Source organism: Cheilinus undulatus, linkage group 12, assembly GCF_018320785.1.
Source record: "Cheilinus undulatus linkage group 12, ASM1832078v1, whole genome shotgun sequence".
Taxonomy (NCBI): domain Eukaryota; kingdom Metazoa; phylum Chordata; class Actinopteri; order Labriformes; family Labridae; genus Cheilinus; species Cheilinus undulatus.
The window spans coordinates 9,351,269-9,595,061 of record NC_054876.1 but is presented as its reverse complement, the minus strand read 5'-3'; the positions used below and the strand labels follow the sequence as shown (position 1 = coordinate 9,595,061).

Genomic DNA, 243,793 nt, shown 5'->3' with positions numbered 1-243,793 from the left:
CTAGCTATGCTGATAGCTAATTACCTTTACTATGGAAGCCAGTGTAGCTTTTTATTGATATAACAACGCTTATTTTCGTTTTTGAATTGAAATTTATATCTTACAAAAAACCCTACAATATTCATTTAAATAAACAAAGAATTTTTAAGGGGGGGGGGGCAACCAGATAGAAGTTCAACAACACATCAACACACTCGTGCCACTCAGCAGCCATTGTCAAACTCAACATAATTACTTTTGTCCAGGCTTTTTTCTCCATGGTGATACACCCAGAGACCTGTGGTGGTTTCTGGGCACTTGGGACATCCACAGCACAACAAGGGGCTTCAGGAAACCCTACCACCTGCCTGGACGGTACCCCAGGCCAGCACTTCAGTGCACTAAGGCTTTTGAGACCTGAGAATCTTCTTGGGACCACCAAAAACTTCATTAATCCTAGTATGAGACTCACAGTACTTGCCTCTTTATTTTAATTTAACATACAGTTTTAATAAGAATACCTTGTTTTTAAAGACGTCATCAGAAAATAATTGCACAGTCATTAAGTACATTTAAGCAGCCGACCGCATTTATTTTTTGCAAAGTCACCTATAGATCCTTTCTAATATTGATCTTTTGAAATATACATTGTGACTCCATCAGCCCTTTTCTAGTTACATTAATGCAGCATAGCTGAATGTCTGATGGAGCATCACAAGTTAATTCGGCACCAGTCAAACTATGACACCCACTCTGTCCATCAGACACAATAAATGTTGAAAAAAAATTCTTTTGTTGCAAATGTTGAAGCGCAGGTGACAGGGAAGACGTTTGCGGAGGTGGTCTGTACAACCACTAAACGAGTCGAGGCTGAAAACAGGTGAATTTTCCACACTGGTTTGCCCACTGAAGGACATGGATTAAGAAATGACGTTTTGAGCAGACCAATCACAGCACTTGCGGTCCGAGTCGCCGCAACGCGTAGTTAGGATTTTTTGGAGGTGCGCGTCAGGCTACGGGGTAGGGATCCACGTTGATGCAGAGGGCTACGTATAGCTACGCTGTCGACGTGACGTAGAAGCATAAATCAGGGTTAATTATGCAAGGACATCCAAAACATCTTATCTTCCCAGGCTTTTGTTGGCCTGTTCCTACTTTTCTGAGATGTGTTGCTGCAATCAAATTCAAAATGAGCTAATGCTTTACATGAAATTACAAAAACGTCTTAACATCTGATCTGCTGTTTGTGCTCTATTGTGAATAAAATAAGGATTTATTCTATTTGCAAATCTTTGCATTCTTTATTTATTCACATTTTACACAGTGCACCAACTTTTTTGGAATTGGGGTTGAAATGCATGGAAGTATGACTGCACTGGGCTTCCATACATTAAAGACCTGTTTATAATAGTTTCCTGGTGAGCATTCATGACCCACTGGAAACAGTTCAGCGAACCACTTTTGGGTCCCGACCCACCAGTTGAGGACCACTGCTTTGCATCTACGTTGACAAGAGCGCCTGTGATAACCAGGAAATAAGCGTTTAAAAATGTCCTCGTCACGTTACGTTTTTTCTCCGAGAGAAATTTTAATTGAAAGTGTGCATATCATTTCACAGTTTAACTGTCACCTGCATGTCACGCTGGGCTATGTAACTTCCTCATATTTTGCAGCTTTGACAGATTTCAACGGTCACCCGCCCCCGGGAAGACGAACAGATCAAACAACCAATAGGAACACGAATTTCAGCAACAGACCCCGCCTTTGTATGACAGACGTTCGTGTCGTCCAATCCGCAGCGTGAATGTCGCGCCTCCCACCCGGAGACGGATTTCCGACCCGAGTGTAGCCTGTATAGCTTGTACTTTGTTTACGTCCCGTTGGTTAGCTGACAGCTGTTGTAGCGCTTTGCGCACACTCACAGTCTCTCATGCATGCCTCTGGTGGTTATTTGGACCTACTCAAACGTTAAACTGATCCTTTTGAATGCCGTGGATGGGATGTTTCATTGAATGAGGGGGACCCGCTAGATGCCGACAGGAGGATGAACTCCATCACCGGTCGGGTGCTCTCCATCCCCGCCGCCTCTGTCACCAACTCTGGAGCCTCTTCCTCCAGAGCCCTACATGTAGAGCTCACATCCCAGCAGGTAAATACAAAGCCTCTGAGATACTGTCACTGCAGCCTGCTTCCACATTACCCCTAGAATAGCTGGAGTCATTCGCTCCAGAGTGTTGTGAAGTTCTTTACAGTGCCAGTGAAACACGACAGGCCCGTCAGTTAGGCTAGTTGGCTAACAGCTGCTAGCATGCAGTTAGCTATCTCACTGGAAATTTAAGGAGCTGAACTGACACCCCTAACCCTTAAAACCAGCCAGGCTGACGTTAGGCATTGTTGAGCCCGGTCTTTTCTGTGTGCTGTCATGTTTTAGGTGTATAAAATTCACAGTGTGTAATTTTGTACGGAGCTGCTATGCTATTGCTAATGGTAACTTGGCGTCATGTCAGTATGCAGGTGACAGCTCACATGAAGGCAGACGTTAGCATATGTCATCACTGTCATAATTAATTCAGTATTAACTATCATTTTAGGATTTTACAGATAATAAATTAACGCCCTGGTCCTTAGATAAGTGCTCTAAAATCGTCTATCTGTGTGTTCAGTCATTCTTTAGTAAAGAAGGTGTTAAAAGTTGTCAGCTGCAGCTCATTCATTTGGGAACAGACCTCATAGTGTAACTCAACATCAAACCAAAGCCACGAAGAAATGAAACAGACCTCGTGTGTTTTGTGTCGTCTTGGTGGGCTGACAATCATGTGATTGTCATTATATTGTTTCATTATATCACTACAAGAGCCATCATGCATTCTGCACTAATGCTGTCAGAGTTTTCTTAACTTAGATACCTCTTTGACACTACTGGTTTTAAACCAATTCAGTCTCTGCCACTTTAATGATCTACAGCAGGGCTTCTCAACCTTTTCAGCCAGTCCAGCGACCCTCAAAATAAAGGTGCCAGGGACCGGGAACTCTCACTGTACCTGAAGGTGGTTGAACACAAGATCGCCCGTGAGGGGGGATAAATGGGAGAGCTTTCTGGGGCCCAACCAAACTGGGGGCCAGCAAAATCATGGTCCATTGTAAAGTTAAGCTGCAGTATTTTATATTTAACCTGAATAATAACCACTCTTATCAAAGAAACAAATATCTTTTTTATTCATTTGTGTAGTAATTAGTAATCTTGAAAATATAAATCACTTTTCTTAAAAACAGACTTAAAATGGATTAATAATGGCAACAATGATGGATAGGGTGGTGAAATCCAATCTTAAAAGTAGCAAAAATGGTTTAGAAGTGTAAAAAAATAAATTAAAGTGGCAAAAAAATCACCCAAAATTGGCAAAAATGGGTTAAAGTGGCAAAAATGGGCATATAAAGTGTTAAAAGAGGATTAAAAAGTGGCTGAAATTGATTTTAGGTGACAAAAAATAGATGGAAATGTGGTTAATTAGGATGAAAAATTGCTATAAACTGGCATCAAAGGGTTTACTGAGGCAGACATTGGCTGAAATGGGTTAAACTGGAAAAACTATCATATCAAATAGTGAAAATTGGTTAAAAAGGGCATAAAAACTGGTAAAGAGGGGATAATAGTTGCAATAATGTGTCAACAGAGGCAACAATATACAGAAACTGGCAATAATTGGTTTAGAAGTCGCAAGAACAGGCAGAAAAAGTGGTGGAAAGGGTTTAAAATTTGACAAAAATGTGTTTTGAGTGGCAAAAATATGCTAGAATTGGTGGGAAAAGTGATGAAAATGGTTTGAAATTTTAATTTAATTTCAAAGAAAAAAATCATAGTTTCTTTAAGGCCCGGAGACCCCCTCTCAGTGTCTCGTGACCCCCAGTGGGGTCCCGACCCCAAGGTTGAGAACCCCTGATGTATAATATGAAAAAGTACTTCCATCACTATTTTTCTCTGTGCACAAGGGATAAGGCTAAAAGGGCAGTATCCGATGCTTGTGATCTTGAGGCCCTCAGGTGGCACTACCCTCAAAACAGGCATGATTCTGTACTGGAAATCACTGCCTGAGCTCAGGAACACTTCCAGAAATGGTTGTCTGTCAGCACAGTTCACTGTGACATCCAGGAAGTGCAAGTTGGAGCTGTTTCTTGAAAAGAAGAAGCCATGTGTGAACACAATCCAGAAATGCTGCCGTCTTCTTTGGGCCATCACTTATTTTAAGTGACAGAGGCAAAATGGAAAACTGTTCTGTGGTCAGATGAATCAAAATTTGAAATTCATTTTTCTAATCATAGATGCAGTCTGCTGTGGACTTAAAAGGAAAGGGACCACTCGGCTTGTTATCAGAGCAAAATTTAAAAGCCTGCCTCCCTGATGATATAGGGTTGCATTAGTGCTTATGGCGTGGGCAGCTTACACATCAGGGAAGGCACTATCAATGCTGAAAAGTACATAGAAGTTTTAGAGCAACGTATGACAGCATCGAGACAGCCTCACTTTCAGGGCATAATCTATAAACCACTGATTATAATTTGCTATGGCTCTTTAATATAGAATTTGTTGTTGTAAGTAAAAGTTAGAATTAATCCATGTAAGTTCAGAAACTGTATTGTCCATGTCACTCAGTCATTTTCTTTAACATCTGTCCAGTTTAGGCCTTTGACAGTTGATGAAGGTCTCCGTTTATACTCAAACTCTCTGTTTAGTCTTTAATATGTTAGATATCCTTTCTAAAAGATGACGTTGTTTTAGCCACTGATTTATGCTCAGTCTATGAGTGAATCTTTTAATGTTTTTCCACGACAAAGGAATTATTATTTTTTATACAAAGATGCAAAAATAGCAAGCTAAGATCAATAAATGTTTGGTCATTTTTGGTATATTTATGCTTCTCCAAATATATGCCCAACAGAAAATGAAAAAGTACTGAAGCTGAAAGAAACTACACCTACTTTATTTGGCAGGTGCAAAAGAGAATCCATGAATGAATTAGTACCTGAATGTTAGGAATACTTCCATGCGCTTAAGACAGCATATGGGAATTTGCCTTCAACTTTGATCAATGAAATTAACATTTGGTACCCTGAACTAAGTACGTTGTTGTCACAGAGTGGAAACTTATTACATCCTCAGACTTTCTTGTAGTGTGATGTATTTGCAGTAGAGAACCTGTATGGTTTGTTGCATCTACATAGTAAAGGTGTGGTGGTTAGCTTTAGTAAACAGTGAAACTGTGTCCACCTCAATTAGGGCTGCTAAATGAAGTACAGTTTCACCATGATCAGACATTTCTTGTTCCTCTTCTCTATTTTGAGCATGCTGATAAAAGATCAAGTTGATAAATCATCACAAAAAGCAGTAAACATCAGTAGCTACCATGTTAATCAGAAAACAAACAGGACATGATTGAGAAGTAGTTGAAGATAGAGCTCCGTGTGAATGAAGTTCCCCATCATGCCCTCAGGCAGCGTGTTAGGTGTTCTGTTGTGTTAGGATGTTGTACAGTGATCCCTACTGGGGTTCATTTGCTTATATGTGGGGTGGATTGTTGTTGTTTTTGATGTGAGCCACCATAGACTGAGTGAAGTTATCCACTGAGTTACAGTTCCTGCCTGTGACTTTAGGTTCTCTGTAAGGTTGCATCGTGTGTGTTCTTGATCAGTATGTATTACCTCGCTATGAGGGTGAGGTAGAAGTTACTGATGCTCTATTATATTGTAAAATATTTACCGCTCTTAAAGTGTAGTTTAACTTCATATAATGTGGATCAATATAGACACTTTTGTATTAGTGTTAAATTTGCTCAGTATGAGTTTAGTTAACACTGTCAGTTTTACTGTGTATTTTTACTATTTTAGAGCTGTGACTTTACCTGAACAACCTGGTTAGAGATCTGTTCTCTTATTGTTCTTGCCAATAAAAAAAAAAATCCTATTTTACTTTACAACTCTGCAGAAGCTACTCAGTACTTCAATGCTTAAAATAACATTTAAATTGAGTACATTTTACTTTAGCTTGAGTAGATTTATAGAACAGAACTTTTACTTAAGTGAATTTTAACAAATTAACTGTACTTTTACTTGAGTACAATAGTGAAATGTACTTTTTTCCACCTCTGGGATGACTTTTGCACTATGCAGAATAGAGGTGGGAGAAAAAAATCAATTCTTAGATGCATCGTGATGTGGAGATAGAAGATTCTGAATTGATATATAAAAGCCCAATAATCAATAATCACTAATAATTTAAATGTTTAATACTGTGGAATAGCAGGAACAAAAAAGTGGAACTCCGACACACAGCACATAACAACAAGAATGAGATTGCCAGTTGTTACCAGCTGTGAAAAAGGACATTTATATGTTTGGAATTCCAGATATGTTACAAGGAAAGGATGCTGCTACCTTTGGTTCAGTGCAGTTGTAAATTTCCAGTTTACACACATCTTTTATAAGAGGATAGAGGACATTGAATTTATCTCTTTTCTTCTGAACACAATGTAATTATGTTTGACACAGTGAGAACAACAGAAATGTAAAAAAAAGTGCATCGAAAGGCCCCAAAATCGATTAAGAATCTAATCGTAGCCCTATGAATCGTAATCCCATCCTGAGGTGCCTAAAGAGTCCCACCTATAATGCAGAAGCACCATTAATCTAAAAAAAGGAAAAACTTTATTTTTCAGTAAAAAGTTATTTCAAAACCAGTAATGTAAAAACAGAAATATAAGATACACTTCGAAGCTGTCATTATTCTCTGCATTTTCTGACAGCCAAGCAAGCAGACTTATCTTACTGTTGATGTATTATATCAACATTGCAATCTCAAATCGCAAATCCTAACATTGTCCAGTATTATCTAATCTACTCACAGTTGCACATTACCAGGCCCTACTTTAAAGTTTATAAGATGCCCCACCTCTTTGAACAACATATGAAGGTGTTTTTATTGTGCAAGTACTGATACAGAACACATACAGTTAGCTTAATGTATTTGTGTATGTTATCAGAGGTAATTTCTCCATATTGTACTCTCGTTCTTCCATTCTAAAAGACAGAGGAATAATCACATCATCCTCTCTGAGTTGTAATGGATGACACTCATACATTTTTAATCTCTGAATCGCTCTGATAATCAGGATTAGTGTCTTGTTACTTTGGAAAATACTGGTCTGACTGAAGGCACCGAAAGTCACACTTAGAATTCAAGCACAATATCACAGGGGGCTATGAATAAGGTGGATAAGAAAAATATCTACCCTGCTTTAATAACAGTAAAAATAAATAGATTATTGATGTATCATCAGCTCTCACAATCCCCCTTTCTCTCTGTCTATAGAAAGTATGTTTACAGTTTTTTGAATAGAGTGAATAGTCATACCAATACATGCAGAAAGCAACAAAACATTCCCTTTATTGCAGTAAAAATAGAGCACTTTTCATGTAAACATGCCATATCTTCACACTTCATATGCACCATGCAATCATTTGAGCTGTGAGATGGTGCCCTGGATACACAGGCCATGCATTCACAACATTTAGCCACTAAATCAGCCGCAAGAAGGAGGTTGGGTAAGACCTCAGAGTGAAACAGAAGCACTTCTGCTGTTTGATGTTATTTGAGTTTAGGGCAGACGACTTTACACATGCACTGTGTAAATATGACCAGCAGCAGAAACAAACAGCAGCTGCAAAATCTGCATAAAGCTCATCTGCACTTTCTTTTGTGTTTTTTTTGCAAGTCATATTGTTATTACAGTATTGAATATTACATTGTCCTCATTTTGTACAAGCCTATTTCTTACACAAGCAGTTACATCCTGGACTCTGCTGTCATGCTGAGTGTTGCTTTGAGGTTGATAGTGTAGGTGTCACTGACACAGCATGAAGCTCAGCAACAGCCTCTCTTTGGCCTTAAATGCCAAACTTAGCAGTGGCAAATGAATAAAGAGTGCAAGCTCATTCATACTGGTCCTGCACTTTTAGGCTAATTGACCCTTGTCCCCTGTTGTAGTGCTTTATTAGATAGACTTTTTGATGAATCCGTCAGTGTGGGTGTCAGGTCAAACTTTGTCATCGATTTACTTCATTGACTAAAGTTAACATGCCCTAACTTTTCAAAATAAAATGCTTCTTTTATAGTTTTCAAGGTTGATGTGAATTTCAGACATGGTTGTAGCTTTACATGTAAGGCCCTTTAAGAATCACTGTATCCATTTAGAAAAGAGAAGTCAAATGATTCAGTTTAAGTTCGCAAATATTCATTAAGAAAATGTCTGAAGCTGTTCAAAAACAATAAAAATTACTGGGTCCTTTCAATGAATTTCAGTCTACTTCCTAGTATAACATAACCATGCCCGTTTCATTTGGATAAACTGATAGAGGAAAATGTTCCTTGACATTTTTGTGTGAAGTCTCCTCCAGATTTTATTTTAATTTTGTTTTTCCCATCATCCTTCTCTGTCTCCATGATGAAACATTTTCTTAGCCATGTTTTTCCCTGGATAATGTGAAAGAGATGCCAAGAGATAGACTCGGGAGTGATGATTTGTGTGACTTTTTTTTTTTTAACTAAGGGTCGTGTATTATGTGCTCATAAACCTTTGAAAATTAGGATTATGTGCTAAAACCAACTTATAGCCACACACTTAAAGCCCATAAACTGTGCTTGCTTTGGTCTATGGCTGTAAAATATCACAGGACTGTGGACCATCGACTCCTGTTAGAGTAGCATCATGTGCCAATATCACATCACAACAGAACTTGACCATTTCTGTCAGTAGTGGCGTTTTGATTTCTAAACTTATGTGCTGATGTAAATGCTATAATTTTGCCTTAATCAGCAATACCTTGCACATTTAAAGTTTGACTTCTAAACTGACAGAGGTCTATGAGTCTGTGCTAGAAATCTGTTACAGTGTGTAATAATGTTAAATATCCATGAGTAAAGCCCTCTGTGTATACCTGAATTGTCATTTCAGTGCAAAACTTGTGCACATTTTCTTTTTCATGAGGATATTTTCTAGGGCTGACAGCCTCAAGTCGATTGGTTGATTAATTGGTCAATGACCTCATGTCCGACCAAAATCAAATTGGTCAATCACATGTGCTACTTTAACTGGAAGAATCCATTTTTTGCAGGGGTGAGAAGGGCGACATCATGTGTTTTTATTTTTTCAGTCATCTAGTGTTACAAAATATAATTTTCAAAAAAAATAACTATGAATATAACTATTCAGATACAATTTACTGGTGCCTTTAAGGGTAATTAATTATGGGTTAAATACCCAGAAAGTCCATCCCACAACCAATCGATTAATTGATGGTCTGGTGTGATTTTAGGCGATCATTTTTTTCTTTGGTTGACTACAGCACTAATATTTTCAGAAATCCTCTATCTGCCTGGCTATACTCATTACATTGTTTATTAAGAAGGTCTAAGAGATGTTTATCTCCCCTTTTGTGGTGTTTGGTCTTAGTTGATACATAAAGGTACTCATCTGCCATTTTATTAAGTACACCTTACCTCCAATTTCCACATACAGCGACCGTGCTGCGATCAGCTGGTGAATTGTTCTGCGGAGCACATCGCTCCCTCTCTAAGAAGGTTAGTGGGTGATGGAGCTACAACGGCGCCATTGATGAGGAAAAGTTAACTTTTAGCCAAAGAAGACATTTAACCAAAGTATATTGTAGAATTTAACATAAAACCACAGATCCTTTAAGCAAACAATAACCTTTTAACTTCCTAATGTACTCCCAGTACAGTAGTGGCAGAAGCAATAATATCATGGACTATTACCGGAAATGATTCTAAATTAACCCCAAAGGGTAAAATAGTCCCCAGTCGTCCTATGTAGAAATTGTGGGTTACTCATACTGGGTTGGACTCTTTTGTTTTCAGATCTGCCCTAAACCTTTGTAGCATGAATTCAACAAAATGCTGGAAACATGCCTCAGAGATTTTGGTCCATATTGACTGATATGATTTGAACTATGTGGCATGGTGTGTTATCCTGGTGGAAGTAGCCATCAAAAGATGGGTACACTGTGGTCATAAAGGGATGGGCATAGTCAGCAACAATACTTGCGTGGGTTTGGCCTTTCAGTGGTGCTCAGATGGTACTGAAGCCTGCAAAGTGTGAGAAAATATCCCCCCACAACATTACACCATCACTACCAGCCTGAGCTGTTGATACAAGGCAGGATGTATCTATTCTTTTGTGTTGTTTACACCAAACTCTAACCTTACCATCCAAGTTTACCACAGAGACTCTTTACATTTGGCCCCTTTTCTTCAATCTTCAGTCGTCCAGCTTTGGTGAAACTGTGACAGGAGTGGTATGGTCTTTTGCTGCTGTAGCCATCTGCTTCAAGCTGCTTCTGCTGTTCAGAGATGTTCTTTTGCACAACTCTGTTATATGAGTGGCTATTTGAGTTATTGTTGTTTGTCTATGAGCTATCCAGTCTGGCCATTCTCCTCTGACCTCAGCCATAAACAAGGCTTTGGCCCAGAGAACTGCTGCACACAAGACATTTTCTCTTTAATTCACCTGAAAAAACAGACATACAACCCCAGTTCCAGAAATGTTTGGGCCTTGTTTAAATGATAAATAATACAGAATACAATAATTTTCAAATCTCATAAACCCATATTTTACAGACAGTAGAACTTAAATAACATACCAGCTGCTAAAATTGAAACATTTCACCATTTAATGAAGATATATTAGCTTATTTTGAATTTGATGCAGCAGAATTTGATGTTTACAATGGTGTAACATCATCTCTTCTTTCAACAACAGCCTCTAAACGTTTGGGAAGTGAGGGGATCAGTTGTAGGAGTTTTGGGAGAGGAGTGCTGTCCCATTCTTGTCTTATGTAGGATTCTAGCTGCTTGACAGTCCTGAGTCTTCATTGCCTGATTTTTTGTTTTATGGTGCACCAAATGTTTTCTGTTGGTGAAAGGTTTTGACTGCTATTTCAGCACCTGAACTCTTCTACTGCAAAACCACGTGCCACATGTAGTTTAGCATTTTCTTAAATAGTCAAGGCATTCCCTGAAAGAGATGTCTGGATGGAAGCTTAGTGCCAGGCTGTTGGCACTAATGCAACCCATACCATCAGAGACACATCCTTTTAAACTGTGTGCTAATAACAAGCTGGATGGTTCCTCTCCTTTAGTCTCTGGATGCCTAAATGGATTTCAAATTTTGACCACAGAACAGTTTTCTATTTTGCCTCAGTCCATTTTAAATGGGCTTTGGCTAGGAGAAGAGAGTGGTATTTCTGTATCGTGTTCACATATGACTTCTTCTTTGCATATGACTTCTTCTTGCTCTAACTTGCATTTGTGGATGACACAATGCACTGTGTTGACAGACAATGATTTCTGCAAGTGTTTCTGGGCCCATGCAGTGATTTCCAATTGAATCATGCCTGTTTTTAGTGCAGAATCCACTGTAGATGTGGGATATTCAAAGTAAGATTGGTCCACAATTTTTAGATGCAGTTCTTTGAAGATTTGTGAACCTCCTCCCCATCTTTGCTTTTTGGACACTCTGCTTCTCTTAACTGTTGCTTATGCCCAGTCATGTCACTGGGTGGTTGCCAACCACCTTTAGTAGTTACAAAATTCTCCAGCTGTTTTCCATCACCACTGCTTGCTTTTCCAGTTTTGAAGCCTTGTCCCTACTTTTTTGAGATGTGTTGCTGCCATCAAGGTTATTCTAGTTAACTAAAACTAACTAAATAACTATAACTAAAATTCAACAATCATTTTAGTTAAATGAAACTAAATGAAAACTAAGCTTTACCGAGAAAAAACAAAACAAAACAAAACAAAAAAAATGGAAAGTAACTAGAACTGTATAGTGCACTTACAAAACTAACTAAAATAAAATAGAAATGGAGACAAAATATCCTTAGTTTTAGTCTTTGACACAAACAGACTGACTGGTGCCTACACACAAGTCTGGGGAGTGTAACATGGCCTGATCTGACTTAAGACTTCACATAGTGGTAGTTTTATGTCTGGAGTTGTATTCAAACATTGTCATTAAGTAGGCTAAATAAAATGATAAGTGAAGAATAGCCTGTTTTAATTTGTTTTAAAAAATGTATGAAAATGTATGATGCTCACTCAGCCCTGACATCTATCTGTAAAAAACTAACACTAAAACTAATAAAAACTAAACTAAAACGAAGCATTTTTGCACAATTAAAAACTAAAACTAACTGACTAAACAGCAGTCAAAACTAATATAAACTAAAATCGAACACAGAAAGTGAAAATAAAATAAAAATAAAAACTAATGAAAATTACGAAACTATTATAACCTTTGCTTCCATCGTTTTCAAAATAATTTCCAGGAAATGGTGAAAGGTCTCAGTCTCAACATCTGATGTGTTTGTTCTATAGTGAATAAATTATGGGCAGTTTGTGAAATGGTAAGACATCACTCAAGACATCAGCCCATCAACATGAATTGGCCTAAACCATTTAATGAGCTGATGTTTATCTGTTGTGCCATTTTGATTTAATGCTGGTGAGTATTACACATCAGTACTGATTCAGAGAGGATGTTTTTGATTTGATGGAGGAAGTCATCTGTTTCACCTGACAAACTCTGATTAGTTTGTATTAAGGCTGAACGATTTGTGGAAGTAGTCCAATTGCAGTTTTTTCCTGCAATATTGCAATTGTGATTTCATATGCAATCATTGAGGTTCCTCATTTTATGTGTTGTTAGACAAACATAAGCAAGAAATCATTCAATATTATAACAAGCACAAAATGAGATAAGTAAAACTAGGAATAAAGAAATTAAGAAAAACAATATCTTTCTGTGATTTTGGCTCTTTTGGCCAATTTGATATTAATTGCTTTATTGAAGGGGATTATCATCTCTCATATTATTCTCATTTTAATGAAGAAAAATAAATACATGGACAAGAAAAGTTGGACTTTTGTTTAAAAAAACAAACAACAAAAGACACTTGAATGTATGAATAATGTGCAAAGCAATACTACACTGTGATTTGAAAATCGCAGCATGACAAATTGAGATTTAATCTAATTTTCGATTAATTGCTCATCCCTAGTTTGCATGGTTGAATGTGAAATACAACTGCCAGGTAATGTAAACAAGTAATATAAAAAACAGTGATTTTGGAATTTCACAGCAGGCTAAATTGTTACTATAAACATCAGCATTGGTTTCAGCCTTCAGAATTAGTAAACTGTATTATTAATGTCTGTTTACCTTCAGGCGGCCATGACCAAGGGTTTCAGAAGCTCACCAGCCCAGCTTGTATAGAAGCTATTTCTTTTGTTTGCCCTGCTCAGATACTCCTCTGAGACTCTGGTTGCCAAATGTATTTGACAGTAAAGCTTATTGTAGATGGTAGTGATTATGCACATAATTCATACACTGCATGGTCTTAACGTTATTGTAAACTCAGCTGCAAGTTGATCAGGTACAGCTGGCTGAAACAAAAATATTTCAAGGTATTCGAAGGTGGACTTCATAATAGAAATACCAACAAACAAAAAAATCCAAAATGCCTGTGTGCAGACCTGAGACTTTGAAGTCTAATAACAAAAACATTAAAACATTTAAAATGATATTAATATTGATTTTTGTTAATAAGTTTGATCAAATTCATCTTTCCCCAGCTGCTGTAAGCTGTTAAGGACATCTGATGTCTGTATATTTGAAATGTAACCAGAGCAGAGGGCTTGTGACCAGAGTATTAATATGTCACATTCCTTTATTAGATCTTTTTGATCACATTATGACAGCTGGCAGCTACAAGTGGTCCTAACTTTGATCTTTGGCTGACATTGTAGTCTTTAATACAACTTCTGATGCTGGCCTAATTTTACATTAGAGCTACCAACTCTCCGCAGCAGCTTTACTTTACAAATGCACTTAAACCCATTTCTCTCCGCCTGTGGTCCACATTAGCCACATACAGAATGGGCATGTTTAAAGGAGGGGGATAGAAGTCCCCCTCCGAACAATCAGTGTTTTTGTTAGAGGCCTTAATCTTATAGGGAAACCCATGACTTAGATTTAGTCACAGTATGGCTGCAGGACAGAGGCCAGGCCTGTTGGTCCAGAAAGAAGTTGTGCTGTGGTGACTCGTCTGAATGAAAACACTAACTCTCTCTGTGCCTCTTGAGTCTCCAAAAATGCACTTTTTTTTTTTGTAAAAGTAGGTCCTAGAATGAGTAAGCCATGAAGATGTCATATTTCAGAGTTTTTTTTTTTTTTTGAGATTCTCTCATGATCACATTTTTCTCATGCCTTTGTTTGTCTTAACTTTGCACCACTGGTGTGCTGCCTCTTAGTTGAACTGATAAGGTGACATGGCCTGTGCATTGTACAGAATCTAATAATTTCTCATGTAACACTCTACAGAGGCAACAGTAAAATGTATTGCAGTTTTTGGAATACTTTAACAAAAGACAAATGGATTTTTTTCTCTTTTAAGTTTGTGGAAAGTACATGGTAAAAAAGCACATCCATCAACACTTGCATGATGTCTTGTATTTTTAAGGATGAAGAACTGTATGATATATATCTTCAGTCTTATTTTTTTGCGTAAAGCTGCTGTAGTTAAAAGAGGGAGCAATACCCAAGGGTTTACTCACACTGATCAATCCGTACCGTGCCTAAGCACACCTAAGCATCAAAGTCCAGTGTGTCTGACCAGTGTCAGTGCTCTATCCCAGGGATTTTCAAGCTTTTTTTTGCCAAAGGCACACCTGAGATCATGCCAAAATCTCAAGGCACACCATCTCCATATCCATGCAAAATTGCCTCTTTAAATTTTCTTACAGTATCTTTAGTTTATGTACAGTTGTAGTGAGAATGTGTGGTTGCCCAAATCCCCAACACTACACCATTTGGGAACAACTGAATTGCACAAATATGCTAAAATGTATATTTTTGCATCAGCCCTTTTCACAGTTCTTATTCAAATCTACTGTAGCAAATCCAAAACTTTTTGTTCCTGTTACAAGTCATTTTTACACCAAATTATTAGAAAAACATGAAGTAAGAAAACAATAGTAATACTACAGAAAATGATAGTTTTCTAAGAGGTTGTCCAATTTTTTTTATATTTGTATAGTCATTGTAAACACGCATGATTGTTTGAATTCCCAAGGCACACTTGGAATCCCACACTGTTTGAAAACCACTTCTCTATCCAGTGCTAATGCATGGTACACTTCCTTGACCCTGGCAGTAGGAAGAGATGGGCTTTGGTATGATCACTAATAAATGTGCACAAGCACAGATGAGCAATGTGCATCTCTTTTCTTCTCACTGGGAAATCCATCTAGCAAAGCTCCCTTCTGAACCGTTTGGGCCTGGTTAGAAAGTGACAGGACCAATCGGCAACGAGGGGCAGTACTTTCAGGCGCGGCAGAGTCATGACGTAAGCAGCAGCAACAAGAGACCGAGCCGTTATTGCAGAAGACATTAGCGTGGATGCTGCTAAAGCACCAGTTTTATCAGAACTTGATGACATTTCTTCGTTAAAAGAAGAAAAAAAAACAGTAGTGAGTTGTTTTCTTTTCGAAAATGACAAAAGTCAAGTACTGACATGTCTGTAGTCACCAGTTTGCGTTATACCACGGTAACTGCAAACGCGCACCTCGGTCGCGGCTACGTCATGTGTTTTGTTGCTCTGATTGGCCCATAAAGATGTGACAGACAGAACATTCATCCAATCACCCTCCGAGTTTTTTTTTCAAAAGCTCTACCCTTTCCCAAACACTGTATATCGAAGGTTTTCCAGAAGGATGTGTGAAACAAAATCATCAGGCGTGTCAGATTAATTTTGAGTTGGATTTAAACTGAATTTTGAAGTTTGATATAACTCTAAATCTGACTCAAAAGAATTACATTAATACAATTTGTTAATTTGAGTTTAATTCATTTGTGTTTTACCACTTGAGGTTGTTTTTAGCTGTATCCAGCTATTCTTTGGTAATATTGTCAGAAGTAAATGAAACATTGAAGTATGGAGAAATAAGTGATCTAAAACCTCATATTACAAAGGTTTGACATTAATTCAGTTTCACGCCATCACTGATGAACCAGGCTGATGTGTGCCTCCAGGCTTTGCTTTGTGTACTTGAAATCAGGTCCATATAATTTCAGGGAACCTGATTTATGATCACATATCAATGTCAACAGTTCAGGTGTCTTTAGGAAACAGTACGTATCTCTGTTGAATCCAAATATCCTTAATTTAAATGGTCATTACTCTGTTTTCCCCTCGTTTTTGTCTGAATCCTGTAGTGCAGACATCTGTGTTTCACAGCCAGGCTGAGCCGTCATGTGGCACACTGAAAGTGACATCACTGCATATTCACGATAGACAAATACCTATTTAGTTCTGCTAGAACCGTAAAATCCTGGCTAGTATCATGATAACCAGTGCTGATACTGTCCGTATCTATTTCATGTTGGTTTAGAAGAACTAATTCCAGGCAATTTATCACTTTGTATCTTATAACAACAACAATCAAGGGCTTTCAGAGATCTTGACTGTGGTTAAAGTAAGAAAACTGAAACAAACACTTTAATATTTTACAATGGAAAATCCCACGAGTATAGAAAAATGCATGCAAGACAGAGCGTTTAATGTTTTTTTTATTTTATTTTTTTCAGCAGTAACTGGATTCATTATTTATTCTTGCTTTTATAAAAGTGAGCTTCAGTAATAGATATCAGCTAAAAAACAAAAACAACTAATTACATTCAGAGGTAAATGTTTTATGACTGAGTTAAGATGTTTTTTTTTATTTGAGGTGTCAGTGATCAGGTATTTTGAGAAGTGATAGCCTACATCACAGTGTTGAAATGATATTAAAGTGATATTTTCTTACACCCTTCGTTCTGCTGTCTATTTCTGGCTGCAGAGTCAGATGCTGATAGTGCTGACTTTTCTGTGTGCAGCTCAGTAAGATTTCTCGACTGCGTAGAAAATCATTTTAGAGCTTAAAATTTCTCATGTGACTGTCATGACTGACCATGCCTGGCGAGTTAACCAGCTACTTATTCCTACCATGAAGATGTCATGCCTCTATTATGTGAACTGCTGACTTCTAGTCCTCTCTCTCAGCTGGCTTTGCTTCAGCGCATGAGGGAAAAGACAAAGTGCTATTTTAGGCTCCCGGTTTGATACTTCATTGATCTCTGTAGTAATCTCTTTCACATATCCTGGGACACACTTGGGATTCTCAGTTTGAAGAATAACCTACATTATTTGTTTTTGCCAGCGGCCATCACATGGTCAGGATGACACTGAATACAACAGCTCTGATGTCAGTTTTTGTTCTCACCCTCTCCTCCCTCTCTCTCTCTCTTTCTGTCTTGTTCTGTTTTTCTCTCTGACAAACAGAGACGATTGCGTCATCTCCGGAGCATCGCAGCCAGGAACATTGTCAACAAGAATGGTTCTCCACTTCTGGACACTTACTTCACTCTCCACCTCTGTATAGGAGACAGAATATCTAGAGGTCAGTATTAGAACCCCGCCCACACACATCCTCCACACTCTAACTGCTGTGTATCAGAGCTGACAGAGGGTGACAGTACTTGGCCTGTTTTATACAATAACTCATGTTGGTATGTTAACTATACAATCCGCACTCTGCATCCCTTTCCATCAAATAAAAACACATAGCCACTTTGTAGTCAAAACAAAAAGTATTTCTAACAGCAGTAATTGAGCATCTTTGACTAAAGTAGATAGTCATCCCAAAAAAGGGAACTTATTAGGATTATAGTATGGCATTTTGGAGAAAAAAAAGAAGTTTCTAAACTGATCATAATTCAATGTTTAAGGATAGACATGAATTGCACCTTCAAAAAATTAGATTTTCTTGCATTGAGTGTAGCAACATCAAGATTTAACTCTAGACTGTTGTGTCCTTCAAAAGTAAGGGATTTAGACTAGAGATTGCATTTGAACACACGTTTCTGTTTGCAAAATATCTACACTTTTGCTTTTAAGCTGCGTCATTGTTCACAGATTTATGCAGTGACCCTTTAACCTACTACAAGGAGGTCTTAAGTGGTTATGAAACAGCTTCTACTATTTAAATTTGATGCCTCTGTTTGACTGGCAGTAGCACACCAAACCACAGGCCAGGCAAGGTCACACTCTACGGAAATCTGACGTAGTGTTTGTTTACATTTTCTTCTGCAAAGTTTGATAGTGAGTAGTTTATTAACCGATTAACAGAATTAGGAAAAGATTAATAGAGAATTTCACTCATGTATGCACAGGACAGAACAAACAAAGAGTTTAGACAAACAGCTTTGTCTACAGGGTTTGTTAGATTTTACACAAAATTAAATTTACAAGAATCTAAATTATCTGCTGAGTGTCTGCTCTCCAACACAGACAAATCCTGTGATTACATGAAGAAGAAAACTGAATGAAGCAAATTAGATGTCTGGCCATCAGCCAGCACCTGTGTTTGGTAACAACAGGCCTCATTCACCAGTTTCTTCTCAAAACTGTTCCTCACTAAGTTTCTAAGAAAAGCCTACATCAGATTCCTGATGTGGTCTTAAACTGCTGAGTTGTTTCCAACTTTGTTCTTAAAATTGATGAATACCAGAAGCTCCTAAACTGGAAGCCTGTTCAAGTTTTCCTAATTAGCATAGAGTAGCACAGCCTTTATGTCCACATATAAAGAGATGTGGCTGCAGAGCTGTGTGCAAACACAGAAAGCACACTGGAGTGAGAAGAGAAGAAGCAAAAATGTCAGTAATGTCTGAACTGAAATAAAATGTTTAAACAATCGTGCATTGCACTCCAGATATAACAAATACTTGGATCACTCTGAAGTGGATGTAGTGTTGCTCCAAATGACACAGACACCAGTAGTGGATGTTAAATATTTACTACAAACAGGTGAACTGGATGATATCCCTCATTCAGATGGCGCTGCCATCAGGAACAGCATGCATCATGTTGTAATTAAAAGGTACATTTAGTCAAGTATTTAATGAAAAAACTTCCTACTAATGGGCTAAGTTTATAGCCATAATTAATAGTTTGCAAGTAAGATCAAACATTACTTTGTTGAATTAAAAGTGGCCAATATTAAGACAGTGTATGTGTGGATATATTTAACCATGAAAGTGCTAAATTGATTAAAAATGCAGAAAAAAATATTTTAAACTTAAGTGCTCTTGAGTCTTTCCTAGTATAGCATATTTGAGTGTCGATAAGTACCACATCTATCATTTTATCCTGCCATATCAGCACTCTAACATGTGTTTTATAGTGCTCTCTGGTGGTTTTTTTTAGATTTTGTCCTTAGCTAAGAATAAATCAAAGATAGGAAAAGTGATGAATGTCAGAACCTTCTAAGTACTGCTTGAGTTTTCAGAACAGTTTTTTTCGTAATGGTTGGTAAATGAGGTCAAACATTTTAAAGAACTTCTGCTACATAAAAGTACTTACATTAATAAATAAAATGCAGAGAAAAGTAACACATTAGAATGCTTCTGGGCTACAAAATATAAAAACTATTTTTAACTTATTACACAGTTAAACTGTCCAGGTGGGATAGAGCTTACTGTACATGTACTTTTAAATTCATTGATCTTATCGTCATTCTAAAGTCCAGTTTACTCTGAAACTCTGCGGCTATTAAAAATAACAGATGCCCTGACCTTTACAGTGTTTATAAGCCAACATACTGACAGTGACCTGGGCAGAGGAAGACACATCCATTTCATTAAAAACACTATAACTTTCTCTTTCTACCAAAGAAGTAAACAAAGCAGGGATATTTTCACAAAGTACACGCTATCCTCTCTGTTGTCTCACTAGTTGAATCAGCTATCTGCGCATGCACATTGACACAGCAGTAGGTTCAACTTCTTATAATAGGCAGCTACCTGCGCAGAAGTAGGAGAGAAACAGAAACTGTGCAGAGGCTTCAATGGATTCCTTTTTTGTGGCAACCAAAAGTAAAAACAGCATTTTTTTACTCTAGTAACAGATTTATTTCATTGAAATGTAACAGATTCAGGGTGTAATTATGGTCTTAAAAAGTATTTAAAGTTGATAAATCAATTTGACAAAATTATAGCTTTAAGGGGTATCTTAAGTCTTTGATGCAAGACCATACGGTCCTAAATTTTGGAGCTTGTTTTTTTACATTTAGTTTTAACAACACAGCACAATTGAGATTATGATGAAACTCCACCAGATCTGACATCATGCTTGTTCATGTTCTGGCCCATTGAGCTCTCAGTGGATTCTTAAAACTAGGGCTTCAAGGATGCACTAGCCCTGTGTCCCTAGCTAGCAAGTTAACTGTGACTGAGTGATTTGTGCACGTGACTGATAGGTTAATGCAAGTTTTCTGAGAAGAGAAGGTGTTAGAGCTGAGGTTGGGGCTGATACTTGTTAACAATTTACAGGATTTCACAAATTAAAAGCAGCTTTGCAGTGAAGCCTTAAGTCAGTGTAATACTAGCACAGAGTCTGTTAATATCAGCACTTCTAGTATCTAAAAGAAAGCTGTATTTGCATACTATGATAACAAATACTGTCTGCATTTTCTTGACTATATTGTCACATTTGTATCTTACAATCTGCACCAAACGTTCATCAGTGTAACTGGGTCTTAAAACATATCAAGGGGGTCTTAAAAAGTATTACATTTGATGTCATATTTTCTGTATAGACCCTGTTTTTTACTCAATACAACAGAAAGGTAGTTTAGTGACTGCTGAGTGATGTGCTACCCCAGCACGGGCCAGCACTTCTGAAGAACTTTAATGAATGTGGGGCTTACAGATGAAGCACAAGCCTTGTGCAAGCAGATGTGAGAGTTTTTCAATCATCAATTAAAGACTTAAAGAATAAAAGAGCTCAATCAGACTGACAGAATTTCTGTGTAGGACATAGTCTCAGAAATGTTTAATCACAAGACCAGGATTGTAATGATCACATAAAGTAAATGACCAAAGTCTTGTTTATATGCTATTAATACAAAAATAAAAATAGAGCCAAGCTTTTGTGAATTATGGTGGAGTTAGCTCACTTGATACATGATTTTTGCTTTCTTTAATCAGTCCTCTTTGATTTCTTTTTTAGATTTTTACAAGAGTGAAGTCATACGGGACTCACTGGTGAGTATTTAATCTTTCTCTTCTATATGTTTGCATCCTGGTGTAGGTCCAGGATGTTGTCATTACCAACACCCTGCTGTTGTACTGTGTTGGTACAGATCTCATTGAGTGCAGGGCTGTAATTAAGGAACACGAGCATCCTGTATTTATTGATGCCAAAGCCAGGCATTAATACCTGCTGCACGCCTTCCACTTGCACATTCAGCCACATCTGGACTCGCTGTTGCACCATAACCTAACCTTGCAAACACTGAGGCTGCAGTAAAACAAGCCTCATTGATGAAAATCAGCCTTGCATCAGCATAAATTAGATATGATTCACAGTGTTTTCTTACACAATACTTCTCTTGCTTTGTCAGCATCGCTCTGTGTTGTAAATGACACTGGTGAATATTACGAGGTAACTCTTAAGCTGCTGCTTCACTTATTAGCTTGGCTTGGGCAGCTCAGCACAAAGCTACAGAAGCAGCCAAGGATAGTAAGCCATTACTGTCGGGCCCTGTGCCAAGTCATGAGCTGACCTAAGCTGCTTTCCAGGCATACTGTACACTGTACCCCGGGCAGACAGACTCCATAATGCTCTGCAGGAGTCATGACTCCTGTCATCTCTCAGCGCCACTTTCTCTTGTTGAATTTAACATCCTTTTGCTGACATTTGTTCTCTAGTTTCCATCTCCTTCCTGTCATCGTTTGTCTAGGGAAACGTTTCCTGTTGCTCTTCCTGTTTTCATTCTGTTTTACCTCTTTGCTTCCGCTACCGACTCTTACAACCCCCCTTCTGGATTGTACTTCTGCTTTTGACATTCCCTCATTCTCTGCCCTTGAATGTGACCCCAGAGAAAGAGATTTTTCTCTCTGATGGAGGGAAATGGTACATAATTGAATGATGTAAATGGCTGCAGTGCTTTGTAGATCCAGTCGTCAGTCTGGAGACGGAGAACAAACTGTACCAGAGATCAGATCCAAGTTTAATGGAGAACAGGACTATTCAATTATGTTATGGTGGATAAAGATTATTTTACAACATTGAATTTGACAGATTTGATCAAAATTCTTTGGAATGATTGCGAAATACCCGCATGTTTTTGTTTTCTTGCCTAGTTCATATAAAATATAACTTAAAAAGAAAAATCTGTTTATTTTTTTGAATAAGTTTTATAAAAAATCAACTGTGCTGCCACGTATTAATGCACTCCCCCTGTTGGCTAATCCTAATTTCTGTTTGTGTATGTGTCAGAATCCAACGTGGCGGAGTCTGGACTTTGGCATGCTTCCGGACCTCCTGGACACATCGGTGTCTTGCTTCGTTGTGAGGATCTGGGGAGGACAGGAGGAACAGTACCAGCTCCTCATTGAGTGGAAAGTTAATCTGGACGGCCTCAGATACACCGGACAGCAGGTCAGCAGAAATAAACATAAAGATAGTTGTCCACTAAATATGTATTATACATAGAATCTATTCAAAAGAATAGTTATAGCCCACTTAATGTCATTTAGTTTGTCTTTGGGTTGCTCTTTTGAGGGGAAAATTTGGTGTTTTGGCTGTAGAAAATGGTCAAAGGCAGTGACATTAATTCTTTCAATATATTTCAAAGAAGACCCCTGACCCTCTTTTATGCTTCATTTTAAGATAAACTTGGAGCCCAATTTGGACTGAACATTTAATCAAAGTTTTATCAGAATCACAGTTTGTCCTTTTGGCAATTTTCAAATTGCAGAGGGTACAAGGTCTCTTTAAGGTAAAATTTGTGGCTAAGATCCATTTCAAGTAACATTTAAATTTGAATATTTTGCAGCAGAGATGTCCTGGCACACTTTTTACACACAGATGTAAAAATAAATTATCTTTGTTTGGGAAGAAATTGCAAAAGATTGTACTTCTCAATCATGTTTATACTGTTTTAGTCTTTATTTAATACGTTTTTTGATTGAAAACAGAATAAAGATCACTCTTGGGGCCCGGATGTTCTAGTGGTTAGGTTGTGCCTCATGTACGCTTGTTCATGGCATGTCATTCCCCACTCTCTCATTTCCTGATTCCAGCTCTATCCACTCCCCATCTTTGCAATAAAGGCAAAAAAGACCCCAAATAAATCATAAAAATGGTCAATCTTTGATACCACAAATCATGTTGTAATCACAGTATAAGTCAAAACAGTTGCAAGTCCATATTTTTGGTCTAAATTATTCGGCCCAAAGCCCCATTCATATTCATAGGTCATTGAATGTTGAAAACAGATGGTGATGCAGTACAGAGAGAACCCAAACAATCCACGTGATTATCCTAACTGTGCAGCATTAATATAAACCAAGGATTGACCAGGATGTGTGTCATACACATGAGGACAAAATTAAAAAAAAAAAAATTTCAGTTTTTCTCAAGTATTTCCCGAGTGCTGTTAAACAGAGTGGAGAGTTTATAACACAGATTTCCCAAACACTGTAGTTTTATTTTGGATGCTTACATTATTTTACTTAACACACAGAAACAAATTTTTTTCATTAAACCAAAGACTACCAGGGTCAAAATTATTAGCCCCCTTTTTAACTGACCTTTTAGTCAAGCCATAGCAAAAACCATTGTTGGCAATGATGTGCTTTAAGTTTGCAATGCTCAAAGTTTGTAAAGTCAAGATAAACCAGTGGTTGTTTTCCAGTTTACACGCAGTATAAAAGCCTCAGAAAGGGTTTGAGCTGTTGAGAAGGCCCCATGCCAAAACTAAAAGACATCAGTTTAGACTTGAGAAAAAGAATTGTTGATGCTCACAAAGCAGGAGAAGGATATACAATGTTATCACAGCGTTTACAAGAGTCAAGAACTGGAGGGAGAAAGACCTCAGAACAACTGCCAAGACACTCGAGAATGACTTAGCCAAGTCAGGAATCGTAGTCTCAAAGAAGACGATCACTAGAGCCCTGCAAAGGAATGGTCTACAAGGTCACAGACCAAGAAAAACTCCCCTTTTGTCCCCTTCAAGCCAGACTGAAGTCTGCTAAGGACAACCTGGAAAAGGATTATAAATACTGAAAGCGTGTCCTTTGGTCAGATGAAACTAAACAAGAGCTCTTCGGCCACAGAGACATTGCTTATGTTTGGAGGAGGAAGGGAGAGGCGTATCACCCAAAGAACACCGTCCCCACAGTGAAACATGGTAGTGGGAGGATTATGATGTGGGGATGCTTCAGTGAACTGGAACTGGAAACCTTGTCCAGGTGGAAGGAACCATGAAGAAAGAAGGATATGTGGAGATTTTGAAAAACAAAACAAAAAAAAAACAACAACAAAAAAACAAACCCTGAGGCAGTCAACAACAATACTGGGCCTGGGTCATTGCTTTTTCTCCCTGAGATACTCCTGACAAAGTGCTTTAAATAACAACAACAACAACAAAAAGACAGATTCCTAAATTCAAAAAATCTAGCTATAGTTCAGAGCCTGATTATGCTTTTAAATTTTGAGACTCAAAATGAACAACAGAAACAAAACTTCCGAAATAAAACCCTGCTATAAGCGGGGCTTTAAATGCATCATTAGCACGTACATTCTACCACGCTGAAAGACTAATTATCAGGAGCTATAAATTCAATGATTTTCCTTTTACTGTCTTAAACAGAGGATAATAGATCGATTACAACATGAACTTAACCTGGAAAAAAGGAACTTTTGATAGATTGAAAAGTAAATGAACAGCAGAACGTAAATGTTTGATATCACATTGTGCAGATGCCTTCTGACTAGTCCACTGAGCTGTCTGAGCTTTTTGAAGTAAAATGAGACATTAAGGAGGACATCATCTGAAGAATAAAGACATAACTAGAAAAGCACCCGGAGAGCGCAGACCTCCGCCATTAGCCCTATCTCCCAATAGTGAGGTATCTTGTAAAAAATTCCTGAATCCAGACGGTGATCCAGATCACTCCCAAAATCTAATCAGTTCTTCCTTATGCCATTTCTGACTTTTCCTGAAAATTTCATCAAAATCCATCCATGAGTTTTTGAGTTATGTTGCTAACAAACTAACAAATAAACCCTCCCGATCACATAACCTCCTTGTTGGAGGTAATAAATCATGTGAACAATCACAGTTGAAAAATATTGGACTAATTGTGGATCATAGTTAACTGGAATCAATGTGATTAACCTTGGCAGCCCTAACACCTGTACACATCTTATACACATACATATCTCTATAAACATATACCTACAAATGTTTTTGGTAAATATAAAGTGAAGAAAATGTCAGTGACAAAAAGAAAAGAGAAAAAGAAAAGAAAATGATGAAAACAAACAAACAACAAAATTAAATAAGATAATAAAAATGTGTTCTAAAATGCATATTCTTTAAATGATGTGCACTATGACTCATTCTTATTTTACAGTGACGGTTTGTTTTATATCAGGGTCTACCTGCAGTACTGATGCATTTCAATTAGTCTCCCAATTTTGCCAAATATTTCTCAGTTCTGTCATTACAGCTTAAAGAGATTTGTTCATGTGATTCTAACTTTGCCAACTCTGTGAACCATTCATAAAAAGAGGGCTCCTCTGAGTTCCTCTACTTTCTCATTATAATTTGTTTTCCTACAGTTATACTTGTCTAAAAATTTCCCTGGCTCTAAATGTACTTGTCAGTTCTGGATCACTGAAAGTATAAAACATCGAAAAAAACTTGAAACTAACATTAGTGATAATCTTTAGACATTCATGAACACTTAGCTAATAACGGCACATCATTTGCCTAATATTGTTAAGTATAATTGTTTTTAACCCTTTAACACCTTATTCCTCAAAATGTCTGTCTGGACTATTTTTCTTATTTTAACCATGAACAGCCCAGAAAATGTCCTGTGAGTAAGTGCTTTAGCCCATTTTTCCTGAATACTTAGAACTTTCAATATTTGGCAGTTATTTACAATATACTCTGGTTAAGATAGTTTTTTTACAGTTTAAAATGAAGAAAAACAACAAAAGGGATTTTACATTTTAATAAGAAAGGTGAAATTACCATAATTACTACATTGGCTGTGAAGCACAACTTTTTAGCTTTCAGAATCTGTTTGAATTAGCACAAACTGTGGCGTAAGCACGATAATGCAGAGTGTGTTTGACCATCACGGCACAAGCAATGCACTAGGTAAACAAGGGATAAAGTTAGGAAATCCTTAATTAGTTTCTCTGTATCTCTCCTCTTCTTTTGTGGTGTGGTACTACATTATTGTAATAAATCAATTTCTGTTTGGATATTCAAAAATTATTTCCCATCCCTATAGCACAGATCTTTTGCATCTGGTATCACCCAGTCTATTCTGTCAGTCCCTGCCCCCACCTGAACAGTGATGGTGATTTCCCTGCCTGGATGCCAGCGCTAGATAAACACTTCTGCTGACAAATTCCACCGGGAATCTTAGTGGTACAATTTTGAGGAAATAAAGGTTTTATAAACACAGTGCCCCCTCATCCCTCAACCTCCTGCCCAATGCACCATACAAGAACATATGGAAATATGATTATTTGACATGTAGATAATACAAACCATTTTCATTTTAATTCTGATAAAATTCATGTTTTGTACATAGAAAGTTTAGAAAGATTCAAACGTCTATATTAGATAGCGGTTTAACGGTTTAAAACATGACCCTATTAAGAGGTCACTCTCAACCAAATGAGATGTTGAAAAAAGAAAGCGTACTCTCAGATTCCCTCTTTGTGTAGTCTGATGAGAATATTTTGACATTTTAATAAAAAACACTAAACTCAGAGGTATTCATGTGGAAAGCTACATAGCACTAAAGCTTTTGTGTGCTTTAAGGTCACTGCCTGTGTTCTGAGTAATGCCTTTTCCAGTCCTGTCTTCACAAGTTTCTCTGTGAACGCCTTCAAGGTGACTCAGCTTATTTGTCAGTCACTGACATTTGTGTTGAGCAGGCCAATTCAATTATGCTACTTTTTCTTACTTTTATGGCTTCTGAATACACCTCAGACATAACTGTTGACTAAGATGCATAGCAGGCTAATGTCAACACTAACACTTCCATTGTCTACTGTGGTGGCTGACTTCTTAATAGTGACGTGTCTGCAAAAGGTCTACACCCTGCTTTATCATCTATTTTACTCGAGATAGGACCATAGTTTAAATTCTGGAAAATGAACATATTATATGTAAAGAAGACTTTAAATTATTAATGGAGAAAATATGATACAAAAAAGTAAAATGGGATTCATGGTCCAATTATATTGTGACTCTAAAAAGTATTCACCCCCTGTGGATGTTTTTGCCCTTTTTTTGATTTTGTAAATCAATCATGGTCTGTATAATTTGGCTTTTTGACAAAGAATTACAAAAACCCTCTTTAATGTCAAAGTCAAACCAGATTTCTACAAAGTGCTCTCACTTTGATAAAATGGATGAAAATAAGTGACTGCATAAATATTCACCCCCTTCATTTCAGTATTTAGTAGATGCACCTTTGGCTGCAGTCACAGCTCTGAGTCTGTGTGGATAGGTCTCAGTCAGGCTTTCACATCTGGACGCTGCAACTTTGCTCCATTCTTCTTTGCAAACCTGCTCAAGCTCTGTCAGGTTGCACGGGGATCGAATGTGAACAGCCCTTTTCAGGTCCAGCTGCAAATTCTCTATCGGACTGGACATCTGGGCTTTGACTCAGCCCCTCCAGAAGATTCACTTTGTTGTCTAGACCATTTCTGTGTAGCTTTCATTGTATGCTTCAAGTCATTGCCATGCTGGAAAATCAATTTTCTTCCAAGTCGTGATTATCTTGCAGACTAAATAGAACTTTCCTCAAGGATGTTCCTATATTTTGCCCTACTCATTTTACCCTCTACCTGTGAAAGCCTTCCAGGGCTAGCTGCTGAGAAGCATCCCCACAGCATGATGCTGCCACCACTGTGCTTCATAGTGGGGATGATGTGTTTGTGGTGATTTGCAGTTTTGATGTCTGCCAAACATAGTGTTTTGTATGATGACCAAAAAACACCATTTTGGTCTCATTAGACCAAAGAACTTTCTTCCTCTTGACCATGGAGTCTCCCTCATGCCTTCTGGCGAGTTTTCTATAACAGTTGCTTTCTCTTTGTCACTCTCCCATAAATCTTTGACTGGTAAAGAACCTGGGCAACAGTTACTGTATGCAGAGTCTCTACCATCTCAGCCACTGAAGCTTTTAACTCCTTCAGAGTAGTCATAGGTGTCTTGGTGGCCTCTCTCACTAGTCTCCTTCTTGCATGGTCACTCAGTTTGTGAGGACGATCAGATCTAGGCAGATTTACACATGTGCCATATTCCTTCCATTTCTTGATGATGGATTTAACTGAACTCTTGGGGATGTTCAGTGCCTTGGAAGTGTTTTTGTATCCGTCCCCTGACTTATACTTTTCAATCACCTTTTCTCTGAGTTGCTTGGAGTGTTCATTTGTCTTCATGGTATAATGGTAGCCATGGATCCTGATTAACCTGACCTTCCAGACACAGGTGTCTCTATACTACAGTCACTTGCGACACATTCACTGCACTCAGGTGATCCCCATTTCACTAATTGTGAGTCTACTAGCATGATACCTGACGTATTTTTATTTAATTGACATTACTTTACAGAAATATGTTATCACTTTGACATTGAAGAATTTTTTTGTAAATTTTGCAAACCTTGAAAATATTAAATTTACCTGAAAAGAGTAGTTTTTGCTGCCTTTGCAGACTGTCAATGTGGTGCATGATCTTAACAAAGACGAGATAAAAGATGTGACATCTCTTTGTGACAATATTTCTAAAATGTTTTGAAGTTATTAGGATTTATAATTCACTTCTGCTAACCATGTTGATGAAGTTTATATGATAACACGTAATGGTAAACACATGTGAAATTAATTCAGTGGTGTGAACGATCAATAATAAACATAAAAACTCAACTAATATGAGGAGCCTGTAGTGCAAGGAATCAACATGTGACTTTGTGTTTAATTATTTCTGTGTGCTCAGTTTTATGTGTTTAAAGAATCAGTGAACTTGTTTAAGCTCTTGGTATAATAAGTTTTGCACATGGAAGCTGTATTCTGAGAAATGATCCAATAAAAAAGTGAAATGTAGCAAAACAACTCAGGGTTATTGCCATTCCTTCACAGTGAGACCATTTTCAGAGCTCATAAACAGATAGAGGCGTCTCATGCACATCCAGATTCCTGCTGTCCTTTGTTCTCCGGTCTCTGCAATGATTCTCTGCTACTTCACTCTGTCCACAGATTCGATCCAGAAATCCAAATGAGATCATCTTTGGTTTGAATGATGGCTACTATGCAGCTGACTTTGATCTTAAGGTAAGGTCTATTTATCAGAGCATCTGCATCATAATGGAATAGCCATACTTAATCTCATTAGCCTCATTTTCAACACCGTTTGGCTCCTGAACTGAAACACCGACATGTGGCTCTTTCAGGATCAGTCGGAGCGGAAGAAAAACAGTCTGCTTCAGGTCGACCAGAGTTCAGTCAGGAACTCCTACAGTGTTTTCTCTTTGCTCAGGTAAGAATCAAGCCACGTCACAGTGCTGTGTCTGATTATTGAATCATGTCCAACCTTTATCAAATCAAATGGACTTTCCACTGGAGTCTTTTCTTTCATGTTTAAGTGTGTTTAACTACATACTATCCATTTTCTTTCACTGCATAACAAAAGACGTTTTTTTTCTCTGCACCTGAACAAGTGAGGCTGTCTTATATTTAGGGTTCAGATTATTATATGTCAATATATTGGGGCGCTGATGTCCTAGTGTTTAGATCACTCCCCAGGTACGGAGGCCGTAGTCCTCTGAGCAGGAACACACTACTGAGTCCTTAACAAAACCGTTATTGATCTTTTTCCATTTCCTTCTGGAAAGACAATACATCTGTAACAAACATGGTCGAGCACAGTAGTGCTTTAGTAAAAAGCTGGAAAGGGTCATGATTCTATCTGTTATATCTATTTTGTATTGCAGGAAAAGTTTTTCAAGTTTCTCATCAAAAACACAATTTGTTTTCTTAATGAGACATTTGAACACATGATGTTTTATTAATATTTGCCTAATAGTCATTTTTACTGAGCTGACTTTAAACTGATTATATAAACCCTCTTCTTTGCTTGTGAAGTCAGCTAAGAAACTTTGATTTTGCCAATCTCACAATAGATTTCTGCATTGCATTGATATTTTCGACTAAAAGGAAGTACCACAAAGTTGGGGAGCACTTTCTAGTGCTCGTCTGATCAGATGAAAAACACAATATTTCCTGTAGCAGCTAGCCAGTGTTGTTTTTTGTTGAGGAGTCTTTTGTGGAGCCTTCTTCAAGCTGCCTGTCAAAGGCAATGCATTCTGGTTTAATTTTATGCACAATGCGGATGTGCCTTAAGTCACCCCCTTCCAAGAACTGATGTATGTTTTTGTACCAGTGAAAAAATAATATTATGTCCCAGAACTTGTGAGACTCAATAGCAGAGTTGGGGTTGGTGCAGTCAAACAAGCATCTTTCTCTTGGATGTAATGGTTTTACGGAGATGAGTGAGTCTAAAATGTACAGGAAAAGTAGGTTGCAACTTGTTAGTAAGATTCTATGAAGTCAAAAAAGTAGTCAGCTGTGTGCAAGTGACTATGGGCTGTTGAGCTGAAAGCTAGTGCTTGTAGAAAGCCCTGCAGCAGCTTGTTGTCTGACTGCATCATGTATTGAGAAAATAAATGTGTCTGGGTGCATTTGGGTTGCAAAAGAATCAAAGCCTTTTTGACTTGTTACATATGCCAGTTATACTAACTAGCTTATTTGAGCCCATTTCAGCCCATAATGTGTAACTCTGCGGCCTGATGGCTGCAGATATCAGACATCCCTAAATGCATGCGTATTAGACATCTGTTAATGCATAATCCACCTATAAGTACTGTCCTAATAATACTGTGGCAATGTGAGGTGTCTTATGCCAACCATAGAACACTGAGACAGACACAGGTAGAATACTCACCGAGAAAGTCTACATTATCCTCTCAACATTAGACCATCCATTACCAGAAAGTGATCAACTTTGTAGACAAATACACTCATGGTGCAGGAATGTTTAACATGAAAGAACATATTCCACTAGAAACATGAGCTAAGGAATCCCAACAGTGATCACTGTACAAAAGGCAACATCTAAATACATCTAAATGATCTAAAACACATCTAAAATGCATCTAAACACTCAGCACAAAGGCATGATGGGAAAACTTTGCCCTCCAGGTTTGAAATGGCAGTGGGCGGAGCTTGGATCATTCAGCTCTAGGAATAAGAGATGTCAAACTTAATTTCTTCCTGTTGCTGGACAGATGATTACAGTATGAGGCACAGCTGTTTCATAAACCATACCTCACAGACTCTTAAACCTACATTTCACCCAAATGTCTCATGTTCTTGTCATTTTTGTCCAAAAATTCAACATAGCAGGGATATTTCAACAAAGTCAATCATGTCCTCTCTGACATTTTGCCATTTGAATTAGTTAGCTACACATTACTGCTGCACAATTTGGTGACTATTGGGATTATGATCATGATGTATTACATAAGTGGTATCATGAGTCTATTTACTTGGTTATCAAGGGAAATGTTGAGGAGATGATAGTTTTGAAGCATTTCTCAGCTCAGAACATACAAATATCAGGTAATATAAAAAATACAAAATCTGATGTTTTTACAATACTGCTTTCAAAATAACTACATATTTTCAAGAAAATAAAAGCTTTTTCTTTTTTATATTAAGGTACTTATACAACAGCAGTAATGGCACTAGTGTAAACATAAAGGCCTTTCTGCAAGCATTTGTGTAAACCTTTCAAGCCCTACTACATACTAAAATAATTTCAGCTTTCTATGTGATTGTGTCTTGGCAATTCTGACATCGCAATTGTGATTTTATAGTTTGTGCAGCACTTCTACAGATGCGTACTGACAAAGCTGTTTAACCTTCTGCTGGTACATCGCCGCCAGCTCAGAAGTCTGAGAGGAACAGGAACTCTGCAGATGCATCAGGGCTTTGCTCTTTTTTTTGGTTATGTAAGAAAAAGGGAGAGAGTTTTTTTTTTCATTTTCTGGATTGCTCTTATTAAAGAGCAATAGAATATTAGAATACATGAATTGGAGAACCAACATGTTACAGTAAAAGTGTGATCTGTTTACTCTTAACAGACTGCTGTGTAATGGATTAATTGATTGGCACTCACAGGCAAAGTTGAATCTAAATTAAATTGAAAATGTGTTTTTTTTTCTTTTTACATATTTGAAAACAAAAACCTAACTCGTTTTACTAATTATGCTTGGATATCATTATCTTTTAAATAATGTTGTTTTCAATGTAAAAATAAGATTTGGTCCCTCAAAAAAACTTTCAGAAATGACTCTTGAGGGGTGGTTGTTATGATTAGTTATCTTTTATTTCAACCAATGAAGATTTTGTCTTTTTTTTTAATGCTGATTGAGCTTTCTTTTAGGTATTTGTAGTTGCTCTTCTGATTTTGTTGCATGTTATTTTAAGTGCAACATATTTGTCTTGAGTGTCTATTTTCCAGTAGGTGGTGCCATAGGAAAGCCAAAACTCGTACCCCCCATCAGAAACTCTACTGGCCTCCAGCTTCACATGAAGTCACAAAGTCTGTAAACTTAAAAAGATTTTCATACATAAATGAAAGAATATATGGAACATTTGAAGCCTTGTATTTGAAAGAAGGCATTATAAATTCAACCAGTATCCTGTTTGTGATAAATATTCAAATAGCTCTGATATGCTGACTTTACAAATGTTTGCAGTACAACTCCACACCACAGGAGGGAGCCAGAGATCTGCTGACTAGGCGTATTTGCCAGAAGGGGACCCCGGTACAGTAATTAAAAGCTTGAGATGACAAAAGCCAGATTTGGTTTCTGTGTACAAACACAGGCTTGCTGTTTCACATTTATATTTGAACGTGGCAGAATGTAAACACTACTTTAAGCTTCATCAGGGCTGCCCCAGAGGGAAACCCTCTGTAAACTGCAGCATGAACCCATAACAACCTAATTACACCCAGTTTTAACTAAATACATGTACATTTGAAAGGCTTAAGTTAGACACTTCCAAAATAAGATAAGAATCCTGTAATCACTGAGGCTTCCACTTACATTTTCCGACTGTTAGATTCAAATAGGGGGATAAAATGCGTCAGAGGGCTTTAGTGTGTCAAGAAAAAGGACCAGATCCAAAGCAGTCTGGACTTTAACAGCGCTCTCTCATCTATATGTGGTCACAGCTTACGTTGATATGAGGGGATACCATTTCCTCCATGGCAGCATGTGAGGGGAAAAAGCCCAGTTTGGATCATAACTTTTATGACCTCTGATTTTTCTTCCACCATTATAGAAGCTTTTCCTCCACGTCCTCTCCATCTGCAGAGCGTAATACAGCAACATTGATCCCCTTTCTTCCCACAAACTCCTCACCCTCATCACCCCTGAGTCTTTCCTTGGCTGAACAGACTCATATGTGGATGGTTTATGATTATGCACTACAGAATGATTCATCAGATACTGTACACTCCAACAGGATTATCCTCCAACCCCCCACCCCGTTTCTGACCCGCTGAGCTCTGCTTTTTTCAGACTGCATTAAGTTTGGGAAGCGTTCAGGTGGAGAGCTTTGTGCTGAAATTGATGCTTTTGTTGTTGACTCGCCTCTAAAGCTGCATGCATTTATAAATTACACCTTGTAATAGAAATCCCCAGATGATGTTTTGTTGTTGCTACTGATACTGATGCGATCATCTGTGATAAAGATACTCATATCAGTCGTCTTTGAGTAAGATCAGCTGGTACCAATACCCTAAATATATTTTATGGTTTTATTGAGCAGCTTGTTTAGCAGTTGGTCTGTCTACTTACCTTTGTAGTGCACAGGAACCTCTTATAGGTGGCAGTGTAACCTAATAAAAGGAACACAGATGTCATTCTAAATCAATGAACAAAATACCCTGACTGTCTTTGTTAAACAGAACATAACAAACCCCCTCTGAAGGAGCAATAACACGCCTCCTACAGTAATGAAAACTGAAACACACAATATGATGAGTCATTCATCTCAAGAGTTATTTTATATGGATTAATATAATTCTTACAAACTGAAAATGATAGACTAGACATTGCAAACAGCCTATTAGATAAAAGTCTCAGTATCTGCTCAGAATTTTTTAAATTTTTTCAAAATTTCCCCTCCAAACAACTGTTTACTCAGGTTTCTCCCAAATAATGATAGCACTTCACCTATCTTTGCTAGAGATGCAATGATTCATCAATTTAACATCGTTATGTGCTCTGTTTTCAAACATCTGCCATAGGCAAATCGTAAAATCGATTTGACGCTGGCATTTAGCAAACCTAACTCCTGAATTGAATGATAGAATTAGGCTGATTCCCAATTCTTCCCTTAACCCTCAATCTTAATCCTCAGTCTCAAAATGCCTGTTCCTGCGAAGTGCGATGCCTGTCCCAATTCTCCTGAGAGTTGAGGGGTGAGTTTGAGGGCTTTATTGCCCTCAATTTTGAGATGTTCCTGGAGCTCCCTTGGGATTGAGGGTTATCACCCAAAGAAAGATGGTGGCGAATGCGGGGAAGAAATCGAGCTATAAATATATTTCTTTGTTAATAGAGATCTAAAAATTACAAAAACCACTCCAATATCTTAGTGTAATATTATTTTATGGATTATTTGCCTTTTTGTAGCGTAACATTTACTTTTATTTTTACGATTGTAAGCCGGTAACCGTGCTGTCTTGTTCTTCTTCTTCTTCCTTTGAATCGACAGACTACGCAGTTTTGGCACATTACTGTCCTCTTCAGTCTAAAATCATAACTGCTATTAAGGGGCGTCCCATTTCTAAGTCACGAGATGGCCCATACGCTTGGTTTTGAGGGGCGAGTCAAGACTGAGGGTTGAGCTTGAGGGTAAGATTGAGGGTTAAGGAGAGAAATGGGACTCAGCCTTAATCTAAGCAGAGGAAGTCACATTTTGAAAAACCGCTGGTCTGTTTTCAAGGTCAAACAAGAGATTATGTTGGGATAGTGGGAATTGCACATCAAAAGATGCAATACAAAACATCAAAATCCGTATTGTCAGTCAGCTGATTTGTTACCTTAAATACTTGCATTGACCGAATTTTTCCACAATTATTCACTTATCTTGAGCTTTTAAATATTATAAAATGATGTTTAACATTTTTGATTATATGGAATGATATTAACACAGAGGCGTAATAGTGAGCTATAGAAATTTAGGAAGAAGGGGTATGTGTATGAGTCTTCTATGATCATTTTCTACATGTTGAAATAAACATCACTTAACTGAATTGAAAGAAACAAACTTCAGCCCTTAGAACACACTTAAAATTTTAAGAGATGAGGATGAATAAAGAAAAAGACTTCTGCTGGCGAAGGCCAGCTGGTCCTGCCTTAAATTCCACAAAGTTATTTGTACATATCGCCAATATTTACAGCCAGTTTAGGCTGATATTTATGACCGATATATCAGCTGTATATACCTGGAGGAATTTCATATCTGTGGATACCAATAATTAAATTCTTCAGCTAATATCTGCTGATACCGATGTCATGCTGATTATATTGTGCTAACCTGACAATCCAGATAGACTGTTTCATGTCCCCATGCATGGATGTATTTTCTATGCATCTGGGAAGGCGGTTCAGAAGAGCAAGATTTTCCAAAAAAATTCTCAGAAGGTGATTGGAGGAACATTCTGTCTGTCACATTCGTGACTGGCCAATCAGAGTGACAAGACAAAATGAGGTTGTACACATGCACTGCCGTAGATGTGAATGTTGAAGCTCTTTGGTAAATAAATGTATGCCAAGGGTGGTTGGTAGACGTGCAAAAACATCTTCTCTGCCAAGACAAGCTTTCGGTGTGACTCATAGTTCTTGTTTTCAAAGAAAATGAGGCCCAGTTGTGATTAAACTGACGGTTTCCTACAGCTATACCAGCGCTAATAGCTACTGCTGCAGCAGCCATTGGATAGACCGGCAGACCCCACCGTAATGATCGCAAACCTATACCAAAGCAGACTGGGAGAAGAGCGAAAACATTTTTTATGCAATATAAAGCTTGCATTGTTGCTCTTTGCTCTTGTTTTAGTAAAAAAATGTTGTCCATTTCTGACAAAACTGCTGCTGCGGCTGCATCCAAGCTAATCACTCAACTTGCAGCCATTGAATACAGTCACTCAAAGCACAACTAACCGCCACCCTGCAACTCTCACAAACACATGCTGAAACAGGACAGCAGAAGCACATTTTCCATCATGAAAAGATTTTACTGTTGTTTAACTCTTTATTTTATGCAGAAATGTGGTCCAGGTCTGATAAAAGTGCTGCTTTGCTGTAGTTACATCCCTGCTAATCACTGCACTGGAGGTAGCCATTGTAAACGGCTAGTGCAACTAAACCCTGTCCATAACCGAAACCCTCATTGTCCTCAAGTAACACTGATTGTTTCAAACAGCGTGTGATTAGGCACAGACGTTGTGGATTGGAGCTTTTCAAGATGGATTTTCCTCAAGCCAGACATGGAATCAAAGTTGTTCACCCTGACTAACCAACTTTTGTCTTAGTGCTTTCAACACTGATTTAAAAACTGGATAAACATTATTAATTAGCAAGACTTGCTAAAATACCTGTGAAAAACCAGTGAAAGACCTCTGATGCAGCTGGCTGCATTTTATCTACTGATTATGTATTTGTAACTAAAATTGGCAATGATCAGTTTCTGATCATTCAGAGCATCTCTACTTTGAATGTTTTTTACTGTGCTGTTATTGTGCCAGGAAAGGCCTTTTTTCATCATGTAGTCGGGTGATGAATAGTGCAGTTCTTCTGTTGTTTGAATTCTATTCATGCCTCCTGCAGAGAATTTTGAGTCAGTGTCAATTAACAGTGATGAATGTATGTATGAATATCATACATTCTTACCCGTCCTGTTCTCACCAGGCCCAGTCTAAAGCATCTTTCTTTAGGCTTAATGGAAATAGATGAGAGCTGGTTTTGTAAGAATGCGCTGCTCTTCTTGATAAATGACGGTAATTTGTCAGCAGATTCACAGCCCGCTCCCCAGCTGACAACAGCCATCGTGTGAGGAACATGGTGATGTGGCCTCACAAACACAACACTTCTCAGACGGAGTGATGAAGAGGGTGAGCACACATCATCAATCAGCAGTCCCGAGTCCTCCAGGCTCAGATAGAGGCAGAGACACTTCACATATAATGCTAGGCCTCATGTCTGGGTAGAAAGAAGCCAAGAAGACAGTGAGGAAGATCAACCAGCTGTTCACAGTTGTTTTTATTTCTTTTGTTGGCATTAAAATAGGTTCAGACGTTCTCACATTCCTCTATGTTTGCCTCTCCTGCCATGGAAAGATTTGATCTGTGAGCAGTCACAAAAGAGAGAATCTTTGAAGAATAAAGCACCAATACATACAGGTCAGACTGGATAACAACAACAGAAGAGTCTGGTTTACTGTTTTTCTACAGCTGGAGGTCTTCTTTTCCCCTCTGTGTCTTTGAATGTCACATTGAAGTGGTGTTTAAGAGGAAGTACTTAAGCAGCCCCCTTAGCTTTTTTCTTAGACTCTGAAAGCAGACAGAGATGCCAGCGGCAAGTACTGTTCAAGTATGATTGCTCCAGCAAATGTTTATTTCTTTCACTAATGGATTGCAATACATCATATTTTGTTAGCTTAATGCTAACATATAATGAAAATTGCCTTTAACAGGCTAACAGATGTAGCGTTGCTGTAAATTTGACTCAGGAAATGGTCTGTTACTTCATTTTAACTAAAAATTAGAAATAGATCAAGTTTGTGTTCATTTTTTGATTAAATCAGAAGTATTTATGATGTCCCAGATGGGCTGTTTCATTTGTAGATGTAAAAATATGTAGATCATAAATTCATACATGTTAGAGATAACTCCCATGGGTTTCATTGCGGTTAACAGGTCAAGAGTTTTGGGGCCCTCATAGAGCAGTACATAAATAAATGCATTTTCCATCAGTCAGTTATTCCAAAAGTAGATGCTGCTACATTGAGAAAAAACTGCATTGTATAAAAAATGGGGGATTTTTGGCAGCATGCCCTCGGCTATCATAATTTTGGTCTGAAAGTCGAAAGACACTGTTTAAATGTGTTCTGAGTCTGTTTTGCAGTAATCACTGAAGATCCTTTGGCACATGTCCCTGGTGTTGGAGTCACTTTTGTGGACACTTTTGCACCATGAGTGAAGTTACCTACTCATTTAGTGACCTCCTGCCTTTGGAAATGGGTGTGACTTCCATGTGACAGGTGTGCTAAACTCAATTTAGAAGCCCATCCTAGTTCAGAGTTCCTATATCTGTCTTTTTTTCACATTGAGCTGCTCAGGCTTGTCACAAAACCACGACTGTACCTCATTAGACTGGATAAAAAATACAAAATGTAACTGTGTAAAGCTAATGAGTAACAAACACATCAGAAGAAAGATCCCTCATGTTACAAAAAAACATTAACTATTACTCATTTTTATAAGTTACACAAATCAGTTTTAAGGAGATATTGATCAAAGTCATTTGAGTGTACTATAGCTGTAAGGGGGTTAGCCCCAAAATTAGCTTTGGTGCTACAGGAGACACGCCTCCTCTGTGCTTCCTGGCTTTCATTCACAAATTCTCTTGGCTAAATCTATCAGCACTGCCACATAAATATTTCCCCCCAATAAGAGGAAAAGCCCAATAAGACTATTAAAAAAACCCATAAAAAAAAGAAAAAAATAATAATTTACATATGGAGCATTCTTTGCTTTGTTTTGGAATCAAACAAAGAGTTTATCTGTGCATGAACTTATTGGTGAAGAAAACAAAACATTTACAAGAAAACTGAAGTCAGCACACAAAAATGTCCATTTCAAAGTCTTTAATTCTTCCCAGAATGAAAAGCTTGAGAAGGGCATTTTTGTGTGCTGACTGTTAAGTTTTCTCGTAAGTCTTTTTCGTCATGCACCTGAAAAGGTTTTGTTGTGTGGAGTGCGGTGCTTTTTCCACGTCAAGAAACAAAACATTCACAGTTTCTTTTTAGCTATGACCTCAGCTCTACTGCCCTCGTCCTCTTTCTAAGCTCTGTCTTTAGACTTTTTTCAGTGTTTTCTATTTCCCCGTTATTTGGCTTTTTCATTTTTTTGTAGTCAGTACTTTTAGTAGTCAGTATCTGTGTTTTTTACCATCTGCAGCTTTCATGTACAGGGTTAAAGATGGCAATGCTGTTTAGAGTCTAAGTGTGGTAGGATAGGTAAGATGAAGAACGTCTACATGTGGGTATGGTAGGATGTGAAAGGTAACATGGAGGGGGTTGGTCTCAGGTGCTGGAGCATACCTTCCCACCTTCTTTTGGTGTCCTGGGACCTCTTGGACAAAGCATAGAGGAGGGGAGGTTTGACCCTGATAACCTCAGTGATGTCCTGACTACATCTGTCTGCTGAGTTGAGTTGGTGGGGACGAATAAAAATAGCACAGTTGGGTTTGGGGTCCCCAAACTGAGCACTTATCCTTGAATGAGAACACAAGAATCTTGTGTTTATTTTAAATTGTGAATAAATTTGCATGATGTAAATCAGACTTGTTAGAAAAATGTTTTTAAACACTCTAGGGAATGCAGGGCTGAGAAGAAAAGGTTGCCATGCTTTCAAAAAGAGAAGGGACTGACCTTAACATTTAACACAAAAGACATATTTACCACATTTCATGACGCCAGATTTGCAACATGTTAACAAAATTGAAAGAACATTGAAAAAACATGCAAGTAGAAATCTTAAACGGCACCTTCTATCCATATCAAACTCTCTCCTAATGTAAAATGCCCTGTTTGTATAAAAACACGACACAAATCTGACAACAAACCCTGAATGTTGGAGTTTCTGTCTTAATTTGACACATGGTACACATCATTCTCAGGGCAGAGCTTTCACAGTTCAGCGCTGTGACACACAGATTAAACCGGTATCCTACAGCCCAAAGGGGAAACTGGATTTTCCCCCCTTCTGATCAGAGCCACATGTTTGCCTCCGTTTCCTGATTTGCTTCTAAATGTTCCTATGTGGAGTATTCATGTATGAACAGTATGTGAACAGAAGCAGTGCACAGGGATGGTGGGGCTCTGTGGGGGGTCTCTCATGCCCCAGAGGCTGCCTCCGAGGTGATAATGTTTTCCCGCAGGAAAGCCCTTGAGATCTCCTCATTGTCTGTGGATGTTTCAGGAACATTCTTAACATTCTTGTGTGAACCAGGTAGATGGAACCGAGAATGACCTTGCCCATAACAGAAGAAACACAAACCAAAAGACTGCATATAAATGAACTCATAAGCAACTTGGGTGCAATTAAAAGGTCTTTGACGGCTTGGACAATTCATGGATTTCAGAGTGTATCCATATCCTGACTTGTTTGACATTAGTGTTGTATTACTAGTGCCAGACATCAATGTTTTGGGGGTTTTGAAAAGTGTCATTAACAGGCACTTGTGATATGGGTAAGGGTAACATAACTAATAATGAGAATTAATCATCCTAATAACTGATACTAGGATAAAAAAAAGACAAAAGGATTCACAGTATTATTGCCCTTTGCAGTTCCTTTATTGTTTTGTATTATTATGAAATGAAAAGGGATATAACAAAATGCCTATTCATGTGCTTCTTCCCCCTTATCCCCCTAAAACAATCCTGGTATGGCATGTTTTTAGTTGTAAGTTTCATTTCTGTCCTGCTAATGTGCAAGCTAATGGGTCTCAAAATAAACAAAATCCTTCTGAGGTGTGTCAAGCTGCTACACATTTCCTGATGTGCATTAAGACCAAATGCTCTCAAACAAAACAATAACTACAGACTTTTATTTTGAAGAACTTGTAGGAAATGTAATGTTTATTGTTCATTTAACTTAGCTTCAACAGAGGCACTAGCTATTGCACAGAGCTACAGTGTTTATAGCTGCTTCTGTGGCTTCAAACAGAGCCCCACTTGATTCTTTGAGTTATCGTGGACATAAAACAAGCTAGACATCAGTTAAAGCACGCCTTCAAACTGTAGTTTAAGCTATTGTTACACAAATCTCAGCAGCACTTGGCTCAAGTCAAATCAAGACACTTTGTTGCAGCACAGAGCTTAAGTTAAAGTTCTTCCTGTGTTGAAGAACCTATTGGAAATATCATGTTTATTAGTGATTTGACTCAGCTGCAGCAGAAGAACTAGCTAGTGCACAGAGCTACAGTGTTTATTGTCGCTTCTGTGGCCTTAAACAGAGCTACACTCACTTCTTTGAGTTATCATAAACATAAAACATCAGTTAAAACAGAGCTTATGTCATAAACCCAGACTGGCCAGCAGAGTTGCTCTGCAAAGTGAGCATACTCAGTGTATGTGACTGTTATTACAAACATTTATGTGGATAGGCTAGAATGAACATTGTAATGCATTGCTCTCCTTGTTGATAATTACACAGCCACAAACAGGTGAGGTTTAGTTTGTTACCTGGCTGATTTTTAATGTTGGTGTGATGTTATGGTAACAGTATCAGTTAGGCCTTGTTTGTACTCTACAGCACATTTAAAGCATTTAAACTGATGCTGATGGTGTTGCAAAAATCAATTTTCTGGCAGAAATGGTTTACTACCCACCACTATGTGCAATACATATATCACATTTGCACTGGGGCTGAACGATTTTGGGAAAATAATCTACCCCCCCCACCCCAGTATTGCGATTGCGATTTGATATGTGATTTTAAGTTCCCCATTTTAGTTATTTTCCAACAAACACAAGCAATAAGTCATTCTGTATTGTAAACAACACAATATTAGATAAAACTAAGGCTGAATTAAAAAAAAAAAATTTAATTGTGACGATTTTGATTTGTATTACAAATTGGATATGATTTGTTGTAAAAAGACTGATCATTTTTATGTCATCCTCATTTTTAATCAGAAAAATGTACAAAATTTAAGAAAGTAGGATTTTTGGAAGTCTATTCTAAAAAATGAGTCTTGAATGATTGCATGATATGTAATGCATGACATCGCTGCTTCAAAAAAAAGTTTCAAACCCGTGTTTGACTCATATTTCAGATTAAAGAAATATTGCAACTTCTTGTTTGAAAATTGCAGGAAGCCATATTGCGATTTAATCTAATTTTTGATAAATTGCCCAGCCCTAATTTGCACTTTGCCTTTTATTCTTAAGCGTCAGATAAATTGATGTTTTATAATAGCTGTAATATATATGTTGTTGCAGTATTCCTCTAGCTTGGTGTTATTGCTTTGGTGGGCCATTTAACATGAATTGCATGGCATGGCTTTGCATAGTATGGTATGGTTTGGCGTAGTATTGCATGGATTCACATGGTATTATACAGTAGTGTATCATATAGTACTGTATTTTCTGAAATTGTTTCGCACTGTGTCGTATTGTTTCAGAGGTTACCTTGTGATACATAACCTTTATTGTTTTTGCCATTTAGTATAAAAAGTATTAAAAGTATAAAAAAGTCACTGTTAGGTCAGGGTTTGTCACTGTGAAGATGGCAGCATGTTTCATTGAATTAGAAGTTTTATCCAGAAGATTTTTTTCACCAGTAGAAATGTATCTGTGTTCAAATAAAACTCTGTCAGTGAGCTTTTCAATCTTTGTCCTTTGGCTCACAGCACCACAACGCTTTAGAAACTATGAACATAAGTCTGAAGTTTTAAATTCAAGACAAGGAAATGGAGCGTGCAGTGAGCACTGCTTCTGTTAAAACCAAAAACATCTCTTTGGCCTCCCTGTTTCTCTGTTGTAGTTCTCAAGTCAACAAAGCTTATGGAAACTCAGCACATATCCACAAAAGACAACTTTATCCTGGAGGAGTATGGCTGTGTCTGCTCGCCAAAGAAACTCCTGTAGTCTTATCTCTAATTCCATGGGGATGGAGACAATGGTGAAGTGAGGTGAATGGAGAGTGGCTGAATGTTTTGACATTCTTCAGCGGTGACATACAGACAGGATTCAGAGGAGTTTGTTGTGATTTTCTTCCTGTTGCTCCGTCTGTTTTGTCACCAGCAGAGGTGTGAAAGTGAAGCATTATCCTGTCTTATTTAGTCACAAAACATCACAGTTTTATTTTGAAAGGCTTAATTGGCTGCTCTGTTCACCCTATAGTGTTTGAATAATGGTTGAAGGAAATGAATTCAGTACAGTCATTAGTCCTGGAGCTTATTTCCTCTGACCCACGTTTGTTTGACAAGTGCAGTGAGCATACTTGCACGTTATGAGCAGCTGGAGGACCGACCAGGCGGACAGACTTACAAAAGATGAACAATAATGCTTTGGAAAGAGGAAGCAGCCATTGTATTTGTCTACTGAGTTTGAACCTTGTCACCATAAATTAATCTGGCTTGCATACCTTCTTCTTAACTGAGGTCATGGAATAGGATTTTTTTCAACCATGGTGCATCTCTTTCCATCCTGTAGCATCACTACAGTCTGTACAAAACATGGACGTGGTGTTGAAACCCAACAATGGCAATCATTTTATTGGAAATTCTGTCACACTTTCGGTCAGCCTGGCAGCAGGAAATAAGTGGAGCTGAGGTTGGTTTTAAGCTTTCTGGCTAATAACTACATCACTTCAACATGCCAGTCAGCTCGGCCGTGCTTTATGTGAAATACATAGCCTTAAATTCCTCAGAATGGAGATCAGTAATAAAAACGTTAACCCTGTACAGTTTACACCAGTGAAATAAATGAGCTGTTTAGACCAAAGGGCTTTTTGTTCCAGGCTGTAAACATATTTATTTCTGCTGTAAGAATGAAACATTTTAAAATACACCACATTCCAAATTATTATACAAATGATATTTTTCTCTGATTTTCCTAAATAATGACAGTTAGTATAACTCCAAGTCATCAACCATTAAAACACAATTTAAAAAAAAATTATTGAACAAACCTTCAATTAAAAAATTGAAAATAAAAAACAATCAAAATGCGCTGTTCCACATTATTAAGCACAACAGAGTTTTAAAAATTTTTATGGGTAATAAAGAACTGAAAATGGTCATTCATTGAATTTGTAGCATTAGGAGGTCATATTTACTGAAATCAAAGCTATTTCAATCAAAAACATCTTAACAGGTCAAGTTACATGTTAACATAGGAGCCCTTCTTTGACATCTTCTTCACAATTCTTGCATCCATTGAACTTGTTTTTGGAGAGTTTCTGCTTGAATTTCTTTGCAGGATGTCAGAATAGAGCTACTGTTTTGATGTGAACTGCCTCCCACCCTCATAGATCTTTGTGAATCTTTGATCTTCTGCGGCATGAGATGGTGCATTGTCATACATGAAGATAATTTTGCTACAGAAGGCATGGTTCTTCTTTTTGTACCATGGAAGAAAGTGGTCAGTCAGAAACTCCATATACTTTGCCGAGGTCATTACCGCACCTTGAGGGACCCTAAAGGGGCCTACCAGCTCTCTCCCCATGATGCTGGCCCAGAACATGACTCCACCACCTCCTTGCTGATGTCGCAGCCTTGTTTGGACATGGTTGTCATCCACCAACCATCCACCAACCATCCACTGCTCCTCTATCTGGACCATCCAGGGTTGCATGGCACTCATCAGTAAACAAGACTGTTTGCAAATGAGTCTTCATGTATTTCTCGGCCCACTGCAACCATTTCTGCTTGTGAGCATTGGTTAGGGGGGCCAAATAGTAGGTTTATGCACAACTACACCTAGAGGTTGGTGGGACTCCAGAGGCACCAGCAGCTTCTAATACCTGTTTGCTGCTTTGTAATGTTATTTTAGCATCTGCTCTCTTAATCTTATGAATTTCTCTGGCAGAAGCCTTCATCATTATGCCTTTATCTGCATGAACCCGTCTGTGCTCTGAATCAGCCACAGATTTCTTTACAGTACAATGATTATGCTTAAGTTTTTGTTAAATATCTCAAGTTTTCATACATTGTGCATTGTGTTTGAAACTTTTCAGCAGCAGAGAGATTCTTTTTCTTTCCCATATTCCTTGAAACCTGTGGCCTGCCTAATAATGTGGAACATCCTTCTCAAGTAGTTTTCCTTTAATTGGGATCACCTGGCAAACTAATTATCATATCATATATTATAAGTTTCACAAACTGTCTTTTTGCAAAAGTGACACCCATCACAGTACCACAGCTGGAGTCACTGAGCTCTTCAGAAGAGCCATGTTGAATCACAGATGTTTGCAAATGGAGACTGCATGGCGAGGATCTTGGTTTTATACACCTGTGGTAACATCCATATAGTAGTGTATCTTAATGCCTGCTGTAAAAAGTATGAATGGCTTTTGGGGGAGGGGGGATGTGTTTTCCTTCATGCTTTCTTGACACCCTCGATCTTTCTGTGGCTTATCTTCATGACCCAAATGACAGATCTGCATCTGCTGTTTCCTTCTCAGCACTGACTGTACAGATGCAGACTCTGGATCACAACCTGGCATGTAAACTCAGGCAAATATTTATTCCAAGATAATCAGTGAATGTAAATGAACACAAAACAGGAGAGTGGGCACAGAGGGCCCGCCATGTATTTTGCCCTTAAATGGCTCATTAAAAGACCTAAAAGCTCAGTTTAAACAGATTTTTGTTTACTTTTGCAATTTGCACTGATTTGAACTTTTAACTGCTACTAACTTTTAAGTTCTTTGTATACCTAAAAGCCCATATTTAAGATTTTCCCAAGATCCCCTCTGTTAATCAAAATATCTGCAAGTTTCTAAAGCTGGAGTTTCATCTTACACCCATGCAGGATCTAGTGCCACGGTCAAAGGAGAAAATGTTTTTGTTTTTCTGATGTTTATCTGCATGAAGGGTTGAGTGCACATGCCCAGTCATAACTTCCTGCAAATCCCCCGTGGCACAGTTGTCAGTTACTGCTCATGCCTCTGAAAAGGAAAGCTGTCATGGCTCGTAGGAAGGCCTTTTTCTGGACAGTTGCCCATGGAATTAAACCTGCTGACACAGTGAGGGTGCAGGGCTAGCACCTCTATGCCCCCTGCTGGTCTGTAGGTTATGATGGAGCCTGATGGGCAGGCGTTAGGCCAAGACTGAGGCAATGATAAGGAGCAGACATGCGTGAAAAGAAGAGAGGAGATAACTCTTCTCACCTGGGGGAAACTGCCATATCAGATTCTGCCATCGTGATCACCTGAACACATGAAGCTGTCAAAACAGATTTGCCCTGATGTCCCAAAAGAAGATCTCCAACTGCTATCACTGTCACTTCAGACAGATTAAAAATGTGGGTAGGAGATATGAACTGATTTTCTTGGCAGGACTCCTCCCAAAAGCTCTTCTTACAACGTCATAGATGCAGTTTTTCTCCCAGCTCTGTTGCCAGTAAAAGGCAATAACATCAAGAGGGGACTGTGTGAGATTCATAACAAAAAGCCCACCAGGATTTGTAAAATGACCCCACCAAGCTGGAAGCCTGTTTGAAAGAGCCTCTTACACTAAACCCACTTAAGAGGCAATTTCTTGAAGACTGAAAGACAGCACATACCTTAGGGGAACCCTATTCACATCACCTAGATGACCTTAACCACAGGGTTACACCGTGTCTGAACCATAAGTGTATCAGATGTGTAATTACTCTCATGTCTCACACAGCAGATATGCTCTCAGTTTAATCTGTGCTAAAGATCCCTTCACCAGTGTGGCCCAGTCTAAACTGTGTCCCACATGCAACACCATCTGGATTGGCTTATTTACCTTCAATATCTATTTTTGGCTTTAGTAGCATAAACACAGTATTGATACTAAATAATTACCTACCTTCAGAATGCATGATATTGGATTTTTACCAATGCCTGATGCGTTGATATTTCCAAGATAGAGCTATTTCTCTTATTTTCATATGTTTAGAAGTAGAAAAGGCAAACTACATTTGGTTCTACCATGAATAAAAAATGCATTCTTTTAAAATATAGACATTAAGTAATGTAGAACTAATAAACATTAATTGAATTACATGTTTTGTTTGTAAAATGTACAACCTCAATTCCAAAAAAAGTTAAAGCGCTGTGTAAAACAAATAAAAACAGACTGAATTGATTTGCAAATCTCATAAACCAATATTTTATTTATAATAGGACATAAGCAACACATCAGATGTTGAAACTGAGACCTTTTACCATTTCATGAAAAACATAAGCTCATTTTGAATTTGATGGCAGCATCTCAAAAAAGTAGTGGCAGGACAATAACAGACTCAGAGCATAAGTGGTACTTATAAAAACAGTTGCAGGAGCATTTTAGAGGTTTATCAGCACTATTGTCAGTAACATGACTGGGTATAAAAGGAGCATGTTATAGAGGCAGAAGTAAAGATGGGCAGGGATGTACCAATCTTTGAACAACTGCATCTAAAAATTGTGGAAAAACTTCAGAGAAAAATGACTCATTGTGTCAAGGCTTTGAAAATCCCACCATCTACAGTACATAATATCATCAAAAGATTCAGAGAATCTGGAGAGATCTCTGTGTGCCATGGACACAGCTGAGGGTAAAATTGGATGCTTGTGATCTTCAGGCCCTCAGGTGGCACTGCAATAAAAACAGGCACAATTCTGTACTGGAAATCACAGCATGGGCTCAGGAACACTTCCAGAAATCATGGTCAGTCAACACAGTTGGCCGAGCCATCCACTCATTTAAGTTAAAGCTCTGTCATGCAAAGACGAAGCCATATGTGAACACGATCGAGAAACGCTGCCGTCTTCTCTGGGCCAAAGTGGATTTAAATGGACTGAGACAAAATGGAAAACTGTTCTGTGGTCAGATGATCCAAACTTTGAAGTTATTTTTAGAATCAACGGACACCATGCAGACTAATGGGGGGGGGGACCATCAAGCTTGTTATCAGTACACAGTTCAAAAGCCTGCATCTCTGATGCTGTGAGGTTGCATTAGTGCCTATGGCGTGGGCAGTTTACACATCAGGAGAGTCACCATTAATGCTGAAGAGTATATAGAGGCTTTAGTGCAACATATGCTCCCATTCAGACAATGACACTTTTAGGGAAGACCTTGAATATTTCAGCAAAAAAATGCTAATCTAATATGTGCAGGTAGAGACCCAGAGATTGGACCATGCACAGCTCGGTTATCAACCACTTCATGGTTTTAAAACTATATGCAAATTTGAGCGCTTGCCACAGCCGCACCTTTCAATTAATGGAAAAGTTGTTGAAAACTTTTCATGAAAAAGGGCTTTTCTAGTTGTAAACCAAGAGTACAAATTAGCCAGAATAAAGCCCCTCGACAAGTTCGTCCAAGTATATACGGCTTCTTGTGCACATCCCAGCAGAGGCTGCAGTCCTCAATGCTGGCAGCCTGAGTTTGAATTCAGCCCTCAGCTCCTGTTAAGCATGTCGTTTCTCATACTCTCTTTGGATTCCTAGTTAGCACTGTCCTATCCAACATACAGACAGAAAAGACCCAAAAAATAAATAAATCTTGAGATGGAGTGTGAGTTAACAGCAGTGGGAAAGCAAATTCCTCTTAACTTGGCCTTCTGTAACTTATTCCCTCTATGTGTGATTGTTGTCTATTGTTGTTTTTTTGCAGCCCCTGCCTTGTGTTAGAGGGGATTTTTCTCCATTTAATGAGCTCTGGATTGGAGGGAACTATGTACAGAGAAGTTATAACCCTGTGATTGATGGCGATAGTTATGGGCTGTCTTGTCATTTGTGTAATGATGGTGTTGGGCCTTATTTCAGTGGTGACAGTGACATTGTATGCTGGAAAATTACCTCCCTTTTTGTGGTTGGAATTAGTTAGTTTTCTTTTTGATGGTTTTTTGCTTTCTGAAACTGATGGGTTCAGATTTGTCTCATGACATTTGATCCTATTTTGTGGTTCTTTTATTAGAAAATAATAGTGATTGGACTTTTGATGTAATATTTGTGGTTTGTGGTATTTAAGAACCTGCTCATTTTGGTCGATTGACAAAAGTTCTTTTATTATTAGGGGGACTTCTCAGCATTGTTTTTGTCCTTTTGTTTATTTAAAACTCTTCATGAACTGTTCCTCTTTAGGAGACTCAGCAGCTGGATGGGAAAAAATGAAGATCATCTCTCTTAAATCAGAGAATGAAACACTCTGTACAATGACTGCACCACTAGGGAGAATGAGGATTAGTCACAGTAAACATTGAAGCTTAAATGAAGTCAAGCACTGGTGCAGTCATAACAGCCAATTTAGTGGTCTCTGGGGGAACGGTTTCAAAATATGGTTGTTCTTGTGGTTGCAAACAATGATGTAGATTTTGACTGTGTTTTTGCTCCTCTTGCAGGCTTCACACTGCACAGAGGGCCATTAAGCAAACACAAGTGACGGTGCAGAAGATCGGGAAGGAGATCGAGGAGAAGCTGAGGACGACAGCGACGTGCACAGAGCGGGTGAGAACAGTTGGATAAAACTGTAACAAATTTGGTCATACTCTTAGTGACATCGCCCTTTGGTTTCTGAAGAAGGGTTTAGAATATGAACATTGGTGGCTGCCATATTAGAAATGTTAAAAAAATATTAAACAGAGAAACAGATCAAAAGTAGGGATGCATATACAGGATTTATGCAGATATCAGATATTCCAATATTGACAAAATAATTTTTGCCGTTACTGATATGGATACTGATGTTTAAATGTAGTTCAGGCCTAAGACGTCAGTCCTTAAAAAACACAATTTAAAGTTTGAAGATAGACAAATTAACAAGTTTCAGTCCTTAAAACACATGTTGAAGTTTAAGGAATTATGATGAATTAGGACAAAGACTTCAGCTGGCATAGGTCTGGTGGTCCAGATGAAAACTCCAATATTTACCGCTGATTAAAGCAGATTTTTATAGCCAAAAAAATTGGTTGTAAATATCAGCAGAATTTTTTATCTCTCCTAATACTGATAATTCACTTTAATATCTGCTGATACTGATATTGTACTGAAAATATCATGCATCCCTAAAAGGCAAACATGTGTTAGGCCTTCTGACAAACGGCTGCAAAATGCTCTTCTGCCAAAAAAAAAACAAACAAAACCTTTTTAATAAAGTCATATGTTCATTCTTCACACGGGTGGATGAAAACCAACATTCCTTGCACACTTCAGTACACTCTCGATCACTAAATACGGTAATACAGGGCTTAAAATACTTCAGCACCATACTGGATTTCCATACTGGATTTGTGCTTGCACCAACCGACGGTGTGCGAATAATGCAGCTCTCCATCTTCACCTCTGCTCAACCTAACCAACGTTAATGGCCAATCAGAAGCAGTGTGGGGATCTTGGCAGTGCTGGATGTGTTGGAACTAGCTGTGTTAAGCTGTTTCAAATTCATGATCTAAAGAATAAATATGTACATTATGTAAGCAGGTAAGTTATAAGTTAACTTTGCAAAAGTAGTTTCCTGCCAAAATAGAGCATGAAAATACACTAGAATATAAGAAATAAAACATTTAGTGTTTGGATTTTCTTAGGGGAGGATGTACAACACTAATGTCAAAATGTATTATTCTCCAATGTTTATAGCGGGACAAGGACAGTAATGAAGTTAAACATCCTATAGCTATAACCATAGCACCCTAACTGTGCATGGAAATGACTGAATGACAGTCCATGTTTTATAATTTTTTTTTTTTTACTTTTTAATTCCATTAAATTGTATTTCACTGGTCATATTTGAAATTTGTCATTGATTTGAAACATCATTTATGAGAGAAAAAGATCATGCAAGGCTCATTTGTCATAGGCATGTGTGGTTTTAAAAACCACGCTGACATCTGATCTGAAAAATGGAAAATACATCACCATAGCTCTGGATGATCCACAGTCTTTTTTCATCCAAAAATTGGCTCTGGAAATTAATATTTAGACAACAAGATAAGGGAAAACCAACATTTCACCTTTTTTTTTTTGTTTTATTAGAATATGCTTTTTACGTTCATGAATTAGGCCAAGAGCTGTCCGTAGGAAGCCTGTTTTGTACTTAAATAGCCTACAAAACCTCCAGGACTTGCGACCAAAGGAATTCATTTAGAAGTTTCATTGGTATTGTTAGATTATTATGATTTAGTTATCACCTCCAGGTCACAAAATATTGTTCTTTTGATTATTTGTCATGAACTAAACTGAAAACAGGTTACATTAGATTTATTATGAACCTTAGCTTAAGGAAATCAAATGTTTTTTAAAAAAAATCATACAACTATCCTACATACTTCTTATCAATACAGATGGTGTTTTCTACTGTTAGAGCCATTAATACCATTGATGGATTTCCTCAAAAAAGGTAGACTGTAACATTAAATGATGTTTTCAGTGAAGTTGTTCAACCCTTTAAGAAACCGTTTTCCCAGTATTTTACATAACAGACAGAGCAATGATACAGACCTGTAAGTGTTAAAAATGTCTCAATCCCCAGCTTTATATAATGAATCACTACATTAGTTTTCATTTTTATGGAAATGTACTGGTTGTAAAGGATACGATTTTAGTTTAAATTATATGGATCCTGTTCCAGTCTCTAGAACAGTGTTTCTCAACTTTGCTCAACCTAAGAGCCAAATGGTTGGAAAATACCTTTGAGAGAGCCACGATCTAAGTGGTAAAAAGTGACAAAAATGGTTTGAAGTAGCAATAAAAAAAAGATAAGAGTGGCAAAAATGGTCAAAAAGCAGCAAAAATGGGTGAGGAGTGACAAAAAAAAGTTACAGGTAGCAAAAAATGGTCCGGAAGGGGAAATACATGGCAAAAAATGGGCAAAAAGCAGTCAAAAGTGGCAAAAAAATCAGGTTAAAGGGCAAAAATGGGATAAAAGTGGCAAAATTGGAAAACAAAGTGGCAAATATGGGCAAAAATAGGAAGCAAATGGTATTTAATAGCAAAAGGTAGCTTAAATGGGTGAAAAGGGACCAAAAAATAGTAAAAAATTGCAACACAGGGATAGAAGTGGCAGAAAGAAGTGGCAAAAATGGGCAAAAAATAGGAAACAAGTGGTATTTAATTGCAAAAAGGTAGCTTAAATGGGCAAAAAGTGGTAAAAAAAGGTGAAAGAGGGCAAAAATGGGATTAAAGTGGCAAAAAATGGGGAAAAATTGGCAAAAAGAAGTGGAAAAAATGAGAACAAGTAGTATTAGTATGGCAAAAGGTAGCTTAAATGGGTGAAAAGGGACCAAAAAATTTGAAAACAAGCAAAAAGTTTCCCTTTTTAAAGGTTTTCGGGGGGAATAATATTCAAAATTAAGACATAAAAGAGCCACAAATAATCACAAAAGAGCCACATGTGGCTCCAGTTGAGTACCACTGCTCTAGATGCTATATTCTTTCATTCTCCCACTGTATCAATGGTTCATTTTGATTTTACAGTGCACAGACAGCTTACTTACTGTAGTGCTTGGTGTTGTTGTGTTAATAAATGTTATTTCAGGATTATTCAAAAATTAGTTGAATTTCAAGCTTTGAGAAAACAAATATTGATGAGGTATGTTGAGATGTTTTTGGAGAATTTCATTAAGAGCAGTAAGTGCAGTCATCAGCAGTAACAGCCACAGGTTTCTACATGAATAATAAACATGGGCAGACTGTACTGTGAATGTTCCTTATCATGGTTTAAGAGCTTCTATCACCTAAAGCCCTGCATGTAATGGTTATGTAAAGTAATGTAGGGTGTAATTATACCCTCTGGGCAGCTATTTAAGCTATATCTTTCTGTTTTCATGGCTTACCTGAAAAGTTGAGACAGCAGTATCCCTTATAGATAATGCTCTGACAAAACCCCTCTGTTTATGTTTCCACCTCCTGTCATATCCTCGGCTCGGATCCACCGAAAAGCAAGAAAGCATATTTAACATTTTTGGAATTGGCAGCCACACAGCTGTGAAAACTGAGCGCTGATCCCACCTTTGTTGTGTTTATTGTAAACATACTTGAAAAGCGTCCTGTCTCTTGTGCTGTTGGAGAAGCAGAAGTGTGACACCTCAGTGTTTTTGTCCTGAAGGTTGTCCAGCCTGAGGCAAAATGAGTTCTGGGCACGGGTCAGGCTGGAAAATACACTGAGTTTTTTTTTAGCCATGTAATTTCAAATGAAACAGTATGGTTTATATCAAAACATTTGATGTTATTTAAAAAATGCCAGGCCTAATGCTCAGTTAAAAGATTATAAACAGTAAGACTTGGACCACAAGATAATCTATTTGAAATACTAAGTTTGACCGGGAACTTGTTAGTAAAAATCAAACAATATTGATAGCTTTTTATACCACAGCAACTAAAAAGAAGTCCTAGACATAAGATATTGGGCTTTTTATTGTTTTTATCTATCAAGAAAATGCAGCATTATCCTTCAGATGGTGTAAATTGGACAACATTTGGAAAAGTTGTAGGAACTGGCGAAGGGTGAAGGAAAACATGGGTTTTTGGAAGCTCCACCTACTTTTCCAAATGTGGCTAAGGAATTTAGACAGTAATTTCTCTCTAGTTTGTGAAGATGGTGGAGTTTTGTACTTTTGGAAACCAAAATCCTTAAAGTGTTGGAGATTTGTTTATTTTGAAATAGAGCTATAGTCAACCAAAGAAAATAATGGTTGACTGAAATTACACCTACTCAGCAACTTATTAATTGGTTGTAACCCCCCTCCCACACAAAAAAAAAGAAAAAAAAACATATGACAGTGTAGTCTGTGCACCTCCTTGCAGTCTAAAGTATAATAGATTATTTTTAACTTCATTATGTTGCAATGATCGCCAAATGCCAGCTGGGATAAGTTCAAAACTTTGGCTAAAATCCATAAGAAGTTATGAATTGTAAAGGAAATAAGAGAACAGTTAAGAGGTAAATGTTTGATTTGACTATGTCTAGATGACTTTTGACTTGTCTATGGACTCTCTGGAGTTTTAAAGTGAAATGAGACATGAAGGAGCAGTATTTGATTTATTTTACATCACTGTGGCTGCAGCGGCTTAAACAAAGTGTACTGAGAAACATAATAAAGTCTTTTAATAATTAGCAATAAAAATACACTAAGTCTAGAGCTTGATTAATTGCAATTAATGCATCAACATTAAAAAGCATCCTGAGATAAGATCTCTGGTGGGTATCACCCAGACCTAGTCTCAGGACATACCTTTCATGCCAAAATGAATTTTCACCAGCTGGGATCTTTTCTTTTCTGCTGCTTCAGATCTATTGTGTGTATGAGTGTTTTTTTTTTTTTTTTTTTGCAGATACTATATTTAAAGTTCAGTGTGTCTCGTTAGACAGCTGTTCCAGCTGTTTCTTTCCACCCTGCTCTCCAGCAGCTTTTGATTCAGCTCATTTTTTTGTTCCTTTTACCCAGACCTTCACCCCACCTATTTAAGCAGCTCCACCACTTGAGCCTTCCCACAAAAACATTGAGGCTCCATTCTCTGGCCACAAAGGATCCCTTTCAAAAACTAGTCTGTGATATTTCCCCCTCACTGAAACATTCCTTAAAAGCCTTTTCAGAACTCCCATCAGCCAATAAATCACATAATCCTGGTCCTCTACCTTGCTGTAAAACCCGGCAGTGGGAGTGAGTGCAGCTTTGTGTGGCTCTTCTAAGGGTTTCCCTCTTTGGAGAGCTCTGTGCGCTCCTTCTGTTGTCGTCATCCTGAGCCCCGATCAAAGCCGGGACGGAGGAGAGGCCACCAACCTCATCTCAGGGCCCTTTCACCCTCTCACCCACTCTCTGCCATTAATCTGCTCCCCCCCCCCCTCCCCTCCCCCCCCCCCCCCACGCCTGCTGCTTATTTACTCAGCTGACCCACTGCTGTTTGATGTCCAGAGGAGGCAGACGGGCCTGCTGGTGGGTTACAGTTGCACACTCACTGACACGGCTCTGACCCACTTGTCAACTGTGGTGCTCAGTGAAAGTGTAGGAGGTTGGCGGTTCGTGCCAAAGCCTGTGGTGGTGAACATGAAGGCATCAGGGTGCGACACACCAGAGGGATGGCGGCTCTATCAGTCGTCTCTCTGCGACTGATACCCCGCTCTGTTTTTACCAAAAACTCTCTGAAGTCTTCAACAAGAAGCATATCTGTGTTTCCTCTGATCCAGGCCGTGATCGCTATCACAGTGGATGTGTAAGATGCCACAGCCTCTCTGTTTGCAAACTACAGGATAAAAAGCAGGGATGAACCTCTGTTAGTCTGCCAGCAAGCTCACTCCAGGGCCCCATCAAATCCTGCTAAATGTTTTCCAGATTCAGGAGGAGGTTTCCAAAGTTTCCTTCTTTTTTTGTGCTCTTATTTCAAATTTTAGATAAAAACATATTTATCATCAGGGAAATGATTGTGTCATGCCACAATATATCCAAAATATCCAGTTTTAAGAAAAACACTCCTCCCTTTTATTATCCTTTCTTTGTATTCTTTTACTTTTTCTGTTTTCTTTATGTAGCAATTAGCAGTGATGTTCAAGTTACTAAAAAGAAGTAACTAGGTGCCATTATGAGTTAAGCTACTGCTATCAAAACAACAGAACCACTGAGTCACTGCATTATTCAACTAACTAGTTACTATCTAAAGCAACTTTTACCCATTTTTTTTACGTCAGTGCTCATATTAAGGTGCAGATTCTTCATTCATATTCATAAATCATTGTAGCCATTTTTGGTGTATAGGTATGTTGCTAATTAGGACAGCAGACTCAGCAGTTGATCTGGAAAGTCAAGGCAAGGAAAGTTTATTTACAGAGCACAATTTCTACATACGGCAATTCAAAGTAAGGTTGAACAGTATCGGGAAAAAAAGACATTTCTGTGATATAGATGGCCTTGTATTAGATTGAATAGGTAAATAAACCAAATTATTAAGTGCCTCGTATTTACATTTTCATTTTTGTATTTCAAATACCACCCGTTTTCCACTGTACAACCCTGTGATGACCAGGGTTAATTTTGTCAATTAAAACTATGACTGGAAATGTTAGTCCACTACATTTTTTTATAAGGATGAATACAGTAAGACTAGCCAAAAAGATAAATCTTTGATGATAAAAACTTTAAAAGTCATTTAAGTTTTTGTAAAGGAGAGTAAAACTGGACTGAAATGTCCGTATTATGTTAGTATTTTCATCAGTTCATGAAAATAAATGTATTTTGATTGTGCATTAATGTGAGTGCTTTACAGTTTGCTACCTGGCTTATTCAGTTGGTTAATAAAATTGACTAAATGTAAAGACAAAATTGTAATAATTTTTTTTTTTTTACCTTTATTTTATTGGCAACAGATACAAGACATGATACACATTTCTCAGGACAGAGACAGACAAACAAAACAAAACAAAACAAATCACTTGATACACATTGCTCATACACAAAAGCATAACCCTTGTCCCTCCCTTCAAACCGTCCCAAATATAGACCCCTTTCATCCTCTCAGATATTCTTCTCAAACAATATCAACATTACAGCATGTTACTTCTATCAGTTTTCATGTTTGTTTACAAAACACAAAAGCACAAAAATAATAGGTAATAATTCTCAGGTCATAGGAGTTGAGAATTGCCAACACTTGACCGGTCACCAATTGAAATATATTTTGAATGATATACCCTTAATAATTTGAGTTGCTGTTTAAGAAGACATGTCAGAATGCTTTCCAGACAGGACCATGCTTCGATATATTCCTTATTGTTGTCTTTCAACCTAAAAGCAACCTTTTCAAGCCTGACTATTTCCATTGCTTCTGTGATCCAATCTTTATGGGATGGTGCTGTTGAAAATGTAATGATTTTTGACTATAACTGGACTAAAATGTGAGTTCTCTCTGACTAAAACTACACAAAACACTTTTGAGAGTCAAAATAACTAAAATATGACTTAAAGGCATTTTGATCTAAAGACTAAGACCAAAACTAAATTTGAAATGGCTGCCAAAATTAACAATGCTGAAAGCCCCATCAGCATATCTTGTGATTAAACTAAAAGTCACTATGTTAAGCTGACAAGACTGTCACACTGCAGCTGTAAAATACACAAGATATACATACGAATGTCAGCAGACCATATTTTTATGAGCATCAGGAGGAATTACTGCTGAAAGAGGGAATTAGTTCACCTAGGACTGAACGTCTGTCTTGAGCATCATGCCGGTGTATCTGTGAAGGCAGCAGCACCTATAGCCTGCACGTACACGATTCTATGTGTACAATGCTTCATTCACTGACTGCTGAGGGTGATTTAAGGCAGACTTTAATGCAGATCAGTCACAGAAACAGGAAAACTTGCAGCTCTTGTTTAAATCCAATAATAGGTTGCTGGCTGACATGGTTGAGGTTGCATGACAGACATTGCTCATCCTGCAGTATCACTGATGCACATGTTCATTGCCATCATGGTCGTAGAACAAGATGTCACTCAGCCCTTATTCAGAGTGCTTCATGGAGTCAAGTACACAACATTTAAGACATCAAAACCATCAAAAGAAATGAAAGGAAAAAAAGACACTAAAATGTTTAAATACAAGATTAACAGAAGAATCATTAATGTAATTTGTTGACATTTTTTGAATTCAGTAAAATGTATTAAAACCATAAAAAGTCATTACAATATTAAAAACATAACCACTTGTAAAGCAGATTAAGATATTTGATCAATTGAAAAATGAACATTAATTGAATGAAAAGAGTTGAGGAGAAGAAGATCAGAAATGTCTGATATTCTAGTAGATGTATGGTGTTTGGCTAGGTGCCTCATGAAAAGAGTTATGTTCCCTGACTAAGGACAAAATTTACTTTCCTCTGCATAAAATACAACTTGTCATTGGATTCAATTAATGTAAAATAACCTCTGCTTTTCCTAAGTAGAAATCTCATGCCTGGATGGTCATTAACATCCTCACTGTGCATGATGTTCTTTCTGCTATTGTGCTGATGTAGTGTAACCCTGGCTGCAGAATCCAATTTAACTTAATCTGGAATGGCATAGTTGTTGTGTAGTTTACATGGACTTGGCAAATGGACTTGAGTTTGTAAAGCACTGTTTTAGTCATCCAACTACTCAAAGTGCTTTTACACCACAGGTCACAGTGTCTTGCCTGTGCACACATTGACACGTGACTGCAGCAGAAGTCTGCAAAAGAAACCAAAACAAAGCTGTATTATAAATGTCTTGGTCTTTTTATTATAAGGAAATAATTAAAGTTATATCCACAATCATATTTTGAAAAATCCACTTTGATCTACTTTTAAAGTTAATGTAAAATATTTTAGAATTTTACAGTTTTGGATGCTGGTTTAGCTCCATTAGTAGACACTCATGTACAGAGGTTTCAGTCCTTGGTGCACTGGCATTATTTGGCATGTCTTCCTCACTCTTTCTCCTCATATTTCCCGTCTCTCTTCAGCTATACCATTACATAAAGGCAATCCCTCATATAATAGAATCATCTATTTTACAATCACATCTATTTTTACCACATCATATAAATCACAGGACCTTTGAGCATCATGGTAGACTTTCTTGTCCTCTGACATCTTTGAGTTATTACTTTACTTCTCTGTTGCAGCTCGTTCAGCCAGCTTGAATCAAATCTCCTTTCCTCAGTCATCGGGTGCATAGTTTCTGAATGTTGCCTCTTAAATCTCTCTTTGCACGTTTGAAGTTAGTTGATCTGTTCATCTCAGCTTATCATTTTTCATTTTGTGTTTCTGTTATCCTCCGGTCCCTCTCTTGATCTTCTGTAACCAACATCCACATCCATCAGTCCATTAAGGTCTGCTGCTGGTCCTCATTAGACCGTTAGCCCTCTGTAGTCTCCCCCTCTTGTACAAATAGAGACATGAGGCCTGATGAGGGGACGCCCTGCAGACAGGGTCGCTTTGACTAATGAGCTGAACTCGGATTCTGCTGCTGATCAGAAACTGTGTGGCGAGAGAGACACCAGCAGGGTGATTAGGGTAGAGACAATGGCAGGTACTTGTGTGTGACTGTATTCACAAACACTGTGAAAATAGTCACAGACAGTTCCTTAACTTAGCTTACAGATTTCTGTTAAGGAGTCTGAGCGTAGAAGGGATTTAGGAACTTTTTAGAGCTACTGAGCAAAGAAAGGACAGTATCTTTTGATGCTGTAAGAAGGTGTGGGGCATTCAGTTTCTAGGTATGACATATTCTTTCAGAAGCTGTGATTTGTTGATTCAATAAAAGAAAAAATATTATTTCTTGGTGATACTGCTAATCTAATATAGAGAAATCAGTCAGCCTAATTATAGCCATATTAAAGTGCAAAGGTTTGGAAATACATTGTGCAGTAGCCTCTTTACATACTTGCTGTTACCCTATTTATTTGCACTAATTTATCATTTATCATGCTTTTAATCAGCTCATTAATTGATGTAATCAATCATATTTGACTTTTAATTTCATGATTATAAATTTTATTTCACATTGTGGTCTTTTAAACTCATGATTTTGATATCTTTCCAATATATTTGCCAGTAAAAAACATTATTTTTCAATTTCAGTTTCATGTTTTGACCTTTTTGAACTAATAAATTTACTTTTCTCAGATTGTGAGCCTTTAAACTTATCTTTTTAACTTTATAAATGTCAAAGTCATTTGTCATCAGTGCTAAGTTTTTTTTTTTTTCATGTTTTATTACTGGTGAAACAAGGTTGACAGTTTCTGGTTAAAACGGTCCTCAGGTTAGTCCTGAATCCAGAATCTGGCCCCTGCTGTGATTGAGTTTGACACCCCTGTTCTATAACAAAACAAAATGATACATAATGGCTCCAGTGGACAGTCTTAAGATGACTATTAGCAAGAAAGGCCATGATTAGACAAATATATTAGAATTAATTAGGTTTAACATTCTTTTCTTTCTTTGCTTTTCACTTCCCAAATGGAAAATGTCACATTCTGTTACTGACAATCTAAATACGCACAGTCCAGGAGTCCTTAAAGAGTAAAAACGGTCATGGAATTGTTTAAGGAAACACAGAGGCAGATTACATGATTCCTATCATATTCAGTAGTTACATCATAAGATGTGTGTTTTTTTTGTATGTGTTTTGGTGAGGTTGGTTTAGAGTTGTAACACGTTTAACTGATTCGTCATGAGTCTTGAAAGGTTTTACATCTTAAGTGGTTTCATTTCTACCATGCCTCCAGATCAATCACCTCTCAGTTCTGGTTGAGGAAATTTAGCATCAGACAGGACCTTTGAGTAAGTTTAGTTAACTTATGTTAAAGAAGAAGAAAAACACTGCCCGGCCCCTAAAAATACCAAACGGTCGGAGCTCTGCCTGCGCTGGCCGTCGGGCCTCAGCTTCATCCTCTCACATCTTATCGGAGCTCGCATGTTAACAGCCATAACTTCATACCAGTTAAGTCCCTGCCAGCCATTCCCATGACTCAGGGTCATTACTAAACCTTTTCACCTGTAACGCTGATCTCTGGGCTCAGCGGCATGTTTAGCAGAGCCAAACCATTCTCCGCCTCTCTGTCATTAGTTGTTGACAGTGGAGTACTGGTGAAGTAAATCAGTGCAACATGGGATCAGCCTGCAGTTTGTTTTTGAGGGAGTTGGTGAGATTTTAAGGGTCTTTAGGAAGAGAAATAAACTCTGAAAAATTGCTGTGACCACATATTAAATATTTTTCTTCATCCTCTCTCTGTTTTCTCTCCATACATTTCTCCTCTGTTTGCTTGGAGCAGAAGAAAGAGCGGGAGTGTATGCAGCTGCGTATAGCCGTGCTACGGAGTGAGCTGCAGCGGCAGAGGAAGGCTCTCGGTAGGGAGATAGACCTGCGGCAGAAGGAGCAGGCACAGCTTCAGAAGAAAGGTAAAGCCAACAAGTGTCCATTAAGAACTTTGCAGTCTGTTAACACTGCACTACTTTTTTTTTTTTTCACTGTGTCAATCAACCAGACAAAAGAATGAAGCCATCAGTTGAGCAGAAGGTGATGGCATCTCAGCACACGCCCCCCTTAAAGCAGGGGTTCTCAACCTTTTCAGCCCACGACCCCCAAAATAAAGGTGTCAGAGACTGGGGACACCCGCTGTACCTGAAGGTGGCTGAACACAGTCATGCACATTCAAGAATAGTCATATGGAGACAAGGCCGCTCATTAGGGGGGAAAGAAGGCCCAGCCAAATTGGGGCCAGAAAAATCCTGGTCCATTTGATATTCAGCCTGAATCATAACCGCTCCTATCAAAGAAACAAATATCTTTTTAATTCATTTGTGCAGTAAGTAGCCCTCTTAAAAATGTTAATCCTTTTGCTTAAACAGAATTAAAATACATTAAAAAAAAGCTAAAATGGGTTAATAATGGCAAAAAATGCTAGGAAAGGTGGTGAAATTGGAGTTTAAAAGTAGCAGAAATGAATAAGAAGTGCCAAAAGTGGATAAAAAATGGAAAAAAAATCTCACAAAAGTGGCAAAAATGGGTTGAAGTGGCAAAAATGTGCATATGAATTGGTAAAAGGGGATTAAAAAAGTGGCTGAAATGGCTTTAAAGTAGCACAAATAGGTGGAAATTTTGGTAAAATGGGATGAAAAATTGATATAAACTGGCAACAAAAGGTTAGCTGAGGCAGAAATAAGCAGAAATAGGTTAAACTGGCAAAAATGGGCATATTAAATTGTGAAATGTGGTGTAAAAAGTGGTAAAGAGGGGTTAATAGTGGCAATAATTGGCCAACAGAGCCAACAATAGGCAAAGAGTGTCGAGACTTGTTAAGAAGTGTCAAAATCAGGCTGAAAAAGTGGTGGAAAGGGTTAAAAAAAAAGGAAAAAAATTGGTTTGAAGTGACAACAATGTGTTAAACTTTACAAAATTGGTGGGAAAAAAGTGATTCAAATGGGTTGAAATGTGAAAAAATTGGTGTAAAGTGGCAACAGTGTAAATTAAGAAATATTCCTAGTTTCTTTAAGGCAACTGGAGACCCCCTCTCAGAGTCTTGCGACCACCAATGGGGTCCGGACCCCGATGTTGAGAACCACTGCCTTAAAGCATAAGAAAGACTGTTTAAAGAGATGCTAAACGGAGAAATTTCTATCTAACTCTAGTTAAACAAGACAAGAAAGTAGCAGCTTACAGTTGCAGATTATTCCTTTTTCAAGTGGTCCATGAACATTGCTTGTGTTTGTGCAGGGCTGTGAGGCTGTCAAGGAAAACTTTAGAAACCAGGAGGCATTGCTGTGTCTCTGTTTGTCTGACACCAGCAAAAATGTGTGCATCTTTAAGAGCTGCCAAAGAGACTTTATCTCTTTTCAGTATCCCATCAGTCCAACTGAATCCTGATGCCCATCTATTCTGTGTTCATGTGTTTTTTACTTCTTTAGAGACAATCAAGAAATAACATCTCTCTCTATATCACCGCTCTGTTTTTGCAACAGGACAGGACAGCTCATTCCATGAATTGGCTTCTTCATAACAGAAATAATAGCAGCTCTAATACGATCCTTATGTTGGTAAGATCAGCCTGCTCCTTGCCAAAGAACATGGCCGCTACTGAATCCACCAATATGGGGATGAAGATCGGTGATGATTAGCATGTAATATGCAGACGTACACAAAGACCCGCTCTGAGAGGGCTTCACGGAGAAGTTTCTTTGTGCTACAGTCCCAAAGAAGGCTGTTAATCCTCCGCCTCTTTACCTGTCAGCACCCAGTCTGCAGCCAAAAGAACTCGCTGCTCTCCTTCTCCACACCTCATTGATGGCTTCTTTCCAGACTGGACAAGTGCTTATTAAGAAACAGAAGAAAAAATTCCTTCAGCTGCTGAAAAAGAAAAGGTATTGGAGGATAAATTGAAATTCTGCGGCTGAATAGGGCGCTGCTGAAATGGTGTTATTTTTCCCACACTTTGAACTGAAAAGCCAAAAGCCACATGCTGCTGAGCTCTGCTGTACCTCCATTTTTGTTTCCCAATCAGCCTCCTCATGTACACTTGTTTTCCTAACATAAAAAAACATTTGTAATAGACAGGATTTAAGTGTTTCATACAGCAGCTGATTATATTCACTTTGGCACGAAGACCTGTTTGTTTCATCTGACCTCATCTTTCCCCCTTCCTTCTTTAAAAACAGATGATTTATTCTTTACAGCTTCTTTTCTATATCTTCTCCCTGGAGACTCTATCAGTCTGTCTGTCAGACCCCCTCATATAAACTTAAAGAAGCAACAAGAGTCTCATTCAGTCATGAGGATGATTAATCAGACACGCTGGTGGCTGAAGTCTGATGATTTATGTTTCCATGTGATATTTATGGTGATTCCAATGGAAGCAAATGTTTCATTTGTTGAATTTTCACACATTCCTGAGCTTATTAGAGGCAGGTTTCTATGGAAGTTTTATTGACAGTTTTATGAATAAAATGTGTAGGAACATCGTGGAGCAGCTCTGCCCCAGGGACATCCAGTATGGACTCTACTTTTCTTCTCACGCTCATTACAGCAGACCTGTGCAGTATGGAAGATTTAAAATGCAATTAAAGTAATTACTGAGTCTAGATAAGTATCATAAGAAATATTTATGTTTCAAGACTTATGCCCCTAGTTCCTTTTCTTCACATTACACATGCTCAGAATCAGCAATTACGCTGTGTGGACCTTTTCTGAACATTGCTGTTATGAAGTGATGTAGTCATTAGAAAAGAAGACTTTATTTAGTTTTAGGTTTGTTAACTGCTTTTTCATGGATGCAGTAAATAAACTAGAGCTACTGCCTGGTGCTTATATACTCGCTACATCCATGATGTATTTGCTGACCCCACTTCCAAAAAAGATGGGACTTTGTTCACAGAATAGCAAATCCTTTTCAACCTATTTTCAATTGAACACAGCACAAGGGCAAGACATTTAATAGTTAACTCACATTCTAAACTGAATCCCTGCAACAAGTTCCAAAAAAGTTGGGACAGAAGCGTCCTTGCCACAGCATTACATCACCTTTTTTTCTAACAACACTCTGTAAACATCTGGGGACTGAAAACACTAATTAATGAAATATTCAAAGTGGAACTTGTTCCCATTCTTTAATAATACACTTTTAAGTACTGGGTTTCTGTTATGGATGCACAATTTTGCACACAATTGAAAGTTTTAGGAGGAATGAATCAACAGATTTCAGACCTTGAAACTGACTTTAAAGTGTAAGGATGAATAGATTAAAAGAGTTCAGCTGATGAAGGTCTGTTGGCCCATACTAAAACTCTGACAACTTGTTTGTTCACAGCTGATGTTGGATTTTTATAGCCAAATTAATACCCATTAATGGGCACTACCACACCTTCACACTTTCACTGATGCTTGCTTTTAAACTTTGCATTTGTAACAGTCTGTATCAAGGTTATAATGGTTTGGGATTTTTCATTAGTTTTTATTTTTATTTCGTTTAAACTCTCTGTGTTTGAATTCAGTTTAGTTTTTGTTAGTTTTAGTGGTAGTTTTGATTGAGCGTCATACATTTTTTAATACATATAAAAACAGGCCACTCTTCACTTATTATTTTATTTACTTAATGATGATAACCAATCAGATCAGGCCATTTTACACTCCCCAGACTTGTGTGTAGGTGCCAGTCAGTATGGTTGTGTCAAAGACTAAAACTAAGGATATTTTGTCTTTATTTTATTTTATTTTAGTTGGTTTTGTTAGTGCACTATACAGTTTTAGTTAGATTTTTTTTTTTTTTGATAAAGCTCAGTTTTTATTTAGTTTCAGTTAACTAAACTGATTTTTGAGTTTTAGTTTTAGTTATTTAGTTAGTTTTAGTTAACTAGAACAACCTTGGCCTTGATTGTCCTTTTCATTCTTTTAGCCCTGGGGACTCAACAGTCATTATTTCCAATAAAATTTTATATGGACTTGCCAGACCAAAGCACACTTTGCCACTTTAATCAGTCTATTTCAGATGAGCTTGGGACCAGACAAGTCAGAGGTGCTTCTGCAAGTTGTTGAAGTGGCTTTTTCTTTGCATTGCTGAGTCTTAACTTACTAACAGTTTTGGAGACAGTCAGCATAGGATGAGTGGTCGGGATTACTCTTATACTGTGACCAGGCTGTCGGCCAAAATGAGACAAGGTTTTATAGTGTTGTTTGAGCCGGCCTTTAGGGGCCAAATGTTTGTTTTCTGCCTTTCCCCTTCTGTGCAGAGATTTCTCCAGATTCTCTGAATCTTTTGATGATATCATGGAATGTAGGAGAGGAAATCTCTAAATTCTTTGCAACTGCACATTGAGTAACATTGTTCATAAACTGTTGGGATATTTGCACTTAGTCTGTCAAACAGTAGAGAACCATACACCCTTACCGACAGTGAATGACTCACTCAGGTGTGCTCCTTTTATATCCAGTCATGGCACTATAAGCGATTTTTCAACTGTTGAAGTGTTTTTGACTATGCCACAACTTTTCCGGTATTTTCTTGCCTCTGTCCCAACTTTTTTGAATGTGTTTGGAACATGCATCAAATTAAGAATTTAAGTATGTTTCCAAAAACAAGCTGTCAGTTATATCTTGTTTTTGTACTGTATTCAATTGAATTTATGTTAAAAACACAACGTCAAAACTTTTTGGGAATCCGGACTTTAAAGTGCTGGACAATTAAAGGGTATTAGTGGGTCGAGAAGCAGGGCTGCTGCAGTTTTTATCCTAAATCTTTTACATCCAAAATTTGTACACCTTATCAATGAGTTTGGTGGGACTTTCATGCAAAGTTTAAAGAAAATCCCTCAAAGCTTTGTTGAGATATCCCAATCACAAGAATGACCCGGACAGAGAGAAAGTCAACCCAAAAATAAAAATGCCCAAAGCTCCTGACTGTCACTGGCATAGAGGCATAACAAGTATTTGAACTATTCTCAAGCATCGTTTAAGCTTTCTTTTTAAAAAACAGACAAGAGTTAGATTTAGTGTTAGACAATAATCACCTAGAAATTTGAACTCTGATATATTTATTGTCCAAAAAATGAAGGAAATACAACCAGAAGTCTGGGTCTGAAAACATATGGAACCAATAAATATGTTGAAGCCTACCTTTATGATCCCATCTGTACCTGTTTGTGTGGTCTTCCCTCACACAGTCGTAGCTCCTATTAGCAAACAACTTTTATCAACCTGTTCTCCCCAGGAAACAGGCCTCTCTGAAAAACGAGGGGCCCAGACTACCTAAACATGGGGTCTGCAGGTGTGAGGGTCTGCATGTGAGCTGGATAACAATGAGATGAAAGTTGAGCATTCTTGTCAAATCACTCTTTCTCTTCTTGTTTTGATGCTCCAGCTTTGCCACCCAGATCATGTTTGCATAAACACAGTGAGAGACATCAGCACTGGAGCTCATCCTGACGACAGGTTGAAGAGCAGCTTCTCAATGCTCACTGATTTACAGTGAAATCATAGCAGGAGAGTCAAATGTTGTTTTTCATGTCTGTAAACGTACACATTCTCCAGCAGCCCTCTGCATATCTTTCTCACAATCCAAAAGTGAGGACGTATGACCGTGGCCGCTTTTTTCTTCCTCCTCTGCTGTGAATTAATGAGTTTGGGTTTTGGTGGGGGTCATACTCTTGTCACAATTTCCTCCTGTCTAATTTCCCTCCTTCCACCATGAGCAGCCGACATAAATCAGCTCCATGAACGGCGTTTATTGTACTTAGGAGCGGTAGTTATTCTCACGCTCGGTAACAGAGCGAGGGCTCCCGACCAATAAATGTCAGTGGTTGGGTTTCTAATGTGTAAGGAAACGGATCTGTGAAGGTGTGGTATGTGGAGGTATTTGTCACCTCAGAGGAAAGGTCTCATATTGAAGCTATCACCATTAAAGCTCATTCAGCAGCAGCAGACCAGTTTTTACACATTTACATCCTCTGTTTGGCAGCCATCTTGACTGAGGAGAAGAGTTGACAGACAGCAGTCCAGCTCTGTGTAATAACTCACTGAGAAGTCTCTGTATGTTTTTCTTCTTTATAGTAACCGGTTATTTCTGACTTTGGCTGTTTTTCACTGCCAAATATGTTTTCCACCACCTGAAGTCTCATCCAAAAGATGATGTAGAGCAGTGGTTCTCAGCTGGTCAGGCATCAGGACACAACAACTCCTCCACAAGAGAAATTGCGACCCAAATTGAAAAAAATCTTCATTTATTTAAATAATGTTGGTTAATCAGTATTCTTGGCTACCATTACACCATGAAGACAGAAGAACACTCCAAAAATTGTCGATGTTTGGACAAGTTAGAAAAACGTTTTGAACAAAGAGACAGAACAAAACAAACACATTAGAAAAGCACATCATTGCAGAAGGATTTGCATGAATACATCTTAACATACTTCATTTTCCTGAGATAGCATGGAAGTTTTGTAATTACTCAAGGAATTTGTTTCTTATTTTGGGTAAACCAGCTTTATTTCCCAACAAAAGCCATATAAATCTTGACAAAGATACTGAATTTTACTCGTAATCATGGGAAGACCTTAAAAAAATATACTGTATGTATGACATTACTGTATGTCTACTTAGGGCTTCCGTAGATAGAGTTTTTATCACATTTTTTCCCCTGGCATACTTTCGTGACCGACTAGAAAGATCTTCGTGAACCACTTTTGAGTCCGGACCCACCAGTTGAAAACCACTGATGTAGTGGGTCAAGGTAGAGTGATAAGAGCGATATGTCCAGGAAATTTTCCCAATGATGCTGGCCCTTTCTTGGTGAGAACTTTGTCAAAATGAAGATTGGATTGACATGGCAGGAAGGATCTGTTAGCAGGCAGGCAGACTACAGCTCCTGCTGTCACTGAGTGATCGCTGGCTTTACAGTGAACCTGCATTTGATCACTTTACTCATGCTGCAGATTAAACACACAGTATGTAAAATTCTGCCACCAGTAGGATATGACTTACGCTACCCGGCTCTGCTGTTTACTTCTTGTTTTGATTTGAGGACTCTATTAAATGAAAATGGCACGTTATAAAGCATATTTTCTAGGGGTGGGAATCACGAGTGGCCCCATGATACGATACTATCATGATACTTATTCCACGATTTGATATTATTGCAATATATTGCTATCTGTACCATTTTTTTAACAGTTTAGCTGATTTAGCTTTAGCCCTGCCTTCATTTTTATTGTATTCCTGCAGTATTTTATTTTCATGTGACACTCCTTGCAAACCCCACGTGTCGTGTCCATGTTGTTTGTGCCCTGCTTGCCTTCCTAATGTCCTTTCCCTGGTGCTGCCATGTTAGTTGTACTAACTTTCTCCTTTTGTATGACCGCTATCTCTGCCGACCCCACTGGACAAGAGGGCGCAACAGCATCATTAATTGGACAGAAAAGCAACTGATGCTGTTTATCCAGTGTCATTGACTTTCAGTTCATATTAGCAATTAATTGAAAAAAATCGATACTTGGTGGAAGATACAATACGATATATATCGCTGCACAAAATATTGCAATACGATGCTGTATCGGTTTCTTCCCTCACCCCTAATATTTATGGAACAGAAAACCAACGTTCTGTTTTCTTTCAGAAATTTCTCATAATGAGGGGGAAATGCACTGAAACAAGGACTTCCTGGTCCCTTAGAAGCGATCCTGGAATGCACATGCATAGAGGATTGTTTTTGGCTTGATTTCAGTGCACATTCCAACCTTAGGCCTTGTCCACGGAGGTTTTTCCTCATCAAAAAATATAAAAAAATGATCCCGTCCACTTACAACATGTTAGGAACATCTGTGTCCACACAAAGACTCAATAGCATGCTGCTGTAGTGATCACACCATGTCAACAGTGGTCTGTCCTTTACTGTACAGGTGAAGCAGTTTACTCACAGACAGAGATTGAGTCCTGACATGTCGCTGCCCGTTCGTACTGCCCATTTCCTTCTCAAAGTTTTCCCATCAACCTGAACCGGGTCTGATCCAAACTGCTGACGTTGGTGGAGGGTTATAAAACAGCAGTGAGCACCGTGGTCTATTCAGGTGCCTTTTTTCTCATCACAGTGGGAGAGCAACTGCTCATCTGTAAGCATGGAGAAAGTTCTGTTCAGTGAGCAACACTTTGGCTGCGTCTGACATTGCTATGGAAACATAAGTAATGTTGCAATCTTCATCCTGGAAGGAGTTTTCGAAAAGGTGCGTTTTCAGTGACCCAAAATGCCCTGAGGATGAAATGTTGATGACTCTAGCCATGACTGATTGCAAAGCTGATCAATCAAAAGATTCTGATCTGAAATAGCCCAGTCCCGATGAATCTCATCCAGAGTAAGAGGCGATTGTTATTCTGATCAGTATCTTTTTAATCCACTTATTCCAAATTTGTCCTCCTAGTCGGGGTTAAACTGCTCTTAATGCACAGGTCTGTCTCTTCAACTGAGCCTGCCTGCAGACCTGAACTGACCCCATGTTTACCCGCTGTAGGAGAAGAGCTTCCAGTTTAATTTAGGGGAACAGCAGAAACAGGATCTATCATGGGACATAATGTAGATTTATTTTGAAATAAAGAAAAGAAAATACAGACATCTAAAGCGGCAGACAGGAGAGAGGAGGAGAGTTTAATCTCCGTTGCACAGCAAGAATATAGAAGAGGCTTGCAGAGATAGTGGTGTTTATTTACAACATATGAAGTCAGTGACTCTTGTGTGCTCACCAAAAAACTACATTAAAAACAATAATGGAGGAATAAACACAGCGGGGCAGTTCTGTTGAAACTGGATAGCAATCCAGGGGAAAAGTTGTTTCTGACATGTGCCCATTAACAGAGAAAAATGTGCCTGACTCATATACATATACTTTATCAATGCCAGAGCTTGAACTGAGATCAGTTCCTTAGAAGTTTGAGTACATTTTTGGTTTATTTTAGTAGGAAGGAAAGATTCTTTTGCAGTTTTAAGGTAGGTAAGACTGGTGAGACAGCTTTGCGCATCTAAATACTTTCAAAATCAGTTAAAATGATTTTGATTTGACTGATGATTTTGGATAGAAAGAATACTGTGCGTTTAAACATAAAATGCAAATTAAAAGTTTTCTGTCACTTGACTGTTTTACCCTTTTATTGATTTTATAAATCAATCACGGTTGATATAATTCAGCTTTTTTTTTGGCAAAAAAATGCACAAAAAAAGCTTTAATGTGAAAATGAAAACAGATTCCTACAAACTGAACAAAAATATGTAAGGTAGGTAAGTGACTGCCTAAATGTGACTGACCTGATTCAACAGAGGTCCATCCAATTGGTGCTAGTAATCTCATAACTAGTAAAATGGGGATCACGTGAGTGCAGTTAATGTGTCTGAAGTGATTGTATTATAAAGACACCTGTGTCTGAAAGGTCCAGTCACTGGTTAATCAGTATTCCTGGCTACCATTACACCACGACAAAAAAGAACACTTCAAGCAACTCAGAGAAAATGTTATTGAAAAGTCAGGGAATGGATAGAAACACAATTCCAGGGCACTGAACATCCCCCAAGGAATAAAAAATTTGTGCCAATCTGCCTAGATCAGGCTGTCTTCACAAACTGAGTGAATGTGCATGAAGGAGACTAGAGAGAGAGGCCACCAGTACTCCTATGTCTAGGGAAGGAGTTCCAAGTTTCAGCAGCTGAGATGGGAGAGACCCTGCAGACAACTGTTGCCCAGGTTCTTCATCAGTCAAAGCTTTATGGGAGAGAGGCAAAGAGAAAGCCACTGTTGAAGAAATCTCAGATTAAAGAGACTCCATGGTCAAGTGGGAGGATGTTCTTTGGTCTGATGAGACCAGAATGGTGCTTCTCAGCCATCAGACAAGATGTTGTGTTTGGTGAGCACCAAACACTTCACATCACCTCAAACACACCATCCTCACTGAGAAGCATGGTGGGGCAAGTGTCATACTGTGGGGATGATTCTCGGCAGTCAGCCCTGGAAGGCTTGTAAAGGTAGAGGGTAAAATGAATGAGGCAAAATATAGGAAAATCCTGGAGGACAATCTTATTCAGTCTGCAAGAGAACTATGGTTTAGGAGATTTATTTTTTCAGCAATAAATAATGACCAGAAGCATAGAGCGATAGCTACACAGACATGGGTTTAAAGACAACAAGGTAAATGTTCTGGAGTGAGCGAGTCAAAGCCAGGACCTTAGTCTAATAAAGAATTTGTGGCTGGACTTTCAAAGGGCTGGTTACGCCAGATCTCTGTGCAACTTGACAAAGCTTCAGCAGTTTAGCAACGAAGAATGAAGTAAAATTGCAGAGTCCAGATGTGCAAGTCTGAGTGGGACCTATCCACACAGACTCAGTGCTGTGATTGCAGTCAAAGATGCAGCTACTAAATACTTAAAAGAGGCAAATATTTATGCAGTCCCTTATTTGACATTACTTTGTTGATATCTGTTTTAATTTTGACATTTTAGGTTTTATTTTTTTGTTCAAAAAAAGGCAAATTATATTGGTGATGATTATCCATTAGATCAATAAAAGTATAAAACATCCAAGGAGGTGAATACTTTTTATAGGCACTGTAAGTATTTACCCCTACATGGCCAAGAGCATGCATTTAAATTCTTTTACATAACTCCAGACTACAACCCTCCATAAGAGTTGTTACACAGAGGTCACTTAGGTTAGGCGAGTCTGAACAAACCTTTAAATCAGCAGATTGATTCAGGATTTTTTGCCCGTTGCTTCAAAAATCTTAAAATCTTCTGCCCAAGAGGGCTTAGCTGTACTGTATCATGTCCAACATCAGAAAAGTTCCCTCACATGTTTGCTTTTTGATCATTTTTTATATCAGATGTACGGGCCCTAACAGCCTTGCAGCATTGAAGAGCCACCATACTTTCTGGATCCTACAGCCAACACTTAAGGTTGAAATGAGAGATAATGTACAATCACACAAACAACCAGGATGTTGTCTGTTGTGGTATTTACTGTTCACAAGTACGTCTGTCTATACCAGGATTCAAACTGGAACAGATTGCAGGGATAAATGGATGAAAAGATGGCTAGATAACAGTTATGAAATAGCCAGGCATTACATGAAAGCAGGCCTGTAAAACAGACCCAAACATTCAGTGCTCAGCTATGTTTCCAAGCTTGTCAATCCGTGTCTCACGGTATTTCTCTCCCCCGTTAATCTGATGGAGATACATCAGAGTACCTTCACTCCCTGAAGAGTTATCATCTTCAGCCCTCATGTTGTTGATGTTAGCAGCATGGATGTGAGTGGAGTAATGTGATATAAAGCAGGTCTTGTGATCCGTCTCATCGGCAATGTGATTTGATCTTAATTGCTTAAAATGCACTTTTCTGCCAGCTGCTGTCATCCTCTTCACAGAAAGCAGATCACAATTTATTTGCTATTATTTTTGGATGGTAAAGTCTGAACTCCTTAACACTTCATAAATATTGTTGAGGATTTTCTTGTCCACTTTCAGTAGAAGAATAACAATAAACCAAAGTGTGGGTTTATCAGGAATTGGAACTGATTGCAGGTCTGAAAGAGCAGGGTGATCTTCATGCAATGTGCTGTTGGCTTCCAGATAAAAACTCTTGACCTATTACACAGCCCTTTAATAAATCTCACTGGTTATGCACATGTTGTGTTTCAGTGCAGTTGACTGTTTGTACCGGCTGATTATCAGGATAATTTAGCACGGGGGGAAAAGGGTACCCAGGCCCATAGTGTGGATGGGCCCTTGAGAAGCATGCAATGAAAAGTGTGTATTTATTTATTTCTTAGTGGTTAGAAGGGCTGAACGATTAGCAAAATACTCTAATTGCGACCCCCCCCACCCCCCCACCCTCCCCCATACTGCAATTGTGATTTAATATGCGATTATTACTAGGTTCCTCAAATTATGAGTTTTTCAACATATTCAAGCAATAAACTATTCTTTATTGTAACCTACATTCAGTCAGAACACTCGTCATACATTTAACCATTTTATTGCAAAATGGATTTGCAGTTTTACTTGGCGGAGAAAGCTCTACTCTAAAGATGCTCCCTGGGTTAGTCAAGCTGCATCCTTTGACTTTTTAGGAAGCACATGGCTAGAAACCCCCATATGGATGTGTACATAAATGATGTGTATTGTAAACAATTAACATATTTCAGAAACAATTAATCCATAGTAGCATGAAACTGAATATGAGGGTGCAACAAGCTTTAAGCTATAAAGGAGGTGGCTGGGGTGGTGGAGGTAATGCTAGCTCGCCCACTGCTAGAATAGAATGAGCTAGTTAGTTTTGCTCATATTGCAAATTTGAAACCAATTGCTTTATTGAAGGGGATTATCATTTTTATGTCACTAGTTTTGACTAAAACAAAACATACATACATGAAACACAAAACGGAGGATTTTTGTAAACCATTATTTTAAAATTTGACACTTGCATGTTTTCATAATGTGCATAAAATCTCTGCTGCAGCAGAAAAAAAATATGAATGTATTAAACTGATATTTTGACACATTTCAAGTAAAAGAAATATTGCAACTTCTGCAATTTGTAAATTGCAGCAGGCCATATTGCGATTTAATCTTAATTGTGATTAATTGCCCAGCCTTAGTTATTAGTGTCATTATCGAATCAAAAGCCACTAAATGTATCAGTCAACAGACTGAAATTTGTATCAAATAGAGTCAAATAAAATATTGGGGGCCCCCTGCTCCTCTCTTTATAAATTTATAGTCCAGGGCTGTGAAATAATTCAAGTAAATTTAATTTAACCATAGTAAAAAATATTGCTCAGAACAGTTCAAAAATCCCTTAAAATGCATAGGCATTTGTAAAAATAAAGCAACATTTGTTGGTTAGCTAGCCAGTTAAGGGGGGCCCTTTTCGAAATTTTTTTGCTTGGGGCCTAAAATCCCTAGCTACGCCCCTGCACCACAATACTGTTTGATTGGCTAGACACCACATGTAAGCTAGCCAATCAACACTGAAGTCCGAGTGCCGCTGACATGTATCGGTTCCAAATACTGGATTTCAGTCACATGACCCATTATCAATTGATATCCACCCTGATAAATCATTATCAGTCGACCCCAAGGTCTCGACTTCTGAGTGCAGTTTGACTAGTGTGAGTTGGACAAAGCCCTGATTGTTACAAAGTATGTTCAGTTGGCATTGATGGAGGAAAAAAAGGGCACATAAGTTGCCGATATGCCTCTCCTTTGCTAATTGTAAATAGAAATGGAACCCAACCCTAAATAAGCAGAGACTCTCTCCTGTTTCTTTTGCATTGTGTTGGAGAAAATGTTTACAGTATATGAGGTTTTGTTCTTCTGAATCACTGAATTGTTGACCTATTTACCCACAGTGTGGATTACATGTACAAACCACTGTAAAATAAAAGCTGTTGGACATCTTGATATTGAAGTGATTAGAAACAAAGAAAAACCCCAGCATGATTTAGGAGAGAACTGTTGTTTTTTGAGTGTTAGTGTGCCTTAAATAGTCAAACCTTGTTAATAAAAACCATGTGGAGCCATTAATCATGTTTCTGTTACATCCAACCATATGGCATGCTGACAGATTAGAGAAAATATTCTGTTACAGGCCTAAATTACTCTTGTATTTTTCCGCTTTTATGCAACACCAAGTTACTGTGAGCCTGCCAGTTTGGCAGTTACACAACTTCCACAAGCCGTATCATCACTGTCACTTATCTGTCTGATTTTATTTATTTGCCTAGCTCTGTATTTACAGCGTCTGACAGATCCTGTAATTTGCATACATATGTAGTCTGGTTTTATGTGGTGTCAAAAGGAAACGGTTAAGACCTCATCAAACGAGCCGTTTGATCTCGCTCATGTTTGACGGTGGATGGCAGCTAAACACGAGCCCACCTGGCTGCTGGGATGTGGCAGAGGGGAGCGCACACCTGATAATTTACAGTCCTCTTCTGTTTGTCTTTCTGTCTCTGCCAGAGGAAGTGTTCTCCGCTCAACACGAGAGTCTGAAGGAGGAGAAAGAATCCTTAACCAAGCTGCAGAAGGAATGCACCGCCAAGAGGTATGACTGAGTGAACCTGTAATTAGCTATCGCTTTATTTCTGCACACAAAAACACTCTTTTTGAATCACATTCATTCCCATCAGTCTGAGCCCACTGAATGATAAGACTCACATGTGATGAGACGACACCCCGCTGCTCGCCTCCCACCTTGCTCCTTCAAAACAAAGGATGTTTTATTGAGCGGTGTTTTCAGCAGAGTTTGGCCCTGTTGGCCTCTATTTCCTTTGGCCTGCAGGGAGAAGTGAGCAGCGGGTGTCAAGCCTGGATACAGCTTTGTTTGTGAGGGAATAACCTGGCAGGCACTGTAGGTAAACCAAGAGTCCAGAGAGGTCAGAGGAGGCTAGCAGGAAATTAACAAAGACGTTTTGCTTCATGTCTTCTCCTTGGAGGTGTGTGCTTTTTATCATTTTTATGGAAGTGTCTCTTTAAATATTTTTATTGGCCTTTAGCAGAGATGTTTTGTTAATGATGAACACAATGTTGGGGCCTAAAAGCTCCGGTCAGAGTACTTTAAGTTATGAGACTTTTTAATAATTACAATATTTACCTTTTCTAAATCAAAGTTGCGGAGTGCTTTAAAAATCTGTTTTAAAAACAGAAGAAAATAAAAACATACAGGCCTTAATTTATGCAAGGAGACAATCAAGAAAAAACAACCCAAACATTTTTAGGCATGAAACTTCTTTAGCCGAAAATTAGAAGACAAAGAATTCTTTAAAAGGAGTTATAAAACCCAAAATTAAATGAAAACCAAAAATCAAATAATGTCAGGATAGGCTCTCCTGTGAAAGTGTGCCTTACAAAAAGACTCCGCTGACCTGACCTCCTCATTCTAAAGTTTAAGTGCCTTCATTGCAAATGCCATGTCCCTTTTTGTTTATCTGTAGTAACTTTAGTTTTAGTGGCTGTAGCTCTGTTTTAGATGGCTGGAGCCTGTTGTGTTAAACTTTTAAAAGGATAATGTGAAACTTCCACAGTAAATGTTTAGTAGATGTCATAGTTAGACTGTTTAAAATACAGGACCAAGTCTGAATGAGGTCACCCTTTTAGATACTTATATCCTTCTTCAGACGAAGACAAAAGTTTTAAAAAATCTGCATCTCGGTACAACGAGTCCAGCTTTCTTGAATTTAGGTCCATTCCCCATTTCTACCCCCTAGCCTTTATCTTAGCCCCTCCCCTTGGTTTTACACATTCACATCAGGTGAAGGGGTGTCCCAATTAACTTTTAAATGAAGATCCAGGACCAAAGGGCTACATAGCCCTCGAGAGGAAGATTTTTCAGGACCACACTTGAAACCGAAGGGTATGATTAATTTCCCACCATGCACTGCGTTCACTTACAAAACAGCTCAAAGACTACAAGGGAGGCGCATAGATGTTAAGTATGTGTGCGTGTTCACAGGTTTTCAGAGGGGCGGGTCAAAGAATGTCAATCACTACAACAGAAGCGTTCTGTGATTATAGCGGTCTTTCACTCATAAAAGGAGAAAACATTTATGGATTTATCAAGAGGAGAACAATATAGACTGACTCTGCTTCAGATAGAACTGAAGGTATGCACATGATAACATAATGAAAATTAACTAAAATGTATACATTAGGTCCCCCGGAGCAGGAAAAAGCAGGGACTCTTGAAAATGATGGTACAAAGAGAAGGAGCAAATGCTGTCTTGTTGGTTGGTCTCAGGACTTATGTCCTCACTAGACGACCATGTAAGAAAAATTCTGACATGCTAGTCTTGTTGAGTCATGGTCATGGGGCTTCTTGGATGCATCGTTAATTATGTCACACTACAAGACCATTTAATGTTCCCAACACTCAAAATCAGGCCCGCATTTTGATGATGAGCTGCTGCTTTGCAGTCGGGCCAAAATCTGACTGAATTGATGAAGGCTTTTAGTGGTTGATAAAGTGTCTATTTCCCAGGGGACGCGGGTTCGTTTCCCAGGGACTTCACATTTATTTTTTAAACACTTCTTTAATATTAATCTAATCGTTTGCTATTTTCAGAAATGATGCATAACTGCTGGATAATAAAAAAAAATCGCACAAAATCAGCAGTTATGCATCATTTCTAACAATAACAATAAAAATAATATTACAGGAATCAGTCATTTAAAAAATCATTTAAATGGGTGATTGAGGATTCAGAACAGCAGCTGCAGGACCCTTCTCGCCTGCACCAGAATATTTTTATACACTTCATGCAAATTGGATTTCCTTGAATGGGATTATCACAGCCTGGAATATGTGGATAAAGAGCAACAACTTTGAATTTAATGAAATACTATTTTTTATTATTATTTTAAGATTTTACACATTTTTACATTCTGTAAGTGGCAAAAAAGGAAACTATACAAAAATACCAGTAAAAAACATATACGTATGTTTTTTTTCTTCACTTTTTGTAGCAAGTTTTTAATCAAGACCAGACCTGATCAGAATTAGCAGTTATTAATCAATTTCTGAGACTTTTATCCTTTAACTGCCAGAGTGAGTGCAAAACCCAGATGGTTATAATGTACGAAACACAACAAAATTAAATGCTATACATACGGCATGCAAATTGAATTTCCTGGAAGGGGATCATGACAGCCTAAAATATGTTAACAATGAACAACAACGTTGATTTTTATGTATTGTTATTTTTTAAATTTTCAGATTTGAATAAACATTTATAGTAGTTAGCACCAGCACAATTAAAATATAAAAATATATAAAAAAAATCTTCACAATTATTAAAAATATTCCAGTAAAAAAAAAATCAATATATTACATCTTTAAAGTTCATATTTTAAAAAAAAAATTTGCCCCAGAATTTTTTTGATGGACATCAACCTCTGGTTTTGGCCCTTTTGTTGAGTTTTAGACTGAAATAAATTGTTTACATTTCCTTTAGAGATTTAAAGAATGATCTACATTAGTTTTAGGTAAGGAGGTTTGTTAAGAGCTGCTGGGATTAGCCAATCAGATAAGACGAGGGCTGTTGGATGTATGAGTAATCTCAGATCAAACAAACATTAAGCACAAATCTGTTACCGTTCTCTCTCACACAAAGCAGCTGCATACTGTCAGAGGGAAACGATAAGAGACTGCTAACCACAAGAAAATCCCACAGAGGAAATCCAAGTGAAAGTGGAGGAGCATAGATGGGAGGCTGCTTCACATTCAATAATCATTTTCCTCCCAGAATCTCTTTTCATGTGCATGAAATGATGGGCTGTTACCCACAAGTCATAGTGTAAGTGTTGTACAGGACACCCAAAGAGAGAGAATCATTCTCACACTTCATTCGTACAGAGGAAGACTTCATCTGTTTAGTCACACAGAATCAGTCACAGGAATAACGCTGCATTAATCCCAGGAGAGTTATGTTATATTTACTCCTCAACACACTAAGGGTAATTTTTTTCAGCTGCAGGACTGTTAAAGATATAATCGATTCCCTGCCTCATTTATTACATTTACATTTTCTCTCCAATCCACCTTTTTATCTGTTCTCACTGTATATAAGGAACATAGAACAGGGCATGTCTTCATCCAGAGCAGACTGACAGACTGACTATACTTGCCAGCCTGTTTTGCTGCCCAAATTGATGCATAAATCCACAATGTTCTCCTTGCTTTCCCATTAACCTGCTCTATCACATCATTAAACTGCATCAATTAACTCTCATGAGCTTTGAATAATTGCAGTAACTTTAATTACCTTTATGTTTTACAGTGGGTCCTTGTGGAGCAGTCTGGATGATTTTCACATCCCTGCTTCCCTTCAAACTCCACTCAGTCCTCTCTGATCTGTTCTTTCTCCTGTTGCTCCTCTTAAGTCCGGCAGTTTTTGTCTCCTTCTCTGGGAAAGTCACTGATTGTGTCCTTCTGTCTGGTTTTGTCCCCCCAGAGAGCAGTTCCTCAAGTCCAATGCCCAGCTCACCTTCCGCTGTCGTCAGCTACTGTCTGAGCTCTCCTACATCTATCCCATTGACGTGGTGAGTTAACCTGTTGCTACACTGCAGGAAAACACTGATTGATAAAATGAATTCTATATTTCTAGTAGTTTTGAGGTTTGTTTCACAGCGTACAGATTTATACTCCAAAAATGTATTTCATCCTGTGGAGCCCACATACAGAAGGCCACAGTCCCCAGTGCACCACTCCAGAGTTAAGTACTAATTCTGGCATATATTCACATATTCCTGATATTTCCTGTCCTTTCCACTATCTTATCCAAAGAGGCAAAAGTCTCCCATAATAATCTTAATCACAAAAACACTTATGTAATGCAAGTTCTAATATCAGTGCCAAACATGATCTTTTCACACAGCTTACTCACCTGCAGTATTTGGATTTTTTTGTGGAACCTTCAAATTTACAGGGAAAGTTACTCACATTGCTTTTATTTATTCATTTAAAGTTGTATCTACACTCAAAGGCAATTAAAACGCAACACTCTAAATTTTGGTTTATTTTTGCTCAAGGCCTGAGTAGTCTAATTTGAGTTCTTAAGTGACCATTGGGGTCACAATGTGTACCTCGTTACACATGAATGATCATCATGTTACTCAACAGTGTGAGATGTACGCGGCATGGGCCACTCAACACCGTTGTTGGTTGCTGATGCAGTGGAACAGTGTCTTAATCACAGATGAATCCCGATTCGGCCTCCATGCCGCTGATGGTCGTGTTCGTGTGTGGCGTCGCCGTGGGGAGCGTCATGCCCCATGCTGCATCAGACAGAAGGATCGTTGGGGTGGTGCCAGTGTGATGGTGTGGGCTGGGATTACTGCCAATCACAGAACACCTCTGGTCTTCATCAATGGCAACTTGACAGCTCGGCGGTACATTGATGAAGTCTTGGACCCTGTCGTTGTCCCATTCCTGAGGAATCACAAAGATGTGACCATCTTCCAGGAGGATAACGCCAGACCCCACACTGCTCATGTCACAGCTGCTTTCCTGGCACAACATGGTGTTAACTGTCTGCCATGGCCTGCGTGCTCACCAGATTTATCGCCCATCGAGCACGTCTAGGAGCAACTGGGACGAGCTCTTTCATCAAGAGTACCCAGACCTCAAACCAGGCAGCATCTCCACAATGCACTACAGGCAGAGTGGCGACAGCTTCCCCAAGACAACCTAAGATGCTTAGTCAGGTCCATGAGGAGACGTTGTACTGCCTGTGTGGATGTTCGTGGGGGTCACACCCGATACCGACTGTTCTTTTGAGTTCATTTTTAAATGTGTGTTCCGTTCAGTCTTGTTTGGATTTTTCATTTTCAACTTGTGCTCGTTATGTTTAATGCATCTGTTTATTATTGTCCAAATCGGCCTATTAGCACATTTAATTCATCAAAGTCAACCCACCCAACATATTTGAATTGTTAAAATAAGAAAATAAATATGAGTCACAAAAATATTTGAATCCAAACAGGTGTTGTGTTGAATTGGGACTCAGTAATTTCCAGGTAGAGACAGCTTTGTCTACAGTAATAAATAAAAAATCCTCACCTATTCAGATGTCAAACTTTGATTAAAGGGAGCTCTATCTCAAGCCATTAATTTTATGAACATAATCTTCTGATATTTAATACAGTCTCGCCATTAAATCATTATATATATTAAACTAAATAGATGCTGGCAGCACTACAGAGTAACAGAAAAGTTCAAAATTAGTCTTTCTGCCAGTGTTAGAGCTATCTTTGTCTGTGTTTGCTGTCTAATCACCATCTTTAATGAATGTAATTCATTTTCACCCACAGGCTAATCAGTCAGATTATGTCATCTGTGGAGTGAAGCTGCCGAACTCTGAAGACTTCCAAGGTAATTCATGATTCTGTTTTCATGTTCCCAGGTTACAGGAGGATAAACTGTAATAATTCATGTTAAACAAATGTTTTAGCCCAGCTTTAATCCATGTTGTTGCATGTAATTGTTTGGTGGAAAAAGGCCATTTTCCATTAACAGTTAGATTTAGATGATCTCATAGATTCAGTATGAGTGATATCATCTGTTTGGCTACTGTAGGTGATAATTTAACATCGCTCTAACAAGTGATTACCGCCTCTCACGTGCGTAACTGACATAATTTCATAATAACAGGCAACTTCATTTAATACATAAAGACTTAATGACATAATTGTATCATCAAGAGGGAGTGAGTGCTTTTACTAGCAGCGAGAAGATGACTGTCTTCTTAACCGCGGCTGCTCTATACAATCAGAAACACAATAATCGACATGTTTCACAGCCAGTGTGACCTCAGATACTCTGGGTAAGGGGATAATGATTATGCTGCAGCAGAAAGCTGTTCAGCTAAAATTCTCTGTCACACGCACATCTCATCACAAGCGTGTTTTAGGTAGTGAGGCACAAGTGAGATGTGAGTTTGTGTTTTCCTGTTACACATAAGAACAGATGGAGAACATGTCACAGTCATCGAGCCAGAAATCAGGACTGGCCCTTAAAACATTTGGAGGCTTTTGTCTACAGGAGTTTTTAAATTGAAAATCTCACCTTTATTTTCTAATCTGTCATTGGACATAAAGCAATGTAAGCTTCAAACTTACAACTTAATCCTCATTGCATCCTTCTTTTAGCTAAATGATCATAAAAATTAACACAACAGGCTTAGGAAGTATGATTAAATATTTATAACCTCATTATGTTGTAGTAAAATAACAGCTAACTCAGAGACAATCAGCATGCATCTGTCTTTTATCTTATAATTTAAGTGATCACGACATGATAACTATTTAGCATCATAAAGCCTACAAAATATTCTCAGATCGTAGTATTAATTCATAATGATTACTGTTAACTAAATCAGTTGTTCCAGCCCAGCTGTGCAATTTACAAGCATATGTCAGACAGCATCAAGTGTTTATTTACCGAGACAAAGTGAAAAAAAGTCTGCAGGTTGGGACTTAACAACCAGAAGACGTTGTCTTTCCTCTCCTCTGCTCTCCATCTGTCTGTAACAGACACTGATGCTGATGTGTACATTTTACTGAAATGATAAAGGGACTTAATAGTTGTATTTGCTTATCGGTGAATTAAACAGGCCACAGGAGCTGATGCTTTGGCAGAGGGCCACTTCAGTACAAACATCCTGCATATTCTGGTCAAGTTCAAGAGATGTTTCCAAGTTGTTTACAGCGTAACCGCTGTGAAACTATCAGAATATAACACATTCAGCCTCACTTCACACTGCAGGCCTTAATGCTTCATTCTTTTTTTTTTTTCAGATTGTATATTTTTTGTTTGGCTGTTCACACTGCAACTTAATTCCAAAAGATCAGATATATGTCAGATATGAGTCACATATGAGCAAAAAAATCTGATTCAGGTCACTTTTAACTCCAGTGTGAAGGTAGCCTTTGTGTGCCTTTCTGCCTGTATTGCCCAGCACTGCCGCTCTCTGTCTTGCTGCAACTCTCTGTCAGTCAGCTTTGTTCTTCACTACACTACACTATTATGGACAAAATTATTTGGCTGCCTGACCATCACACCAACAGACTGTAATGACTTTTGTATTCATATCCATGTACTTTAATAAGGAGTTGGCCCCCTTTCAAAGCTATAAAAGCCTCCACTCTCAATGGAGTTGTGGTCAGGTTCCACACCTAATTTATCACACTATGTCTTTATAGTCCTTGCTTTGTGTGCTGGGACACAGTCATGGTGGAATTGAAAAGGACCCTCCCCAAACTGTTGCCACACAGTTGGAAGCATAGCATTGTCCAAAATGTTTATGCTGAAGCTTTAAGACTGTCCTTCAGTGGAGAAAAGGGGCCTAGTCCAAACCCTGAAAAACAGTCCCATACCATTGCCCCTCCTCCACACTGCACAGTGCAGTCAGGCAGGTAACGTTCTCCCAGTGTCTGCCACTCCCTGTTTCGCCTATCCGACTGCCAAGCAGAGAAGCATGAAGCTCTCACCACACAGTTTTTGTGCTAACATTATTGGAAGTTCAGAACTCGTCAGCTATGGAGTCAGCATAGAGTGTTGGCAACTTCCTTAGCAGTCATTGACCTTATTCTGTGATTTCTTGAGGCCTTCCACTTCATGACTGAGTTGCTGTTGTTCCTAAACACTTCTGCTTTCTAATAACCTGGCACGCCAGATGGATTTGTTTCACACATCCATCTGGAAAACCACTCATACACAGTGTTTGGGAGAGGGCGGAGCCTTTGAAAAAAACCTCAGAGGGTGATGGGATGAACGTTCTGTCTGTCACATCTTCACGGGCCAATCAGAGCAACAAAACACGTGACGTAGCCGCTACCAAGCTGCGCTCCTGTGCTCTATCCGAAGGAGTAAGCTCCATAGAGAACTGCATAACACCGCAAACCATGGCGACTGTAGACATGTCAGTACAGGACTTTTATTGTTTTTTGACAAGCAAACAGCTCAGTGCTGTTCTTTTTTCTTCTTTTAACAAAGAAATGTCGTCAAGTTCTGATAGAACTGGTGCTTTAGCAGCATCCACACTAATGTCTTCCGCCATACCTCCACCGACCTCTTGTTGCTGCTTGCTTATGTCACGACTCTGCCATGCCCGAAAGTACTGCCCCTCGACGCTGATTGGTCCTGTCACTTTCTAACGAGGCCCAAACTGTTCAGATGGATCCATTGCAAGATGGATTCACCAGTGAAAAACAGAAACGGGCGTATCCATCTGCTTTGCAAGGTTAGCTTGAAAAGGTCACTGAGAACAACCAATTTTGTATCACAAATGTTAATAAAAGAGACTGCAGGAATAGGTGCTTGACTATTTACTCCTGTTGCAACAGGTCTGGTTGAAACAGTGAAAATAAATAATTATCAATTCTGGCACAATACTTCTGTCTGCAAAGTTTAGAAAGGAGCCACAGATGAACTTAGGCCATCAGCGTACATGAACCACAACCTAACTGTCAGGCCATCTGCATCCAACACAGATATGCATAATTAGACATGATTTCTTTGGAGAAAACAGCCAAATCTATTTTAAAGTAGACTTTGTGCTCCCCCATAGAGCTGGAATGATCCTTGTTTCATTAGTGGTTGTTTGACTGAGAGATTGGAAGTCAGATGAGGCTTTTTCGCACGAATAGGCAAATATTTGACTATTTGGGTTCACCCCTACTTAACCTCAGAGAGAGTTTGGACCTCAAGAAACTTCACGTGAAAAAAGTTTGGACTTCTTAACTTTAAATGTCTGCTAAAAGGAAGTGGTTGGAATAAACAAATCTTGTTTTTCATTTTTCTGTTATTTTGGACAGTATTTGTAAATTCTCATTGGACCTTTATAGTGAAGTTGTTCAGAAATCCCACAGCCTTAAACAGTCTTGTCCCAGACTGATTGAATCATCCAGCATCCCATTCAGAAACAGCCACAAAAACCACATGGTGAATTTCAGAGACACAGCATTGTGCAGCAGACTGAATGACAAAAATAGTTTTATTAGCAGACGCTGGGGGCATAAAGGCCGGTGTGTCGGTTTGAGTAAGGATGACACTGTATCTGTCGTGATGAATGGGATTTTCTGTCACAGAGCGAGAGAGAGACACTTGATGACTTCATGACCTCTGAGATGAATTGAATGATTGAGCTCAGTGTGCAGCGTTTGTCTAACACTGAGAACACACTGTCCACTCGACACCCCCCTCACAGCTGGTGAGACCCCGCAGGCCTCTAAAGCCATAATTCAAAAATACCGCCCTGTCTCCTCCGCTCCCCGCTGTCCTGCTCCACCTGTTAACATTTTTAAGAGTGCAGTGAAGAGCACAGCAGTGACAGACACGTTTGTGTTTGCAGCCATCACTTGTTCCCATAAGGTGGAGGCCTGCATCTGCTTCTGCCCCACTGTCCTACATAGATGGACACCTGGCAGTGAGTAACGACTGAGCATGTGCAGTGGACAGAGTAAAAAGACCTAATATAGCCAGTCCTAATGCATCCACTTCTAACACCTCCCTCAAAGTTAGTTTGACTGTGGTTTGAGTTTGTGTAATGTGGCAAGAGAGGAAGTTCTCAGGCTGACATTAATATCAAAGTCTAACATAGAAAGTGTGACCAGTGTTTCCCATAGTTCGACTATACTTGGGCCGGCCATCGAGGTATATTTATGGCCACCCAGGTATATTTCCAAGCAATTTTCGTGTTTTTTTAATGTTTAGTCAATCACTATCTCCTTGCCCTAGAGACATCCACTAGTGCAGTGGTTCCCAACCTTTTTTCCTTTGAGCCCCCCCTTCTTGTACCTAAGAAAACTTGAGCCCCCGTAGGACTGACAAGAAAAAAATGGTAATGCTTTGTGGCCAAAATTAACATAAATTTTAATCATTTTTTGTGTAAATCCAAACAAAGTAGCCCTAAACACACATTATTGTACCCAAAAAAACATTACATGAATGATTTGTAAGTGTAATATCATGATTTCTGTTAATATGTGCAGATCTAATTTTAACAACCTCAGGGCAGACAGAGCCTTGTGCCCCCCCTGAGATCTCTGTCGCCCTACTAAGGGGGTCCCGGACCCCAGGTTGGGAACCAAGGCACTAGTGTACCCTCCTGTAAATGCACAGATTGAGGTGCCAGATCTTATGTTAAAAATGAAGGGTTGTGTGCTGTTGTCTCAGAGTTTTCATCAGCTTCTTGCTGCCATCATCATCCTGTACTCATGCTCTCTAGGATAATAATGGTTATTATATGCCATCTAATCAACAGGAAGCCTCCACATGCAACTCACCTGCAATTATTATTGATACTTGAATGAAACCTTTTATAGGGCAAGTGATGTTATCTAAGTGTTTTCCTCAATGTACTGCTGATGAATACTATGAAAAGGCATGGCAGGATTGGGTGATTTCCTAGTTTTAATTGCTTAAACTTTCCCCAAATTTTCCTCAGTATACGGTATTATCATCAGGTGTTTGGTGGCTGTAACAATGCTTCTTGGCAATAAATCTTACACCACTGGAAAGCCTGTTTTTTCCCTTTTAAAATGATACTCTCTCCCGCATAAAAAAGATAAGACTAAATAAAACTAAGTAAAACATGGGGCATCGAGATGGCCGAGTGGTTTAAGGTAATGCACCTTACAGAGGTGGGTTTGAGGTACCCATGTATGCGGGTGGCCCAGGTTCAAATCCGCCCTATGGCCCTCTACCTGTCTCTCCCATGTCTGTCCCCACTCTCCTTGCTGTTTTCAAGTCTATCCACTGGCCTTCCTCTATATAATCAAGGCATAAAAAAGGCCCAAAAAATAAATCTTAAAAAACTCAATAAAACATGTAGGTGGAGACTGAAATAATTAACTTCTCTGTAAAGAAGTAGTTAGCCTTTTTGCCTGCCAGGGGTTGTTCATGTTCAAACTATTAATGGCTAGGGCTGAGTGATGTGGTTAGAAAATTGATTCTCAGATATTTTTCACACCAAATTTTAGGATTATAACCCTTTACACCTCAAATAATAGCCAGAAAATTCTCATTTTTTGGGACTGAGATGTTTAATTAACCTTTTACCAAAATCAAAAAAACAGAAAAATTTCCAAAAATTTCACTTATATGTTTTCTGTCTCGCTTTGATGCATTAGGCATTTCTCGCAATTGATAATCTGCAGGAGAGCATTTTTACTTTTCATCAGATTGTATTTAAATGGTTTTAAAGGACATTATTACCTCCATCAAGGAGGTTTTGTGATCAGCAGGGTTTGTTTGTTTGTTTGTTAGTTAGTTTGTTTGTTAGCAACTTAACTCAAAAAGTTCTGGACGGATTTTGATGAAATTTTCAGGAAATGTCAGAATTGGCATAAAGAAGAACTGTTTGGATTTTGGGAGTGATCTGGATCACCGTCCGGATCCAGGAATTTTGTAAAGGACTTGTTACTATTGGGAGATAGGGCTGATGGCGGAGGTCTGCGCTCTCCGAATGCTTTTCTTGTTGATCATGTGGATTGGACAAAGGTCTCACAAAATCACCTGTCAAATATGATACAAAATGGCTTTAAAGGGTTAGGTGATTGTTTTTTTAGTTTTCTTAAAAAAAAAACTTGTTTAAGATCTCTTTTTAAACAATGAGAGATGAGGGACTGCAAAGTGAAGCAGAAAAGCTTTTTCAGCCTAGAAAGAAAATATGAGGAAGGTGATTCCCGGCTCCGTTTTACCCCATCTCTGACCTCTTCTCTTCTTTGTGTGAGGTCTGCAGCAGAGAAAGTGTTATCATATTAGGAACTGTCTGAGAGAGTGTTGAAGTCTGCCTACAGGGGAGACTGTCCATATTATAGATCAGGGTCAGGGTCAGTTTGAGTCCTGATCCTCTTAAGGGTCAAAGTGGAGCCTGGTGGCTCTTCAGTGGCTCACATTGACAGAAGCTTTCACTGTCAGCTCAGTCTGACATCATATGAACAGTCTCAGTTTGCACCCTGAGGTGTCACTCCTAGTTTTGTGTCCTTTTGTTGACCTGTTGGTGTGATCTGTAAACCCCCGAGGCCAGGAAGCTGTTTACGATTTAACACAGAAAGCCTGCACTGCATCATTATCCTCTTGAAAAACACATCATGGAGGATTTGACCACTCTCTGTTGCCATAGTCTATTATTTCAAAGCTTGGAGATAAAAACCACGGTGATTTTGCGAGTCCGCCTCGAGCGCTGTCCTGCTGCTGCTCGAGAATGTGAAACCACTTAGTGCGCTGTCTTGAAACCATTTCTCAAGACAGTCAGAAATGTTCAGAGGCATCCTGATTCCCACTTCTCTGGACTCACAGGGATAGTTGGACGTGATGCATGAACGTTTTGTATCATTTTCAAAACACTTTCCCACATGAATGCGGTGCTCTTCTTCCTGTGAAGACTTGGTTTCAGAGCTGTCTCTGGGCGGATGTTTGTACTTTTTGTTTGGATTCACAAGATGTGGACATGTTTATATGAACAGATCTTATTTTTCCATGAATAAAAACCAAACACACATTTCTGACTGTGCTTTGAAGATGTTGTAATAAAATACTCACTCTTTGTTGATTGAAATGCTGCTGGTTTGAGTTTAATTTGCATAACATTACAGGCTCTGCGGCTTTGCTGTGTTTATGTAGCTCACCTTTAAAGCCCTGGATAGATTAACAAGTACAACATTTTCTGTCTCTGTGTCATGACTGTGTCATTTCTGCTCTGCAGCAAAGGATGATGGGAGCGTGGCAGTCGCCCTGGGTTACACGTCGCACCTGGTCTTGATGATCTCGTGCTTCCTGCAGGTTCCTCTGAGGTATCCAGTCATCCACAAGGGTTCACGCTCCTCCATCAAGGACACCATCACCGACAGGCTCACGGAGAAGGAGAGAGAGTGAGTACAAACAAAACTTAAGAAAGATCAAGTCAACATTTGTCTAATCGTATACTTACTCCTTTATGACATTACCTTTTGTTTTGGGATTGCGGGTTCGTATTTTTAATCGCCAAAAGATGCAAGCAAACTCCTGCACAACATTTTAAATCATTGGTTCGACACCAAAATTTTGCTTTTTTTGTTTTTTTGTTTTTTTTTTGCAATCTAGACAGCGCTCTCTTTTCTCTTCAAGAAGCTGTTGGTTAAACTCATAACGGCAGATTGATTTTTTTTAAAAGTTTTCCTACTTTTCATACCATCCATCATTGAAATACAGAGATTATGCTGTTTAAAACATTTGATGTCTATAAGTAACAAAGGACCAGCAACCTTTGTAGATATTACAAACACATTGTCTTTCCTCCCTGCCTCATTGACTCACCTAATAATGATATGATTACCATAATAAAAACAAAAATATAGGTTTAATATTTAGTATGGGGATAAAAGCTGATTGTCTGGCTGATTGTCTTGGTGTCGACATAGTTCGGTTACGGCTCTTACCAAGGCTTTTGAGGATTCAAAGAGCACATTAAATAACCAAGGAACCTTATAAATAGAGTTTTTTTCAGAAACTAGTGTTGTAGTACTCGAGAACGTTCTTGTTCTTGAGACCGGTCTCAAGACCACATTTTGAATGTCTTGGTCTTCACTTGGACTATAGAGACTTCTCATGCCACTTTTTATCTCCTTGAGGCCGTTAAACAAACTCCAAATATTTTACAGCTTCTTTCCTTCTCTTCCCTCTCTCTGTTTTTGTATTTCTTTGTTTCATTTTGCTTGGCTTCATTGGTGTCCTTTTTTTCCCTTTGTTGGTTAGTTAGTTAATTACTAAGTTAGTTTTTGCTGTTCTTTTATTTTTTTCCAGTCCTTTTTTTGTCTGCCGAAGAGAGAGCGCAGTGATTTTCCAGAAATGTGTCATGTTTTTTCCCTTTTTTGCTCATTCCAGCAGCTGTATAATAGCACGGTATAACAAAATTAAAAGAATAGATGCATCTAAACACACTGTATGTAAAAAGGTGTTTCAATTGATCTACCTCACAGGCAAATCCAAAGAATAAACTGGAGCACATGAATCATTTAGTAGTTTAATCAGGTGCAGAGGTCGAACGTTTTGATGCGCACTGCGTCTTCATCAGAGTCAAAAATGTCAAAAAGGTTTTTGAGCTTGTTAGGAATTACAAACCCCTCAGAAATATGTTCAAAAACACATCTTTATCCCACTCTGGAGAAGGAACTGGTTTACTTTGTACCTTTACAGCATTCTGTTGTGTCTGTTGAATCAGTAACTATTGGATATTGAAAACACTATGAAATCATAGAGAAAAGAAAATAGTAAACTAAAACCTCAAACTCACCTCAGGCTTTTTGTCTGGCACATTTATGAAGGTCATGAATTTTACAGGCTTTGTCATTACAGAAAGGCAAATATAATAAAATTATTATTTTTATTTGTTATGTCCTTGTTACTAAGCAACAAGTAAATCTTTTAAAATCTCTGCTGGTCTTTTGAAATTGAGGTGTGGATATAAACGCTCAGGTATGCACCTTAAATTAATTTTGACATTCCACACATGCAGCACTGTTATGCTATAATCATCAGAGTTAATAACAGCTGTGGGTGTGCTAGAAAGCTGAAAATAGCATGCATCAGAACATCACCTAAAGGTAAGACAAACAGAAACAAGACAGCCAAAGTATCTGCTCTATAGCTACGCTACCCACAAAAAGTTGAATAAGAGTTGAAAAAAGAGAAGCAAGAGTTTTTGCAGGTGGAGGAAAAGTTTGAAACTGATTTGCTTGATCCCTCTCAGAAAAGGAACAAACCAATCAATGTCATTTTAGGAGAAAGAGACGGTAGCTACAGGGATGGTTTAGTTGAAGTGCCTGCAAGCCTGTAAACAATGGCTGCTGTTGAAGAAATGAGCATAGATGCAGCTGTAGCAGCAGTTTCATCAGACCTGGACAATTTTATGCTATTGAAAGAAGAGCAAAACAGTAACCTGAAAACTTTTCTTGTTGTAAAATGTTTTTTCCCGTCTTACAGCAGGGGCGAGACTTCAATTTACCGACTAGCTCAACTGACCCATGAAGTTTGTTGTGTTGTTTACTTCTCAGTGGTGGTGCATACTGTTTTAGTCAGATGTTTTGTTAGTCTGATTGGCCCATAATTGAACTGGCAGACACGATGATTGTCCAATCACCCTCTGAGTTTTTTTCTTTTTTAAGGTTTTACCCTTCCTAGTCATGGTCTTTAAGCTGTTGGATTTAAAATCTTTCCCATGCAGTCTGGTGTGCCCGGGTGCATAGTGGTACCATGCATAGATTGTTTTGTAACTCAGCCAGTATATAAATTTTGCTGCTGGGGTGTTCTCAATTAAAATAAAACAAAAGATGTTGAGTAGGGACATGCTGCCCACCTTTACCCAGCTCCATTGGTTGCTCTAAAAAGTTTCTGTAAGGAACAGTCACCGAATAGTAATCCACCATTTTTGTTCCATGGATGAATTTCAAAAGTGGTCTTCCTGGTTCACTTCACAAGCTAATCAAAATGCATTCTGGATGGCTGGCAGGGTGAAGGTTGGCATAATGCCCAATATGAATCTGACCTGTATTCTCTGAGGAAGAGCATTGTTTGAATAAAATAGAATAGAATAGCTTTGGCTTCATCATTTTTTTTATTGTGCTTCTAATAGAAAGAAACAACAGAATAACATACAAACTACACAGTAGTTGTATATGTGGACCTTACATTATTTGGCGGATTTCATTTTCAGGTCAGCAAAACCACTGCTCATTTACACTTTTTCTATATATTAATTTGTTAAGGTTCTCTGTTCTTTTATTACATGCTTCCTTTTATTTTTGATGTAATTTTGAAATGTTTGAGGTTCGTTGAAGTTCACTGAGCACGGACCTACCACAGAGATAAGCTCAGGTTTGGGAAGTTTGCCAGTTCATCTAACAACCTCTCTGGATACCACTATGCCTGCAGTACAGCCCAAATATGACAAACCCAGTTTAAATGTATCCATCCTATGTGCAATATCATAAAAGTGGATTCTGTGTGTGTGTGTGAACAGACGGTTTAACCCGGAGCCACACTGCAGAAATTCTAATCAAGTTTATTTACCCAATTTCTCATAAAAGATAGACTATATTGCCAAAAGTATTCACTCACACATCCAAATAATTAAAATCAGGTGTTCCAATCACTTCCATGGCCACAGGTGTAATAAAATCAAGCACCTAGGCATGCAGACTGTTTCTACAAACATTTGTGAAAGAATGGGTCGCTCTCAGGAGCTGAGTGAATTCCAGCATGGTACTGTGATAGGATGCTACCTGTGCAACAAGTCTGGTGCTGAAATTTCCTTGCTACTAAATATTCTACAGTCAACTATCAGTGGTATTATAACAAACTGGAAGTGATTGGGAACGACAGCTACTCAGCCACGAAGTGGTAGGCCACGTAAAATGATGGAGCGGTTTAGTGGATGCTGAGGCGCATAGTGCCCAGAGGTCGCCAATTTTCTGCAGAGTCAATCGCTACAGACCTTCAAACTTCATGTGGCCTTCAGATTAACTCAAGAACAGTGCGTAGAGAGCTTCATGGAATGGGTTTCCATGGCCGAGCAGCTGCATCCAAGCCATACATCATCATGTGCAATGCAAAGCATCAGATGCAGTGGTGTAAAGCACGCTGCCACTGGACTCTAGAGCAGTGGAGACGCGTTCTTTGGAGTGGCGAATCGTGCTTCTCCATCTGGCAATCTGATGGATGAGTCTGGGTTTGGTGGTTGCCAGGATAATGGTACTTGTCTGACTGAATTGTGCCAAGTGTAAAGTTTGGTGGAGGGGGGGATTATGGTGTGGGGTTGTTTTTCAGGAGCTGTGCTTGGCCCCTTAGTTCCAGTGAAAGGAACTCTGAATGCTTCAGCATACCAACAGATTCTGGACAATCCCATGCTCCCAACTTTGTGGGAACAGTTTGTGGATGGCCCCTTCCTGTTCCAACATGACTGTGCACCAGTGCACAAAGCAAGGTCCATAAAGACATGGATGAGAGAGTTTGGTGTAGATGAACTTGACTGGCCTGCACAGAGTCCTGACCTCAACCCAATAGAACACCTTTGGGATGAATTAGAGCGGAGACTGACAGTCAGACCTTCTCGTCCAATATTGGTTTGCAACCCCACAAATGCGCTTCTGGAAGAATGGTCAAAAATTCCCATAAACACACTCCTAAACCTTGTGGAAAGCCTTCTCAGAAAAGTTGAAACTGTTATAGCTGCAAAGGATGGACTGACGTCATATTAAATCCTATGGATTAAAAATGGGATGTCACTTAAGTTTATATGTGAGTCAAGGCAGGTGAGCGAATACTTTTGACAATATAGTGTATTCATAGTGTCATTGCACTCAATTTAATTGCTTGTGCTCTTTTATACCTTATAATGCAATGTTTCTCTGTAGATTGTATTTTATTGTGGCTTATATTCAGTATTATGTGTTTGTTAATCAGAATTACTAACTTAGGTTATTTGGTTTTTGCTGTTTCCAGGTTCAGTACTCAAGGATTGCACGTCTAGAGTTAATTTGTAAATCACTGCTCAGTAGCAAGTTATAATACGGACCATACAGCAGCACCGAAGCTCAGCAGCTGGATTTGGACGGATAAGAATATATTGCAAAGAAATCTCAGAATATATACTTCCTTATGCAGAGAAAACATCTGCAGCTCAGTTATGCACTTCTTCAGATTTTTTTTTATATTTCCAAGTGTAAAGAGTTATTTTTTTATGCAGCGTTTAGGTGTCCAGAGAGTTCAGGATGAATCCCTGCTGAGACTCTTAATCACAGCATCCTTCAGTATCAGCTTATTTATGACACCCTGGAGCTGTGACCGCTCCGCTTCCTATCTTCACGGCATCGTATCATTTCAGTTAAACCAAGAAATATTCATGAGTGAAAATACTTTGTTGGCACAGAGAGAAGAAAATGATAAACTAAGGCTTACCTGGGGCTTCATGTTTGGCACGTTTATGTAAGTCGTGAACGGTTCATGCGCTGTATAGAAAGGACCAGTGTGATAAAAGTATTATTTATATTTGTTATGTCCATGTTGCTCAGCAACCAGTCAGACTTTAGAAACCCCCCCGCTGTGTCCTGATTATATCACTCTTTGGACACACGTGCTCAGGTATGCACCAAAAACACATTTTAAATTCCGCATGTGACAGACCACCTTCAGCAAGGGAGAGAGCAGGGATTCTGCTGTAATCAGCAGTGTTACTAATAGCCGTGGATGTGGGTGAATGTGATTGGCCTCTTGTTGTGAGAGTTTAAAGTCTGAGTGGGTTCAAAGTCAAAGGATCAGGAGAGTAAAGATGAAAGTCCAGAGCATGCTTGTTCTCATTAGTTCTTTACATAACACTCATGTTTCTTCTTTAATGTGCAGAACTTGATATAACAGTTGATATCAGCAGAAAATTTGAGCTGCCATTGGACTTTTTTTTCACACATTTAATTTAGGGTGTTTATTTCTTAGAAATTATGAACAAATAAAGGTATTTTTGTAGCACTTGTCAGCCTTTATATGTGTAAAATGAAAACGTCTGAGGCCAGAGCGGTCTGCTGTGATCTAAATTGGCTGTAAGGAGAGAGTTGGGGGTCATTTGAAACCAGCAGAAGGCTCATTATATGAAATTATTTAAATTGGTAAGAGAAGAGAAGCAGGCCTCATGTTGACATTAAATCAGGTCATTATAAGCCTGACTGAAGCCCAGAAAGACACACCATTGTTTTGTTTTGACATGAAAGACATTTGCAAAGGGGCAGGGCAGTACCACAGAAAATTATGGTATTGATTATATTTTCTTTAGTGATAAATATCAATTTATAAAGGATTTATAATTTGATAATCCTGCAAGTTGGAGAAGTATCTCTCAGAGGTGTGAAAGTATGCAACTGTTGTGCTAAAGTAAAAGTACAGTTACTCTGGTAAATTAACTGAAGTAAAAGTGAAAGTGCTGGTCTATAAATCTACTTGAGTAAAAGTGAAGAGTATCAAATTAAAAGTTTTCCCTATTGGTTATAACAACAAGAAAATAGATTCCCAACCAGGTTGTTCAAGTGAATCACACCTTGTTAATAACACTCAAATAGAGTTAATTTGAACTCTTTAAAACTGTCTATCAGTCAGTTTTAAAGGGGGCATATTTAACCCTTTTAAAAAAAGTTTATATTGTTTTCAGAGGTCCCCAAAACATGCCTATGAAGTCTGTTGCTGAAAAAAACTCCAATATTGGATTTTTGCATGTCTAAAAACTTCTCTGTTTCAGCCCTGTTCAGGACGAGCTGTTTCTCTGTCTTTGGCCTTAAATGTTAATGAGCTGTCTGACTCCGCCCCTCTCAGGAAATGGATGTGGCTTAATGAATGTGGCTCTCCTGATACTGCTCTCAGCTGCTGGTTGAGAGGAAGATCAGGAGAGAAAGGGGGAACTTTCTTCCAAGCAGGGAGGGCCACCCAAACCTGGGGGCGGTGCTAACTCCCCACATGACATCATGGGGAGAGGGGGCAGAACTGAGAACAGCTTGTTTCAGCACACATTTTCTAGGAGAAAGAGAGAATGGATTTTTCTGGTACTTGAGGGGATTGGGGACAGGCCAGAGGCACATAATTTTGTTAGAAAAGCCTGAAAAAAATAGATTTTTGTGTAACATGTCCCCTTTAAAGTGTTAAATATTTTACAATATGACAGAGCATCAGTAACTCTTGCATCCTGATAAAGAAGATGCACTATTCATCTTTTAGGAACACCTAAAGTCACAGGAAGGAGCTCTAACTCAGTGGATAACTTCGCACATGATAAAAATGCATCTAAAAACAATAACTAAACTATCCACCTGAAACATGAGCAAAAGAACCCCACCAGGGATGACTGTTTAAACACTCTGCCCAAGGGCATGATGGGTAACTCCATAGATCAGTTGACTCTTTACATTGTTGAACTAACACTGGCACCAAATAATAATAATAATATCTTGAATTTATATAGCGCCTTTCAAGAAACCCAAGGACGCTTTACAGGAACACATAGACATCGACAAACTATGTGAGGGGTAGGATGAGTGTAAGGGGTGGTTTAGTGAAGACTGTAGGCTGTGATGAACAGGTGGTGCTCCAACACTGACAACCATTTCACTCTGAATGGAGTTAAAATTGTACTTTGGGTGTTAAAATCCTCTGAATAGTTTAACCCTGCAATATCAACTCTCCATTTCCTTCTCTGTGTGCTACTATGTAGTCAACAGAGATGGAAAAAGTATAAGAGTGCTATATGCAAGTGCTTAAAACTGACCTAAATAGAAGTAATGCTATAAAAGTACTAAAAGTACTAAAATGTACTAGAAAAAATTACAATTACCCTCCAAAAAACGACTTAGTTACAGTAATTTGAGTGGATCTTGGTGTAATTTAAAAAAGTGTATATATTGGTTAAAATAGCAGCATATGTTAACACAAAAATACAATATTTTGCATCCCTGCTGGCAGTCTTACCCAGAAAGAGTCATCCATAGAAAGATAAGCAGCCAGGTGAAAGCACATCTCAGATGGAGAGGACGCTGCTCTGTGGTTATTGTTGACATAACAGCAGCTGAAGAGGCTCACTAGGAGACACCACAACTAACAAAAAAAAAAAACAAAAACAAACCTATGGCAGTTGAACAAACACACCAATCAAGTATCACCCTTAGGTGTCCTTGAGCAAAGCCAACCTCTCCAGAAAACTTTCACCCCCCCCCCTGCAAATGTTTATGACCCCTGAGGTCCCGGCGAGTTGCAGACACACAACAAAATGATGTGTGGGTAGACGGAAAGCGACCAGCCGAGCTCTGAACGTGTACAAAAAAGCAGTGATTAAAGTGTCGGAAAGAGGCAGCCGGTGGTGATAAGTGAGGTGGCAGGGGATCCGTTTTCTCAAAGCGTGGTCAGATTAGCAAGCAGTCAGTCCGTTATAATGACAGGCACATAGGAACCTTATGCTGCTTTGGCTGCATGTTGTGCTGCAGGATCCCTGCTTGAATGGTGTTTGTTGTATTCCTCATGCTTGCAGTAATAGACATCTTTGGCTGGTACATACTTAACAACTTGAAGCCACATTTTGGGTCACATTTGCTGCAACTTGAGGCTTAGTGCAACTGATTATTTGCTCAAATAATCCTTGAAAATATCTCGAAACACTCAACTTAATAAACAAAACTCAGCTGTGCAGCTCAGCCTCCTAACAGAAGTGTTAAAACTTGTGTGTCAGTGGGTTTGAACTTGAATATGTTTCATCTTTTATATTTGGCTACTGTCTCTACAGGCTGCCTGATTTTATAGTCTGATATTTCTCCAGTCAGGACATGTGGTGATCAGAGCGGTGTTACCCTGCAGCTCTTTGGACAGACTTTAAACTGGCCAAAGAAGAAAGGTGTGGGATGTCCCGGGCCTGTTTGGCGCCTTTTTTTCAAATCATTTTTGGAATCACAGATCCACCGTCCGCCCTGTGGGAGATGTTCTGTGAAATCAGCGGGCTCCTACGCCATGTTGCGCCCACATTCAGCCCTGTATAAAGTCCAGTTCCAGTACTTCTGATTGCATGTGGGAGAACTGGAGAGATGTGATCCAGATGTCCAGTGTCTGATTGAGTCCAGAGCCCAGCCATTAAAACAGCCAGCGCTGCCTCAAATAGTCATTCCCCCAATGGATCGAGGCAAATCAGATTTTTTCTCTTTATCACCCGCTAAAGGAAAAATGGATGTAAGTGGGATTTACACATCACTGCTCCGTTTAAACACAGAGGAACTGGAAGTAGCGAATGCGAGTGCCAAGCAAGGGAGGGCAGCTTTAAGAAGGGTGCAGCCTGTGAGCTCCAAGAAAAGAGGTTATTGTTCCGGGGCTTCAGCGGTTTCATGTCTCTTAACATGTACCATGTGCACAGGAGGAGAGGGGCCACTGCACCCGGAGCACAGTGGGGCTGCAGGGCATGCTAAACATCCTGCTCAAAGACACATAATACAGGAAAACATACACGAACAAGCAGTTTGGCTTTTCTGCAGTCCACTTAAGGTGGTTAAGAATCATTAGCTGAAAAGTAATTTCCCTGAAATTCTACTTAAAATTAGCATGAAAATATGATGCAGTTAAATGCAATCTCTGTCCTGACATTTCCAACTACATAGAAAAGAAAAGACTTTGTTTTATCTGAAGAAGTTACTCTTGTTATAAAGCTTTTATTGTAAAATGTATCCTGATGAGATTTTACTTTATTTTTTTTACTTTGTTGATTTTAACTGTTGAAACTGCTATTTTTTCTAAATGTGTCTTCAATATTATTTTACCACAGTCTGTGACATTCAAACGATTTGCTAATTAAAAATAAGGTAACATGGATACTAGGACATATGTTATCTTTACCTTACTCCTTTCTCTTGTTATTTTGTCTATTTGTTTACATTAAGATGTGATGAAAAGCTTTATGTAAATTATTGCATCAAAGACAAAATAGACAAAATGTATCCTCTTTAGTTTAACATAGTGGCAATATCATAATTTCTGATATGAGTAAATATCAAACAATATTGAAAACCTGTTTTGACACCACAGCAACAAAATGGAATTCATTGGTACCAATTTTAGGTTCACTTCTTGTTTTTCTTATAACAAATGTTGGCAAACTTCCACACATTAAGTTTTTCCCTCACCTTTACTCTTGTGTTTTGAAATATATATATTTTTAAAGCTCTTGTACCTTTTCAGTGCTATCTACTATTTAATTAATGTTTTTATGTTTTTATTTTTATAGTTTTTAAAATGTGGTATGGAAAAAGAAAAGTATTGACAAATTTCAGCAATCCTTCTATATGTTCCTCCATTAGTGATTATGCCGAGGTATAGAGGAAATTGTGGTTTTAGAAGATTAAACAGACATGGACAAATTGTTCATCAAACTATTTAGAATCCAATGATAAAATTTACAGACTGCTTTTATACTTGGCTTTGTATTTGGAGACAGCAATGACACATTTACCATCTGAAAATGAAATAAAACATGATTCAGAAATATGCAGAGGAAAAAAAAGGGATGATGCATATAAGGCATCTTTTTTTTAAATTCCTTAAAGCTAAAACAAAACAATCAAGACTAATAAAAATGTCCAGATTAGTTAAATGTTTGATTTATTGTATAGAAATCCACCTGTTGCCCATTGTTAGCAAATATGATGCATGATAAACACATAATTTGAGTTCATTCTTGATTGAAAGTGGTTTTCATTCAGCCTCAGTTTTTAACTGCCTGAGAATTAAAACTAAAGCCCTTTTTCCTGCACAGGTTTTTTTTTCACTCAGGGCATACCATATTAGCACCGAACTCTGGAATGGAGAACATAGCAGCCTTGATGCAGTCAGCTGAAATATCTCACTTGCCCCCTTGTGGCTGACTATGGTATAGGGACTGTTCTCACTTTTAGATGCTAAAAACTGAATACATTTGAAATAAAATAAAATATTTTGAAATATGGTAATTAGACTCAAATGTTTCTAATTTAAGTTTATTTGAAAGTCTGCCCCCAAAGCATCCATTAAAGAAAAATCTGGCCCTTTAACAAATGCAGTTGGTGACCCCTGCTACAACAGCTCTTTGATATAAGCAGTTACTTGACCATGCAAGACAAAGTTAGAAGAATTTTAAACTGGACCCTGAATGTAATTGGGAGCCATTGTGCTATATCCTGACAAAGCCACGTGCAACTCTACTCCCATAAGCTTTGCTTGCTTGTAATTAAATCAAATACAGCTCAGATTATGTCATAGGTTTGATATTTGTAAAGACAGTATTGTCTAATTTTGTTGTTAAATTTACAACTTTGACTCCTGCTGTACTGACTTAAACAAAAGCAGATAAAACTTTTGAGTCATTGTCTTTAACTACAACATGAAATGCACTACTTTTCTGGTTTTGTTGCTATTTTAAGCTCTTACTGTTGGATTAAGTATCTAGTATGAAAATTGATAAGTTGAATATAGTGTACTGCCCTTTGCTTGACTGCGCATCACCAGACATCACAGGATTACTCGTGGTATTTAAAACAGTGTGATAAGCACGTGTTTGGTAGTGGATCAACTGCTTTATTCTCTGAAGTGATGAAGGAGATGCTCATATTTGGAGCCAGAGACCTTAAATCAATATCTATAATTGGCTCATTATTCTCTGAAGTCAACTACAAAGTCGTCCTGAGACTGGACAGACTGTTAACTTGTCTTTTGAAATTTTGTGTCCAGTCACTCAAGGACAATAGCATGACTGGTATGTTTATGATAGCTCTGCAGAAATCAAGGAGTCTCCTCTGGGTTGACAGGTTAGTTTCATATGCTGCCCTTCATCTGGGAGCCCCGCTGGTCCACCATCTGTCCATACTTCATTAAAATCAGATAACAAGAAGCATCTGTGCTGAATGGCTCTCTGAAGATACTGGAGGTGGTAAGGGGTGGCTTGGCAATCTGACAGGGTCTAAGAAAGCAGCCGAATGAGGGCAGCATTGGGATCAAAGACCAGTTTAACTACTGGGAGAATAAAATGATCATATCGTATTGCATCCTTTTGCATCATTTGTAGCCTTTTGTATTGTATCGTACTGTATTGCATCACATTGTCTCATAGCTTATTGCATTGTATCCTATTGTAGCATACCCTTTCCTATCATATTATATTGCATGGTAACTTATTACATCATATACTTCAGTATCGGGCTATATTGCATTGTGTCATAGCACATCTTATCACATCATATCCTATTGTATCCTGTCATATCATATTGCATTGTGTCTGCTACATCTTATTTTGCATCATATCCTATCCTATCGTATCATGCCGCATTGCATCGTGTTGTATCGTAATCATGCTGGTCCCGGACCCTAATGCATTAAAGTAAGTGTGATCCAGCAAATATCAGATATTTCTGCTTGAGAAATGACAATTAATGTCATAATTTATCTAGACTTTGAGAGTCATTTATCACCACATGGACTAATCCATTTTGGGATGAATTACTGCAGCATTCAAGTAAGAGTATTTATGCCTTGATGTTGGAAATAGAGCACTATTCAGTTTTGTTTTTGGTCTTTACAGTTGGCCTTCCCCTGGTAAAGGGCCCAAAGTCTCCATACTTTAGTGACACTTTTAGTGCAAAGCATACAGCTCAGCAATCTGTCATTTCACCACATAAGAATAAAGGCTCAGAAGTTTTTGCAAAATGACCACAAATGTTCACACTTTAAACAATAAACCACCAAATTTGTGCTAGTTGTTTTATAACATTATTTTAAAATGCTAACAGTACAGATAAAAGGGATAAAATAGATGTTGGAATAAACAGACTGCTCAGCAAAAGCAGATGTTAACATGCTGTGAAGACAGGTGCAAGCATGACCGCGGACTTTCATCTTTATTCTATGTCTCTGTAGCTTTGAACCAACCCAGACTATTCACTCTAACACCAAGGGGATAATCATATTCAACCACATCCACATCCATTAGCAACACTGCTGATTAGAGCAGAATATTTCTGCACGTGTGGAATGTCAGTTTGGAGGTATGGTACATACCACAGAAGAGAGTCCAAAATCTGTTATTATCATAAAACAGCAGGGGCTTTTGACTTGTTGCATGGCAACCAGAACTCAACAAATAGAAATAATAATTTATTATACTGGTCTTTCATGTAATTACAGTGCCTGCACCATTCATGACCTACATAAACTTAGCAAAGTGCCTCAGGTGAGCTAAATTCTTAGTTTATCATTTTCTTTTCAGAGTTTATGCTGTGCTTTCAGAGATTTTATGTTACTGTTAACAGGAGACAGGAGGTAAAAAGGCACGTATTCCTGTCAGTCCATGAAGAACTTTGCCCAGACATCCAGATAAGAATTGGCACATGAATGTGTAAAAACATCAATTAATGCATCTCCAAGAAGGGGTCAAGTTTAGCTTGCTTTGGTTTGGTTTGAAATTGTCTGTTTTTCCACACTATTGTGTGTAAAAGTTGGGAAGGTTACCAAAATAGCCATCCTGTACTGTCCTACTTTTTTAGCAGCCTTCTGTTGAGGTACCAAGCGCACCTGTCTGACTCTAAATGTTGGAGTTAGACACCCTGCTGGCTAACATCTCCACACACCAAGTCTGGGTACGTTTGGCTGTAGAAATGCAAGCAAAATCAGACTTCACTGTACCAAAACAAGCTGCTTGGTAAAAATGCACCAAATGACTACCAGAGGAAGGAGCCTGCTCTACCTTATGCAGCACATTTCTGTAATACCATGTACATGTGAAAAATTTACATTTTACAGTTAATGGATTTTTCTTTAAATTGTCCATTTATATTTTTACGTCACTTAAAAAAAATAGTCCAAGTTCCATCTGTTTAACTAACAGATCGCATTTTTACTTTGGCAAATACTTCAGCTTACAACCAAATTTCAAAAGAATGTGCACATTTTCTCTGCATTAGCTGCACTCTTTGTTGACTGAAAAAAAAATCACATATATTGGCAAGCTCACCTTGTCATTTTGTTAAGTCAGGATGGAAAATTTCATGCACACTTAGTATCAGCATGTTGGCACTGGCATCGTGAGCATGCCCATAAATCACTGATTATACAAGAAGTGGATGCATTGACTTGTGTAGTTTCAGAGAGTATGGTTATTAGGAGCAGGATTGAATGAAAGCAGATGAGGAAATGATCCAACTCCTGTACTGATTTATTTACACAGTAAACAGTTTTCTAATGAGTTTATGATCCCAATCACTGGTTCAAAGTCTTTTTTATTTCAGCATTTGCTTTGTTTTATAAATTATGATTTTATTTGAAATAAACCTGATGATAATGCAGGCTGTGCTTTAGGGTGAGCCTCCCCTGTGACTGATGATTCCCAATTGCCTACATATATAGCAAACGTGGGAAAATTGATTTGTTGATAGAATGACTTCAATGATTTCTGCTTTCCTTACCTGTGAACACCATGTGTTGGGAGCGATTTTCTTCTGACTTTGCACATATGTCCACTCCAACACAAGAAGGAAATAATTTGATTTTGGAGGTTATTGGTTAAAGTTCAAGATACTTAGGCCTCATGTTGATCGATTGCTTATAAATTACCACCACAGAAAAACATAGCAGGCATTCTTATTGACCCACCAGTTTACTTCCACTGTCCAGCAGTGGGAAATGTTAGGAAATAAAACTGCCAGGTTCTAGTTATTAAAAGTTGTCCAAAGATGATAAGGAGGTCTTACTACCATCTGATATTTTTTTTCAACTCCAAAGTCACATTTGACTGTCAGGAAATTCCTTGATAATCCCAGTTCTTAGTGTAGGAATCTGGTTATTTGTGAATGAATCTGTCGGTGTTAGGGCTGAACGATTTGAGAAAAAAATCAAAATTTTTTCCCCCATATTGTGATTGCAATTTCTTATGTGATTATTTTTAGATTGCTCACCTTATGTATTATTCAATAAACATAAGCAATGAATCATTCAATATTATAACCAATACAATTTAAGATAGATTAAACTAGGGATGAAAGATTTGAAAAGCAATATCTAATTGGGATTTTGGCTCATATAGCAAATTTGATATTGATTTCTATCCTATAGGGATGATAATTTTTTTGTTGTTCTCATTTTGATTGAGAAAAACATAAACACGAACTGAAAAAGTAGGATTTTATTAAACTATTCTTGAAAAAGACTCTTGTATGTATGGATAATTATTGTGTAGAGCATAAAATCTCTGCTGCAAAGAAAATTGCATCAAATCTGTATTTTCACACATTTCAGATTTGAAAATATTGCACTGTGCAGTTTAGAAAATTGCAGCAGGCCATATTGCCATTCAATCTAATTTGCTATTTAATTGCCCAGCCCTAGTCGGTGTCAAGCATTTCTATGGTCATGTATTCCTCTGCACACACTATAGGAACAAAACTGCTTCATCTGTCTTTATTTATAGTCATTTGTGGGCTGTCTCAGACCCTAAAACCAGCAAAGATTTTTTAATCCTTTAGTGAAGGCCAGCTTTTGTACAGTCTCCAAAAGGAACGTACTCTGAGACTCTGTCTTGTTAGAACAGCTCTGATCATGAAAATTGGTGCTGACCTGAGGCTGCCAGGAGGTTGAATTAACAGTTCTAATCCTGTATTTGTTTTAATCTTTTGATCCACCTTCTTTTTAAAATCCCATGTTTTGGCTGAAGCGATAGTCTTCTTTGGCCCGTGTGTTTGGCTTCTGGGTGCTCTGTAGGGTGCTGCTGGTCAGACTTAACCCTCTCCTTTATCACTGCTCATGATTAAAACAATGGAAGAAATCGTGGAGAATGAAGAAATGAGAGCTCAGGGGTTTAGAGTGGGGGTCCGAGGACTCCTGGATATTCTTAAAAGCTGTGATGAAAATCAAAATGACAGAGAGAGGAACCGCCACATCACTCAGGAGACACTTTAACAGCAGAGAGCGAGATGGTGAAACGGTTAAACCAGGGTCTTTAGTGCAGCAGCGGTCATTAAAACAGCATTCAGTGACAGATGCTCAGTGTAATCATTTCTCAGATATTGAAAATTACAGCTCCCTGTGATTTATAAAGTAACCGCTGCCATTAGAGCTCTGACAGTTGTAGGGCAGGTGTTTTTTTTTTTTACAAAGCAGGCGTAGATGATTTATGGTCCTTCGCTGTTTGAAACTTCACATTAAAGACGTTGTGAAACTCACATGGAACCCCCCTGTCCTCCTCAGTATTAAAACAGTGGTGCATGCTCTGGCCAAGCCTTGTCTCTAACATGTGAGGCAGAACTGTTGTTTGCACATTTGGAGTATTAATTAAGAATTGTAAACAGCAGAGCTAACACATGTGGAGCTCTGAGCCTGTGTGTACATTACAGCAGGTCAGCCAGTCACTGCTCCGTATTCTTCTAAAGCTCAGTAAAGCTGTGTCCGACCACCCACCTGTGCTTAATACAATGAGGAAACCAAGAGCAGTCCTCTATAGTGAAACTTATGTAAATATACACAGTCTCTGAGGAAGAACCCACTGACCCTGTTTCCTTTGTTCTCTAATAGTCAGCTTTAAACATGGCTGCCTGGGGTAAGGGTGGCCACTTTGACCATTAGAACTACAACAGTCAGACCCTACGCTGGACTCAGCATCAGCTTTTGGAATAAATAGATTACTATCAAATCTTACATATTTGATCCCTCACCCCTACCTCTTCATTTAGAGTATTTTTAAATTCATATTGAGCTCATCTTTTTCTTAATAAAGCACAATTCATATTGTTTCTGATGCCTGACCTTTCTGAATGACTATGTTTGGACATTACTAGAAGTGGGAATCTTTAGGCACCTCACGATTTGATTCGACTATATCGATCCATAGTGCTACGGTTCAGTTTTCAATTGATTATTGATGCATTTTGATGCATGTATTTTACAGTTGCACTGAACCAAAGGTAGCAGCATCCTTTCATTGTAACATTTCTGAAATTACAAACATAAAAATGTCCTTTTTCACAGATGAACAACTGGTAATCTAAATCTTGCTGTTGCATGCTGCGTGTCAGAGTTCCACCTTTTTGTTCCTGCTATTCCACAGTATTAAATATGTAAATAATGAATTATTATTGATTATTGGGCATTTATAAATCGATTCAGGATCTTCCACCTCTACATCACAATGCATCTAAGAATCAATTCTAGACATTACTGATGTCATAATACATTTCTTCTCATTCCTATTTGCCTTCTGTGTTTGTGCACTGTCCTGCAGTCTCATGCCCTTATATGGGCATAAGAGGGGCGTTCAGCTTGCAAACACATATTCCTCCATGTAAGAACACAAGTGCAGACGATTCAGCAGTTTAAGGACTCATCGTGAGCCCGACTGAGGTTTCTCTGGGAACGTTTTTAAAGAAGAAATTTGAATGCTGTGATTAAATTTCTCAGGGTATGCGGAAATGCTTTTCAGCATTATAATCTTGATGACCTGGATGTTGTCAAAGTTTTAAAGTAAAATTTCAGCCATTAAGGGTTTTATTTTACATCAGTTGAGACAGGATTTTTTTTCTGTTTTTACTGGCAGAGCTCAGTTTCCCTTTGTTGTGACCATTAGCTCTCTTCAAATTAACTCTGTGTGCATGATATTTTTCTCTGTTTACAGAAATGCCACCAAGACAAACTGAAATAATATGAAAGAATAGAAACCTGGAGGTAGCATCCTTCCTTGTGGATGGTTGTTGAAAATACTGGATGAAGTTTTAGGGACTTCAACTACTCGGTTAGTGAAGGAAGCTTTTTTGTCCAGTCAGCTGCGGCGCCATCTGTCCTAAACTAACCTAAGATCAACCTAGAAACTCACAAAGAGGTGGGTCTAAATCCCACTGATAAACAGCTACAATGTACAGATTAACAGTTGAATCAGCCATGCCCTTATTATTTATGACTTAATCCTTTTTCCTTTTAAATTCCCTTCAGAAGAACCATGTACAGTGATCTCCAGAGGCTGCCAGGGTCAACAGTTATCAGTGTTATCTTTAAAAGCAGAGCTCAGACGGCTCAGAGCTCAGAGTTCTGTAGGTGTTGTAAAACTCCGGACACTAGCTTTAGTTTTAACAAGCCTCTTTACACAAAGAAAATGAACACAGCCCTTTAACTGGAGTCTCTGGTTTGTAGTAACCTCATGTTTTGTATTTGCACAAACGCGTCCATTTAAGCGAAGGCCGTTAAAGATGTCATGTGCTGCTGACACTTGCTAGGACGCCCTGGGGTGCCGTCCAGGAAGACAGTGCTGACACTGGCTGTGGGGGATCACTCAGAGATGAAAGAATTATACATCTGACTGATATTTAAAGATCCCTCAACAGGAATAAAAGTACGGCAAAGAGTGTTTTTAAAAAGGAAATGGACAGGAAGATAGAGCATAGAACTTCCTCCTCCATCTCTCATCACGGAGCTGTGTGTTTATTGGTTGTTTCCTCCTTTTAACAGGTGCCCCTCCTCATATATATTTTGTGGTTTTCTGTGTCTAGACCCTGCAGTTAAAGAGCTGGTAGGCCGGGGGCACACATCCCCGCTCATAAAAACATGGGACTTTCCTCTCAGATGCAGCTTTTGTCTTTTTTACCAGCTCAGGGTCGATTAATTACATATTTGTGTCTGCAAACAGTCAGCACTCGCACGTCAGCTCTCCTGTGGAGAGATCCTGCAGAAGAAAAAGAAGAAGAAGAGTACATTTTTATGACAGGACTGACAGATTTACTTTTTTTTTCAATTCTCTCATCTTTGGAATTGGGGCATGCAAAGTAGGGCTGGGAAATATCCACCAATAATATTTACCTTTTGACCTGAAGATAATCAATTTTAAAATTTTTAGTCTAAATGGGGATGTTTTTAAGTATTGTACCAGTTTAATTCCACAGCCACAAAAAAAAAGTCTTAAACACCAAATGTTGGGTCATTTCTTGCTTTAATTATAACAAAATTGCAGGAAACTTTTTTATATAGCAGCTTTCAAACAAATTCAGTTGCAGTTCAAAGTGCTTTCCAGGTGTTTAAAAGTGATTGACAAAAAGGTGAAATGGTAAGAGGGTTTAGAGACTAATGCACAGCAAAATTAATTCCCTTAAACAATTAAAAAAATGGATGATTAAAAAAGAGACAGAGGGTGTTGGGGTAATGAGGTCAGTTTGGGTGATTGAACTTGCAACTTTTGGCATCCTCCAAAAAACAGGCACGTTTGATGACGGTTATGACAATTGATAATTTCTCTGTCTGTAAGAGCTCAAATTAAAAAAAAAATTCATAAGAATGGTCACTTTTAGATTTAATGTAGATATTTCAGCACACAAATTCTACATATTGTATCTTTAATAGCAATATCATCTGAAAGGAATAATCACAAGTCTGGTTCTGGGACCTCAGAATTCCATCCCTGCTTTTTGCAGATGATGTGCTTCTGCTGGCTTCCTTGGCTGGAGCCCTCCAGCAGGCATTGGGACCGTTTGCAGCTGAGTGTGAAGCTGTCGGATGACAGTCAGCACCTCTGAATTTGCCGGAATAGCGGTGTATTGCTCCCTCCAGGTGAGGAGTGAGTCCTTGCCTAAAGTGAAGGAGTTTAAGTATCCTGGGGTCTTGTTCACAAGTGAGGGCAGAAGGGAGCGTGAGATTGACAGGCAGATTGGTGCAGAATCAGCAGTACCGCGGGCATTGTGCTGGGCCATTTTGGTGGAGAGGGAGCTGAGCCAAGAGGCAAAGCTCTCAATTTACCGGTTGATCTACCTTCCAAACCCTCAACGATGGTCAGGAACTCTGGGTAATGATGGAAAGAATGAGATCACGGATACAAGTGGCCAAAATGAGTTTCCTCTGGAGAGTGGCTGGGCTAAGCCTTAGAGATAGGGAGCTCAGACATTCAGAGGGAGCTAGGAGTAGAACCGCTGCTCGTTCGCATCAAAAGGAGCTAGTTGAGGTGGTTCGGGCATCAGGATGCCTCATGGCTGCCTCCCCATGGAGGTGTTCGGGCACGTCTGCCTGGGAAGAAACCTCGGGGAAGACCCAGAATTTGTTGGAGGGATTAGGTACCCTATTTGGTCTGGGAACTCCTCTGGATCCCCCAGCAGGAGTTGGAAAAATGTTCAGCTCTAATTAGGACTCTCAAGGATTAAAAAACTCTAATGACAATAAATGTCAAGCTTTCATTAGCCAGTTGTGATTAAATTCCTTTGTTGTTGTATTTCTAAATTCCACTATTTGCATTTCAAACTGTTATTGTGTCATTTTGGATATCTGCTCTATCATTAACTAAGGGTAACTGACTCCCTTTTTGGATACAGAACAGCTTTTATCTTGAAATAAAACAAAAGTTATATTAGGATAATGACATGAACTTCACCTTGTTAAAAGGAACTTGTTATGGATTTAAAATAAAACTAAAGAGACAATAGAATAGTCAATGTTTGATAACACAAGATGCTAATGACTTCTGACTCATCCATTCAGTTGTCTTAGAGTTTTTTTTTTAAGTGAAATGAGTTTTTAAGAAGCAGTGGTGAACTTATTTTATATCACAGGACTACAGGAAGATGCTGCAGGGGCTTAGCCACAGTGTACTGAGAGGGATAAAAAAGCACTCATTTTAGATCTTAATTGCACCATGGTTAATGCACCATTGACTACAACTATAATTTGCATTAAATAAAGAATTCACTATTGCTGTAAGGTGCTGTAAAGCTTGAAAATGCACCTTGAAAGTAAGGATGTTTGTGTCTGTTCCCCTAATTGGCTAATTGCGCATTTAAATTTCATTTAACTGACTAGTCTAGAGACGAAAAAATCCCTACAAAGCAGTCAAATTCCTCACAGGGTCCTTGTGTGAGCGGTGTGATGTGAGTCTGATATACTCTCTACAGCTTGGCTAACATTAGCAGCTAGCGCCGCCTGCCTTCGTTCCTCGATGCAGATTGATATCGTGCTTTGATGTGTGGCCTCTTTCACTTCAGGTGAGTAGTTACACGTGTGTTAGACCCTCGACAGCCTACGAGCCACTTTATTTCCATTAACTACTTTAAAAAACTGCTGTTCCTACTACACACTAATCCACCGCAGAGCTTCTCATGTTTACATCCAGTGAAGTTCCAGACAGGGAGGCAGCTACAGCAGCCTCTAGTGGCAGGAGGTTCATTACAGTTTAAAAAAGCATTATAGACAGAGATTTCAAGCCTGAGTTCATAAAAAAAAAATCACTGGCAATTAGTTTAACCGACTCGTGAATCCAGTGCCAGCTAATTTGATAAACAAGTTCATCTGTTTTACCAATTAACCACATGCATCCCTACTTGAAAGTGCTAAACTTTAACCTTGTAATGGTGTGAAACCCGAACAGTTTTCTCTATCTTTTGGTTAAAAGTATAACCAAAGATCATAAAGTTTATATACTCTCTTATAGCACTGGTCATTAGAATAATGTAAATGTTACCATTTTGAAACACATGGTAATTAAGAGTATAAAACATTTTTGACAACTTCAATGATGTCAATGATGTTGTTCAATTTAGACAGTGTGTAGGAGCACATATGCAAATTTTGACAATCAAAAATGAGAAATTGCTTACTACTGCGTGTTCAGGATTTTTCTCTCTCTGTATCAGACTTGTCTCAATATTATCTGAATTTTCCTAGAATTGTATCAAACTTTATTATTCTGGTACTGTGACAACTGTTTATTTCTTTACAGAAAAAAAAAACATCTTGATATATGATGCATCACCATTCAACAACAAAAAAAATCGAGCTGTGGTTGTTTGACCTTATTGCCCAGCTTAATTGCATCGTTTTGTTCTTGCTAAATACAAGCAGATTGTTTTAGTAACTGGAGCAGTGGATAGAAGCAGAGTGGGTTAGTGCACTGATTACATTAAGAGTCATTTTCAGTTTTCTGTGTTCATTTCCCAGACTCGAGCTTTCATTAGAGCAGCCACTGAGGGGAGTGAGAGAGAGAGAGAGAGAAGGGGAGGTGATTGGAGGATGTGCTGATGGAGGAAATAAGGCTCTGTAGAGGAAAGCGAAGACATCTGAGGAGGACTGCTGAGATAGAGACGATTTTATTTGAGTTCTATGTACAACAACGTTAAACAGGGGAATCAACAGAGTGGTTTGTTTGCTACAATAGGAGGATGGGTGCGTGCACCGATTTAAAAACTACATGTAAACAGAATGTTAGGAGCAGTGAGAATGCAGAATTAGCATCACAAACAGTCTCCAGTCTTTGCGTGAATCTCTCGGGTTTGTTTCTGTTTATCGTCGGCTCTACATCCTGGTGGACAAACATGTTTCTCATGTTCCTCTGAACTGTATATTCCTGCAGGACTGTAATTTATTCCATCCTGTTTAGTAGAGAGGACTGCTTCGGTTTACACTGCTGCTGGCTGAGAGATTAAAAATGGCGCTGTGTCTGCTGCTGCCCTGCTGTTCCTCGTGTCTCTCACAGACACAGAGGACTTTCTGTTTTACTGCTCCACTAAACTGAAAGTGATGGTTCACTGTCTCAGCGGTCAGACATGAGTAAGATGAACACTTAAAGATTACACTCACATGTTTGACAGCAGAATAAATTCTTTGTGAGAGTTTTGTGTAGTTTTTTTTGTGGCTTTGTATTCTGAGACGTTTGTAATAAATTTCAGAGGGGCTGAGGTGGATAGATTTCATCTTATAATCCACATGAACCCCTTTGATTTTACATGACAGATGCAGTTCACAGTATTTGATTTGCCATTGATGTAAAGCAACAACACAAGAGGAAACACAGAGAACGAAGTGTATAATGTTGTTGAAATAAAGCCTTCAAAATACCATGAGTGTTGACAAGAATCTATTTGTCTCCATATGGTTTGCTCAGGTCAGGGCCAGAGGTATTTAGCTTTCAGACTGTCTGTTCATCCAGGCCGATCTTCTGAACACAATATCTCAAGAACGCTTTGAGGGATTTTCCTTAAAGTTTGCACAAATCACCACTCTGACTCAAGGATAAACTGTTTGGACTTTAGAGGCAAAAGGTTAAAGGTCAAAGTCACTGAGCATCATGTTTATGCCTGCACAAGTTTCCTCCCTGACCACAAGATAGCAAATGATATTTTGGTTGCAAGGTCAAGGTCACTGTAATCTTTAGTCTTTTTAGCCCAGTATTTCAGGAATACTTTGAGGACATTTTGTCAATTTTGGCAAATACCTACACACCAAATTTTTATTTTTGGGTGTTAATAACAGTTTATTACAGTTGTGGAGCCTGCACTCGCTGATTGATAGAAATGTGTCTTTTTGAGGGATGCAGGATCATGGATTTTTGATAAAAACATGTATTTGCATAATCTTCACATGGTTTATAAACTTCTCAATGAGCTCAGAAGACGGCATCCTAAACCATCCTCGAACAGTGTAGAGATAAACCACAGCATAGTCAGCTGAGCAGTGTGTCAGAGGCTGAAACAGTAGTTTTAGCTGTCAAAGTTGACATTGTGCTTTTATTGTGTTTTCCGAGGTATTTTTAAGCCTTTCCAACTTTCTGCACAAGGTTTAGGATAAAGGAGTGAGACTTTGGGAGGGAGGTGGCACTGTCCGTGAGATCCTGACATTGATCATATCAGAAAACTTTTTAAACTAAACATGTCTTTAACCTGCATGCATACTCCTGCATAGAGCTGAACAATGTGCAAAAATGATCTAATTGCAATTTTTTTCCCCAATATTGTGATTGCAATTTAATATGCAATTATTATTAGGTTCCACGTCTTATGTATTTTTTAAAACAAATTTAAGCAATAAATGATTCTATATTATAACCTACATTCAGTCAGGAACCCATGCTCTCAGGGTTGGTCAGCAGCATGCTTTGACTTTACAGTGAATGGATAGCTAGAAACCCCCATATTGACAGACACATTTCTGACCATGTTTATTGAAAACAATGAAATTGTTTCATTAGCAATTAATCCATATTAGCACGAATCTGTATATTAGGGCACAACATGCTTTAAGCTATAAAGGAGGAGGCTGGGGTGAAGGAGGTAAAGCTTTGCCAGCAGCAGCATGGTGCATCAGCATTAATGCAAGCAGGGATCATTGATAAGTACTTCATATTTAAATGAACTGCTGTGTTGACTCTTGAATGTTTGCATAATGTGCATAATATGCCTGCTGCTGCAAAAAAAAAGATAATTTGACACATTTCATGTTGAAGAAATACTGCAACTTCTGCGATTTGTAAATTGCAGCAGGCCATATTGCTATTAAATCTAATTTGTGATTAATTTCCCAGGCCTCCTCCTGCATGATCCTAGTCTACGTCCTCCGTCCTCTGTCATTGTGATTAGCAGACAGTCATGAGTGTTACACATAGCCTACATCACTGCTCTGTGAATTTCCCGACCTCTTTAAAAATAAAATCAAGATTACGTTGAAATATAAAAGGGTCTCTACTTTACTGCAGAACCTGGTGTTTCAGAAATTAATCACATATTGGGTTGTTTAAATTGTGCTTATTTTGTCAGCCAAAGAAGGATAAAGGAACTTCATCCATCCATCCATTTTCTAAACTTGAACTTAATTATTATTTTTTTTAATAAAAGAGGACATCTAAAATCGCAGTTTTAAACTGGTGCAGAAAGTGAATGAATTGGTTCCATAAAGTAGGTCAGAGTGCAGGAAGATAAATGTTTGATGTTTGAATATTCTCGTAGAAGATGATCTAGCCATAAAAAATCATGACAAGGTAATTTTTCCATATCGCCCACCCTTACTCATTAGTCATGATGTTACAACCAGGGTGGCAGTTACCATTCAAGTAGACTCGCTACCTGTAAGTGAAACAGGTCTGTGCTGCTGTAGATGGCAAAAGTTTGTTATCAACCTTGGGCTAAAAAAAGACAACAATTTTTTTGACCTGTGTGAAAAGAACTACATGACCCACAATCCTATAGTGTCACAGGAGCGTCTCTGATTGGTGGAGTTTGCTGTTACCTGCAAAGTTTGATTGTCAGGTACTGTTATTGAAGTTGACTGCCATTTTTCAAGACAAAGATTTTGAGTGGCCAAATTAGGCTGGCACCAGATCAGCCAATAGCAAACTACAGTTGCAGGAGCCAGATTTCAACCAATTTTCTACACAAAATGTAGAATTTTAACACTTTATGTTGAAATGGCAAATTTTGGACTCTAACTGATTAACAGTACTATTTAAAAACCTGTATCCAAAGTTTTTTAGATGGAAAAATTGTCCTGGAGTTTAGCTGTCTTTAATATTTTAACTCATACAGCAGTGGCAGACACTTCTGATGGCACATCCACCAGTAACCTCTTTTTTTATTCCACACCAAATAAACTGTGACACCAGCTGGCATCTCGTTAATCCAGAAAAACGGCACAGACTTTAATTTTCTCGTGTGAATCCAGTGTGTTTCCATAAGTTACAGGGATAAATGACAGACAAAAATAACCAACAATTAAGGAAAATGAAGACCATGGATGTTTGGTTGAAACACAGCAGGAGCTAAAGTGAACATGCAGAGAACAAAAGTAAAAAACAAAGTTAAGAATAGCCCGAAAACTCTTCACACTTACAGGAAGAATAGGTTTTAAAGCAAGTATTTAATTTAGCCCAGGCTTTGGGCTCTTTGTGTGAGGAGAAATTAGCCAACAGTTTGATGAAACCGGCTCTCAACACAGAGTTGTCGCTAAGTTAATCAGACACTTATGCTCAAGTGTTGTTTTGTACCTCTTTATGAGGCTTTGTTAATCTTACCAGAAATATTTTGCATAAGTCACAGCATGTACTTAGCTGAGAAAATTAAACTAAAAACAAAGAGGAGTCAGAAGATGTGAAACAAACTAAAAACAGAGTGTACAAAATCTCCTCGGTGTCAGATAGAATCTGGTTTAATGCTCATTCAGATCCTCCAGGACTCTTTTAAACAACACTCAGAGGAACGAAGCTGGTCAGATTAGATAAAATAAAAATAATGAAATGTGCCAACTTAATCACACAGTGTCGTAGCGCCTCCACCCTCCTCTGCTCCCCTTCCTTTGCGTCCTCTCTGCTGGTGTGTAATAATATATTTAACTTTACTGGACGTCCCCTGGAGGAATTCCTGGTGTTTGGTGAAGCGGAGTCTCTCCAGTGTGATTTCAGACACAGTGGACAGCGGTCATTAATCACTGCTCTGTGATCGAGCCCGTGTGTGTGTTTTCATGTGTTCTGAATGTGTGTTGGACGGGGTTTTATTTTCCTTTTCACGCATGTTCATCAGCAAACAAATCCTATCTGCTGGTGGGGAAGTGATATTAGAAATGCCAGCGGAGTGAGCAGAAGGCCTGTTTTGTTGTTCTTCCTCTCCTATCACTCAGATATGACCTCTGGCGTGTCGCTCTCTCTCTCTGAGACCCCTGATCCACGTCAGGAGGACCAGAAAGTCGATGGCTGTGTAGCCCTCAGGCAACAGTGCCTCACTTTATACTCTTAACAACATCCTGATATTATTGATTTTAGGGCTAAAATGATCTCCAGCTGTCAACGCTTTACTCAGACTTCACAGAGTTGCAATGCAGTGTGGGAGGGTTCATAGTGGGCGTGTGCACACCACAAAAACGCCTTATTGAGAAGTTTGAAAGTATTATGGTAAGGATAAAGAAATGCAAAACGGGCAAAATATTTTCATCTGTAATGATAAAACCCTAGCACTCTTTGACATAGCAGTTAAAGGAGCTTTGTAATCATGACAGAAGCCAGCAGGCTTTTCTTGTTTGAACTTCTGGTTCAAGTTAATTTACATGCCCTGATGATTGTATAGATCACTGTTGTTTTTTCCTCTTTTAAGTAAAGAAAATTTTAACAGTTGTAAACTCTGAATAAACCTGTTAAAATTAAATATATTAACTTCCAAATCCTTGGGTTTGAAGTCATTGAGGTTTTCTCTTCAAATGAATGGACCTGACAAATAAGCATCGGTCATAAATAATGTGTTTTTATAATGCTGTCTATTTCAGTTTGGTTTGATATAGTATGAAATTATTTTCATTTTATATGTCAAAAGTTGACCCAAAATAACTGATTGGTAGCAACCTACTTTTTTGGCACCCTTCTGTCAGGGTACCAAGCATACCTATCTAACCATAATGCCTGGGGCGAGACACAGAGAAGTCTGCTGATTGGTCAAAAGAGTCATCACGTCCCATGTGACAGTGGTAATAATTGGTAAAATTTCAAGGCTGTTTCATTTTTGCAAACAATGTCAGGGTGTAGCATTGTCCCATGAGAGACCTCGTGTTCCTTTTTTTTGAGATTATTGGCAGGCTACACTGTGTCACACTACTTTTATGTCTCTCTATAGCATGGCTGACATGGCTACCGAGTAAAGGACAGCTGGCTTTGGAACCACAACAAGACTAACCTTGCAAAGCAGATGGATTTGTTTCACACATCCATCTGGTAAACCTCTCATAGACAACTTTTGGGAAAGGCCAGAGCCTTTGAAAAAAACTCAGAGGGTGATAGGATGAACGTTCTGTCTGTTACATCTTTACGGGCCAATCAGAGCAACAAAACCCGCAACGTAGTGACTACCAAGATGTGTCGCTACCAAGGAGTACACTACATAGAGCACTGCATAATGTGCGAACCATACACGACTTCTGTCGTTTTTGAAAAAAAAACAACTCACTGCTGTCCTTTGTTCTTCTTTTAATGAGGAAATCATCAAGTTCTGATAGAACTTACACTTTAGCAGCATCCACGCTATTGTCTTCCACCATAAGTGCACCTGCCACTTCTTGCTGCTTGCTTACGTCACGACTCTGCCACGCCCGAAAGTACTGCCCCTCGTCACTGATTGGTCCTGTCACTTTCTAACTGGGCCCAAACTGTTCAGACGGGAGCTTTGCAAGATGGATTTGCCGGTGAGAAACACAGAAATGGGCGAATCCATCTGCTTTGCAAGGTTACAACAAGACCAGATTTAATGTACAAAATCTCAAACCAGTGGTATTGCACCGTGGGGCACAGGTGGCCTTGTAGTTTTGTTGCACCACATTTAAGTAGGTGGCCCAGGTTCAAGTTCGGACTGTGCCTCCTTTCCCACATGTCCCCACCCCAGTCTCTCATCCCTGTTTTCAACTCCATCCACTGTCCTCCTCTCTAAAATAAATGCATAAACAGCCCAAAAATACATATTTGAAAATAAAAAAACATTGGTGCTACACAAAAAACACACCACATCACAGCACATTTACCATCCATATTACCATAGTTTTGATTTTATGCATTAACGATTGCCATCTGCTACTGATGAACTTGATGATTTCTTTCATCCTCTTTCTAATTAAATGCCGTGAGCAGTGCCTTTATGCCTGTTTAGTGGCTTAAAAAAAGAGAGAGAATAGCTTGTTTTCCATTATAAACAAAATAAATTTGATTTCTTAAATTTCAACTAAGTACAACTGCACTTTGAATGTATTTCCATTGAAGGGATTTTTGGGTATGAGCATCGCAATTTTTGTAAAACCTCATCTCGCATGAGTCCACTGCAAGGAAGCTGGATGTTCAAAACCTGTTGTGTGTTGGTACGGTTGGTACGGGGCTGCTTCAGCACCACATGGAACACTGCAGTGTTGATGTGCTCTCAGTCTTGTGATGGGGCTACTCATCAAGCCTTCCCTTACACTCATTTAATAAATGCATGTTACAGTTTTTAGCATGCAGTCTTAAAGATGTGAAGGAATGCTTTCTTATGCAGTGTGTTCAAGCAGGAAGCTACTGACTAGCTGGCTGTTGTTCCTATTCCTCTTGTGTTAAAGGCAGTTAATCTCCAAATGCATGCAAATATGCTGCAATTATCAGCATTAGCAAATGCCATAAAGAAGTTAACTATATGACAACTCTTATTACAGATTTAAAAAATCTGAATGTCTAGAATTTCCTCCTTCGAAAAATACCTAGATTAGTCTTTTTGTTATTCATTCTAAAAATCTAAATGTCTGAAGGGGGTACTTAGACATAAGTCTGTATGTTGTCTCCAGTAAACACCTCAGGACTCTGATTACTCTCTGCTGCTTCACAACATGGTGTGTGGGATAGTGAGACGTTAGGACACATCTATCCAGACAGCAGACACATGGAGGCTCTTATGGTCATGTATACAGGATAGAAATATCCAGGATTTCCATGTTCCATGTAAACATAACAGAATATATTATCAGAACTAGGATAAGACTCAAAACCAGGAGACTGAGCATATAAACACACTCAGGGATGAATCAGAATTATGTCTGAAATCTTTATGCATTAATAGATATGAACATTAAAGTCGAAATTAAAGAAAATAATTAAGGAGAAAATGTTGATAGTTTCTAGTTCTTAGAACATGGGTGTCATCAGAGATGTGTGCCGTTTGAGCAACAATAAGTGAGTAAGATGAGGACTTCAGTAAGAGACTGGTAAATATTTGACTGCTGGCTGAAAGTGCTGTTAGCATGATCTCCTCTGACAGTAGTGTCCGGCGAGGTGCCGGGACTGGGGAAGTGTATGTTTTAGCCGTGTTCCCCCCTCAGCCTCAGGCACCTAAAGGTCACGCTAAGAGGGAGAGAAGAGCCCCGTATCTGCTCTCATGCTGGATTAACTAAAGACCATGACCCACTCTCCAGGAGGCACACACACCTAGAGACGAGACTGGATGTATGGTCTCACCAGATCATTATAAACACTAATCTGTACACCATGTACAGTCTAATAACAGCAAAGGTGGCTATTTTATGCAGCTATTTATTTACAGCTGTGTCGGATCAACAGGTTTGTTTGTACAATCCAACTCAACAGCAGTGTACAGCTTTAGATGTATTCTTTTTTTCAGTTCAAGGCCTCAGCAGCAATTCTATCAATATCAGGAGTCTCTTTTACAGTTAAGACTTGAGATGAAACACAGTTACATGAGAACCCAGATCTGCATTTTTGTAATCTAGAAATCAATCAGTTCTCAGGTACTGATACTGCTGTGATGTGCGTTAAATACCAGTAACAATATTAAATCAAATCACTGGAGCCAGCCAGGAACTATTAAGTACATCAGCATTCTGCATCAATTTAAATGCAGTACATTCACCTGAAGGCTTTGCAGACCTGACAGTGGGATTTTCTGCCATTCTTCTTTGCAAATCCTCTCAAGCTTGTCCGTTGGTGGACAGCTATTTTCAGGTCTCTTCAGAGACGTCCAATAGGGATAGAGTCAGAGCTCTGGCTGGGCCATTCTAGGACAATCACAGAATTGTCCCTTACCTGCCCCTGTGTCGTCCTGGCTGTGTGCTTACGGTCATTGTCATGTTGGTGAACCTTCAGCCTGGTCTAAGGTCCTGAGTGCTGCAGAACAGGTTTTTATTGAGGATATCTCTGTCTCCAAGTCCCTGCTGCTGAGAAACATCCCCAAAACAGGATGCTACCACCCCCATGCTTTAATGTTGGGATTTGGGCAGGTAAAGAGCGATGCCTGGATTCCTCCAGACATGACGTTAAGAACTGAGGCCAAACAGTTCAATCTTGGTTTCATCAGACCAGATGATCTTGTTTCTTAAAGTCTGTGGGTCCTTCAGGGCCTTTTTAAAACTCCAAGTGGGCTTTCATGTCCCCTCTTCCATAAAGCCCAGCTCAGTGGAGGGCTGCAATGATGGATCTCTGGAGCTCAGTCAGAGTGACCATCAGGTTCTTGGTCACTTCTCTTACTAAGGCTCTTTTCCCCCAGTTGGTCAGTTTGGCAGAGCCACCAGCTTTCAGAATAAGCCTTGTTGTGGCATACTTCTTCCATTTGAGAATCATGGAGGCCACTGTCAACCTTGCAAAGCAGATGGATACGCCCGTTTCTGGGTTTCTCATTGGTGAATCCATCTTGCAAAGCTCCCACCTGAACCATTTTGGCCCAGTTAGAAAGTGACAGGACCAATCAGTGACGAGGGGCAGTTCTTTCGGGTGCAGTGGAGTCGTGACGTATGCAAGCAGCAAGAAGTGGCTGGTGCAATTATGGCGGAAGACATTAGTGTGGATGCTGCTAAAGCGCCAGTTTATCAGAACTTGATGACATTTCTTCATTAAAAGAAGAACAAAGGACAGCAGTGATTTTTTTCTTTTCAAAAATGACAAAAATCGTGTACTGACATGTCTACAGTCGCCATGGTTCACAGAGTTTACTCCTTTGCTTGGGGCGCACCTCAGTAGTGGCTGTGTCACATGTTTTATTGCTCTGACTGGCCCGTAAAGATGTTACAAATAGAACGTTCATTCTATCACCCTCCTAGTTTTTTTTCAAAGGCTCTGCCTTTTCCCAAACACTATCTATGAGTGGTTCCCTGGATGGATGTTTGAAACATATGCTTGATTGATTTTTTTTTGTAGCCTTCCCCAGTTCTGTGCCTTGCAACAATCTCTGCAGGAGGTTCCTTTGACCTCATGGCTTGGTTTTTGCTCTAATACGTATTGTCAGCTGTGAGGCCTACTATGGAGAGGTGTGTGCCTTTCCAAATCATGTCCAATCAGTCTGATTTACCACAGGTGGACTCCAATCAAGGTATAGAAACATTTCAGTAACGATCAAGAGAAACAGGAGGTACCTGAGCTAAATATCCAGTGCTGTTGCAAAGTGTCTGAATACTTAGTCATTGTGATATTTCAGTTATTTTATTTTTAATTGTTTTAGTGTTGATTAATGAGAATATAAATAACTTTTTTCTGACTTTAGCATCCGGCTGCAACGTCACAAAATTCAAAATTGGCGTCTGAATACTTTCTGAATGTGCTGTACTTTAAATAACCCCAAAAAATCTCTTCAAGTGCTGGCTAACTCTAGAACAGTTGAAACCAAATGTTTCAAAGTTTTCCAGGTCACGTAAATCTTGGTTTATTTAACTGGATGAAAAAAGTTTGTCTGCTCATGAGCTGAACTGAGCTGAGGTCTGACTCCCAGCCCAGGAGTCCAGCCAACATGGAAATAACAACAAGGAAATGACAGAGGTTCACATTAGTTGATCTAATCATAGCTAGCCGGTTATCAGAGCTCTTTTTTACATGAAATGTGGTACAATCACTCTTTGGAAACTGAGTTTTCATTGTCTTTGTAGTTACATTTCCTTCAGGTAGGAGTAAAATGAAAACAGGTGTTCAGTTCCCCTGACTACAAACCAAAGGACGTGATAACAAGATTTGAACTGCCAACCTTTAGCGTGATGTCACATGAGTAACCGTGTCTTACTCTACAGTCAGTGCTTTGGCCTTTACAAAGGCAGCTTTACTGTAAGGCTTCAGTGTTTATTTCATCTTGTCTCTTTTTACTGTCACATTTGTTCCATCAAAGGTCCAAACTGCACGATTTTTCATAGAATAGCCCTGAATGGTCTATATTTTTCAGAATCTGGGTCACATTTGTCTTATAAGGTGGTGCTGGATCCTGATCTTTGACCATTTAAGACCCACTGATTGAAAAAAAACATCCTTTTCCACAAACTTGTCTCCAGAATCAAATAAAACAGCCCCACATCAAAGACTATAGCTCATTTAAATGAGATGGTGCATTTTATTATTGTTTCTGTTAAAGTAAGAGCTGTTTATTTGTCTGTGACAGGATTTGGCCTTGGCAACAATGGTTGTTGAGTTTTTGTTTTCACAGAGACCAGATGTTTATTTGGTGAGCTAAAGCAGTGAAAATCCTCTCAGAAGAAGACAGATTCTTCTCCTTCCTGTGAAGAAGATTTCAGAGTTTCAGAGAGAGGTTTAGAGCCGGATTAGGTTTAAGTTACTCTAAAGGTTGAGGTGAAGCATTTGAAGATGGAGCGTCGATAAGGATGAAGTTGTGAAGAAGATAACGATAGTTTGCCAAAGTGGATGGACTCAAACTGTGTACCCTCAGAGTCTGATATTAGTCCTGCTGAATTTTTGAAGCTGGTCTCTTGGAGTCCTGCATCCTCAGTGGGGGCTCAGCAAACATAAGCACATAATGACAGGATGGGATGAGTCCAGCCTCAAAATCCTGGCAGTAAAGAAGTTTTTCCCACTCTAGTTGTCAGCATAAACCCCTCTCCACCTGACCCAAACACCCAGGGATTCTCCTGTGGGACTTTCCTTCCATGCAGACAGAAAACCTTCTTTGTTCCTGCTCTGTGGTGGATGGTCAGGCTGTTTGGACACCTCTGCTCCTCTTTGATATTTCAGTTTTAAATGCATGGAGGTGGTGATCACAGACGAAGTGTTCTCAGCCGTCTGAGCATTAGCAGCCGTAAACGCTGCTGGGCTACAGGCGCTATGAGAAGAATTTATTGGTTGTCTCAGAGCAAAAAACCTACAGTTGTCTGAATTCCTCCTCATAACATTCATAAGAACTGCCTCCCCTGTTTAATCCCATCATCATTTATTGACATTTTCACTCAGACAGATCTATAGTGTGAAATAAAGTATGGACTCTTTATACTGCTGCTGTCAGCTTCAATGTGCTTAGCTGGCTTCAAAGTATACATTTGGAGGGTCTTTACACCTCATTCTTGACTCTTGTGGTAACAGATTAAAGGTGTATTTCATGTGTTTCTCTGTAACGCCTTGTTTCTTTTTCTCCTGTCTTTCTCAGATTCCCTTTGTACCCCAGAGGAGAGCGCTTTCATTTTGAATACGGCGTCTACTTACTCAACAAGAACATTGCCCAGGTAAGAAGTGAACACACACAAACAACACATGTTCAGCCTTTTATTTTAATTTAGGCTCAACACTATAGAGTCTCGAGATTTTGAGCAGTTTTTAATTTATATTTCCAATAAGAAATGTGCTGTTTGTGGGCCAAAGGAGTTATAATCGTATAACTTAAATTGCATTGCTTATCTTGATCCCTGCTTTGAGTTAGGCTACTCCCAGTGTCTGCGTCAGATCTACACCAAAGCTACACTGTAGTGACCCACGCTGTTGAAACACTGCAAACTGCTGTGTTGGTTAGTCCATGCTACTCTGTAGTACTCCACCCAAACACTCTGTGAAAATGTTTTTTTTGTGCAAGGTCCTAGTCACCCTCTGGCCACATTTCTTAATTTTCAGGACACCAGGCAACTGAGACTAAGAGTACTGCATTGCATTTGGAGCTTATAAATATTAGTTTTTAGTTTGTTTATTTATTCATCAAGGGCCAGTGTGCAATAACATTGATCATTCATACAAAGTAAATAAAAACATGGTTGCACCAGATTTAGCGAGTCACTAATTCCCATCTGTTGTCCCACTTAAAACTGACACAAAACAGACGTAAAAGTCCCAATAACAAGGGCAGACACCTGACAGGACCACAGCTAACAAGACAAAGTACAAAAGATACACTAGTGATCATTATAGACCATAGCTGTATTGATTAGAATTTTAAAAAATACAGAACCAGGTTTTTACATACCCATCCCTAATCAGCAGCTTTTATTGGACTGCTTCCTCTTTGAGCACAGATGTCTGATGGTAGGATCATGCTGAGATATGTGTGTAGCTCAGTGCACAAGATTGCTTACTTAGGATGCATGGTTACTTTGTCAGAGCTATAAAGTTGTTATTAGTTTAAGGACAACAGTCTGAGCGGCATGGCACAGATTTCTACCACACTGTGACAGGCAGCACTTGTTTTGAGATGAGTTCTCTTTAAATCAGAGCTCTTCATTGGATTCTTCTTCTTCTCAACATAAACACTTCAGGGGAGGGTTGACCCTCTTGACCTCCCTGTGCTTATTAAAGTGCACCTAATGTGTTGACCCGGGTTCCTCCCTCCATTCGTCCCTCGCACATTAAGCTCTGACTTTTAACAATTTACATTCCTTTCCCTGTTTTCCCCCTCGTCCAGGCGGGAATGAAGGGCCTCTCCGCTGAATGAGACCAGGCAATTAGCACAGGCAGGTGGCTGACTTCAAACTGCTAAACTATGGAAGGTTCTAGTTCTTATATCAGACCATAAGCTGCAATATCAAAGTTTCCCACCACAGTCCAGAGTAAGATAATCCATCCTGACAAAGAATTAATATAAACAAAAAGCAGAAATGAGTGTAATTCCTTTTGGTGTCAGATTATAAAATGGCCTGTTTGTTTAATGGGGACAGTTTCCTGTGTTTCAACACAGTAATATTTCTGTAGTGAATTAAAAAATTGAAGCAGTTATTCAAGATCAGAGCTGTAACACACAGTTAGCTAAGTAGACGTAGCTGAGTGGCTGTAAAATTTAATTTTCACACTAATTTCTTCAAGTCAAGTTGAGTTACTCTGATTCAGTGGTGCTCAACATTGGGGTTGGGACCTCATGAGACACTGAGAGGGGGAGTCCAGAAGCCCTAAAAAAAAAAAAAAAAAATTTGAGTTGCTCTATAACACTGATTTTCCAGATTTTCACCTGTTTTAATCACTTTTTCTCACCAATTTTGGCATTTTAGCACATTTTTGCCACTTAAAACCATTTTTGTCCATTTTTAAACCTTTTCCACCATTTTATGCCCATTTATGCCCATTTTAACCAAATTTTGGTATTTGATATGCCCATTTTGGCCAGTTAAATCCAGTTCTGCCAATTTCTGCAGGTTTTTTTGTCTCAGTTAACTCTTTTTTTGCCAGCTTATATCAATTTTTCATCCCATTTCACTAATTTTCCATCAATTTTAGTGCTTTTTAAATCCCTTTAGCACTATTTAAACCCATTTTTGCCACTTCTGCCCTATTTTTTTCTTCTACTTTTAAAATCAAATTTCACCACCTTTTCCACAACTTTTTGCCATTATTAACCCCTTTTAAACATTTTTTTAAACCCATTTTAATTCTGTTTTTAAATTTTTAAGAAGGCTATTTACTGCACAAATGAATAAAAATACATTTGTTTCCTTGATAAGAGTAGTTATTGTTCAGGTTATAAATAAAATATGATTAACACAGCCTAACTTTACAATGAATCATGATTTTGCAGGCCTTTTATGGGCTCCCAGTTTGACTGGACCCCAGAAAGCTCTACCCTTTATCCCCCCTTATAGACAGCCTTGTCTGCACAGGACTATTCTAGATTGTGTTGCTGTGTTCAACCACCTTCAGGTACAGTGGAGGTCCCCGGTCTCTGGCACCTTTATTTTTGGGTCATGGCCTGAAAACATTGAGATCCTCTGGTCTAATAGATAAAGACAGGTTTCACAAATTTGGAATATTCAAGACTTTTATTTAACATTTTTCTTTGGGATAAACTCAGGAAAACATCTGACAGAGAACCAGAAAAGAGACAGACAGAAAAGTGTGCATTGGGTGGTGGTTAAGGTTAGGGTCCTAAAAACAGCTAATTTAGATATTGAAGTGTATATTCTGAGTCATTTATCCTTTTGACAACATACTTAATCAGCTTTATTTAATGCAACAGACGTACAAACACAGAAATGTGCATGACATCATGCAGCATGATCTGTTTCACATGGAGAACATTTTGTGCTCCTTCATCTCCATGCACATTTCTGCCGTTAAACTTACATAACCCCCAGCCATGATCTTTTTTTATCAAAGGCTCTCGTGCTTAGTGAGAGCTCTGCTTGATGTATCTCAGACATGTGGTGCCATCACATGTTGCACTGCATGCTCACTGTCACTCAAAGTTAAAATTACACAACAGATAGAAGGCACTTGTAAGCATCTCGAGGAGGAATCTTTCCTCGTTTCAGTCTGGCCATGATAATTCTGCATTTGTGGTTCAGAAATCATGCAGACATGCTGGTGAAGATCTATCGTCTTATATTAAGGAGAGTAATATTCTGCAACAGCCAAAGTTAAAATCATCATTAACATAGATGCTTGTAGAAAAATCCCTGGGGTTCAGGGTTTCTGCATGTTGGTCTTCAAAGGAATGTGGTCCACTACAGATGAACGAGATCCAGACAGGGGTACGTTTCCACCTGCATTGATGAAACAAATGCAGAAAATTCAAACTTGAGGTTTAAAAAAAACAGATGTGGAGCATCAGCTGTAACACAGGTGGATGAATGTGAGGAGTGCATGACGACTTTTTAAGAGCATTGAGTGGAAAGATAAATTGATGAGTGACAGCTAACCTTTCGTTATTTTTTTGATTATCATCATGTTGCACATGTTTCTATAAATCTCAGTGGCTGATCAGTGTGTGGGAAAAAGACTTTAAACCCTTGAATGTAGAGCATGGAATGAGACAAACTGTTGATAGTTCTGGGTGTTGGGTGTGTGTCACATACATGTATGTACATAAGCTATGGAAATTTGTGTAGGACTTAATTGGCACAGTGTTGAAAATTACCCAAGGTTTAACCAAGAAACTCTCTGGTTTCTTTAAGCATTGACTTTTAAACTAAGTTTTTTAATTATCAAATTCATTTTAAAAGTATTTTTTTATCAATAAAGAAAAAGAATTGGGTTCCTGATCTGGTTTGCCAAGTCCTTGCAGCATACCTTGGATGTGAGCCCACCTTGAAGCCGGCCCTTCTTTTTCTCATTTTCATGAAAGGCTACATCCTCGGCCTTTAACAGCTCGGTAGAGCATCACTATTTTTACAGGATGAAATTTCAGCTTTCTACAAAGCCCAGTCTTATGCGTTCCATGTGTGTGTGACTACATCCACGTTAAGGATGAGTTATCAGGCTGACTCTAAAACAATATAACGATGCCACATGGGTAGTCCAGCTCCATATGATAGTGATAAACGGTCTTTGTCTCAGAAGTGAAGAAGTGGTAAACATGTCCGGGTTGATAAAATTAAACCCACTGCAAACACTGCTTCAACTGCTCACTGTATTAGGATGTTAACTCCTGAGAGGCTGATCTCATAGTTTATTAAATTTTGATACCACATGTGTTAAAATTTGGCAGTAAAGGCGGAAGAAAACATAGAACATCACAACTCTCATGCTTCTTTTCACTTCTGTCCTTCGTATAATCGTAGTTAATTTATTGGGGCTTTTGCAGGAATTGTTTTCCTTATAGATTCCAAACGCTGAGCCTAAACTTTGAAATGATGATATGATTTCAACAACAGGCAGCATTTTAGCCCCAGCAGACACTTCCTCGTTTGAGGTTTTTGCCTTTTTCCTCTTCGGTACTTAATGGCCGTCTTTGGTCTAGCCAGGCTGCCAGCATACAGCCCATTTGATGTCTGGCTCTGTGATACAAAGCAGAGGTCTACTTTCACAGCAAACCCAGCTGACTGTCTGATTGGCTGCTTTTCTGACTGACTTGAGCCTGGGTGGGAGACTCAGAGTGTCCATCTCTTATTGAACTGCTGCATGGCTGTGTTTGAAAGCGATACAGGGACGCTAGCGAAGGATCAGGGCCACAGCGGGTCGACGCCGCTTTGATGTGTCAGGAGGAGAGGTTTGTTTTTATTAGGCCTCGTGTCATGAGGCCAGGGGCGGAGGTAGAGAGGCAGCACTGAGCTCTCTGGATGGCAGGTGGTAACACTCCAATAATGCCTCTTTAGGTTATTTTCTTTGACAAAGAGACGTTAAAGCTACTGGAAACCCAAATCCACAAAAGCTTTCAGTCTCTGTATTACAGGCTCTGATGGATGTTGTCTAAAAGCTTCTACAAGTGTTGGATACTACTTTCAAACCTAATCTGAAAATATATCTATAATCATTTCTAATATTAGGTTTGAACTGCATGTGGTTTTGCAGAGATATTTATTACATACTTAAGACTGTGGGCCAGTTTTAGAAAAAGCCACAGCGTAGTTTTTCAGCTATTCAACAACAGTGTCGGTTTCATAAAAGGCCAAGTATTGACAGCCACAAACTGCCAAATGCTAACTATAGCACATAGTCTGGCTAAAACATTATCATAGTCTCAGTGGTGCTATTTATTGGTTGCTGACAAGGCATTTTATGGCAGAATGATGGTTGCCGCCATGTTGGAAATGCTATTTCAGGCAACAACGTGGCTAAAACTTCAATGTCAGACAGGCTAAGAGCCTCCTACAAACAGGTACAGTGTGCTTCCACTGAGTCATATCAGCCACTCCCAGAATGATGCTATAAGCTAAAATATACCATCAAATTTGTTGTATAATATAATAACTTAATACTAAGTTGGCCATGTACTATACACCACAAGGACCAATGAACCAGTATAGAATGCTGAGACATCACAAGTGTGCAGCTAGTACTGTCACATGCTGCAAGAGTCCTAACATGGCTGAAAATGAATCCTACCCGTTGTGTACAACAGTGCTCAGAACGTGCTGCAATGTATTTGACGCATACCAGGCCAACAGGAAGTGGTACCACTTTTAACAGCTCTTCTCCCTTGTCAGGTCATAACCATACATTTAATAAAAATGAAAATGCTGTTAAGTAAATGAACCCCTGTGGAGAGCTGGTTTGACTGAAAATACTCCTCACTTGAAGACAATGAGTAACAAGCGTTTGGCAGTGCAGCAGGGAGACGGGGGCTTTGGGTTAGTCTCAACAATCACAGACCAAGTAATCATCTTTTTGGTTAAATGTACAAACTCCATAGTGCAAAATAGACTGTTTGCAATCCTGTGATGTCCGCTGAGGGTCAAAAGGGGGGGAAACAACCATTAGGAATGAACAGGAACCGAGGAAAGTTAGAACTTTAAAGCTCTGAATGGACCTCTACGCTGCAATTATCATTATAAAATTTCTGCGCACGTTGAGCATGATCCCTGCACTTCACAAAAATGTTTTTTTCAACAGTTTCTCTGATTTAGCTGGCTAAAGGTGATCAGTACCACAAATTACTCAGCTCTACAGGCATCCCAGCGTCTAGTGTAATCTCACCAGATAAGGGGAGAAAGAGTCTTGAGGAGTCTTTTACTGAGCCAAGAGGCTTGCTGCGCCCCTTTAACATAAAAAAAGCCTCATTTTGTCACAAACACGATGTACTATCAACTAAATGAACCTTGTGGATTAAGCGACTGAGTGATGATGAGCTATAACCTGACACGCCAGATGGATTTGTTTCACACATCCATCTGGGAAAGCTTCAATAGGAAACGTTTGAGAAAAGGCAGAGGCTTTGAAAAACCTCGGAGGGTGATTGGATGAACGTTCTGTCTGTCACATCTCTATGGGCCAATCAGAGCAACAAAACACGTGACGTAGCAGCTACCGAGCTGCGCATGCGCAGCTACAGAGAATAACGCGAAACATGGAAACTACAGACATGTAAGTACTCAACTTTTGTCGTTTTTGAAAAGAAAACAACACTCACTGCTGTTCTTTGTTCTTCTTTTAACGAAGAATTGTGGTCAAGTTCTGATAAAACTTACGCTTTAGGAGCATCCACGCCAATGTCTTCTGCCATATTTGCACCAGCCTCTTGCTGCTGCTTGTCACGACTCCCCCATGCCTAAAAGTGCTGCTCCTCGTCACTGATTGGTTTTGTCACGTTCTAACCGGGCCCAAACGGTTCAGAAGGGAGCTTAACACGATGGATTCGCTAGTGAGAAACAAGGAAATGGGTGTATCCATCTGCTTTGCAAGGTTAGATGAGCTATGAAACGGCTCTTTAATGTGAGCCACTGTATCTAGCTCCTGTTTGAGTGCCAGTTTCCTTTCCTCCATCCTTTGATATTAATTAACATTTAAACCGGCACCAAATAAAGAGTTTTTTAGGAGCCAAACAACCAGCTCTTCTGAGCTGAGCCAAATGATCTTGATCTCTTAAAAGAGACAGATTTTCTGTCACAATGAGCGAGACTGGACTGACATCAGCTGAGGAAACACAGGTAAAAACTGAGTTTAATGAGCTAAACTGTGATAAAATGGCACTGACCTAAACTGGACCGCTTTTTGATAACCGTGCTACAATGGTGATGGTAGAGGGATTAGTGATAAATTACCTTCATGCTGCAATCATACTGCCTAATGTTTTGCATTATCATGATGATGAAAATACAGAAAAAAAAGAGAATTAACAGTGTTGTCTCTCTGGACAATATGGAGACAGATTTATTACACGGCAGTTCATAAAATATCACTTTAAACTGAGTCACCATGAGAGTTATTGCTATGAAAATGTTGCCTTGTCTTCCCCAGATGCAGCAATGGGAAGCAGTGGGGTGGGGCATGCACCATGCCATGCCCGGATCGGGAATCAATCATGTGACCATTGTATTTAGGACTGTAGTCTCTGCATATTGGTGACTGCTCCAACTGAGCTAAACCAGTGCCATTTTCACCATTTTAAGCCAAATTTCTCAAGGTATTACGATAAAACTGGGGAATATCTGTTCTCAAAAATCCATTTTCTCCTGTTCCTTTTAATTCCTTGTGCAATCAGTGAAAATGTTGCAAAATATTCCATTCCTAGGTGAGAGGAAACTTTGCATTTCTGTTAAAATACATTCTTTGTCTTTGGTCCCGGTTGAACTGAATACTTAAGAATGATTTACTAAGAGCTTAATTTTCTCTCAGCTTAGTTGTTAAGTGAATGGCATCTGGCTGCTGCTTTGCTTTGAATTAACTGGCCACAGGTATGTAACTGGCTTGATGTGCCCATCCACAGGGGTGCACCAGTGTTAAATCTGCCGTTCCTCCATTCACAGAGACAAATTAGCCGAGTTAGTGCAGCTGACTCTAAAGGAAAACCAGCAGCCTTGTGTCTGGAGGCATGCCACGTGTTGCATTAGCTTATTTTCTGTGTTATCCACGAGTGGACGTTGTTGTGAAACAGGCATGTGGGGATGATTAGATGACAACTAATGCTACACAAAATCTCTATTGGTTTTCAAGGAAGAAGGGGGGTCGGCCAAACATTAGTTCCTGGTCACTAAACTTGGTGTATCATGTTTTGTCGGCCCCAGGCACAGGAAACCTAGTATTGGGAATTAAAACAGCTAATCTGTTGTGGCCCAGCCAGGTCACCTCTGGGTTCACCTTCTTTTCTGTCAACTGGAGAAAGTCGACGGCCTTCCAAGTTTCTGGACAGCTTAACGACATGAGCTGCAGGCAGAGTGCCATTCTAGTGGTTGGGATCATACGTCAGAGCGCCTGTGGCCATTAAAAGTGGCAACTGTGGCTCCATAAAACACGACTATGACTCATGGGGGAACCTACTGTGTTTTTGTGGTTAGTGGAGGTGGCAGCAAGTGGAACAGGAGCTGGCTGGCTGGAGGTAATCTTGGTGAGGCTATTTTTGAGAGCTTGTAGGTGCTCTATGAAGGGTAGCTTCGGCTGGAAAATGATAATGAACTGGAGTCAGTGTGGTTTTCATGGGGGACCATTTGTGCACTCAAGGTAGATAATGAGGGCAGTTAGTTTATGAATCACTCAGTTTTATCAGAAAGTCTGAATGAACACTTTCAACCTAAGGAGGCAGATCCACGCTGGCAGTCATTTCTCTGAGTCAGTGAAGCTAAAATGGATCTGCCTGTGTGGGTACTAAACCAGAGCTAAACCAAAGCTTGATGATTAACTAGTCACTGGGTTTGCCGCATTTAAGAGGTTGCCACCAGTGGAGTTTGCATCCGAAGGTGTTACAGTAGACTGTTGAAGGAAGTCCCTCCAAAAGCAGCCTTGTAACCCCGTCCAACAGAGGATCCATCTGTGGAATCATCCAAGTCCAAATGTATCCCTGGATAAGTAGTGCATCCATTTTTCCCATTTGTTGTAAACTTTTATCTGTAATCAGTCTGACATACAGCGCGCTACTGTATAGTAAGCATGATTTAATATTAAGGCTGTCAAAAGATACGTGAACGTAAACTTAACCACCGAAAAAGAACTTGTTATGGATTGAAAAGGAAAGAAAGACAACAAAATGGTTAGTGTCTAATAAATCATGCTGCAGATGACTTCTGACTTGTCCCCTTAGCTTTCTGAATTTTATTAAACTTACTGGCACAGACAAGGTAGCATGAGACATACGTCCTGGTCCTAACATTTTCTTGATTTGATTTTCAATCCCTTTACATGTTATAAATCAGCTTTGAGACCATGTCTCATACCCCTGATACGTGTGTTTCATGTGAGAATTAAGAGAATCGAGGTCTTGCCTAATTTTTTAGCGCACCGCAAGCAGCTATTGGTCCAAATGCACAGGAAAATGGAAACAGAGAGCCACATTTATGTTGTTGTGGAAAATTTGGACATCCACATAGGTAGAATATGTTTGCCGTCTGTTTCTTGGCAGTCGGCTTTAGGCCACAATTAAAATACATCTCTTTAATAAAGTTGTTCTCCAAACTTCTATCAGTGAAGCTTTCTGTTTCCAGTACAGTATGTCACAAGAACATGCAAGGAGCACGCAAAACTTGCCATCTTTCTGAAACAGCCGTTATTTTACATCACTGGGCTGCAGGTAGACACTCTTGTGGTTTCAACCAAGTGACTCAAAAAATGTAAGTATTTTGACTTTTATATTTTGACCCATTCCCCATCTGTTAACATGGAGGAGGTGGGTTCATGACCTAAACTGCAGCCAGCCAGGAGGGGGAGGGCTAAATCTTTTGGTCTTTACATCACCTGTTGCTCCATCCATCTTGGCACACAGTTTATGGGATGACAAAAATATTGGGATTGCATACACACAAGGTTTGAGCTGCTGGGTGGGCTAAACCTCAGGCATGGGGAAGGCGCTTCATCATTTCCAGGGAGCTCAGATTTTAGCCTCCCCTCCATCATGGAAGGAGTTACCAACACACCTTTTTGTAACCTTCCTTCGGCGGTTTTCTTGGCCGTCTGACTGGTCAAAGACCCTAGGTTGTACCCAGAACATGCCAGAGGTATAACCTCACTCATCAGACCTGAGAATACTTCTGGGTATCCTAGACAGTGATGGAAAAATTTTACTGACAGGCAAAGTCCAGGCCTTCTTGTTTAGCCTGCTACTGAAGAAAATAAATACATGAATGGATGGACAGCCTGCTGACCACTCCTCGTTAGTCGGTCCTTTACACCCACAGTAAGTAAAGAACACAGAATGGTCTAGAGGCAAACATCCTGCCTTTAAAAACATACATGGTTACACTGATCAGGGGCCAGGTTCTGATTCAGAGAGTGTTCTTGATTACACGGTTCACTATAATCCACAGTCCATTGCAAATTGTAAAAATATTGTTTCACTCATTTTAACCATATAAGAAGGCCTTGTTGGTTTGGATTCTCTACAACAAGAGAAATTTTTCTTTTCCTCCACTGACACCACCAAAACCAAATTTAAACATGAGTGTAATTATGAAAATGAGCTGTCTGGAAAGCAGTCTCTGTTTGCTGTCTGAAAAAAAAAAGGATATGGAAATGTACTGTATATGTTATTCAGTTTGTTTACAGCAAGTAAACCCATTCACCTCCTCTTCTGTCCACTGCTGGGGTCTTTTATCACCTGTTTATTTGTTGTTAATTTTACTTTTTCAAAAGTAGAAGCCACCTCCTTCTCTCTGCTCCTCTGTGATAAAGCTGGTGACCTAAGTCCAAAGAGATAGACTTGGCATGGCCCTCTGCGGTTCATGTAATTGTGCTTGGATAAAAATCATAAAACTCAGGCCAAAACATGCAAAAAGTGAACATTATACTGCTCTCTTATACCTCATAAGTCCTGTCTGCCTCCCATCAAGTTGTCAAGACTGTTAAAGATCACCAGTGAAAACTATCTCCACCTATTACTTAATTTCTTTCCCTCTTTAATGTGGATGTTAGAGATGAGCCAAAGTCTGAAACAAGTTTTTTAGATATATTTGACACTGTACAGTGAAATAATAAGCAGACCTCTGTTGGACATGCACTCAGCTTTTTCCATAGTTGACATTCCTGTGTGAATTTGTGTTTTTAAATCTCTGTTGGTCCACATTGTTGAGATTTGGAACCAGCTGTAAACAGGAAGTTATTATGTGATGGTCAAATCTGGGATACAAAAGTCTGTTTCATTTTTTAATGTAAGATATGTTAACCTTTTGATGCATACAACCATATTTTTGTATGTTTTAAACATGTTTTTCTAACAATAATAATTTGAAAAATAATTTAAAAAAGACCAAAGCATGAATGGGTACAGACATTACAGAATAGTTTTAAGTGCTTATGCTGTAATGGCAGTTATGAAATACATAGTATGGTGCAGTAAACAAAAAGGCCAGTGGGAGGCAGTAGATGGTAAACTGCATGATGGAGAACACTAGGGCTGGGCGGTAGGGCCAAAAAAACTCTCCATTTTCTCCTCACCAAAATCAGCTTTGATTTGAATCAGCTTCTCTTTCTGCTTAAAAAACAAAACAAATTAAAAAACCAACTCCAAAAATGTTTTCCTTTTTTTTTATTTTATTATTTTTTTTATCATTAACATTAAACAAAAGTTAACTGAATTTTCTTTTGCATTTTTGTTATAGGATGAGCGTTAATTGCACTGAAAGTTTCTGTCTGCTTAAGGAACAGACTGTAACTATTGCTGATGTCTCTCCACTGATAAAAAATGTTTTTAGTTGTAAGAAGTGGCCAGTCAAAGTCAATGTAAGGAGGTACACACTTCTCTCATGGTGCAAAAGCAGTAACCTATCAGAAAGATGAACCAAGGAATCCCAGCAGGGATTTCTGTACAACAGGCAAAATCTCAACTCACCTGAACACATCTAAACCAAACGGCAACATCTGGTCCTGAAAACATGAATCCAGTGCGGAAGTGCAAAACATTGCAATAATGCGAATGTCCACTTGAGACTGTCGGCAGGAACTCTGGAAGTCCCATCTGGACACCTGTTAAACAGCTGGTTTTTACACTAGAAATACACCGTATTCCCCATTATTATGCAAATGACATTTTTCTCTTATTTTCCTAAATATTAATGCAAATGACAGTCGGAATATTTTTCATGTCATCAGCTGTTTGAGCACAATTCATATGTTTTTGAACAAACTTCATAATGATAACCATTATTTTTTTTTAAATAAAAACCTCAAAATGCATTGTTCCACATTATTAAGCAGGCCACAGGTTTCAGCAATATGGGAAAGAAAAAGGATCTCTCTGCTGCCAAAAAGTGTCAAATGGTGTAATGCCTAGGACAAGGAATGAAAACATTCTATATTTCATGAAAAATTATTCGTGATCATCGTACTGTGAAGACATTTGTGGCTGATTAAGACGGGTTCCTGCAGATAAAGGCATATTGAGGAAGGTTTCTGCCAGATGAATTTGTCGGATTAAGAGAGCAGCTGCTAAAATGCCATTACAAAGCAGCAAACAGGTATTTGAAGCTGCTGGTGCCCCTGGATTCCCACCAACCTCAAGGTGTAGGATCCTCCAGAGGCTTGCAGTCCTGTATAAACCTACTACCCCCAACCAGTGCTCACAAGCAGAAACGGCTGCAGTGGGCCCAGAAATACATGAAGACTCATTTTCAAACAGTCTTGTTGACTGATGAGCGCTGTGTAACCCTGGATGGTCCGGATGGAGGAGTAGTGGATGGTTGGTGGCTGGCCACCATGTCCCAACAACGCTGTGATGTCAGCAAGGAGGTGGCGGAGTGATGTTCTGGGCTGGATTTATGAGGAGAGAGCTGATAGGCCCTTTAGGGTTCCTGAAGGTGAAAATGACCTCAGCAAAGTATATAGAGTTTCTGACTGACCACTTTCTTCCATGGCGCAAAAAGAAGAACATTGCCTTCTGTAGCAAAATTTTCTTCATGCATGACAATGCACCATCTCATGCTGCAAAGAATACCTCTGTGTCACTGGCTGCTATGGGCATAAAAGGAGAGAAATGCTGTGAATTATGTGTAGGACATGTTAAATGTTCAAAATCAGTTGTATTCCTTTACATATTGTACCATGAGGCTGTTGGAAATACCCAGCTATAGTATAATACCAAACAGCACTGAGAGAGAGCATAATAACTTTAGTGTCTCAGATTCCTTATCCTCAAAGTGCCTATTTCTGGTCTACTGGCCGACAAACATCCTTTTATGAGTCTAAACAATGCTCCCTGGAGATGTGCTATGCTTTATATTGTCATTTCTACATTATTTATGACCAGCTTAATCCTTTATATCTTGAATTCCTTTGAATTAGGAGGAAAAACTGGAGCTTCAGCCCGTTTCTCAGCAGGATCTCTTCTGAGAATTTCCACACATATAGCTTGAACTATTCCAAGTTCCTCTCAGAAGCCAGTTGGTCTCTTCGTTTCTCGTCCAGCCGAGGCTTGCGGTCTGTGACTCACATTTTGCTGTTTGAGAAAAAAAGAAAAACGGGCGATTACATCTCCAGTATCCCTCTTTGAACAACAGCAGTCATTCTTCTGTCCAGTCGCCTCTGAAGAAACCTCATCCCAACAAACAAACTCCCCAATGTTTGAGAATCATAATGCAGCCCACTCTATGCTGTTTGTTTACCTGAACCCTGGACCCCGGAGTGCTCTGGCTTGGCCACCATCGCTCCCCTAAGACTGACAGAGCCTGGAAACAATCAGGCCATTTTAAACGCCTGCTGCCACTCATTGTCTTTATCCTACCAGAGCGGCCACATCCGCTTTCCATTTCACAGGGATTGATATGATAAAACTCATAACGCCGGGGCGGGCACCAGAAAATGTAGTCCCAAATCAACAAAGTATTTCTCACTTCACCCTCAGCAGGACGGAGAGAAGAAGAAATCAAGCACCTAGTGACTCCAAGACTGAGCCCTTTTTGAGTCTGTTTTTACTTACGCTCGCTGAAGAATAGCCTGCATCTATGTTCTCTAGGCCTCATTTCCCACATGCTGTACAAATGTTGGATAATCATCCCTTTACATATAATAGAGGATAAGTTATGGACTCGGCGTCTGACAATGTGTTTTGAGTTTGAGCGCTATTAAGGTGCCACTTTTAACAAGATCTCTCTCGTCTGCTGACAGTAAAAAGCACTTCATTAGGGTACTTTATTTGTCCCGCTTAAAGCTAGAAATTATTTTTGGCAGTTTATAAGTGGCGTAAATTGAGAGTTGTATTGTGAGATTGTTAACAGTCTGACAGGAGGAGAGACAGTAAGCTGAAGGCTGTCCGCTCTCCCCCTCTGATGACTGATGTAGTGAAGGGAGGGTGAAGGGGGAAGTAGCTGTTTTCATGGAGCTGGATGTGAGATTAAACCTGTCAAAAGCTTCTACTATTAGCTCTAGAGTGCTCTGCTGTTTGCAGTGTTGGGATACTATATTGAAGACTATTGTTACTGTGATAAAATGCATTGGATAATGCATGTAGTTAGTTATTTTCCACTCTACTATACTAACAGAATCTTATGGTCATTAGTGGAGAGATGTCAAAGTGAGTGGCTGCTCATGAAGCACCCAAGCAGTCAGTGTCTACCTCAGGGACACTTACACAGCGCTCAGAAAGTAAACAGGCACGTCTCTAGCTGCACCCATTCTCCATGCTTTTGTTCATGCCAGAGGCCTGTTGCACCAGCTCTGCATACAAGTTTTGGCATAAGGGTTACATCAAACCTCATCTTCAATCTATTTAGGTTGTAATCTAATGCTGGACTTACACCAGAGGACTTTGCAAAAACTCTTAAAAGAGTCTAAAGAGACTGACACCTGAGACCCTCTCACATCTAAAGACAATTTGTCGTCAAGCCGTTTAGTTTTTAGTCTCAGGCTGAGATTTTGCAAAAACTTTAGGTCACTACTACAAAACTAGAATACAATTCCTTTTGAGATTATTTCCCATCATGCATCTGGTAGAAATTCACAACAATTTTTGAGCACAGAACAAGATGAAGAAAGAGATGGAGATCGCATTTGAGTTAAAATCTCTTATAATCTGATGTTTTAAAGTCATTCACATCGAGTGGAAAGGAAGGAAAGTTAAACAACCAAAGCAACTTTGCATGTTACTGCAACAACCGAGGATCTATCCCAGAAACACTTCAGAATAAAAGCACCAAATGAAAACGCGAGTCGTCTCACCATGGAAACAAACTGATCTGGCTTTTACTTTGAAAGTCCTGGTGGCGGTTTACCGTTCCTGCCATGTCAGCTTGGAGTGAATTGAGAGACAAGGCACACAAACACACAGGTGCAGATATAACTGCAGCTCTGGGCAGAAATGTTTATCAATCTCTTGAGTTATGAGTGGACATTCATCAGCTCTATATTGATCTGCGCTCACATTCGTATTTTGAAGAATGAAGTGAATTAGTGTGCTCACACACAACATCAGCTCCCATCGGTCATGGACGACCGTCACGTCACTGAGAAACACAATTTGCATACGACCAGACTTTAGACTTAGGACAATATAAAACGTATTTGATATTATCGTAATGCCAAGGCGGAAGCAAGACTGCCTTAAAACGACTAAAAGCGAGTCTTATGACCACCGTACATCTAACGACTGAGACAACGGGAGTGCGCTGTGACTTCAGCAAGACTCACATGATTTTACTCTGACTTTTAAATTTTGTCTGCAACTTTGAAATTGGAGGAAAAGTTGTTAGGTGTAAGGCCGCCTGAGTTGCGTCATTGTTCGTGTACACAAGAGAAACAAAGGTTTATCTTAGCAAGTAGAATGTAATGTCAAAACTTGGCAAAATATTGTCAAACATATGTTTTCACATCATGTGACCAGTCAGTGAAAAGCCTTTTTAATGCAGAGTTTGATACAGTGCTGCTAAATGGACAAGGTATGTAGATAGCTAATTTTTAGTGATTATGATACCCTTACCAATCCATGTCCTTGTTGATATCCCTACATTTTTAACAGAAGTGAAGGTTTTGAAAAAATATACAACAGGGTTTTTTAACCCTGGTTTCAAAATTCAATCCTACTCTGGATAAACACCTGGAAAATACTTTTTTCTCTGCTGTCATTTGACAAGCAGCTATGGAGGTGTATGTAAAATATGATAAAACATTGTTAAAGGTGAGATCTACAGCTGTACCCCCTCACACCAGTGAGCTTCAGTTTTCCAAGACAAATCTCAACAGAAAGAGCGACTACCACACCAAATATGTATTCTCAGTATATTCCCACAAGAAAACAATCGCCTTTCATAGAAATTTCATTCTATTTTTTGCTACCAATCAGCCATACCATTTGCCTTCCACTTTGCGGCCTCCCCTCTTGTAAGTTCACAGCTGAAACGGCCCTGAACTGATGAGACTTGGACTCCACTAGACCTCTGAAGGTGTGCTGTAGTATCTGGCACTGAGATGTTAGCAGCAGATCCATTAAGCTTCGTAGGTCCCAAGTCAGATCCTCCATGGATCAGACTTGTTTGTCCAGCATATCCCACAAATGCTCAATTGGAGTGAGATCTGGGGAGTTAAGCGGCCAAGTCCACACCTTGAACTTAACATCGTGTTCCTCCATGTCACCATTTTTCATAGCTCTGTGGTCCAGTTCTGTTGCTCGCATACCCATTGATGGTATTTTTGGTGGTGAACAGGGTCAGGATGAACACCCTGACTGGCCTGCGGCTTAACAATCCCATGAGAAACAAACTGTAGTCCGCTGGGTGTTCTGACCAAGCAGCAACCTCTGGTTTTTGAAACATCAGTCTATTTAAAGGTGTCTACTTGAGGCTGGCTGCAGAAGCACCAAAAGTCACATACACGGCCTATGTTAAGATTTTAAAGTAGAGCTAAGTATGTTTGCAGCCTGGTTCAAAAATGATTTTGGTCGAAAGAGTTAATGTCTTAATGGGAAACACTGTATGAGGGCTAAATTTGTAACTGTCCAGTTTTGTTTTAAGAAGGATATGATTGTGTATAATCAGGGACAACGCTGTTATGAATGCAAGCCGGCAGGTTATAGCTGTTTTTCAGAAGGGCTATAGTCGCCTCTACTTTACCTCTTTGACTTGAAGTTAGTTTGAAACAGCATTTGCAATACAGGGATTGTCACAGTTGGATTTTGAAACACAGCTTTGGTAGCCAAACGGGTGACATCAGTAAAAGCCTTATTGAACCCTTGATACAGTCCGTGGTTCTGACATCCTTCTGTCGGAGCCAGCATTAAACTTTCCAGTGATATGAGACGCCATGGATCTTATGTCGGATCCGGCCACATGGACTAGCTTTCACTCCCCAAACACATGGTTCCAGTTCACTGGTTTTCTCTCTTTGGAAAACTATTGGTTACATCAGTTGCTAATGCAACTACAAGGAGATTGGCGTCCCTTGCCTCCAGAGCCTTATGGTGAAGGGTTTGCAACTCCACACCCTTAAACTGCAGTTCCTGATTAAAAGAACTGCATAGGGCAGTACTCCTGATGCTACAGCCATGAGACAAGCAGACCAGGAGGGAATCCCTGCACAGCAGACGTAGGCTTAAAGCTGCTGGTGATACTGAGGTGTCACCGACCAGTTCTTAACTATTTCCAATCGACCTGAGGCAGCCGCTCTGAGTCAGCGCCTGGAATGTGGCTTCTGTTTAGGAGGACTCTCACATATCAGCAGTCAGCAGGGAAAATACTGGAAGGATGGGTCTGGCACAGGCCTGGGTGATGTCCACCAGGAGGACAGAGCAGTACAGGGCCAAGGTTGACGTTCGGCCAAATCTCCATGTGTTCCTCAACCTTCACCAAAATCCCCATAATCCCCCATGGGTGGGACAAGGGCCAGCCTTCAGTTTTTTAAGACATTATGCATGAAATATTTGTTGAATGTGATATTTGGATGTGTAGTCAAGCTGTCAGTGGTTCTGAGCCTTGCTCAACAACACTGGGCCCAGGGCGTGAAGTCTACAGGGATGAGTCTTTACCTCATATTAAGGATTTAAAGCAGCCATCCTTTGGTTCCCAGACTACAGCCCTACACACTGAACCACTGCTGCATGATGTTGCGATAATCACTGCTTCTTTTCATGCCAAATCTGATTCATGTTTTCAGGTCTGAATGGGGAGTAACTTATTGTTTGTGTGTCTTGGCCGGGGTCAAACGAGACGTCTGAGGAGAAACTTTAGCAGTTCTACAGGAGGAATCTCTCCTGAGACGTCACATTAAGATAAGAACTGTTTTTCTGCTTCACAAACAGCCTGTAGGAAAAAGAAAAGACTCCCAGTGGTTTTCGCTCTCCTGTGGTTCTCCTTGTTCAAGCTATCTATTAACCAAACCCAGGCCTTTACCGTACACCTCTTGGTGCCCGTGGCTTTTCACAGCCCTGCTGTGTGGTCCCTGTTTTCCATCACAGCCTTGTGTTTGTAGCTACAGCTTACATCTAGTACCACTTATTGGCCAGAAGAAGCTGATGGTGGAACCCTTTTTACAAGCTTGAGTAGGAGAACCCTTTTTTCCATAAACAGATATTTACCATAAAATGCTGTGTGAGGGAGACTGTGGGGAAGTGGTAGTGTGTCAGAGGTGCTGTGTTTGCAGAGCGTTAAGCCCCCATTGGTTCCGTTTTTGATCAGAAAGAAGACAATGAAGAGAGAGAAGTCTTTGTAGTCTTTCAGCCTCGCCGTCAGCCAGAAGTGGCGATTTATGACTGGATCCTGACCACAGTTGTAAGTGTATGTCACTGTTCTGCGGTTGCCAGCTTTGGGTGTGTGTACAAAGAGAGGCCGTCAGCAAGCTACGATTATGCCTGAGCTCCAGAGTTTTATGGGAATTCCTCTGGACAGCCACCTATGACTTTATGAAACACTTAAATTCATCTAATTGAATTTCCACATTTGGCGGTTGGTAGTTCTAGGTTTGCCCATCGCCACAAAAGAGGCACCAGAGGAGCTTGTTCCACTTAATATATGGGTTAAAGTAAATGTTAATCTGGAGTATGTGTGAATTTGTTTTAAAGAAAGAGAAAGTGACAGGGTGGAGAGGGTTTATTTTTTCTGATTTTTCTACTTATTTATGTTTGGTGTCTGAAGGTTGTCAAATTAAGCTTAAATGTGATGGAGATAAATGGCGGCAAGACAAGTAGTGGTCGTATATTCAGTCATATAACATCACAGTAAATATGTCTGGATCCAGAGATGAGGCAGAGGAGACGAGGAAAGGAAGGAGTTTAAACTTTACAGTGTGCAGAAGAAACTGCAGTTTTTTTCACATTTTCCATTGCAAATATGCAGTATGACACTTTTTTATGTGCGAAGGAGGCAGGATGAGAACTTGATTAAAACCACCACTTTTATACAAGAACAAATTACAAAAGACGAACCAAACACAGTCAACACTGTAAAAACTTCAATTCCTTTGCAGTGTCCTTTCAAATCTAAAAACCCATCAATACTTGAATTCAGAAAACCTGTTTTAAAAAAGTTTTTTTAAGCCACTGGGGAACTTCAGGTTGGTGTTGGGTAGGCAGAGTAGGCTTGCCACAGTAACCTTCTGAAAAATCTAATAACTTTGATACCATTTGAACAACAAAAGTTATGGAGTAATGGAGATTAAAGTCCTAGGCACAAATATTGTGGATGATTTATTTTATATAGAAAAAATCCAAGCAAACTGCTGTCTTGTGCAAAATGTGTGGAATTTTGGCAGTGTTATTAGTTGAATGAACATGTGACTTTTCAATGAATCACTGCTACTCTCTCGTTTTCTCTCTTGGCAGCTTCGGATTAAAAATATGACTGAAAATGAACAGGGATTTCTTCAAGCTTTGGTACTTGTTTGCACAATTAAACATGAGTTTACAGAGATTTTAACTGTTAGGGATGCTCTAATACCATTTTTCCTTCCTGATGCGATTCCGATACCAAGGTGTTGGGTATCTGCTGATACTTAGTACTGATCTGATACCAGTGTGAATTTTCTGGACTGACTGTGCAGACTAGCAACATTTTTAGACTGATATTTGACTCAGAACATGGCTCAACAAATATAATCATAATGTACAGCATCTCTGTAAGCCTAAAGTTATTTTCCTGCTGATTATTGAGTTTTACTGCTAAATATTAAAATAACAATAACGCATGAGGCTGCATCACAGGCTCTCTCAATCTCTTTCCTTTATGCTCTATTTGGGAAGCATGACGTGATAACAGAACGGCCTGCTATTGGCTGACAGACCCTCACAGAGGGTAACAATATAGCGGTTAGCATTCAAGCTAGTGGTAATAAATGATTGTAATTCAACTAAAACAGATAAGAAGACGTTCAATATCGGATTTACTGGTGTGGGTTTAATCATTAAAGTCCCAAAAAGTCACGTGTGACATGGCTCGCTGAAAATGCTGTCACACGGGAGTTAAAGGCATCAATGGGATGACACAACAGCTAGCTTCAAGAGGAAAAACAAGTAAGAGTCAATGCTTTATGGTTCAGAAGTTATTTAACTTTCAATAAACTGTGTCACTTATGGTCATGTACGACAGCGCTGGTCTGGAAGGCATTTTAATGATCACATTTAGAGAAAAACTGTCCTGCAGCCACCATTCTTTGCTGCTGAAGTGGGTCCTTTGGTTCTTCTTCACTGCGTTAATGCTAGCCCGTTTCTGGCAGAGAAGAAGAATTGATTTCCAGTTTATAGCGCTAACATTTAGCATGGCTAAATGAAGCAAAATATAACGCTAGACCAAACGGTATCAAATTGGTGCATAAACTCGTGTACTCACCAATACCAATACCTGCTTTTAAAGCAGTATCGGACGTATTCGGGACAACCCTAGTAACTGTTATGCCAGTATCCTCTCATCGTCCACCTTACAGTATCAAACAGGGTTTGTTACTTGGCCTGAATGCCTTAGAGCAGAATTCTAAACTATTTTTTTCCCATTGTATCCAATAAATTGGCCAGATTGCATGTCAGTCATTAGGTAGCTCTATCTTGCAAAGCTTTTATCTGCAGCCTTTGTTCCCCATCAGAGAATAACAGGACCAGTCAGAATCATTTGATGACAACAGGGAACTTGCATGGTGTAAGTGCACAGAAAGCCTGTAAACATGGCTGCCAGTGAAAAGATTAGCACAGGTGCAGCTCTACCGGCAGTTTAATCAGAAGTGAACATCAAGGTTTTTGTAAAATTGAGATCTTGAAATTTGAAAATCTGTTATCTGGTCTTATAACTTCTGATACATTCATCTGAAATCCTTGCAGCACACAACTGCTGAGGTGCAATATGCTTCCTCTTGCTTCTCTTTGCCTCACCTGAACACATCCCTAATACCTTTTACGCTTATGCAGCGAATGCTTCTCAGACTTTTGTCACACTTGAGGAAAGACATAGAATCAATCTCTGTATCAACACTTGAGTAATAAATGCATGTGCCTTACTCTGTTTCTTAATGAAAGTATATGTACTCTAGTCTTCTATAAACAATGCAGTCATGTCCTGGCCATCATCTCTGGGTTTCTTCCTCCCACAGGTCAGACTGTGGATTTTTACTGGCAGAGTTTTCAGAAAACGTGGGGTTTGCTGTGATTCTGGGTGTTGGAAAGTGTTGGCTGCTCTGCTCCATCATTTACTTAATGGTGCGTCTGCAGTTTCCAGCTGGTTGGAATTTTTGTGCCAAGTCCTGTTTGTTTGGAGCTGGCTCTTCTTCAGTCTACATGCTGTAACACTACTATAGCTCCTGATCATCTTAACCTCACTTCACTTGGACATATTTGTCAACTCCACTTCCACAGCTGTATTTTTGTATTAATATCCAAAAATGCTGGCGTGGTGTGGACTGACACTTTGATTAAAGGAAGACATAACCTCATCAGACATTTCATTACAAGTGAAGGAAGTGCTCTTTTCACTTATCCTTTCCTTTCATCGTGGTTATGTCACTGTGAGTCAGATATCTGCTTGTTTTGGATCCGTCCTCTTTTTCTGTAAGGTAAGAAAGGGAAAGTGGACCAAGGCACACAAACAGAAGATTTCCCCCTGCCCTCAGGCTGTTTTTGGCTGGCCAAGCTTGGCTCCTGGGGCCCCTGTTAGCCAGTCATAGGAATGGAGAGGGCAGAGTCCAAGTATATTTTATGTCAGCAGGTTTGGAAAAACTAGTTTTTCTTGTTAATTCATCAAACTCTGTGTGCTGTCACAGGGGTGTTTGGGAGGGGAGGTATTCAGTCATGAGGCCTTACAGCGGTTCAGTGACATTAAACAGTGCTTTGGATAAAACAATGCTGGCCCCATCTGGTCAGTATTTGAAAAAATGTCTGTGCTTTCCTGCTTCCATGTGGCTTTCATTACAGCCCTTTGACTCCGGCCAATCAGCAGCTTTTCCATCGGAGCTGACAGAGCGACCGTGGACCTCTGGAGCTCTTTCAGTGACACTTATCATCCAGTTAAGAAACGTCTCTGTCCCTCTAATTTGGTTTTGTCAGGCTAATCTCAGCATTAGTCTCTCTTCCTCTGAATGTCAGACACTCCAGCACTCCTCTCCATCAAATACAGTCTCACCTCATTAAGGGAAGTGTCTCTCTATCACCCCTGATGTCAGCCTCCATTACTCACTCTGGAGGAGAGGGTGGGGTGTCCACATTGTCATGTCATCATGTGTGCCATCCAGGCACAGCTCTCTCTTTATTAATGAAGTGTCTGTGATGAGTCCAGGACTGCCGTCCCACAGGACAAATAATGGTTTTACAGTTATTGGAGTAAAGGGGTTAAGAGGCTCATGAAAGCAGCTGTTAAATAAACACCAGCTCAGGTTTAAAGGGGAGGATGTGACGGGGGATTTTTTTCTCTGCCTTTGAAAATAATTAAGTTTCTATTTGTTTGACTTAAAGATATTAACTGTGTTAAGAAAGTTTCTTTGTCATTGTGAGAAATAACTCGGTAAAAAGCAAGAGTAGAGGACTGTAGAATGTGGAAACCTATATATACACGTGGACAAAATTGTTGGTACCCCTCTGTTAATGAAAGAAAAACCCACAATGGTCACAGAAATAACTTGAATCTGACAAAAGTAATAATAAATAAAAATTCAATGAAAATTGACCAATGAAAATCAGACATTGCTTTTGAACTGTGGTTCAACAGATTTTTTTTTAAAAAACAAACTCATGAAACAGGCCTGGACAAAAATGATGGTACCCTTAACTTAATATCTTGTTGCACAACCTTTTGAGGCAATCACTGCAATCAAACGATTTCTGTAACTTTCAGTGAGACTTCTGCACCTCTCAGCAGGTATTTTGGCCCACTCCTCATGAGCAAACTGCTCCAGCTGTCTCAGGGTTGAAGGGTGCCTTCTCCAGATGCCATGTTTCAGCTCCTTCCACAGATGTTCAATAGGATTTAGATCAGGGCTCATAGAAGGCCACTTCAGAATAGTCCAGTGTTTTGCTCTTAGCCATTCTTGGATGTTTTTAGCTGTGTGTTTTGGGTCATTATCCTGTTGCTAGACCCATGACCTGCGACTGAGACCAAGCTTTCTGACACTGGGCTGCACATTTCTCTAGAATACCTTGATAGTCTTGAGATTTCATTGTACCCTGCACAGATTCAAGACACCCTGTGCCAGATGCAGCAAAGCAGCCCCAGAACATAACAGAGCCTCCTCCATGTTTCACAGTAGGGACAGTGTTCTTTTCTTGGTATGCTTCATTTTTGCGTCTGTGAACATAGAGCTGATGTGCCTTGCCAAAAAGTTGCAGTTTTGTCTTGTCTGTCCATAGGACATTCTCCCAGAAGCTTTGTGGCTTGTCAACATGCAGTTTGGCAAATTCCAGTCTGGCTTATTTATGATTTGTTTTCAACAGTGGTGTCCTCCTTGGTCGTCTCCCATGAAGTCTACTTTGGCTCAAACAACGACAGATGGTGTGATCTGACACTGATGCACCTTGACCTTGGAGTTCACCTTTAATGTCTTTGGAGGTTGTTCTGGGCTCTTTTGTTACCATTCGTATCATCTGTCTCTTCGATTTGTCATCAATTTTCCTCCTGCAGCCACGTCCAGGGAGGTTGGCTACAGTCCCGTGGATCTTAAATTTCTGAATAATATGTGCAACTGTAGTCACAAGAACATCAAGCTGCTTGGAGATGGTCTTATAGCCTTTACCTTTAACACCCTTGTCTATAATTTTCTTTCTAATCTCCTGAGACAACTCTTTCCTTCGCTTCCTCTGGTCCATGTTCAGTGTGGTACACACCATGTCACCAAACAGCACAGTGACTACTTGTCACCCTTTAAATAGGCCGACTGACTGATTACAAGTTTGTAGATACCTGTAATGCTAATTAGAGGACACACCTTGGTTGAACATGTCCCTATGGTCTCATTATTTTCAATCTTTTCTAAGGGTACCATCATTTTTGTCCAGGCCTGTTTCATGAGTTTGTTTTTTAAAAAAAATCTGTTGAACCACAGTTCAAAAGCAATGTCTGATTTTCATTGGTCAATTTTCATTGAATTTTTATTTATTATTACTTTTGTCAGATTCAAGTTATTTCTGTGACCATTGTGGGTTTTTCTTTCATTAACAGAGGGGTACCAACAATTTTGTCCACGTGTGTATCTTTAAATTGCGAAGTTTGACAGTGGAGTTTTATGAGGCTTTGCCCTATTTGGTGTCTTTTCTTATTTAAGATTCAAAAGTTTGAAGCAGACTTTTTCTCTTATAATTTCTGTGATGCAGCACACCAAACTTACAAGAATCTGTTCATCAATTTATCATATTTAACCATTAAAACAGACACTTGTCAGAAGTTTAGAATGAAGCTGCATCTAAAGAAGGAAGTAGTAAACTGAATTTAACCCATTTCAGGTAAATCCCTGCAGTCTGAAGTCAAACTTACAGCTAAAATGTTCGGTCCAGCTCCACTGAGCCTCATCATATATATAATTTAATTTAATTTAATTTAATTGCATCTCAACAGCTCTGTTTGTTGTTGTGCACCATGTTGTTACACACCCATTCTGACGTCTCTACACTTTAAGTGGACAATTTATTGCCAATACTGTTGCCGTCTCCATGGAAACTGACCCATTTTTACGTCCCAATCTAGTCTTAGCCAAGTTGTTGGCTCGAGTCTCTTGGGCAATTAGGACGCTGGCCACAGAAATTACACCCTGCTCGTGCTGAACATGCATCCAACTACAAATATAAACACAAATGCACATGTTGTCATACATTATGTCAATAAATGGCTTTGGCTTTTATGAGTTTGGAGCTTACCCCTCACAGACTTTACAACAAGTCAAAGAGAAGCCGTTTGCTGCACTAAGTCATTCGTAGGTGATGGAAAGTGTTGCTCATTTCTGTGGATGTGAGAGCCATGTAGAGAAATCAGAAAGGTTCACCTGTTTTCTATCTTTTACCTCCATGCTGAAAGTCTTATTTATTATGATCAGTTAATTCCTTATCTCACTTAAGAAACGGCACGAGTGAGCAGCTGTCTGATAGAAGGGTGCGCTGCAGGAGACGGAGAGGAGCAATGCAGCTCTGAGAAATACAGGTAGAGAAAAGTACAATAAAGTAATGTGGAGTTTGTTATTTTCTGATTATTTTACAGCACTTAAGCTCAGAATAACTTAGAATGACACATCTTCAACACAAAACTGCAGGCTGTTTTGAAGTGGCACTGCTGAGTGTCTGCTCAGCCCTCATCCTCTCCCACAGCCAGATTATTTTTTTATTCATGTTATAGTACAGTATAGCTACTTTAAAAATGAAAACCCCTTTTCTCTAAACAGAATTACCCTTTAAATAGTGTTCTTGACAATATGGATGGGCACATTGAACTAATGATTAGGAAAGTAATGTCAGACTTCATAGCAAGGCGGTGATGTGCACAAGGCCAGGATGCCAGAAGATAAAGTAGAAGACACTGAAAAAAAACAAAAACTTTTTGGGAAAGAAAATAAATAATTGTGAAAACAGACTTAAAAATTGCATGGAAATGGCAAAAAGGGGTAAGGTAGCAAAAAGAAGTGGCAGAATTGGGTGAAAATTGGCAAATAAAAACGATGAAAAAAAGGTCAAAAAGTGGCATGGGTCAATAGTGGAATAAATTGGTAAAAAAGGGGCAAAAATATCCATTAAGTAGAAAAAATTGGTGAAAGATGGCAAAAAAAAAGGCAGAAAGTGGCAAAATAGACAAAAGTGGTTTTAATGGACAAAAAGCAGTTAAATTAGTGGTAAAAAGGGCAAAAGTAGCTCAGTCATCTAAAATAGGCAAAAAGAAATAACAGAAATTGGGGAAAAAAGGAGAAAAAAGTTGCAAAAATGGGAAAAAAGTGGGAAAACGGGATAAAAAGCAACAAAAACCCCCAAAAAGTTGCAAAAGCTAGGCGATAAAAGGGAAACAGAAATGGCAGAAATGCGTGAGAAGCAGCAAAAGTAGGTAAAAAGTGGCAAAATGGGCAATAAAGGGTAACAGTGTGAATCAAATTGGAAAAAAATGGCAAAAGGTGGTGAAAAAAATAAGCAACAATTTGCAAACTGGACAAATGTGGTAAAAATGGGCAAAAAGTAGTACAAAAGAGGCAAAAATGCCTGAAATGTGGCAAAAATGGCAAAGGGCACTTTAAATAGACAAGAAGTAAAATATGTTGAAGGAATTTTCAACAAATTGGCAAAAATGGGGTAGGTAATGTTGCGAAAATTAGTGGCTAACAAAGTACACAAAAATGGGGAAAAGTCACAAAGAGGACTGACAGAAATGGGCATAAAGCAGCAAAATTTGGTTAAAACTGGCAAGAAATAAGTGCCAATAATGGATGGATAAAGTGGCAAAATTGGTTCAGAAGTAGCACAAACAAATAATTCTGACATCAGAAGCCCAAAATACACTTTTCAGCCCTGAAATGAGGTAACTGTTAGCTAGAATGCAAGCACCAATGCTACTGATCCAACACACATACATTGACGTTATCAACCAATCACAGCTGGTCTGCTAACACTAGTGCGTTACAGACACTTGTAATGTGATTATAGCAACACGTTACTTCGTACCCCGTCACAGCCAGCCCTGCTCTTAACACACCTCACACCACAGGGTATTGAAGATAATCTTTAAAGGCAGCTCTTCTCAGCTTTGTCAGAGAGAAGGAATAAAGCCAAACCTGGCCAGATTACCTTGTGTTGGTATCTTGTACCCTGCTTAATCCCACAGATTAGAGCCACTGTGTGAACAGTTCTTTGGGTTTTTGGATTGGTCACTTGTCCTTTTTTTACTTGAGTTTCTGTTTTATCCATCAAACTCCAGTAATGATTACTCCTAGATTTTAACAGTCTTACTTTTATAAGTAACTAACAAGATGACAGATGATAGAAACGGTTGATTTTTCTCTGACTGTAATTGGTGGTTTTATTTGAATTGGCCGTATAACGAAGCTGGACTGACCCGTATTTCACTTTAACCTTCAATTCAATTCGTCTGTGGCTGTCTTCCAGCTCATTAGAGAGTCAGAAACCACACACTCAACCTCACACTCCTTCACTCATGCTGAATTAATGGAACAATCCACATAGTTGGCCACCAAAAGTGTGTTTGGAAAAAAAAACTGACTGCACAATAGCTATTTGTTTCTTGTTCATCATCCCGCCTCATGCTGCTTTGTGTAAACCCTAATCCGATTTGTTTCCATTAGAATTAGGTTACATTTTTGAGAACCCATGCAGCTTTTTTTAATATAAGTACATTTATTATTGTATAAGTCACAATGTGCTGTCATTTGACTTTACCGGGATTCAGTCCAAAGTTGAACATACGAGAATATAATGCATTATGTTTATTAGATTGAAGTTTATGACTTTGTATTTGTTTGGCTGTAGCAGAAAGAGGCTGGCAATCTGAAAGGAAATGCAGCAAATGAATCTTATATTAAAGGCAGTCAAATCAAATGCTATGAGCTGCTGTGGTTAAATTAAACTCAAACTCTGAGTTTGACCCCACAACAGCACTCAGTCTGACTGTATAATGAGCTCTTGTGCTCCAGTCTAATCACATATTACACGTCTTTTCCTGATTTAGGAATTAATAATTTAGAAAAGGCTCGCGAAGTTTCCAGGCATGAGTTTAGCAGTGCTTTTTAGGCTAAATTAAATTATGTATTCACTCCAGTCTGCTATGAATGCCAAGTTTAGCTCCCTGAGTCCAATCAGACAGTCAATATGAGGAAGTCTCTCCTGTATTGGACGATGACCATTTTAATTTTAACCACTGCAGCCAATTGGAAGTTGAGAAAAACATCCTTTACACTGTGCAGGGTCACATTTGAACAAACCCAGATGACCAGAGAATGTCTCAGGCTCTCCAAAGTAAACCGGACACAGCGTACGTTCCTCCCAAACCTCTGCAGGGTTTGATTTGAGTTTTGGAGCCAATGAACGAGAAAGCCAAGAGTTTTTCTTGTCATCTGTTTATTTTACTATTAAACTAATTTGAATTTTTTATTCCCTTTTCAAGAAATCATTTACATTTGAACATTTTTTTCTCCTGAGTTTATGCACGTCATATAACTGAGTAATATGTTTACTGTCAAGTTTTTGACCCACAGCGCTCGACTGGAGACAGGAGTTTATTTTCTCTTATTCTGCTTTTCTACTAAAGCCGAGTCACTCTGCCAGAGCAGATTATTCAACCTCCTTACAAACTTGTTTCACTTTCTATGCTCCATCATCAGCAGCATCAGCTGCCAGAATGATCCGCTTCCAAGACGCCTGTGCATACTGAGATGCTGCCATTCACATCATTCATACTTCAATGCTTGTGAATAAATCTAAGTTAGACCTGGAAATAATTTATTAAATGTGGCTAAAAATTCCTCTGAGAGTCATATTTAACAAATAGGAAATAAGTGAGCAAAGAGAAAGTCAGTGTCTTCATAAGTATGATTGAAAATCACTAATTTCATTATGATAGGACACACTATGCCAATCAGTTCCTGGGACAGGGCTGGCGAGACAGGGGTTAGCGCTGCTGCCTCACAACAAGAAGGTCCCTGGTTTGCTTCCCGTTCAGGGCCTTTCTGTGCGTGTTCTTTCTTTGCATGTTCTCCCAGTGCATTCGTGAGTTCTCTTCAGGTACTCCGGCATCCTCCCATCACGAAAGACATGCTCATTATGTAAACTGATCATTCTAAACTGGCTGTAGGTGTGAGTGTGAGTGTGTCTAGTTGTCTGTCTCTATATGTCCTGTGATTGACTGGTGAACAGTCCAGGGTGTACCCCACCTCTCACCAGCTGACAGCTGGGATACGCTCCAGCCACCCCGCAACCACCAACAGGATAAGACATATAGAAAATGGATGGATGGATGGATGGAGTTCCTGGGACAATAATATATCCACTGATATTACAAAATTTGCCATGGTTTTGAATTGATTTGATTTAGAAGCCTGTGATCAAGATCAGATCATAAAGTTAAGTTTGAAAAATACTTTAATGGCATGAATAGTTAAGTTCTTTGTTGCCAAAGCAGAGTTCACCAAAACAAAAAACAACACCAGCCAACAACAACACCACCACTGCCATCAACACCAACAACACCAACATCACCACCGATAACAACAGCAGCAACACCGACAACACCACCACCAACAACAACAGCACCACAAACACCAACAACTACACCAACAACAGCACCACCAACCACAACAACAACACCAAGACCACCACCACCAACAACACCATCACCACCAACAACAGCACCACCAAGACCACCACCAACAACAACAGCACCACAAACACCAACAACTACACCAACAACAGCACCACCAACTACACCAACAACAGCACCACCAACACCATCACCAACAACAACACCAGTAACAACACCAACAACACCAACAACACCACAACAACAACACTACCAACCACAACAACAACACCAACAACACCAAGACCACCACCAACAACAACACCATCACCACCAACAACAGCACCACCAAGACCACCACCAACAACAACACCATCACCACCAACAACAACACCAACAACAACACCATCACCACCAACAACACTTCAGCACAGTTAAAGCAGTTTTGGCAGGTTAATTGATTTTTGCATTTTAATAGAAATAAGTCATTAATTTGACTCAAATATGCAAATTGCACTTCAGACTACCTTCTGCAACTTGTTAACTGGGGTTGAATAAACTAAGTTTACTTGCTTGTTACCACTTGAAGATATTTTTTCAGTTTTTCTACAATTTTCTATGTAGGCTTTTTAAAATTAAGGGTAGCAGATAGTTTTTCAATTAGGAAGATAACTATAGACATTTGTGGTTGAGCATGTTGACTTTGAAACAGCAAAAATGGACGTGCCAAACATCTATGTTCTTTTCGTTTCCTGTATTCTGATCAGATCAGTGTGTGCCTTTTCTGGATCTTTTTATAACCATTATAAAGTTTTGTCTTCTTTTTCGGGTTTTGAAATTTCTTTTTTAACATGATTCATCCCTGCCCATTTTGGAGAAAATAGAGACAACATAAAAAAAAAACCAGATGAAAAATGGTGAATTAAAGTTTGTTTAACAAAAATAAAGTTTCTCAAATTAAAACAAAAATGAGTGATGTTGAATTTAAAATTAAACAATAAGTAAAGCAGAAAGAGACTCTAAAGTAGCATTTTTTTTTGTTCTTTGAAAATAACTTGCTTAAAGAAAAGGATTGGAAAAAAACTTCACTAGTCCCGTTTTGACTGTCTGTTGATTTGATTGATTATCTTATCAACTAATCAATGTATCAGTCTACATTAGTAGATCGTTATACCCCAGTCTTTACTTTTAGTCCAAGATTTATTCTCTTGCCTGAATCTGGTACCACACCTTGGTAGTGTGTTCTGTGCACTCTGCCAAACCTGGGGTCCCTTCTTTCTACATCTGAGAGGCAGAACAGCTACAGATGCATTTCGACAGATTTACTCACAGTGGAGAAATGTGGATTTTGAATGTCTTCTGATAACTAAATTACATTTTACTTCAAGATTTAGCTTCAAGATTAAAAAGAATATCTGGTTTTCACTGCTGTCAGTAAATGTAAAATTTTGCTGACTTTTAATACCTTATGTGCTCAAACTCAGTCCAATATTCTCATGAAATAGTTCCTTTTGAAGCGGCCTTTTCTTGGCCAGTGGCTCTTGGAAAGCTGACCACGGTCTCAGATCTCTTTGGTGAGAGCTCAGGCAGAGTTGATCTGTCAGCTTAGAACTAGGATGCCTGCTAATACTTAATATGTTCACAAGCTAATCCTGATGGCTCAGTGCGGCTTACTCACAGATACACATAAAAACAAGAATCTATAGTATGCGCTGTGTGCATAAACGTACAGTCAATAAACACACGTATATCGCATGTGATGGACGTGGCTAAATCCTCCACTATGTGTACATACCAAAGTCCTCTCACGTATAATTTATACTTTTATCCCTACTAACCCAAATTCCTCCACGGAGAAGTTTGATGCAGCATATTTGATCCTGGTAGAATAGCAGCGGGATCTGGATGGAAATCCCTTTGAACTCTGTGAAATATTGGAAGTCTGAGCTTTAATCTGCGGCTCTCTGGCCGATGTTTTGATAGGGCATGTAGCTGGCCGGGGAGCACTACTGTATTCCAGACGTAGTCATTTTATTGTCATCAAGGTTGCACTCACACTTGACAAACTGTGGCAATGAAGCGAGCTGAAAGAGGATTACAATGTTTGGTGCCAGATGTAAATGTTTGCTGTTTTTATGAAGTGAGAGAAAGAGAGACACAACCAAACTGAATCCCATACCCGTTATTATTCATTCTTCACTCACACTCTTGACTTGTTAAAATAGACACAGGGGTAAGTACCTCTCAGCAAGCATAGCTCTGAAACTAATACATTTTTAAGTCAGACAGCTGAGGAGGAATGAGCCGAGTTTGCCAGCCCCCGCTCTCCCGTGACCTCCGATCCTGTGGTAATATTAATAGAAAACCTGAGTCGTAAAGCCTTCCACAAAATCAAGAGGAAGCAGAAAGAAAATAATATGTCCATTCAGAAGCAGTGGAAAGGAGAGAAACTGTGGGCAGAGAGAAGCCAGGATAGACACCTGCCCACAAACCGTATATTCATCCTCTTCACTGGCCTTCTATTTTCCTGGAGACCTTGTGGAAACACGACACACTTATAAAAAAAGATTTCCTCTGTAAAATACCACAACACTTTTATTATAAATAATAAAACTAGTGTGATCAGACTGTGGCTAAAATTAAAATCCACTTTAAATGACTTTTTTTGGCTGCTTTAATTTAAAAGTGAACTGGAGGAAAATGTATTGTCTGTTTTGAATGTTTCCCTCCTTGAATGTAAATTTCTGTAAACTATCAGATTTCATATTTTGAAAGCAACTAAGTTGTTTTATATGTTTTACTGCTTAACTTTTAAATGTTGTGATTAAGACAGACATTAATCAGCAGAATGTATGGGAAAGTTGTGCAATATAAAGCAAAATCAATCTACCAATCTCTGCTGATTTTCTTTATCCTTATATCTTAAAGTGTCTTTGAAGACTCAATTTGAATATTTAATAACTTCAAACATCACAGCTCTGTAACAGATAGTCTGCTTGAAAATTTCTTTGATACCTTAAATAGTTTGGATGTTAAAACCCTGCAGTGTTCAAGCGTTTTTTTTTTTTTGTTTGTTTGTTTGTTTGTTTGTTTTGTTTTGTTTTTTGTTTTTTCTCTTCTGCTTAATGTCAGATGTATTTTAATGCTATTAATTTGATAAATCTATTTTTTTTCCTTGTAAAGCACTGCGATTTGTTTTGTGTATGAATGGTCCTTTATGAATAACCTTTTCCTGCTTGGTTATCAAAAGATTTGGCCATGAATTTTCTCTGACTAAACTAGGGCAGCACAATTTATTAAATTTAATAAGAATCATGCTTTTTCCATCTATCTATTACCAGCACCACGTATCCCATTTAGGTTCATGGGGGGCTGGGGCTGATCCTTTTTGTTATTGGGCAGGAGATGGGGTACACCCTTGAATGGCTGCCTGTTAATCACCAGATATAAAGGACATATGACATGATAATTAATGTTTAAAATGCACAATACAAAAATACAGAAACCAAATAAAGGCACAATAAAAACAGCTATGAAAATGTCTTACCTGAGTCATTAACCTGAACTTGGTTACTTACATAAGCTGTTGTACTTAACTGAGATGTAAAGCGCCTTTTCATAAACTAAATTCTTAGATAAGGATGAATATTCATTATCTTTTGTAAGATTCACTTGTTGTGTACTTCTGTTTAAACATACATTTTATCGCTGTGGGGTGCAAACCTCTCACCCCAAAATCGCTACTTTGATCGCTACAATGATCTATCTTTTAAAGTATCAAAGTGCACATTATGCCTTTCTATATAGTGAACAACATTTGATTATTCATCTTCTACCAATTGTGCTGAAATGTGCTTAAATTTGTTTGATTCTTCTCATGGGTTTAAGATTTGTAAAACCTACAAATAAAGAGGATGACCAGTAGCACTGATTTTTGACATAAAAAAAAAAACTAAACCCATAGAGAATGGAGATGCAAGGTTGCCATGATGATACTGTGGAGCAGTGGGTGTGTTTAGAGTGCTACTGCGTCATCTTCAGCTAAATGTAAGGGGCCACAGTGGGCCAAAAATGCCAGGGCAGATTTTCCTCAGTCCAGCCGAGGCAACAGGTGAAGGGCAGGAAACATATGCTTACAAGAAATGATCAAATTTTTCCTGAAATGAATGCATAATTGGAATTAAGAATCATGAACTTGATGTTAATTTAACAGTTATTCAGGCTCTAGATCAGAGGATTAGGACCGAATAAAGGGGCTATTATGGAATTTATTTTTTCCCCCCTCAAGGTTCAACACATTTGTTTCCTTTTCTCAAGTCAACCAAACTGGTTTTCCCAGCATACTAGGGTAATTCCTCAAGAATTAACACAATTTCTAGACTTTCTTGAAACATGGAATAATAACATATGTGCATACCCTTCTGTAATGATGTGCTTTTCAAACATGTTTGTTCTGTCTGGTCTCTTTGTTCAGTCATTTTTCTTCCATCTATGGTCTTACTGAAACATATTTCGTTGAATAGATATGAGTGGTTGAAATATTTTTGAAATTTAAAGATTTCTCACAAGGAGATGCTGGTGGCCCAACCTATTACCCTTGGTTAAATGTAGCTCTAGATTTATCCTTGTTTTCTGTCTTGTACTTCTCCTACCACCAGTCACACATTTTCTCCCCATCACTAATCGCCATTGAACGTTTGTGGCTCTGACTGCTTTGAACTTGTATCTACAAGGAAGTAAATTACCATATTCTCAGATGATCCTCACTCAGGCTCCAGGAGTCCTTGTGAAAGCTGCCATGGAGGATTGATGATGGTCCTGCATGCCAATACTGCTAACAGGAAGGTGACCTCAGTGTTGTGACTTTCGGCGTGTTTGAGGGTCAGGTTACGTGACTGCTCTAACTTGGCTTCGGTGCTAAAGAGGCGAGGGTCATTAACCCCACAGACCAGAGACACCCTCATTGATGGAGGTTTTTCCAATAGATGTCACTGCAGCACACAGCACTCACTGGTCTTAATAAGTGACCGGCTCCTACACAGACTAAATACCCACCACATGAAGGGTCTCATTAGGTCTGGAGGCGTGGCGGCATCCACCTCCGACCCTCCCTGCTGTGATTGGGGTCAGAGGAGTGTAACATTGCTCTCTTGTCACCGGTGGTCTCACTAACTGAATTTCCTCTTCATCTCACACAAGCCTTTCCCGTAATTATGTAAATCTGTTGACTGAATTTGGCGGCAATACGATACCTGGCAAAGTGTAACAACAAGTAACGCAACAGAAGAGTCTGGTTTGAATTATGGGCTGCATTTGAATGGGACAGAGGCAACAGAGAACACAGCACCTGTGTTACATTACCTCGGCATGGAGGGGAGCGAGTGCACGGCGAAAGGATGTTAAATGAAGTGGAAGAACTCCGAGCATTCAATATCAAAAAACATTTTATTACACGCCTGTTTGAAATGGCAACGGAGACAGGAAGAAGAGAGAATATTACATTTCATCCTGCTCAGGAAGTGCTTAAACGTATGGTTTGAACTGGTCAGGCTGTTCCCATGCACATGTGAGCGATGGCTTTATGCTGCTTCTTTAACTTCTTACAGTGATAAGATGGCTGCTAAACTCAGTAACACCACAATCTCAAACAATGCTCCACTGCCTACTATCTTATCGACCAGAGGTGAGGTTGTGTTTATGAAAGTGAAAAGCTTTAGGACTTTCATGACTCATGACGACTCTGGAATGATATGCTTTTCCAAGTTTTGATCTTGAAAAATTGGCAGTTTACTTGACCTGTCCTGTTCTTGAATTTCAGGATTTGCAATTTCCCTATTAGATTGAAATTCAAGTACTAAAAATGCCTTCATGAGACATTCCATTTCACCTCTACTCTTATTGCTTTACTCTCACGCCTAAACCTTTCAGGTTAGGAATGTGAATCTTTCAACATTTCAAAGTTTGATTTCACTTCATTTTAATTCTAGGGGTCACAATGCAATTCAAAATCCAGTTTCAATTCAAATTGATCCCAGATTCAGAAAACATCCTGTTTATTCTAAAGATTAGCTTAAATCATCATCTGTGCCACATTGCTGGCTCTGAGAAGCTGCATGTTTGTCAATTAAAAAACATTACAAATGTCTTTAAGATAATGCCTCTTTAATTTGTAATTTTTTATCAGCTGATAGCAATAATGCAAACATACAGAGTAACAGGGGCGTCATGCAAACAAAAATTCTGGGGGAGCTAAGTTAGAGAGGGGTCTAGAGCAGTTGTTTTTCAATCTGTTTTTGCCCAAGGCACACCACATCCATATCTTTACAAAATATCCTCTTACATGTTACAGTAAACCGAGCATATAGTGTTAGTTCAGGCAGGCCATGGGATCAAGCACTGCCATATAATTAAGATCAGCTGATCTAACGAAAGTCCCCGACAGCTGATGGCAAGTTAAAGCTCTAGGCATGCTTTTGGTAAATCATACCCATGCTGCCATATCTAAAGTCTGTCTAAGCTTTGCTACTCCTTCTGCAAGCTACTTTTTACAATCCTCCTCCACCCCAGCTCCTCCATTATTCTACCTCTGACTTCATCAGTGTCATTCTGTTGTCATTTATGCCTGTTCTGCTCTGTTTTGTGTTATTGTATAGTTGTAGTAATTATGTATGGTTGTATAAACTCCTACGGCACACCAGTGTGCCTTGCCACACCATGTGAGAACCACTGGTCTAGAGAGTCTTTATTGGAAAAAAACGGCAAGAATGATGCCATGCTACTTTTTGAAACATTATCATAGGCGTGGGGGGTATTACTTTTGAAAGAATCTCTTGATATTTCTGTTTTGTAAAAGATAGTCTAAGGATGGTAAGGTTTTAAGAAAATCTAAATTAAATAAACGAGAATCCCCTCTGCTTATTTCTACTTTTTTAGTCTTTCAGTAATGAGATTAATTCTGTAAGATAAATTACCAAAGTCAGACTGTTTACATCCAACACAACAGTCTGACAAGTTCTAGTTAAAACTTTGTTTTGATTGGCTGAGTTTTAACTAAAAAATTATGACTAGTTTCACTCAAGCCCATGGAGGTGAGTTGGCATATTCTCTTCCTCTAAGCGGCCGCCATCTACCTGAGTCATGTGACGTCATCAAAGGTGACATAGCAGAAGCTCCCTATGTGTTTAAGACAATCCTGGGACGTTTCAACAGCATAAATACACTGTGTATTTCCCACATGAAAACCAGTCCAGAACAATTTACGAAACAGAAAAGAAACATTGCCTATCACTCCTAATATGTTATGTAAATGCACAGTTGTAAAAGCACTAAAGTGTTATAAAAACTATATCCACGTCATCAAATAAGCAAATAGGAGAGGAATAAACACATGGCAAATGGCATAGTTTTGGTACTGAAACTTTTGATCATTAAATAAATTTCCATTATTTGGTGCCTTAATCTTGTTTTTCTGTTGAAACAAGGATTGACATTTTTTGTATCTTTACCAGCATCATATTAAGTTAAAATTCCTGTACCACAACAGCCAGAATAACCATGAAATCTAAAATCATCTTGTGATACAGCTGACTTTTGTTTCTCAGTAGCCTCCTTAAGTTTCTTTTCTGTTTTTGTAAGTGTGACGGTTTACTTGGAAATGAGTTTATCTTCTGATCCCCGAGAGTCAGAGTTCCTGTAAAGCAGCTCGATTTGGTGGCTTTCTCTCCCGGAACCTATCTTTATAAAAATAAACTCCACATATACTAGAAATAATAAAGTGATACTTTGTTGATCGATCTTTTCTTTTTGTATTTATGACATGGATCATTAGGAGCCCAGCCGTGTGATCAAAGAAACGTTTTTCAACCATTACACCACTGCTTGATCCATTACGATGATGCATCACCGTTTTCGTCTTCCCATGAATGAGTCTCAATCCTGTGTGAAAATATGTGTAAATGTTAAAAAATGAAAGGACTTGTGGTCTGAACTCAAAATTTATCATAGACTGAGACTAAATCAGTGTTGCAAGCTCAGCAGCAGGGATGTTAGACTGGATTAGTAGATGGGAAGATATCTCCTGTGGTCGCCAAACGCCCTGAGTGTTTATGAATCCTGATTCCCGGATGATGATCAGTGTGGCAAATATTCAAAGCCAGAAAAGTTTAGGAGAAGTGAATTTGTGTCGTGAATGAGTTATGAGACTTTAGCCAAACTCAAACAACTTTTCAGCCCTTCTTTGTATATTTACTGAGACACGTGAAAGGCCGCAGTGATTAATCAAGCTTGATTTCATTTTCAGAGCTGTGCCACGATAGATTTCAAACCTCCATTTCAGCGTGAGGTTTCACCAGTTAACCTCCAAAATGGAGCAGCAAATGTAAAATCTAAACAGCCAAGAATAGCTATTAATACACATCAGATAAAAATAACACGGCACCACCACACTGTCCTGCTGAATATCTTCACAATCATTCTTTCGCTTCACAATTTCCATCTGCAGCCATTTTGTCTCGGCCATTTTGCGTCTATCCTGGTGAGCCTCTCGCTGTAATTTATTTAGTGGATGAGTGAAGGTTGCAGAGCCAGTTCCATGATGTACCCACGATAAGCCACATGGGTGGAATCATGGCATGGCACTGTAGCAAACATAATCAACCATTTCAAATCCACCAGTGAGCTAGAAAGGCCTTCCTAGAGGCGGCATCCTGTGTATAAATCAAATAAAGTCACAGAAAAGGAGGGCAAGATGTATTGAATACAATGCTGGTAAAAACTGAAAATAAAGTCAAATGCTGTATTTATCCCTGAACACTCTGAAGCATGCTACCTAGCTTGTCTGTCACTCCCTGGGTCAACAGCAAGGCAACAAATTTAGAGCAGTGGCTCTCAGCCTGATCCAGTCAAGACCCCTAATAATAACAGCTTTAGAATCTGTGACCCCCAGTGCGTGGTTTTGAGCTTTTATTGTGATGCCTTTAAATTCTAAAAGGTATTTGCTGAAACAGCCACCAAATGCCACCAAATTTCCCCCCATTTTTGCCACTCTAAATCTCTTTCAGCCACTTTTTAATCACTTCACCGCTATGCATGCCTGTTTTTGCCATTTTTGCCACCCTTTTTTCCATTTTTTGCCACTTTTATCTAATTTTGCCACTTCTAATTCATTTCTGTGACTTTTAAATTCAAATTTCACCACCTTTTCCACCATTTTTGACATTATAAACCTATTTTTAGCAATTTTATCCCCTTTTAAATCTGTTTTTACGTTTTTTTTAGACTGTAATTTACTACAGAAATGAATACTTTTTTTCCTTGATAAGAGTGGTTATTATTAATGTTAAATATAAAATATGGATACCACAGCCTAACTTTCCAATGCACCATGAATTGCTGACCTCATGGGCTCCCAGTTCGGCTGGGCCCCAGAAAGCTCTCCTGTCTGAACATGACTATTCTTGATTGTGCTTGGCTGTGTGTTCAACTACCTTCGGGTCCAGTGGGGGTCCCCGGTCTCTGGCGACTTTGCTTTGGGGGTTGCAGGCTGAAAAGGTTGAGAACCCCTGGATTAGAAAACTGATCACAGATAGATCTGCTTGTTCTAGGGTTTTGGTTAAAAATAAACTGTATTACACAAAAAGGTACAAGGCTGGCTTTGCAGCCTGGCCACATGAATAACACAAGTGCTGCCATTAATCTGGATGAGTCCAACTGTTTGTGGAAGTGTCAAAACAAAAGATCAGACTGAAATCTCTGCATATGTAAATAGAGAATTTGCACCAAATCCAGCCCATGAGGAGGATGAGCTGTTTATTTCCACAGAATCTGAAGTTAGCAACAGTAGATTCACTGGAAAACAGCGAAAGATGTCTAACACAAGATCTCAACTGTTCATGTGGTTTACAGATCTGTAAACAAACGCTAAAAGTCTTCCAACTGACGTGCCACCGTGTGCTGGTTGTACAAAAAAACAAGGCATAATGAGGGGATTACAAGAAACAAAGAGCCTACATAAACAAATCTAATGACCAGCGTAATGAGAAGAGTAAAATTTCACCTGCTGCCGTGAGAAAAGTTGGCGCTCACGGGTTTAGTGTGAAGAAATCATCTGAAGGCAATTTCTGAGCAGAGTTGAACGCATGAACTTTGTGTGGGGTGTGTGTGGTTTTCAAACACCAGCCAAACAGCCTCAAAGGACTCTATCAATGCTGCTCTCACAAGCCAAGACGTAATGGCTTATTGACCATTTTATTGCATGTCTCACTTGAAATTAACTGTATTAACCCCACTGAGAAATGGTCCATATACAGTACCACCCATATTATTACAAATAGACGTGAATGCACCTCAGCTAAAGCATAGCACATTAAATTCTAACTCAGATTTCACAGTTTCATTGGACTGAGTCCTGTTTTGCTTCAGGTTTTTGGAGTAAATGAGAAAGTTTTTGTCTAACTTTGAAATTAAAGGTGGGTTTAAACCAGTCTGTGCCGTTCAATCATAGACTGTATATAAGAGGTGGATGCAGCCATTGTTATGAAACCCATTGTTTTGTGGACTCAGGTTTTGAGGCCCTGAGTTAGGCGCTTTTTTGATTGCTTTGTTTTCATTGGTTTTCCAAAGCCTGACCGCTGAATTACCAAAGAAGTTCTGTTTATGCCCAAGGCTAATTCCCTAGCTGGCTAATAATGCAGTTAGCATCTTTTCCACCAGAATAAGGTCCTATATGTGGCTTAGCTGACCAAAGTTGTTTAGGTTTTCGACTAAAATAGCTTCAAGAGCTTGGTGAACTCTGCAGACCTGTCACTGGCTTGCACATATCTCTAGTTTGAGAGCAAGCAGTGTGGTTAGCAGAAAGAACCGAGCCACTTGAAGTACTCAGTCCTCTCATCAATACCAACAGCTGCAGTCACAGATGGGAAAAACCAAGCGGTGCCCTCTGGTGTTGAAGAATAGAGCCAGTGCTGACAGCATTGCTCTTTTTTAAAGTGTTTGCCCTGGAACCCTTTTACAGAAGTTTGCATTCTCATGTGCTCGAAGTGCAATTGTTGTGTCAAAGAACAGCCAAAACGCAACGAAAAGGGACAGTTTTTAGCTGAAATCCTTTTCATTTACGCCTCCCATCTTTTTGAGAAACAGGGTTGCAAATCTACAGAGATATAACAGAAACAAAAGCAAATTCTTTAAGTAGATCATGAAAAAAAACTTAAACGTCCTCAATGTGTGCTAAAGTATAGTATCAGGATTTAAAAGTTATGAAATAAGACACTTCACTAACTGTACAATAATATTTGTGTTTAACAAATTTGCATGCATTTCTCAATGCATTGTAATTTATGTTTTAAGAAATGAATCTGACTACAAGATAGACTATCAGAGCATAAGAAGTCCATAAAAACACAGAATGATAACCATCCTATTGCTGTAGACCGAAAACATTTGGGTTTGACATCAAAGGAGAAAATGAGACAAGAGACCAACATTTCAGCTTTTATTTCCAGTTATTTACATCTGGATCTGATACAAAACTTAGAAAATAGCTTTATTTGTAACAGAACACCAAATTTGTTTGTGAGCAAAAGTATAGACTTAAAATAGATTAAAGTGAATAAGACTTAATATTTAGCAGCAAATCCTTTGCTTGCAATAACTGCATCAAGCCTGAGAGCCATGGACTTCACTTTTTCATCATAATTATATTTTAGCATTAAAAATATCATTTGGGTTAAAGAGCTTCTACATATTGGTGTATTAACCATTGCAGAAACATAAAAAATGATTTTGGTTTTACTAATTTTTACCAATGCTGTTAATTTAGGACAGCTGTGGCATAAACCTTACTTTGGGTGGTGGTCTAATAAATTAAGCACCGTATATGGGGATGACCTGGATTTAGAAACCAATTTCTTGCGACCACTACAGGAACTGCAGTTTTTATGACTTCCACATCCAACCTCATTTTTCAGCCTCAGACTTTGACAGACATTTCGGTTTGCCTTTCAGTCACTCAAACACTGTTAGCTTTGGCCTAATAATGAACAGCAAAGCATGAAGACTTTGTAGCGTTTCTTGGCATGATTAGTAAAAATGATGATGGGAGTTCATGTAACTGATCCATGGCACTGTTAGAAATGAGTCTAAGCTAATGTTCCTAATTTGTTTCAGGATATTTTTCTATCATGAAGCTCTCAGAATCTTGTTTATTTTTACAGCTCATTATTTTATTCCTCGGCATGTTCGCCGTTCATGACTAAGCTGTCTTGAACAGGAGAGGCAAAGCTGTGAAATATAGTCCATGACAGTTTATATCCCATAGCTCCAGAGCTCAACATATGAGGCCTGCATATGGAGACTGATGGCTGTGTTAGCCTCACGGTCTCTGCTGAAGTATCCCGTCCACAGTTTGACCAGAGGGATGGTGGAGGCAGGAACACCTGGTTAGCCTGTCTGTAACAAGCTGTCATAGAAGCTAATGAGCTCCCTGATTATCTCCCCCTGAGACCATCCAAAAGCCCTCTACTCTTTAAAATAACCGTTTCTATTTTTACCCCAGTGGATAGAGCTCTGCTGATTATGAATCAGGGGGTAATTGCGCATGATGCAGGTCAGATGTGCATGGGATACTCTCGAATTTGATTCACAAACTTTTAACCTTTTGACACATGAAATGCAACTCTCTAAGTTTTCCTTTAGCTACCCATCTCCAGTGACGATGGAAGACCACTTATCCATGCTAATAATGCTCCAGCTAAACCGCTGGAGAAGTCTGCATTGACAAGCGGAAACTCCTCTGACCTCACAGTTTAAAAAGCTAAGAAGAGATACTGTAGGTGCGCCTTTTTTCCCGATGCCACCCTCCCACACCACATCATCAGCAATCAACCTCAAAATACCTCCACAGCCCGCCCACATTCGTGGTCAGATCTGAGGGTTATTAGGAGTGACAAACTCAAGGAAACATTAATACGTGGCAGAAGCCAGGCAGTGTTTGTTTAGTCGCTGTTCAGAACTCAGAGCAAACATGCAGAATCTGCCAAACGACGGGTGGCGTGTACTGTAAACGGGTCGGCTCCCAGCGCTGCTCTGGTTGGTCTGACTGTGTTTATGTGCGGTCGTGGCTCCAGTGGATTGGCAAGCGGAGGATGTATACACTGCTGCATTCTTGTGGATGTTACTTTATCTTTGAGGTGTGGGAGGATGAGTTTCCAGAACTGATGAGGTCGATAAGGGCAAGTTGATAGAAATAACACAACAGGACAAAGTGATGTAGTCGATATGAATGACCATGATGACGTTTGGACATCTTTAACCAATATGAATGGATCTGAAATAGCAATAACGGACAGTTATTCTGCATTGCTCTGTTGAAAGTGAAGTAATCAACACATCGACTACAAAGTATTTTCATAAATAAGCAGTAAAGAAAACAACACATACTAAACTGATACTTTAAATTAGGGCTGCAGTAATCAAGTACTCTATCGATTCTTTTTATCTTAATCTAGTGCTCTAATAAGAAATATTGCAATTTTTTACCAATCACTTTTGCTTTTTTAAGAGAAGTACTAGACAAATGAGAAAGAAGCCCTTAAATGAACTACTTCTTTATTAAAAATTGGTCTTAACAGATTCTCTAAAGAAAATATATTTTACAACACACGGCGTGATGTCCAGGCTTACAGCATGGATGGATACAGGACTGATTTAAGGAAAAACTTGAGGCAGATCATTAGTCTTGAGGAATGTTTTTGAATCGAATCACCCGAATAATTCAAGGAATCATTTCAGCCCTACTTTAAATCAGTGCTGGTGCCCAGACGATGCCTGCATTGATACTTTGGAATGGGAAAAGTGACTCCCCAGACTCTGTGCCAGACTTTGACCTTAAAGTTAAACAGCAGAGACTCTAAGTGTCATGTGCAGCATAGTGTTGTTGTCTAGCATAACATATCCTCACAAGTTAGATTCATGTTGTTCATCTTATTTGTACCAAAAGTGAGGCAGAGATTATGTATGACAAGTTAATGACTAAGGGCTGACATATATAGGTCATTTCCACCGATCGGTCCGGTTCAGTTTTGTGTGGCCCTGCACCCAATTTTTCCAAAAGTTTGAAAAGGACCCTATAAAAAGACTCATACCATCCCACTTTTTGGCACCCTTCCGTAGGGGTACCAATCTTACCTATCCGTCCCAAAAAGTGAAGCTACACACACAACAGTAGGGGATTGCACTGATGTCACTTCAGTGTGCGATAGACTGCTCAGCTCCGGGCTGCAAAACACACAGAAGTCTTCTCTGTGAGTAGCAGGTGAAAATGGACTAATATCTGTGTTTTGGATATTTGGAATATCCACACTGTTTCCTAGTCTGTGAATATTGATATCTGGCCACAAATCAAGTTTCCTGAGGTTTATCTGGACCTGATTTTAAGTACACAAAGCAGAGCCTGAAGGCTCACATCAGCCTGGCCTTTCCGTGATGGATGTGAAACTTATCCTTGAGAGATTTTGTTCACAAAAATAGCTTGAATGGATGGACCAACAGCCTGAAAATATAATTCCCCCACCCCTGGCTATCACAATTAAAACTGTCAAAGACAAATATTTGAAAGTTTACCTGAAGAAATATCTGGTATCTAGAAGCTTCTACATAATATTTTTCAGTCTGGCAGCCCTGTATTGTGACAGATCCTGTTAAATCCTCACAGTTGTACCCACTGAGATCCACTACACATACCGCACAGTCTCCAGCACCATAAGTGGCTTTTATTGAGTAGATAAACAGGGTACAGAGTGTTTTGACACAAAGGTGTGGGCACCACTGAGGAGACCCAGTCAGATCTGTTTCCTTATGTCATCATGTAAAGCAGTCTGCACTCCACCCCCTCCCCTCCAACACCTCTCACCTTTCAGCCATCCTCAATGGGCCGGGGGAATTTCTCACCACGATCTGGTTCAGCCCCATTACAAAGAACCCTGTGGCCAGCTTGTAAGCGCTCCTCCATACACAGAAAACACTTGAGCACGCAAAGGACTCGAGCAGCATTCATCACGCTGATGTATGAAAGGGAAACTAGTCATGACACGCTGTCTCAAGTGGACTGATTCGGAGCAATTTGTATGATCTGGTTTGCAGTTGTTGACATTGAAACACTCATGCTTTCTCATTGCTGTGTTTGTATAAAAATTCTCTGCGACAGAAGTTTTATTACATTGCAGACTTTTTTCAATTACGCTGTAATTTTCCTTCCCGTGGTGTGCTAGAGAAATGAATATGGTGTGATTTTGTTTTTAACTCATGTCACTAGCCATGCATTTCCTCCAAAGACTCGTTTCAGTTTACAGAGATGAATCATTGTTTTGATTTAATTTTAAAGCCTGCATGAAACGGTGTTTGGAAAGGACAACCATCTTCATGTCATTACGCTGCCTCACACATCTCTTCCTCTCTTAGAACACACCTTGTCTTTTTCTCTGGTTGACACCGCTGGGTCACTGAGGTTTTTTCTGCTCGTCTCCAGAGAACTGAGAATAAGGGAGGGTGTTCAGCAGCAAACTTACAGGATATATATGTCTTCCCAGGTTGAAGGCCATGAGCAGCACACACATAAATACAGTACACTCTAAGGAGAAACTCAATGCAGCTTCCACTAGGGAGGACCACACCAGTTTATGAATATTGATAGTGTCTGATGGGATTTGGGCAGGGTCAGCTGTTGGCCTGCAGGATTCAGTCATACAAACTGTCTCAGTGTGTTAAACATACCTCATTACAGAGACAGTCTGAGGCCGTGGTGCTGGTGGCTCCTCACTCCCTTCCAACAAGATGTTTCGGTATGATAAGTATATCTAAACCTTTTCACAAATGCTTTCCAGAAAATGTAGAAAGGAAAGAGCTGAGAAGAACACACAGGTGAGCAGAGAAGTCTTGAAATAGTTTCATTACCTGCACAACAATCGCACTAGTTGCTCACTGTTCGAATGATAAAAATGGCATCACACGAGCCCACTCAGAGTGAACTTTCTTGAGTATTACTGTGTTCACACAGAATTTCACTCTGACATCACATGAAAATTTTACCAGGCACCAGGATGAAAAACGTGTCTCTTTGTGGTCAGGCATGCAGCTTACCTAACCTTGCAATGCTGATTAATTGGCCACATTTCACATGCGTCATCAGGCGGCTGTTTTGTAAAGCCTCAAGCTGAAATGCTTATTCCCATTCAGATAACGACCAGACCAAAAAAGGCTGTAGCTACAGGATGGTTTAGTTGAAGTAAATGCAAACTTGTAAATGGCTGTTGAGGAGATTATAGTGGATGCAGACAACTTGACGATATTTCTTTATTAAAAGAAAAACCACAAAGAATAACACTGGAAGCTTTTCTTGGTAGAGAATATGTTTTAGCTCTTCTACAGAAAATCTTCGGCAAGAGTTTCATTTACCAACTGGCTCCACTGATGGTGAACAATAATGTTCTGACATGACAACAGCTGCCTGTAAAGAAAAATACAAATATTTGCTAGAGCTGGGCAATTAATCAAAACGAAATTGAAACCAACATTTAGAGGCTTTGAATGAAATAAACCTGCTGTGTCAATTATTTCCATTTTTTTCCCTTGTAATTCGCTCTCTAATAATGTACCACCCCCTTAAAAATAAACCACTGGCTGTGTAGCCACGTGTATTTTCAGAACAAACGGAGTAGGAGGATGAGGATGGAGCAATCATTCATTTATCGTAATCGAGGTAAAAAGTTCAATTAATGGTGATTTTGATTTTTGCCATAATTGCCCTGCCTTAATATTTGCACTATGTGCAAAACTAAAGGTATTTGCACACAAGATGCAATTTTTTCATGCAAACAATTTATGCCAATCTTTTTTTTTTTTTTTTTTTTTTTTAACCATGTAGCAGGCCTGTGCAAGCTTTCACACCAGTAAGGTAATTTTGCAGAGCAAAATGTGCTATTCGCACAGCTGGAGCTGTTTCTAAATTAACGGGACGTTAGTACAATGAAACATTTAGCAACACAGTCTTCTCTGACCTCAGACATTGGGCTCATAAATGTTCAGGACCAATCAGCTCACTGAAATTACTCCTTTGACCGGCCTATAAAACAAGCTCCTCTCAATTAACTTCAACTGTGCCCTTAATATGATTAATAACATTTAATATAGACTGAATGAAATGCTGGTCCCTCATCCTAGCAATCTTGGGGACAGAGGCAGAAACTTTATTTTATCTCCCGCTTCAGTATATAACAGTTTATCAAAGGACAAAAGAAAACACAGCAGATGGCTGATGTCACACAGGCTTTGTCCAGTTCTTTCTACAGTCTATGGTCCAGTCTTCCTCGTTTTCTCTTTCTATTGCTTTACTGAGAGAAAAAATAAATTGTACAGTGTAGGGGTCATGCAACACTCTTGATGTTGCACCAATCTGCCTGTCAATCTTACAGTCTTTTCTGCCCTCACCTGTCAACAAGACCCCAAGATACTTGAACTCCTTCACTTGGGGCAAAGACTCACTCCCCACCTAGAGGGAGAAATCCACTCTTTCCCGGCAGAGGACCATGGCCTCAGACTTCGAGGTGCTTATTCTCATACCAGCCACTTTGCACTTAGTCTCAAATCATTCCAGTGCCTGCTGGAGGTCCCAAGCTGAGGAAGCAAACAGCTTGTATGATGTAATACCATATGTGGCAATACCATATACTGCTGGAAAATTTGGGGAGGGTTTAATGGTATTTAAAAAATGAATGTTGCCCAATCCAGCTGTACATCCAAGCCCATCAATGAGAAATTGCCACCTTCCAGCTGCTGTTAGTAGACATTTTAGACTCTGATATCCAAAAACTTGTTACAAATGTATTGTGCCAACCACATTCTTAACCAAAAGATTAAACATTCACACATGTGCTTCAGAAAAACCTTCCTTTTATATTTTAATCCCTCACAGAGAGCTGCAGAGTAATGAAGTGTGCCCGGAGCAAGTCAATGAAGTCAGCCATCACTCTTGTCTTCACTCATATCCAGTTTCTTAGCGCTGCACGCTTTACAGGATCTCTTCACCGAATTAAAAACAATAAGAGGCACACATATGGATGCATGCTCATGCTCGCTCTCTTTCACACACTCTCAGACTTGCAGGCATGTAATTTGACATAGGGCTCCTGTCAGACATGCAGTGTGGTTATTACACTTACTTCAGGCCAAGCAATGGGACGTAAAGACGGCATTTTGTCACGCCTGCTGACTAAGAATCAAAGAAAACATTCACTCAGTCCAATATTTTTTCTCTACCTGAGCCATAATATTTATTCTCTGCTCATATCTGATTTACAGTTTCTGATTCATACTTCCTAGACCGTAACCTTGAGATTTCCTATAGATTTCTTCTTACCACATCTGGACACAGAGCATGTAAGCCCCCTGCCTCTTGTGTTTTTGCTCTTTCTCTTTCCAAACCTGTGGTCGTATTGATCTTGGACCACTCTTTCAAACCTGATTCCGTTCAGCCAGCCCCATGGACATCCCAGCACCGACAGGTTTTTCTCTGAGCGATGAATGAATCTCTGTGTTGTCCTTCACATCTTTGGCCTGTTGCTCTGTTTGATTTCCTCAGTCTGAGCTTCTTTTGATAACAGACTCCCCTGACACTATCATGACTGTTGTGTTTATGGCTGACATTGACCGTTCAGATCAGAACACTCACATGCACCAACTCCCTGGAACATGGATGCACATATGTAAAACGTGGTACACGTTACACACATACCACCGAGTTCATACCAAAGAGTTCTCACGTTATTCTGGCAGCTGTTCAGTCAGGATTGGATTCAGCCATTTCATGTTGAGTAGAGACTTGACACACATGCACACATGGGCTGAGTGAGCTCTTCTTTTAGTTCAAATCCTGCCATCAATCAAGCTTTATAAGGGCCACTAGGTTCTATAGCAGGTTTCTAAATATGGCTGCTCATAATCACCCATGATAGGAATCATCAACTTTGAGGCGACTTGTCTTTTATCAGTAAGATCTCACACTTATGCCTCTATGGTGCTTTATTGAACACATAATTAAGCAGGATTAAAATAATGGCAGTAAAATCTGCAAACAGATGCTTGACACAGTCCGTCATGTTGCTTAAGTCCTTGATTGTCGTGTCTTCTCATGTTGGTCTAGTTTCAAACCAAACATTTGAATATTGTAGCTTAAAGTTGGTTAAACTGATCAACAATGTGTTCATCAGGCCCACAGTGCCAGTTAATTGATCTGTCAAAGATGTAATGCATCCTTCTGCCACTTTCAAAGGCTGTAGCTCTGGTTAATGGGCTTTCTTTCCTTGCTGAACTGGTGACTCAAGAGAAGGTACAAAATTTTGCAGGGCAAAATTGACAATCTACCCTCTTTGGTGCATTTTAGGTGGTTCAAATTTAGCAAACCGTTAATTTTGGTGCATTATTAGTGGGCAAAAATAGACGATATGCTCTCCTTGGTGCATTTTCAATTAGCAAAATTTGACAAAATGCTCTGTTTGACAATCTACCCTTTTTGGGGCTTTTTAAGTGGGTAAAATCTGAAGAAATTCTGCCTTTGTTACCTTCTTAGCAAGCAAAATTGGACAATGTGCCATGTTTGGTGCCTTCTTTGTGGGTAAAACTTTGCACAATGCTCTCTTTGGTGCCTTCTTAGTGGGCAAAATTTGACAATGTGCCCTCCAAGTGGGCACAATCTGTGGGCTGATGCCTCAAAGCATACTGTACATTCCTTTTTGTTTTTTTTTTTTTGTTTTTTTTGTTGTTTTTTTTTGTCACCCCTGCCCCTCAACCATCCTGAGTTAGCCACTACCTCACTCTGATACCTTGATGTAACCCAGCACCATTATGGCATCATGTAGAATCAGTACAATTTAACAGGAATTTGATCTAGAAATTGGACATAAACACGTTTGTTGGTTGTATCAGTTTAATCCAGCATAGAACCACTCAGCTGGAGCAATACATAATCCCATTCAGCTCAGACATGGCGATGTAACCCTAGGAGTATTAAAAGCAGGAAGTATTAGCACGGCAAATATTTGTAAGACTTATCAAACTGATTCGATATTATAAACCCATAGATGTTAGGATCAAGTTTTTAAATGAAATATGCTCAGTTTTTGAGTGTTTAGCTTCTTTCAGGCTAGCCAACTAGGTTGAACTCAAATTCAAATTTAATTTACTTTTAGATAATTTGCCTAGGAATTTTTCTACTCTGGACAAAAGGCATTTGCAAAATGACACTATAGTGTTTCATTTTCACTCTTTAAAAGTTGTTTACCAAGAGCAAATTTCTTTCCAGAATGAAAAGATTGAACATTTACCACTTTGAAACTCAAAATGCATTGATCAAAATCCATCCTGTTGCCTAATAAACTGTGGAAGTCTAAGTGACTGCACCCGTTGGTTCCTAAAGGTGTATTTGAAGTCAACCCACAGGGGATGCCATATTGGAAAAATGCCTCACACCAACGTTTAGTTAACCTATAAAGAAGTTAGAGAGGTGGAACTGAGGCTGCTCAAGCCTCCTGAAAGAAAGCTACAACACTCTGTCTTGCAGTCAGATCAGCTACGGCCCTAATTCTGCCTAAATTTTAGGGCTTATGTCCACAGCAGGTGCTCAGAAACAACCACCGTTACAGAACGCTTCTTACCAGTGATTATTGGGACTTATGAAAGTTGACTTTTGTGATATTCATTAGCACCCATAATGTTTAAATAGCACAGCATCCAAAGAAATTTCACCAAGAATACGTGAAAACAATGTAATGAAAACATGTCCTGACAGAGGAACCAGTCAGTCCAAAGTTGTGTCTTGGGCAGGTCTAGTACTCTTTGCTGTCGCCTATTATGATAAAGTTATTATAAAGACCAGCATGGATGAGCATAGCACAAGCAGAATTTAGCCCTATTCCAGTGGTACCTTCCCTAACTATAGGGTAGGACTTAGGCTTGTTTGGTATACCGGTACTAAATTGGTACCGGGGTACTGAGGCATTTAAAACAGTACTATACTGCACTTGGATGAGACCAGTACTTTTTTTTTTACGTCGCCGCGTAACATCACCGCATTGTAATTTGAGCCGAGGCGAGCAAGACGGAGCAAGCAGGTGAGCCTTAACCCTTAGGGACGGCCATTGTCATAGAAAAAGTGCATGGTTTATAAAAACATTAATAACTTTTGAACCATACATGACAGTCGCTTACCGTTTTTCCCCGTGAAAGCTGACGGTTTCGCTGTTCATTTGCTACCCCGGACATCCTTGTAGCTCTAAAGGACGCCGTTCTAACAAGCCTGGAACTTCAGTGACTTTTCCAGGTCTTTAAAGATTAAATCCACTGCGTTGGAGCTGATTATAAATGCCGTTTTATCAATTTTTAATCCATTTTCGATCATGTTTTGATTATTTTCCGAGGGTGCTGCCATCTTTGATTTGGGCATTGAGGTCATTTTGTCATGCAATGCATCTTGGGAGGATTTTGGGCGCCTGCCCAGACACCTTTAGGTAATATTAAGTTTGACAAATAAAGAAAAAATGTTTTTGATGAACAGTGTATATATAACAGTTTATATATATATATATATATATATATATATATATATATATATATATATATATATATATATATATATACACACACACACACACATATATATATATATCCTCATCTCAGTAAATGGTTAAGTATTTAAAATAATAATGATGGTAATAATATTAGCTTTTAGCTTTTTAAACCTTTAAATCCCACACAAAGAAAATATCTGTTCTTTTGGTTTGTTTGCAGTTTTTTTCTGTATCCTAAAACATTGACAGAAACAAACAATGACATGTTATGTTTTTCAACACATTAATTTTTTTACTAATGCATAGTTATAGTTATAAAATTTTCTATAAAAACAAAGTCAATAATGGCATTTTTTGTGTGCTCTTTTTATTTGGAACAGTATCGAAAAGTATCAAAATACATGTTGGTACCGGTATCGATACCAAAATGTTGGTATCGTGACAACACTAGTAGGGCTGTTGAGCCGACCAGACTCATGTTGACAGCCCTCTGCCATGCTGAGGCTGGAGAAGGCTAGTAGGAGGGGTGGGGGATGGAGAAAAGCAGAGGAAGAGGAGAGGGACAAGAGAAACAACAAAACAACAAATGAAAGACAAATTCATGGCAGTTGTGGCCATAAGCTTGTCTCCCATTTTAAAGAAGCAGGAAAATTATGAAAATTATGATGAAAAAGTTGAACTATTTTTAGCTGAGAGCACTGCGAGTGTGACGGCTTGATACAGCTGATGCTGAGGGGCTTTTGTTCCACTTAGGGTGCTGAGTGCTGAAAATACACGGCATCTCTGCATTGAAAATGAGCCTACAAGGGCTACAAGTGCCAACTCTGGACACAGGCTTTTTTTACTGTTGTAAGCAAAATTGGACTAGCCTTTAAAGAATGTATCTGCATACAGTTTGTTCCCACAAAGAATCAAACTATTATCCAAATCAATGTTTGAATTAGGTTGTAAACATGTTTACTGTCACCTTGAAGGTAGACATTGTAACACTGTGTGTGCATGTGACTTCTAGTGGCTCTGCAGCTAGCCTCAAGTGGACATGAGGAATTGCAGTTTTTTTTCCCTTCCACATTAGCATCATTTTTCCAACACAGGATTCCTGCTTTTTAAAACTCTCAGAAAGACACAGAGGGGCCAAAGGGGCTGCTAGCTAGGCTGCCACTAGCTTATTAAGAGGGCAGAGGTTGCCATAAACCCAAAGATTAGCAGTTATACTCTAAAAATCTGCATTTCTTTAAAGCTCTTTGCCAGGTGAGCTGTCGCAGACTTCATGTCAGTAAATTTATCTTTGACAGTAACTCAAATTAAGAACAACAAATATTAAATCAAAATTCTGTAGTTTGTTTAGCCCCAGTTTTGAAATGTAATTTCACTATTCAGCATCGTGAAACTGGTACTGATGAGTTCTGGGGGTAGCAGATACCCTGAATACCATCTGTCTCTTCCTGCACTATTAAACAAAACACAGTGGAGTGTTACCTTGCCTTTGTGTGACTAAAAGAAGTATTTCTCTGTTATTTCTTCATTATCATGCCACTCATTCATTTAGTGCATGCTCATATGAAGAGACGGTATGTCATCCTGGGTGAGCTGAATGTCAGAGACATCGTCTCCTCACCAGAAGTGTAAAAGATTGAGCGCGGTTGCCGGGTTCCCATGTGGAAACAAAACAGATGTGAGCTGCTGCAGGCAGTCTGTGTGACAGAGGGGCCTCAGAGATATATATGCTGGATGTGCGGCATGATGCTCCTCTGCTGTTCAGTGATATAGGTTAAATAAACTCTGCAGGACACAGGCTGGCTTGCTGTGACATCGCTCAACTGTTAGAGGAGGATTTTCTGGCACCACAGCTGCATTTTCAAGGTGGCCTTGTTGATTCTTTTCCCAAGGATTTGATTCTATCATCATGAATTAAATAAAGTACGAGGGAGGGATCGCTCAAGGCCAAATTTAGAGGTGGGTCTCTTTAAAGAGAGAGGGGAACATCATGGGGGAATGTAATAGGGTTTCTAATGTGCTCCCTTTGCCCCATTTTATCCAGATGTTTTAACCAGGAGTTTGCTTTTCCTTACCACCCGCATCTCATCCCGTCTTTCCACACACCTTACATATTAGCACACATGCCTGTTATCAGGAACCGATGCCCATTGTGTGTCCAGATGAGTAATAGTCTGAAGGGGAGAGTAGAAATGTGTCACGGTGAAAGAATGTGGACTTCAGAGCTCTCCTATAGGTGGTATTTCTTTGAACACAAACCCAAACACGGAGAGTGTGCATACGTGTCTGAGTAATTCACCATGCCCAGCACACTTTATGCTGAGCTGTAGGATGGATATATGGAAGTGGTGGGTTGTTTGAGGTTAAAAATACTCCTATGTTCCTTTTTCTTGCAGCTGAGATATCAGCACGGCCTGACCACCCCGGACCTGCAGCAGACACTACCAAACTTGAAGAACTTCCTGGAACATGGCCTGCTGGTTCGATGGTAAGAAACAAACATTAAATCTTAAACATTTATCTCTAAGTTCACAGAAGCTATGATAGAAAAGAATATATTTATCACACTGTATTTTCTTTGATTAAATATGGCATGAATCTTTAAAACCAGAACCTTTTTGTTTCTTTCAATACAATCCACATCGCATTAAATACAAGAAATAAGGTTGTCTCTGGTAATCCAACTCCATGCTAATGTGCAAAAAATACCAACACACAGGCCCGGAGTGGCTAATCTGGAGAACAGGGAGAGTTCCCAGTGCGTCTCGAGGGCCGGTGTGCAGTGACAGTAAATAGATCATACAGACTGCAGTCGTGAGGTATGAACACGAACACTCATTGATTGAGTGGTGTAACATCTCCCCTCACAACTGCTTTTCTTTCCCTGCATCTCCCTCTCTTCCTCTCTCCCCTTCCTTCACCGCACCTCCTGACAGTAATGTTCTGACAGCCAATCAGCACGCAGGTCAGTCCATGAGACTGTGAACAAACTTAATTTGTTCCATAATAACTTTCACTCCTTGAAATGGTTTATTCCTCCACCCTAAAAAAACGTAACATCAAAATAAAGAGAAGGAGATAGATCATAAAAGAAGAAGAGGTGGCGCTTTAAAGCTGGATAAAAAAATGAAAAAAACTTTAGAAGCAGATGCAGCAAAATGAAGGTCAGCATCAGTTCATGCAGGACGCAGTAGTCATACACCCAGCCGTGAGCCAGCTGATCCCAATTATCGCCTCCCAGCTCCCACAGCCAATCACAGCTCTTTCTCTCAACACAGTGGTGTATTTAGATATACGTCTCACTAATCCCTGCTTGCATTAGTTCTGCTGCTGCTGCAAAGCTTACCCTCCTCCACCCCAGCCTCCTCCTTTATAGCATAAAGCTTGTTGCACCCTCATATTCAGATTCGTGCTACTATGGTTTAACTGCTTTTGAACTAAATTTATTGTATTCGGTAAACATTGTCTTAAATGTATCTATCCATATGGGGGTTTCTAGCTATCGCTCCATGGAAAGTCAAAGCATGCTGCTTGACTAACCCAGGGAGCATCTTTAGAGCAGAGCCTTCTCCTTCAAAGACAACTGTAGCATTTTGGTATATGGTACTGGTGATGGTAAAACGTATGACAAAATGTTCCTGACTGAGCTTAAGTTTTTGTTTGTTTTGTTTTGTTTTATTTTATTTTATTTTATTTTATTTAAGATTTATTTTGGGGCATTTTTGTGCCTTTGTTAGATAGAGGAGGACAGTGGATAGAGTCGGAAACAGGGTCAAGAGTCGGGGAGAGACATGCGGTCAAGGTCCTCAGACCGGATTCGAACCCCGGGCTGCCCGCGTACATGGGGAACGCCTTTAACCACTAGGTCACCTGCTCCCCTGTTTTGTTTTATTTTCTATAAAGCTCACAGTTTGATGTTAATGCACCATGTAGAGCTTACACAGGTTGTAGTGCAAGATATGCAACACAAATACAGCATAAAACTTGCACTCCAGCTAGATGAATGAATTAGTGAATTGTGCATATTTATAAAACTTTAATAGGCTACACTTGAGAGTCTACGATATGGGAACAAAACTCATGTCCATATTTTTTATTGCTAGATCACAATTTTAATCACAATTTTGATTTTATCATGATTATTTTTCATCCCCCGCAGCAGCTGCAGCCCCTCACCCAGTTTGCTGCTTACAGTGAGAGTGAGAAAAAGCCACAACCATGAGAGTAGACAGGTAGCATACAGTCATAATATTTAATGTACAATCTATCGACCTACCTGACTTATTTGAAAAAGTGTAAATCAATCAGTGCTACATAAATAAAGCCCACTTGCCTTGATGGTGATTTCAAGTATATATAACTGCAGAAAAAACTTCCATCTCCATTAAACTTGTCTTTGAAAGCCCTCCCATGGTTAGTCATAATAATGACTATTTATGACTTTATTATTGTGGATGTGGCAGTAAACCTAGTGAAGTTGTATCTGTCAATAACAAACAGCACTAATGGGCTTTTGTCTGCGTGTGAACAATTGCATGTGATCAAATGCTAAAAGTTACCTTTTACACATTATTTAACTCTTGACTGTAGAAACATATTATAAATGTACTTAATCCACAATTAAACAACTCTGGTAAAAGGTTGTAAACCAAAGTGGGCTTGTCTGAGCCATGAAACTCCAGGAGCTGAAAATGAGTCCCACTCCAGCCCTCCCAACACATCACATCAACCAGCTGCATATAAAAGCAAAAACTACGCCAAAAGGAAAGAAATCCTATGAAAGGAAACGACTTGATTACCTGGGCATATTCAGATTTGCCATTATATCTGTATAAAATTGTAACATTTAGATAGAGACTAAATCAGGAGATGAATTTTAAAGGGGTGAAATAAGGATTGCAAATTGATTATTTCCTTGTTTCCTGGTTTACATGTGCACGCAAAAATGCAGTTGTTCCTCTGATCAAAACATGAAACTCTTTTATGTGCTTGCTCAGTTTTGGCAGAGGAGTATCTTGGTCTCATTATAGGATTATCCACACTTTATACACACAACAATACTGAGCACTTCCAGGCTTGTTCACTCAAACAAAATAAAAATCCACAACACTGTTAGGTCAGGTACACAATGTGCTGTTATTAAATGCTGTGGTGGAATGTTTCAGTACAGTTGCAAGTCATCTAAAAAAATTAGAAAATCATGTAAAAGTGCATCTTTCCCCTAGATTTTATTCAAAAAGTTAAACTTTTATTAATTCTACATTCATCTCATACAAAATAAAACATTCCAAGATGTTTTTGATGTAATCTTGATGATTATGACTTTCAGCTCATGAAAATATAAAATCCACTTCCTCATAATGTGAGAATATTGTGGAAAGTCAAATTTGCAATTGCATTCTCTCGCTCTGGTTCAGTACACACAGCTGCAATCATGGGGAAGACTTGACAGACGACCAGAGGACAATCATTGACACTCCTCACTAGGAGGTTAAGCCACAGAAGGTCACTGCTGAAAGGCTGTTCTCAGAGGCTGTATCCAAGCAGATTCATGGAAAGTTGACTAGAAGAGAAAAGTGTGGTAAGACAAGGAGCACAAACAACAGGGATGAGCTCAGCCTTCAGAAGATTGTCAAACAATGCAGATTCAAAAAACCTATGGGAGCTTCACAAGGAGTGGACTGAGGCTGGAGTCTATGGATCAAGAGACGCCACACACAGACAGGTCCAGGAAATGGACTACAATTCTTGTGTCTTTAGTGTTGAGCCGCTCCTGAACCACAGACCTCTTTATAAGCGTCTCACCTGGGCTAAGGAGGAAAAGGATTTCTCAGGGTTCCAAAGTCCTGTTCTCAGTTTAAAGCACATTTTAAATTTCATTTGGAAATCAAGGTCTCAGAGTCTGTAGGAAGATCTAAGAGGCACAGAATCCATGTGCTTGAAGTGTTTTCAGTTGCCACAGTCAGTGATGGTTTGAGGTGCCATGCTGGTGTTGGTCCTCTGTACTTTATCAAGTCCAGAGTCAACGGTGTCAGCCATCTACCAGATTTAAGAGACCTTCATGCTTCCTCCCGCTAAGAAGCGGGATATTGGGACTGATTTCCTTTTCCATCAGGACTTGGCAACAGTCCACAGTGAAGCCAAAACTACCAGACACTGGTTTGCTAGCCATGGTATCACTGTGTTTGATTGGCTAGCCAACTGGTCTCACCTGAACCCCATAGAGAATCTGAATGTCAAGATGGAAGACAAGTAGAAGACATTTCTGTATTATAAGTGCTCCAAAAAGAATGATAACCACCCAAATCCCTAATTCATCACCCAGTTTTCAAAACTAATAGCTGATTTTGCAAAGCGCAGCAGTAGCAGCAAATCATTCTGAAGTTTCAGAGCTATGGCTTAAAAACTCTACCACCCTCAGTCTTTGGGTTTGGACGTGGGACAGACAGATTTTCTTGTGTGTTTGACTAGAGGGGGTGGTTTTTCTGATAGGGGTGAATGATTTCAGCCAGATTATCTGGAGCTTAACCATGCAGGAATCTGTAAGTGAGTGGGAGGATCTTAAACTAGATTCTGAATGAACCAGGAGCTTAACTCGAGCGTATTAGTCTAACACTGTAATAAAATAAAGTTCAAAAAGCTTCATATCTCACCTACCTTTAATGGTTTACCACCTCTGCACCTAACCATCAAACACAACATTTAAAGAAAGCCGTGTTTGATGAGATTTGCAGCTACCACTCTGTCTCTGTTAAGAGGAATGCTTAGATCCAGTCTCATGTCCTGTGAGTAACCCTTTCCTGCGTCTGTGTCAGTCTTCAGCTCTGCTGCCCATAAAGACAAAGCTGTCTTTGATCTCCACTCCTCTCCCGGGGTCAGCAAAGGGGAAAATGTGTATTACACACATTAATTGAATAATCTTTTGTTTTGAAAGGTAAGAAGCCATGAAAAGCCCGTGCCCTGAAATCAGCCCGCCCCCCCTCTTTAATGGGAAGTGGAAGGGCCCAGAGATAGATGAGATGAAAGCTTTGGCCTGCTAACCCTGGAGCTATAATGTGTGTGTGTTGTGTATGTTGTGTAAGAATTGGAGGTAGAAGTGTAATAGTCAAACAGTGGCCGACTACAGCAGCACTCCTGAGTGTCAACGAGACCGCAGGGACGGGAACAAAAGCTGCACTGTCCTCGTTCAGCAATCGTCAGCTATTCTAAGAATCAAAGATCTGCCTTAGGGCTGGGTGACGTGGACCAAAAATCATACCTCAGTGGTTTTTAGCTGAATAGAAATACATGGTAGACAGAAATATAAAAATAAATAACAGGGTTGTTTTTTTAGTTGTTACAAATAACAACTCCTTTAAACTGATCAAATCTGCATTATTTTCATGAACAGTATTGATCTTCAGTCATAAACCATTCAGAGGTGGACTTGCTGGTGTGTTTCAGATCGTTGTCCCGCTGCATAACCCGAGTGAGCTAGAGGTCATGAACTGATGGACAGACATTCTCCTTCAGGATTTTTGGTAGAGAGCAGAATTCATGGTTCAATCAATTATGGCAAGTCATCAAAGTCCTGAAACAGCAAAGCAGCCCCAGACCATCACACTACCAGCCCCATGTTTGACTGTTGGTATGATGGACACACATCTTCCAGAGCGTTCAACTTATGTCTCGTCAGTTCACAGAATGTTTTCCCAAAAGTCTTTAGGGTCATCAAGATGATTTTTTTTTTTTTTTTTTTTTTTTTTTTTGGTTTGTTTGTTTTGTGACAAGTGTTCTTTTTGGTCAGTATTGGTTTTGGCCTTGAAACTCTCCACTGGATGCCATTTTTGTCCAGTCTCTTTCTGATTATTGAGTCATGAACACTGACCTTAAAGTGGGGGTATTATGCCTTTTTTTTTCAAGGCTTTACACTATCTTTCTGTTACCCATGTAGTAGCTTCACATGGTTTATAGCTCAAAAAACTCCTCATGTTTCTCACACTGGCGTCCAGAAAAACCCTTATTTTAACCTCCGTCTGAAACGCTTCGTTTTCGCTGCTGTCTCTTAAATGCAAAAGTGAAATATACGGTGAATTTGATGCAACTGAGATGCAACCTTAGACCTCTTAAAAATATGAATGTTGTGTAAAATGTGTGGAAAAGTAGAATGTAATGATTTGCAACACATTAAAAAGCACAACGACAACTGATTGGAACTGATTTTATATTATAATTTGAATATTATATGCTTGATTTGAATCAGATTCTAGCAACAGATGTCAAAATAGGAAGGACAGGGGCAGCTTCAGATTGGAAAAGTTCCAAAATACTTTAAAAATTATAACAAACAACATAGAGCAATTGAGGTAAACAGGCAATTGATTAGAGACATGATTATAAAAAAGAGCATCCCATAGCATAACATCCCATTTTCTTGAGTAGGAGAAACAAGCAGGATGAGACAGTTTTTCAAGAGTCAGAAATATATGAAACACATGCTAACCTTTAAGCATCGTGAGAACAAACATGCTGCATTATCAGTGTTAAATTTAAAGCCTCAGTAAGATGAGGAGGTGACTGTTTAATGCTCTGTAATAAGAAGGATATGCATTGATCTCTTCTACATTTCTTTGCTGTATCAGTTCCAGTCTTCTCTCCCCGTGGTTTGAGAAAAAGCCTGAGTTCAGATACAATTTCCAGTGCTGGACCCACCTTATGAAATATGGATGCACAAAAGAAGCTGCATGGCAGCTGCATGTAATCAGCGTGTAGACTGTGAAAAGGAGGCTAATCTGCTTCCTCTATCCTTACCACCTCTTTCTTCCTTCCACGCATCCAAACAGGGATGATGTGATGAAGGATATGACCGAGGGCGACGTTTCCAGGACTGAATTTGAAATGGATCCTCCCTCCATGAAGAACTAATTCAGCATGCATCCAGTCTGCAGGGAGAACCTCTGCCAAAGAGCCAAGACCCCCACAATGGGAGCATACGTGTTCAATATGGACAGTTTATACTGACATGAAGAAAAGCAGAGGATAAGAACATAAAATGGTGCAACACCAGGGAAATTTAGTACAGAGGGCAAATGGTGCTCATTTAGCTAACTGCAGATACAATCTTTATACATTTCCAAACAGTACAGCCTCAGAAACACATCATAACATGTCATAATATATACAGACCAGCTCCTGTGAAATATGGCCACTTTGGCTTTTTTCGGTCCTGCTGAAGGATACGAAGCAGCAGAGAAATGGTGAATCTATTACCGAGAGGCAGACAGAGACAGTACCAGAAAACCCCACTCTTTGTAAACTGTACCGTCTGCACAGATCAAAGCAAACACATTCAACATGCTCCCATTTGCCGCTCCACATCCGCTGTTGGCCTGGCAGAGGTTCACAGGGCCGAAGTCCTGCACGGGTGCCTGGGAGCAGGGCTGCATACACAGGAGGCAATCAAGGTGTGGCAATCAAGGCAGAGTCAGGGCTGCAGCTGGAGGATGTGAACATCCCTAAAGACCCCATAGTGAGTGAAAAGTTAGCAAAACCACAGCAGTCTCCTTGTGTAACATGATGTACACATGTTTGGACAGCTGCCTCGTAAATGAAAGATAAAAGGATATTATCTAAATGGTTCATACAGAAATAAGAGTTTTCAGGGTGAATCAGACCAATGGATTTACTGCACAGATCAGCAGGATAAATCAAGAAAAGTTCCTTTTTCTTTGTCATTTGATATTCTATAATGGAAAAAAGACTCTTCATCCAACCATTCAGGATGATTAATGCAATTTGTTTTCCTTTTCTTCTCCGTCTTAATACATAATTCTGAGTAACCAAACATTTGTCTTTTATTCAAAACTCATTGGATTATGTTTTACAGCTGCTGAAGTTTTCATTTATAAGAAGGAATGAAGGAATGCAATGGCAAGATCTCACACATATACACAGTAAAACTGCACAACTGCAACCCAAGCAAGTCCATTCAATTTAATCAAGACTTTTTTAAATTAGAGTTAAGTGGTAAGAGTGCAGAATAAACTTAAATATTTATAATTCCAACCACTGCATAATGAATGAATATAAAAATGCCCTAATACCTTGACCATGTCATTTCATACAATACTTGATTACATGTTTTTAATTAAGGAAGAAAAATCCCATTTCTAACTGAAAACAGCCAGAAGATTTAACTTACCTGTCCCCTTTTAATCATTCATGTTCTCTGATGAACAGAATCGGTGTCACAGTTCAACTGGTGTTGGATGAACAGGTGACCCTGCAATCCAATACTAACTTCCCAATTGTCGGAACCTGTCAGTGCCTGCAGAAGCATTAATATTACTGGGTAAGAGTATTTGGAGATAAAAAGTAAGGAGATGGATATTAGAAAAAAATATAGATGACTTAACAAATGTTTAATCAAAACCAAAGGTGATGGTGGATCATTCTTTCATACTTTATGACCCCAAATCACATTGCTGGTAATGTTAATGTCTATAAACTCAGCATTTGCATCCAAACTATCTGTTCTTTGATAAAAATATGGAGTTAAATCCTTGTAGTCTTATGTTAAGGCTGTTTGGGTGTTTTAGTGGGCTTAAGAACATTTTCAGGTTTCAAACAGAACTGTGGCATCCTGATGTTTGGGAGTAGCTGTTTAAGCTACTTCGGTTTTGTTCTATCTTAAATGTGAATTCTCACAAGTTGCAACATTTCATTCTGTTGTTCTGCTACTGAGCTCTGCCTTCATTCAGCAAGTGCATCTTCTCTTCATACTGGAATTTTTCTAGAACAGCATGTTCTGTTAATCATTCCCCTTTAGGATGATGTGGTCATGCTGCACAAATTATTAAACTGATTTTGGCTCCTGTAATGCAAACTAGGGCTGCACAGTAAATCTCATTTTAATCATTTTTGCAATATAATTTTGTAATAAGTAAGTAAGTCTGAATTTATGGCATCAAATGAGAAATTATTTAATGGAAATGAACAGGGCTTTTTCAGTCTGGATAAGCACATTTGACCTGTTGAACAGAGTACTACCTCCATGCCGTCATACCATTTTGATCCACTCAGATGAAGCTTAAAATAGATCAATATCTTTCAATCAGCTACTTTCACATTAACGAGGGCCAATTTATTAGTGAAAAAAGATGCTTTTTGGATTGATTTTTTATTCAGGAGATAGATGTTCCATCGAACCTTCGAAACATCCATCCATGAAACAATCCATTCTTACATCCATTTGTCCAGCCATCCATCCATCTGACCATCTATCCATCCGTCCATTGACTCTCCCTCCATCCATCAATTTATCCATCCATTCATCCATTAATTGAACCATCTTTCCATGTATCCATCCATCAAACCATTGACCCATCCATCCATCCATCCATCCATCCAAACAGCCACTTTTCCTGTTCAGGGTCACAAATAGCTGCAGCTTATCCAACTGTCATAGGCGAGAGGTGGGGCGCACCCTGGTCTGGTCGCCAGTCAATCACAGGGCTAACATGTAGAGACAAACCATGCCCAGACTCCCACCTACAGCCAATTTGGAGTCACCAAGTAACCTAACAAGCACATTTATGAATGTGGGAAGATGTCTGAGATTCAGTCTTTAAATAAGTTTATTGCAATTCATATTGTTATTGCAGTATTGAACACAAGGGTTACACATCACAGTTCTCTTTGTTATGGTATGCAGGCCTAAGATAGAGCTAGAATGAGGTATAGGATAATTTAATTGTGATTGTATGACTGTTAAAGCCTACATAAACTCAGTACTTCCTGCACTTTCATATCAGAAAATACTGGAATTTTGAGTTTCTTTTGTTCAGACATAAGGTGAAAATAATGATGTTAGGTTTTTACCTTGACAGTTTCGGCGAGCAGCTCTCGCCTTCTTCAGAAGCGTCTCACTGACGGCGTGTGATGTGTCAGCCGGCAGATTTTGACAGCCAGCAAACGCGGCATGCCCAGCGGCGCTGTCGGATCCGCCGGGCCAGCCACGCCCACGCCATAATGGCATGTCATGGTGGGCCCAAACGAAACCAACCGCTTCGCCAAGCGCACCGCGGCCCCCGCTGTCCTATTTCCTCTGGAGTAGAGTGTCCCAGGTGTGGGAAAGCATGAAGCCCCCTTCATCCCTGTTTAAGACCCTCTCAGCGCGTCTCCTAATCTCCATAGCCTCCTTAATCCGACGTTTGAGTTTGTTTTCCTCGACTCCAATGATTCTTGCCCCGTCCCAGTCCATAACATAATTGTTCCTTTTGCAGTGGTCTGATATTGCAGATTTGAGGTTTTCCTGTAGTGCTTTTTTTTCTGAGTTCTTGTGAGCCGGTTGCAGTTTCCTTTTCACACTAACATCATTATTTTCACCTTATGTCTGAACAAAAGAAACTCAAAATTCCTGTATCAAGAAGAAGACATGATGAACATTTTTGAGCTATCAGAAAATACTGTATATCAGAGAGAAATGATATCACAATGCTATTTTTTGTCAGTATGGCTAAGCCTGAGTTCAAACATGTAGATCTTGACGGACCCAGCTGTGCAGCTATTAGTCAGTCAGTGAATCTGTCAGTCTTTTTTTGTTTGGGGCCAATTTTATAACACATTTCTATCTAGATGCTTTACAGTAAAAGGTTTCTCTTTATTTTATTTTTGACAATTACCCAACACTAATTCACCACAAGCATGTGATCTCTTCATTGTCAGATCGCTTATCTTTCTTTTAGTTGGATGTTTTTTCAATAAATTCCAAAAACATGCTCTTAACACCCCAGTGGTTACTGCTGAATTTTTATGATTTTAATACTCTTTGAATACAAAGCTCTTTTTTCATAACTAAAATTTGACCTGGTTGTTTATAATGTTCTTTTTTGTGTAATGAATCAAAATACACTTTTTTATGCTTTAAACTGACATCACGTATTGAGCTGTAGAATTTTTGATCGGTCATGTTCAGGTTAACTCTCATTTCTCAGAAAACCCAACCATGCAAGGCTCTCATTTTGCACCGACACCATTATTTCATGCTATATTGAACAGAGCCCTACCATGACGGGTACATGAGCCATATCAGGCCTACACAGAACACTTAGATATCATAATCATGACTGTTTCTTTTGTTTTTGTGTTGAAGTTTTACTGGGATTTCCCTGAATCACATCAAATGACGAAATATCAAATCTTATCTGCGGTTGCTTGTTTTGGATCCAGATCTTGGCTCGTAGCAGGATTTGGATGTGAACAGGGGTCATGTTGTGAAGCCAGCTGGGCATCTGACAGTGGAAAGGTCTGGTTTTCTGGATTCCTGAGTCCGTCTGAAATACGCCAGGTTTGACATCAGCAGTGGAAACGAAAGGAGCAGGCAGAAAGTTTTAGAGTGAAGACTATTTCTGGATCAGTATGTGAATTTTCTGCTTGATGATTTAGGCAGAGGCTTCTTAGCAGCATTTACAGTGTGTGGTAGAGTTGTTGAAGGGCGCTGTAAGAGAGACTGGGGCCCTGTTGTACTCAGTTACTGTCGGCATGTAGCTTTGGCTTCCAGTGAAGACTGCCTATCAATACGCAGCTACAGATGGTGCTTCAGGGATGAGAAACAGGCCTTTTACCCATCAGGATGTGAGACTGAGCGGCTATCATGAATTCACTCTGCTCATCATGAATGCCTTGGACAGAGTCTGACCGCTCTGAGAGTTTGAAATCTTTGCCCTGATAAAGTCCTATCCCCTGAGATAGTACACATAAGGTACAGATCATTATAATGTTTGGGGGTAAATTAGTTTTCATCTTTATCATTGGTTCAGTCATTTTGGGTTATTCATTATGAATTAGCATCTCAAAAGCATGCACCACTGCTTCAGAAAGTCTCAAACAGGACAGAAAAATGCAGAGTAGAGGAGAAAATCCACAATAACAACTGAAAGTGAATTGTGGCAGCCAAAAGAAAGCACATTAATTAATGTAAAGTCATGGCTTGGGATGCCTGGCAAGTCTTCTCGAGAGTGAGTGGTGCTATCTCTGACTTCATAAATATTAAAACCCAACTTTCTAACAAAACTGAGTCAGCAGCCAGGGTCAATGAGAGGCTGTTTGCTGACAGAGAGTGGCCTGAGGCTAATTCCTAACACTGACATGCTAAGATCCTCATAGTAAAAATGCTAATACCAATCAGATATAATGGATGCCATGTTTACTGTCCCAGTAGTGCCGTATTAAAATGCCTGGTGGAGCATTTTAACAAGTGCAGCTGAGGCTTATTAGAATATTCTAGGTTTTCAGACATATCAAAGTATAAATGATGAAAGCACTTAAAAAGACGTTAATGGCCCACCCAGATTTTTACAGTGGGATTTTTGGTGTCATACAGTGATGTGTTCAGTCAGTGAAGTCCAACTGGAGGATGAAAGACAGCTGGCAGTTGCTTGTGGTCAGTCACATCAGAAAGTTCTGGACTGTCTGGATGCCTTCTCCAGTTCTTTTCATAGTTAGGGTGCTACATAAAACAGACTTGATGATGACTATGTGATTGAAAGCCAGTGTCAATAATATACGTGCATATGTAGGATTTGCCAGCTAAAATCAGACCTAATGGATAAATGAGAGAGCCAGCTGGAGAGAGGAATCAGAGAAATTGGCTGTCGATAATTAAAATCAAAGCTGTCCAATCAGCCGATGCTGGAAGGAGATAACTACAAAAGTAGAAGTCACTTATTAGTGATTAATAAATGATGCATGGGAACCTTAAACTCTTCACTCAGCACTAGTTGTGTCCGGTTTCTGAACCTGTATTGTGTTTAAAATTATCTGAACCACATTTTCCACCCACTTAAATAGTAATCAACTTCTCATGACATCTGCCTCTTTCCTGTCTACCAAATCAGGGTTAAAATTTTTGGTCAGTCTTCCAAAGAGCCCATGATGGTTTCATTTGGAAAGTCACAGATATGTGTTTAATATGGTGAATCATTTAACCGCTCTCTGTCCTATACATATGTATTTATCTCTCCAGAGAATTAGGTGTTAAAGAGCACATAGTTTCCTATTTTCCTGAAAAGACTCATCTGCAGAAGAGACCAAAGTGCTCTTTAGATGTGCGATTCTAAAGCCAGGAGTCTTAAATGATGTGTTTTGATGGATGAACCTGGCCAAGTAAAGCACAGTCCATGTCTGGTTCTACCCGCTAAGTAGGAACACCCCTGGTGGATCAGGTCATTACCCCATACCGATATTTTCCTAACCCTGACCTTAGCTGACCGTCCAGCGTTTCCATCTCCTTTCCCATAATTAGCTCAAATGTTAGCCATGAGCTACAGTAGTTAGAGGTTGTTCCCATAAGTGGTTAAATACTCAACCTCAGATCAAGGATGGTTCTCGTTTACTGTAGCACCGCCGCTTTGAAGTTTGACAAGTTCCTCTTAAAATTAGACAGGCTTGTCCGCTCTGCTCAGCGGTGTGTCCTGCCCGTGAACCCTTTAAAGACCACCGCTGCTGGGTGCCTGCAGCGGCCAAGGTCGGGGCCCTTTTTACGAGCTGTCTTGGTTTGGTGGTGAAACCGTCCATCAGATGGAAAGTCAGAACAAAATAAATGCAACTGTCATCCACTTCTATCATCACATATGCCAAGGTTTTACTGAAGGGTAGGACAATATAGAGCAACATTTATATCTCAGCTGTGTGGAGCAACTGTGACTCTGTAGGTCGAGTTCTTTGTCTCTCACCCTGAAGATCATTTCATTGTGTCCTTGGGTAAGACACCTAACCCCAGTTTGCTCCCACTGCTGCATCAGTGGATGGTATGAATACCATATGGCAGCCTTTGCCTTCAGAGTGAAAATGTAAAGTGAATGGCAGTAAAAAACACTTTGAGGTGTCAGAGAACATAAGAAGCCCTGTACAGCTCAAATTAATTTACTATTCAGATAAACAGCAATACACAACATTTATTTCAATCAAGAAAATAAATAAGAAACAGAGTAAAAGGTCTTTAATTGGACTTTTTAAATTTTAGGCCATAAAAAGTCTTATTTTTACCAGCAAGTGGTCTTAAATTATAGAAGGCACTTTGACTTGGACATGTCTTTATCTAATCTTTGTTTTCTACCTTCCTTTTTTCCAGTGTAATGGTTCTTTTTTTGAGTATATGCTTGTTGTGTTTGTTTTGATAAATATCTCTACGCCATATATTTATATAAAAGAAGCATCAAATGTGCCATAAATCATTAAATTTGGGTGTTCATGACCAAAATATTTTTGTCCTATATTAATTGACATTTCATTTACAGTGAATTAAAACAGACTTCTAATGTGGCTTTTTATTTTCAATAGTTTGCTGCACAACAATATTGTATTAATATTTCTCAGCCCAGGTCTAAAAAAAGGTCTTGAAAAGTCCTAAATTTGATTGTTAAAAGTGTGTAGGAACCTTAAAGAAAAAACACATGGTTGTAACAATAGAATAGCACACTTTAATATGCATCTTTGATACGGCACTCCTTTGATTCTATGGTAAAAGATGAAAATCCTGTTGACTTAATTCTGGGTACATTTTTTATTATCAAAATTTGCAGTAAAACTTCCATACAATATCTTGATTGTAAAATACAACATTGGTAACATCCCCATATATTGAGGCAGTCAACATTTTCTCTACCCTTGTGTACCACGTGGTTCAAATATGTTAAGGCCGGCTGTGGAGGTGGAGGCTGCGGAGGGCAGAGCTTCAGATAAATTGAAATAAACATGGTCTAATCAACTTTATATTATTTGAACATTTTTATTTCCTTCCAAAATGTAAATCATTTTGTTCCTTTGGAGCTCAGTCCTGATTGCCTATACTGTCACTGCCACTAGAGGGTGATGGAGATATTTTGACTCCATATTTCTGGGCCTGTGGTGTAGTTCATCACTGGGCTTAATACTAGTATGATGTGTTGTGATTGGTAAAAAAAAAAAAAAAAAAAAAAAAGTGTAGGTCTATAACAAGGGTTGTCAATGAAATTTTCCCAAGGCCCAGTTCGATTAAAAAATTTCCTTAAGTGAGGGTCCAGAATATAATTACATTTTATCTTTGATATAATTCTGTCTGGTTCACGAAAAACATTGAAAATAACACTATTTTAGGTAACAGTGATATTAATATAATAGCAACAAGATATCCAAATCATTTTTTGTTGAAGTTAAAGCAGATTTGTTGTTTTTTTAAATACAGAACAGGCTTCCTGTAGACAGGTCTTTTAAATGAAAAAAAAATCAGTGCAGTGTTGGTTTTAAAGCAATTTTTAAGTGAAAATTCTTCACATATTAAAAATTGAGCAGCTTTAACATGTGCTTTTTCTTTTCTTGCTCTCATACTTTTCTTATGTCTTGTAAGAGTAATAATTATCCTGTTAACAGTTTAAATCTGACCTGAATCAGACCAGTACTAGACAATCTTGAGGGATTTATATGTGGATTTAAAACCAAATCAACTTAAAGAGAACGTTGATGGTGAGGGATTGATTGTGTCATTGATCATATGGAGCTCTAAAACCATTTCTTTTTCTGTTCTTGACTCAGATGCCATTTCAGCTTTTCAAAGATGTGTGATATGATTCGTACATTACCATATTTCATTATGCAAGCATATTGAAACTTGCTAGGCATGTTGGTTTGAATCCACCTGTGGGAAGAATAAACATATAACAGTCCATTTTCAATAAAAACATCTCTTTTTCATTGTCACCTTGTCTAATTTCCAAGCATAGCGTTTCTGCCTTTCGCTAGCTGACTTTTAACGCTGTGTTTCTGAAATTTCCCTGACTTCTGACTGACTGTAGCATCCCATGTCGCTACTGTTAAGACAACAAAAGCTGTGCAGGTCAGACAGCATCACCGTAAATGTCAAAAAGCTGCACAGGATGAGAAAGGTGAACTTTTCAGAATGATATAACTGGTCTGGATAGGACACAACCTGGGTCTGGATCCAGACTATGGTGTGCTAATTAAAGACTTTTGTCTATTGTTTTTTATTCTGATCCAGGGAAACTGAACTCTCAAAGTTGAGACTGAAAACAAGAACGGACTGATGAGTTTATCATGACTGACAGGTGGATTTCTGTTAAACAGAATCAGCAATAAGCTAATCCAGGTAACATTGTTTGGTCGGTTGTTTTAAAGTCTGTAGGAATAATTTTAGATAAGATACCCAAAATACCACAACATATTTCTTCCTCTGCTTATTTTCCTGATGTGGCTGTTAATGATCACTAGTTTAGAAGTAAGATGATGTCAGTTTTTTTTTCTATGAAGAAATAAATGGCTGTTAAAATACAGATATTTGAAGAAAATCTACATGATTCCATTAATAGTCAAATGATATCAAACCTATTTGATACCACAGAGACAAACATAGAAGTCCTGACACCTGAAATAAACATTTTATTTAAAAAAAATGAGGACAAAGTCCAGCATGCTGTCTGAAATTTACAAAACTTTTACAACATCTGCACATTTAGTTTTTCAATACATTTTCTATACCTTTAAATACCATGTGTTTCAAAATGATAACTCACATCTAACTTAGAAATTCAGAGATTAATCTGAAGTAAGGACAGCCCTATTTTTCAAATCCAACTATACTGATATGAGTAATACTTGCACCTCACATCGTCTTTGAAAATAAAGGTTAAAAAGTCTCCAAACGTTGCCCAGCCCTGTTTAAGTGTTAGCAGAAAGGCTCCTTTTGTAAGTACCAGGCGACAGGAGACAATTTACAAGGACATCTATTATGGGTGCATGTCCAAGTGGACAAGCAGAGATTTGTCCTCGCCTCTTTAACCAACACATGTTGAGATTTCTGCAGAGCACATGGAGGCCCTGCTTCACCTCTGACCCTAAACCTAACAGCGCCTCAGCTCCTGACATAGCACAGTGGTCAAATTAGGCAGGCAGCTAACTAGTCCAGTGATCTTCGATTTGGCTATAGGAAGAGCCCCCATTTAAGCAAATTTATGGCCTCACTGCTCGGTTTGGGCAGAGAAGCCAAAATCCCGAATCTGTTATCTGTTATGTAGAAAAATGTCTGACATACTTGGGCGGACGCCTGCTGCGTGCATCCAGTCAGAGGAACATGAGTGTAGTCTCAGAGGCTGCACAAATGTTTTCTGAGTGTTGTAAGGTGAGTGATTTACAAAGAGCTGCAGCTGTCTTTCTTCTGGATCAGGGAAATGAGGCAAGGGCTTTGGGTGGAGGAGTGCAAGTGCAATCAATAGAAAACCTTGTCTAAAAGGAACCTACATGGCTCTACAACCCCTCAGGAAGTCCCAGTCTCTTATGTTGGCAATGAAAACTGATTCTGTCTGATACGATGAAAATATGAACTGGACAATTAAAAACAAAAGACATGAACTTTTGGCTGTCAGCGTAAAAGAGTTAAATTTAGAAAGTGACTTTTTACCCCCAAGTAAATTTTTTTGCAAAAGCATTTAAGAATGGAAGTATTTAATAGCCTGAGATTGCATCAGAAACAGATGATCTGAACTCTGTTCAGAAACTTCAAATGCTTGAAATGAACAAATGCCAGTAGAGTGACTGAGGAGTGCTGCTTCACACGTCAAGATGTCAGAAAGATGTTCACTCTGGATCCAAACACAGATCATTTAGCCAAAAATAGGAGAGCGAGGGTTGGACTTGTGTTCTGATTTGTGGTCAGTAAGTTACAACAAGAATTAACTAAAGCATATCGCTCTGTGAAAAACAAAAAATCTTCAGTATATGCTATTTAAATGTTTCCTACAAAGCTGTACAGTCATGGACAAAAGTATTGGCAACCCTGGAATTTTTCCAGAAAATACACCATTTCTCCCAGAAATTGTTGCAATTACAAATGTTTTTGGTATACACCTGTTTATTTTCTTTATGTGCATTGGAACAACACAAAAAACAGAAGAAAAAAGCCAAAATTGACATAATTTTACACAAAACTCAAAAAATGGTCCGGTCAAAATTGTTGCACCCTCAACTTAATATTTGGTTGCACGCCCTTAGGAAAAAATAACATAAACCATCACTTCCTATAACCATCAACAAGCTTCTTACACCTCTCAACTGGATTTTTGGACCACTCTTCTTTTGCAGACTGCTCCAGGTCTCTCAGATTTGAAGGGTGCCTTCTTGCAACAGCAGTTTTGAGATCTCTTCATAGGTGTTCAATGGGATTTAGATCTGGACTCATTGCTGGCCACTTCAGAAGTCTCCAGCTTTGTCTCCAACCATTCCTTGGTGCTTTTTGAGGTTTGTTTTGGGTCATTTTCCTGCTGGAACACCCATGACCTCTGACACAGACCCAGCTTTCTGACACTAGGCCCTACATTGCAGCCCAAAATCTTTTGATAGTCTCCAGATTTCATGATTCCTTACACACAGTCAAGGTACCAAGTGCCAGAGGCAGCAAAAAACCCCAAAACATCCATGAACCTCCACCATGTTTGACTGTAGGTACTGTGTTCTTTTCTTTGTAGGCCTCATTCCCTTTTCTGTAAACAGTAGAACGACATGCTTTTCCAAAAAGCTCTATCTTAGTCTCATCTGTCCACAAAATGTTCTCCCAGGAGGATTGAGGCTTACTCAGGTACATTTTGTAAACTCCAGTCTGGCTTTTTTATGTCTCTTTGTCAGCAGTGGGGTTCTCCTTGGTCTCCTGCCATAGCGCTTCATCTCATTCAAATGACCACGTATGGTCCGAGCTGACACTTTTGCACCCTGAGTCTGCAGGACAGCCTGAATTTGTGTGGAAGTTGACTGAGGATGTTTATCCCTCATTCCGACTATCATGCGTTGCATTCTTTTGTAAATTTTTCTCTTTCGTCCATGTCCAGGGAGATTAGCCACAATTCCATGGGTTATAAACTTCTTGATTATATTACACACAGTGGACAAAGGAATCTCAAGATCTCTGGAGATGGTCTTCAAACCTTGAGATTGTTCATATTTTTCCACAATTTTGCTTCTTAAGTCTTCGGACAATTCTGGGCTCTTCTTTCTCTTCTCCATGCTTGGTGAGACACACACAGGCACAAAACACAAAGGTTGAGTCAACTTTATACATTCTAACTGGCTTCAGGTGTGATTTCTAGATTGCCAGCACCTGTTACTGCCACAGGTGAGTTTAAATGAGCATCACATGCTTGAAATAAAATGATTTATCCACTGTTAAAAAAGGGTGTCAATCATTTTGTCTAGCCCATTTTTTGAGTTTTGTGTAAAATTATGTCAATTTTGGCTTTTTTCTTCTGCTTTTTGTGTTGTTCCAATCCACGTAAAGGAAATAAATATGTGTATGCCAAAAACATTTGTAATTGCAACAATTTCTGGGAGAAATGGTGTATTTTCTGGAAAAAAATCAAGGGGTGCCAATACTTTCATCCATGACTGTATATATTTTTGCTGCCACTCAATCAACAAAAGATGGTGTTAGATTCTACTTCTACATGCATATATGCATGTACTTCCCCTATGTAAATCACCAACTAAGGAGGAATATGCTTATTAAGTGCAAAGAGAGATATATAATTGAAAATGCTAAAAGGCAAATGGATCGGAATTCCTTGGCTAAAAGAAAACTGCTGGAAGTAGGGGTCTGTGCTAGAAATGATGTCAAGCCAAGCCAAGTCTTTGCTAGCTAAGTAGACCAGGCACTCTGACTGATCTGTTTTAAGAAGCTAGAAGCAATTCATGTAACTTAGATGAAGTCTTTGAAGAAGATGTTGAAATAAAGGAAATTTAGACCACGTTTTGAATCCAGAAACTTCTAAACCTTCTACAACTCTCTGAATGAAGCTAAAAACCAATGTGCATTCTGTAAATATGATTATTGACTTACTAAAAATTAAAAGAAGGATGAACACCTTGGGTTTGTTGTTCTTAGCTTTGTAGTCATACTGACAAGATGACACTTCCTTTAGCGTGATTGTGACCTCTAAATGTAACTTATAAAGTTGTTGAGTCATATCATTAAAACTCTGTGTTCAAGTGGTAACTGTATGGAGAACCAATTGCAAGGCAACTGCAACATGGACACCAAGACTTGCTTTATCTTCTTCTGGTTTTCTGCTAACATAACATTTTCTTAGCATTTGAACCATCAACTGTTGAAAATATTGGATGAACCTCTGAAGCCCAAAACACAACGGTGCTGCAGCACCACGTCCCCTCATATGCCGTCCCTAGCACACACCACTGCAGTGTGTGCGGTTAAAAGGTTAAATTAATTCATCATCTTAGCCAGCTCAAGAATTACACGGGAGGATTTTGTTTTGGTCTAAAAGGTCACTGTTGGACATTATTCATGACCTAATGCTATTTCTTATGTCTATTTCATGAAGCATCTGTCTCTCTCTGCTTGTTTCTCACAGTGACCGCCACCATGTATCCAGCTCTATCCCAGTGCCCACCAAGTCCCAGCTCGGTGTCTCTGCTGCCTCAGATATCGGCTACCCCTGCCACACCAGCTCCCCAGACCGAGGCCTGAGGAAGAGGGCGAGCTCAGAGGCTGACAAGCAAAATCACAGGCCGTCACCTCCACCAAGCTACAACACAGCTATGGCTGAACAGCAGCCGCCAGTCAGCCTGGCGCCTCCTTCGCCTTCACCCAAACACCTCTCCTCCTCTCTGGATGCTGGCATGGCCTCCCTTAGTCTGGCCAACAAGGAGGGGGAGCAGAAGCAGGAGGGTGGAGAGACAGCGGTGGAGGAGAAGAGACGTCAAAGCCTCGACAGAGAAGTAGAAACAGAAGAGACTGAAGAGCAGCTGTCCAGTAGCACAGTTGTACCCAGCTCTTCTTCAGTGCAGGACTCTGGGGAGGAAATGTCAGCCTCTGGTCAGCACACAGGAGCCATGAACGGCTCTTTGGTTGCAGGACAGGCACCTGTTAGCTTAATCCCAGAGCTGCGCTGCTCTGTGGAGCAAGCAGAGGAGATTATGGGCACAGAGGCTACAGGATTGGGTCTTGGGTTGGGGTTGGGGGTTGCAGATGAAGCCCGGCTGGAGGACTACCGCTGCATCCCTGTGGACCATGCAGTAGCTGTAGAGTGTGATGAACAGGTGCTGGGGGAGCTGGATGTCGCCGGCTTCGAGGAGTTCTCCAGACGCATCTATGCACTAAACGAGAACATGTCCAGCTTCCGCAGACCGCGCAAGAACTCTGATAAGTGAAGAAGAGGACCTAAAGACAGGGAGGCATGAAAATTAAACTTGCACAGAGGCTTGAACATTAAAAGGCAGGGACATGAACTGAGAGGACGAGGATATGGCATCATCTAAAGGAGCTTTTCTGGAATAATGACCAATTTGCACTTATTGTAAACATTTCCATAGTTTTCTTTTAAATAAGATGCAGTCAAGGGGGCAAGTACTGGGACAAAAAGCCTTATTTTAAGTCATCATACCAATATTCAAACAATGCATCATAACAGTATCATCTGGTCTATTTGGGTTTTATATGAGTTACTTTTTGTTATTGTTGTTTGTTGTTCAATAACGGGACCATTCATGTAAAATTAGGCACAAAAAGTGTAAATCACCTGGACTTTGTTTCCCAACCTGCTGCAGAAATAGACCTTGAATTCTTGTACCAAACACTGTGTTCTAATACCTCGTTCAGACTACAAGTCGAGGTTTCATACTCTTGTTTCATTGGGGTTGCTTCACACAAATGGGTAGAAAGTCAGCCTAAATTCTTCCTTCTGAATTCAAACATGCACCATCAATACATATAAAACAAGGAAAGTTAATTTAACCAAAAAAGAGCAAAAAAATGGAGGTGGCAACTGAACAAGAGTAGACAACAAAATCCTTTGCAGATGAAACATGAGTGTCCAGTTTTCACCAAATCTTTTGGTGAGATTTCCATTTTAGTTGTTGCATCTGTCAGCAGTAGGATGCTAGGTGTTTTACCCATCAAGAAATGGAGCAACATTTGGGTCTAGACCCACCACTTGAGAACCACTAGTGAGGTCGCATTCAGAGCTGTTTGGTCCACTTTAAATGAACTCTGGTAAATTTCCCCAGATAGTCCGTTTAGAGTGGCGTGAAAGCTCATACGAACCAAGGTGAGTGCGGACCAAACAAGCTGACTCTGGTCAGCTCAAACGCGGGGGTCTTGGCTTGCTTCCAAACCACCAACTTTTGACAGGACCAACTTTTAAACCAAAGGCAGGAAGTTGCATAAAGCCTAATGATTTACAGATATATTTATGGGATTTAATACACTCAAAACCATGTCATTACCTCACTCTGCTTATGAGTAACCATGGCAACACACCATAGTCTCTCACTCTCCTTTTGGGTTGCCTTATTCTTAGGTACTGATACAGTCGTCTCATGCGCGGAACGACATGCTGGACAGCTCGCTGCCTCGCTGTCTGCTCATAATGCCCCAATGCAAAAGCAGACATGCCTAGACAGCATGAATTCGGTGTTGTTTCATTCATTTATGTGAAGGAGATGGATTATGTCTTCTGTGTCCTCTTTTCTTCTTCACAGCTCTTTGTTTGGGACAACAACGCCACAAACGCATAATTGCTTGACATTTTCCAGACAGTTTGGTTCATTTGATCAAATGCAATGTGAATATGAACCAAACCACAGGAATTTGCAACAATATGGCGGTCTGATTCTCGGACTATCAGGTGTAAAAACGACCTCAATAACATTAATTAACTATGGGTGCGGGTGTAACAGTGTTTGTGTTGGTCCCAAATGGTCACTGTTTGGTGCATGTAGTCATGCAACAAATACAGATAAATGGAGAAACAAGGCAAAAACACATGAAATTTTAACACACCAGTCGAGTCGTACCAACACTTGTAACCGTTTGTGAACTGCTATTAAACAATGAATGAAGAATGTTTTTAAAAAAGCTCTGGATGTAAAAGCAGAGAAGGCCAAAGACGTTAATGATTCTGTTAATGGCTCTGTGCAGATACGTAGAAGTAAAGATCATTGGCTATAAAAGTGAATTTTAGTGCTCTGCTCAGACTCCATTACAATGTCCCATTCTGTGTTTAAATAAAGTAGTCTGTGATCCTTCACTGATGTGCACAATTTGTGATTTGGAGTTACACGCTGTACGGCAAGAGCTATCTACTAACAGCTATATGACGGTGTCACAGTGCACTTCATAAATAAAAAAGATGATACGCATAACTGAATTAGCATTTTTAAACATTTTCAGTGTCAGTCCGGGAGACATAGGCCATTCATGGGTGTGTTGTTTTTTGTTTTATTTTACATGTGTATAGGCTGCTCTACAGACAGTAAAAAGAAATAAATGAGGGAAAGTTAAAAGTATATATCTAGGGCTTGAACCAAACCTGTTTTGAACTGAACAGTGACCTTTGTGATACGTTATACCCCTAAAAACTATTTTTGACCAATCTGTTGAAAAAATAAACTCAGACATGACTTATTGTGATAAGAATTAATCATGGTAACTTATATATGATGTTTAATTATAGGTTACCCTATGTCCCATCTGTTAACATGGAGGCAGAGGTACTACATAGCAGATGATCTGTGTTTGTCTTTGACAAGAACCAAGGCTCCAAACTAGATCTTTCTCCTTTGGTATGAATAGTAAATTGGGGATCAGTTGGTCTCAAACTCCTGATGTCTGAGCCTAAGTACATCAAGGTTTAATAGTGCTTTGATTCAAGTACTGCAGCACCACAGGCTATTTTAGCCACCTCACCTAAAGACACTTCTTCTTGCATCTAAGTTAACTGTCCCAGTGCTTCCACCTTTGACTGCACATCTAACTGTTTAGACTCCACCGAACCTTCATCCAACGGTTTGTGTGAAGGAGCGAGGATGTGATGCATACATGTGAGTGCTTGTGTATGTCAGGGCTTCACATTAGCATGTAACTACAGCCACACATTCACAGTTTGGACCCAAGTGTTCCCACCAATGACCTTTGAAGACGAATGACGCAAAGTGAGGTGGGAGCTGAAACCAGTCGGCCAATCAGAGACTCTCTAATTGTGACTCCTCTCTCGCTCTTCAGCTCGACTCACGCAGGGTCCACTTTCTCCTCCAGGTCTTAAGATAAAGATCCCCAGAGCACATGGCAGGGATACAGTGCAATTGTTCTTCAGCCCATCTCCACGTCCTCCTTTTATTTCTAATTTCAATGTATCTCATCACCTCCAACATAAATGCTAATGTAACGTCCACTGATTCAGTCGACCAAACTTTAACTCTGATTCTGTTTGAATGTCTCACTCAGGCTCTACTGTACCCGTTAATAGCAGCTGTCTCGATCGGTGGTTTTTCGTCCCGTGTCTTCATGTTCTGGATGCTTTCTTGCACTGGTATTCAATTACTGCATTATTTATGTCTCTCAATAATTGTTGTGTGTGCTTTAATTCAAATGAAATCAATGTTTAGATTTACTTTCCCCACTCACATGAAATGTCACTCATTCATATGTAAGATTTTAGACTGATCTTATAACCGGTGTCTGGGTCCTGACGTGGATGTGACAAAGATGGACTCTCCACCTCCTGTTTCTTTTAGATCCAGCACTGTGGTCTCTGACTGTTGAGAAGTATTGTATTTAAACTAAGACATGAACCATGTTCGATCATTTCCATTAATTGCTCTACAGTTCAGTAAGTGACCATGTACATATACTTTTGTATGGAGGTTTCTTTTTTGTTATTAAAGACTTGCAGTCCAATGGCATGGATGTATCTAGCCCCCTTTAAGACTGGTCTGTCTGTGTGTACTGGAGTGAGTGTGCTTAAGGGTGGTTTCACAGGAGGGACCTGGGCTTAAGCATGAGGACAGTCAGGGTCAATGTCAACACAACCGTTTTTGAGTTCAGGGTACTCGACAGCAAGTAGAGTTGTCAAGGCAGTCCTTAATATCGCCTGTCTCTCCAAAAAACATCATATCTGTGCAGCAAAGGAACAATTTCATCCTCTGAGCTGCACAGCAGATGTTGAGGCAGGAAGAAGGTCAATGCTGGCATCTCAAAAAATAACAGCAACATCCATAGTAGCCTGCAGGATAGCCACAATTTTCTGCATGTAGCTTAAACAAATGTTGACACAAGTGATTGCCATGGTATCTTCTTGCAGATTTTTAAAACAAAATACATGTATAATCCCTCCTACGGTATCAAACTTTGCACATGCACAGGTGTGTTTGGGCATGGAACAATGGAATTACTGGGAAAGCAGACCAGAAGGGAAGAGAGGAGGGTGGAGCAAATGTGCTCCAGCACGGTACATGGTACAGTCATGCCTGACTGTGAAGATGTTAAAGCCAAAGTATTTTTAACTTCCACATTCTCCACCTGTGCAGCAATCTGCACATGAAGTGAAGTGCACAGAAAATCTAGTCAATCTGTGCACACTCCTGTCCCTCCATAGTGTATCCCAGAAGCACTACACCTCTTCGCTCGAGATGTGTGCCAGGTCCATCTTCAGCACCAGCTGCATCCAAAATACATCTATTTTATAATATAAATATATATATATATATCTGTAGAGGAGATTGATCAAAACAGGAAGAAGAATGTGCAAAACATCATTTTCAAAATACAATTTGATGAACGGACACCCACCTGTATCTCTTTACCGCATAAACATGAAGTCTCATTCTGTGGCATCAGTCACAGGTCATTATGCAGTCAGAGGGTCACAGAGGTCACCACAGACAAAGAAAAATAAACATTTTAGGAGGAGAACCACAGTATTTTATACGAAACTACACATTCTGTCTAGAAAAATAGCCTAAATTTTTCACCCATGGTAGAAGCAAAAACCAGAATTTAACACAGTGAACACAAAAAAAACTTAATTGAGGTAATCTGTTGTTTGCATACGATTCCTATGCCAATTCATAGTTCTCACATGATCTGGTGATCTCTTGTCTCCAGCTTTCCCAGCTGTGTGTTGCTCCAGAAATGCATCCAGTAGGCGTGCGCCGGCTATTGGTGCAAACCACTGCATAATCCGACCTTGGCCTAATGGAGTATGTGGAATTTGAGGGTAAAAGTTTTGGAGATGGATGATATGACAGTTTTGACTTTAATAAGGATTATAAACTTTATTTATGTAGCACTTTTTACAACACACCATGGTGAAGTACCTTACAAATCCCCGTAGGAACAGATAGATAGGCCAACATTGAACCTAACTAGTTTGCTGACCATGGCATTACTGTGCTTTATTGGCCAGCCAATTGGCTTGACCTGAACTCTGTAGAAAATCTCTGAGGTATAAAAGACACAACAATAAAGATGAGCTGAAGGCTGTTATCAGAGCACCCTGAGCTTCATAAAACACAGCAGTGCCACGGACTGATTGGCTCCATCACATGTTGCATAGACGCAGTTGTTCATGCAAAAGGAAACATTTTCCAGAAGGTCAACATTTCTGTGATAGAAATAATTTTTTAATTGTTTTAGTTAAAACTTTTTCAATCTTTTTAAATTAAAACTTTGTATGACCTAAAATAAATTACGTGTATATAAAGTCTGTAAATATGACTTTCTCATTGCTAATATTAATGTAATCAGGGGTTAAATCTGTTCAGGGATGTGGGCTTTTCCACACTTCATCCACATGTGTGGAGATGATCTGAAGCCTTACCATGACAAGGGTGAATTTTTGAGTTTAGCCTTACCTTTAATTCAAAAAACGCTTTCCTTTCCGTCCTAGCTAATTGTCTTCATGTGGACAAACTGGCTCCACCAGCATGAGAGTGCAGTGAAGATGCAGAGGACTTCTTTCCATAACAGGGCACACTGCACAGAGCAGGAGAACTTTTTGACCACATTTGCACCTGAATTGCAGCTCTATGTCCACTCTGAATTAGGCAATGGGATTGTTATGGGAGTGGAAGCAATGACAGTGTGATTAATGGAGCTGTTTGCGGTTGCAGCGTGTACTAATATGTTGCAGAGTTGTAGAACAAACTTCTCATATTAACTGATTAAAGAGTAAGTGTACCATGTGGACAAATCAACCTGATTACTTCCTGGCAGCAATCATTCAGCACATGCCCTCCTTTCTGTTCGAGATGTCCGGTTTTCTAAGATGTTTAATTAAAGGCAGTGTAATGAGATCTACAACAGCAATGAACACATGATCCATCTGCAGGGAATCTATTAAACACATGCCAAAAAAATCCAATGGTGATTCTCTTTAAATTACACAAGGCAGAAAGTCATCTAACCAAAGTTATGTCTCAGGTTTGCTTACAAATATATAACTCAATCTTACACCATAATGTTTTCACTTTTCCTACACATTGTTGCTTTAAGGAACAACCCAGTGGTTAACTCTACTCTCATACTGAACTGACCTTTCTCTGACGTTCTGTTCTCTTTAGCTTGGTGTGCATATTGTGAAAGGTGTGATATTTAGTAAATTCAGACACAGATTTTGGGTTGCACCACTCACTAGGAAGTCCGGCAGACATTCAGCCTGATTGCATGTTGTTTGTCATGTAGTGTAAAGGGGCAAGACAGTCTGGCTGCAATCCACTGATCTCAGACACCACCCACCCTGCAGACCGCTACAGTGAGACTCAGCAATGGTCAGAATAAGGGTTACCAACTGTCCCTTAAAATACAGAATCATCCCATATCTGACAGTTAAATGCTGCGTCCCGTTTTGGACAATTTGTTCAGTATTTTCATCCCCAACGCCCTACTCTGCCACTGATTGGTTAGCACTTGTTGCATTTGTCAGTTGGATTGGTCAGCTAAGACACAGAGCCAATCAGAGGTAGAGTGAGGTGGGTCTTCTCTTGGCAAAATACGGAGAGGGAGGATGATACTTCATACACTAGTGTAGCTGGAGCACTTAAAGTTACGAGGAAGTCAGCGGGAGAAAGAAACGCTTGGTCAGACAGCAGCGGTGAAAGTGAGTAAAAATCCAAATGTAGTATGTGCTTTCAAGTGTTTACTGTGGAGCACAGTGGGTTGGCATACATAAAAAACATGCTTCCAGAGAACGACACAGGACTCCAAAGAGCCAAACTGTAGTGTTGCAGTTCTTTATTATCCAAACATCTCCTGAGACTGATATGGTATTAACAGCCTTTATGCCTGCTGTGATGGGAGTTCCATTCATGGGACATCATGAATCTTCTTAAACTTCATGAACAGGAGGTTTTTCTGTCTGTCATTCTGAGATCCTCTCAGCTTAGAGAAGCAAAGCAGCAGTGGGGTGTGGCTTCAGAGGCACGTGTCCACAAATGAAGATAACAACTGTGATATAAGTTGCCAAGCAGAAAAACCCAAGCATTTATTAATAAATCAAACAGTCTTTAGAGAAAAATATTTACCTTATAAGTTTTGCCCAGACTAGAAAACAGTTAGTAGAGATTCCTGTGTATTCCTGTCATCTAATAAAATTCACCTAAGTAGAAATAAAATAGCTGATCTGTAAATCTACTCAAGTAAACTTAAAAAATGAACTAACTTAAAGCTTATGTAAGGGAGTAATATATAGTTTTGATATTGGAGTGGTGGGGTTAATGACAAATATAACTTTTTCAAAACAAGGGAATATGAATCTTCAGGTTATTTAATTGAAAGCACAGCTTTAAAATTAAATTGCAGTGTAACTGAAAATCTCAGTGTTTTCAGAAGTCATTCTCTATGTGCTACTTGACTGTCTGGTGGCAGCATAGGTCAAACAGTTGGCCACTTAACTGATGGAAAGCTTGAATCACCATTCTTCAATTTATTGTGATTAGAATCTGGGTTGTTTTCTTTTCAGAAACGTCAAAAGTCTTACTGACATGCCTACAGTCGCCATGGTTCGCGTTATGCAGTTCTCTATGGATTTTACTCCTTGCTTGTGGCGCACCTCAGTAGTGGCTACGTCACGTGTTTTGTTGCTCTGATTGGCCCGTAAAGATGTGACAGAATGTTTATCCAGTCACCCTCCAAGTATTTTTTCAAAGAGTCTGCCCTTTCCCAAACGCTGTCTATGAGTGGTTTCCCAGATGGATGTTTGAAACACATCCATCTGACGTGTCAGGTTAGTTAGCAATGTAGTTATTGTAAATTTAACTGCCAGACTCTGTTTAAAAAAAGAGTTGACTTTAAAAAGACAAAAAAAAACCTTTTATAATGTATACTGGCAAATTACGTTGCTTACTTTCTGGCAGGTGCTTCATCTCACAGTAGTGGTTTGCAAGAACGTGGGTCTGCAGTCTGCAGCCAGACCTCTTTTTACAGGGGACATGACAGAGACCAGCTGCTCATGTCCTGATTTCTGGCATGTTTGATATTTTTTTGTTGAGCAAGAGCAGAGCCACAAGCAAAATCCCCCATTAGCCATAATTTCCTTTGTAAACTGTTGGACAGCATCTTCAATCACTATGAAAACAGCTAACCTTGCAAAGCAGATGGATACGCCCATTTCCTTGTTTCTCACTGGTGAATCCATCTTGCAAAGCTTCCATCTGAACCGTATGGACCCGGGTAGAAAGTGACAGGACCAATCAGCAACGAGAGGCAGTACTTTCAGGCACGGCAGAGTCGAGACGTAAAAAAGAAGCAGCAAGAGCTGGTGCAGTTATGGCGGAAGAGATTAGCGTGGATGCTGCTAAAGCGCCAGTTTTACCAGAACTTGACATTTCTTCAAAAGAAGGACAAAGAACAGCAGTGGGTTGTTTTCTTTTCAAAAACGACAAAAGTCGAGTACTTAAATGTCCAAGTCGACATGTTTCGCGTTATTCCTCAGTAGCTGCGCATGCGCAGCTTGATAGCGGCTACGTCACGTTTTGTTGCTCTTATTGGCCCGTAGAGATGTGACAGACAGAACGTTCACTCAGTCACACTCCGATTTTTTTTCAAAGCCTCTGCCTTTTCTCCATCTGGCATGTCAGGTTAGAAAACAGCAGGACTGCCTTTTTGATGTGCCTTACATGGCTATATTTAAGGAAGTCATTGAGCAAGAAATGGTCTAACCTCCAGCAGACATGGAAATTTTGTTATTATTTAGCTGCTCGTTGTGTTTGCTGGTCCCAGTGTTTATGTAAATCCATGGTAAGAGAGGTTTTGTTGCAGCTGCTTGATGTGAGAAAATAAGAATAGATCTAACATCCACCTCAGTCTGTGAGCCTTTTTAAAGGAAAGTCCAGTGACATGTGTCACAGTCAGTCCTGACTTCACCTGTACAGTGTGAGCACATAAATCTTCTTAGATGGTTGTGTGTTGTGTTTAATGGGCACAGTGTGAGTTAATATACCATCATTTCTATAAAGTGATCACACAGTTTTTACAACAGCTTTAGGCTGGCCACAAACTAGACGATTTTTTAATCTGAAACGATTTTAAAACTGGGGGAGACCACAGACTTCAGGACAATTTCCAAAGATTTTTCATCTTTAATCCTCTGAACGCACACTCTAGACGACTCAGCCAGACTGTCAGATCACTGGAGACCACACACCTGCTGACCTGCCTACGACCTCGCATGATCACCTGACTTAAAAAAAAAAAAACAGATGTCTGTTGATACCGTCTTGCTGTCTCTACACAACAGTGTCCTGGCGTATGTTACAGGTGAAGCAACAATCATAAAACAAGGGAAAGACTCAGGACGAAATCCTGTCTCGTCTAGTGACGTTACCCAGTCTGCTCGCTCTCACTGGTTGTTGTGGGTACTCCGTCAGCGGCACTACAACCTAGAATCGTAAATATCAGTGTAACGAAGGGGCACTTCGTCACTAGTCAGGCATGGTGGTAGGGCATTTTTGGGCATATTAATAAGGCACGTTGGCACTTTAGCTTTATCTTGGTGTATCTGCACTTTAGCGTGCACACTGCAATTTAAGATAATCATATATTTGCACATTAAGAAGCAGACTTTTGCACAATATCTCTTAGTGATTTATGAAATATTTATTGAGTGTTTTGGCATTGTTGGATGTCGTTTGTGTCCCCCGAATGCCGCAGCAGCTGCGCTGTTTGATTGACGGCCGCCTGCAAAAGAAAGATCATGTTACCAGCGGAAGATTAATTGAGTGCCGCTTGGTCTGATAGTCTGGTGTTTTTATGTGCAATATATTATTTGTGCAGGGGTGTTCCTGTGGGGTTGTTGGGTGATTTGCTTGGGTTTTAGAGAGTGTGGCATAATTGTAATTATTGTAAATACTTTAATTAGGTTGGGTGTTTGTATAGCTTAATCATGATTTAAGAAAAATGTACAAAAAAAAAAAAGAAAAAAAAAAAGAAAATGTGTGTTGTTTCAATTAATGACCAGAAAATCAAATACCCCCTTTCTGAGGATGAAATAGTTTATGCCAATCAGTGGGAGAATATAAAGGACTGTTTCAGGTTAAGACAGGGCTTGATTTTGCTGTGTGATATGGAAGTGTAAGTTTGAAGAAAAATAAAAAGAAAAGAGATGTTTTGCACCAACTCCTGCCTCTGCCTTCATCGCTGAGATCCAGCCGCTCATTGGTCTTTCTCACAATCAGACATGTTTGATATTTATGATTCAGGCTTTGGGAGGCTATGACGTGATTTGGAGCAGTAAATGAATCGTGTTGACACCACACACATGCAGACTACTCAGACAAATAATAGTTTGCGACGAGGCTCCAGTCGGTATGCGCCCCCACAATCGTCGGGGGAGGCAAATCTTGTCCCAAATTGGGCTTAAAATCCCGTAGTGTGTGGCCCGCCTTAGACCATTGAAAGAAGAATACTAGAATGGTTAAGTAATGGAATTAGTTATTTCTGGCCAATTCAGTTATTGAATAAGATGAATTAGAAACATGTGTCCAAGAGAAACTGCCTGCCCTCTCATTAAAGAGTTCACTAAACTGCCAGTTTTCTGTTATTAGACATTACAAACTTTTTTTTTTTTTTTTTTTTTTTTTAGCTTTTTCAAAGATGTTTGGGCTTTTTGACAGCAGCCATGTTGACTTTCCGTTCCAGGTTAAACTCAGGAGGACCCTCTGTCATCACTGATTTTTCTGATCCATGAATTTGCGGTTAATTTAATACCAAAGCCCCAGACTGGGACCAAAGAATGGAAAGCCGCCATTATTCCTGTAGATCCATCATGTTTCCCACCTGTGCTTCCTCTTTGATGAATGAAAATGTTTCACACCAGTGCGGTCCAGACGAGAGGTCTGATCAGGTGAAATTAGAGAAAACACTTTCTGGTCCAACTTCAGTCCTCCACATTCACTTTGATTTGCTTTGGATGAAGCAGAAACAGCACGTGTTCACTCTGCTGATATGTTTATGTGTTATTCTAACATTATTTCATCAGAGTCATGTAAGGACAGGGACAACACCTCCACATACCCATGGTCATATTTCACTCTGCATTAGTTTTTTAATCTTTATTCACATCTGAGATCATTCATATGCTGTAGCTCAGTTTTATTTAGTCAGATCAGAACTGGTATTATTATTGGCTCCTGCTCTGTTGAGGTTTAGAAACATTTCCTCATTTCTCATTTATTTTGATCTCTATTAGCTGTGACCAGAGCAGCAACACAGTAATGCATACGTTGCATTATCACATTATCACTGCAGAGCCATCCATCATTTATTCATCAATTCATCTATCAATTAATCCACCCATCCATCCATCCATCCATCCATTTATCCATCCATCCATCCATCCACCCATCCATCTATTCATTTATCCATCTATCCATCTATCCATCCATCTATCCATCCATCCATCCACCCATCCATCTATTCATTTATCCATCCATCCATCTACCCATCCATCCATCCATCCATCCATCCATCCATCCATCCATCCATCCATCCATCCACACAGCCATCCATCCATCCATTTATCCATCCATCCATCCATCCTTCCATCCATCATCCATCCATTTATCTTTCTTTGCGGCTATCCATCCATCCATCTACCACCCATCCATCCATCCATCCATCCATCCATTTATCTTTCTATCCATCCATCCATCCATCCATCCATCCATCCACACAGCCATCCATCCATCCATTTATCCATCCATCCATCCATCCTTCCATCCATCATCCATCCATTTATCTTTCTTTGCAGCTATCCATCCATCCATCTACCACCCATCCATCCATCCATCCATCCATCCATCCATTTATCTTTCTATCCATCCATCCATCCATCCATCCATCCATCCATCCATCCATCCATCCATCATCCATCCATCCATCATCCATCCATCCATCCATCCATCATCCATCCATCCATCCATCCATCCATGCATCCAACAGCTCCATTCATGTTACAAAACATCAGAGAGAGCCTGCTCCGCTCTGCCTCATATTGACTTAAACTAATATCCTTACCCAACTGAACAGTGACAGCACGTACAGGTACTAACTAATTAGAGCAGATCAGGTAGCGTCACCTACTGGATGCTATAAGCTTCAACAGCTCACAAAAATAGACAGAACTATACCTTGATCCCATCAATGATTTCACTCGTAAAATTGTCCTTGTTTTTTAATTTTTCTCACAACTTTAACACGTCAGGCCAGCCAAGGATTTCAATCACCCTTCATGTTTGTCTTTCCCCTGGAGTCACATTTTATCAGATGGGTTACATGGCAAGTTGGTTTGTGGGGAATCTCCACTTTGAGATCATAACTACAGACAGCAGGTAAGTGGTCTAATGGTCTAGCTGAGTCGTCTAGAATGTGCATTCAGAGGATTATGAGATGAAAAGTCAGTTATAACTGTCCTTATGACTGTGGTCGCCCATGTTTTGGAAAATGTGGCTGGTCATAGGGCTTCATATTCAGTACCTCTGTCTTAGCAGCATCTAAGAGGACTAAGGATCTTTTTTGTTCATGTAGTCTTGCTAAATCATATTTGTCTTATTCATCAGACTGGATTAAACTGTAATGATCTCCATAAGTGACCTGCTTTATTTCAGTGTCCTAACTTCACATTCTTTTGTCTTTGAGCTGTTTCAGTTGATTGGATAAATCAGGTCAGATCTTAACACTCTAATTTGTCCTGACAGTGTCGGCACAACAGACCTTACACGTATGTACACATGTGGTCGTACATGTGACCAACCTCAAAGTGCCTTTATAACTCCCAATAAGCCTTTTTCTAATGTAATAAGCCTCTCTGCATTCTTTCACCTCATTATGCACTTAAGTGAGTAAAAGCCAGCCTTTATTCTGGTACAGCTGAGTCACTTTGTCATCAATTTGTTCACATTAAGCAGCGGGGTAGAACAGGAGCTTTTATTCAGGTTTCTGCGAAACTTTTGCTTCTTATTCACAAGATAAAGCTTTAGGAATCACCTGCTGGACTTCTCATACTCTCTGCAGGAATGTGAGCAATGCACATGATTGCTGAGTCTGTCTTTTACTACTTGGTGTTTCCAGATTCACATGAAGCAGTTTCCTGCCCCTCAATCCTCTAAGCCCCTCGTGTCACTCCGCAGACCGTCTGCTCTCACGGTTAAGCCCCTCCAGGTGTCTAAAGGCCTCAACGCTCGGCCCTCTGGGAGTGACATTTCATCCAGAAGGAGGCGGGACGTTTGTGGCATCAGGGCGGGCAGACCCGGTCTGAAAGTAGCATGTGATGGTGTGTGCCTCTGTGCAGGTGCACGGCTTTAAAAGGTTGAAATTTTACAGGTTATTATTGTAGTTTAAAGTTTATGAGAAAAAGAAACGAGGCACTGGGAGTGAGAGTATGCAGGCCTTATTTCCTTACTCACAAAAACATCTTCATATTTTTGAGCTGAGTTTAAAGAGCTCAGCAGTATGTAGTCTGCTGGGCTGTTTATCATCACTGGCACCTCACAAAGGACACGGCAGCTAAAGCAGCTCTGGATGTCTGAGCCGGCCTCCAGGCTTTAGACTGTGACATGTGTACGTGTACCAGAGCCTGAGTGAGACATCAGTGAGATAACATTATACAACAGCTAGTCCAGGGTCAGACATCTGAGTGGATGAGAGACTGAAACAGAGTACAGTTACACTGGAACATTTGGCTACATGTGTATCAGCCTGCTGCAGACATTCTGAAAAGCAATGATAAACAGTGAGGGGTCTGGTCCTGATTGATGAAGCTGCTGTGTTCCTTTTTGTTCATAACTTTAGTAATATTTATAATGCAAGCAGCTATCTAGGAGTAGAAAATAACATGCAGCAAAGTGAGGCCCCTCACAGCTGATGAGGCCCCCTAACAGCTGATGAGGCCCTACACAGCTGATGAGGCCCCATAACAGCTGATGAGGCCCTTCACAGCTGATGAGGCCCCCTCACAGCTGATGAGGCCCTTCACAGTTGATGAGGCCCCCTAACAGCTGATGAGGCCCTACACAGCTGATGAGGCACTTCATAGCTGATGAGGCCCCCTCACAGCTGATGAGGCCCCCTCACGGCTAATGAGGCCCCCTCACAGCTGATGAGGCGCTTCACAGCTGATGAGGCCCTTCATAGCTGATTAGGCCCCCTTACAGCTAATGAGGCCCCCTTACAGCTAATGAGGCCCATCATAGCTGATGAGGCCCTTCACAGCTGATGAGGCCCCCTCACAGCTGATGAGAGCCCTCACAGCTGATGAGGCCATTCACAGCTGATGAGGTCCCCTCACAGCTGATGAGAGCCCTCACAGCTGATGAGGCCCTTCACAGCTGATGCGGCCCTTCACAGCTGATGAAGCCTTTCACAGCTGATGAGGCCCCCTCACAGCTGATAAGCCCCTCACAGCTGATGAGGCCCTTCACAGCTGATGAGGCCCTATACAGAGTGAACATGAAATGAAGTAGTGGGTCAGAGGTAAGCTTTGAGCCCAGTTCAGACCAAAGATTCACAACCAGATGAGGTGAAGCTTGCACTGCTTTCAACTCCTCATTTTCATAGCAATGGGCCTCATTCACCAACTGTTCATTTGGTGAATGAGGCCCTTGCTCCTAAAACACTTGTACACAGTTTATGATAAGATTCTGACCCATACAGAAATTTTCCTTTCTGTAATTTGTTCTTAGCCAAGAATAAGATCTAAGAACTCTCCAGAGAGCACTGGCCAACATTTAGATGATGATATGAGATGAAAAAATGTTTAATTTTGCATTCTTCAGTGCTGCAATGTGCTAGATCAAGAGTGACAGAATCAAATATATTTTCTAATTTTACTATAACACATTTTAATTAGGGCTGTCAAGACTAATTGCAATTAATCAAGGTCCCCAGTCGGTGCACTAAGGTTTTTTTTTTTTTATTTAATTCTAATTAATTGCATGCTTTATTGTCCCTTTCAGTACCCTTTTGCAAAGGCGTGTTAGCCTTTCCCTAAAGCCACAGTGATGTAAAACTATTCCACTGCTGCTTTTTAATGTCTCGTTTCACTTTAAAGAATTTACAAACAGCTCAAAATGATCTGAGCCTTTTTAATGTTCTTTTAATTCACTTTTAATCCACAAAATGTTCCTTTTTCTGAGGTTAAGTTCAAGGTAAAACCCTCAATCTACCAATAAAAGTGCATCAGTATCCAAACAAGAAGTCATTTACTCCTTGTTTCAGACAGTAGAAAAATTAAAAAATAACACAGAAACAGTTTAAAATGCAAAATAGCAGAATTTTTAAATACACAAAGGGTAAGATAAATTGCAATTAACGACAGAAATTATGAGATTAATCATGACTAAGATTATTAATCTTTTGACAGCCCTAATTCTAATGAATTTGACACTCTAATATTAATATATATCACATAAAAAATACAACTATAATATGGTCAAGTATTGATTTAAACATGCAGTATCTGATCTTAACTGCAAAATGTTGAATTCTTTATATAAATCTAACACACATGTTAGAGTTTTATTGCTAGCCCAAATCTAAAACAGTGAAAACCCTTTCTTTACACAAGAGTATTTTACTCATGGGTATGCATGCATCAGCAGGTGTAATGTGTTTAGACAATGTTTCATCATAATAAAGCATCAGGTATAAGAATAAATGTTTGTTTTATGAACTTCTGAGCCCTAATCTATTTTTAAACCATTTTGCCTCACCTGGACTTTTTATTTTAGTAACGTTGTTAAACATTAACTCTGTGGTGCACAGTCAAGCTCTAAATATCCTTTTTTTAAGGACAACACAGGGTTAAGAATATTTGTGCTGCAGTAATGTAACTTGAATTTTAAAAAATATATAGTACTACAAAGATGAAAGAAAAAACTTAACAGAAATTATAACTCAAAGATTTTTATGTGCGACAAACAGTAAACAATAATGACTAAGACTTTTTTGCACAAATGTGTTCTCCCATCTCTTGGGGGCCAAAAAGTGAAAGAACAATCATTCTGTGACAAAAGTCCTCAAAATTTTCTTAAATTTAAGAAAACACACCCTTGAGCTTTTTTTTGCATTAGCTTTATTTGCGCCATTATTTTAAGCAGTTCCTGTCTGCAGAGACACAGAGGGACACGTCACAGGCTCTCTGCATTATGAGCTATTCAGGCCGTTCAGGCTCCACCAGGATCTTAGCGTAAAGACATGCGCAGTTTGATGGAACAGCCTGCCATTGGCTGTCACAGCCCATCACAAAGCACTGTGGGATACAAAATGGCATTTGGTATTTAGCATTAGTCGCCAGTGGCAGAACTGATCAAAAATGGATTAAGCAATGTATAAAACTTACTTACTTACTTAAGCCGCACATAGGCGAGCCTGTCGTCGGTCACTCCAGTCATCTCTGTTCTCCATGCACACTGCAAGCTCTTCTTTAGATGTAACACCAGCATCAGTTTTCAGCAGATCAATAAAGGTTTTGATCGGTTTTCCCTTCTTTCTGTGCCCATGTGAAGGTTCCCATGGTATGACCCTGTTTGTTGGGATTTCTAGATGCCAATGGCAGTGAGCTGCAACTCCCATTCTTCTAGTAGCAATTTGGTTGTTGATTGGTGGAAGGTCTTTGTACATCATTGAATTTGGAATATGATCCTGCCATTTGATGTTAAACACCGTTCTCAGCATACGTGTATAGGTACCATCCAGTGATTTCTTCATTTGCTTTGTTAACGTCCAACTTTCAGAACCGTACAATAAAACTGTCTCCACTGTGGATGAGAAAAAGTCTAATTTAACTTTATGTGACAGATTTGATTTCCATATGTTAGACATTTTGTTAAGCGCTTTCCAGGTAAGGGTTTTTCTTATTTTGATGTCTTGATCCAATGACTGAACCAATGATCCTAGATATTTGAAATCCTTTACTTCCTCCTGAGGTTTTCCTTCGAGAGTTTTGAGGGGAGCGTGAGGTGTCTGTATGTTAAAAGTCATGCGCTGAGTTTTCTTTCCGTTAAGACGAAGAACCACTTTCTGGCACTCCCTTTCCACATTTAAAAGGAGCTGCTGAGCCTGTTGTATTGTGTTAGATGGTAAACAAATATCATCTGCGAAGTCCAGATCTGTTAATGCCACAGCTGGGCGCTGAGAAGACCTTTTAGGTGTGATGGTGAATCCCAGGTCGGCTTCACAGTTGTTGATGGCTTTTCTCAGAGCGCAGTCCAACACTATGATAAAAAGGTAGGGGGCTAAAGTATCTTCATGAAGTACACCAGCTCTTATGTCAAACTCTTCAGTGCATCCATCTAGCGATAATACTTTTGCTTTTGTGTTGGTATACATCCATTTAATCGTTCTCAGTAAGTTTGGTGGTATGTCGTATGCTTTGAGTATTTGCAGCATTTTCCCTCTGTGTCAGCTGTTGAACGCTTTTTGAAAGTCGAAAAAACAAAGGACAGCTGACAGATTGTTTTTCCTTGGTTCTTCTATGATTTGATGAAGTGCAAGGACCTGAAACAATGTAGAGCGGGCCATTGGGAATCTATTTTCTTTTTTTAAACAGTTTATTTAAATTTCAAAAACAAGCAGACACAAATCACAAGCACAAAACAGAACATCACATTACAAAAACAATACATGTATACAACACAGAGACATTTTGCCAGAGTATAATTTAGCTTACATCAATGTAATAGCTTGTTCAGGAATTCATGATCCATATTTCTTACAACGGTTTCAGCTTTCTGATTACACAATTCAAATAAATGTAAAAAATAAATGTGCCTGATTTAGCGTTCAATAAATAAAGGGGAATTCATAACTTAGGTTAAATGCATCTTCTTTATGTATTCTCTTATTGGAGTCCATGTTTCATCTAAGCTGTCTCTATAAAGTCCCTGCAAGGTTGAAGCTGCACGCTCCATCATTATAAGTTCTACAAAGTCCTTCAGCCAGTTTTGTAGACAAAAACAATTCAATTTCCGGACTTTCCAATTCATTAGTATAATTCTTTTTACAGAGAGGAATGCCAATGTTAACAGACGTGTTTCTGCACATTTTACACCGTCCACCTCACCTCCCAACAAGCACACTTGTGGGCATATTGCTATGTCTTCTTTTAAATATTACGCTTAACATATTTTGGACTTCTTTCCAAAATATTAAAAATAAAAATATTGTTGAGAATCTATTTTGATTATATCTCAGATGTGTGTCTATCTTGTCTCGGATATAATTCAAAATCATTCAGTTCATCAACTTAAAGATAGCGCAAGTTAGGCTTATCCCACAATAACTGTCTGTAAGTGACAGGTTTCCTGACTTAGGAATCGGTTGAATATTGGACAGCGTCCACTGTCTGGGGTATAGCCCATCCATGAGAGCTTGGTTGCAGAGGTTCAGAATGATGTCATCAAAGTCGCAGTACCTTATAACCTCTGGGGGTATTCCGTCGGGGCCTGGGGTCTTCTTGTTTTTTAGCTTTTTCTTTACTTTTTGCAGCTCTTCATGATGGAACGGCCCATCCTCTATGTTGAGATTTGTTGTTATGGGCGTTATTGTCTCCTCTTCATTATCTATTGGAGGAGAATCACCAAGTAGGTTGCTAAAGTGTGCAAACCACGCTGTTAATCTCTCTTTTGCGTTGGCACCATTTATCTGACTAACCTTGCTTTTCTTTCACCCAGTTACTTCATTGATTACCCGCCAGGCTTCACCATATTTCCCTTCTGTGTGACATTGATCAATTCTTTTGATCATCTCTGTTAGCTCCTGCTCTTTGGCTCGGTCATATGCTCCATAAAGTTCCATTTTAGCAGAGTTAAAGGATTCCACATTGTCAAAACTCCATTCCTTTTGAAGCTCATTACTTGCTGTCATTAGTTGTTCTCGTGCAAGGACAATGTCTGGGTGGGCTGATCTTGAGGTGTGTTTTTCCCTTTTGCGCTTTGGGACAAGCTTGTTTGTTGCCTCCAATAAAAAGAAGTTCAATATTTGATTTACTGGAGTGGTTATAACCTTGAAAGATCCTGAAAAAGTCACCCAAGTTCCAGGTTCTCTGGAAAAGCTTCTGTAAGGAACTTGAAGGCATAGATAGCTTCAGTGGACTGACTCAACAGCTGGCATCAAGAAGGAAAAAATTAATTTCCCGAATATAAAAATCATTGTCTTTTAAAACTTTTGGAAATATTTGAGATACTTTAACAAAATTAAAAACGAATAAAACAAATTCTATAGATATTTAAATGAAAGATTCTACATATTTTATTGTTAAAGAAAGTGGTGTGATATAATTTATGGTCTTCCTGTTGTCCTCCATGCAGCAGACTCCTCATAAACTTTGATTCTGATTTAAATAGACCAGGGCAAACTTTTCCAATCCAATCTAATCCTGACGGCCGTCCTGTGATAGCATCTCAGCAGACATCATAAGGAGGATTAACTCAGTGTGCACACAGAAAGGAGCACTCCGTCAACACCTCATTAATACAGCAGCGGTATCGTGTGACACGCCGACAGTCCTGGGTCAAAGTCATTCGCTGTACTCTTGTCCTTCCTTTGTCTCTGTGAAACTCTACACTGCTGTCACTACCTGCTCTCAGATCCTCTGACATTATTACTCTGGGTGTCACTGAAACGCTGTAATCCTGTCACACATTGTGGGTTTATTTTTGGAAATCCTCGAACAAATGGGAAAGAAAACGTCAACGGTATTTGATGGCTGCATTATGGTTGAGTGTGGTGATAAATCTGCTGACTGGAGGGCCAAGTCCCTCCTCTGTAGACTAAAACTGCACATACAAGAATAAAAACAGATTTATTAGTCGCAGCTAACCCTCCGATAATCAAATCATGCGTAAATAAGCTAGTTCCATTTATAATAATATGAATATTTTATATTTTAATTGAAGAAAAGCCTTTATTGTCATTGTATGATAGGATACAATGAGATAAAGATCACAGCTCCTGACTGCTGCATAGAAGTTAACCCTTAAGTGAGCAGACAGGTCAAAATATTTTGGGAAATTCATAACTTTCTTAAACATGACATGTATTTGTTAAATTTACAATCTGTATCCCCAAGAAAATTTGAAAAACATTTTAGAAACAACGTTTTTTCTGAAGTTTTGTTCATAAATCTAATAACTGGTCGTGCCACCCTTAGCGGCAACAGCTGCAAGCCTTTACAATAACTGGCAATGAGTCTTTCACATCGTTGGGGATGAATTTTGGCCCACTCTTCTTTGCAGAAATGTTTTAAGTCAGCCCAGGCAGCACTCCAGTCAGATTTAAGTCCAGACTTTGACTAGACCACTCCAGAACCTTAATTTTGTTTCTTTAAAAGCCATTCAGAGGTGGACTTGCTGGTGTGTTTGGGATCATTATCCTGCTGCATAACCATAGTTTGCTTGAGCTTGAGGTCAGGAACTGATGGCCGGACGTTCTCCTTCAGGATTTAGAGCAGAAGAGCAGAATTCATGGTTCCATCAACTCAACAAGTTGTCCAGGTCCTAAAACAGCAAAGCAGCCCCAGACCATCACACTGCCACCACCTTCCAAAAAACTCAACTTTTGTCTCATCAGTCCACAGAAAATTTTCCCAAAAGGTGTTTTTAGCCAAATGTGAGACAAGCCTTTGTTTTTTTTTTTGTTTTTTTTTGTTTTTTTTGTCAGCAGTGGTTTTGGCCTTGGAACTCTCCCATGGATGCCATTTTTGCCCAGTCTCTTTCTTGTAACTGAATCATGAACACTGACCTAAACTGCATCGTGTCAGACCTGCAGTTCTTAAGATGTTGTTCTGGGTTCTTTTGGGACCTCCTGGATGAGTCGGTGATACGGTCTTGGAGTAATTTTTGTAGGCCGACCACTCCTGGGAAGGTTTACTACTGTTCCAAGTTTTCTCCATTTGTGGATAATGCCTCTTACCATGGTTTTCTGGAGTCGGAAAGCCTTAGAAATGTTTTTGTAACCCTTTCATGACTGATAAATGTCACTGATGGCAAATTTACATTGACGTGTATTGCAGACATGTTGATTGATGTGCACGATCCGAATCAAATAAATAAATACACTGACTCAGTTTCTCATCTGTTCTTGAATTTCATTTGATCATGACATGATGTGTTGCTTTGCTGACCCTCTTCCTACTTCCACATCTACCATCTATCATAGAGGAAAGTCTGTCCTGTGTGGATGCAATGGTTTCTGAAGAGACAGGCTTAAATTTGCTTTCATAACCCTAATCCCTTGCAACTATCCTGAACTTAAGCACATCAAATGCAGACCATGCTTGTCTAAACATGAATCGTACCCGAGACCACCTCTCTGAGCGCACATATGCCTGAGTCCAGTACGCTTGTGTTCACACCGATCAAATGGAACCAGACTTTGGGGTCAAGTGTAGTCAGATCTGGGCTTGGCTCCCTAATGTTAACCCAGCCTTACTCTCAGTAAGGGTGCACATAAATCTGTCTCCAGCAGTGTTCTCCTGACTTTACATACAGTTTTCAGAGTACGTGTTGACTGCGTGTTGGCTGAATAACTAAACAGCCCGTGCTTTAACATGAATTCTCCACATTTAAATCTCTCACAGGAGACCAGAGGAGAGCAAGAGTCGGATATCAACCCTGGCCAGAGATCAGCTCTGAGGTTTAAAGTCAACACAAAGACTCAGAGTACTTTCTCTTTCATTAGCGAGTGGAGACCTCATTCTGTGACTACAGCTCTTTATAGCTGGATTATAGCTGAAATAAAGGGCTAGGGGGACTATATTACCAGCTTTAAGGGAGGCTCAGCAGCTCTGGTGTCCTGTCTGAGACTGTAGAAAAGACCCTGGCGGATCTGATCACCTCAACCTGCTCTGGACCTGGACTTAGCTCTGTGACCTGACTCAGCTGTTTAAACCATCCCAGAGACCAGACTATCAGCCTGGATGAGATCCCAGTCACCTCAGCAGTGTTTCAGCTGTAAACCCTGCTCCTCCCCATCACTCACACAATGTTTTCCCTTTCTAAAAACACGGCCCTCTCCCAGCCTTTCAGCAGATTTTTATTGGGCTGACTTATTCCGCACACATACTTCAGTTGCACGGGCTTATTAAATGCAGGTCAATATTAGGATTTGAGAGAAAACTGGGCTAAAAAATAATATCACACGGACCGTGACGGTTTTATTATCCACCTAGAGAAATGAAAACCAATAGCTGAAGCCTGATGTCATCATGTTTATGAAGAAATCATGCTCTTAGACATCCTGGCTCTCTATCATTACCTTTAGAAAGTTTGAATGATGTCACTGACACCTGACATGCACTCGAAGATGGTAATACTGCCCAAACACACAATAAGCTCTCACAGGATTCCCCCTACAGCCAACAATGGGAGAGAATAAGAAAAGACGTATCACAGCACAGAGGAAGGATTAGATTTTCACCTGATGATCGGCTGCTTTTGTACACTGTCCATTGTGCTACATTTGGTCCTCATGTTTGGAACTTCATGTATAACATGGTGGTTTCTCCTCTCTTATATCTGAACCTCTTTGTGCCTGTGAGGATGAGCCACGCTCTGATTTATGGTCCCAATCCTGTGACTGAAACACATGATGACCGTGTCCTGCTGAGCTGCAGTGACAGCTAACAGAACAGAACAGAAATACCATTGGTGTCTGCTTCTTATTTGCAAAAATGGAACAATTATCAGAGGATTGTTTCAGCATGTTTTTGGTATTCTTTGTCCCACCACACCCATTAATATTGTCTTGTTTGCAGCACTTGCACACTTCATGCTGGTGTATGTGAAAGCAATAATACAGTAGATTCCTTTCTTTCTGATAGAGGATATTCCTTTGAAAATTTTTTATTTTGCCTTATTTGCTTGAAAATGCTGAAAATAACACATTTTGGGTGTGTAAGTGAGATGAAGAGGTGAGTCTTCTCAGTTCAGCATTCTTCTGAACATCTTGTCAGTGTAGTGTTTGGATCAGTTGTGTGGGAAACAAAGACTTAGCTTACATGGCAATGAAGCCTGGGTTGCAGTAAGACTTTTACGGAAGAAATTTTCCAGGCAAAGTGCCATAAAACCAAAGGACACATCATCCCAGGAGCCCTTGCAGCACTTCACACCAAGGTGTGAATAGAACAACAAATTCTCGATGCCACAAGACTTTTCTCTTGCTGGTGATGCACCCAAATCATGGAAGAAATGTTGCTGTAATCATCTCTGCTCACTTCTGCATCTAACTGCACACCAGACTTTAATTACACACCATGATCAAAACTTAGAGGTTTTTGTCTGGGCAGAAATAACTGTTGGAAGTATTTGTATTTGCATTCATTGAAAACTGTAGTTGTTGTCTTAATGTCACTGCTAATGTGTTGTTGACTGACTTTGCTGTAACCATTTATGTCCAGTACTGTGCCTCACCTACACAAACACTAGTATGACTGCTGTAGATTCTAAGTCCAACAAATGGGTTTTTTTTTTCCACACGACTCCCCTTTGTTCTGTTTCAGTAATTCGTTTATAAAAGTGAAACTTGTGTTATCTCTATTCATTACACACAGACTGATATATTCCAAGTGTTTATTAATTTCAGTTTTGATGATTGTGACTTATAGCTAATGAAACCCCAAACTCAGTATCTCAGAAATTTGGATTTTGTGAAAAAGTTTAATATTAGAGACTCGTGGTGTCAACTCCAAACACCTGCAAATGTTTCCCGAGCCTTTTACTGGTCTCTCAGTCTGAGTCAGTTGCCTACACATCATGGGGAAGACTGCTGACTAAGCAGATGTCCAGAGGACCATCATTGACACCCTGCACAAGGAGGGTAAGACTCAGAAGGCCATTGCTAAAGAAGCTTGCTGTTCACAGTGTGCTGAAACTGAATTTTGGGTTTTCATCATCTGTAGGCCATAATCGTCAAAATTAAAATAAATAAATATATCAGTCTGTGTGTAATGAATCTATATGAGTTTCACTTTTTGAAACGAATTACTGAAATAAATCAACTTTATGATTATATTCTGGTTTATTAAGATGCACCTGTATAATGTTACAATAAGAAAGGAAATGCATACAGAGTCAGGAGAACAGACAAATATTATCGATGCAGATATCTCAGTCCATCTTAGACTTTCCATATTGCAACGTGAGGCATACATGGTGATCCCTTAAAATATGTTTTTATCAATAAATTGGGTTAAAAGCACCTCAGGCTCTTAATGACAACGTGTGTATTAAAAAAAAATCAAAATCCGGGCAGAAGTATTTCCCCCTTTGTTCTCATTTGAAGGATCGTCCTGGCAAACGGTATTCGACCAATGCTTTGAAGGAGCAAAACCTTGAGAATAACTTTCCTCCCTGTTTCACTTCAGACAACTGAAGAATGTAGGTGTCAGCAGTTTTTCTTGTTCAGTCTCAAAAACAGGAATAAATATTGTATCTGGATTTGTTTCAGAGAATGGATCACATTTTTTCTTACTGGTTCTTGGAGCTGCTGTAGTCAGGTTGTATTGAATTTCATGTTTCATGTTTTATTAATGTTTGTCTGCCCTCTGAAGGTCTACTTCTTTGGGTAAGACAGTCTTTCAGCATTGCAGATTTTGTTGACATTACTACTATTACAAACAAAAAACAGCAACCTCCATAGTTGGAAACAGAGATGGTGGTAATTTGGAATCCCGGTCTCAGGACCAATGTGAACCCTTTTACTCACTGTGTGAAAATGCAACAACCATCAGTGAGCAAAATATTTTAAAGCATCTCTTTACAGTTAAAAGAGTCACAGAATAGAGGTCAGGTCAGGTATGGGAGCATATGCCAGTTCGGCACTTTGCCCCGTCAACCTGTCCTGCACTGCTTTAGCTTCTGATGGCCATCGTCTAGGCCTGCGCCTTATTTCTCAAAGTGCCACTCCCAGCTGACCCCTCCACAATATTTACAGCCACCCCAAGTCTTGGTCTAATCCATCGGGGTCCTGGTCACCAGTATACGGTGAGCTGTATCAGGCCTAGGACAGAATCAACTGTCATCAATGACACTTAATTAAAAAAATAACTAATTTTAAACAAAACTACAATAAACAAACTATTTACAAAGCAAACAACATGGTGAATGTGTGTGTTTGGGTAAGAAAGAGAGAGAGACAGAGAGAGAGATGGAAAACAGGATGGTTGAATGAACACATGGGGAGCCTTGTGGGAAAGAGAAAGTGTTCCTCGAAGATAGTAACTCGGTATGGTCACTTCACCACACAGAGTCCCAGTGGCTGGACTTTGATTCACTGGCAGTCACACTAGTGTTTGTATGGATGAAGGTACTGTACTGGACATAAATGGGCACAGCAAAGTTCATCAACAACCATAAGTAGACAACAAGGCAACAAATATGGCTTTTAACCAATACACAGACCCAGACAAACCCCTTATTGAGCTCAAGGTTTGTAATTTAAGTCTGATGTCCAACTAGGTCCATGAGTGAGCAGAGGTGAGTCCACTTATGTTTCTACCATGGTTTGGGATGCATCCTCGGCAAGTGAAAAGTCCGTGGTAGTAGGAATCAAGTGGGAGATGTGGGAGAAGAGTTGCATGTCCTTCTTGGAATACCAGTGGGCTTTCTGCAACATTGGTGTCGGGATGACGTTTAAGAGGGAAGAAAACTCTTACAGGAACAGTTGATGGCTGTCTGTACTGAACTTTTAGGTGAAGCTTTGAGCATGAAGCACACAGTGGAAGGCAGCTGTGGTGGCGATGGAATGGTCTAGAGGAGTTGGTCACATGCATTTCAACTAGTTTTGCAACCTCATAAGGACACCTGTGGTTTTCCCCTCTGTGTTCTCCAATGAGAGAGAGAATTTTCCTTTTCAAACCTTGATGTGAAGTGCTGCAAGGGCTCCTTGGATGATGAGTCCTTCAGTTTTTATGGCTCTGTCTGAAAAAGTTGTGTTGGCCTCCTAAGGAGGATTAACCCTTTGGGCGCCATAGTTTTTTCAAGAAAATATTCAATTGTGATATCAAGATTTCAAAAGGCAGACGCTTGAAAGTGGTTAGAGATAAAGGCATACTATAATTGAAAAAGTGGCATTGGTATGTGCTGCTTGTGGACTCTGATGGCGCACGGAGTCGCTGTGGCTCCGACACACCAGCAGTCTTGGTCTCACCAGACGACTGAACATCATCGTCAGAGGGGTAAATAATTCTCTATTCCTCCTGGCATTGTGAGTTTTCTCACTACAATTCGCTCTCTTTTACGCACCGACTATAACCACTTCTACTACTTCCTCGTTTCCTCTACCAGCAGTGCGTCTTCAAACTCTCTCTCTCCAAAACTTTGAATAAAAATATGCCCACAAATGCTGCTGGGATTGAAGTTACTCATGTCTGCCATCTCCTGGTTTAAAGTAGGAACAACATAAGGCACCATATTTGCAGCTACAGCCTGTTTAATTCAGCAATGTAGCTCGTCGCAATTTTGTGACTTTGGCACTTAAAGCGTTCATTTGTTTTTCAAAACTGATCCGTCTTGGTTTTAAGAATAACATGCAGTAAGAGCGTGGCTTATAAGACTGCAAGCCAGCAGATACACAGGAAAATCTGGGGAGTAATTTTTCCGGAGTAAAAAATGTTTTATTCAAAAGTAATCAAATTTACTGTTTTTTGACTGTATTTATTACAGGCCACTGCCAGATTTGGAGTAAAAACACAGAGTAAATTCTGCTGGAGTAAAGCTTTAACCACACCCACTTAAGTTCCAGCTCAGCTGGCGTCACTCACGGTCAGTCACGGCTGCAGCTTGTTAAGTGTCCCAGCTAGATAATCCGTGGCAATCAAGACCTCCTCACCTGGTGATGAACCTTCACATACCTGTGGACTACAGCTTCTAATCAGGTAACCTGGCTCCTCTTCAACCTTTGATAATCTAGTGATTTTAGGTAAGTTTTTGCCTTGTCTAACTCCATTTTGTCCTCTTTTTTTGCAGTGTCTCCATCTCACTGCCAGTGATTCTGCCAGCCAACAGCCAGCTCATCAATATTTGCACTGTTGTTGTCAAATAACCTTCTTTAACCTTACTACCTCATCTCGTGGTTCTTGTCATTTGTTCATCACAATTGTTTCTGCAATATAAGAACACTATGTCTAATATGTATAAGGAAAAAACCCTCTTTTGTGGTCATGCCCTTTATAGGTGGAAAAGCAGAATTATCTATTAAGAGGAAAACGTAGCTCTTTATAAAGAGGAATATCAGTCTACTAAGAATAAGATACAGTTCAAAATAAGCAATACCCAATTGTAAATGGAGGAGAAATTGTACCATAAGCAGTGGAGAACATTCTGAAAGGACTAAATATCCCTTTATATTGAGAGAAAAACATCTATAATGAGTAAACTAAGGTCTGTATTACTCTGTAGAAAGTACAGTTGCTGTAGAGTTGTTTTTATTTTGTTAATTATGGAGCACGTAATCATCATTTAGAGTCAAATAAAAACACTTTTTAGAGTAAAAACAACTTTGAAAACATTACCCTGCAAGCAGAGTAAATTTTACTCCAAATAGACTGGGTCCAAATATTATATTTTTCAGAGTAAAATTTTATTCAATTTGAGTAAATTTTACTCAGGTAAATTTACTCTGTTTGAGCTACGTATTTGTCAGGAGGCTTCATACTCATCTCAGCATTCTTAGCGCCTTTCAGTAACCAAATTACTGACATCACTCAGGCTTTGAAGAATATTTTCTACAGTCTAAGTCACAAAAGGGTCAGAGTCAATGTCAACCAGATCTTTGTGTCTTCTAGGGACAGTTCACATTTGTATTCACAATAGAAGCTGTATTAATAACACATGTTGTGTGGTAATGCTATCACTTACATATGTACTGTATTGTGTGTTGAAAAGCCTTATGGAGATGAAGATGCATTGGTGTACATTTAAACAGTTCACTGAGTCATGGTGAAACTTGATCACACATGTAGCAGCATCACAGATTAGATGAAAAGCATCAAAGTGAGGTCATATTTCTACATAACCGGCTGGTTTGCACATAAATATGTAGTTTCAGGCTGTGGTTACATTGATTGGTAAGTGATTATTGATCCTTTCAGTACTGCTTTGGTTTGTCATATTCTAAGTGTGCCATTAAATGAAAGAAATGCCTCGCATGAGAGGGAAAGCCTCTGTTTTGACTCAAAGTGAGACCAAAGCCACATCTTAGCCGCCTCCGTCGTGTGATAATGGGACACACATGGTCACTTTCACAGATAATCACTGAAATACCTCCATTTTCTGAGGAAATCTTCAAGGTTGTTGGATCGATTCGATGTCCTCCTCACTAATTACATTGTCATGTGTGTAATTGTCTCATTTCACACATCACAGGTGCATGCAGGCCTTCAGATCCCAGTGGCAATTACACACATCTGAAGTTCATTGTCTCCCAGTGAGACCCGTCGCACAAAGGAGCGAGAGGAAGTGAGAGCTGGGAGGGGAATGAGAAGTGTTTGTGTAAAAGAGAGCCTCTCGGGTGCTAAGTAGCAGAGGTGAGATTTCCAGGGACGGGTGGGGACTCTTTTCTAAACATCCACCCAGCAGGTAGGACTCTCCTGCAGGAGGATTTTCTAAAGCCTCTTTGGCAGCATTGGAGAATAAAAGCTCTCTTCTGTGGAAACGGAAGAATTTCCTCCTGGCTGCTCTGACAGCTCTGATACGCCTGGAAACACAGACTGATTCACTCAGAACTCTTTTTAAGTCTCTGCTCTGGTGAAAGCCAGGGGCCGGAGCCAGCATGTTTACAGGTTGTCCATATGTCTGTCCATTCCTGTAATCCTACTCTCACTTTTACAGGTTTTCTTCAAACCTTGAACTAACTCTGACTCACAGATAAAGTTTCTTGATTTTGGAGGTCAAAGGTCATAAGTTATAGCCTTGCAAAGCAGAGGGATTGGCCAGACTCCATGACTGTCATCTGGCCGATTCATCTTGCAAAATTCCAGTCTGATTGCCCAGTAAGAGACAACCTTGACCAATCATTTGAGGAGAACAAGGCAGATATATTGAAAAATGGTACCAATGGCTGCCACTGGGGTAGTGATTAGCTCTATTGTACAGTATAGCGGCAGTTTTTAGCAGCGGAGAACATATTTTTGCTTTCCTCCTGACTGGCTTTGTGATAGTCACAGGTGGGGTTTAGTTGCACAGTAAACCAGTGTAGGCCAGAGGTCATCAAGTACACTTGCACAAGGGCCAGATTTAGTCTCAACAGAAACTCTGGGGGCCAGACTTTCAAATACACAAAAATTAAATAAATTGGTCTGATTGAAGTATTTTTGTAGTAGTATTTGTATTTTCTTTCAAACCACAGGACATCTTTAGTCATTACCGGTGAGCTCTATCCCTAATATCTATAATGCAGCAGGCCACAAGGAGACAGGCCTGACAATAGAATTGGACAGAACCCTGAAAATCCAAGAGCATGGGCCCTCCCTCATTGTCATTTAGCACCAATATCAACCCACTTTTGACACTTTTAACCCCCTTTTGATACGTTTAGCCTCTTTAACACAATTTTTTGCATGATTTTAACCCCTTTTGAACCACTTTTCCTGCATGTTTTATCCCCTTTGTGCCACTCTGTTATCAATTTTTGCCACTTTTCTTCTATTTTTGCCACTTTTTAACCCTGTTTCATTACTTTCTTGCATTATTTTTTAAACCCTTTTTTAAATAGCGACTAATTATGACAGTACATTTCTGTAAAAACAGTTCAAATGGTTAGTCATTCTAAAACTATTTCAATTTTAATTGTTTTTGGGATGGATTTAACAGCTGCGGACATTTAAAGCCAAAGGATACTCTTAAAACTTCTTTTCCTCCTTTTCTGAATTTAATGATCTTTCGGGGGGCGGACAGGAAGCTTTGGGGGGTCTGATGTGGCCCCCAGGCCGCCAGTTGATGATCAGTGGTGTAGGCCAATTACAACCTCCAGTTATAGTCAGCAGTATTAGAGGCTACCATGGCTAGAAAATCACTCTGATTGGTGTGTGATAAACACATTGTGCAGAATGTTTATCTAATTACCCGCAGAGATATCGTTTTTCTAAGTGTCTGCACTGTGCAAACACTTTAAAACTTTGCATGAATACCATTCTGTTGTTAAAAATAAAACTAATAGAATTTTGAAAAACTTAGGTCAAAGGTAAAGGTGAATGGGCCTTAGAGGGCTCAGGGATCCCACCGGGTCCTGTGAGACCCAACGCAAATCTTGCAGGTGCAGGCAGTTTCGACATTGGTGCAGGTGGACAAAGGAATTTACTGCATTTCCTGCAATTTTGTAAGGGAAAGCACGTATTAACTGTAATGGAACTGGACAAATGACGTGGAAATGAGGATTATACTGTTCTTAAACAACAACAACACAGCAATGCCTGTCTGGGGGTTAATTTTTACACACCTGGACCCCCTTCAGAAAATGTGTGCTTAAACAAGTCATTCCCAGATTTTCCCATCATGCTATCATGTGGGGAGTTAGCACCGCCCCAGGGTCAGTGGCACTCCCTACTTAGAAGAAAGTTCCCTCCTTCTCTCCTGATCCTCCACTCAGCTGCCAGCTGAAAGGAAGATTAGAAGAGCCACATGCATTAAGCCACATGCATTTCCTGAGAGGGGTGGAGTCAGACAGCTCAGTAACATTTAAAGCTACAGAAACAGCTCGTTCTAATTGTGTTATATACAAACACATACCAGTGTGCAGAGATGCTGAGCTATAATGCAGTTACTCGGGGAAAAACACACCTTTCCATGCAAATTGTCCTGAAGACATTAAGTATCTAACCATTGGGACAATAATAGCACAGCATAAAAAGAGTCAAGATTGGCCTACTGATAAAAGTGTGCTGCAGTTTTTATGACACGTGAACTTTCCAGAGATCAGGAAACAGTTCCACCTCTGTATGGCTTTAAAATAAATGTTGATAAAGGATGTGTAAATGAGGTGGGTAAATATTACTTTGAAAATGCTTTGACTAAGCCACAACCAGGAGTTACATCAGTCTATCACCCTGTAGTGACTTTTTTCATTTATTTTTGGCACCGGTTTATGTAAAATGTATGAAATGTATCCATCCATCCATCCATCCATCTTCCACTTATCCAGGGTCAGGTCATGGTGGCAGCAGGTGAAGTAAGTCAGCCCAGACGTACTTCTCCCTAGCAATGTTTTCCAGTTCTTCCTGAAGGATTCCAAGGCACCCCCAGGCCAGATGGGATATATAATCCTCCAGCGAGTTCTGGGTCTGCCTTGGGGTCTCCTCCCAGTTGGAGGTACCCAGAAGACCTCCACAAGAAGGTGCCCAGAACGCCAAACCACCTCAACTGGTTCCTTTCAATGTGAAGGAGCAGCGGCCGGATGTCTGAGCTTCTCACCCTATCTCTGAGGCTGAGCCTAGACACTCTCCTGAGGATTGACTGAAATTGTCTGGCTAACTTAGTTTTGGGACAAAAAGGAGGGAAAATAATGCAAAAGAATGCATGAAAAGTTCCCGACAGTCACACTGACTGACCTGACTGTCCACCTCTGACTGTCAGCAGCAGAGATGTTCAGTGGAAAGATTGCAGCTATGAGGAAATGAACAATGATGGTGTTGATAAATCAATTTTAAATGTGTCTCTTACTTTACCATCACTGAAATATCAATGAAGGTGTCGATATTCAGCCCTGAAGAGAGGGTTTCATCATCTACATCTTTTAAAGCTCCTCAGTGTCTCTTTGAACTCTTGGAGGAGTTTTAGTCCGAGGTGATATACTGGGAGCTTCCCCAGAATGATGCTTCCTTTAAATGCTGCCAGAGTTTTATGTGGAAACAGAGAGAGAAATACCAGAGCAGATTTTTCAGAAGTTAACGTGACATCATGATGAATGGCTTTGCTGAAATTTTGCCTGCCAGACTCTAAGCAGCTATAGTTTCTGAAAGTGATGCAGTGAGATAACACGACCCACTAACAAGGTTTGATATCAGAGGGTGAGAATGTCCCTGTTTGCAAAGAGAAATAAGGGACAACTAGAACTACCACCTGGTGGTTACATGCCTCCTCATGGTATACAGAGAAAATACATTTATGGGTCAAGAGGAAGACCTTTGACCTACGACCTCCAAGATCTAACCCATCTCTAGAGTCAGAGTGGACAGTCGTGCAAAAGTATTGTTTACCCTTTGTGAGGATCTGTCAGCCAGTTGCTTGCTGTTCCGTAATCCTGTCATGCTGCCCGAATAGAGCATAATGGAGAGAGAGATAGAGAGAGCCTGTGATGTAGCCCCCTGTGTTTTCGTTATTTTAATATTTAGCAATAAAACTCAATAATCAGTGGGAAAACAACTTTAGGATCATAGAGATGCTGTACATTATGACTCTATTTGTTGAGTCAAATATAGGTCTAAAAAAAATTTACTAGTCTGCACAGCCAGTCCAGAAAGTTCACACCGGTATCGTATCAGTACTCAGTATCAGCTGATACCCAACACCATGGTATCGGCATCGTATTGGGAAGGAAAACAGAGTATCGGAACATCCCTCAGCATAAGGGTACATGAGTGATGTCAGCACAAGAAGTGATTTTACCAGGCAGGACTAAACGTATTTGTGCTCCACGAGAAGTCAGTGTACAGTTGAGAACCTCTGTAATGTGCTATCTGAAGTCATGTCATTTATATGAAATAAACTAAAAAATGTTGCTGCCGTCTGATATTTCTACTTAACACTACAGTTAGAATAAATCCTTATTCTATAACCCCTTAAAGCCTGAAAACTCAAATAATGGCCATAAAATTATCATTTTTTGGAACTGAGATGTTTATTTAACCTTCTACCAAAATCCAGAAAAGCAAAGTCGCCATCTAAGGTTATATTTATCATTATTATTAGAGTTCTATGATCACTTACAAGTAATACTGAATGAAGATGAATGACAGCGGTTCAGCAGAAGGCCCCCCCCAACACACCTACACACACACCCCCACACACACACACACCCACACACATATTTTATGCATTTATTTATTTACTTTATTCGTATTTGCTTTTTAAAAATGTATTTTATGTGATCTTGCGATCTTGATCTTGGGGGACGGCAGGGTGGGAAGAAGGATGGGTGGGATGGGAGGAGGGTGGGGTGGGTTGTTGTGGGAAAAGGGTAGGGCAGCTTAAAATGTTGTAACTACCATAAAGCACAAGCTGCTCTATTTTTAAGTGCACTTTTGCTTGCAATGTGTGCTGCAAACAAAATGTATGATAATGTGTTCAATTTGAATCTTAATTATGGCTTCCTGTTTGGAGCTTTTTGACAGGAATTGACATGGTTTGGCAGTGGCCAGCACTGAAAATAGACCTCCAGTGTTTTCCCACTGAAGCGCAGCGGAGAGGAGATTCGGGGATGCGCTGGTGCCAGACTGGAACACTGGCAGAGGAACTGCTGTGATTGACTAGAGAGGGAGCGGTTTGCCCTGCTGTACAGATGCAAATACAGCAGTGCAGCCGCTGTATGTGAAAACTGTAGGTAACTCTGAGATACTAAAAAAATATATATTTGTCATACCTTGCTTCTTCTTCTGTAAAGATGATCATTCCTTTGTTGAGGAGAGGCATTTTTATAAAAGGGTTTGATGTGCAAATGACTATAAATACATAGATTTTGGGAGATAAGTTTGAATACATAGGAAAGAAAGTAATGTATTTCCCAGCATGCATCATTCGCCCTGAGCCACACTTCTCCTGGCTCCGACTAGCTTGCCGCTAATTGATGGCACAGGTTGACTCGGCCCGTCGCTGGCTGCTCCACATCCAGCTTGGCATTTTTCTCGGCCCTCATTTGTCAGAAGTGAGATGGATTCAGTCTGCTTGTTTTCTCCCTCTTAAAACTTAACTGCACTTTTTAATGAAAGCATAAAAATCTCAGAGCCAATTTGGACGCTGTATAAATGTCACTTAACTCGCCACAGACCGTGCATTTCACATCCATAGAAAAGAGGACCACATCATGTTAGGCTTTGAATTAGCTGGCTCTGAGAGGAGTTCATTACAATAAATCACTGGCTGGATTCACAGACAATAAAACAAAACGTCCTGTTTCATGGCTGCGTAAGTGTTTCTGGGTGTAGAGTGGAATGATACCAGTTAGTAATGCTGTCACTTTCATTTAGCGACACAGAAAACACTCGGCTTTACGTCACACGTACACTTTATGACCCCATCAGCTCCAGTCTCTAAATATGAGCAGAATCTGCTGCAGCTCTGATAAATCTGTTCACTACAGGAGATTAGCTCTTTATCTGAACACTGTTTTAATAAAACACTCCCAGATTTGTCGTGTGGAAAGATTTCACTTATCACAGAGCAAAGATCGATGGAGATACATCTGTGGCTTCTACTTTACAGGTTATTAGCAATGTGATTCTGATCAAAACTTTCCATAATCTGCAGACTTTGATGACAGTGCTCTGTTTCCTGTCCAGCAGACACTTAGCAACATGTGTTAGACATTACTATAGCGCATATTAAACTGAAACAGGATCCTGCTTTTTATGAAAGCCTTCGTTTTATAAATCTATTCAAATAAACAGATTTATTTGGACTTTGTGATACTTGAGTGTTCTGCAGGGGAAAAAAAATCAAAGAAGCATGCTCGTATTTCCCCTGTGACTCTCTTAAGCTTAGTATACACTTTGCAATTGTAAAAATTCCCTGGTGGAACTGCAGATTACACTGTTAATGAACTGTTTACTGAGCAAAAACCAAGAACCAGATTTATGTGCTCGCCCTGTACGTGCTGGAATGGGAAAAACATCAACCACATACTGGACTAAACCGGAGCAACGTCCGCCATTTTTCAGTTCTGTCAGATAAATCACTTTGATATGAAATATGGTACGATTCATCAGTCAGCCTAAACTGCTGTCAGACTGTCCTGGCAGTTTTAAATATATTTATATAATTAAGTGACAAATAACAAGGCATGATCAGATAAAAATGGGTTATTGAATGTAAAAACAAAGATTTGAATGACTGAATGAGTTAGATTAGCACAGCTCATCATTCGTCTTTTTGATAAAATATTTCCCAAAGTCTGCTACGTTCCAGGCTGGCCACCTTCTTCATTCATTCTTGACATTCAATATTAGTCTTGTTTTAGTCTTAGATATTCCACAAACACAAATTCTCAACCTCTGAATGGCAAAAAGAGACAAGATGATCCTCTCCCCAATGGCTGCTGCAGGTAGTTTAGCAACTTTCTATCCATAAAAGTGCACTTCATCGCAGACCAGAGTTCACTAAACCAGTGGTTTTCAATCTTTCTTCGCCCAAGGCGCACCTAAGATCATACCAAAATGTCAAGGAACACCAAAAACATTTCTATGCAAAATAGCCTCTTAGATGTTAAAGTAAATCAAGTGTATAGCATTAGTTCAGGCTTCAGTTCATCAGTTCTTCTAACCTTGCAGAGCAATGGGACTCCATCCCTGCCATCAGGTAAATCCATCTTGAAAAGCTCCAATCCACGACGTTTGTGCTAGTTATACCTGAGGTGTTTGCAGTGGCTGCTCTCAGTGCTGTGATTAGCTCAGATCTAGCTCTACTATATAGTGTCAGTTTTACTAGAACTAGACCAGGTTTCTGTATGAAATAGAAATAAAGTAAAAACAACACTTAAAGCTTCACGATGTGAAAGAGGCTTTTGCTTTTCTGCCAACCTTCTTCAGCTTGAGTTTGTGAGAGTTACAGGGGAAAGAGTTAGTTGTACTGTCTGTGTCTGGTTGTATACAATGGCTGCTAGTGGAGTGATTAGCTCAGACTTAGCCACAGCTTGTCTTTATTAAAACAAGGGCAGAGAGCAGCACTGCTTTTGCTCTTCTCCTGGTCTGCTTCGTCATGAGTTTGCGATCATTACAGGTGAGGTTTTCCAAAGTATACAATGAACCTGCCCTTCCCAAATGCTTTCTATGGGAGCATTCCCAGATCAGTCTACCTGGAACATCCGGTTGATCTTCTTCTACATCTTCTTTCCTTCTTCACTGCTGTTTTGGGGCAGCAGCCCATCAAAAGTTGAACTGCTTGACATTGTCTGGATGATTTGATTCATTTGACCAAGTCCAAACCACATGATGGTGCAACAGTGTTTCATTTTCAAACTGAACAGAGTCCCCCGGACCATCAGGTGTCGAAACGTCCTGATTAAAAAGATTTTGTTTAACCTAATTTAATAGTAAGGTGATCTTCAGATGGAGACTGAAGTCAAATCTATCTCTATAATTCAGTCGTCTCATGAACAGATCAAACACAAGCTAAGACAAAAATGCTCTCACTCTCTCACACTCAGCATCACCAGTGAACATAATCTATGTTGGCAGCTGAATCACACATATTTGTTTGACAGCTGAGGGTCTACAGCTATTTCCTGCCAATGTTTCTCAATTTTATATCTTTCGTGATAGAAGTGGGAGTTTCCACGGTGATTTCAGAAGCTGTTTGACAGTTTTTGCAGGTCAAAAACGCCCTGCTGGGGTTTAACTTTATCCTCCTTGGCTGGGGCAGGACTGTCCCACTGACCCTGATTTACACACTGAGGTAACAGGAGCTGTCGACTCTTTATTTCAACACTTCAGGATATTCCGTTTCCTCCAGTCAAGAATTTGAAGACTTTTTTAATTGCTATTTGCTCATTTTCACTTTTATTTGCATGTCTGCGCCAACATCTTTGAAACAGTTTGGGTCTATTAATGAAATGACAAGTGGAAAGTGTTTTCATAGTCCATGTTCCTCCATTCCTGTAAAATCACCACAACATAATTATTTCCTCTCATGGTCAGTGGCGTATTTCAAGGCTCTCTTTATTTGCTGTCTTTGGATGAGTTTCTTTAATATTCACAGCTCACAGTGGGACATATAAAATGTGTAATTTATCATGAGTGAGTTACCACAAGCACCATAGGGAAGACAGGTTCAGACTGAGAAAGCAGCAACCTTGGAACTAATTGTTTCAATTTCTGAGAGGAGGAAAACAGAAGACACGGAATAAGTTACACGGGTGTTTTTGTATGTTAATATTTGGTTGCAATGTACAAGACGATTTACGTCCATGCATTTTAGTGGATTAAGTTTGCCAGTTTTTGCTTCGGCTAAGACAACAGGGGTTTTAAATCTCTCAGTGATTCAAAATTCAAATGTGTAATATGTTAGATGAGAAGTTGAAAAGCAGTATTTTGCCATAACAGGCTATCAAGAACTGGAGATTATAGACTAAGCTTCCAGTAGCTGTGGCTGCTCCTGTCCTTTTCCTATCCTCTCTATCATTATCTGCTGTTGTCTTACCTGAAATATTGTTTTTTTTTTTTTTTTAAGATATATTTTTGGGCATTTTGTGCCTTTATTAGATAGAGGAGGACAGTGGACAGAGTTGGAAACAGGGTCAAGAGTGGGGGAGAGACATGCGGTAAAGGGCCTCAGGCTGGATTTGAACCCGGGCTGCCCGCGTACGTGGGGAGCCCCTTTAACCACTAGGCCACCTGCTCCCCTTACCTGAAGTATTGTATGAAATAGACCCTTTTGTCAAGGCCGAACCTCCTCAGTCACTGTCGCCGATTCGAATAAAATATTTTCATTCAAAGCTGTTAAAAATACTCTTAAGATCTAACTAACTCTATATATTTAATCGATGTGATTGATGATTAAGGCAAAGAAACAGAAGGGTTTGGTTTGGATGATGACTCAAAATCTCTACAAACTTGCTTTAAATTCATTCAACCATGATCAAATTTGGGTTCCAGTCATGTTGGTTAACATTAGCTGTCCCTCCTGTGTTGCTAATGTTCTTGCCCAACATGGCTTACACTATATGGACAAAAGTATTCAGCCACCTGACATTACACCAACAGGGACTGTAATGACATAGTATTTGAATACATGTACTTTATTATGGAGTTGGCCCACCCTTTGGGGCTATAAAAGCCTGCACTCTTGTTGGAAGGCCTATTATTTAAGAGTGTTGGGAATTTGTGCCCATTCATTCTGTAGAGCATTTAGAGGTCAGGCACTGATGTTGGATGAGAAAGCCTGGCTTCCAATCTCTCTTTCACAGAAAGAAAAGGGATGCTAGAAAAGGGCCTTCCCCAACTGTTGCTACAAAGTTGGAAGCATAGCATTGTCCAAAATGTCTTGGTATGTTGACACATTAAGATTGGCCTTCACTGGAGACAAGAGGCCTAGCCCAAACCCTATAAAACAGCCCCACACCATTATCCCTCCTCCACCAAACTTCACAGTTGGCACAGTGCAGTCAGGCAGGTAACGTTCTCCTGGCATTCACCAGACCCAAACTCGCCCATACAGAAAAGCGCGATTCGTCACTCCACAGAACATGTTTCCGCTGCCCCACTGTCCAGAGACAGTGTGCTTTATGCCACTCCATCGTACACTTGGCATTGCACTTGGTGATGCAAGGCTTGCATGCAGCTGCTCAGCCATGGAAACTCATTCCATGAATTTCCAGCTCCAGGGTTTTTGTGCTTACAATAATGCCAGCTATGGAATCAGCAGAGCACCTGTGGCTTTTATGTACCATGTGCCTTAGCAGTCCTTGACCCTGCTCTGTGATTTTATGTGGTTTTCCCCTTCATGGCTAAGTTGCTGTTGTTCCTAAATGCTTCCACTTTCTAATAATATCACTTACAGCTGCCTGTGACAATGAATCTGATTGAAACACCTGAATTCAATAGATAACAGGTACAGCGAAATACTTTTGCTCACACAGCGTACCTATTGACTTACTCTGTGTTTATCTCCAGAGCCAGGGCTCTGAAATTAGACCTTAGATGGGGCCCAAAAGTTCCAACCCGACCCTACTGGAGCTGGCCCAGCCTGGCCAGTCTCATTGTGGTTCAAAGCCTGATTTAAACACAGCATTTATCAATCAGCATGCTTTAGGATGAAGGTTTGTAACAACATTTCTGAGTTGTTTTAGAAACAGAAAAGTACACATTACTGAAGCACGTATTACAAATGTGGCTCATTGTTATTAAAGATAATCAGAGTGGGGATAACAAGGTCACATGCAGACAGTAATAATATGTGGAGCTTTTTGGAGATTATCAGTCTGTTAACACAGAGGTTCCCAAACATTTAAGTCTGCAACCCCTAAAATAATAGTGCCAGACCTGGGGACCCCCCAGTGTCTCTTGAGCTGGTTAAAGCATATTCAAGAATTCCTGTGTGCAGGCTTAAATTTAAGGATTTTTTAAAACATAACTTTGATTTCAGTATGAATCTCACCTAATGCCTTTAGTTTTATTTTAAATTGAATTAATTTAGAGCACTGCTGTGGATCAGTGGGTAGAGCAGGCACCCATAATCAGAGGCTATAGACCAATGCACTGGACATGGGCTTGATTCCTGGCCTGACATATTTGGTGAATGTCTTCCCTCATTCTCTCTGCCAATATTTCCTGTCTCTCTTCAGCTGTCTTATCAAATAAAGGCAAAATTCCCTAAAAATTGAACCAATTTTTATACATTTATCTTTTACAATAATGGGTACAATTTTAAAACATATTTTAGAAAATGTTTTGTCTTTTGGAAGGCATCTCACCACCCCCAAGGGGTACAGACCCCCTATTTGGGAACCACTGTGTTAAGAGATGGCTCTAAGCTGCATTAGAATGGATGACCAATTGAAGTATTTGCTTATCTTTTCTCCCCCTGTGTGGAATTGCATGCCACTCACTCTCTTTCTTGCTCGCACTCCACTTGTGCAGGTGTAGCACGGCAGTTTAGCAACACCACGTTTCAACAGCTTTTCTCCCCCATAATGTCAAGAACATACATGTCGAAAAAAAAAACAGTAATAACGTTGAGGAGATGCCCCATTTTTGAGTGCTTAAAAGACTTCTAAATTTAAGAAACTTGATCAGCAGACTGGAGCAGTGTGTAATTTGTGCAGCAAGGGAGGTTTTTCTGAACAAATAAGAACAAAGTAGAGGAGAAATTAAGAATAATAGGGAAAAGGCTAAAAAAAAAAGGTAAACACTGTTATGCTGCCATGTTTGCCAGGATGTCTTTAAATTCCCTCAAGCTCCACTCAACCCAGCTGCAAGAGTTGGGGTGGGGATCCTGTCCAAACCATGTCCTGATCTTGGGCCAAAAAGAGAATCCAACCTCTATCTGAAATATCCTCTAAATGCCACCAACAGAGCAGTCAGTAAGCTACCTGTATGATTGTGCAAATTAAAAGATTCTGAAGCTCAGAAATTCACTTCAAAAGCAACATATAGATAGACTGTTCAATGAATAATTTGATTAAAATGTCGGTCATCTTGCACAACCTCAGCAGTCTGGGTTCACAGCAGCATTTGTACCTTGTCAGATTGTACATAGAGAGGTCCGAGCTGCCCTGACACAACATGTCAGTTGTGCGTGGTGCATATAATCAGGATTGCCGGTCCGAGTGTTCGGTATGGTTTCAGTTTCCTCTTCATGTGTGATGAATGCAGACAGAGGCATGACTGCAGGAAGTCAGATGTGCAGCTTTGCGAGCGTGCTCAGTGAGACCCGTATCCTTGTTTTTCACATTGATAAAGCAGAGCGGTGTTCTTATCAATCCGCACATTTTTCAGGCCTGTGCTGGAGACAAAATCCACATACTCCCCTATTGTGTGATATGAGGAGGATTACTTTAGCTTTAGGCAGCTCGTGTTATTTTAGAGGGCCTCCTGCTTGACTTTTTCACTGGGGGGAAGAAACATGGCAGACCTCTGTTTTGAAGACCCCTACAGAAATCTGTTCCAAGAATCGAGCTCTTCAGCCGCACCGACAAACAGCCGTAACCACTCTGACCCTCTCCAACCTGCTTACCCTGGACAGGAACCCAAACAAATGTTGTTATTCAGACCTAATAATATTCTCGGATAAATAGGGAGAAGCAGGTTTGTGTCTGGGGAATGACAGAATTATGAAGTTTTCAAACACAATAGAGAGATTCAAGAGAGAATCTTAAAGTTATTTCACTTGTGAAAACAAGAATGAGGGCCAAACATCTTCTCCCAAACCCCCTAAAACAACCCAAAACACAAAATTAGATTTTTCTGTCTAAAGGCATCTGAATAATTTGATTTTATTTGTGGACTTTTGATGCCATAGTGTGATGAAATTGTTTCAAGGAATAGTTTTAAACTCAATATTCCAGCTATGATATTTTATGAAGTGCTTCCCAAAGTGTGGGCCACAGACTCAGAGGAACTAAGGCAGAAGGGATGACTAATGATAAATAAAAACCATAAACTTAATTTTTAAAATCTAAATCATGCTTTCAATGATTGTAGCATGTTGGAGTACATGCTTATAATCAACAATAACAATAAGGTGAGCAGAGCTGAATGATGTGTCGCTGTGTGGCTTGAATTAATTGGGACTGTGCCGTTACTTTAGCTCATAGGATGTCATAAGCACCATAAAATCTGTGTATGAGGCAAAGGTTAATGGGTTTGCAGTCACATGACTCCAATGACATGTGAACGCCAGATGGGGGACAGGAAGTAAAAACCACTGTTTGGAATGAATGGGAACGGAGGAAAGTTAGAATATAAAGGTCTAGATCAGTGGTTTCCAACCTGCGGTCCGGGCAGCCCTATGGGGGCACCAAAAATGTGCAAAAAAATCAAAATTTTTAGGAAAAGAATCAATTTTTGAGATTATACAGCTGTACATTTATATATAAAAAATCAAAATCAGATCTCAGGGTTTTTAAAATATTAAATTAACAAGCAAAAAAAATGTATTTGCAAGTTTAAAAAGTCTTACATTTTGATACTAGAAAGACAAAAATGTCTTTAAAATCCTAAATTTACAACAGTGTATACTAAAATTTTTTACAAGAAACCAAACTGAAAGCATTTGTTGGATCTTCGACTTTTTAACTTTATACTCATATAATTTTCAACTTTTAAGTAAAAAAAAAATTGAATTTTTTTCTTGTAAATTAATGATTTATAATCTTGAGAATTTTGTTTTTTCTCTAAAATTAAAAGATCTTCTTCCTTATTTTTATTTTCTAGTGTGGCCCCAATACACTGTTGTATTACTGGACAGTTTCTTGTATCAAGAACAAGTGCATGTAGGCCAATTATGTTGGGATTCAGTCAATGAACAATTCAAATTGATATTTAAATTATTTCAGGTGGGTCATGAGGGGGCTCAGCCACAATCTCCGCAGCACCACTGTTTTGATCCAAGCAAAGGTGAGTGACCTCGCCTTCTAGAAGTACAGTATGTCTAGAGCGCTGTGCTGCGGCGCTCGGCCCTGATCAGCGGGTAGAGATCAACTGTGAGTTAACGCACGAATAGTATGTCAACAGTGGATTATTTTACCTGGGGTTAATTTATCATCCCTTCCAGTATGAGACCATGATACTATTGCTTACGCCATGGATGAGTTCATTAGGAAGGTAAAGGTTAATACTGAATTAAGGACGTGTGGTTTATGTACATTTTTTTGGCTGAATTTCCTCTAAAGTTAACCTCTCCTCATCAATGGCAGCTGTAGCTCTGAGACGAAACGTTAGTGATGAGTTATGATCGTGAGTCCGTACATTGTGTTGTATTTTGAAAGTGCCAGATACACTATGCTTTTAACTTCCTGTCCAGAGCTTTCTGATCAATAGGGATTTGTGCACGTTGGCAGTGGCTGATATGAAAATAGACCTGCAGTGTATTTCCAGTGAAGCGCAGCCGAGTGGCACTTCAGGGAAACACTGGTGTCGGACTAGAGTGCAGGCAGTGGAACCGCTCTGACTGACTAGAGAGGGAGCAATTTGCCAGGGGATCGAGGCGCAGCCGCTGCATGAGAAAATTGCAGGTTAGCTTTCTTAGGTCTGAGTACGGGGGGCGTAAGGAACAAGGCTGAGAACCACTGCTGTACATGGACCTGTTCACTGCATTTATCATCAGAAGATTTGTACATACACTGAGGAAGATCCCTCCACTTCAAAGTTGGCTTCATCCTACAGTTGACTAACGTATCCTTTCTCTTCATTATCTACACCTTTTGTCCCATTTGAGAAATACAATGTTCTGATTATCCTCTTTCAGACACTCACAAAAAGTCCATCATTACAAGCTTTACCTGCTGGGAACTGCATTAACTCCCACTAGGTTGATAATTGATGTCTTTTCATTGTATTACGCAGCATATATTTTATTTCTAAAGCTAAGGAGACCTGTATTTCAGTGAATCTACTGCTCAGTAGCAGTGTATTTCTGTTTCATGTCTGTAAAAGGAGATCTGGAACATTCCTGGTCTCCTTCTGTCACACAGAGCTCCATGTAAAGCCCTTGAAAGTGATACCCAGCCCCTCTCTCATAAAATGGAGGTATTATTTCACCATTAACATTAGTGTCATTACCGGTTTAACACTGAAATCAGACACACTATCAAAGTGTGGTGTAATGTGAAGAATGACATGTTAGACAATGTCATTATGTCTAAGCTGAAGAAAGCCCACAACACGTCCTTTTAGGGTCTTATTATGTTGTTGGACTTTTGGTTAAAGATGTCTGATTGTGTTTCTTTAATCTGTGTAATCATCCAACCCTCTGAGGAATAATGACTGTATTTTCTAAAGATTACAGTGGTCTGGAAATATTTTAGGTTTGTCCTTTGGAGTTTGTTATTGTTGGCTTTGTCTGTGCCAAAAATGACTTTGACAGAATAAAGACTGAGAGACGTTTAGACCTTCTGTTGACCATACAACCCTGTAGAGAGTGAACCAAATTTTGAAGACTGTTAGGAATTTTTTTTTCTAAATTACAGAATCATTAAAACATCCATCCGTCTGTCTGTCCATCCATCTGTCCATCCATCAATCCGTCTGTCCATCAATCCGTCTGTCCATCTGTCCGTCCGTCCATCCTTCCACGTTACCTGATAGACTGCAAAAAATTGTGTCATCAATTTATCATTGAGTTATTTGTTTTGAGTCATTGATTTATCTATACATTTGTATGATGGGGTGCATGGCTGTGTTGGCTGATACGCCATTGTAGGTGCCTCAGCTCCACCTCTTTGCCCGTCTCTGTTTTGATCAACTGGTTTGAGTCAGCTTTTCTACCACCATCAATGGGAGTCAAAACGCTTTCCCAGAAACCAATGAGTGACACCACTGAGAGGACATCCATGTTTAACCTCCTAAAACCTGAGCCGTTCAGAGTGCATTCCTATGTAGCACCCGACCCATGTAGCTATAGGTGTAACATAATATTAAAGGAGTTTTAGTACTATTGGCGGGGTCCTGGGTACTTTGATTTATTTGGCTTCTGGCTAACCTGTATAACAGGAGGAAAAATACCTTGCTTTTAAGGTTCCTTAACCCTTTGTAGAGTTCTTCAATAACTTCTAAAGGACTGGCGGTGCCTCCACTTAGCAAGGAAAATGAATTTATAAATATTTTAAATCTCACTAAGGATTAATTTTTAACACAATGTTCCCTTTTAACTCGAAACACATAAATGAAATGTAAACATGACACTTAGACTTCACTTTAAAGTTGAATATCAATTTTAGTTAAATAAAAATTAGACATAAAATAAAACATACATAAAATATAAGTTCACATAAAATATTTTTTAACCCCTAAATGAACTCGTTGCAGGCCTGTTTCATCGCTCGTGGGCGGTGTGACCAAAAACAAGTGGTCACTTCACACAGGCACACAGGAACAGTCGTGAGGTTTAAGGGCAGGCGGCAAAGTTCCAATCACGATGATAGCTGATAGGGAGACTTCTACACACACAGCGGATCCAAAGAGATCTTCCTGGTCCACTGTGTGCATTAAGATGACTATCAGTCTCTTAAAGTTAATCTAAAACTCATTAATCATCACACCAAGTCTGTGTGACCTTTAAAGAAGCCAGCAGATGTACATTTACAACACAATCACAGTAACATTAGGTGCTACTTCAGTGCAGATACATGCTAATCCTGCTAGCACTAATGCGCTAATCACGCTTAGCATCCCATTCTTACACACACTACATCTCGTCGAAGCAGTGTAACATATTCACACAAAAGGATTTACCTTTTGCAAGCTTCTAAATGTCCATTACTCGTCGGTTTACTCTGCGTATATCAGACAACGCTTCAGTCTTTTGCAGCTTCACGCTGATTATTATATTCAGTGATGGCATGAGGTTCTCTACTTTCTGAAAGACTTTGAGACCAATCCATCAGTTTATGAGTAATGTTCACAATTCTGAGACAACATGGAGAAAATGTAGAGATTTCATCATCTACACTCAAAATAAAATGATTCTAGGCCTTAATAATAATTAAGCTTGATTTAAGGGTAAAGTTGAACTAAGTTAACCCTCCTGTTGTCTTTGGGTCAATTTGACCCGATTCCAAAAATTAAAATGTCATAACTTTGGTTTTCTTCCATATAATTGCCTGAAAATGACATGGATGATTCCATGCTATGCTCTTTGCAAGTAACAAAAAATTTGAATATTTCTGTTGAATTATATGTGTTTAATAAAAATGTGTAGCATCTGTTGTCTTCCTGGGTCAATTTGACCTACGAAGACAACGGATGTGACTTTTTACTGCCATTAAAATAATGGAAATGGTTTTAAAAGAATATTCTGACAAAACTTTGACGTATACCAATCCCTGATATTCCATCAAATTTTGTGCCTCAGATCATAACATTGTTTAAATAATTCAGAATTTCTGCTTTTTTTTTTAACACAAAATTGAGGTATCTTTTTATGTGAATAAGGTGGCGTGTCAGGTTAGTCTATTATACCAAACATAATAAAAGCAAGTGTAAAATATATGTCAATGTGTTGGAAACAAGTTTACTAAGAAGATGAAATAAAAACAATACAGAAACAATTTTATACCTCATGCTTTATAAGCAGTCAGACAAAGCCGGGTCAGTTTGACCCTGGAGGACAACAGGTGCATAGAAAATGGGAAGACAATATGAGGGTTAAATTAAATCAGCTGTTATTTAATCATTATATCTACACAAAATGTAAATATGCTTCATATAAACTCATTCAAAACAAGTTGAGTAAACTTAATGTAAATCCAGCTTTATTTTTGGGTAAATTGAAACTAAGATACATCAAACTACATGTTATTCAATGATGATAACCAAACCTACATAAAAATTCTTTGCATAAACTCAAAACAATTCAAGTGAACTCTATGTGATCAGATGAGTTTGTTCTAACTTTCACTGAAACAGAGCTGTGCACATGTGCGATCGCACAAGTAACTTCCTGACTGGGCTGAGTGACCCCCTCTCGGTGTCTCCTTATGTTGAGAACCACTGCTGTATATAACCCCATACATTTTCCCAGTATCATGTAAAACATCACCTTACATCAGACTTTGCTGTGTAACGTTACCAAAGTCAGTGTTAGGGCCGACATCAGCTTTCTCATCATATCAACTTTGCATCTTTGCTACTCTGACGATCAGACGTCATCGTTAACTGTAGAGAGGCTGCAGCGAATCCCACCAACTGAAAACCATTCCTGCTTTTTTTGGCAGCCTGCTTATTATTTGTCAAAGTGAGCTCAGAGGGAGGGAACTGTTGCTCCTTTGTTCAGTTGACATCATTTTCAGTCCTACAGGCTTTCTTTCTCTAATGCACCACTTCCTGATTTCCTGTTGTCTCACTGGAAGTCTATAGGTAGACTGCTGAGTTATCAGCATCAGCATGGAAGAAAAGGATGAGATGAGCCATGCAAAGAGACACTGTCATACTTCTGTTGAGACAATGGTTGAATCCAGTATCATGAACTTCCCTCATATCAGCCTGTGCCAAAGAAAAGCAGACCGAGCACGCTTTACATGGAGGATGAAAATCACATGCAGAGGCAGCATGTGTCAGTGAGAGGAACATATAACAGAGTTCACTGTCAGAAAGTGCACAGGGAAAACATGGGTTGCCTGTGGCTAACCCAAAGGTGTACTTTTCAGTTATAAATGGCCAGATCAGAAATAGAGCTCAGCGTGCCGTGCAGCTGTTACAAAGCTCTTATTCAGGTGTGATGGGACAGAGTTCATGAAACACATACTGAGCTATCTGCTGGGGATTTTATAGCATGAAATTCACTCAGGTTCCTCTTGAGAATTAAGACCAAGAACATTTTTGGAGTGATAAGTCGGATAAATGTCACTTTGATTTAAACCAGAAGAACTGATTGTTTGAATTTGAGAAGCCT

The 243,793-nt window shown here is 39.4% G+C and overlaps 1 protein-coding gene across 1 annotated transcript; it reads left to right on the top strand.

The window, feature by feature from the left end:
- The first annotated feature begins 1,843 nt into the window (after positions 1–1,843).
- uvrag (UV radiation resistance associated gene) lies at positions 1,844–199,958 on the top strand. The gene is made up of 15 exons (XM_041801333.1): positions 1,844–2,128; positions 17,428–17,545; positions 21,154–21,188; positions 22,426–22,587; positions 29,446–29,520; positions 29,640–29,725; positions 49,633–49,738; positions 61,016–61,142; positions 75,221–75,305; positions 79,210–79,297; positions 81,068–81,128; positions 88,465–88,630; positions 121,904–121,979; positions 175,636–175,727; positions 195,625–199,958. Exons 1-15 carry the CDS (start codon positions 2,024–2,026, stop codon positions 196,421–196,423), a joined length of 2,181 nt encoding a protein of 726 aa, XP_041657267.1. The 5' UTR covers positions 1,844–2,023; the 3' UTR covers positions 196,424–199,958.
- The last annotated feature ends 43,835 nt before the right edge of the window (positions 199,959–243,793 follow it).

Excerpts from the sequence above, each read along its gene's own strand:
- uvrag (XM_041801333.1), top strand. The coding sequence starts at position 2,024 with ATGAACTCCATCACCGGTCGGGTGCTCTCCATCCCCGCCGCCTCTGTC. Across the intron at positions 29,726-49,632 it reads AGTGTTTTCTCTTTGCTCAG|GCTTCACACTGCACAGAGGG; the intron begins GTAAGAATCAAG and ends CTCCTCTTGCAG. Across the intron at positions 121,980-175,635 it reads TCAACAAGAACATTGCCCAG|CTGAGATATCAGCACGGCCT; the intron begins GTAAGAAGTGAA and ends TTTTTCTTGCAG.